The sequence below is a fragment of the Silurus aristotelis genome (assembly GCF_946808225.1).
Source record: "Silurus aristotelis genome assembly, chromosome: 14".
In the NCBI taxonomy this organism is placed as follows: Eukaryota; Metazoa; Chordata; class Actinopteri; order Siluriformes; family Siluridae; genus Silurus; species Silurus aristotelis.
The window spans coordinates 12,630,649-12,919,006 of NC_139587.1; the positions used below are offsets into that span (position 1 = coordinate 12,630,649).

At 41.0% G+C, this 288,358-nt stretch overlaps 3 protein-coding genes across 7 annotated transcripts; all 3 read right to left on the bottom strand.

Annotated features, from left to right (window-relative positions):
* Positions 1-22,007: 22,007 nt before the first annotated feature.
* On the bottom strand, positions 22,008-197,844 carry pcdh19 (protocadherin 19). Of its 4 annotated transcripts, none has more exons than XM_083560220.1 (6): positions 197,362-197,824; positions 194,624-197,020; positions 190,910-191,255; positions 139,522-139,580; positions 138,591-138,763; positions 22,008-22,241 (listed from the first exon to the last, which is right to left on the bottom strand). In XM_083560220.1, exons 2-6 carry the CDS (start codon positions 196,753-196,755, stop codon positions 22,042-22,044), a joined length of 2,910 nt encoding a protein of 969 aa, XP_083416346.1. In that variant the 5' UTR covers positions 196,756-197,020; positions 197,362-197,824; the 3' UTR covers positions 22,008-22,041. The 4 variants fall into 4 exon arrangements, with proteins under 4 accessions (XP_083416346.1, XP_083416344.1, XP_083416345.1 ...); XM_083560218.1 differs by lacking the exon at positions 22,008-22,241 and adding an exon at positions 87,364-89,845 and having other exon boundaries at positions 197,099-197,844; XM_083560219.1 differs by lacking the exon at positions 22,008-22,241 and adding an exon at positions 87,364-89,845 and having other exon boundaries at positions 190,910-191,237.
* On the bottom strand, positions 39,364-43,776 carry LOC310736705 (uncharacterized protein). 2 transcript variants are annotated; one of them, XR_014536616.1, is made up of 3 exons: positions 42,954-43,776; positions 42,687-42,777; positions 39,364-39,514 (listed from the first exon to the last, which is right to left on the bottom strand). XR_014536616.1 is itself a non-coding variant. In XM_083560474.1 (2 exons), exons 1-2 carry the CDS (start codon positions 43,596-43,598, stop codon positions 42,763-42,765), a joined length of 660 nt encoding a protein of 219 aa, XP_083416600.1. In that variant the 5' UTR covers positions 43,599-43,776; the 3' UTR covers positions 40,797-42,762. The 2 variants fall into 2 exon arrangements, 1 of the variants encoding a protein (XP_083416600.1); XM_083560474.1 differs by lacking the exon at positions 39,364-39,514 and having other exon boundaries at positions 40,797-42,777.
* On the bottom strand, positions 94,703-96,174 carry LOC310736699 (uncharacterized protein). The gene is made up of 2 exons (XM_083560466.1): positions 95,419-96,174; positions 94,703-95,343 (listed from the first exon to the last, which is right to left on the bottom strand). The coding sequence occupies exons 1-2, from the start codon at positions 96,140-96,142 to the stop codon at positions 95,330-95,332; spliced, it is 738 nt and encodes a 245-aa protein (XP_083416592.1). The 5' UTR covers positions 96,143-96,174; the 3' UTR covers positions 94,703-95,329.
* Positions 197,845-288,358: the final 90,514 nt, after the last annotated feature.

Consider the following 288,358-nt stretch of genomic DNA (forward strand, 5'->3'; position numbering starts at 1 on the left):
TCTGCCAGAGAATTCCCCATTCTAGAAGATGGTGTTCTATAGTTCGGGATGTTTCTTAGTCCCTGCCACAGGCTCCTAGAGCCACCATGTTAGAACTGTGATTCTAGTTTCCTCTTGTAGCGCTGCTTTGCTTCCTTTACCGTTCACTGTGAGACACAGACTTGTACTCGTTCTTGTCCCTGGTGGTGAGCCCCATGTTGTAGGCAATGGAGCAGGATCTCAGAGCATCGTGGATGGTTTTATCCACCCACGGCTTCTGGTTGGGAAACGTTCTAATGGTGGTTTTCTGCACTGTTTTATCCGCTAGTTTTCCGATGAATCCCATAACTGCTTCCGTAAATATGTTGACGTCATCAAAGCTGCGCCTGAACATGTCCCAGTTTGCATCATCTAAAGCATCCTGCAGAGCGGCCACCGATTGGTCAGTCTCCCCCTTTGAACCGGAGTTTCTTGTTTCAGCCTTTGTTTGTATACAGGCATTTTGTATACAGGAAGATGGCGGCATGGTCCAATTTCCCAAACGGTGGACGTGATTGTGCCTTGTAGCTGTTTTTTAATGGTGTGTAACAGTGGTCCAGTGTCCTTTTGCCCCTGGTGGGGCAGGTGATGTGCTGTTACAAGTTCGGTAGTGCACGCTTGAGGTTGGCACTGTTAAAGTCTCCCACCACAATGAGCGCAGCGTCCCGATGCTGTGTTTGGTGTAATGTTGCTTTCTTGTGTAAATCACATATCACAGTGTCTGCTTGAGGTGGAATATGAATAAGAAGGTTGCAGTCCTGAATGTCCCTCTGGAATTTGACCCTTGCCCTGAGGTTGTCGAGCTTGTTTCCAGTGACTGGACAGTGGCTAGCAGGATACTAGTTAAGGGAGGGCAGTGTGCGCGTGCCCTCAGCTTGTTCCTGACGCCGGCTCGTGGACGCCGGCTCGTGGACGCCGGTACGGGTCGCGTCCTTTGTTCTTCTTACTATTTCGCTCAGCCAGCATGGGTCCGGGTTTTGAAAAAACGGCAAAGGTGAGTGGATTGTACACGAATAGATATAAGAGTGACTTCATCATATGTAAAGATGACCATCTTATATAAAGAGAATAGTATCTATGGAAATAAATATATAAAAGAAACAAAAAAAACAAAGCGTAGTCGGAACAGTCGCGACAGCAGCCGACCTCACTGGCACTGTCTTCCCTTATGCCTTTAAGGTATTAAAAGAAAAGGTATAAGATGTTTATGGATGTAGAATAAGAATTGAAATCATGTATACATTTTATTATTTTTACGTACTTTGAACTTAAACTCTGATCACTATGGAAACAGATGCTACCTCTAAAAGAGCCCAAGAGGAATAGCTTAACAAGTTAATAGAAACTAGAAGAGCCAAGTTGGAACACTTAACAAGGCAAATGAGGGAGATGAAAACTTTGTTTAGAGAATTGTGCTAATATTGATTGAATAAATGCTGAGTTTGCACACCCTTTTGTTGCATTCCAAGATATCATTTATGTAGCCAGAGAAATTGTATCTGATGATGAGGCATATCTACAGTACATCAGTACAATCATCAGTACAATGTGATGCTGAATACTCTGACAGTGTTCGAAAATCTAATTTCTTCCTTAAAACTACCTATATTTATGTACAAATCTAGCAGTCATGGAGCATCTGGTGTCATCTACAACTTGGTCCAGACCAAAAAATATTTTGCCAGTTTGCCCTACCTGGGAATAGAGTTCAACAAGGGGGACCCCTATAAATAGGCCAGTGGCAGGAGCAAGCAAGATTTGAGATAAGATAAGGAGGAGACAGAAGAAAGCACACGCAGTAGTCACCACGCTGCCCAGGGACAGAAGCCAACAACTATGGTGTCTATTAATAGAAAAAGAGCAATCCTTTTCCAGATAGATACTGGTGCTATGTTCTCTTGAATGGCCCTGGAGGGCTTGAAACTAGTCAAGTCAAGTTTATTTCTATAGCGCTTTTCACAACAGACATTGTCTCAAAGCAGCTTTACAGAAATCAACAGTCAAGGTGAATGGTGTGCATTTATCCCTGATGAGCAAGCCGGGGCGACTGTGGCAAAGACAAACTCCCTTAGATGTCATGAGGAAACAACCCTGAGAGGAACCAGACTCAAAAGGGGAACCCATCCTCATTTGGGTAACATCAAGAGTGTGATCATAGTCTTTAAACAATACAGAACACTGGAAAGTGAGAACTAACATAAGCACTGGAGTGTAAGTAATGTTCTTTCTACAGTCTTATACAGTCATTGTGGTTATAAAACTAGGAGCTACTGAGCAACTCATAAAATAGCTCAACATTTTCGATCATCACAGATCCAACACCAGCTTCTCCATGCCAGAGCCTTTAAACACTCCAGGAAGTCCAATGTCAAAACTCCACACATGAAGTGGGATCCAATTGGTACGTATCTAGATCGTAAGGGAAGTTTGCGAGTTCGGCATCTATTTCTTTAAAGGTCCATAATCTTCATAAGGTGGGACGTGATTGGAGCTGGCCAAACCTCAGGATGCCCCTGGATGGCGAGAGAAAGAGAAGCAGTGGAGAGAAATTAGCATAGCTGCTGGTTATGATACTAACAGCACAAGTTGATAATGTGCATTTGATCAGATGTACTGGAGCAAACTCCCCCTTTCACACAAGTCAATAAAGACCACTGGCTTCTCGAAAATGAAATTTATGGCGCCTCAAACACTGACATTTGGAAACACTACAAAAGGGGAACCACTTCTATACTGTCCAAAATCAACTGTAAACTTGCTTGCTGAACCTATTGTACAGCAAAAATACATTGTAGTCCTACAGGATTTTGGATAACTTTTCCAGATAACACACCAATAGAACAACACCTATTAATTCTTTAGTCAGAAGGTGTTGGGTAACCCACCCACCGATGGAATCCACTGGTGTATGCTCGCGCTTGCTCCCTGCTGTAAAGGATTACCAAAATGGATTCAATTGGAATCCAATTTTTTACTCTAGTCTGAATCCAATTTGTAATAAAGATTTAACTTGAATATATCCAATTAAAGCTGATCACCTTATTGGTTGTATTTCTTTTTTAATTGTAATACATTATTCAAAACATTCTGTCTTTTCAATTACTTATTCATTATTCCAGAGGTAATTGAACCTGTTTTAAAAATTATAAACTCTTCCATTAGCACTGGTTATGTACCTAGATCCTTCAAACTGGCAGTTATCAAACCCCTAATTAAGAAACCTGACCTTGACCCATGTCAGCTGTCCAACTACAGACCAATATCAAATCTCCCATTTATATCAAAAATTTTGGAAAAGGTTGTAGCACAGCAGTTATGCTCACATCTACTTATGAATAACATTTTTAAAATGTATCAGTCAGAATTTAGGCCTTATCATAGCACAGAGACGGCGCTAGTTAAGGTGGCAAATGACCCGCTTTTGGCCTCTGATCATGGTTTTGTCTCTTTACTTGTTTTGCTCGACCTTAGTGCAGCTTTTGACACCACTGATCACACTATACTGCTTGCTAGACTTAAGAACGTTGTTGGAATAAAGGGAACAGCTCTCTCTTGGCTTAGGTCTTATTTGACTGATCGCTATCAGTTTGTTGATGTAAATGGTGAGTCCTCCACACTCTCTGAGGTAAAGTTTGGTGTTCCTCAAGGATCTGTCTTAGGCCTACTGCTTTTCTCTTTATATATGCTGCCTCTGGGTGAAATTTTACATAAACATGGTATTCGCTTCCATTGCTATGCTGATTATACACAGTTGTATATTTCAGCAAAGCCAGATGAGAGAGATCATCTTAGCAATGTTGATTAGTGCGTAAAGGACATTAGACAGTGGATGCTTGATAACTTTCTTCTGCTCAACTCAGATAAGATGGAATTACTTTTATGACCAAATATGACCACATCACTTCTGTTTTAATCAGTCTACACTGGCTCCCAATCAAATCTCGCATTGATTATAAAATATTACTACTGACATATAAAGCACTTAACGGTCTCGCACCGCAGTATCTGAGTGAACTTCTGTACCAGTATGATCCTCCACGCCTACTTAGATCAAAAGGTGCTGGCTATCTGTTGGTTCCTCAAATAATGAAGACTACAGCAGGGGGCAGATCTTTTTGTTATAAAGCCCCACAGTTATGGAACAGCCTTCCAACAAGTGTTCGGGACTCAGACACAGTCTCAGTGTTCAAGTCGAGGTTGAAAACTTATTTATTTAGTCAAGCCTTTTATCAGTAGATTTTTCTTAGGTAAAGGAGCAGATCTGGAGGGAGCATGGATATAGAGTGTTTGGTGAACTGGTATATTTGTATGCTGTCGTCCCCTCACCTTCACTCGGGTTTGTTGACGTTGGTGTGGTGGGTCGTCTCTTATCCCAGAGATCCCTCATGTCTGTGTTACCTTCTGGTTCTCCCTTTTAGTTATGCTGCCATAGCGAGTCTTGCCGAAATCCAAACTGCACAGTGACATTAACTTTCATACACCAATAGGGACACCTAATAATCCATATCCTTATCTTCCCGTCACCTATTGTACAGCAAAAATACATCGTAGTCCTACTGGATTTTGCACCTACAGCGGTTCCGTGCCTTGACACTCCGCGAGGTCGGCCAACCCCTCCAGGACGCAAGCCAATAAGTGGCTACTGGACGAGAACCGGAGCGCCGACGAGATACTAGACCGCGTAGTACTGGAGCAGTCCGTTGCATGACTTCCACCGCGGATAGTGGAATGGGTCCAATACCAGCTTCTGTCAACGGTGGACTAAGCGGTCCAGCTGGTGGAAGATCACTTGGCGGGATATTCAGGGGCAGGCGAAACCCCTGCGGCTACTCACAGCTCTCTCACTCTTGTTTCACCTGTCTCTTCCCGCTCTCCTGCCATTCTCCTGCCACGGAGACGGGGCTAATCCCCCCAAAGCCAATGGCTCGGGCACGAGTCCCACCCCCTTTCCTTCCCGTTTTCTCTCCTGCTGTGCATACTGCTAATACTCAGAGGCCTGTGTCTCATGTCCCACGTGATTTAGTCCACGCAGGTGCGTAGCAGAAACCTGGGCCGGGCTGTTGGCGCTGCGGGGAGCATTTCTCGGATTAATGTCCCGTAATGGAGTTGGGGGTGATTGTCCGGATTCCCGAGACGCCACAGGCTGCCCCCGATCAAGCAGGAACGTACCACATACCGGTGAGTATCCAAGGGGGTACACACCAGGCATTGGTGGATTTGGGCTGTGGACAGACCGCCATTCACCAAAGCCTGGTGAGATGCGGGGCTTTGATTAGTGCACGCCGGGTAAAATGTGTACATGGGGATCCACGAATACCCACTGGTGTCCATTACTGTCCAATTCGGGGGTGTGAAACATAGAGTGGAGGTGGTGGTTAGTCCCCGCCTCACCCATTCACTAATTCTGGGAACGAATTGGCCCACTTTTCCTCGGTTATTAAGGGAAATATGTGTGGATGGGTCCTGCAGCAAGGCAAAGCAGTGTAGAATTTGCGCTATGTTGACTGGGGAGGTGGTGACGGGCCCGTTGACGCCGGCTTCGCGGGTGAGAGACCCCGCCCTCTGGGAGATTCCCCCCGGGGGTTTCCCCCTTGCACAGTCACGAGACAAGACCCTCCGACTGGCCTTCGACCAGGTAACAGTAATCGATGGTCAGCACATCCAGCAAACACAAACAGCGTGCTTTCCTATCCCTACTTTGCCGCTATTAAGGATTAATTATACCAAGTGACACAGGATACTCGAACCGAAGAGGAAACGACCCAGTTGTTGGTCCCAAAGAGCCGCAGGAAACTCCTATTTTATGCGGCTCACCATAATCCGATGGCCAGACACCTGGGCAGCGATAAAACTTTAGACCGCCTAATGGACCAATCCGATGTTCCAATCCAGTTTCCAATGCCCCGCATCGATGAGCTGCTTGATCGGTTAGGCGCAGAGTCATGCCAACAGGCTTTTTCGTGAGTTAAAGCTGCACTCTGCGGTGGTCCGCTTTTACATGCTCCTAACTTTTCTCTCTCCTTCTTATTACAGACGGATGCATTGGACAGGGGGTTGGGGGCCGTGTTGTCCCAGGTGGTGGAGGAGTAGGAGCACTGTACATCAGCCGTAAATTGTAGGTGCGAGAGAGTCGATACAGCACCATAGAGAAGTAGTGTCTGGCCATCAAGTGGCCCTCCGATACTATTTGTTGGGACGGGCCTTTACCCTCTGTTCGGACCATGCCACACTCCAGTGGCTCCATCGCATGAAGGATGCCAACGTGCGAATCACTTGGTGGTATCTGGCCCTTCAGCCGTTCAAATTCGAGGTGGTCCACAGACCGGGGGCTCAGATGGTCGTGGCTGACTTCCTCTCATGCCAAGGGAGGGGGTTTGCGGGCCAGATGGCTCCCCGGCCTGAGTCGGGTGGTGGAGCGTGGCCAAGCACAGTTTGTGAATGGAGGGCAAGGCTGGGAGCAGGGAAGTGTGGGAATGACACACTTAAGGGGAATTGTAACTAATGAATGTTCTCTCTCTTACAGTGATCAGGAGGAGCATAAAAGAGGAGCGAGAGGGCGTGCCAGTGTGTGTGTGTGTGTGTGTGTGTGCCTGCGAGATTGTGTCTTTAGCCCTGATAATTCAGAAAATATACCAAATAAACTCTCATTCAGAACTGGTCCTGCCCGGAGTGGTTTTCCTTTCCCCGAACTGTCAGCTCTCCCACAAGGCCACTCAATGCTAGCTCATGCATAAAGAATAATTGATTTAGCCCCTTTTTATAACTTGCTATATCAGTGATAGACGCTACACATGCTCATGGACACAAACTCACCAGTCTGAATCTTAGTCAGAGGATATAACCATAAACTAATAATCTTTAAGTAGCCCGCTCAATGCTTGCTTATGCATAAAGAGTAGGTAATTTAGTCCATTTGTTATAAGTTGCTAAGTCAGAAATCAGAAGGTTTCAGATGTACACAACATGACCAGCATGAAACCAAATAGTTTAGCATTGCAGTTTACAAAATAATTGTTATGAGTTACTGTACCTGGCAATAGAGACACAGGGACTGTGTGGGAAGTTCTGACTACAGAATGCTTTCCTAAGTGTTTGCCAAATTTCCTTAAACCACCATAAACACTTGTTAATTAAACTTTCTTTTTGGATTCTCCCGTTAGGGGTCGCCACAGCGGATCCTCCGCACGTTTGATTTGGCACATGTTTTACGCTGGATGCCCTTCCTAACGCAACCCTCCCCAATTTATCCGGGCTTGGGACCGGCACTAAGAGTGGCTGGGGATGGTTCCCTGACCGGGAATCGAACCCGGGTCGCAGCGGTGGGAGCGCTGCATCTTAACCACTCGACCACCAGGGGATAAACACTTGTTAATTAAAAGTAATAAAAACTTTGCAAACACTTTGTTGGGAAAGAGGTGACCTAAAAACCAACACCTGATAAAAATCTACTCTGGGACAACTCTTACATTAGTAGGACAGAATTTTCCCCAAACTTGAGACCTTAATTTTTGGTCTGTTCTACTGATATGGGACTGAGATCATATTTTCAATCACACTGAAACCTTTAAAACGATACCAAACATGCAAAGTTAAAACTCATACATTCCTAAATTATAACTACAGTGTGCAAGTGTAGTAGCTTGAATTCTGGAAACTTCTAAGTCATCTTTCCATGAACCGGCCTATTACCAGGAGGGAAAGCGGGGGGCTCAAGGATGGGTAAAAGAGCAGCTGAACAAATGCCTTTTTCTCCTCATATTAAAGAGATCCTCTTCTCAGACCAGAAAGTTTATTGTTTTGCCGCATTGCAGTTTTTGGAATCTGGCCTCATGGAGTTGTATGGCAGTTCTCTCGGTCTGACCTCATGGAGAGATTGGACCATACTTACACAGGCAAACAAAACATGACATAGTATTCTTTTTGGATTACACTAACCAAGATTTATCTAAATTGTATCAGACTTTCCTGAAATGGGAAATGTGGATCCAAGAAATGCGACGAGATTGCACAGAAGCAAGGAGTCCCTTAACACTGTACTATGACCAAAATAGTGAAAACGAGGACTATAGACAACTGTGTAATGGACTGATGAAGTAGAAACAATTTGAATTAATTTTAACAGAGGTGATATTAGGAACTTCAGATGGGCCTGTTCATGTGCATTCTTAAGCAAAGAGACCTCGTTATGTTACAAATGTTTTTCTTGGTGACTGTGGTCCCAGCGTCCTTAAGATCATTAACAAGCTCCTCCTGTGGAATTCTGTGCTGCTCCCTCACCTTTCTCAGAATCATTCTTACCCCATGAGATGAGATTTTGCATGGAGCTTCAGAGCAAGTATTTCTTGAAGTATAGCACCAACAGTGGTCTCTTTTTGACCCAGCTTCCTGCTGATGATCTTGTAGGCCATTTCAGCCTTGTGCAGGTCTACAGTCTTGTCCCTGATTCCTTTGACAGCTCTTTGGCCTTGTGGAGAAGTTTGAAGAGGTTGATTCTGTGATGGGTGTCTTTTATACACATTTTTGCATAAAAGACACTCTAAGTTTTGTTTATATTTAGATTTGATATTAGGTGTTCTTTCTTAAAATTACAATACTAATTTGGGTGTGTGGTGGTCAGGATTCTTGCTGGTTGGTTACGGAATCAAATACTTATTCAATTATTTTATATAAAATATTTTCTTCTGGATTTTTTACATTCTTCTACAAAGTCAGCAGGGGATCAAATATTATTTTCCCCCACTATACGGTTAGTTAAATCAAACCCAGCCATTAGGAAGGCACAAGCCAGTGCACTCTTAGTGCCAGTCCCAAGCCCAGATAAATGGAGAGGGTTGCGTTTAGAAGGGCATCCAGCGTAAAACATGCCAAATCAAATGTGCGGGTCACAATTAAGAATTTCATGCCAGATCGGTCGAGGGCCGTAATGTTAACAACGACCGCCACAGGTATTGTTAGCCAACAGGGAACATTGGGCTACTTTTGTAGGAGAGTGGAGGTTCGGGTTGGTACTTTAAATGTTAGCACTATGACTGGTAAAGGAAGAGAGGTAGCTGATATGATGGAGAGGAGTGTGATATTTTGTGTTTTCAGGAGACCAAGTGGACAGGGAGTTTAAACTGGGTTTAAACTGTTCTATCATGGTGTGGATGGAAAGAGAAATGGTGTAGGGGTGATTCTGAAGGAAAAGTACAGTAAGAGTGTAGTGGAGGTGAAGAGAGTTTCTGATAGGGTGATGAACGTGAAGCTGGAAGTTGAAGGGATGATGATAATGTCATCAGTGCCTATGCACCACAAGTCAGCTGTGAGATTAAGGAGAAGTAAAAGTTCCTGGAGTGAATTAGAGGAAGTGGTAGATATAGTAGTGTACCTAGAAATGAACGAGTGGTGATTGGGGCAGACTTTAATGGACATGTAGGTGAAGGGAACAGAGGTGATGGAGGTTATGGGTAGGTATGGCCCAAAGGAGAGGAATGTGAAAGGGCAGAAGGTGGTAGATTTTGCTAAAAGGATGGAAATGGCAGTAGTGAATACTTATTTTAAGAAGAAGGAGGATCATAGGGTGACGTATAAGAATGGAGGAAGGTGCACGCAGGTGGATTATGTTCTATGTAGAAGATGCAACCTGAAGGAGATTGGAGACTAAGGTGTTGGCAGGGGACAGTGTAGCTAGACAGCACCGGATGGTGGTCTGTAGGATGGTTTTGGAGGCAAAGAAGAAGAGGAGGAAAGTAAGGACTAAAAGAAGAATAAGATGGTGGAAACTGAAGGAGGAAGAGTGTAGTATGAGGTTCAAGGAAGAAGTCAGACAGGGGCTTGGTGGTGGTATAGAGGTGCTGGATGATTGGGAAACTACTGCAGGAGTGATGAGGGAGGCAGCTAGAAACTAGTACTTGGTGTAACATCTGGAAATAGAAAGGAAGACAAAGAGACGTGGTTGTGGAATGAGGAAGTGCAGGAGAGCATAAGAGGAGAGAGGTTAACAAAACAGAAGTGGGATCAACAGAGTGATAAGAAAAGTAGGCAGGAGTACAAGGAGATGCGGCTCCAGGTGAAGAGGGATGTGGGGAAAGCCAAGGAAAAGGCATATGAGGAGCTGTATAAGAGGTTGAACACTAAGGAAGGAGAAAAGGATTTGTACCGATTGGCCAGGCAGAGGGACCGAGCTGGAAAGGATGTGTTGCAAGTCAAAGCAATAAAGGATGGAGATGGAAATGTGTTGACTAGTGAGAAGAGTGTGTTGAGAAGGTGGAGGGAGTATTTTGAGCAGCTGATGAATAAGGAAAATGAGAGAGAGAGAAGGTTGAATGATGTAGAGTTGGTGATGCAGGAAGTGGATAGGATTAGTAAGGAGGAAGTGAGAGCAGCGTTTAAGAGGATGAAGAGTGGAAAGTCGGTTGGACCAGATGACATACCGGTGAAAAAAGGCGCGGAGATTTTTAGGAGAGATGGCAGTGGAGTTTTTAACCAGATTGTTTAACAAGATTCTGGAAGGTGAGAGGATGCCTGAGAAATAGAAAAGGAGTGTGCTGGTAACCTGCAGTAACTACAGGGGAATTAAGTTGATCAGTCACACCATAAAGTTATGGGAAAGAGTAGTGGAAGCCAGGCTGTGAGAAGAGGTGACCATCTGTGAGCAACAGTATGGTTTCATGCCGAGGAAGAGCACCACAGATGCCTTATTTGCTTTGAAAATGTTGATGGAGAAGTATAGAGAAGGTCAGAAGGAATTGCGTTGTGTATTTGTGGATTTAGAGAAAGTGTACAACAGGAATGAGGAAGTCAGGTGTGTCAGAGAAGTATGTGTAAGTGTGAGTGAGTAAGACAGAGTACATGTGTGTGAATGAGAGGGAGGGCAGTGGAGGAAGAAGAGGTGAAGAAGGTGTATGAGTTCAGGTACCTGGGGTCAACAGTGCAAAGTAATGGGGAGTGTGTAAGGGAAGTAAAGAAAAGAGTGCAGGCAGGGTGGAGTGGGTGGAGAAGAGTGACAGGAGTGATTTGTGATATTAGGGTATCTGCAAGAATGAAAGGGGAAAGTTTATAGGACTGTGGTGAGACCTGCAATGTTGTATGGTTTAGAGACAGTAGCATTGAGTAAAAAGCAGGATTTGGAGCTGGAGGTAGCAGAGCTGAAGATGTTAAGGTTTTCATTGGGAGTGACGAGGATGGACAAGATTAGGAATTAGTTTATTAGAGGGACAGCGCATGTTGGACGTTTTGTGTTGGACGTTTTGGTGACAAGGTGAGGGAGGCGAGATTGAGATGGTTTGGACATGTGCAGAGGAGGGATATGAGTTATATCGGTAGGAGAATGCTGAGGATGGAGCCACCAGGAAGGAGGAAAAGAGGAAGGCCAAGGAGGAGGTTTATGGATGTGGTGAGGGAAGACATGCGGGTAGTTGGTGTGAAAGAGGCAGATGTAGAGGACAGGGTGGTATGGAGACGGATGATCCGCTGTGGCAACCCCTAATGGGAGAAGCCGAAAGAAAAAGAAGATACGGTTAGTTAAATCAGCAGGACAAATGAAGATACAAGTTAGAAGTAATGTTAGGTTGCTTTATCAAAGAAAATACCCCTTGACAACAGGTTTGAGAAGGAATTATGGACTTCTAAAAGCTGTAGCTTGATAAAAGCTTGATTCAAACTAAGAGCCCATGCCCACTATATTCCTATATATTCTATAAATAGGAATATTTCACTATATTCTAACTCAGAAAAGTGAAAGCTTGTACATGACTTACGTGCAGGAAACAACATAGTACAGACAGAAATTTCAACAGTGCCAGACCCATACACTCACGTCAAATATCCCAGAGGATACAAAATGGTACACTATGATATATTTATGCTCAACCTTCTTTAGCATACCTTTACACCTTGATCTGAGACATCTATTTTCTTTACCTTGCAAGGGGCAGAAATACAATAATTCTCGGCTCCCAAAGGGGTACTGTGAAAGTCCATCTATTTTTAACTATTCATCTATTATTTTTCTGTTAGCAGAAGATTTAACCTCGGTAAACATTGCAGGTAGATTGATCCAGTTTGTTGATGATTTTTTAATTTGCAGCCCAACTAAGGAGAAATGTAGAGGACATTTATTGCAAGTTCTTACATTGTTTGCAGAAAATTGCTGCATGGGACAAATATATTTCCAGCTCTTGTTCATGTACAAGCTGTGCGAACTGCTCCTAAACCTCAGATGGTAAAACAAATGCTTTCTTTCTTGGGAACAGTTGGCTATATTAGACAGTGGCAGTGGATCAGAGGAGAGAGAGCACAGCTCTAGACCCCAGATGTGTTTGCAGCATTCAAGAGGCTGAAAGGTGATTTGTGCCAGCTTTGGCTGGACCTGAAACAATAAAACATTTCATTTCTATGCCAATTGTATAAAAAAATCGGAATTTGCTAACGTCTTTATAAATCAGCAACAAGGCCCTGGTAAACAGCCTGTTTCATATTTTAGCACATCTCTTGACAATGTAGTGAAACAAATGCTGCTTTGTATTGTGGGCTAGTGGAAGCCATCTTCGCTTACCAGAAAGCTTTTAAAATCACTATGGGTCCTCCAAATATTTTGTAAAGCACTCATGCAATGCATGTACTTTTAACAAGTCCAGGGTTTGTAATTGCTCATGGGCATAAGAGACAGTATGATGGAATTCCCTTTGCACCAGAATTAACTATTCAAAGGTAAACCCATCAGATATAATGGTGAGAACCATAATTACCATTTAGTCTCTACTCACTACTAAAACCAGTCCTTTCCCACTACTCTAAATTTTTTTGTAAATGCATAATTTTTTGCAAAAATGTTGCAGGAAATGACTCGTAGCCCAGATCTAACTGTAGTTACTGTTCAAGCCCTTTTGTCAGCATCCGAGGGGATTTCCATTTTTTGCCTTCCCTTCAATTCAATTCATTTTTATTTGTATAGGGCTTTTAACAATGAACATTATCTTAAAGCAGCTTTAAACAGATAATGTGGTGATAAAAAAATGTATATGTTCTTTATAAGTGTAAGTTTGTCCCTGATGAGCAAGCCAGTGGCGATTGTAGCAAGGAAAAACTCCCCGAGATGGCATACGGAAAAAACCTTGAGAGGAACCAGACTCAAGAGGGAACCCATCCTTATCTGGGTTGCACCGAATGTCCATTTATTACAGATATACGATGTTGCGGGGTACAGTAATAGTGATCAGAAGCAAACTGTAATCCTAAATCAGTGTAGCAGACTGTTGACATTAACCACAGTCCAAATCCATCCTCAAAGCTCCAGTTCTTACTCGGGAATTTCATGGAACCACCCAAGGCGTTGATGAGAAACCATCCCCAGCTGCATAGAGTGGCCTCCAATTGAAGAATACACAATCCAGAGGCAGGCCTTGATTTAGTGGGAAGGTCCACGGAGGGAAGAGGGGCAGGAACAGTGGATCCTCAGGAGCATGTTTAACTCGACAGAAAGAGAGAGAGAGAGAGAGAGCGGTGACAGAAAAAGAAGGATATGGATTATTATGTCAGTAGTATTATTTTATAATCAATGCAAGATTTAATTGCGAGCCAGTGTAGACTGATTAAAACAGGGGTGATGTGGTCATATTTTCTAGTTCAAGTGAGGACTCTTGCTGCTGCATTCTGAACTAACTGAAGCTTATTTATGCACTTACTGGAACACCCAGACAGTAAACCATTCCAGTAGTCTAATCTAGATGTAACAAAAGCATGAACTAGATTTTCTGCATCCTTTCTAACGTGAAAGAAGACAATCCTGGTAATATTATTCACGTGAGCCTCAAAGGGAAGACTAGGGGTTCATAATCACAGTTTCACACAATTAAGGTTTTTGACTGCTGTACACACTGAGATAGAAACACCATCAAGAGATGCTACGTGGTTGGAAAGTTTACTTCTAGCTGCATGTGGTTCTAGTAAAAGAAAAAAAAAATTCTGATTTGAGCAGAAGAAAGTTATCAAGCATCCACTGTCTAATGTCCTTTACACACTCCTCAACATTGTTAAGCTGATCTCTCTCACCTGGCTTTGCTGAAATATACAGCTGTGTATCATCAGAATAGCAATGGATGCGAATACCATGTGTATGTATAATTTCACCCAGAGGCAGCATATATAAAGAGAAAAGCAGTGGGCATAAGACAGATCCTTGCGGAACACCAAACTTTACCTCAGAGAGTCAAGTCAAGTCAAGTTTATTTCTATAGCGCTTTTCACAACAGACATTGTCTCAAAGGGCGGTGTATAGGGGCGGTGATTAGGCTGACCTGAATAATTACAGGCCAATTTCCATCTTTCCATGTGTGTCTACAATTCTGGAAAACCTTGTCAATAAACAACTAATCAATTATCTTAATGTGAACGGTATCATCTCCGGGGCACAGTCTGGCTTCCGATCAGGGTATGGTTGTGTTACAGCTACCACTAAAGTGCTCAATGACATTACATCTGCATTAGATAACAAACAAAACTGTGCTGCTATATTCATTGATCTTGCAAAAGCTTTTGACTCAGTGGATTACAACACACTTATCTGCAGACTCAGCAGCATTGGTGTCACTGATCACTCCCTGGTTTGGTTCTCAAATTATCTTTCTCACCGGGTTCAACGTGTAAGATTTGAAAACCTTTTTTCCCATTCTCTCCCGGTCACCAGGGGTGTCCCCCAAGGATCCATCCTTGGTCCCACACTTTTCTCAATTTATATTAATAACATTCCCCAGGCAGTTGGTAATTCACTCATTCACTTATATGCCGATGATACAATCCTTTATGCCATAGGTCCCTCCCCTGATGCTGTTCAAGCTACCCTGCAACATAGCTTTTACCAACTACAGCAGTCTTTTACACAACTCAAACTCACTCTCAATACCTCCAAAACAAAAAGCATGTGGTTTTGCCGTAGGGGTACTACGCCTCCTCCTGCCCTTAACATCACCACCTGCAAGGAGACTATTCTAGAACAAGTCACTGCTTATAACTACAGTCTAACCCACTTATCTCGACCTCAGTTAACTCGCCAACCCTATTAAGTCGACGTTTTTGAAGTGGAACCGACAAATTCTTGCTTTGTCTTAGCATTTTTTAATCGGTTATGTATATTTTTTTATGTCGCAGAACCCTAATATCTCGAGCACAAGGGGGGCAAATTTGCCACTTAACGTCGGTTATGTCAGGAATCCCCCTGCTACACCCCCTTCGGCGGTAGCATTCCCCGAAGCACCCGTTTTTTTTTTTCCCGCACGGAGCTTGTCGCAGTCATGCTGATCACACTATTTAAGCCCCTCACCTCCACACACTTGCGGTCCATTATTGTTTGTGCATGATCGTATGTGTTGGTTCATGTCGGTCTGTGTAATCGTGTATACGTATCCCGCTACGTACCCTTCTTCTCGGACTCCGCATTCTCTCAACGGCACCCCAGATTACTCCGATCCTCCTGTTTTCCATGTTCACGCTGTTTGCACGTTTATCCGTTGCTGCCTAGCGCTGCGCTTTCCATAGCGCGGATCTGTGGATTCTCTAGATGAACTGTCTCTGCTTTCACAGAACTTCGTGGACCGTGCTCCCGGAGCGCACCACTGGATATTACTGCTTCGCTACAAGTATTGGTGGATTATCTCCTGAGTATTCTCAATAAACTTTGTTTGCGTTTACTTCGGCTTCTGCCTCCTTATCCGCATTACAGGTTATCTCGAGCCGCATGACCAATCAAACAAATCGTGGCAATGCTGTTTTGTAAAAAAAAAAACTCCAAAAACACGTGCATGCACATTCTAAATTAAAACCGCACATCATGTAAATAAAGAAATTCAAGCACGTAATATATTGCCGCCATATTGGTTTTCGTTTATCTCTAACATCGGTTATCTCGACGCTTTTTGGCATCCCCTAGGCCGGCGACATAACCGGGTTCCACTGTACTTGGGCATCTGGTTGGAGACTTCACTTTCTTTCTCTATCCACATATCAAAGCTGCAATCTAAGGTCAAAGCCAAGCTTGGTTTCTTTTACAGAAACCACTCTTCCTTCACCACTTCTGCCAAACTTATTCTTATTCAAATGACCATTCTACCCATGTTAGATTATGGAGACACTATATATATGTTTGCTTGTAAGTCCACCCTATCAAAACTTGATGCTCTTTACCATTCTGCTATCAGGTTTGCCCCAAATGCTCCTTTCAATACACACCACTGTGCTTTATATTAATCTGTTAACTGGCCCTCCCTTTACAATCGGCGTAAAATTCACTGGTTCACCTTCATTTATAAGACCCTTCTCGGCCACTCACCTCCTTACTTAGGTCACTTGCTGCAGCTAAAGCCTGTCACATATAACACACGGTCCTCACTTCACTTTCAATTAGGCATTCCTAAAACCAACACTGCATTTGATCTTGCATCTTTTAAATCTGCTGCCGCTCGTGACTGGAATGCTTTGCAAAATACTCTCAAACTGGATAAATTAATTCCAATTTCATCTTTTAAAAATATTATATCATATTTGTTCACGGACATATGCAGTTTCTCTACATAATTTTGTTTTAAAATGTATTTATGTAATTGTTAACCTGTATGTATTTTTTATGTTTTGTATTTATTTTAGCCCTATTTCCCTTTCCCTAAGTGGTTATTCCACTTGTCAGGCCGTCACTGTAAATAAGAACTTGTTCTTAATGACTTGCCTCTAAAAATAAAGGTTAAACAAAGCAGCTTTACAGAAATCAACAGTGAAGGTGAATGGTGTGCATTTATCCCTGATGAGCAAGCCATGGCAACTGTGGCAAGGAAAAACTCCCTTAGATGTAATGAGGAAGAAACCTTGAGAGGAACCAAACTCAAAATGGGAACCCATCCTCATTTGGGTGATATCAAGAGGTTGTTAATAAATCTTTCAACAATACAGAACACTGGAAAGTGAGAACTAACATGTACTGGAGTATAAGATTATAAGTAATGTTCTTTCTCCAGTCTTTATGGTTAAAAAACTAGGAGTTACTGAGCTCAACATTTGTGATCATCACAGATCCAGCATCAGCTTCTCCATGCCAGAGCCTTTAAACACTCCAGGAGGTCCAATATCAAAACTCCACACATGTAGTGGGATCCAATTGGCACTGGTACGTCTCTAGATGGTTCGGGATGTTTGCGAGTTCGGCATCTACTTCTTTAAAGGTCCATAATCTTTATGAGGTGGGACATGACTGGAGCTGGCCAAACCTCAGGATGCCTCAGGATGGGGAGAGAAAGAGAAGCAGTGGAGAGAAATTAGCATAGCTGCTGTTCATGATATTAACAGCACAAGTTGATAATGTGCATGTGATCATATGTTCTGGAGCACAAGGTTATGATGTGAGACATGTTATGTGTAGGCTTTGCTAAAAAGATATGTTTTTAATCTGCACTTAAACTGGGAGAGTGTGTCTGAGACACGAACACTGTCAGGAAGACTATTCCAGAGTTTAGGAGCTAAATGTGAGAATGATCTACCACCTTTAGTGGACTTTGCTATTCTAGGAACTACTAGAAGCCCAGAGTTTTGAGATCTCACGGAGCGTGACGGATTGTAGCGTGTTAAAAGACTGGAGAGATACATGGGAGCCAAACCATTTAGTGCTTTATAAGTTAGAAGTAGTAGTTTGTAGTCTATTCGAAACTTAACAGGAAGCCAATGTAGGGACGATAAGATTGGGGTTATATGATCATATTTTCTTGACCTTGTAAGAACTCTTGCTGCCACATTCTGAACTAACTGAAGCTTGTTTATTAATGATGCAGGACATCCACCTAGTAATGCATTACAATAGTCTATTCTAGAGGTCATGAATGCATGGACGAGCTTCTCTGCATCGTATATAGATAACATGTTTCTTAGCTTAGAAATATTTCTAAGGTGAAAGAAGGCTGTTTTTGTAACTTGGTTGATATGATTATTAAAAGACAAGTTGCTGTCTAAAATAACTCCCAGGTCTTTTAACGTTGAACTAGTGGTTACAGAACATCCGTCTAAATGCAGGTTGAGATGCTGGAGCTTCTGTATACTGGTTTTTGGGCCGATGAGCAAAATCTCCATCTTATCAGAATTTAATAGTAGAAAGTTATTGGTCATCCAATCTCTTATTTCTTTAACACACTCAGTTATGAGCTGTATCTAAAAATAAAAACTAATTTAAATTTGCATTTGCATTTTACATTTGGGGCATTTAGCAGACGCCCTTATCCAGAGCGACGTACAAAAGTGCTTTAAATCTCTAGTAATGAATAAATCTACACTGGAATGCAAGATTACAAACTTAATATAAATATAACTCGAATTCTAAAAACTTGGAAAGTGCTAATTTAGGTATTTCAGGAAGAGGTAGGTTTTCAGTCGTCGTTTAAAGAGCTGTAATTGAGCTGTATCGCCTGGTTTTGATCAGATATATAGCTGGGTATCTTCAGCATAACAATGGAAGCTAATTCCATGCCTTCTAATAATATTTCCTAAGGGAAGCATGTATATTGTGAAAAGCAGGGGTCCTAGGGTCCTTGTGGCACACCATAATTTACTAGCATTAGCCTGGACTAGCTCTCCATTTAAGTCTACGAAATGGTAACGATCAGACAGGTAGGATTTAAACCAGCTTAATGCCTGTCCCTGAATGCCAATGTAATTCTGTAAGCGATCTAGGAGGAGATCATGGTCTATAGTGTCGAATGCAGCACTAAGATCTAGTAAAACCAACAGAGAGATGTAGCCTTGGTCTAAAGCTAAAAACAGGTCATTAGTGATTTTAACTAGAGCAGTTTCTGTGCTATGATGGGGCCTAAAACCTGACTGAAACACTTCATAGATATTGTTTTCTTGCAAGTGGGAACATAACTGTGCAGCGACAATCTTTTTTTCAAAATCTTAGACATAAATGGGAGATTTGAAATGGGTCTGTAATTCGATAGCGTGTTTGGATCCAGATCAGGTTTTTTAATGAGGGGCTTAATAACTGCTAACTTAAGGGATTTAGGGACGTGACCTAATGATAGTGAGGAGTTAATTATATTGAGAAGAGGCTCACCAGCTGTATATAACACTTCCTTCAATAAATTAGTTGAAATGGGATCTAACTGACATGTTGTTAATTTAGCTTTGGTAATAACATTATACAGCTCTTCCTGTCCTATACATGTAAAACAGTGTAGTTGTGGAGTTGTAGGTGAGATTGTGTCAGGAGATGCTGTCAGAGGTTGGACCGCAACAATTGTTTTTCTAATGTTATCTATTTATTTCAATGAAGAAATTCATAAAGTCCTCACTACTAAACTGTGATGGAACACATTTTTCAGATACCTGATCCATCCATCCATCCATCTTCTCCCGCTTATCCGATGCCGGGTCGCGGGGGCAGCAGTCTAAGCGAAGATGCCCAGACTTCCCTCTCCCTAGACACTTCTTCCAGCTCTTCCGGGGGGACACCAAGGCGTTCCCAGGCCAGCCGGGAGACATAGTCTCTCCAGCGTGTCCTAGGTCTTCCCCGGGGTCTCCTCCCAGTGGGACGCGCCCGAAACACCTTCCCAGGAAGGCGTCCAGGAGGCATCCGGAACAGATGCCCGAGCCACCTCAGCTGACCCCTCTCGATGTGGAGGAGCAGCGGATCTACTCCGAGCTCCTCCCGAGTGACTAAGCTTCTCACCCTATCTCTAAGGGATCGCCCAGCCACCCTGCGGAGGAAGCACATTTCGGCCGCCTGTATCCGGGATCTTGTCCTTTCGGTCATGACCCAGAGCTCATGACCATAGGTGAGAGTAGGAACGTAGATTGACCGGTAAATCGAAAGTTTCGCCTTGCGGCTCAGCTCCTTCTTCACCACGACAGACCGGTACATCGACCGCATTACTGCAGAAGCTGCACCGATCCGTCTGTCAATCTAGAAATTCTGTCCATAAAAATTATGAACAGAACCGGTGACAAAGGGCAGCCCTGCCGGAGTCCAACATGCACCGGGAACAAGTCTGACTTACTGCCGGCAATGCGAACCAAGCTCCTGCTTCGGTCATACAGGGACCGGACAGCCCTTAGTAAAGGGCCCCCGACCCCATACTCCCGGAGCACCCTCCACAGGCCGCCGCGAGGGACACAGTCGAATGCCTTTTCCAAATCCACAAAGCACATGTGGACTGGTTGGGCAAACTCCCATGAACCCTCCAGCACCCTGTAGAGGGTATAGAGCTGGTCCAGTGTTCCACGGCCTGGACGAAAACCACATTGTTCCTCCTGAATCCGAGGTTCTACTATCGGCCGTATTCTCCTCTCCAGTACAAATCAGATACCTGATTTGTAGTTAATTTAGCTACTGTACTGAAAAGGAACCATTGTTTTTGTTGTTTTCAATGAGTTTGCTCAGGTGTTCAGCTCTAGCAGCTTTTAGCGCCTGTTTGTAGCTGAGCATACTGTCTTTATACGCAATTCTAAATACCTCTAATTTAGTTTTCCTCCATTTTCTCTCCAAATTACGGGCTGTTCTCTTGAGGGCATGCTTATGACTATTATACCAAGGTGCAGGTGCTTGTTCTCTAACCTTTTTTAACCGGATGGGGGCAACAGTGTCTAATGTGCTAGTGAGGATAAGGTCTATGCTGTTAACCATTTCATCAAGATTATTAGCAGTTGTGGGTTTAGTAAGAAATTGAGATAAATCAGGCAGGTTATTTATGAATCTGTGGTCGGCACAATAGTGGTCGGCACAATAGTCCTACCAAGTCGATAACGTGGTAAAACACGGCTAATCTGCTCTACCGGTAGTGTGTACAGTATGAGATAATGGTCTGTGATGTCATCACTCTGAGGTAAAATATCTATATCAGTGACGTCTGCTTTGTGGGATATTATTAATTCTAATGTGTGGTTAAAACAGTGAGTTGCTCTGGTGACATTTTGTTTAACCCCAAAACAGTTTAATAAGTCGACAAATGATAATCCTAGGGCGTCGTTTGCATCATCAACATGAATATTAAAATCTCCTACAAGCAGCACTTTATCAAAATTGATCAAGAGGTCTGATAGAAAACAAGCAAACTCTTGAAGAAGATCAGCGTAGGGCCCTGGGGGTCTGTACACGGTGACCAGAGTGAGTTTTCTATGTATGTCTGTAAGTACAATTTTAAGAACGAACACTACAAATTATTTAAAGCTGAATCCTAATCTCTGACTAACAATAAGAGAGGCACTATATAATATAATCATCTGGTTTAATTCAGGTCTCAGTGAGACAGAGTGCATTGAGATTATTATCTGTGATCATCTTATTAACAATCAGTGCTTTGGGTGCAAGTGATCTAATGTTTAAAAAACCAAACTTTAGAACTTTGTTGTGTTTGCTTATCTGGCATTTTTCAGTTTTAACTGCAATAAGATTATTTCTGGATCTTGTGTATTTAATTCTTGGTTTTACTACACGAGGAATAGATACGGTTTCTATAAGCTGGGCTGTGTGCTCACTTGTAACTATTTGGTCTGTTGTATGCGTGTTCTCATAGTTGAAGATTTCCTGATGTCTTACCAGTCAGATGGTGTGAAGTATCCGAGAGAGGTTATCTGATAGCACTGGCGCTCCAACTCTGCTGGGGTGCAGGCCATCAGGGTGGAAGAACCTAGGACGCTCCCAGAAACAGTTCCAGTTATTAATAAAGAGAAGTTTGTGCTCTCGACACCATGACTGTAACCTTTTATTTAGTTCTAAAAGTCTACTTAACTTCTCAGCCCCTCGCTGGTAAGTGGGAAGGAGTCCTGACACTATGATCCTCGTTGTGGGCGATGTGCTGCGTACCGTCTCCACCAGGATCCTGAAATCACTCTAAGATCTCCGTTTGCCCCAGCCTGGTGTCGTTCGTTCCAGCATGTAGAACAACCCCTCCGAAGTTCTCGTTCAGGATCGCGGGTACCTGCGCAGCGACATCGAGAACACGAGCACCAGGAAAACAGCCACCTTACCTTTGGCTCTGGTAGCGCGGACATACCGGACGATGGAATCTCCAAGAATCACGGTATCGCGTTCTGTCTTGCGGAGAGGGGCGAAGCAGTTCTCGGTCGAGATCTCGAAGGCCGGTGGTGGTGGCGGGAGAGACGTCCTCGACCGGGGCTTGGCTCGCGGCTTCCGCTGCTGCAGCATCCAGGGTCCGTGGTGCACCGGTGCTGCAGTGAACGATACCTGGGCAGGCCGCTTTGTAGGTGCGCTGGCCCTGGGCAGAGAAACACGAGGAGTTGAGGTGCTGGGAGCGTTAGATTCAACCCGGGAATTTACCTGGGACGAGTGCACGTCTGCCCGGGATGTTGACAGCACCGCTTTTCGCTCTCACAGCTGGGCATGCAGCTCACGAATCTGTTTCTCCAAAGCCTTCATCTCCAACTCCACCGTTTGCAACTCGAACGAGTCCTCACCTGTGCTCGAAAGCAGACACACAGCCGGCATAGTGCTTATAATCGCGAACAGAGTTAAGATACAGAGATATGATAGAGTAAGAGGCAATGAATATAGTCAGCACTAGTGATAGTCAAGTTAACTAATTACAGGCACAATTCAGGAAGACAAAAACAATTTAGGATTATTAAAAAAGGTTAAAAAAGGATAGGTAAATAGTAAAGTTTGTTTGAAAACGCCGAGAGAAATACAAAAACAGAACTCGCGGCAAACTAGTCAAACACAGGAAGTCACCGGAAACAGCGAGTCCCAGTACTAGTTGCGTGTGTGGAGAACTCACCATTTACATCAACAAACTGATAGCGATCAGTCAAATAAGACCTAAGCCAGTAGGGAGCTGTTCCCTTTATTCCAACAACATTCTCAAGTCTAGCAAACAGTATAGTATGATCTATGGTGTCAAAAGCTGCACTAAGGTTGAGCAAAACAAGTAAAGAGACAAAACCCTAATCAGAGGCCAATAACAGGTCATTTACCACCTTAACTAGCGCCGTCTCCGTGCTATGATGAGGCCTAAATCCTGACTGATACATTTCAAAAATTTTATTCCTTCTGAGCATAACTGCTGTGCTACAACCTTTTCTAAAATTTTGGATATAAAGGGGAGGTTTGATTTTGGCCTGTAGTTTGACAGTTGACATGGGTCAAGGTCAGGTTTCCTATTTAGGGGGTTGAAGGCTGCTAGTTTGAAGGATTTAGGCACATAACCAGTGCTAATGGAAGAGTTTATAAATTTTAAAACAGGTTCAATTACCTCTGGAATTATCTGTTTAAAGAAACTTGTAGGCAAGGGATCGAGAATGCAGGTTGATGATTTTGATGAGGTAATTAATGAAATTAAATCATTCTCTTGAATAGGAGTAGATCTTTGTAATTGATTGTCTGTTATAATTACACTGCTGTCTACAGGGTTATTTGTAAAATAGTTTGGATTTATATTAATTGTCTGGATTTCTTGTCTGATGTTTTCAACTTTATTATTAAAAAGTGCATGAAATCATTACTACCTATTGATGGTGTGCGTGTTAGTGCAGTGCTTTTATTTCCTGTTTATTTTGCTACAGTGCTGAATAAAAATCTAGGATTATGCTTGTTATTATTTTATGACGGTGAAGAAATATGCTGATCTAGCAGCACTAAGAGATTTTCTATAATTTAGGAGGCTCTCCTTCCATGCTATTTGAAATACTGTTAATTTACGTTCTAATTTCTGAGTGATTATTTTTTCTCCCTGATCATTTTGGTCTTAAGGGGAGCTATATCATCTAGAGTGTCACAGAGCATTGATTGTAGGTATTCAGTGGCCCAGTTGAGCTCTGCAGGGTCAGACGGAGATCTAATTAATATCGTCATTTCTGGAAGATTACTGATAAATCTCGCTGCTGTAGCTGACGTGAATGTACGCTTAACATCGTAACATGGTAAGGTACTAATGCAATGACTGAGGCAGATAATGGTCTGAAATAGCTTCAGACTGTGGAAATGAGACTACATTTTACATTTTATCCAAATGTTAATAACAAATCAAGAGTGTGTCCACTACTATGAGTGGTGGTCCTATAACATTTTGATTAATTCCAACTGAATCCAGAATGGACACAACTGGTGCGTCTTCCTGATTATCAAAATGAATATTGAAGTCACCAACAGTTAATGCTTTGTCTAAAGAAGTAGCCAGTGTTGTGCTAGTTACTAAAAAATAGTAACTAGTTACAGTTACTCGTTACTTCATTCAAAAAGTAACTTAGTTACTTTTTTAAAGAACCTTCTTTAATGTTCCCTTTTTTTTTTTTATTTTAACTTTTTTTAACCATGTTAGTCTCATTGATATATAGAATCTCTTTTTCAAATCAAATCAAATCAAATTTTATTCATCACATACACATACATACAGGGTACGACATGTAGTGAAATGTTTTTATACGATGGTCCGGCATGAGGGAATAGGATGGGGGAAAGAAAAGGAGGCAGATAAATAAGTATAAGGTATAAGAAAAACTATTAAAATAAAATAAAATAAAAGAATATAAGGTATAAAGATATATAAAAGGATAATGTATAAAACAAATATACATGAAACAAATATACATATAAACAGTTGTGTAGTAAAAAATGTAAACAAAATAAAAATGTAAACAATAGGCAATTTGTGGTGGGTTGTCCATAAAGTGTCCGTGTGCGGTATGGTGTGGTGTAAAAGGTCCGTAAAGTGTCCATGTGCAATATGGTGCAATATGGTCCATGTGGTATGAATAAAATAAAAAGCGCACTGTGCTGTGCAAGTCCAGAGTTTAAAGTGTCGTGGTGCGAACGGTGAGATATGTTTAAAGTGACGTGGTACGAAGGTGAATATATGTACAAAGAAGTGTGATGATGATGGTGGAGAGAGTGGGCCAGTTCTAGATTCTGGGTGTTTCCTGGTTTAAACACCGGATGGCCTGCGGGAAGAAGCTCCTCCTCATTCTCTCTGTGTTCGCTTTCAGGGAGCGGAAGCGTTTTCCTGAACGCAACAGAGAAAAGAGTCCATTGTTGGGATGGCTGAGGTCCTTAATAATCTTCCTGGCTCTGGTCCTGCACCGCGTGCTATAAGATGTCCTGCAGGTTAGGGAGCTCAGTGTGGATGGTACGTTCAGCTGATCGCACCACCCTCTGGAGGGCTCGTCTGTCCTGCATGGTGCTGTTCCCGAACCAGGAAGTGATGCTACCCGTCAGGACGCTCTCAATGGTGCAAGTGTAGAAAGTCTTAAGCACCTGAGAGGGTAGTTTAAAGTCCCTTAAGCATCTCAGATGGTACAGACGCTGCCGGGCCTTCTTCACCAGGGTGTTGGTGTGACAGGACCAAGACAGATCCTGTGTGATGTTAACACCAAGGTACCGGAAACTGTCCACTCTCTCCACTGGGGTCCCGCTGTTGTTTATAGGTTGGTATGACCGCTCCCGCTTTGTGCTGAAGTCCACGATTAACTCCTTAGTCTTGCTGACGTTCAGGAGAAGGTTGTTCTCCTGGCACCATCTCTCCAGGTTTTTAACCTTCTGTAGGTAGGCCGCCTCGTCGTTGTTGGAGATCAGACCCACCACAACAGTGTCGTCAGCAAACTTGATGATGGTGGTGGAGTTGGATGTGGCCACACAGTCATGTGTGTACATTGAGTAAATCAGGGGGCTCAGAACACAACCCTGGGGGGCGCCAGTGCTGAGGGTGAGGGTGGATGAGGTGTGTTTTCCCACCCGTACGGCTTGTGGTCTGTCTGTCAGGAAGTTAGAGATCCATTGACACAGCGGCTGGCTGAGTCCCAGGACCTCCAACTTAGAGGTGAGTGTGGAGGGAATTATGGTGTTAAACGCTGAACTGTAGTCCACGAACAACATCTTTGCATAATTCCCATTTCTTTGGTCCAGGTGGCTCATCGTGGTGTGGAGAAGATGAGCAATGGCGTCCTCAGTAGAGCGGTTCTGACGGTACGCAAACTGTAGTGGGTCCAGTGTGTCTGGTAGTGATGCAGTGATGAAGTCTCTGACCAGTCTCTCGAAGCACTTCATCACTACTGAGGTCAAGGCTACAGGGCGGTAGTCGTTAAGGCAGGCGGGCTGGGGTTTCTTCCCCAAGCGAGGCCTGGCCAAAATAGCAGAACAAAATTAAATCACACAATCACAAAACAAACAAAAACGCAAAAGACAACTCAAGTGCATTTCAATTTAAATAAAAGTGCCATTAATTAAAACATTTGCATTTGTGGATAGACTCATGTTCAATAGATTTAACATAATGTTTAAAATCATTTAAGGAAATTAGACACTGTAGCTTTAGTCATTTCTGTAGGTCATTCCAAGTTGAAGGTGCAAAAAACATAAAAGCCTTTTTGAACAACTCTGTCCTAGCTTGAGGAACATTTAATGAGAGAATATTCTGGGACCGTAAACCATAAGTACTCTGTACAAAAGAAAGAAATTCGGATATGTAGCCTGGCAGCCTGCCTATAATACCCTTATATATAAAAATATAAAGGTGAGTAAGCCGCGATTACGGAGAGGGCAAATTCACTTTGGAGTAAAGTGTACAATGATGCGAGAGAGGTCTGCAATTTGAAATAAACCTTAAAGCTCCATGAAACACAGCATCCAACATCTGAAGACACTTTGATGGGGCATTCATATACAACAGATCACCATAATCAATAATAGAGAGAAATGTGGCATCAACTAGCCTTTTTCTAGCAGAAAAAGTAAAACAAGATTTGTTACTAAAGAAAAAACCTAGCTTCAATTTCAACTTTTTTTTACTAGATTCTGTATATGAAGCTCAAAAGAAAGGTGTTCATCAATTAAAAATACTAAATATTTATAAGATTAAACTACCTCAATTGTTTTACCCTGGGGTCAGTAACAATATTCAGGTCTAACTCTTTTTTCCTTGAGTTTGAAAATACCATTACTTTGGTCCTCTCTGCATTAAGCACAAGCTTTAAATGATAAAGCTGTGCTTGCACTCTATCAAAAGCAGATTGCAAGCATTCATATGCCTTCCTAATGGTAGCTGCAAAACAATAAATGACCGTATCATCTGCATAAAAATGGAAAGATGCATGTTGAACATTTTCCCCTAGACAGTTTATATAAATAGTGAATAAAAGTGGCCCTAGAATGGAGCCTTGCGGGACCCCTTTACAGATTGATAAATATTTTGACGTTAGGCCATCATCTTGCGTAGCTTGAGTCCTTTTAGCGAGGTAGTTAATAAACCAGCCCACAGAGTGCTGAGATATACCTATACTGATCAGTCTCTGCACTAATATACTAGGGTCAACAGTGTCAAATGCTTTGGACAAATCAATAAACATAGACACACAGTGTTTCTTATCATCAAGTGCTTTGACTATATCATTAATTACTTTCATAGCAGCAGTGGTAGTGCTGTGTTTTTTCCTAAAACCAGATTGATACTTAGATAAAATTGACTGAGCATTTAAATACTCTTTTACTTGTTCACTAACCAAAGATTCCAACACTTTGGCCAAAGCTGAGAGTTTGGAAATAGGTCTATAATTATTTAGCAAGGTAGGGTCACCTCCTTTCAAAAGTGGCAAAACATAAGCAGACTTCCATACCTTGGGAATTTTGTTTGTGATCAGAGAAAGATTAAAAAAGATGAGTCAAAGGTTCAGCTAGAATATCTGCAGCTAATTTAAAAAAGAAAGGGTCTAAGTAATCTGGGCCCGCAGATTTTCGAGGATTCAATTGTTTCAGAGCTTTATGAACATCAGCAACAGAGAAGGAGCTAAGACTGAAAGTTTTGTCAGCAGTAATAAAGGTGTCATTTACAGGCTCCGACACTATAGGAGCAACAGAATTAAACAAAGATCCAGATGATATGAAATGCTCATTATAACAATTTAACATTTCTACTTTGTCAGATATAGACACACCATTTTTAACTAGAGACACCGGAAACCCTGTTGGTTTAGTCGTTGCAGATAATGACTTCATAGTTTTCCAGAATTGTTTTGGGTCATTTAGATTCTCTGTAGTTTCAGATAAATAAAATTCAGCTTTAGCTTTTCTAAAAAAATGAATTGAAGTGAATCTGTTTCTCAAACATCTGAAGACAAGCCAGTCAGCATCAGTATCCGATCTCCTTGCTTTTGCCCAGGCTACATTTCTCTCGTGGAGCAATTTTGAAATCTCAGAAGAAAACCAGGGATTGTCCCGACCCTTAAATCTAAATATACGAATAGGTGCATGTCTGTTCAAAATATCAAGAAAAAAAAGTCAGGGCTAATTTCACATCATCAAACAAAGCAATTCTACTCCAGTCAAAATAAAACAAATCATATAAAAAACCCTGTTCAACAAACATTTTCATATTTCGCCTTTCAACAATACGAGGTGTAGACTTGGGCACCTTAGTATCTCTAACAGCAGCAATCACACAGTGATTACTCACATCATTAGAAAAAACACCTATTGCAGAATACTTAAAAGGGGCATTGGTCAGGATTAAATAAATGAGTGATGATTTCTCCAGGTATTTAGAATTTGGCCGAGTAGGAGTGTTAATTAATTGAGTCAAATTTAAACTGTCACACTGCTCTTTAAAAGCATTTGATACCGGCCTTAGCCAGTCCCAGTTCAGATCACCAACAACAATAGTGTCATTACAAATAACTTGACTTAACAAATTTGATAATGTAGAAGAAGTAGAAGAAGAAGAAGGAGAAGGAGTTCTATAACAACCAGCCTGATTTGGTGGTCTTTTAAGACTTCAAGATTTAATGCCAAAAACTCAAATTGTTTACAAACCGATTTTGAGAGCACCAAACTAGAATTAAATTTGCATTTGATATAAATAGCAACACCTCCCCCTCTTTTTGGGCAATCTGAACGATACACTTTATAACCATCAATGCCAATATCGTTTTCAAGGACAGATTTAGTCAGCCAGGTTTCAGACAAAACAACATCAGCGTCAGTTGACTTGACCCATAAATTAACCATATCTAGTTTGGACATTAAACTCCGAACATTGAGATGAATAATACCCAGGCCAGACCTTGATTTAAAATCTTCAGGTGTATCACATATCTTAAGGCTATCAGGGCCCAGATTACGCAGAACATTTCCAGAAATTAATAATAAAATAATAACAAGAAGTCTGGACTTGATTTGCAGCAGAAAGTCCCAGATCTAGAATTTAATGATATAAAAAAAACAGGAAGTGAGTCTGCAGTGACAATAAACCAATCCTTCAAAATGTAGAGGCAATGAAGATGGAGTAGATTTGCAGCCTTAAAAACAAACATAAATGAGTGACTTGGCCCCTGTGATTTAAATTGGACCTTGGAAATTGTTTCAGGCCTTGAGACTACATAAGGGAACTGCATAAGAATAGACTCATTTTCTAAATGCAAATGGACAACCCCACTAGTAAGGGGGATCGAAAGGATAAACAAGACTAGATAAAACATCATTTTTAGGACAAAAATGCGACTGAGACTGTAACAGATGACAGCCCAGATTGGAGGCAGCTGAGGCTGTAGCCGGTGACAGTCTGATGGTAAAAACAGCTCAGGCTGTAGCTACTAAGGCTACAGCAGATGATAAACTGGTGGAATGAAGGGAGCTGAGACCGTAATAGGCAGACCCCCTGAGATGACGGTAGTGAGGATGTGAAGGCCACAGCTAAAGTAGGCAAATGCCCAATAACTGAGTTTTAGGCAGGCAGCACCCTGATAGTAGAGGCAGTAGCTGGTGGCAGCAAGCCCTGAGAACTGTAACTACAGCTAGTGGTAGCTAGCTGTTAGCAGATATAAGTGTCCAGTTTGAAAATATTCACCAATGAAACACAGTACTGTGCCTCAATATTAAGGACTTTTTGGGGTTTCTTTCACCCATCCGAAGCTAAAACGCACAGATGTAGTGGTGATGTACCTCTTGCAATTCCAAAGAATGATACAAACTGTGAGTTAATAGTGCAGAGATCCAGAGGCCCTCCTGAAATTCCAAAGAATGATACAAGCTGTGAGTCAGTAGTGCAGAGATCCAAAGGCCCAAAAATACCAAAAAAGCAAATAAAAACGCCACGTCGGAACACAGTAATCCACTCGGTTGCTTTAAAAATCCATATGTTGAATTTCCACTGTTAAAAATTATATTTAATAGAGATGCCTTTTCCAAACAAAAAACAAACAATACAGGACAAACATGGTTTCTGCCATCTTGGATTAGGGGTGGGGCAAAAAATTAATGCCCTTTTACGTGTTATGGTCTATACAAACACAAAACTAACTTAAACACAAATACATTTTTAAACACTATTTTATTTAAGTCAGACCAGTACAAACTGAATATATCACAAAGATTTCTGAAATAAACAACAAAACAAGCTGAATAATATATTCAGAATAAAAAACTAAAGTGGCTTCTGCTGTTGTGTTGAGCTCTTAAAAATGTTCCTTTCACAGCTGAAGTATTAAAACTATCAAAAATGTAGAACAGAACACCGGGTTAGCTTCTAGCTTCTATCTTCTAGCATGGAGTTCCTGGAGGAGCTTCAGCAGATTGGAATTGCTGTTTATCGCAGTAGATACGACCTTCGAACCAGAAAGACACAGCTTACATTCGACTTAAAAGTTTTTGTCTTTATACTCAACTAAAAAAAAATAATGAGCATATTTCCACTTTGATAAACTCGTCTTGCTCTCGCCTCGACTCGCCATTACTGTTGCACAGACCTGAATAAACGGAGACACGTCCACAGCGTCTTCTTCGAGTATACAGAGGGTAATTCTACAATCCTACAATGCGACGCTGCTGTAAGCAGGTTAGGCTGTAGTCTACACTTCAGCCGAAATTCATTCATTTAAAAAAGTTAAACAGGTAACGCACCATACGGTTACGGTAACGGTAACAAAGTTACTTTATTTTTAATAGTAACGCGTTACAGTATTAGTAACTGTCAAAAGTAATGCGTTACCGGTAACGCGTTACTGCCCAACACTGGAAGTAGCTATATTTGTAATAAAATCTGCAAATTCTATGAGAAAATCAGAGTAGGGGCCTGGGGGTCTATAAATAATAATGAATGGAATTGAGTGACTGGACCAACTTTTGGACACTAAATATTTTAATATATTAATATTTGGACACTAAATAACCCAGCCATTAGGGTTGCACAAGCTAGTGCACTCTTAGTGCCTGTCCCAAATAGGGAAAAATGGGGAAGGTTGCGTTAGGAAGGGCATCCAGTGTAAAACATGTGCCAAATCAAATATGCGGGTCACAAAAGAGAAATTCATACTGGATCGGTCGAGGCCCGGGTTACCAACGACTGCCACAGGTATTGTTAGCCAACCGGTAAAAATTGGGCTACTGTTGGCTGAAGGAGGAGAAGGAGAGGAGGAAGACGTCTACAGAGATGGCAGGGAAAAGTGGAGGAGAGTGGAGGTTAGGGTTGGTACTTTAAATGTTGGTACTTTGACTGGTAATAGGAGATAGTTAGCTGATATGATGGAGAGGAGAAAGGTAGACATGTTGTGTGTTCAGGCGACCAAGTAAAAATGGAGTAAGGCCAGGAACATTGGAGGTGCGTTTAAACTGTTCTTTCATAGTGTGGATGGAAAGAAAAATGGTGTAGGGGTAATTCTGAGGGAAGAGTACAGTAAGAGTGTAGTGGAGGTGAAGAGAGTTTTTGATAGGTTGATGAACATGAAGCTGAAATTTGATGTGATTTGAGTGATGATAAATGTCATCAGTGCTTATGCTCCACAAGTGGGTTGTGAGAAGGAGAAGAAGGAAAAATTCTGGAGTGAGTTAGATGAAGTGGGAGAAGGTGAACCTAGGAATGAAAGATTGGTGATCCGGGCATATTTCAATGGGCATGTAGGTGAAGGCAATCGAGGGTATGAGGAGGTACGGGTAGGTATGTCTTTAAGGAGAGGAATGTGAAAGGGCAGATGGTGTTTGTTTTTGCTTAAAGGATGGAAATAACAGTGGTGAACACTTATATTAAGAAGAACGAGGATCATAGGGTGACGTATAAGAGTGGAGGAAGGTGCAGACAGGTGGACTATGTTCTATGTAGGAGATGCAACCTACAGACGATTGGAGACTGTAAGGTGTTGGCAGCGGACAGTGTAGTTACTCAAAGAGTAAGACTGTAGATTCAGGGAAGAGGTCAGACAGGGGCTCGCTAGTGGTGAGGAGGTGCTGGATGATTGGGCAACTACTGCAGAAGTGATAAGGGAGACAGCTAATAAGGTACTTGGTGTGACATCTGGAAATAGAACGAAAGACAAAGAGACATGGTGGTAAAATGCAGAAGTGCAGGAGAGCATAAGGAGAAAAAGGTTGGCAAAACAGAATTGTGAAAAAGTGATAAAAAAAAGTCGGCAGGAGTTCAAGGAGATGCGGCAGCAAGTAAAGAGGGATGTGGCGAAAGCCAAGGAAAATACTTATGAGGAGCTGTATGAGAAGTTGGACACTAAGGAGGGAGAAAAGGATTTGTACCAATTGGCCAGGCAGAGGGACCGAGCTGGCAAGGATGTGCTGCAAGTCAAAGCAATAAAGGATGGAGGTGGAAATGTGTTGACTAGTGAGGAGAGTGTGTTAAGAAGGTGGAGGGAGTATTTTGAGCAGCTGATAAACAAGGAAAATGAGAGAGAGAGAAGGTTGGATGGTGTGAAGATGGTGAAGCAGGAAGTGGATAGGATTAGTAAGGAAGAAGTTAGAGCAGCGATTAAGAGGATGAAGAGTGGAAAGTCGGTTGGACCAGATGACATAATGGTAGAAGCATGGAGATGTTCAGGAGAGATGGCAGTAGAGTTTTTAACAAGATTGTTTAACAGGATTTAGAAAGGTGAAAGGATGCTTGAGGAATGGAGGAGGAGTGTGCTGGTACCAATCTTTAAGAACAAGAGAGATGTGCAGACCTGCACTAACTACAGGGGAATTAAGTTGATAAGTCACACTATGAAGCTATGGGAAAGAGTAGTGAAAGCCAGGCTGAGAGTAGAGGTAACTATCTGTGAGCAACAGGATGGTTTTATGCCGAGAAAGAGCACCAAAGGTGCATTATTTGCTTTGAGAATGTTGATGGATAAGTATAGAGAAGGTCAGCAGTAGTTGCATTGTGTGTTTGTGGATTTAGAGAAAGTGTATGACTGGGTGCCGAGAGAGGATTTGTGGTATTGTATGAGAAAATCAGGTGTGTCAGAGAAGTATGTAAGGGTGGTGCAGGACATGTATGAGGGCAGTGTGACAGCAGTAAAGTGTGCAGTAGGAATGACAGACTGGTTCAAGGTGGAGGTACATGCTGAAGAGAAGGGGAATGAAAGTCAGTAGGAGTAAGACAGAGTAAATGTATGAATGAGAGGAAGGTCAGTGGAGTGGTGTGGTTGCAGGGAAAAGAGGTGAAGAATGTGTATGAGTTCAGGTTCCTGGGGTCAACAGTGCAAAGTAATGGAGATTGTGTTAAAGAAGTAAAGGAAAGAGTGCAGGCAGGATGGAGTGGGTGGAGAAGAGTGCCAGGAGTGATTTGTGATAGAATAGTGTCTGCAAGAGTGAAAGGGAAAGTTTATAGGATTGTGGTGAGACCTGCGATGTTGTATGGTTTAGAGATAGTGGCATTGAGTAAAAGACAGGAGGTGGAGCTCGAGGTAGCAGAGCTGAAGATGTTGAGGTTTTCGTTGGGAGTGACGAGGATAGACAGGATTAGAAATGAGTTTATTAGAGAGACAGCACATGTTGGAGACAAGGTGAGGGAGGCGAGATTGAGATGGTTTGGACATGTGCAAACCATCTCCTACTGGTGTATATCAGTAGGAGAATAATGAGGATGGAGCCACCAGGAAGGAGGAAAAGAGGAAGTCCAGGGGGCGGTTTATGGATGTGGTGAGGGAAGACATGCAGGTAGTTGGGTTAAAAGAGGCAGATGTAGAGGACAGGGGGGTATGGAGACAGATGTGGTGACCCCTAATAAGAGAAGCTGAAAGAAAAAGAAGAATATTTGGACTCTATATACCTTTGTGGTTCCAGGTTTCCTACACTAGTTGGCACCTTAGTTAACTAGTTAAAATATATAAAGTAGTACAGTGGTACCTTGACCTACGATGCATTAATGTACAAGTTTTCCGAGGTACGAGCGGTCACTCGGTTGATTTTTTGCTTTGTTCTGCCAGCAAAAAATTAAGGTACAAGCTCGAAACGCCGCTGCTAGATGGCGAAGCGAAGCCAGAACGCGAAGATTGTGACGAAAATTTAGATAAGCAAAGAAGAAAAAGTTAAAAATTTTAAGTTTAGGGATACCTAGTGTACAGTAGTGTTAGCAAAAAAAAAGTTTTCACTCTTCCTCCGTTTATCGCCTCTACACAGGGTGGCATTTTGATGGTTGGAACGGATTAATGCCATTTTAAGTATTTTCAATGGGGGAAATTTATTTGATGTGTGAGCAAATTGCGGTTCCGAACTCAACCACGGAACAAATTAAACTCGTACGTCAAGGTACCACTGTATATAAATTGTATATATAAATAGAACTGGACAATGGTAAAGCCTTGATATTTTGTAGCTCCCTGTCATTGTTAACCACTTTGAAGTGCCCAATCTTTTCCACTGAGGGCCCTGTTTTTAAAGTGTCTAATGATTTTCATTTTTAATGACCATGAGGTGTGGTCCTTGATTGGTTGGGATGTGCAAAAAAAGAATTAGAAGGGCATGGTGGACACCATTTTTAGGCTAAATGATTGAACACACACTAGCACACTGTACTGTTGCATATTTACTCCTATAAACATGTACTCCTAAAAACACCAAAAATAACTTCACAGCACCAATAGGGTATATTCTAGAGCTGAAAGGAATGTTTTGGCACCTGGTCATCGATTTTATGACGTATTGGAAAGAAGAAAAAGGAAAAGGTACAGTCTGGTGGTACTAGACAAATTCAGCAGATAGATGGAAGCACAACCAACAGCACAATTATATGCTGAAAATTTGGAATTTGGAACTGAGCTTAGACAATGCTTTACACTTTTTGTACAGAGTTGCCCCGAAAGGCCTTGCAAATAAAACACTGTCAGGGTAAATGGTGGAAAAAAACGGAACACAAAAAACAAGCTTGGATAAAATCTGCGCAGAGACCAAATTAAATTGGGTAAGCATTCAAAGCATTCAACAGGAAGTGGAACGACATAAGAAGGACAGGGGCGCTTAAGGTAATACTGACCACATCTACAGCAGTAAAAGTATAAGGTATCCCTTCACCCACTGCACACGAGCATGAAACCCAAATGTGGGGCATGTGGGTGAATTTAAAACCACTGCTATAACAACCTCAAATCCCAACATCAGATGCTCATGCTGGCACAGACTCAGGTGAGAAACCATCAGCAGAAGAACCACCCACAGAGCAATTACCAGAGGAACAGCCTAGATCACCAGCAGGACAGTCCCCTGTGACTGCAGGATTTGCCGAATGACCAATCTGGTACATCATTAGAGGAGGTCCCAAAAAGAACTAGTCTGGTGCAGAATCAAGGAGAAGCACAGCAAATTCTAGGTCCCTCAAACAAAGAAGTACAGTGGAGACCAGAATTATAACGAACATAGTTCTGGATGAAATGAGGCATGAAGTAGCACTGCTTCTATGTGCAAGGCAGGCAAACCAGACCCCGAAGAGTCAGAAGAGAGCTAGCAGGATGGCATAAATTGTGTAGTAGAAACTGCTGAACAGGAAGATACAAGTAGTAGAAAAGCTAATAGGAACAGAGCTAAAAATCCATTTAACGGAAAATAGGAACAGCAGGGTATTAGATATAAAAAAAAGGGTGTCAGAAGACAGGCAGACAGAAAAATAATCAGAAGCTACCTCATTAGTAACCTTAAAAGCATCGGTAATATTGTCAATAATCATAAAAATAAGCTTAACAAGAAAGGAGACAGTAAGGTTGAAGGGATGAAAAAAGAATAATGTTAAAAACATTATTACTAAAACATTAAATAGAATGTCAGAAGAGTTTGAAACAGGATCCGTAAATGTCATTGAACAAGACATAAATAGAGAAGACTTAGAAAGAATCAAAGGGAAAAATTCAAGAACACAACATGAGGCATAAAAAGTAATGCAGATCAGATAGAAGAATTCAACCAGAAGGGGCAAAATTGTTCTTACAATGGTTAAAATGTACAGACTGCAATAGTATGTGCTAGAAAATGGCAGGTAGTTAGGGTTGTTCCAACTCCTAAAAATCTATGTTGTGAGATACACAGTTGCCACTGTCACACTGCATATTTCAAGCATGCGCCCCAATTTCTCTGAACTGCTTTGATCCAGCCCATACTAGACCAGACCCAAGTACTAGCAAGCAGAAGACCTGTCAAGCAGAAACCTTCAAAGGACCTTAAAATAGACAATTCTCTCACTTTTCCCCCCATATGTGCTATCTGTTTATGGGCCTCTGAATTGGATTTGTAATTAGCATTTACTAAACCTTTGAGATGTGTTAAGCTAATATGAGACCCTTCAATTCTTAATAAAAACAAATGAACCACTGAATATCAACGAGGTTAAGGTTGTTCACTTATCAGATATGTTGTCCACCTGATTGGTGTTGTGAAGTCTGCCCTTCTACCCATAGCTAGGAAAATCAAAATTGTATAAGTGACAAGAGGTTGCCTGTTGTAGGGCTGTATTAAGTGGCAAGGCGAATGTGGCAAGGAAAAACTCCCTGACATGGCATAAGGAAGAACCTTGAGAGGAACCAGACTTAAGAGGGAACCCATCCTCATCTGGGTGGCACCGAATGTCCATTTATTACAGTTCATTGTTGTTGAGGTGTGCAGCGATAGGTTATCAAATGCAATTAAATGCAATCCTGTAGTCCTGAGCCATTGTAGCACTGTTGACATTAAGTACAGTCCAAATACATCCTCAAAGCTCCTTTGTTGCTCTGTAAATTCATGGATCCCCAGGCCATTGATGTAAAAACTTCCACAGCTGCACAGATTGGCTTCCAACTGAAGAAAACCTCATCCATAGGCAAGGCATGGGGACAAAGTGGGCAGAGGAGAGGAGAGGAGAGGAGAGAAGAGAAGAGAAGAGAAGAGAAGAGAAGAGAAGAGAAGAGAAGAGAAGAGAAGAGAAGAGGAGAAGGAGAAGAACACTGGTCACTCAGGAGCATGTTTAACTCAGCAGAGAGTGAGAGAGAGAGAGAGAGAGAGAGAGAGAGAGAGAGAGAGAGAGAGAGAGAGAGAGAGAGAGAGAGAAAGAAAGAAAGAAAGAAAGAAAGAAAGAAAGAAAGAAAGAAAGAAAGAAAGAAAGAGGAGGGGAGATAGGGGGGATGGGGAAAAAGAAATATCAGAATCAAATCAAATCAAGTCAAATTTTATTATCACATACACATACATACATACAGAGTACGACATGCAGTGAAATGCTTTATACGACGGTCCGGCATGAGGGAATGGGATGGGGAGAAAAAAAAAAAACAAGAAAAAAAGGCAGATAAACAAAGGGTATAAACTATATAAAAATATAAAATATATGAAGATATATATGAGAAAAAAATTTACATACAGGATGCTTATGACAGTAAACATTTACAATAGTAAAAATGTAAGGTGGTTAATGTGATTGTCCTTAAAGTGACCATGTGAAGTATGGTGTGGTATAAAGTGCACTGTGCTGTGCAAGTCCAGAGTTAAAGTGACAGTCCAGAGATTAAAGTGATTAAAGTGTCGTAGTGCGAAGAAAAATTATTTTGCACAGAAAGTGTGACGATGGAGAGAGAGTGGACCAGTTTTAGATCCTGGGTGTTTCCTGGTTCAAACTCCGAATGGCCTGCGGGAAGAAGCTCCTCCTCATTCTCTCTGTGTTTGCTTTTAGAGGGAGCGTTTCCCTGAACGTAACAAATAAAAGAGTCCATTGTTGGGATGGCTGAAGACCTTACAATCTTCCTGGCTCTGGTCCGGCACTGCGTGCTGTAGATATTAGGTTAGGGAGCTTGGTGTGGATGATACATTCAGCTGAATGCACCCCCCTCTGGAGGGCTCACCTGTCCTCAGGTTTATTGGCCAAGTGTGTTGACACACACAAGGAATTTGGTTCCAGCTGTTAGTGACTCTCAAAAATACAGACATAACACTATACATTCAGCTTCGACTATACAAGACAAAACAGACAAGACAAGACATTAGTATTAAATAGGAATACAGAGTATATAACAGATCAGTAATGTACATAAAGTGTGAGAGTGCATGGTAGTGCAAATAGCAGTATTGTGCATATGGATTATTAAGTAACCTTATTGTTGTATAAAAGTAAAACACTGTGCAGTTGGGGACTCCGGCAAGACTGGCTATGGCAGCAAAACTAAAAGGGAGAGCCATACGGTATCACTGATATGAGGGATCTCTGGGATAAGAGACGGTCTGAAACACCATTGCCAACAAACCTGAGTGAACATGTGAGATCAAGGGGATGACAGCATACAAATATCAATACTTTTTAGCCTAGACTTGAAAACTGAGATGGTCTCTGATTCCTAAAGAAAATCTGTTCCATAACTGTGGGGTTTTATAAGATAAATCTTTGACCACTGCTGTAGTCTTTATTGTTTAAGGTACAGTACCAAACAATAGCCTGCATCTTTTGATCTAGTTTAGACACGGTGGCAGAAGATGATTCAGTGCTTTAAATGTCAGTAGTAGTATTTGGTAATCAATGCGAGATTTAATGGGGAGCCAGTGTAGACTAATTAAAACAGGTAATGTGGTAATTTTTTTTTTATATCTGTTAAGATCTCTTGCTGCTGCTCCCTTACTAGAAAATCCAGACAGTAAATCGTTACAGTAGTCTAATCTAGCTGTAATAAAAGCATGAACTAGTTTTTCTGTAAAATCATATTTCAAGTTTTAGCAATATTTTTAAGGTGAAGGAAGGCTGTCAAGTCAAGTCAAGTCAAGTTTATTTGTATAGCGCTTTTCACAACAGACCTTGTCTCAAAGCAGCTTTACACAAATCAACAGTTAAGGTGAATGGTGTGAATTTGTCCCTGATGAGCAAGCCGTGGCGACTGTGGCAAGGAAAAACTCCCTTAGATGTTATGAGGAAGAAACCTTGAGAGGAACCAGACTCAAAAGGGGAACCCATCCTCATTTGGGTGACATCAAGAGTTTGATCATAAATCTTTCAACAGTACAGAACACTGGAGAGTGAGAACTAACATGATTACTGGAGTATAAGATTATAAGTGATGTCCTTTCTGCAGTCTTATACAGTCTATATGGTTAGTAGCTCCTAGTTTTATAAGCTCAGCATTTGTGATCATCACAGATCCAGCATCAGCATCAGCTTCTCCATGCCAGAGCCTTTAAACACTCCAGGAGGTCCAATGTCAAACTCCACACATGTAGCGGGATCCAAATGACACTGGTACGTCTCTAGATGGTTCGGGATGTTTGCAAATTCGGCATCTACTTCTTCAAAGGTCCGTAATCATCACGAGGTGGGAGGTGACTGGAGCTGGCCAAACCTCAGGGTGTCTCGGGATGGGGAGAGAAAGAGAAGCAGTGGAGAGGAATTAGCGTAGCTGCTGTTCATGATATTAACAGCACAAGTTGATAATGTGCATGTGATCAGATGTTCTGGAGCACAAAGTTATGATATGTGATGTGTGTTATGTGTAGGCTTTGCTAAAAATACATGTTTTTAATCTGCACCTAAACTGGGTGAGTCTGTCTGAGCCCCGAACACTGTCAGGAAGACTATTCCAGAGTTTAGGAGCTAAATGTGAAAATGCTCTACCACCTTTAGTGGACTTTGCTATTCTAGGAACTACTAGAAGCCCAGAGTTTTGAGATCTCAGGGAGCATGGCGGATTGTAGCGTGTTAAAAGACTGGATAGATACATAGGAGCCAAACCATTTAGTGCTTTATAAGTGAAAAGTAATAGTTTGTAGTCTATTCGAAACTTAACAGGAAGCCAATGTAGGGACGATAGGATTGGGGTTATGTGATCATATTTTCTTGACCTTGTGAGAACTCTGGCTGCTGCATTCTGGACTAACTAAAGCTTGTTTATTAATTATGCAGGACATCCACCTAGTAATGCATTACAGTAGTCTATTCTGGAGGTCATAAACGCATGGACGAGCTTCTCTGCATCGTATATAGACAACATGTTTCTTAACTTAGAAATATTTCTAAGGTAAAAGAAGGCTGTTTTTGTAACTTGGTTGATATGATATTTGAAAGACAAGTTGCTGTCTAAAATAATTCCCAGGTCTTTTACCGTTGAACTAGTGGTTACAGAACATCCGTCTAAATGCAGGTTGAGATGCTGGAGCATCTGTATACTAGTTTTTGGGCCGATGAGCAAAATCTCAGTCTTATCAGAATTTAAAAGTAGAAAGTTATGAGTCATCCAATCTCTTATTTTGTTAACACACTCAGTTATCCGAGTTAATTGAGCTGTATCGCCTGGTTTAGATGAGATATATAGCTGGGTATCATTAGCATAACAATGGAAGCTAATTCCATGCCTTCTAATAATATTTACTAACGAAAGCATGTATATTGTGAAGAGCAGGGGTCCTAGAACTGAACCTTGCGGCACGCCATAATTTACTTGCATTAGCCTGGATAGCTCTACATTTAAATCTACAAAATGGTAACGATAGGTCAGGTAGGATTTAAACCAGCTTAATGCCTGTCCCTGAATGCCGATGTAATTTTGTAAGTGATCTAGGAGGAGATCATGGTCTATAATGTCGAATGCAGCACTAAGATCTAGTAGAACCAACAGCGAGCCTTGAAGCCTGGTCTGAAGCTAAAAACAGGTCATTAGTGATTTTAACTAGAGCAGTTTCTGTGCTATAATGGGGCCTAAAACCTGACTGAAATTCTTCAAAGATATTGTTCTCTTGCAGGTAGGAACATAACTGGGCAGCGACAATCTTTTCCAAAATCTTAGACATAAATGGGAGATTTGAAATTGGTCTGTAATTCGATAGCGTGTTTGGATCCAGATTAGGTTTTTTAATGAGGGGCTTAATAACTGCTAACTTGAGGGATTTAGGGACGTGACCTAACGATAGTGAAGAGTTAATAATATTCAGAAGAGGCTCACCAGTTGTATATAACACTTCCTTCAGTAATTTAGTAGGAATTGGATCTTACTGACATGTTGTCGATTCAGCTTTGGCAATAACATTATACAGCTCTTCCTGTCCTATACATGTAAAACAGTGGAGTTGTGGAGTTGAAGGTAACACTGTCTCAGGAGATGGTGTCAGAGGTTGAAATGCCACAATTGTTTTTCTTATGTTATCTATTTTTTCAGTGAAGAAATTCATAAAGTCCTCACTACTAAACTGTGATGGAACACAATTTTCAGAGCCCTGATTTGTAGTTAGTTTAGCTACAGTACTGAAAAGGAACCTGGGATTGTTTTTCTTATTTTCTATTAGTTTGCTCAGGTGTTCAGCTCTAGCAGCTTTTAGCGCCTGTCTGTAGCTGAGCATACTGTCTTTATATGCAATTCTAAATACCTCCAATTTAGTTTTCCTCCATTTTCTCTCCAGATTACGTGTTGTTCTCTTGAGGGCATGCGTATGACTATTATACCAAGGTGCAGGTGCTTGTTCTCTAACCTTTTTTAACCGGATGGGGGCAACGGTGTCTAATGTGCTAGTGAGGATAAGGTTTATGTTGTTAGTTATTTCATCAAGATTATTATCAGTTATGGGTTTAGGGTGAAATTGAGATAAAACAGGCAGGTTATTTATGAATCTGTCCTTAGTGGTTGGAACAATAGTCCTACCAGGTCGATAACGTGGTGCAACATAGCTAATCTGCTCTACCGGTAGTGTGTACAGTATAAGGTAATGGTCTGTGATGTCATCACTCTGAGGTAAAATATCGATATCAGTGACGTCTTCTCCATGGGATATTATTAAGTCTAGTGTGTGGTTAAAACGGTGAGTTGGTCTGGTAACGTTTTGTTTAACCCCAAAAGAGTTTAATAAGTCAACAAATGATAATCCTAGAGCATTGTTTACATCATCTACATGAATATTAAAATCTCCTACAAGCAGCACTTTATCAAAATTGATCATGAGGTCTGAAAGAAAACAAGCAAACTCTTGAAGAAAATCAGCGTAGGGTCCTGGGGGTCTGTACACGGTGACCAGAGCGAGTTTTCTATGCATGTCTGAAAGTACAACTTTAAGAATGAGCACTTCAAATGATTTAAAGCTGAATCCTAATCTCTGACTAACATTAAGAGAGGCACTATAAATGGTTCCTACACCCCCCCCCCCCCCCACGACCAGTCTGACGGGGCTCATGCTTATAAACATATCCTGACGGTGTCGACTCGTTTAGACCCATATAATCACCTGGTTTAATCCAAGTCTCAGTGAGACAGAGTGCATCGAGATTATTATCTGTGAACATCTCATTTACAATCAGTGCTTTGGGTGCAAGTGATCTAATGTTTAAAAGACCAAACTTTAGAACTTTTTGGTGTTTGCTTATCTGGCATTTTTCAGTTTTAACTGCAATAAGATTATTTCTGAATCTTGTGTATTTAATTTTTGGTTTTACTACACAAGGAATAGATATGGTTTCTATAAACTGGGCTGTGTGTGAACTTGTAACTATTTGGTCTGTAGTATGCGTGTTCTTATAGTTGAAGATTTCCTGATGTCTTACCAGTCAGATGGTGTGAAGTATCCTAGAGATGTTATCTGATAGCACTGCTGCTCCAACTCTGCTGGGGTGCAGGCCATCAGGGCGGAAGAACCTAGGACGCTCCCAGAAACAGTTCCAGTTATTAACCAAGAGAAGTTTATGTTCTCGACACTATGACTGTAACCATTCATTTAGAGCTAAAAGTCTACTAAACTTCTCAGCCCCTCGCTGGTAAGTGGGAAGAGGTCCTGACACTATGATCCTTGTTGTGGGCGATGTGCTGCGTACCGTCTCCACCAGAATCCCGAAGTCCCTCTTTAAGATCTCCGTTTGCCTCAGCCTGGTGTCGTTCGTTCCGGCATGAAGAACAACCGCTCTGAAGTTCTCCTTCAGGATCGCGGGTACCTGCGCAGCGACATCGAGAACACGAGCACCAGGAAAACAGCGAGTGTGCACCTTACCTTTGGCTCCGGTAGCGCGGACATGCCGGACGATGGAATCTCCGAGAATCACAGTGTCGCGTTCCGTCTCGCAGAGAGGGGTGAAGCGGTTCTCGGTCGAGATCTCGAAGGCCCATAGTGGTGGCGGGGGAGACGTCTTCGACCGGGGCTTGGCTTGTCTCTTCCGCCGCTGCCGCATCCAGTGTCCGTGTTGCACCTTTGCCGGAGTTGTAGGTGCACTGGGTCTGGGCAGAGAAACGCGCGGAGTTGAGGTGCTGGGAGCGTTAGGTTCAACTCGGGAATTTACCTGGGACGAGTGCGCGTCCGCCCGGGATGTTTCCAGCGCCGCTTTCCGCTCTCGCAGCCGGGCATGTTTTACATGCAGCTCGCGAATCTGTTTTTCCAAAGCCTCCATCTCCAACGCCACCGTTTGCAAATCGAACGAGTCCTCACCTGTGCTCAAAGTCAGACACACAGCCGGCATAGTGCTCATAATCACAAACAGAGTTAATGTACACAAATATGATAAAGTGAGAGACAATGAATATAGTGGTAGTCGAGTTTAACTGACTACAGGCACAAGTCAGGAAGACAAAAACAATTTAGGATTATTAAAAGAGAAAAACACAAACAAATACAAACACGGAACTCGCGGCAAACAAGTCAAACACAGGAGGCTACGTCACCGGTAGGCTGTAAAAAAGCTGAAACTGTTCTGGAATGTAAGATCAACAAACCAGGTCCTGGTAATGTTATTCACATGAGCCTTAAATGAGAGACTAGAGTCCTTGTGGAACACCAAACTTTACATCAGAGTGTAGAGAACTCTCCATTTACATCAACAAACCGATAACGATCAGTCAAATAAGACATAAGCCAGGAGAGAGCTGTTCCCTTAATACCAACAACATTTTCTAGTCTAGCAATGAGTATATTATGATCAATGGTGTTATAAGGAGCACTAGGGAGAAGCAAGGAGACACAACCTTGATCAGAGGCCAATAGCAGGTCATTTTCCACTTAACCAGTGCTGTCTCTGTGCTATGATAAGGCCTAAATCCTGACTGATAAATTTTTGAAAATGTTATTCATAAATATGTGTAAGCATAACTGCTGTGATGAACTTTACATTATAGGGTATATAACTGCCAGCTTGAAAGATTTAGATACATAACCAGTCCTAATGAAATAATGTATTGTTTTTAGAACAGGTTCAAGTACTTCTGGAATAATCTGTTCAAAGAAACTTTTAGGTGTCTCTTTTACCTTTTTGTTACATTATGTCTGTACCTTTCCTGCACTGGAAGCTACTGATGCCAGGTCAAATTCCTTGTGTGTGTAAGCATACTTGGTAATAAAGCTATTTCTGATTCTGATATACTAAAATTGCTGCATATATATATATATATATATATATATATATATATATATATATATATATATATATATATATATATATATATATATACAGTGGGAAAAATAAGTATTTGAACACCCTGCTATTTTGCAAGTTCTCCCACTTAGAAGTCATGGGGGGGGTCTGAAATTGTCATTGTAGCTGCTTGTCCGCTGTGAGAGACATAATCTAAAAAAAAAAATCCAGAAATCACAATATATGATTTTTAAACCTGTCTATCAGCTAGAATTCTGATCCTCCATTTATTATCCTAAATTAGATGCACCTGTTTGAGGTCGTTAGCTGCATAAAAGACACCTGTCCACCCCATACAATCAGTAAGAATCCAACTACTAACATGGCCAAGACCAAAGAGCTGTCCAAAGACACTAGAGACAAAATTGTACACCTCCACAAGGCTGGAAAGGGCTACGGGGAAATTGCCAAGCAGCTTGGTGAAAAAAGGTCCACTGTTGGAGCAAACAATCAGAAACAGACTTCATAAGGGTGGCCTATGGCCCGACATCCTTTAGCAGGCCCAAATCCAATAGAACACATCTGGAACATTGTTTGGTCCATCAGAGCCAACCAACCGCAAGGTTGCACTTTGGACTGTCCATGAGCTTAGTGATGCCCTAATCAAGAAATAGGAGGAGATACATTAGGGTACCATCTCTTGTCTCATTAAGAGCATGCCCCGATTTTGTCAGATATGCTGACAAGCATGTCAGGGCCATACAAATTACTGAGTACCATTCTGAGTTGCTGCAATGAAATTTTAGCACAATCAACTAGCCTGTTGCATTATTTCTTTTCTTTGATTTCGGGAGTGTCTGAATTCAGCCCTCTGTAGGTTAATACTTTTCATCTCCACCAAATGATGTGGCATTCTTTTGTTCCAAACACATTACCCAGTCTAAATCAGTATAGGTATCCAGCATGATTTTCTTTCCCTTTGAGATCTTATGTTTTCACAGTGTTCCATAAATTATTTTAGCAATATATATTTTGTCCACAGAACTGCAACTCACTTAATGTTTTTTCCACCATCCTTAATCTAGGACCTATACTTATTTTATGTGACCATTAATTATCTTGATGTGGCCATTAATTAATTATTCATTATAACAATGAAGTATCTGCATGAATGTATGCATTACCCTGATGCCAGATGATTGACAGATTGTCTGATTGTTTAAATGAGCAGGTGTACTTATATCCCTATCAATGTGGCATTATCATTTTATTATCTGCACTAACCTAGCACTTTGGCCATATGCCATAACTGTAAATTCTTACAAAAGTTTGTTTAATTAAAAGTATGGATGTACCAGAGTCAGAACTTAATGGTTGAATTGCGGCAATTTGAACCATTACTTCCAAAGAACAAGGAGAAGAAGAGACTTGCTTAATTGTCTGGGGGTGCTTTGCTGGTGATTAAAAGCATACATATCCAAAATGTCTACCACATAATTTTACAATGACATGACATCCCATCTGGTTTGCCCTTATAAGCATTGGACCAAAATTTGTTTTTCAACAGTACAGTGACACCAAACACATCTCTAGGTGATGTAAGAGCTATTTGTTTAAAATGAGAGTTTATCTCTAATGAGCCAGCAGGTGGCGATTATGACAAGGAAAAACTCATTGCCATAAAAAGAAACCTTTAAAGGAACCAGGGAAAAGGGAAACATCCTCATCTGAGTGCCACTGAATGTCCATTAATTGCAGTTCCATCATTGCTGAGGTGTGCTGTCCATGCAACCAAAAGTGTTCATGCAACCTTTGGTACTGAGCCATTGCAGTAGACCAATGACATTAATTACAGTCCAAATCCATTCTCAGTTCTTGATTTGCTCAGTGACTTCATGGATCTTTAGGCTGTTGATGTGGAACCTTTTCTATATATATATATATACAGTGAGGAAAATAAGTATTTGAACACCCTGCTATTTTGCAAGTTCTCCCACTTAGAAATCATGGAGGGGTCTGAAATTGTCATCGTAGGTGCATGTCCACTGTGAGAGACATAATCTAAAAAAAAAATCCAGAAATCACAATATATGATTTTTTTAAATATTTATTTGTATGATACAGCTGCAAATAAGTATTTGAACACCTGAGAAAGTCAATGTTAATATTTGGTACAGTAGCCTTTGTTTGCAATTACAGAGGTCAAACGTTTCCTGTAGTTTTTCACCAGGTTTGCACACACTGCAGGAGGGATTTTGGCCCACTCCTCCACACAGATCTTCTCTAGATCAGTCAGGTTTCTGGCCTGTCGCTGAGAAACACGGAGTTTGAGCTCCCTCCAAAGATTCTCTATTGGGTTTAGGTCTGGAGACTGGCGAGGCCACGCCAGAACCTTGATATGCTTCTTACAGAGCCACTCCTTGGTTATCCTGGCTGTGTGCTTCAGGTCATTGTCATGTTGGAAGACCCAGCCTCGACCCATCTTCAATGCTCTAACTGAGGCAAGGAGGTTGTTCCCCAAAATCTCGCAATACATGGCCGTCATCCTCTCCTTAATACAGTGCAGTTGCCCTGCAGAAAAACACCCCCAAAGCATGATGCTACCACCCCCATGCTTCACAGTAGGGATGGTGTTCTTGGGATGGTACTCATCATTCTTCTTCCTCCAAACACGTTTAGTGGAATAATGACCCAAAAGTTCTATTTTGGTCTCATCTGACCACATGACTTTCTCCCATGACTCCTCTGGATCATCCAAATGGTCATTGGCAAACTTAAGACGTGCCTGGACATGTGCTGGTTTAAGCAGGGGAACCTTTCGTGCCATGCATGATTTCAAACCATGATGTCTTAGTGTATTACCAACAGTAACCTTGGAAACGGTGGTCCCAGCTCTTTTCAGGTCATTGACCAGCTCCTCCCGTGTAGTTCTGGGCTGATTTCTCACCTTCCTTAGGATCAATGAGACCCCACGAGGTGAGATCTTGCATGGAGCCCCAGTCTGAGGGAGATTAACAGTCATGTTTAGCTTCTTCCATTTTCTAATGATTGCTCCAACAGTGGACCTTTTTCACCAAGCTGCTTGGCAATTTCCGCGTAGCCCTTTCCAGCCTTGTGGAGGTGTACAATTTTGTCTCTAGTGTCTTTGGACAGCTCTTTGGTCTTGGCCATGTTAGTAGTTGGATTCTTACTGATTGTATGGGGTGGACAGGTGTCTTCATGCAGCTAACGACCTCAAACAGGTGCATCTAATGTAGGATAATAAATGTAGTGGAGGTGGACATTTTAAAGGCAGACTAACAGGTCTTTGAGGGTCAGAATTCTAGCTGATAGACAGGTGTTCAAATACTTATTTGCAGCTGTATCATACAAATAAATAGTTTAAAAATTATACATTGTGATTTCTAGGTTTTTTTTTTTTAGATTATGTCTCTCACAGTGGACATGCACCTACGATGACAATTTCAGACCCCTCCATGATTTCTAAGTGGGAGAACTTGCAAAATAGCAGGGTGTTCAAATACTTATTTTCCTCACTGTATATATATATATATATATATATATATATATATATATATATATATATATATATATATATATATATATATATATATACAGTACAGACCAAACGTTTGGACACACCTTCTCATTCAAAGAGTTTTCTTTATTTTCATGACTATGAAAATTGTAGATTCACACAGAAGGCATCAAAACTATGAATTAACACATGTGGAATTATATATGGAATTATATACATAACAAAAAAGTGTGAAACAACTGAAAAATGTCATATACTATGTTCTTCAAAGTAGCCACCTTTTGCTTTGATTACTGCTTTGCACACTCTTGGCATTCTCTTGATGAGCTTCAAAAGGTAGTCACCTTAAATGGTCTTCCAACAGTCTTGAAGGAGTTCCCCGAGAGATGCTTGGGACTTGTTTGCCGTTTTGCCTTCACTCTGCGGTCCAGCTTACCCCTAAACCATCTCGATTGGGTTCAGGTCCGGTGACTGTGGAGGCCAGGTCATCTGGCGCAGCACCCCATCACTCTCCTTCTTGGTCAAATAGCCCTTGATGCCTTCAGTGTGACTCTACAATTTTCATAGTCATGAAAATAAAGAAAACTCTTTGAATGAGAAGGTGTGTCCAAACTTTTGGTCTGTACTGTGTGTATGTATATATATATATATATATATATATATATATATATATATATATATATATATATATATATATATATATATATATATATATATTCCTGTCTATGTTCCTGCCTACTGACTGAGAACCTCTCTAGGTTACATTCTTGCAATGCTTTGGGAACACTTCCATGTTGTCCACGCTCTGAATCCGGCCAACGGAAAGACGTAATGTCCAACCAGTAATCAAATTAAATAAAATTTTATTTACAGAGCACCTTACAGCAACCAAAAGGAGCACAAGGCACTTTCCAGAAAACAACAGAAGAAAGAAGTCTAAGGGCCAGCTCGGCCAATGGCTTAAAGGGGTTTTTTGACAGAGCCTCCAGCACGATGGCAAAGTCCCACACCGGCACTCGGGTCGCATCCCGGGCCTTAGCCTCTAAATGGCAGGCAGGAAATGTGTCACATGGTGTAGCATAGACGTAACCTTTTAGGGCCGATGGAGACAACCCTGAGGCAAACTGCTCCTGCAGGAACTCCAGCACTGAACCAACCAGGCAGTTAACTGGATCCAATTGGTGATGATCCCACCACCCAGAGAACAGGTGCCATTTAGCGACATACAACCCCCTTGTAGAGGGAGCTCTGGATTGGAGGATGGTGTCCACTACCTTAGTAGCGAGACCAGCTGCTAAAAACTGTGCCCCCTCAGGGGCCACAGCCACAGCCTCCATAAGACCGGGCTGGGGTGAACCAAGGTGCCTTCTGGGCGAAATTTCCCATGGAGGTTCCTTGAGGAGGGCTGCGAACCATGGTCTGGCCCAGCCACTGAGGGGTCACCAGGAAGAGACGGACTTCATCCGGGTGAACTCCTTTCCAGAACTCCCGGGAGCAGCGTGATAGGGGGGAATGCACCACTACTGGAGGAGTCTAATGTGCAGGGTCCATTGGAGAAAGCACACTCTTCTTGCCGTTTAATCTTAATCCCAGCTCCGTCATACAGGTGAAAACAACATCTCGATGCCGGCCTGCCAGAAGCACTGATCGAGTTAATATAACCAGTCGTGAATATAGTTCAGTGCAGATGCCCTGGAGTCTCAGCGGGGTCAAATCCGCATTCTTGCACTTCGTGAAAGTGTGAGTTGAGAGCGCAGGGCTGAACTGGAGGACCCGATATTGGTAAGCTTCGCCCTTGAAAGGAAACCTCAGGAACCTCATGTGAGCCGGAAGGATGGTTATATGGAAGTATGTGTCATTTATCGTGACAAACCAGTCAACGGAGCTGATCTGAGACATGACCTTCTTGAGGGTGAGCATCTTAAACCTGAGCCTCAATAGCAAACGTTTCAACGAGCACAGACCTAGGATCAGATGCAACTCCCCATTCTTTTTTGGAACCACAAAGTACCTGCTGTAGAACCCGGACTCTCCGACTAAAGGAGGGACCACCTCAATGGCCTCTTACTTAAGAAAGTGAGCACTTCTTGTTCCAGGACCAGACAGAGCCTTCTTGGGTCTCACCAGAGTGGGACACACTCCGTCAAAGCGGAGAGGAGAGAACCCAAACTGAATCGAGGAGTGAAAAGATGTATTTTTAAACGAGATTTGAAAAAAGAGAACAAGTTGCTGTTGCGGATATCAAGAGGAAGTAGGTTCCACTGGTATGGGGCAGCGTAGCTAAAAACTTTAGATCCCATAGTTGCCAAACCCATGTGTCACGGATAGACCAGGCATCAGATACTGGGAGTAAAACAGAATGTCTTTTATTGTTTCAACATACACACATGAGAGAGGTGACTGGAGCAAATGGTAAACTTAACTGAGTGCTTCCTTAGAATCGTAGCCAGAAGCAAGGAAGCACAAGAAACAAGAGAGGTAGAAAGTCCGGGTGGTCTATGGTCGTAAATGGTAGATCGGACCGTGAGTGAAGGGGAATAGGGACATTATAAAGGGGACAGGTAAATGTGTAGGTGTAGGTGATTAGTAGGAGGAGGACAGGTGTAGGTGATTTGTAGGAGGGAGAGGCTGAGTGAGAGTGTGAGCATTGGAGGGAGGCGTGGCGATGGGCGATGCCCCCAGTGGGGCTTGGAGACTGGGCGATGTACTCAGTGGGGCTTGGAGACTGGGGATTAGGTAGGCTGCTGGGACAGCCAAACTGAGTGAGGATAAGTGAGAGTGTGAGCATTGGAGGGAGGCGTGACTGGAGTGGTGGCTCCCTGACAGCATGTGTGGAAGAACTAAGTTGGATGAGGACATTGATCTAAGGGTTCAAGAAGAGTATATGTAAGAAGTAGGTCAGATAAATATGAAGGCGCCAGGTTATGTAATGCTTTGTAGCGAATTTAGCTTGCAAAAAGGGAAATATTTATAAGTAATTATAACGAGTTATAATTACTCCTAAATATTAATATAAAGTTGTCGAATTGACGGTAATGGAATTAATGTTACACTTATTTGGTCTGTTCATCCACCGAACAGACAGTATAAACTTTTATTTAAAAAAAAAGTTAAAATTAGGAAAAAGGAAGAAGAGAAGGGAAAAAAAGAAAAAGAGAAAAAGAAAGAAAAGGTATGGCAAGCTTAATCTTCAAAATTAACTACAACCTAAACGAGAATCATCAAGGAATTCAAATTCACCTGAAAATTAAGGGGCTCATGCTTAAACACGCATTTAGATTGGCTGGTCTACTCTTGTTGCACAAGAGTCCAGATGCGGTAGACAAAGGAATCTTTTGAAGAGTCATTTAGGAGGGAGTCAGAAGTTCTTCCAGGTTCTCCTTAAGATCAGAGCCATTGTTTTTGAAGGTAAAGCTTGCCGGAAGATCTCAAAAAGGGTTTGAGGTCCCGTCTCGGAGAGTTGATTCCTAAGTTGTTCTGCACGTCCGAGCCTCCGGGCCCCCGGGCTTCCCGGCGCCCGAGCTTTTCAGAACCTTTCTGAGCCTTTTTAAGCAAGCCACAATTAGTGGTGTTTGTGACATTTTAAAGGTCCCGAACACCACTAATTTCCTTTGTTCATGCATTTGTGGGCGTGGTTATACTTGCTTTGGAGAACTTAAAGTTTTATCTATGGATAAGTTCTCCAAAGCAAGTATAACCCGATAGTGTATTACCTGTTAGCCTTCGACATAGATTTTGGGACCCACAGCTGGAATGCCCAACCTAACTTTAAATGTTAACAGTTCCTGATAAAAGTGTACTACATACACAATATAAATATCTTTAAAAAGAAGACACTTTGAGCTTTACTTTGAGCTTTATCTTATTATTCACTGTTGATATTGCTCAAAAAGATTATAAGTTTTAAGGTTATAAGTATGATTAAGTACTGTAAAAAAAATCCTTAAATATTATTTTTTTCCTTCATATATAAATAAATGAAATCAGTCCTGGAGCAATCCAAAAAAGTAATGGGTTGAAGCCACATGTTTATATTTCACATTTAATGAAGATTTTCATAACAAATGAGATTCCCACAAACATTTACCTGAGACTATGTCTGATCCTTTTCTCCCTCCCATTAATTAATGGCTGACCATTAAAGGATTTTGTTATACATGTTTGGGTGCTATTGATGTTGATTTAACATTCATATTGATGGCCAGGTAGCCAGACAAGCTAATCTCAACAATACACACACACACACACACACACACACACACACACACACACACACACACACAAACTTACTTTTCAAGCATTTCTTCTATAAAAAACAAACAGGCAATAAAACGAATATAATTGTATAAAACTATAAAGGGAGGTATATTGTAACTTACAGATGTAGATCTCCATGTCTCTGTTGTTACTTATAACTTTTTTGATTGTTAATTTTCTTTGTTTTTATTTTTTAAACAAAGTCCAGTTAGCACGAGCTTTAAACAGCTGTTTGTTTTGACCTGAGAGCTGCATCACCTCCTGGTTTGTCATAGCACGTGCTGCTTCAACCAGTAAGAGTTTGTAAAGAGTAATACAACTAAGATTCACACGCGTGGAGAATAAAATTCTCCCATATATCGTTAAAATCCTGCACTTATTGTCTACATTGTCCATCAGTCATTTTGTTTCCATAATGCTACTGGCTGGAAATAAAAGTTTTGAAATGATAGGCGGGGCATAAAAAAACATGAGACACCTGCAGAGAGAGTAGAGACTCAACCAAAGATTCTGCCTGTTTTACTTTCTTATTTTTTATTTTTTTGTGGTCTCAACCTTTTTGTAACACTATATTTTACCAGCCATATTTGTTTTTTTACCAACAAGTTGTCGTTTTTTTATGTGAAAGTTATTCGGAAATATATAAACACAAACACCAGCCGAAGTTCTGTGACATAAACAAAGGAATAAACATCTAAATTACAACACTATTGTTTGGTTGGTGCAAAAATGCTTTTACAGCATGTTGTTCACTGGACCCTTATCTTTCCTAATAAACCGGGATTAGCAGCAGTGGATGTGTTTGTGACTCGTTATTACAATAATAATGTAAGTAGTGCGTTTTTTTTTTTTATGCATGTTGTTGTTGTTGTGTACTGCTTACACAAATTTAGCAAATTCATTCGTTATACGTTTTCCTTTGAAAAACAGTAATCTGAAATAGCTGCTTGAGACTTAGAGCTTTAGAATGGTTACTCTTCTCCCTATTTATTTAATCTATTGCTAATCATTAACACATGAGAACACTGGGCTATTTGTTGTGCTCACGCAACAAGGAAGCCTAAGAGGTTAAGACAGTATGGTACATTTCATGATTAGATAAAATGCACCCTTATTTGGAAAATAAGGAACAGATAATTTTGTGATCATTTTCATATTAAACATGAAAAGAAAAGACAGCATTAAAACAGAGGTACATTAATATACCGGGACCAGTATTTAAGGTATAACTTATGTTAATAAATGTTATATTCTGGTATCTTCTTCTTCTTCTTTCGGCTGCTCCCATTAGGGGTCGCCACAGCGGATTATCCGTCTCCATACCACCCTGTCCTCTATATCTGCCTCTTTTACACCAACTACCTGCATGTCTTCCCTCACCACATCCATGAACCTTCTCCTTGGCCTTCCTCTTTTCCTCCTACCTGGTGGCTTCATCTTCAGCATTTTTCTACCAATATAATTCATGTCCCTTCTCTGCACATGTCCAAACCATCTCAATCTCGCCTCCCTCACCTTGTCACCAAAACATCCTACATGTGCTGTCCCTCTAATAAACTCATTTCTAATCTTGTCTATCCTCGTCACTCCCAATGAAAACCTCAACATCTTCAGCTCTGCTACCTCCAGCTCCACCTCCTGTCTTTTACTCAATGCCACTGTCTCTAATCCATACAACATCGCAGGTCTCACCACAGTCCTATAAACTTTCCCTTTTATTCTTGCAGATACTCTTCTAATCTTCTTTTCTCACAAATCACTCCTGTCACTCTTCTCCACCCACTCCACCCTGCCTGCACTCTTTTCTTTACTTCCCTAACACACTCTCCATTACTTTGCTGTTACTGTTGACCCCAGGTACCTGAACTCCTCCACCTTCTCCACCTCTTCTCCCTGCAACCGCATCACTCCACTGCCCTCCCTCTCATTCACACACATGTACTCTGTCTTACTCCTACTGACTTTCATTCCCCTTCTCTCCAGCGCATATCTCCACCTCTCCAGGCTCTTCTCAACCTGCTCTCTACTCTCACCACAAATCACAATATCATCTGCAAACATCATAGTCCAGGGAGACTCCTGTCTGACCTCGTCCGTCAACCTGTCCATCACCACTGCAAACAGGAAAGGGCTCAGGGCCGATCCTTGATGCAATCCAACCTTCACCCTGAACCAGTCTGTCGTACCTACTGCACACTTTACTGCCGTCACACTGTCCTCATACATGTCCTGCACCACCCTCACATACTTCTCTGACACACCTGACTTCCTCATACAATACCACAACTCCTCTCTCGGCACCCTGTCGTACGCTTTCTCTAAATCCACAAATACACAATGCAGCTCCTTTTGTCCTTCTCTATACTTCTCCATCAACATCCTCAAAGCAAATAAGGCATCTGTGGTGCTCTTCCTCGGCATGAAACCATACTGTTGCTCACAGATGGTCACCTCTTCTCTCAGCCTGGCTTCCACTACTCTTTCCCATAACTTCATGGTGTGACTGATCAACTTAATTCCCCTGTAGTTACTGCAGGTCTGCACATCTCCCTTATGCTTAAAGATCGGTACCAGCACACTCCTTCTCCATTCCTCAGGCATCCTCTCCCCTTCCAGAATCCTGTTAAACAATCTGGTTAAAAACTCCACTGCCATCTCTCCTAAACATCTCCACGCTTCTACCGGTATGTCATCTGGTCCAACCGACTTTCCATTCTTCATCCTCTTAATCGCTGCTCTCACTTCCTCCTTACTAATCCTATCTACATCCTGCTTCACCAACTCCACATCCTCCAACCTTCTCTCTCTCTGATTTTCCTCATTCATCAGCTGCTCAAAATACTCCCTCCATCTTCTCAACACACTCTCCTCACTAGTCAACACATTTCCCTCTCCATCCTTCATTGCTCTAACTTGCAGTACATCCTTCCCAGCTCGGTCCCTCTGCTTGGCCAATCGGTATAAATCCTTTTCTCCTTCCTTAGTGTCCAACCTCTTATACAGTTCCTCATATGCCTTTTCCTTGGCTTTCGCCACATCCCTTTTAACCTGCTGCCGCATCTCCTTGTACTCCTGCCTACTTTTCTCATCACTCTGTCAATCCCACTTCTGTTTTGCCAACCTCTTTCCCCTAATGCTCTCCTGCACTTCCTCATTCCACCACCACGTCTCCTTGTCTTGCTTTCTATTTCCAGATGTCACACCAAGTACTTTTCTAGCTGCCTTCCTCATCACTCCTACAGTAGTTGCCCAATCATCCGGTAAATGTTATATTCTGGTATATATATATGTTAATTCTGGATGTTATGTTATATTCTGGAAAATAAAGAGCAGATAATTTTATATCAACTTTGACATCAAGCCTTAAAATAAAAGACAGCATTAAAACAGGGGTACATTAACATACCTGCTTTGCCTGTTCTCGGCGCCCTGCCCGTACGGAGCGCCTCTCCGACATACTAATTATCCTCATCCCCTCACTGGGGCGTCCGTTATTGCACGTTGTGCTTCGAGAACTTCTACTCTGTTTGCCTCGTGTGGAAAAAGAAAGAAAGAACATTTGCAAAACCTCCAATGGATCCGCAGGCCGGCACGCCATCAAATACTGTCCGCGAGCCCACCGCCGCTCTCTGAGCCGCCTTCGCTCTAGCACAGCAAGCAAACCCTCCCTCCGGCAGCCAGTTGGCCCTTCCGGCTTCGTTTTCGGGTGACGCAGCCAAGTGTCATGGCTTTCTGCTCCAGGTGAGACTATACATAGAGGCGCAAGCTCTCTGGAGTGAGTCCAGCGATTAACTCATACACGCAATTCACAAATCGTTTTTAGCATTGCCACCGAAGTACTCTCAATGCCGAATCAGCTGCTCAGCTTACGCCAAGAATGAGGTGGATGGAATGAGGTTGCACTCTTGAGTGTCTATTGCCTGGGATTAAACCCGAAGGTCAGAAATGTGATGGCTATCCACGATGACACTTTGGGTTTAGAGGCATTGATCCAGCGATCCACTGGGATGTCACAATGTCTTGCCACCTGGAAAAAACCTCCGCTTCTACACCACCACTGGCTCCCGAGCCGGAACCAATGCAGTTGGGGTCACATAGTCTCTTTAGGAGGGAGAGGAACTGTCGTAGAACAACAGGGACCTGCCTATACTGCAGTAATCCAGACCACCGCATCTCCAAATGCCCGACTCGGCCTCCCCGACCAGCCGTAAGTACAGTGGAGTTTCCTATCTATATCTCATCGCTATCTAAGTTGGCCGTAACGCTTTTTACACCCACTCTCTCAGTCTTAGTTGATTCCGGCTCAGCGGGCAACTTCATCTCCCAGAGCTGCCTCGACAGGCTCCAGCTTCTCCGGGAGAGAGGTGACCAGAAATTAGCAATCCAAACTATACAAGGACGGCCACTGGGTCGGGGCTGGGTGAAGTACTGCACTCCCACCATCATGCTCAGAGTGTGGCTTTTACAATCAGGAGGAGATAAGGTTCATGGTCTTAGAGGACACTACGGAAGACGTCATCTTGGGGAGGCCCTGGTTCGCGAAACACGCACCTTGATGCTCCTGGGACCCGTGCGACATTCTGGAGTGAAGCCCACAATGTAAGAAACGGTGCTGCACTAATTTCCCCACACGCCGATTCAACACGGCCACAGTAGCAGCTACACGTGTGGAGGAAGCGCCCGATCCCATTCAGGTCAAGGTCCCTGTGGAATATTCAACGCACAGGCTGCCACACGTCTCCCTCCTCATCGGCCGTGGGACTATGCGATCGAGCTGGTACCAGGAGCTTAGCTACCTAAGAGTCGGGTGTATCCCCTGTTCGCACTTGAACGTAAAGCCATGGAGGAATACATCCCCCAAGCTCTCCACCAGGGGTTCATCACCCCATCATCATCACTGGCCGCTTCCAGCTTCTTTTCTGTGGGGAAGAAAGACGGCAGTCTACGGCCCTGTATCGACTACTGCAACCTGATTCCTCAGAACGTTCCTCTCCCATACCCACTCCCTCTGGTCCCGGCTGCTCTGGAGGACTTACCGGAGGGTCGGATTTTCACCAAGCTTGACCTCCGGAGCACATCCAATCTCAGGGTACAGAGTCATGCCGTATGGCCTATCCATCTCACCGACGGTGTTTCAGGGGTTCATAAACGAGGTGCTCCACCCCTTCCTCCACAGAACCATCATTGTGTACATCGACGACATTCTGATCTTCTCCCGAGACCTTCCTGAACACATCAAACACGTGAGCCAGGTCCTCCACCAACTACGAAAACACCAGTTGTTCCTGAACCTCTCTAAATGCGAGTTCCACCAACCAGAGATCCACTTCCTGGGTTACATAATAAACGCAGAGGGCATACAGATGGATGAAAGGAAGATCACGGCGGTACGGGACTGGCCAGTCCCCACGACCATAAAGGAACTCCAACGCTTCCTGGGGTTTTACCGCAGGTTCATCCAGGGGTTTAGTCTGGTCACAGCACCACTCACCTCACTCCTCCAGGGGAAGGCCAAGACCCTGCAGTGGAACCTCGAGGCAGAGGAAGCCTTCCATGAGCTCCGTAGGAGGTTTTGTGTTGCACCACTTCTTCGTCATTCTGAACCCCGATGCCCTTTCGTAGTAGAAGTGGACGCATCCTCTACTGGGGTAGGGGCTACCTTGTCCCAGGAATCTGGCACACTACCCTGGCTTTATCCGTGTGCCTATTTTTCTAGGAAGCTGTCCCCGGCCAAGCGAAATTACAACATCGGGAACCGGGTGTTACTGGCAATCAAACTGGCCTTGAAGGAATGGAGGCACGGGTTGGAGGGTGCTGCTCACCCCTTCACGGTCATCACCGACCATAATAATTTGCAGTACCTTAGAGATGCCAAAAGGCTGAACCCCAGACAAGCCAGGTGGCCCTGTTCTTTAATCGCTTTCAGTATATCCTTACTTACTGACCAGAGTCAAAGAATGGGAAGGCGAATGCACGGCCCAGAGGAACCGGTTGAACCCGAACCAATCCTGCCACCCCAACTCATTCTCAGCCCTATCGTCTGGGACCTCCAGGAGGAGATTCGTCAGACCACAGTTCGCGAATCTGCCCCACCTGGGGGACAGGAGGGTCTGACCTATGTTCCCACCACTTGTAGGCAGACTCTCCTTAAGAGCATCCACGAAGTGCCGGGGTCAGGACATCCCAGGAGGAAACGGACTCTAAGACTGGCACAAGCACGTTACTGGTGGCCCAGGATGAACCAGGACGTGGAGAAGTATGTGCGAGAGTGCGCCGCCTGCGCCATGGCTAAGGTACCATGACACCTTTCTGTAGGCAAGCTTGTACCTCTCCCCATACCACACTGTCCCTCGTTGCACCTCGGGATAGACTTTGTGACTGACCTGCCTCGATCGGAGGGACACACATGCGTTCTGGTGGCGGTCGACTGGTTCTCGAAGGCCTGCCATTTCATCCCGCTGTAGGGGCTGCCTTCGGCCCTGGAGACCACGAAAGCCCTTTTCCATCATGTGTTCAGGAACTTCGGTCTTTTTGTATCCGACCGCGGGCCCCAGTTCACGTCCCACGTCTGGCAAGCATTCTTCCGGCTGCTCGGGGTATCGGTCAACCTCTCCTCGGGTTATCACCCGTAATCTAACGGCCAGACTGAACAAAAGATACAGGAACTAGGACGTTACCGCCGAACCTACTGCCAGCAGGACCAGACCGAATGGTGTTGGTTTCTCCCGAGGGCTAACTACGCCCAGAACTCGCTATGCCAGGACACGATGGGACTCACGCCCTTTCAATGCATGTTGGGGTTTCAACCACCCCTCTTCCCCTGGTCAGATGAGCCGTCTCATGTTCCTTCCATAGATTACTGGTTCCGTGAAAGCGTTCGGGTATGGGAGCCCACACCCAGCTACAACAGGCTGTCCGCACCACATGGAGCCATGCAAACACATGCCGGTTGGACGCGCCATCATTCCGGCCTGGAGATCGGTTGTGGTTGTCCTTGAAGTACCTGAGTCCCAGGTACCGCATACACTCCACGTTCCACATGTCACTGTTGAAGCCTTGTGTCTCGCCCGTCTCTCGTCTCCCAGGTAAACCAGGGAAACCCCTCTCGCCGGAGGTGCAGGGCCAGCAGTCGGTCTTTTTAGTGAGGACGATCCTGGATTCCCGCCGTAGGGGCAGGCGTTTGGAGTACCTCGTCAACTGGGAGGGCTACGACCCCGCACTCCTGGAGGAGTTCCACAATGCTCATCCGCTTCGTCCAGCACCCTGGGATAGACCCAGGTGCATGGTTTGGCCGTCGGGGGCCGCCCCTGGGGGAGGGGGTGATGTCAGGGCTTTACCCTGGCTTCGCCTGGTCTCGGCGGCCTGTTCGTACAGAGCGCCTCTCCGACATACTAATTATCCACACCTAAACCTAATCCACGAGCCCTACTTAAGGACCTCGGCCCCTCACGGCCTCAACAGGCGTCCGTTATTGCACGTTGTGCTTCGAGAACTTCTACTCTGTTTGCCTCGTGTGGACCGCGCCTCTCCTCAGGCTCACCCCGGATATTGGTTATCTTCCTCATCATCTGCTCTCGGACTTTGTGGGTGATGTCAAAAAAAATATTCAAATTAACCTTATCTAGAGTGTGTTTTAATCCAACTAATGTTGGAGAGACAAGAAAGAACAACATACAAGGCAGACTTAAGCATGTTTCTTGGGCAGAGAAGAGTTGAGATTGACCATGGTGTCAGTGAAGAATGCTCCTAAAAGATGTCCCAGGACGTCTGTGAGTTGGAGCTGAATAAAAGAAACAAACAGAGATCACAATGACTAAAAACATTCAATTAATATGTGCATGTAACAACAAAAGTAACAAGCTTACAAATGCTATAGTTGTGAAGCTTAACACACTATGCAACAGTCAGTTCAGATAATATAAATGAAGTATGACCTAGACACTAACATAACCACGTAGAATAATGTAGTTAAACATATACTAATAGACAATTTAAGTAAAATGATATAGCTTGATTTAATAAAAATGGGATAGCAAATAGCATGATAAAAGCAGAACCCTTACACCGAGTAGATGTAGGGAAGATAAAGTAGGCCGCAAAATGGTTGTCCACACATAAAAACCTGAGAGCAGGAGGAAGCGGTGCCTGGCTGTACCAGAGGGGGTGAAGGTTGTATACACATTCTTTTCTTAAATGATATAGAGAAAAGTCTGTAAATAAGGGTAATGGTGGGAACAGGAAAGCCTAAATATGGAATCACAGGAAGGGGACTTTGCTAGGTTGAAGAAAACAGAAAAAAGTAAAAGATGTCATGTAGAGAATGTAGGTGTCAGGTATAAAAAGGAGTGTGTGCAAAGTGTGTGTGCGCTTGATAATCTTTGATGTGATGAAGTGACCACCTACTATGGGGGTAAAAGTTTTTGCTCTTTCTCATCCAAGACTGAAGATTTTTCATTGTCTTTTGAGGTCTATTTTATTTAATTTTATTAAGTTAAGAGTGCTACATTGGGAATTAACTGAAACAAATAATCCACCCGTGATGTGTCTGCTCATGGACGGGTTCTGAGTTCCGACATATTTTAATGGTGACCACTAAGGGACCCAGAAAGGTCAGATTAGAGGCTGAAAACCTGAACAGGGGACCGAGCATCCTGTGGGCTGCAGACGCTGGCAACTAAATTCAGAGAAAAAGGTAAGCAGACACCTGTTATACTCAAAGTCTGTGATTAGTACCTGTATCCCCAGGGGAGGGTCGGCCCCAGGGAGGGAATAGGCTGCTGACCTCGGGTGAAGAATTACTGGGTGGAAAAAATAAATAAATAAATTGTGTTGGATTAGAACAAGCAAATGTGAATAAAGGTTGTGTGTTCGAGAGTCACTGCATAGAGAAGCAGGGTTGAACACAAGTAGAACTACGACTGATTATTTGTACCTTGGTCCTGAAAGACTTCCCATGTGGTCTAAATAGGTGGCAGACTAGGCAGACCAAAGCGTTAAAACCTGAGGGTAAAGCCGTGGTGATCCGGGTTCGAGTCCCGGTGTAGGAAGGTTATACTTCTCATATGGTCTAAAAGTGTAAAGATACCATAAGTCTTTACTGGGGGATCCAGATTCGTGACCTGGAGTGGGAAGGGTACATTGAATGGTCGTGAGTTGTTAGTATATGTGTAAGGCTCGGAGAGTCACCGTAAAAAATACGGGGTGTGACCCGAGGACATTGAGATGAAGTGATGGCCATGTGTACATGTACGGTAAAGAGATAATTGTTCACTGCAGTTGTGTAAGTGTTTTGTTGTTAAATTGTTTGTGAGGTTGAAGGGGAGATTGTGACTATGTGTGCTGAAGCTTTTTCTGTGAGGTTATATGTATGTTTGTGTTTTTGTTGTTGCCTGTTGTTTGCTTGTGCTGATGCTGATGCTGATGCTTTTTCTGTCAAGCATTTGTGCTTTTGTTGTTTGCTTGCACTGATACTTTTTCTGTCAAGTTATATGTATGTTTGTGCTTTTGTTGTTGCTTGTTTTTTGCTTGTGCAGATTGGGAAGACGAAGAGATTGTGATTATACTTGTATTATTGGCATATCTGTATTATTGATAAGTAGCACTGTATTATTGATATGTATGTTTGTGCTTTTGTTGTTTGCATGCGCTGATGCTTTTTCTGTCAAGTTATTGGCATATCTGTATTATTGATAAGTAGCACGGTATACACACACACACACACACACACACACACACACCAGGAGTGTAGGAGAGCCGCGCGCGCACGAACACACGGAGCGCAAAAGGAGGGGGCGTGGGCACGCGCATATACACACGGAGCGCACAAGTGGGGCACACGCGCACAGGCGCACGGAGCATACGACACACACAGTGACGTCACCCACTCACTCACACACACAGAGATCGATTGAGTAGTGGAGAAGAATAGGGGCTGCAGAACAAATAGTGTATGGTCTTGATAGACATAGAGGTGGAAACGAAATGAATTAGAACACATTTTTGGGATGAGAGAACATATAAAGATAGTAAGGGTATAGAAAGGGGGCAAACAGAGAAATAAATAAATACAAGATAAATTGTGGGCTTTTACATATTTCCATGGCATTGGTGTGTTACAGCAAGTATTTCCAGAAGAAGACTGGTATGAGAAAATAAAAAGCATCTGGAAACCTCGATTGCTAAGCCCAATATTGCACACCCTAGTGAAAGCCCCTAAACCTAATAAAGCAGTAATACACTTGTTTGATTTCATAACAGAGATAAATACTGAAGACGAAGAAGCAGAGGTACAATTAAACACAGAAGTACCTGAAAAGTCAAATTATTGCTCAGGACTGACAGCAACGGTTGTAGTGGCATAGAGAGGTGTCGTGGGAAAAAGTTGTAGCAACCTCAATTTTAATCCATAAAATTAACTAAGGGGGAGTGGTGGCTCCAGTGGTTAAGGCGCTGGGTTGCCGATCGGAAGGTCTGGGGTTCGAGCCCCGGTATCGCCAGGCTGCCACTCTTGGGCCCTTGAGCAAGGCCCTTAACCCTCTATGCTCCGGGGGTCCCGTACGAGGGAAATATCAAGGTCCGTGACGTCGGAGTGGCGTGGGGCCGCCTTCCCGTGGGCTCACCACCTACAGGAGGGACCGTAAGGGACGGTGCTGTGAGGATTGGGCAGCAGTCGAAGGCGGGGGCCTGCTTAGACTGCTGCCCCCGCGACCCGAATTACGGATAAGCGGGAGAAAATGAATGAATGAATGAATGAAAATTAACTCATTAGGGGAAAAGAGTCGAAAGAATCCAACACGACCTGGTGTAACAGTGAGATGGATAAACGCCCACCTGAACTGGTCAGACGAAAATAGATATTCAGGGCACCGTAGAGAAGTGAGCAGACAAGGGTGCATCATGAGTGCAGAAAAATCCACGATCACACCTGTGGTACACGTGATAATTCTAAAACGGAGCGGAGACAAAGGAGCGGAAAAAGAGATCAGAAAGTACATGAAAAAGTGGAAACACCGGACAACAGGAGAGTTGCAATGGCCAGAAGAAGGAACATTAAATAACGAAAAATGTGTGATATAATGAGAACCATGTGGGGGAAATGAAGAAAGAGAAGAGAGAAAAGACAAAAAAGAAACTAGATATTATAGAATGGTTTGAACATGAGGGAAAGAGGCTGAGATTGCATAGGAAGACAGGGGAGAAAGGAAAAGAAGATAAAGAAGAAAAAGGGTCAGAAAAGGCTTTAGCCCCACCATTTGAGGAGTTTGAGGAACAGAAAAGACCACCGCCATATTCTGAAATGAACCTGAGTTAGTTGGCATCTACCCAGTAATAAAGGAAGGAAAAGAATATCATGACATACAACTAGACATAACAGGAGGACAGATTAAAGGAAAGCTGGAACTCCCAGCCTCAGACAACATGAGGAAAAAGGAAAGAACAAGACAAACAAACAGAGTGCCTTTTGAGAATTCTGAGGAGGAGGAGGATGATAGAAAATTCAGAAGTGATTGGGGACATGACTATGGACAGGGGTATGATCTAGGCATCCCACCAGGAGAATGGGAAAAGAAGCGACAAAAACAAGAACCACCAGAACATGACCAGAATCAAAACCATCGCCTGAAAAAGCAACCACAAAGGCATGTAAGGTACCCCAAAAGAACAAAAAAGACTAAGCAGAGCAACATCTCTCTTACACATCAGAAAAAGAAGTGAAAGTAAGGATGGTTCAAATTTGGGAGAAGAGAGCAGAGATGGAGAAGAGTTTGTTGTCCTGAACCCAGAAGAAGACATCTCGAATGACCTGGAAATCCAATTGTTAATGGGACAGCCGAGAACCAGCATAAGAGATGGTAAAAAGAAAAAACGGAAAATAACAGAAAAGGCAATGAAGGAAATCCCAGGAGAACACATGCTGACAAGGTCACAAACAGAAAGAAAAGATCAAGAGGATGAAGAAGAAGAAGTAGAGGAAGAGGTAACAGGAAACAGGCATCAAATCCATTTGCAAATGCAAGTGGTAATGAAAGGACCAGAACCAATATATACACCATGGTCAATCTTACAGGACTGATAAACAGACTGCCTAGCGTTTGTGAAGGAGCACAAAAAAGGATAACACGCTTCGAAGAGCAAACAATGCTGGCCATAGGAGACATCAAGGCAATCTTGACACAGTCTTTGGGAAAAGCTAAAATGATAGAAATCATGGAAGAAGCACAACTAGGCCATATAGGAAAAAAATCTAAAGTATGATCTCTGGTCATTTGGATTAAGAAGAAATGTAATATGGGATGCTCTTCAATCAGCATACCCAACTCAAGCAGTTTCAAGCAAGGTGGAAAAGCTAAAAATTGTCGAAAACGAGGGAGTAGTTCAATTCATCCTAAAGTTACAGAAAGCCTGGAGAGAAGAGATGGGATCAGCATGGAATGAGACAACTGCTAGCATCACATTGTTTAAGATGATGTTAAAAAAGGCACTCCCAAGTGAAGTACAAGAGCAACTTGATGCCCTGGGCAACTTTCGAGGCAAATGTTATACACTTTGTGGAATTCTATAAGAAAAAGGAGAGAGCAACCAAAAAGGTGGCAGATGAGTTAGTGATATTGTTTCACAAAGCACAGCTTGGAGAACTAACACGCAGCAAACAAGAAAATCAAGAATAACAAAAAGATTCTGCTAAACAAGCAGCAGTCATGGTGGTACCAACCACTGTACAGCAGGTCCCAGTTTCTCAAACTGCACAAGATCAAGGGAATCAACAACTAATTTCTGTGGGACAACCAATGATGGCAATCCAACCACAGGCACCTGTGACATTTACAGCACCAATGCCTTAGCAGATGGCCTATATAATAAATCAGCAGTATCCACCACAATACAGAGGGTGGGGACAAGGAAGAGGACGAGGCAGAGGAGGAATGTTTCAACTAAGACTAAGAAATGATCAACCACCGAGAGGAGGAAGATGCTGGAACTGCCAAGATCCCAATCACATGATAAGGGACTGGCCATATCCAGTAAGACAACAGCAAAGCAACCCCCAACAAAATCAAGTCTGGCAAGATCCCGGAAACTGGGCAGGACCGTGGATGGGACAGAATCAGCAAGACCAAACAAGTGAACCTTAGGGATGGCCCTCCAGGGCCACCGCAAGGTAACATGTTAAGATGCCCAGAGAAGCCAGAGGGGGAGCTGGTACAGTGCCAGCCTCACTGTATCCTGCACAAAAACCAACCATAATAATGGATGTGGGTAACCAGCTCTTTTTGATTGACACAGGAGCAACATTCACAAGTATTGGAAAAGAAGGCTCTAAACTCCCCCTCTCACGCAAGGCAGTAAAGACAGTAGGCTTCTCAGGTAAAACTCAAACCTTGCAATTTAAAGAGCCACAAGACATAAAAGTAGAAGGAATCACTATACATGCGCCGCCATTGTACTCTCCTGATACTCCAGCAAATCTATTAGGTAGCGATTTATTATGCAAGCAAGGAGCAAAAATCTACTGTGGACCTACAGGAGTGTGGGTCGAACTTCCAGAGTGTCTAGCTCAACAATATATGATTGTGGAAGACAGAAAGACAGAACAACAAACACAACAAAATAAAGACCAGACAACATAAAGTCTACTGGCTGGAACTCAAGGAGACATCTTTAGAATTCTATAAGTTGTATGACCACTAGAAAACATGGTTCAAAACATTCACAAACATGCGTCCTGATTGTATGGAAACCAGAAAACCATGGCATTGCACCATAAAGTATGATGAAGGGAGACAAGATGAAGAATATGAGACTTTGTGGGGAGAACATGTAGAAGGAAACCAGTACAGTATCAAAGCAGAAAACTTTATCATTGGTCCCCAAGGGATAGCAGCAACTGTACAGCTGCCAAACCAAATCGCTCAGTGGTATTTAGTCAAGAATTCTGTTCCACATGTCTCCCTAATGATCGGGTGAAGTTTTAAATCAAAAGACCTAGGGCCAATGGTCAGTGAAGCAAGTCAGTTAACCAAGTGGATACCCGTGGAAGAAAATATTAATGTGTCACCAGATAGGAAATATCTCTATGTTGCTATTTCTTGTCCATTTCTTCTCTATAACATCCGAAGGATTCGACCATTTCTGTCCACACAGGCTGCCCAGGTACTTGTTTAGTCTCTTGTCATTTCAAGACTTGACTACTGCAACTCTCTGCTGGCAGGTCTTCCCCTGAACGCTATTCATCCACTGCAAATGATCCAAAATAACTTTCTTTTGAGATACATTTACATTTACATTTGCGGCATTTAGCAGACGCCCTTATCCAGAGCGACGTACAAAAGTGCTTTGAGTCTCTAGTAATGAATAAATCTACATTGATACGCAAGAATACAAACTTAATATAACTATAACCCTTGAATTGTACAAACTTGGAAAGTGCTAATTTAAGTATTTCAGGAAGAGGTAGGTCTTAAGTCGTCGCTTGAAGATAGTCAGGGACTCTGCTTGACTTGTGTTCAATCTGCCCAAGTTCTCCCACACCACTTTACTGCTGCGCTCCCTTCACTGGCTTCCAGTAGCTGCACGTATCAGATTTAAAACACTGATGCTTGCCTACAAGGCCAAAAATGGACCAGCACCATCTTACCTCAGTGACCTCATCACATCTCGCACTGCACCACGCTGTCTGAGATTCTCAGCACTGCTCGACTGGTACCACCTTCTCTCAGAATGACAGGTAAGTACACTTTAAGGCTCTTCTCTGTTCTGGCACCGAGGTGGTGAAATGAACTTCCCCTAGATGTCCGTACAGCAGAGTCCCTGACTATCTTCAAGCGACGACTTAAGACCTACCTCTTCCTGAAATACTTAAATTAGCACTTTCCAAGTTTGTAGAATTCAGGGGGTTATAGTTATATTAAGTTTGTATTCTTGCGTATCAGTGTAGATTTATTCATTACTAGAGACTCAAAGCACTTTTGTACGTCGCTCTGGATAAGGGCGTCTGCTAAATGGCGCAAATGTAAATGTATCTCAAAATAAAGTTAACAGCTGAAGATTGTGTGATAGCTCACACTGTGTTGATTAACAGGCAGGTGCAGGTGAAAACGCAAATAGAACAAGTAGGACAGTGGCCCCAAAGGGCAGAAGATTCAGAACAAACTGAACAGGAAGTAGAACAGGTACTGACGCAGGTTCCAGAACAACTATGGACTAAACATCAGACAGATGTAGGGTTAGTAAAGTCTTCAGGATTGGCGCCAAATTCAACTAAAACCCAATGTGCAATTACTTTATCAGAAACAATACCCATTGTCACAACAAGCTATAGAGGGGATAAGACCAAACATTGAGGGACCAGTTGAGGCAGGAGTGGTAATCACAACCAAAAGCCCTTGCAACACACCCATTTTTCCGGTCAGAAAACTTAACTCAGACAAATGGAGATTGGTCCATGATTTAAGGCCAGTAAACCATGTTGTGGTAGCAGAAAATCCTGTAGTGCCTGATCCACACACTTCGTTAACTAACATCCCTGAAGGGACTAAATGGTACACTGTGATTGATTTATGTTCAGCATTTTTTAGTGTACAGCTGCACCCTGAGTCTCAGTTTTTGTTTGCATTCACCTACGGGGGTAAGCAATACGCCTACACACGGCTGCCACAAGGGTATTGTGAAAGCCCTTACATTTTTAACTAAGTGTTAGCACGAGATCTGGCAGGACTAGACATTCAGAGCAGTTTACTCCAATATGTGGATGACCTGCTAATTTGTAGTCAAACTAAAGAATAGCAGGATTTGCTAAATTGTCCTAGAAACCCTAGCTCACAATGGACAGTAGGGAAAAATTGCAATTCTGCCAAAGAAAGGTAGAATATTTGGGAAGAGTGCTCGAAGGCACTAAAGGAAAAATCTCACCTTCGCATGTAAAGGCAATTCAGAAAACACCACAACCTCAAACCGTGCAACAGATGTTGTCATTCCTGGGTTTAGCAGGTTTTAGCAGACCGTGGATTTGTGATTTTGCGTTGAAAACACAACCTCTTAGAGACATGATGAAGGCAGCAGACCAGACAAAATAAAGCGCTCGTCTGGTCTGGACAGAGGAAGGTAAAGAAGCCTTTGAGACAGTAAAAAGCGATTTAAAATCTGCCCCAGCTTTAGCCTGTCCTGACTATACAAAACCATTTTATCTATATGTATCGGAAAGGCGAGGTTTTGCATCAGCCATACTAGCACAACAGCAACAAAGTATGTGAAAGAAGCCAATTGCGTACTACAGTACAGCTCTTGATAATGTGGAAAAGGGCATGCCACCATGTTACAGAGGTTTGGCCGCTGCAGCATTTGCTTATCAAAAGGCATCGACAATCACAATGGCTTATCCAGTGACCCTGTACACTTCTCATGCACTACATGCCTTACTGACAAATCAAAAGTTTGTAATAACAAATGCTTGTAGGACAGGTTATGATGTAATTCTGTCCGCACCAGAACTAACAATTGAGAGATGTCTTACAGTCAACCCAGCTGACCGAGTAGTACTACCAGACAAAGGGAACTACCTATGAGTGCATTACAGTAGCAGAGATATTTCTAAAAGCTAGGGATGACCTAGATAATCAACCACTGCAAAATGCCCAGCATGTCTTATTCGTGGATGGTTAATGCTACCGCACGAATGATGGTAACAAAGCAGGATATGCTGTGATCGTGTACAATGAGGAAGAAGATTCATTTCAAGTACTATCTAGCGTAAGTGTGCCACAGCCTTGTTCTGCCCAATTGGCAGAAATAAAAGCCCTAACAGCAGCATGTTGGTTAGGGGCAGGGAGTACATGTACAGTCTACACAGATTCAGCTTATGCATATGGGGTGTGTCACACATTTGGACCTATCTGGGAACAGAGGGGTTTCCAGAGAGCTGATGGATCCTCCATTGTGCATGGTCCTGCAATTTCAGATTTGCTCAAAGCAATGATGCTTCCAAAAGCACTAGCCATTGTGAAATTTAAAGCCCACAAGACTGATGGTGAGATGGTTAATAGAGGTAATGCAGCAGCAGATGAGGCAGCCAAGAAAGCAGCTTCCTGTGACGTAGCTTCCTGTGTTTGACTTGTTTGCCGCGAGTTACGTGTTTGTATCTCTCTCGGCGTCTTTCAAACAAACTTTGCTATCTATCCATCCGTTTTTCCTCTTTTAATAATCCTTAATTGTTTTTGTCTTCCTGACTTGTGCCTGTAGTTAGTTAACTCGACAATAACTAGTGTTGTTTATATTTATTTTCTCTCACTCACATCTCTGTATAATAAATCTGTTCGTGACGATAAGCACTATGCCGGTTGTTTGTCTGCATTCGAGCACAGGTGAGGACTCGTTCGAGTTGCAAACGGTGGCGTTGGAGATGGAGGCATTGGAAAAACAGATTCGCGAGCTGCATGTAAAGCATGACTGGCTGCGAGAGCGGAAAGCGGCGCTGGAAACATCCCGGGCGGACGCGCACTCATCCCAGGTAAACTCCCGGGTTGAACCTAACGCTCCCAGCACATCAACTCCGCGTGCTTCTATGCCCAGGCCCAGCGCACCTACAACTCCGGCACCGGTGCAACATGGACCCTGGATGCGGCCGCGGCGGAAGAGACAAGCCAAGCCCCGATCGAGGACGTCTCCACCTCCACCACCGGCCTTCGAGATCTCGACCGAGAACCGCTTCGTCCCCCTCCGCGAGACGGAACGCGACACTGTTATTCTCGGAGATTCCATCGTCCGGCATGTCCGCGCTACCCGAGCTAAAGGTAAGGTGCACACTCGCTGTTTTCCTGGTGCTCGTGTTCTGGATGTCGCTGCGCAGGTACCCGCGATCCTGAACGAGAACTTCGGAGCGGTTGTTCTCCATGCCGGATCAAACGACACCAGGCTGCGGCAAACGGAGATCTTAAAGAGGGACTTCAGGATCCTGGTGGAGACCGCAGTACCGCAGCACATCACCCACAACGAGGATTATAGTGTCAGGACCTCTTCCCACTTACCAGCGAGGGGCTGAGAAGTTTAGTAGACTTTTAGCACTAAATGAATGGTTACAGTCATGGTGTCGAGAACATAAACTTCTCTTTGTTAATAACTGGAACTGTTTCTGGGAGCGTCCTAGGTTCTTCCGCCCTGATGGCCTGCACCCCAGCAGAGTTGGAGCAGCAGTGCTATCAGATAACATCTCTAGGATACTACACACCATCTGACTGGTAAGACATCAAGAAATCTTCAACTATAAGAACACGCATACTACAGACCAAATAGTTACAAGTTCACACACAGCCCAGTTTATAGAAACCATATCTATTCCTCGGGTAGTAAAACCAAGAATTACATACACAAGATCCAGAAATAATCTTATTGCAGTTAAAACTGAAAAATGCCAGATAAACAAACACAACAAAGTTCTAAAGTTCGGTCTTTTAAACATTAGATCACTTGCACCCAAAGCACTGATTGTAAATGAGATGATCACAGAGAATAATCTCGATGCACTCTGTCTCACTGAGACCTGGATTAAACCAGGTGATTATATGGGTCTAAACGAGTCTACACCGTCAGGATATGTTTATAAGCATGAGCCCCGTGAGACTGGTCGTGGGGGGGGTGTAGGAACCATTTATAGTGCTTCTCTTAATGTTAGTCAGAGATTAGGATTCAGCTTTAAATCATTTGAAGTGCTCGTTCTTAAAATTGCACTTTCAGACATGCACAGAAAACTCGCTCTGGTCACCGTGTACCCCCAGGACCCTACGCTGATTTTCTTCATGAGTTTGCTTGTTTTCTCTCAGACCTCTTGATCAGCTTTGATAAAGTGCTGCTTGTAGGAGATTTTAATATTCATGTAGATGATGAAAACGATGCCCTAGGATTATCATTTGTCGATTTACTAAACTCTTTTGGAGTTAAACAAAACGTCACCAGACCAACCCACAGTTTTAACCACACACTAGACTTAATAATATCCCACGGAGCAGACGTCACTGATATAGATATTTTACCCCAGAGTGATGACATCACAGACCATTATCTCCTACTGTACACACTACCGGTAGAGCAGATTAACCGTGTTTCACCACGGTATCGACTTGGTAGGACTATTATTCCAACCACTAAGGACAGATTCATAAATAACCTGCCTGATTTATCGCAGTTTCACATTAAACCCATAACTGCTGATCATCTTGATGAGATGGCGAACAACATAGACCTTATCCTCACTAGCACTTTAGACACTGTTGCCCCCATCCGGTTAAAAAAGGTTCGAGAACAAGCACCTGCACCTTGGTATAATAGTCATACGCATGCCCTAAAGAGAACAACACGTAATCTGGAGAGAAAATGGAGGAAAACTAAATTGGAGGTATTTAGAATTGCGTATAAAGACAGTATGCTTAGCTACAGACAGGCGCTAAAAGCTGCTAGAGCTAAACACCTGAGCAAACTCATAGAAAATAACAAAAACAATCCCAGGTTCCTTTTCAGTACAGTCGCTAAATTAACAACAAATCAGGGATCTGAAAAATGTGTTCCATCACAGTTTAGTAGTGAAGACTTTATGAATTTCTTCACTGAAAAAATAGATAACATTAGAAAAACAATTGTGGCAGTTCAACCTCTGACAGCATCTCCCGACACAATCGTACTTACAACCCCACAACTACACTGTTTTACATGTATAGGACAGGAAGAGCTGTATGATGCTATTATGAAAGCTAAATCAACAACATGTCAGTTAGATCCAATTCCCACTAAACTACTGAAGGAAGTGTTATATACAGCTGGTGAGCCTCTTTTAAATATTATTAACTCCTCACTATCGTTAGGTCATGTCCCTAAATCCCTCAAGTTAGCAGTTATTAAGCCCCTCATTAAAAAACCTAATCTGGATCCAAGCACGCTATCGAATTACAGACCAATTTCAAATCTCCCATTTATGTCTAAGATTTTAGAAAAGATTGTCGCTGCCTAGCTATGTAACCACTTGCAGGAGAACAATATCTTTGAAGAGTTTCAGTCAGGTTTTAGGCCCCATCATAGCACAGAAACTGCTCTAGTTAAAATCACTAACGACCTGTTTTTAGCTTCAGACCAAGGCTACATCTCCCTATTAGTTTTACTAGATCTTAGTGCTGCGTTCGACACTATAGATCATGATCTTCTCCTCGATCGCTTACAGAATTACATCGGTATTCAGGGACAGGCATTAAGCTGGTTTAAATCCTACCTGTCCAATCGTTACCATTTCGTAGATTTAAATGGAGAGCTATCCAGGATAATGCTAGTAAATTATGGCGTGCCACAAGGGTCAGTTCTGGGACCCCTGCTTTTTACAATATACATGCTTCCATTAGGAAATATTATTAGAAGGCATGGAATTAGCTTCCATTGTTATGCTGATGATACCCAGCTATATATTTCATCCAAACCAGGCGATACAGCTCAATTAGCTCGCATAACTGAGTGTGTTGAAGAAATAAGAGATTGGATGACCCATAACTTTCTGCTATTAAATTCTGATAAAATGGAGATTTTGCTCATCGGCCCAAAAAATAGTACACAGAAGCTCCAGCATCTCAGCCTGCATTTAGACGGTTGTTCTGTAACTACTAGTTCAACGGTAAAAGACCTGGGAGTTATTTTAGACAGCAACTTATCTTTCAAAAATCACATCAATCAAGTTACAAAAACAGCCTTCTTTCACCTTAGAAATATTTCTAAGCTAAGAAATATGTTATCTATATCTGATGCAGAGAAGCTCGTCCATGCTTTTATGACCTCTAGAATAGACTACTGTAATGCATTACTAGGTGGATGTCCTGCATCATTAATAAACAAGCTTCAGTTAGTTCAGAATGCCGCAGCAAGAGTTCTTACTAGGTCAAGAAAATACGATCATATAACCCCAATCTTATCGTCCCTACATTGGCTTCCTATTAAGTTTCGAATAGACTACAAACTACTGCTACTCACTTATAAAGCACTAAATGGTTTGGCTCCCATGTATCTATCCAGTCTCTTAACACGCTACAATCCGTCACGCTCCCTGAGATCTCAAAACTCTGGGCTTCTAGTAGTTCCTAGAATAGCAAAGTCCACTAAAGGCGGTAGAGCATTTTCACATTTAGCTCCTAAACTCTGGAATAGTCTTCCTGACAGTGTTCGGGGCTCAGATACACTCTCCCAGTTTAAGTGTAGATTAAAAACATATCTTTTTAGCAAAGCCTACACATAACACACATCACACACATCACATCATAACCTTGTGCTCCAGAACATCTGATCACATGCACATTATCAACTTGTGCTGTTAATATCATGAACAGCAGCTACGCTAATTCCTCTCCACTGCTTCTCTTTCTCTCCCCATCCCGAGGCATCCTGAGGTTTGGCCAGCTCCAGTCACGTCCCACCTCGTGAAGATTATGGACCTATGGATGATCATGGAGAAGTAGATGCCGAGTCTTTAAAGGCCCTGGCATGGAGAAGCTGATGCTGGATCTATGATGATCACAAATTGTTCTGTATTGTTGAAAGATTTATGACCAAACTTTTGATGTCACCCATATGGGGATGGGTTTCCCTTTGGGTCTGGTTCCTCTCGGGGTTTCTTCCTCGTATCGTCTGGGGGAGTTTTTCCTTGCCGCTGTCGCCGCGGCTTGCTCATCAGGGACAAACGCACACTATTCACCTTCACTGTTGTTTTCTGTAAAGCTGCTTTGAGACAATGTCTGTTGTGAAAAGCGCTATACAAATAAACTTGAAACTTGACTGTAGGCAGAGACTGTGTAAAAGTAATGATGGAGGGTGAATGTAAAAAAAAAAGTAATGAAGCAGGAGGAAGAATGGGGACAGGTGACAGAGGAGGATCTTGGGGAATACCAGGCTGTAGCAAGTGGGGAGGAGAAGGAGCTGTGGAAGAAACAAGGTGCAGTACAAGATCCCAACACAGGGTTATGGAAAAGCATTGATGGGGTATGGGTGGCATCTATAGCTCTTTTGTCAATGCTCATTAATGAAGCACATGGGGTAGATCACTTTAATCGTAGGGAGATCATGGACACAATCCTAAGGAATTGGTGGTCACCATACCTGGCCAGTATGGTGGACAAATTCCTGAGGTCCTGTGAGCTATGTGCAGCACGTAATGTCAGAAAACATTTTACAGCACCGATCAGTCACATACCTAAACCAAGGGGGCCTACTGATTTTTCTACTCCCCATCCCTCACTTTGATGGAAAACACAAAATCCTTGATATGTTTCGTTTATGATTATATCGTATTAATCATGTTGTTGTTGTGAGTATTTCATGTTGTGTACAGTAACATGGCCGCTGGAGAACATAGGTGGCTCCTGCAAGGTGTGCGTTTGTATCAAGGCGCGCGTGCATATGTCGATGCATGTGCTGAGGGGTATAGCTTCGACTTTGACGCGTTCAGAGGTCTGAGCAGTGCTTGCGATGTCATTCGCTCACGGTTACCTGTTCAGGGACTTTGTCATGCACCGCACCTTTGTAACGTTCTGCACCATCGTCTTCTGTGGCTACGTTCTCTCCCCTGCCACACTGGCTCAAACGCATGTCTCCCTTTCCATAGTTTCACCACTTATGTGTGTTATGTTTTAGCTACCTGTACAATCACGACCCATAATACAGGTACATAAATAATACTGTATATAATTCTTATGTATATGTATATAATTCTTCACTCTATGAAGGGGAGTGGTGGCTCCAGCGGTTAAGGCGCTGGGTTGCCGATCGGAAGGTCTGGGGTTCAAGCCCTGGTATCGCCAAGCTGTAGCCTCTATGCTCCGGGGGTCCCTTACGAGGGAAATATCAAGGTCCGTGACGTGGGGCCGCCTTCCCGTGGGCTGCTGCCCCCCGCGACCCGAATTACGGCTAAGCAGGAGAAAATGAATAAATGAATTAATAATTCTCATGCAGCGCAATGAGCGGAGGCAAAGCCGGAGCACAGTTCGCTTTGGTTTAACGAAAACACGAAGAGTTTATCACAAAAACACACACACACACACGGCAGTCCATAGAATCCCGACAAACAAAAGAGAGAGATATCCGTGGTACAGTGGAGGGGAGAGGTCCACGGGCGAACGCACAGGAGGAAAAAGGTAATCCGGGGAGCGCTTTGGAAAGAAAGTGCAGCCATGGAGAGCGCGTGGAGTCCGGAAAGGAAGAAATGCATAGGAATATGTGTGACAGGGAAAACACAGACAAACATTCACCAAACACCTTCACATACCAACAATAACCGACAAGGAGTGTGGATGAATGAGGGGTTTATATAGGAGCTGGGAAATGAGTGAATATTGAGCCCCAGGTGTGCATTGTTGAAGCTGGGGCTTCAGGGAAAGCGGAGGTTTTGAGAGCCGCCGAAGGGGGTGTGGCAAGTGGATTTCTGACAATAATACAGTAAAAAAGTATAAATTAAAAACATTACAAAAGTAACCAAAAAAAAAATGCTCCACGTGGGTCGGGGTAAAAAAAAGGTCAATAAGCGGGCATTTGGTCGTTCAGCGGACGCAAATTTCAGTCGAAAAACTGTTTGCTAAGCGAAAAGGTTGATGTCCGAGCCGGTCGATAAGCAGGGTACCACTGTACCATATTCTGGTATAAGGTTGGGAGTCAGCTGGAGAGGTCAGGGTTTATCCTGTTTGTATCTTTGACACTATGTGTCTGACACTGTGTATGACACTGTGTCATGAAAACCCCTAATAAAAGTGTAAGCTGTGGTGCTCATCCTTTTATTGAAATTCATAGATAGTTAGTCATGTGGACGGATGTGATAGTCTGGGTGATCTTAATATGTGATCAGTGGTCCCCAACCTTTTTTGGCCATGGACCGGACAATATTTTGACGGACAGTGTGTGTGTGTGTGTATGTTATAGATACAACAAATTAAAATGATACGACTGGCATAAAAACTGATATTTTATAAATATAACAATAATCGTGAATCCACTGTGTTGTTTTTTATTCATTTTGCTAGCTTGGGGGTTTCAATTTAGCGGTAATGTATTATGTGTTAGCGGCCGGAGCAGCACCTTTTAAGAAGGTAGCGAATGTAGGTAAGACATGTGACCGAGGCAAGCATCTTGACATGCATCAAGAGTGAGTCATAGACAGATGTGGTGGGAGAATACGGTAATTTTCCAAAATAAAACATCATTCAAAATCAGATAATAAATAAAACGGAAACAATGTAAGTATGTATTCTTTGTGTGCGGCCCGGTACCAATTGACCCACGGACCGCTGCTGGTCTGAGGCCCGGGGGTTGGGGAGCACTGCTATAGAGGGTGTTATCAATGATAAAACCCAATCTCTTAACCTGTGTCAAAGGGGCAATAGTGGAACTGTCAAAACACATTTTTTTTTTTTGTGCTTACAAAGAGTATTTCAGTCTTACTTCTGCTAAGTTAGGAAGATTATTTGAGAACCAAGCTTTAACTTTAGCCAAACAGTTAGAAAGAGAAGATGGAAGAAGGTCAGAGGTAGGTTTAATCAACTGCATTGATGGTTGAAGATTTAGATTTGAACTGTCCTAGCTGAACAAATTGAGCGCAGTCTCAAGTCTATCTAATAAAATATAATGAGGGATAGTGTCGAATGCTGAGGTTAAGTCAAGAAGAATTTAAATAGAGAGAAGTCCTAAATCAGCCGCTACCAGGAGATCATTAGAGATTTCGACAAGGGCAGTCTCAGTACTATCGTGAGAGTGGAAACCTGACTGGAATTGCTCCTTTAAATCCTTTACTGCTAGGTGGTTGTGCACCTGAGCACAAAACTACCTTTTTTTTAATTTTGGATAAAAATGGCAGATTGGAAATTGGATGTAAATTATCAAAATTATTTGCATCAGCACCTGGCTTCTTTAGTATGGGAGCAGTCTTAAAGGAGTTGGAAACAATGCCAAAGGTGAAAGAGGAATGGATGATCTCAGTGATACGAGGCAAAAGATCTGACAGACCACCTTAGACTATATGAGTTGAAAAGGGGTCTAACTGACAGGTAGTTGATTTAGATTTACGAATGAATGAAGCATTCTCATCTGCTATAGAAAATTTAGAGAGGTAGAGAGAGTAGAATTCAGTGAGTGTCGTAATAGTGAAGGAAAAGGAGGCTTTAGCAGGGTCTGAGACCAGCAGAGATTAATGAATATTCTCTATTTTTGTAGCAATGGACTCGAGCCGCCACCAAACATCTGCGACAGACGCGAAGAATCCACAAACAGTTGCCAGATATATAGCTATGACTAGCCGTCTGTAGCCACAAGCATAAAGTACACAGGCCGACAGCAACCCTGGTCAAGTAGACAGCTTCAGTGTAGAGTAATTAGACTACTACCCGGGTGCAGCAAACAACATAAAATTTTAAACATATATCTTCCAAAAGCAGCGGCAGTTAACAGCGCCAGCGTTAATGGTAAGTTTACTGCTGAATTATAACATGCTAGCATTAAAGATTCAGAAATAAAAAACACATTCTGGATTATGTTATAGGTTTTCACATATACATTGTTCATAGTTTGGATGATTTACAGTATTAATGTACAATTAAATTATTCACAAAATGTAAATATTCAGTAAATATTCACAAAAATGGTATTCAATAATACGTCAAATTAGATATTCACAATGAGAAAAGCTATTTCCAACTGAATAAGTTAAGTGTTGCTCTATAATTCAGGGGCAATGCAAGCATTTCTAAGAAAAATAGTTCACAAAAGGTATTACCTCATCCTATTAAGATTGCTGGTTTCTGGTAGTCTCCCAGTGTCCCAGCACGTTAAAAAAAGGTTTGACCTTCCAGTAGAGAGCCTGTCTGCTACTGACCTGCTGTGCACTTCAGGACTCCACACACCCCATATTTGTATGAGTGAATATGGAACTCCATAGCACTGGATTTAGTTCAAGCTGATTATTCTCCTGCAGGGATGATAATGGCCATGCCTAGTTTTTTTGCCATTATCTTCCTAACATTTTAGCTTTACTCCTCAGTGTAAAATTCCAAGGTAGACATGAGATGAGAAGGGTTTAATATTCAAGCCATTGAAATTTTGACACATGAAATTATGAATAAATGTAGAATAGCATCACTTTCTTTTTATAAACTTAGAATAAATCTATATTGCTAAAGGTAAAAATAAACAATTTTATATATATATATTTATTTATTTACTAATGAATATTTATCAGTGGGAGTAAGACAGTACATGTGTGTGGAGGTATGCGCTGGAGAGAAGGGGAATGAAACTCAGTAGGAGTAAGACAGAGTACATGTTTGTGAATGAGAGGGAGGGCAGTGGAGTGGTGCGGTTGCAGGAAGAAGAGGTGTAGAATGTGGAGGAGTTCAGGTACCTGGGGTCAACAGTGCAAGGTAATGGAGTGTGTTAGAACGTTACATAAGAGTAGGTTAATTGACATGTTAAAGGGAATAAACAGTGCTGTCTAATGCACCCTTCTTGAGGCTGATCATTGTTTATTCATGATAAAGCCATTCAAAATTTGGATATAATTGCAAATATAATTTCTTTTTATATTAATAATAATAAACCAGCCTACTTATTTGCATATTTGTGTCATGATGGGTTTTTTATTTAGCAACAAAACTAGTGGTGTAAAGTAAACCATTTTCTTCTAAGATTTACTACTTATTCCAAGAATGAACATCTAAAAATGGTAATTTGTGCCAACTATAGCAATAGGTCCCTGGTGACAACCAAAAAGCTTATACTGTATGTTTCTTGATTGGCTTATACACAATTTATACATTTATAATGTCACTTTAGTGCATAAATTATATTAATCAAACATTGATAAATTTGACAGCAGTGTAGGAGCTTTTGCTTCATGCCCTGGATCCCCAATGAACAAGAAATTACTTTTGCATGCCTTATGAGTCAGAATGTTCAGGTTATAGGATCCAAGGCAGATGCAAAACCGGAGCGCGTTCAGCGCGAGCAGAGCAGAGCCGAGCCGGAAACCGGAGTGCGTTCAGCGCGAGCCGAGCCGAGTCGGAAACCGGAGGACAGAATAGTCAGGTCAGAAACAAACAAACGAACAAACAAACAAACAAAACAGAGAAGACGCTGGAGAGTGTTCAGGGCAAGCCTAAAGACAATCTGGCACTGACTGGAGGATTCAGGCGTCCTTATAAGTGCCAGAAAATTAGACACCAATTCCGTGCAGCTGGTTGGGAGGGGGTGTTTCCTCGGTGATTGAGGCGGTAATGCCAGCAGTGCACAGGCGGGCTGACAGTACCCCCCCCATCCAGGGCGGCCTTGGACGCCCCAACAGGCTGGCCCGGGTGGGCCCGATTAAAGCCGGCAATCAGGTCAGGGTCCAGGACAAAGCGGGAGGGGACCCAGGAGCGCTCCTCAGGACCATAGCCCTCCCAATCCACAAGGTACTGAAGGCCCCGACCACGACGACGGGAGCAGAGCAGGCGGCGCACGGTGTAGGCAGGACCCCCACCAATGACCCGGGCGGGCGGAGGGGGCCTGGCGGAGGGCACCAGGGAGCAGGACCGAACGGGTCGAACCCTAGACACTTGAAAGGTTGGGTGGACCCAGAGTGCCCCGGGGAGCCTGAGCCGGAGGGCCACGGGATTGACGACCTTGGAAAGGGTTTAATATTCAAGCCATTGAAATTTTGACACATGAAATTATGAATAAATGTAGAATAGCATCACTTTCTTTTTATAAACTTAGAATAAATCTATATTGCTAAAGGTAAAAATAAACGATTTTATATATATATATTTATTTATTTACTAATGAATATTTATCAGTGGGAGTAAGACAGTACATGTGTGTGGAGGTATGCGCTGGAGAGAAGGGGAATGAAACTCAGTAGGAGTAAGACAGAGTACATGTTTGTGAATGAGAGGGAGGGCAGTGGAGTGGTGCGGTTGCAGGAAGAAGAGGTGTAGAATGTGGAGGAGTTCAGGTACCTGGGGTCAACAGTGCAAGGTAATGGAGTGTGTTAGAACGTTACATAAGAGTAGGTTAATTGACATGTTAAAGGGAATAAACAGTGCTGTCTAATGCACCCTTCTTGAGGCTGATCATTGTTTATTCATGATAAAGCCATTCAAAATTTGGATATAATTGCAAATATAATTTCTTTTTATATTAATAATAATAAACCAGCCTACTTATTTGCATATTTGTGTCATGATGGGTTTTTTATTTAGCAACAAAACTAGTGGTGTAAAGTAAACCATTTTCTTCTAAGATTTACTACTTATTCCAAGAATGAACATCTAAAAATGGTAATTTGTGCCAACTATAGCAATAGGTCCCTGGTGACAACCAAAAAGCTTATACTGTATGTTTCTTGATTGGCTTATACACAATTTATACATTTATAATGTCACTTTAGTGCATAAATTATATTAATCAAACATTGATAAATTTGACAGCAGTGTAGGAGCTTTTGCTTCATGCCCTGGATCCCCAATGAACAAGAAATTACTTTTGCATGCCTTATGAGTCAGAATGTTCAGGTTATAGGATCAGGGAGCAGGGAGCAGGACCGAACGGGTCGAACCCTAGACACTTGAAAGGTCGGGTGGACCCAGAGTGCCCCGGGGAGCCTGAGCCGGAGGGCCACGGGATTGACGACCTTGGAAATGGGGAAGGGGCCGATAAAGTGCGGGGCGAGCTTCCGACAGGTGGCCTTAAGGGGAAGGTCCCGAGTAGAGAGCCATACACGTTGCCCGGCACGGTAGTGGGGGGCTAGGCGCCGCGTACGGTTGGCCCCCTGGCAAAGCCTTATGCCATTTTTGAGCAGAGCCGCTCAGGCCGTCCTCCAGCCTCGACGGCAGTGTCAGAAGAAAAGGGCGGCGGAAGGAACGGCGGACCGGAGTTCCTGGTTCGAGAAAATAGGCGGCAGGAAACCGTGGACCACCTGGAAGGGCGCAAGTCCCGTGGCAGCAGTGGGAAGAGTGTTATGGGCATACTAGATCCACAAAAGTCTGTCTGACCAGGAGGAGGGTTCCCGACTGCAAAGGAGGCGGAGACCAGTTTCAAGATCCTGGTTGAGTCTCTCGGTCTGTCCGTTCGTCTGGGGGTAAAACCCAGATGAGAGGCTGGTCAAGATGCCCAGGAGGCGGCAGAACTCCCTCCAAAACAGCGCCGAGAATTGGGGTCCGCGGTCTGAGACGATGTCCCTGGGAAAACCATGGAGGCGAAATATGTGCTGGAGGGCCAGCTTGGTGGTTTCCTTGGCAGATGGCAGCTTGGGTAAGGCAATGAAGTGGCCCATCTTAGAAAACCGATCAATGACCATCATGACGACCGTGTTGCCATTGGAAACGGGCAGCCCGGTAACAAAGTCCATGGCGATGTGCGACCACAGGCGTTTCGGGATAGGAAGGGGCCGAAGAAGACCTTGGGGGCGGCCACGAGGGTTCTTGTGTTGGGCACAGTCGGGGCAGGCTGCGACAAAGTCCCGGGTGTCCTTTACCATGGAAGGCTACCAGAAGCGTGCCTTGACCAGAGACAAGGTGCGAGGCTGACCGGGGTGACAGAAGAACAGGGAGTTGTGACACCACTGAAGAACTCCAGAGCGGAGCCCCTCGGGGACGAACAGGAGACCAGTGGGGCAACCCTCGGGGACAGGGCCCCTGTCTCGGGCCTCCCTGACCCGATCCTCCAAAGCGAGGCTAAGGGTGTGGACCGACACAGACTTGGCAAGGATGGTCTCTGGGCACGGCTCCTCCTCCTCCTCCTGGGCATGGACTCTAGAGAGCGCATCAGGCTTGACATTCCGGCTCCCAGGCCGGTACGAAAGAGAGAACTGGAAGCGGCCAAAGAAAAGGCCCCATCTGGCCTGTCTGGGGTTGAGTCGCTTAGCCGATTGGAGGTACTCAAGGTTGCGATGATCCGTCCAGACCAGAAAGGGGACCTCCGCACCCTCCAACCAATGGCGCCATTCCTCCAAGGCCAGTTTGACGGCAAGGAGCTCCCTCTCACCCACCGGGTAGTTACGTTCCGAGGCGCTAAGGCGCCTGGAATAAAAGGCGCAAGGATGCAGGTGGTTATCCTCAGGGCAGACCTGGGAGAGCACCGCCCCTACCCCTACGCCGGAGGCGTCGACTTCAACAATTAACTGCCGAGCCGGGTCAGGAAAGATGAGGATAGGCGCCTCCGTGAATCGCCGCTTAAGCCCCAGAAATGCCTCCTCAGCCTCGGGGCCCCAAACGAACAAGCGGAGGAAAGACGTCAGAAGGTGGAGGGGTGCCGCCACCGAACTATAGCCCTTCACGAAGCGGCGATAAAAGTTGGCGAATCCCAGGAACCTTTGTAATTGGCGGCGGGAGGTGGGGGTCGGCCAGTCCCGGATTGCCTGGACCCTGGCAGGGTCCATCCGGATATTCCCTGCTGAAAGCAGGTATCCCAGGAACGAGGTATGTGAGGTGTGGAACTCACATTTCTCGGGTTTTACGTAGAGCCCGTTCTTGAGAAGTCTCTCCAAGACCTGACGCACCTGCCGGACGTGCTCGTCCATGGAATGGGAGAAGTTCAAGATATCATCCAGGTAGACGAACACGAACGTATTGAGCATGTCACGGAGGACCTCGTTGACTAGAGCCTGAAAGACGGCCTGGGCGTTGGTTAGGCATGACGAGGTACTCGTAATGTCCGGCTGGGGTGTTGAAGGCGGTCTTCCACTCGTCCCCCTCCCTGATACGCACCAGGTGGTACGCGTTGCGTAGATCCAGCTTAGTGAAGATTGTGGCCCCATGCAGGAGCTCAAACGCCGAGGCCATAAGCGGCAAGGGGTAACGGTTCCGGACAGTAATAGCATTAAGACCCCGGTAGTCGATGCAGGGGCGTAGGGACCCATCCTTCTTTTCAACAAAGAAGAAACCCGCCCCAGCCGGGGAGGAGGATGGTCGGATGATACCCGCCGCCAGGGACTCCCGGATATACTGGTTCATGGCAGTCCTCTCCGGGGCGGACCAAGAGCAGCAAGTTCATACTTAACGGCAGAGGAGAGGCCCTGGAGGAAAGTATCGTAAAGCGCAATGCGATCCCATCCGCTGTCAGTGGCCTGCGTCCGGAACTCAGCCGCGAACTCTGCAACAGAGCGATGCCCCTGTGCGGCCGAGACCAGGGAGCGGGCGGCATCTTGGCGTGGTGTAGATGTGCCGAAGACCTTCCGGAGTTCGGCAGAAAAGGCGGCGAACGATCTGCAGTTGGCTGATTGACATTCCCACTCCGCAGTGGCCCACCTTAGGGCCCGGCCTGACAGGAGGGAAATGACGTAGGCCACCTTGGAGCGCTCTGTACCGAACTGGGAGGGCTGCATGCTAAAAATCAGGTCACACTGCATAACAAACGATCGGCAGGAGTCCGGGTCGCCCGAAAACCGGGCTGGTTGCGCGAGCTGAGGCTCACGCATGGCCGAAGGGGTGGTAGGACAAGCAGGGGCCGGCCGGGCCGGGGCTGCAGGCAACGATGGTGGTGAAGCACCTGTGGTGATTCGGTCACCAAAACGTGTGCGCAAAAATCCCATGATTTCCTGCACGCCAGTAGAGAGGTTTTGGATTTGTTGCTCCTGCGCCGCTTGTCGGCAAGACAAGGCTGCTACATCGGCGCTAGAGGCAGGTACATCCGCGGGATCCATGTTGGCCAGATTGTTCTGTCAGAATGTTCAGGTTATAGGATCCAAGGCAGATGCAAAAGGAGCAGGGGAGAAAAGCTGTGCAGAGCCGAATCGGGAAGCCGAATCGGGAAGCCGAATCGGGAAGCCGAATCGGGAAGCCGATTCAGGGAGCCGATTCAGGGAGCCGATCCTACGCGGAGGGCGAGGATGCCAAACCGGAAGCGGGGGCGCGTTCAGCGCGAGCCGGAAACCTAAACGTGCGTTCAGCGCGAGCTGAGCCGAGCCGGAAGCCGGAGCGCGTACAGCGCGAACAGAGCAGAGCCGAGCAGGAAACCGGAGCGCGTTCAGCGCGAGCAGAGCCGAGCCGGAAACCGGAGCGCGTTCAGCGCGAGCCGAGCCGAGTCGGAAACCGGAGGACAGAATAGTCAGGTCAGAAACAAACAAACAAACAAAACAGAGAAGACGCTGGAGAGTTTTCAGGGCAAGCCTAAAGACAATCTGGCACTGACTGGAGGATTCAGGCGTCCTTATAAGTGCCAGAAAATTAGACGCCAATTCCGTGCAGCTGGTTGGGAGGGGGTGTTTCCTCGGTGATTGAGGCGGTAATGCCAGCAGTGCACAGGCGGGCTGACATTATGACTGCGGTCCCCAACCTTTTTTGTGCCACAGACCAGTTTAATGTCAGACAATATTTTCATGAACAGGCCTTTAAGGTATCCTTTTCTCCTTCCTTAGTGTCCAACTTCTTATACAGCTCCTCATATGCCTTATTATTTGTATAGCGCTTTTAATAATGAACATTGTCTCAAAGCAGCTTTACACAAAAAATGTGGTGATTAGAAGTGAATATGTTCTTTATAAGTAAGTTTGTCCCTGATGAGCAAGCCGGTGGTGACCGTGGCAAGGAAAAACTCCCCGAGATGGCATAAGGAAAAAACCTTGAGAGGAACCAGACTCAAGAGTGAACCCATCCTCATCTGGGTTGCACCGAATGTCCATTTATAGTAGATATACGATGTTGCGGGGTACAGTGAAGATGATCAAGATGATCACGAAAAGAAGTCCTGAGTCAATGTAGCAGATTGTTGACATTAGCTACAGTCCAATCCATCCTCAAATCGCCCGTTCTTATTCAAGAATTTCATGGAACCACCCAAGGCGTTGATGAGAAACCGTCCCAAGCTGCACAGAAAGGTCTCCAATCGAAGAGAACACTATCCAGAGGCAGGCCTGGACGAAGTGGGAAGATCCACGAAGTGGGGAGTGGCAGGAACAGTGGTCACTGGAACCTCAGAAGCATGTTTAACTCGACCGAGAGAGAGAGAGAGAGAGAGAGAGAGAGAGAGAGAGAGAGAGAGAGAGAGAGAGAGAAAAGGGGTGACAGGAAAAGAAGGATATGGATTATTATGTGTCTTTATTGTTGTATGAAAGTTAATGTCACTGTGCAGTTTGGACTCCAGCAAGACTCGCTATGGCAGCATAGCTAAAAGGGAGAACCAGAAGGTAACACAGACATGAGGGATTTCTGGGATAAGAGACGACCCACCACACCACCGTCAAAAAACCTGAGTGAACATGTGAAAGTGAGGGGACGACAGCATACAAATATCCTAGTTCACCAAACACTCTATATCCATATTCCCTCCAGATCTGCGCCTTTTCCCCAGAAAAAAAATCTACTGATAAAAGGCTTGACTAAATAAATACGTTTTTAACCTCGACTTGAACACTGAGACTGTGTCTGAGTCCTGAACACTGATTAGAAGGCTGTTTCATAACTGTGGGGCTTTATAAGAGAAAGATCTGCCACCTGCTGTAGTTTTCATTTTTTGAGGTACCAACAGATAGCCTGCACCTTTTGATCTAAGTAAGCATGATGGATCATACTGGTACAGAAGTTCACTCAGATACTGTGGTGCATCAGTAGAATTTTTTTTTTATCAATGCGAGCTTTGAATGTTAGCCAGTGTAGACTGATTAAAATAGGAATGATGTGGTCATATTTTCTAGATCTAGTGAGATCTCTTGCTGTGGCATTCTGAACTAACTGAAGCTTATTTATGCACTTACTCGAACACCCAGACAGTAAAGCGTTACAGTAGTCTAATCTAGATGTAACAAAAGCATGAACTAGTTTTTCCGCATCCTGTAACGACAACATATTTCAAATTTTAGCAATATTTCTGAGGTGAAAGAAGGCGATCCTGGTAATATTATTCACGGGAGCCTCAAAGGAAAGATAATAACACCAAAGTCAGAAACAGCCATCCAGAGATGCTACGTAATTGGAAAGGTTGCTTCAAGCTACATGTGGTCCTAGTAAAAGTACTCCTCTTCTCCTTTAGCTTCAAAACCATCCTACAGACCACCATCCAATGCTGTCTAGCTACACTGTCCCATGCCAACACCTTACAGTGTCCAATCTCCTTCAGGTTGCATCTTCTGCATAGAACATAGTCCACCTGTGTGCACCTTCCTCCACTCTTATACGTCACCCTATGCTCCTCCTTCTTCTTAAAATAACTGTTCACCACTGCCATTTCCATTTTTTTTAGCAAAATCTACCACCATCTGCCCTTCCACATTCCTCTCCTTAAAGCCATACCTACCCATAACCTTCTCATCACCTCTGTTCCCTTCAACTACATGCCCATTAAAGTCTGCCCCAATCACCAATCGTTCATTCCTAGGTACACCATCTACAACTTCATCTAATTCACTCCAGAACTTTTCCTTCTTCCCCATCCCACAGCTGACTTGTGGAGCATAAGCACTGATGACATTTATCATCAACCCTTCAACTTCCAGCATCAGGTTCATCACCCTATCAGAAACTCTCTACACCTCCACTACACTCTTACTGTACTCCTCCTTCAGGATCACCCCTACACCAAATGCTAAAAGAGCTATACAAACACAAATTAATTTAATTAAATTGAATTTGTGTAATATCCTTAATTTATAGAGGACTAGTTTGCACATTTTTGTGTGTGTGTGTGTGTGTGTGTGTGACATAATTAAATATTCTCCTTTAAAAAGCATATAAACATAAAGGATGTTATTGCTTGCCTAAGTCTTAATCTTGGCATAGAGATCCAGAACAGCTACATTTAATTAAAACTGTCAGATAATTTGCAAATATTGCTTTCAATATTATTCAGATTAGCTTATAGCATTTAAGTATTTAACTTTTCTTTTTGGCAAGACAACAGACTACTTAAGAAAGGATAGTGTAACTACAATGCACAGAGTTCAGATCATGCTTATTACTTTTCAAAAATGCACATTCACTCATTTTCCAGTCAAAGCAGATTAAATTATTAGCATTATTAGCCATTAAGGGGAAATTAAATAAGAAGAAATTTTTTTTTATTTAATTTCTTTAAAAAGGACACAATGAGGAGACAATTTCATAAAAAAAAATGGAGACAGAGACAATATGGACAACATTTAATAGTTTAATAATAATTTGCAGTGTACATTCAGTGATAAGTCAGTTTTTATGTTGCCAGACACTGTTGGCGAGACCAGCAAAACATTCAGGTACAGGATCTATTTAATTTGCATTTTAACCATTTGTATCTATTTTCATGTAGTCAGTTTAAAAAATGTTTAACTATGACCTTCCATTCCACATTCCATTTCCATCTAATCTACATAGTCCTGTCAACAACATACATACTGACATTACTGTGCTAGTTATAAATCAAAACATTTTAAATCTAGTCAGACGCATGTAGCTGCAGGAAGCTACATGAAGCTTTACCAATGAAATATATCAAGTGCAACAAAAAGTACTTCACAAATGTGAAATGTTACCCTTGTTGTAAATCAACAGATTATTGTTTATTGTTAAATTTTACCCATAAACAATAATATGTTAACCTGTGACATTAACCTGTCGCCTTTTTAACATTTCTTTTCCTATATCCCTCTAAGCTCACTGTACTTATACACTACTGTTGGTGCTAACATAGGTTTTTTTTTTTTTTTTTTTTTTTTTTTTTTTTTTTTTACTTCTACCTGCATTTTCCCCCCACAGAAACTGAATGGCACAAGAACTGACCGATAAAAACCTTTTTTTTTTTTTATTTTTTTTTTTTAATGTAATTATTTTTTTAACAACACGACTGAATTAAACAGTTACCGGGGGTTAACACATTAAACAGAAATCTAAGATCAGTTAAAAGCAAAGTCATTATTTAAAAAAGCCTGTTAATTTTAAGTGTATCTTGCTGAGAAAAGAACAACAGCGGTAAATATTATAATTATATATTTTTAATTACTTATAAAATATATTTGCACATTTCTTCCATTTTTGTGAAACAAATGCTACTGTAGCTTTAGATGAACACCAGTGATTATTATTATTTTTTTTTTTTTTTTTTTTTACTCTTGCAACAAAACATTAAAGGGATTGTCACTAAACAACAGGTTATTAAAAATTATAGATAGCAAGACATGAATGACGACCCCTTCTATCCTAGATAAGTAAAAAAAAAACAAAAAAACAACAACATCAACAACAATAACAACAAATAAAAAAACAAGGGAATAAAACAAGACTAGAGCACACTGCTCCATTGGCTACAGTCAAGAATTTGCACAGAAGATTTCAGAGGCAATGTGTCTTTTTTCCTCATGGAGCATGTTTTTACCAACTTCGGAGGCTTGTGAGATTGAACTTAATTCGTGGTAATAAGCACATATCACTTTTATTTACTTTTTATATTAACAATGTCTTGAGGAAACTTAAAGAGCTGACGATGAAAGAAATAAGGAAATGGAATGAGATCTGCAGAGCTTTCCCACACCCTCATGTACAACCAATGTTGGGAGAGCTGGGCTGGGCAGTACAAAACATGGGAAATTTCTCCCGCAGAACAATGGATTATTCTCTCTGGGTGCAATGAGACCATTTGGCAGCTGAGGCAAGCTGTGCACTGAAAAAAGGCATTCTCCAAAAGCAGTCTATTATGAGTCTAAAAGGCAATGAGTGTGCTTAGATGGTAGCCCTAGTCCACCAAAAAATCATTTTCTTTAGGATTAAAAGAAAGATTGAGCGAGACAAAAAGGGGTAGGAATTAGCATGCACATTGCTAACACTGACCCGCTTGTCCACTGTTTGCCAAAAAGAAACAGAAAAAATTCAAAAAAAAAAAAAAAAAAAGACAGTTCTGTTACAATTAAGCCACGACTTTTGTCATAGCCGGGCAAACAAATTTTTTTGTCCAGCACACTCTTTCTTTGTGCCTAATATAAACAAACTCTCTCGTGAAACAAAGCTGTGTGCCCCCTACTTTAGATATAAGCACACATTCACATATCAACAGCACTTGCAGTCTTGGTGTGAGTGTCTATAAGCTAGTTAAAGCACAATGTCCTTCAGGCGCTTGCTACTTGGGGATTCCTTCTCCCGTCCATCCTGCAGCAGTGGGTTGATCTCACGCATGGCCGGCTCACTGTCTTTGCCCTCTGGTTGGCGCAGCAAACTATGGTTTACAATGCGCTCAACATCACAGCATTTTAATGTATTGTAGCCAGTGGGTGGCTTAGATTGTGGGCTCTTGTGATGTGCCGGTGATGTGATGGGGCTGATGGCCTCACGCCCATTTCCAGCCTCACGGATGCCACTATTAGCTTTAACGTTGCAGATGCTTGTGGTCATCTCATTTGTCCTTTTGTCTTTTGGCTCCTCTTCTGGTCCATCCTTGCCAAAGGTGGCAAAAGTCCTTTTGGTGGTTCCGCAGTCCTCATAATGTGGCATATCCATGCCTGTAGCCTCAATAGACAAGGCAATGACATCACGATTACGCTCGGGTGACTTAACATGCTCTGGCACTGGCATACGTGGCATCCAACAACGGTCTGAGTGACCCAGGATCCGACACTCATCCTGGCAGTGGAAGCCTTCTGAGGGATCTGCAAAAATGAGAAATAGAAGTTTTTGTGTTAAATTAAACACAAAGCTCTTGTACTTCTTTGTTGATTATTACATTTTCATTCTTCTTATTTATCAAAGCAAACTTGAAAAAGGATTCAAAGAAAGTTGCCAGCTCAGAACATCCATTTTACATTTTTGCAAAAAGTTTGGCTTACATACAACACTTCTGCATTGTAGTTTCCTCGCTGTTAACTAAAAACTTAAAAAAGAAAAAAAATTTTTTTTTTTTTTTATTAAATTTGTTTAATTTATATGGTTTTATTTTTCAGGGTCTAAATATTGATTGTGTGGTCCTCAATGATGTCTTTAAGCAAACAAATAACCTAAAGTGACATCAGATTTCAATGTGTAGTATTTTTTCCCCAAAACATAAACTAACAAACCAGATGGAAAAAATACACAATCTGCAATCATTAAGAAAGAAATTAAGAATAGAGAAGTATTACAAATTTCATAAAAGATAACCATTTGAGTTTGGTGTTCTGGAACGCTCACGTTTTAAATCATGCAATGAAAGAAGGATATCAGCCATGACCTTAATATTTATTTAAATAAACATGCATTATTAAATAAAATTTTGGGGTAAAAATGGGCCACGTCCATAATGGCAAAATGGTGGATTTTCGGAGGACTTTCTACACCTACACCACTGAGAGCATCCTAATTGGTAGCATCACTTCCTGGTTCAGGAACAGCACCATGCAGGACAGGCAGGCCCTATATAGGTTGGTGCAGTCAGCTGAGCATACCATCTGCACCAAGTTTTCTGACTTGCAGGATATCTAGAGCAAGCCATGCCAGACCAGGTCCAGAAAGAGAGTGAAAGACCTCAGCCATATCAACAATGGACTATATTCTTTGTTGCATTAAAGGAAGCGCTTCCGATCCTTGAATGCAAACACAGAAAGAATGAGGAGGAGCTCCTCCCCTCTAGGCCATTCAGAGTTTAAACCAGAAAAATATGTTGTACTTGGACTTTCTCCACTGGACTTACTTTAACCTCCTTTGCACAAAACATTTGTACAATTGCACAACTGACACTTTAACTCTTGACTGGCACAGTTAAAATCAGCACATGGACACTTTAGCAATGACCATGCTGGAACAGGTTTGGGTGTAAATGTTTAAGTGAATGCAAAATTTTATTATAGTGCATCTAAAGACGTCCTATACAATTGAGTGCCTCCAGCTTTGTGGTAACAGTTTGGAAAAAAAAAACACATATAGCAGGAAAGGCCAGGTGACCCAGTACTTTTGGCAATATAGTGTATATATAAATCATAGAACGTAAAAAAAAAAAAAAATAAAAAAAAAAAAAATATATATATATATATATATATATATATATATATATATATATATATATATATATATATATATATATATATATATATATATATATATTATACTTAATTGCATGTTTATTCTATTTACATCTCGGACCAAAAAAAGCATTTTACTACATGTCGTGCTCTGTCTGAACATGCATGTGACAAATTCAATTTGTATTTGAAAAGAATATGGGAGATAATTGTCAAATGTATGTAGCTGTAGGCCTGTTGACAGCCTCTCTGTCTTCTTCTTGTCTTCTCATCAGGGATGTTCTGTTCTTTGTAAGATCACAGTGCCATATTTCCTTGTTGATGTCTTTTTTGTTCTATGATTCCTACATGGAGGAAAGTATTTGGAAACCTGATGTTTCCAGTCACATGTGTTTCTTTCCCTTATCGCAAAGCTGAAGGCACAAAATTGTAGAGGGTGTCTGGATGCAGTAGCTTGAAATTTTCCCTTCACTTGAACTAGGAGACCCAAACCTGTGCCAGCATGTCTATACCCTTGTGCACAAAGCAAAGTGAATAAAAAAATGCTTTGCCAGGGTTGGAGTGGAAGATCTTCTCCTATAGAGCTCTGACCTCGACCCTATCCCAAACCAACCCTGGTTTTTAAAATATACATGCTTCCCTTGGGAAATATTATTAAAAGGCATGGGATTAGCTTCCAATGTTATGCTGATGATACCCAACTATATATCTCATCGAAACCAGACGATACAGCTCAATTGGTTCGAATAACTAAGTGTGCTAAAGAATTAAAAGACTGGATGACTCATAACTTTCTATTATTAAATTCTGATAAGACAAATATTTTGCTCATCGGCCCAAAACTTTAGGTTACTTACGTAACCCCGGTTCTCTGATAACAGGAGTGAGGTATATATATATATATATATATATATATATATATATATATATATATATATATATATATATATATATATACATACAATATATACATATACATATACATATATATATATATATATATATATATATATATATATATATATATATATACATACAATATATATATATATATACATACAATATATATACATATATGTATTACACACTCAGGACGGAATGAGCCAGCGAAGGCTCCGTTACATCCAGCCTATAAAAACGGACAAAAGTGTGCGGCGAAGCCCAGCATCCTGCCGCACAGATGTCCTGAATCGAAACACCCTTAAAAAGCGCCCACGAAGCGGCCAAGCCTCGGGTACTATGAGCCCTTAGTCCTTCTGGAGGGTTAAGACCCACGCTATTATAACTCATTATAATAGCCTCCACGAGCCAATGGGACAGGCGCTGCCGGGAAACGGGACTCCCCTCACGGGAATCAGCCCATGAAACAAACAGCTGATTACTCAATCCCTTCGTCCTGTCAACATAGTGACGTAGCGCACGGACAGGACACAGACAGTGAAGTCGCTCCTCCTCCGCTGAGGAAAAAGGAGGTGGATGAAAAGCCATTAAATCCGCGCGCTCAGGACCACGGACAGATCCCATGGCGGAACCAGCGGCTTTGAGAATGTGCTCAAAGCCAAACGAGAAAAGAACAAAGGGCAATGAGTGTTTTCATGCGAGGCGAAGAGATCTACGGCGGCCCAGCCGAATCTCTCCCATAACAGGTTCACCACCTGAGGATGGAGAGACCACTCCCCGTACAGGGGATTTCCCCTGGACAAGAGATCCGCCCCCGCATTCAACACTCCCGGCACATGAGTCGCTCGCAGCGACAGGAAATGCTCCATGCCCCACACCATGAGATCTCGCGCTAGACGGTGAAGTCGAGGAGAGCACGTTCCGCCCTGGTGATTTATGTACACCACCGCCATCGTGTTGTCTGATCTGACCAATACGTGGTGACTCCGAAGAAACTGCACGAAATGTTTCAAAGCTAGAAACACCGTTAACAGCTCCAGAAAGTTTATGTGTGCGCACCGAAGTGAAACGGGCCATTTCCCTTTCGCCATCCTGCCTTCGCACACCGGACCCCAACCTGCGAGTGACGCATCCGTCGTCACTACTTTTCTCAGGGAAACAGCCCCCAGCGGGGTTCCCGACTCGAGAAAATCACGCGTAAGCACAGTGACGTCACCATCACCCTGCGATTGAGGTGGCGCTTTGGACATAAGCGCTGTGCCGTAACCCAGCACTGAAACTCTCTCATTCGCAACAGTCCCAGCGGTATTCAGACACTGACGAAGCCATCAGCCCCAGCAGGCGTAAACAGAGTCTGAATGGAACTGTCCTTCCTCTCTGGAAAAGAGAGAGACAACTGCAAATCGATCTGATGCGCTCTTCTGATAGAAAAGCCTGATACAGGTCTGAGTTCAATCTGAGACCCAGGTATATTATTTCCTGTGTGGGCACCAAGCAGCTTTTTGTCTCGTTTATTCTGAAACCTAAGCCAGTCAGGTGAGACAGAAGCACACCCGTATCCACCTCCGCTTGCTGCCGTGACGGAGCGCAGAGGAGGAGATCGTCCAAATACGCTGACACTCTTAAACCTGTCGTTCTCAACGGAGATAGTGCAGCTTCGACACATTTGGTAAAGATCCGCGGAGCTAGAGCTAGCCCGACAAATATTCGTAGGCTGTGCCCTGTTAGGCAAAGCGTAGGAATTTCCTGTGTGCCGGATAAATGCTTATGTGGTAATACGCGTCCTTCAGATCCACTGACGTAAACCAGTCTCTGGGACGAATAAGACTGTACAAAGCTTTCAATGTGAGCATCTTGAACTTGTACTTTCTGAGGTGTTCGTTGAGGTTCCGTAAATCCAGAATGGGACGGAGACCCCCCCCCTTTCTTGGGAACGACAAAGTACCGGGAATAAAAGCCGAGCTGGCTGTCTTCTCGCCGGCACCAATCGAATTACCCCATTGCTCAGTAAGGAGGTTATTTCGTCCTCCAAAACCTGAGCGGATTGCTCTGGTACCTCTGCTGTCGACCAAATCACGCCGCTGTATTGTGGAATACACCCAATGATGAACTGCGCATGCGCGCCAACTCTCTGCGCGAGCAGAGAGCGGACCTCTGTGGCTCTCGCTTACAGACGGCGCGGTGGCACCATCTGGCGGCGGAGCCGGGGGTTGCAACTCTGATTCGAGTTATTTTATTGTGTGTGGATTTTTTAACTTTTCCCTTTATTACACACATCTGTGCCCTCGGCCCACTGCCTGGATGCACAGAACAAATCTTTAATATTTTTGAACGAACATGGAACATTCTGCTCTCTCTCTCTTGCATAACCCCGCGAGTGGAGAGGGGAGAAGTAACTTTCCGGGCACTGGGGGAACTGGTGCCAACACTCTAACCGGAGAAATCTTGTTCGTCGAACACAGTCTTTGAAACGCTCCCCAACGCCTTTTCGCTGGAGGGGGAGGACAAGACACCTGAGATGAGTCGAGGGGTGCTACAGAAACTCAGAGAGTGCTGCCACCTCTCTTTCGATGTCTAGCAGCTGCCGCTGCAAAAGAGGTCTGTTTCCTGGGCTGGGGCTGTTTCTGGCGAGCCTCCCCGCGCATTGACTGCTGGGGTGGGGGTTGCCTAGGGGCCCCGAAACCAGGCTTTCTCTCCCTGGGCGCAGGGGCGAAATATGAACGTGCGGGTTGGGGAGGGCGAGCAGGAGGCTTTCTTGGGAGGCATGCCTCAAACGCTTCACCATCCTTCTTGCGAAGGTCGCATTGCTGGCGCATATTCGCCACCGCAGCCCCGAAAAGGGCTTTCGGCTCTATCGGGGCATCAAGGAACTCCACCTTCTCCCTCTCCGATAAGCCCGTCAACCCCAACCACAGGGCTCTTTCGCCTACCACAGCGAGGCCCATGCTGCGGCCGCAGCTCTGGACCGCTCCTCTAGAAGAATGTAGGTTGAGATCCGCAATGACGCAGATTTCTTCCCACAAGGCTGAATCTGGTGACCCAGCATCAATCTGCCTCCCCATTTCCTCCATGAGCTCTGCCTGGTAAGCCGTGAGCATTGAGGTGGCATTCAGAGCTCTAACCGCCAGGGCCGAGGAGCGGTAGATCTTCTGGAAAAGGGAGGCGGACAGCCTTTCTGTACGTCCTGGCAGAGAAGGGGAGGAGGAGGATAGAGCAGCTCGTCGATTTGGGTGGAGGTGGCTAGCCACCGACAGCTCTACGGGGGGGGGGGGGGGGGGGGGTGTACATTCCCAAAGCCTCCATATCATGCACCTCCAGTCTAGAGAAACCATTAACGGGCACTCTATGCGAGAAGGGCTTGTCCCAAAAACGACGCATTTCTGTGACACACGCCGGTACAGCAGGAATCAGCTGCTTAACTGGGGAAGCGCGCGATGGCAGCCTCTTCCCATCATATAAATCCCTCTCAGCGTCCTGATGCACCTGCTGAGAGGGCCATTCGATGGAAAGTTTCTTGGCTGCTCTCCTACACACCTCCACGAGGTCCAGCTCACCCGGCATGGGGGAAGGGCCCGTAGCACTCCCAGGCCTGGAGAGAAGATCAGGAGGAAGGATAGCATCCTCCTCGTCGTCCTCCAAATCTTCCTCCAAAAAATGAGCGACCTCATCATCTTCCTTTCCCTCACCCTTGTTATCCAGTAGAGAGTTAGATTCGAAGAGTGAAGGAAGGACAGGAGAAACCTCGTCCATCAACTCTCCCCAGCTGCACTGTGCTTGCGAAGCAGCTTCGTCCCTCTCTGCGGGCAGCGGAGAGAGACATGGGTCCCCTTTATTCGCGGCCGCGACTCGCAGGCGGTGCTCCCGAACCCTTGACGGGAAAAGAGCGCAGTGCGGGCAGCACTCGGGGTTAGCAAGCACGGTTTGAGCGTGCCGAACTCCTAAGCACACGATGCACAGGGGATGAGAGTCTTTTGCCGAGATCGTAGACCCGCATGCACATGGTCGGGATTGAACTTTTCCCGCCGTGCACCCGGATAAACTCGCAGTCGCCATAATGGTGGTGCAGTCACCGGAAAAAAAAGGAAACAACGAGATCACCACGACGTGCTTCTCGAAACGGGTCTCGAACGATATTCTAATACTCGTTTGACGCGATGTGAAAGAAAATAAGGAAAGAAACAGCAGAAGGGAATATCCGCTCTGACAGTGGATATTCTCCTCAAGAAGCAGCCGCGCTCGGAGATGTACCTTAACGGCCTGTCTGTGAACAGTTAAGCGACCACCCCCAGAGGATCTGCTGAGGATAGCTTCCTAAAAGGATCTTCATGGAGAAGAGAACGAGAATGAGGCAGAGACCGCCAGCAGCGGTGTATATAGGGAGGCGGGACTCCCGCATCACTGTCGTGATTGGTCTGTCAGCTGACAGACGTGGTGTGATTGATGCTTCCAGGATTGGTCACGCCCGAGGCGATTCCCATAGTGAGATACCGAACGAATGTTTGAAAGAGAACCCAGTAAACAGAAGCTCTATCATTTCAACCTGCATTTGGAAAAATTTTCTGTAACTACTAGTTTAACAGAAAAACAGAAAAATACCTTTTATTTTAGACAGCAACTTGTCTTTTAAAAATCATATCAACCATGTTACAAAAACTGCCTTCTTCCACGTTAGAAATATTGCTAAGCTAAGAAACATGTTGTCTATATCTTATGCAGAGAAGCTCGTCCATGCATTCATGACCTCCAGACTAGACTATTGAATATTGTAATTACTAGGTGGTTGTCCTGCATCATTAATAAACAAGCTACAGTTAGTCCAGAATGCAGCAGCCAGAGTTCTCACAAGGTCGAGAAAATATGACCATATAACCCCAATCTTATCATCCCTACACTGGCTACCTGTTAAGTTAATCGACTACAAACTACTGCTACTTACTTACAAAACACTAAATGGTTTAGCTCCCATGTATCTATCCAGTTTTCTAACACGCTACAATCCGTCAAGCTCCCTGAGATCTCAAAACTCCCTTCTTCTAGTAGTTCCTAAAATAACAAAGTCCACTAAAGGTGGTAGAGCATAGAACATTGAAATAGTCTTCCTGGCTGTGTTCAGTCTCAGACACACTCTCCCAGTTTAAGTGCAGATTAAAAACTTATCTTTTTAGCAAAGCCTACACATAACACAAATCACATCATAACATTGTGCTCCAGTTCACCTGATCACATGCACATTATCAACTTGTGCTGTTACTATCATGAACAACAGCTACACTAATTCTTCTCCACCACTTCTCTTTCTCTACCCATCCCGAGGCATCCTGAGGTTGCTCCAGCCCCAGTCACGTCCCAACTCATGAAAATTGTGGACCTTTAAAGAAGTAGATGCCGACACCCGCAAACATCCCGAACCATCTAGAGATGTACCAGCGCGAGTTGGATCCCACTTCATGTGGAGTTTTGACATTGGATCTCCTTGAGTGTTTAAAGGCTCTGGCATGGAGAAGCTGGTGTTTGATCTATGATTATCGCAAATGTTGAGCTATTTTATGAGTTGCTCAGTAGCTCCTAGTTTTATAACCACAAATTACTGTAAAATACTGTGGAAAGAACATTACTCATAATCTTACATTCCAGCGCCCATGTTAGTTCTCACTCTCCAGTGTTCTGTATTATTTAAAGATTTATAATCACACTCTTAATGTCTCCCAAATAAGGAGGGGTTGCCCTATTGAGTCTGGTTCCTCTCAACGTTTCTTTCTCATAACATCTAAGGAAGTTTTTCCTAGCCACAGTCACCATGGCTTGCTCATCAGGGATAAATGCACACCATTCACCTTAACTCTTAAAATTCTGTAAAGCTGCTTTGAGACAATGTCTGTTGTGAAAAGCGCTATAGAAATAAACTTGACGACTCGACTATCGAACACCTTTAGGATGCAGTTGAATGCTGACTGCACCAAGGCCTTCTCACCGTACCTACATCAGTACCTGACTTTACTAACACCCTTGTGTCTAAATAAGCACAAATCCCTACAAGCACACTCCAAAATCTAGTGGAACATTTTCCTAGAATAATGGAGGGAATTATAAATTAAGACTAATTTGGAATGCGATGCTCAAAAAGCACATACCATACTAAATGACCAGGTGTCCCCAAACCATTGGCAATTTAATGTATATCTATTTATTGTATAATATAATGTATATATAATTTACAAACTCGATTCCAAAAAAATTAGGACACAACAAATTGTAAATAAAAAAGGAATGCAATAATTTACAAACCTCATGAACCTATATTTTATTCACAATAGAATATAGATAACATATGAAATGTTGAAAGTGAGACATTTTGAAATGCCAAATATTGGCTCATTTTGGATTTTATGAAAGCTACACATTCCAAAAAAGTTGGGACAGGTAGCAATAAGAGGCCGGAAAAGTTAAATTTACATATAAGGAACAGCTGGAAGACCAATTTGCAACTTATTAGGTCAATTGGCAACATGATTGGGTATAAAAAAAGAGTATACAAATATAAAATATATTATATAAAAATAGTGGAACAATATCAAAAAGGAGTTTTTCAAAGAAAAATTGCAGAGATTGATGTTATCATCATCAACAGTGCAGAATATAATTTAAAGAATCAGAGAATATGGAACAATCTTTGTGCGTAAGGGTCAAGGCCGGAAACCATACTGGATGCCCGTGATCTTCGGGCCCTTAGACGGCACTGCATCACATACAGGAATGCTACTGTAATGGAAATCACAACATGGGCTCAGAAATACTTTCAGAAAACATTGTCGGTGAACACAATCCACCGTGCCATTCGCCGTTGCCAGCTTAAACTCTATAGGTCAAAAAAGAAGCCATATCTATACATGTTCCAGAAGCGCAGGTTTTTTTTTTTGGGCCAAGGCTCATTTAAAATGGACTGTGGAAAACTGTTCTGTGGTCAGACAAATCAAAATGTGAAGTTCTTTTTGGAAAACTGGGACACCATGTCATCCGGACTAAAGAGGACAAAGACAACCCAAGTTGTTATCAGCGCTCAGTTCAGAAGCCTGCATCTCTGGTATAGGGTTGCATGAGTGCGTGTGGCATGGGCAGCTCACACATCTGGAAAGGCACCATCAATGCTAAAAGGTATATCCAAGTTCTAGAACAACATATGCTTCGATCCAGACGTTCTCTCTTTCAGGGAAGACCTTGCATTTTCCAACATGACAATGCCAGACCAAATACTGCATCAATTACAACATAATGGCTGCATAGAAGAAGGATCCAGGTACTGAAATGGCCAGCCTGCAGTCCAGATCTTTCACCCATAGAAAAAATGTGGCTCATCATAAAGAGGAAGATGCGAAAAAAAAGACCTAAGACAGTTGAGCAACTAAAAGCCTGTATTATACAAGAATGGGACAACATTCCTATTCATAAACTTGAGCAACTTGTCTCCTCAGTCCCCAGATGTTTGCAGACTGTTATAAAAAGAAAAGGGGATGCCACACAGTGGTAAACATGGCCTTGTCCCAACTTTTTTGAGATGTTTTGATGCCATGAAATTTTAAATCAATTAATTCTTCCCTTAAAATTATATATTTTCTCAGTTTTAACATTTGATATGTCATTATGTTGAATTCTGAATAAAATATTGAAATTTGAAACTTACACATCATTGCATTCTGTTTTTATTCACAATTTGTTCAGTGTCCCAACTTTTTTGTAATCGGGTTTGTATATCTAATTATTTCAAAATAATGTTCCTCAACTTAAAATAGTAAAGATTTTAAATATCACATCATTGACAGTACATATTATTAAAGGATATTGGGAATCTCTTTAGAAATCTCTGTGGTCTTAGCTTAATGCTAACAATGGATGCATCCCTCACGGGGTGAGGAGTGGTCCTCCCAGACCTGAGGGATCGTCATGTGCTAGTCCATACAGACAACACACCCCCGAGTGATGTTCAACCCCCGAGTGGTCGAACATCAACCACTCGGGGGGTCTCCAATCTCACCCCTATACAGGCTGGCATGGCAGATCCTCCTGTGGTCCCAGGATTTTTTTTATTAAAATGGTACATTTAAAATAATTTTATGCTCAATTGTGAATAAATATGTGTTTACAAGATTTGCAAATCATTACATTCTAATTTTATTTACATTTTACACAGCATTCCAACTTTTTTGGAATTTGGGTTATACATTATTATTGCAGATGGAAAGATGGAGAACAAACACTTTAAAATGATGTATGTGAAAAAAAGATATAAAAGTAAAAGATACTTCTATATGCACACAGAAGTGCTTTTTCTCTCAATCTTATCTGTAAAGTTCTATTATCTGTAAAGTTTTTTTTTAGTATGTTATGTTTTGCACCTTCATAAAAAAGCCAATAAAGAGTGCAAAGGTTTGTAATCGTTGCAAAAATTTAAATGAATGTCATATAAACTATTCTTAATAATTCAAGAATTGTATGTAACAGTTATGAGAACCTACTTACAAATAGTTTTTACCTACAGTTTTTATTGGAAAATCTAAAGTGATTTTAAAATGTATAGTAAAGTAGCAGAATAGAGTGATACACATGAAATTCTGTCACATATGCTCAGACACTGTTTGCTCACATTAATAGCACAATACAGATGTGAAAAAAACAAGTCAGTAAAATTTTAGGCTTTGGGCCAAGGTTGGCTCAAGGGAATGACATTAGCTCAGGCCTGATGAACACACACCAGTCATGGTTTAAAAGGGTTCTTGCCACCAAAAGTCAGTGCCATATAGCAGAAATGACTAGCTACAGTATAACTCCTGCCAAAGCACAATATCTTTGTCACCTCAATTCAATTCATTTTTATTGCTATAGCACTTTTAACAATGGACATTTTTTTAAAGCAGCTTTACACAGATAATGTGTTTAAAAACAATTAATAAAATTGTTCTTTATAAGTGTAAGTTTGTCCCTAATGATCAGGCCAGTGGCCACTGAGGTAAGAAAAAATTCCTGAGAGGGCAATAGGAAGAAACCTTCAGAGGTATCAGACTCAAGAGGGAACCCGTTCTCATCTGGGTGACACAGAATGTCAATTTATTACAGCTAAAAAGATGTTTAGGTGTGCAGTGAATATTAAATGCAAACTGTAGTCCTGAGTCAGTATAGCAGAATGTTCACATTAAGTACAGTCCAAATCCATCCTCAAAGCTCCTGTTGTTACTGCATAATTTCATGGATCCCCAGGCTGTTAATAGAAAACCATCCCTGGCTGCACAGAGTGGCCTCCATTCCATGAGAAGACCATCCAGAGGCAGGCTGGGATGAAGCGAGCAGAAGTCCTTCATAGTCCCTCTTTGGTGCAGTTTTAAAATACATCTTTCTAAAAAGCATTAACAGCCCTCTCACACTTTTTCTTTGAATCACATGATGTTTTTGTCATTTTACTTATTTCCACATAAAAGTCATCAGCTTGTATTCTAGATAATGTTCATAAATGTTTCTACAAACAGATAATTCCAGAAGTAATCAAACCCGTTTAATAAATCTGTTCTAAAAATAATAAACTCTTCCCTTAACACTGGTTATATAATTGTTGAAATTGTCAGTTATCAAACCTCCCCTTTAACTCCAAGATCATAGAAAAGTTTATAGCACAGCAATAATGCTCATACCTATGTAAGAATTACATTAATGAAATGTAAGATTTATATTGTATGAGGAAGTCAGGTGTGGCAGAGAAGTATGGGGGTGGGGCAGGACAGTGTGACAACATTGAAGTGTGAAGTAGGAATGACAGACTGGTTCAAGGTGGAGGTCAATTCAAGTCAAGAAGCATTTATTGTCATTTCAAACATATATAGCTGTTGCAGTACACAGGGAAATGAGGCAATGTTCCTCCAGAACCCTAGTGCTACCTTTAACAACATACAGCTACATAAAAGAAAACACAGAACTACGGACTAGTAAGTGCCCTCGCCACAAAAAAGTGCATCGTGTACAATTAAACAGTGCAAAGACAACACAATACAGTGTAAGACAACACAAGACAGTGTAGGACAAATACACAAAACATAAATAAAATAGTGCCGCCAGTAAACCAACTGTATATTATACAGTGCAGTGTGCAGAGAGAACTGAGTACAGGAGTGTTCCTTGTCATTAACAAAATGTAAACAAAAGGGTTTGTGCAATACAACAATAGCAGCAGTCAAAAAAATTAGCAAAAACAGCATGCAAACAGCATGTAAAACAGTTTGTAATAATGAGTTAATATAATATGGGTGGTACTGAAGACATGGACATGTGAAGTAAGTACGAGTGTGTGTTGAGTCCAGGTTGTACAGATCAGTAACACAGTTCAGCCACACAGTTGAGTGTGTGCGTGAGTTTCAGTTAAGTTCTGTGTTGAGAATCTTGATCGCTTGGGGGAAGAAACTGTTGCACAGTCTGGATGTGGTGGCCTGAATGCTTCGAAAGTGATTTCCTGTTGGCAGGAGGGTGAAAAGTGTGTGTGGGGTCATCCACAATGCTCTTGGCTTTGTGGATGCAGTGTGTGGTGTAAACGTCCGTGATAGAGCGGAGAGAGACTCTGATGATCTTCTCAGCTGTCCTCACTCCTATGTAGGGTCTTGCAATCTGAGACAGTGCAGTTCCCAAACCAGACAGTGATGCAGCTGCTCAGGATGCTCTCAATGGTGGTCAGGATAGAGGCGCAGGTAGACACACTGCTGGGCTTTCTTGGCAAAAGAGCTGGTGTTGAGTGACCAAGTGAAGTTCTCTGCCAGATGAACACCAAAGAATTTGGTGCTCTTGATGATCTCTATGGAGGATCCATCGATGATCAGTGGAAAATGGTCACTCTGTTCCCCCTTAAGTCAACAACCATCTCTTTAGTTTTGTCAATGTTTAGAGGCAGGTTGTTGGCTATACACCAGGCAGCTAACTGGACTGACTGAGGTCTCCTAGTCAGGAAGTCCAGGATCCAGTTATAGAGGGAGGTGTTCCTCACCCAGTAGGCTCCAGTTCTCGATCAGATGCTGAGCTGAAGTCTATGAACAGTATTTGTACATATGAGTTCTTATTGTCTAGGTGGGTGAAAGCCAGATGAAGGGTCGTGGGGATAGCATCGTCCATGGAACGGTTTAGACGATACGTGACCTGCATGGGGTCCAGTGAGGGTGGAAGCTGGGTCTTGATGTGCCTCATGACGAGCCTCTCGAAGCACTTAATCACCATGAGTGTGAGTGTGACAGGACGATTGTCATTGAGGCAGGAGACTGTATACTTCTTCTTCTTGAGGCACATAAGAACAACAGTGCTGCTCAGGGAGATATTGAAGATGTCGGTAAAGACATTGGCTAGCTGTTCTGCACATTCCCTGAGCATTCTGCCAGGAAGGTTGTCTGGTCCAGCAGACTTCTGTGGGTTAACTCTGCATAGTTTTCCTCACTTCAGCTTTGGTTAGACAAAGCACCTGCTCACTGGGAGGAGGGGTGGTCTTCCTCACCGCCATGTTCTTCTGCACCTCGAACTGGGCATAGAAGTCGTTCAGCACAATGCTGTTCATGGGACAGTTTGGCCCTTGCCATCTTAAAGCCATCTTGTCCCCTGCTCTGAAGGCTGAGTCTCTGGAGTCTCTTTAGCAGCGCACGCACCTTAGCGGCATCAACGGCTTCTGGTTGGACTTTTAAGGTAGTAGATGCCGACTCCGCAAACATCCCAATCCATCTAGAGATATACCAGCACCATTTTGATAACACCTCATGTGGAGTTTGGACATTGGACCTCTTTGAGTGTTCAAAGGCTCTGGCATTTAGAAGCAGGTGTTGGATTATTGCAAATGTTGAGCTATTTTATGAGCTGAATCTTATATTCTGGTGCTCTTGTTAGTTATTACTCTCCAGTGTTCTGTATTGTTTTAAAGACTATAATCACACTCTTGATATTACCCAAATGACAATGGGGTCCACTTTTAAATCCGGTTCCTCTCAAGGTTTTTTCCTCAAAACACTTAAGGGAGTTTTTCCTTGCCACAGTCGCCATTGATTGCTCATCAGGGATATATCGTTTATCTTAGCTCTTAAATTCTGTAAAGCTGCTTTGAGACAATGTCCATTGTGAAACGGACCATAGAAATAGACTTGACTTATTTACAGTTTGGTGCTCTGCAAGAATCTGTCTTTGGCCCACCGCTTGTTTTCTTTTTCTATGCTATAATATTATGAAAACTCAAACATTTTATTTGAATTAGCTTCTATTGTTAATATGACCATACAGAGTTTGTTTCTGCAAAGAAAGATAGGAGACATTTTAAAAATGTTGAGGAATGTGTAGAGAAAATTAGACAATGGATTCTTGTTAACTACTTACTACTAAATTCTGATAAGACTTTTTACTTGCACCTCATGTAGTTACAAGTAAGCTTTTTGATTACAGAATATCTGTGCATGGTTATTCTGTCTAATAATATGCAGCAGTAAAAAGACCTTTTTACTTTATTGACACTAGTCTTTCTTTTGAGGTTGTGAATAAAATTACCAGAATAGCCTTCTTACACTTTAAACATTAAAAACATGATGTCACTACAAGTTAAGCTTCAGTTTGTCTAGAATGCAGCAGCAAGAGTCCTTACCAGAACCAGGAAATATAACCACATCTTCCCTGTTTTGATCAGTCTACACTGCCTCCCAATTAAATCTTATATTGATTACAAAATACTATTACTGATGTATAAAGCACTGAAAGGTCTTGTGCCACAGTATCTGAACAAACTTCTGTAACATTATGATCCCCCATACCTACTTAGACAAAAGGTGCAGGCTATTTGTTGGTACCTCAAATAATCAAGACTACAACAGGGGGTAGATCTTTTACAAAGCCCTAGAATTATGGTACAGCCTTTCAATTAGAGTTCAGGACTTAGTCACAGTCTCAGTGTTTATGTCTAGGCTGAGAACACACTTAGTTAGTCAAGACTTGGTTTATTTATGTACAGGAGCAGACCGGAGAGATTATGGATATATAATGTTTAGTTTGTTTTTGTCTCCCCACTCTTACACATTCACACAGGCTTGTTGACAGTGGTGTGGCTTTCCCTTTTAGTTCTCTCTGATTAGAGGCCACTCTGTGCAGATGGTTTTGCATCAATGTCCTGGGGATCCATGAAATTACAGAGTAAAACAGGAGGTTTGAGGATGGATTTGGATTGTCCTTAATGTTGACAGTCTGCTACAATGTCTCAGGACTACAGGTTGCATTTGATCACGTATCACCGCACACCTTTACAACATTTAATCTGTAATAAATAGACATTCAGATAAGGATGGATTCCCTCTTAGTTCTGGTTTCTCTTAAGGTTTCTTCCTTATGCCATTTAATTGAGCTTTTCCTTGCCACATTTGCCACCGGCAAGTTTACAATTATAAGGAACAATCTTATTCATTCTTTATTACTGCATTATCTGTATAAAGCTCCATTGTTAAAAGCACTATACAAATAAAACGTATTGAATCGAAAACAGTTTCCAGAAAACAGAAACCAATTTTGATAAGCCCATGTACACATGCATACATGTGACTGTTACTTACAACCAGGGTTCCATACAATATCACTAATAAAAATACCAAGATTTGTGTTAATTTCATTAACAACAGGACACACATTTATGATTGACAAGTAACCATTACTAAACTACCATAATCTATGCTATACTATTCAAATACAATTAATATTGCAATACACAATGCCATACTCATTTAAGCATACAAAAAATATATTTACTAGAATTTAAGAAGTTAGCATTCCTGTGGGCTCACCACCTGCAGGAGGGACCGTAAGGGACGGTGCTGTGAGGATTGGGCAGCAGTCGAAGGCGGGGGCCTGCTTAGACTGCTGCCCCCGCGACCCGAATTACGGATAAGCGGGAGAAAATGAATGAATGAATAAGAAGTTAGCACATTGTCATTTTATTACAAAACTTAATGTGGAGGCATGTCTAAAAACATTTAGGTCTATTCGGCAATAAATGGTATGGTATCAGTTTTCTTACAGGTGACCACAACTTGACCTTGTATTTCTCATTCCTAAATACAAATTTAGCCATCCACTATCATAACTAACCAACCCCGTCTAAATGGCAGAGCAATCTAAGCATCACACAAAAGACTAAACACAAATGTAAAACATTTGAAGTTCTTTACACCAACATAAAATATTCAGTGTCCAAAAGCAGGTCCAGTCAGTCAATTCCACTAATTATTATTTATAGACCTTCAGGGTCTACTCTTATTTTCTCATAGAATGTGCAGGTTTAATCACAAATTTAGCTACTTCTTTAGACAAAGCATTCATTATTGGTGACTTTAATATTCATTTTGATAATCAGGAAGACTGCAGCAGTTGTGTCCATTCTAGATTCAGTTGGAATTAATCAGAATGTTATAGAATGTCCACTCATAGTGGTGGACACACTCTTGATTTGTTGTTAACATTTGGATTAAAAATAAAAAACTTAGTCATAATTCCACAGTCTGAAGCTATTTCAGACCATTATCTCATCTCTTTTAAAATCTGCCTCAGTCATTGCATTTCTACCTCACCACGTTACTGTGTTAAGCGTACTTTCACGTCAGCTACAGCAGCGCGTTTTATCAATAATCTTCCAGAAATTACAATATTAAATATATCTCGGTCTGACCCCGCAGAGCTTGACTGGGCCACTGAATACCTAGAATCAACGTTACGTTACACTATAGATGATGTAGCTCCCCTTTAAGACCAAAATGATCAGGGAGAAAAAATTAGCACAGTGGTATAATGATCATACGTGCACCTTAAAACAGACCCCTCGAAAATTAGAACGTAAATGGCGCCAAACAAAATGAACAGTATTTCAAATAGCATGGAAGGAGAGCCTCCTAAATTATAGAAAATCTCTTAATGCTGCTAGATCAGCATATTTCTCCACCCTTATAAACAATAACAAGCAAAATCCTAGATTTTTATTCAGCATGGTAGCAAAATTAACAGGAAATAAAAGCACTGCACTAACATGCACACCATGTTAACATTCATTAACTTTTTTAATAATAAAGTTGAAAACATCAGGCAAGAAATCCAGAGTTAATATAAATACAAATTATTTTACAAGTAACCCTATAGATAGCAGTGTAATTATAACAGACAATTAATTACAAAGCTTTACTCCTATTCATGAGAATGACTTAATTTTATTAATTTCCTCATGAAAATCATCAACCTGCATTCTCGATCCCTTGCCTACAAGTTTCCACAAACAGATAATTCCAGAGGTAATTGAACCTGTTTTAAAAATAATAAAAACTCTTCCACAAGCACGGGTTATGTTCCTAAATCCTTCAAACTGTTAGTTATCCACCCCCTAATTGAGAAACCTGACCTTGACCCATGTCAGTTGTCCAACTACAGGCCAATATCAAATCTCCCCTTTATATCCAAAATGTTAGAAAAAGTTGTATCACAGCAGTTATGCTCACATCTTTAGGCCTCATCATAGCACAGAGATGGCGCTAGTTAAGGTTGTTTTGCTCGACCTTAGTGCAGCTTTTGACACCATTGATCACACTATACTGCTTGCTAGACTTGAGAATGTTGTTGGAATAAAGGGAACAGCTCTCTTGGCTCAGGTCTTATTTGACTGATCGCTATTAGTTTGTTGATGTAAATGGTGAGTTCTCCACACTCTCTGAGGTAAAGTTTGGTGTTCCTCAAGGATCTGTCTCAAGGCCCATTGCTTTTCTCTTTATATATGCTGCCTCTTGGTGAAATTATACATAAACATGGTATTCGCTTCCATTGCTATGCTGATGATACACAGTTGTATATTTCAGCAAAGCCACATGAGAGAGATCAGCTGAACAATGTTGATAAGTGTGTAAAGGACATTAGACAGTGGATGCTTAATAACTTTTTTCTGCTAAATTCAGAAAAAATGGAAGTACTTTTACTAGGACCACATTCAGCTAGAAGCAAACTTTCCGATTACGTAGGATCTCTGGCTGGTGTTTCTGTTTCAGCGTGTACGGCTGTCAAAGACCTTAGTGTTATTATTGACCCTAGTCTTTCCTTTGAGGCTCACGTGAATAATATCACCAGGATCAGTATATAATATACCTTTGATCAGTAGATTTTTTTCTTAGGTAAAGGCACAGATATGGAGCGAGCATGGATATAGAGCAGGGGTCGGCAACCTTTACCACACAAAGAGCCATTTGGACCCATTTCCCACAGAAAAGAAAACACTGGGAGCCACAAAACCCTTTTGACATTTAAATTGAAATAACACTATATGTAAAGGTTTTTTTTGCCTTTATGCTATGTATAATCAAACCATAATGTGTTGCATTTATGAAATCAATGAACTGCAGAGAGAATGAAATTACATTTCTGCATGCAACAAAAAAATTTTGAACTCCTTAAAAAAAGACACTAGGTTACTTTCAAGTAAAATACTCAATGTCTATTTGAGTCCTTCTTGTATTTATGAAAAGAACACCGAACATAAATTATCCACTGGCAGCAAACCAAAAATGCCGTCCTCTTCTGTGTGCCGTCAACCAAAGTTTAAGAAGTCGCATGCCGGTGGGTGTCGCATATTAGCAGTTGTGACGCAAATGAAGAGTGACAAAAAACTTTAACACGTTTTATTTACATTTTACAAGATCAACAAAATCTTTAAATTTAGAATTACATTTTAAAAACTAGCGAACTAAAATAAAATAAATTTTAATTAAATACTCATTATTTATTTTCCAAAGCCACAGGGAGCCACAGAAGAGGGATGAAAGAGCCGCATGCGGCTCCGGAGCCGCGGGTTGCCGACCCCTGATATAGAGTGTTTGGTGAACTGGGATATTTGTATGCTGTCGTCCCCTCACATTCACACGTTCACTCAGGTTCGTTGACGGTGGTGTGGTGGGTCGTCTCTTATCTCAGAGATCCCTCATATCTGTGTTACCTTCTGGTTCTCCCTTGTAGTTATGCTGCCATAGCGAGTCTTGCCGTTAAACATGCTCCTGAGGCTCCAGTGACCACAGTTACTGCCCCTCTTCCCTCCGTGGATCCTCCCACTTCATCCAGGCCTGCCTCTGGATAGTGTTCTCTTCGATTGGAGGCCACTCTGTGCAGCTTGGGATGGTTTCTCATTAAAACCTTGGGTGGTTCCATGAAATTCCGGAGTAAGAACAGGCGCTTTAAGGATGGATTGGACTGTAGTTAATGTCAACAGTCTCCTACACTGATTTAGGACTACTTTTCGCTTCTGATCATCATCACTGTACCCTGCAACATCGTATATCTGCTACAAATGGACATTCGATGCAACCCAGATGAGGATGGGTTCCCTCTTGAGTCTGGTTCCTCTCAAGGTTTCTTCCTTATGCCATCTCGGGAAATTTTTCCTTGCCACAGTCGCCACCGGCTTGCTCATCAGGGACCAACTTACTTATAAAAAACATATTCACTTTTAATCACCACATTATCTGTGTAAAGCTGCTTTGAGACAATGTTCATTGTTAAAAGCGCTATACAAATAAAAAAGAATTTAATTGAATTGAATAACTAATGTAAAAACATTACATTAAATATGAAATGTGTCACATTAATGTAAGTGACATCTTTTAGGATTGCTGGGTGCATACCAGCCTTCAAATATGATTCATTAATGCTGCACTGCCTTCAGATCAGCTTTATGTATGTATTCTTTATATACTTGATCCAAGATAGTGGCGTGGCAGTAGCTCACAGTGGCCGCTCCGGACCCAAAATGGTGCTACTTTTACTTTGTAGCCCGCCATACGCAACATAGACATCGGAGCAACCAGTGTCCTTGTGTACAATCGCCAAACTCTTCAGAAACACAGAAACAACCCCGACAACGATGATCTGTGGCAGAAGCTATGTGACCTCAGCATGCCTTGAGGCATGGCCTGCGGTGGATAGACGGAAGAGGGGGAATCAAAAGCGCTGCAGAAGCACAGAAAAGAAACTAGTGCTAGGCTAAAACCTAACCCTAGGCAGCCTGCTTTACCATCAATCCTGCTGGCAAATGTCTGCTCCCTGAAAAATTTGACTACATCAGACTCCAACAAGCTATTCGGCCTCAAGACGACGGCCATTGTTCACCTGCCAAAGACGTCTACAGTCTCCTTCCTCAATAATCATTGTCCCGTCGCACTCACACTCATCGTGATGAAGTGCTTTAAGAGGCACCTGGTGAGGAAGGCGGGCTTGATTGTGGGCTCAGAGTTAGACAGCCTGACATCAGTGGCAGAGAGATGGGCACTGAGCAGTCTCCTGTCAATCATGGACAGTCCACTGTATCCACTTAAAAGAATAATCTCCAGACAGAGGAATAGCTTCAGTAAAAGACTGCCATCACTGCCCTGCTTCAATGACAGATTGAGGAGGTCATTCCTCCCCCATGCCATCAGTGCTGACATTCCTCACTGTACTACACACTGTACACTGTGCACCTTGACACTTCGGTTTGCACAGGACTTCCTCTGACTGTTAAAAACCACTCAGTAATTTTAAACTTGAGTTTATTGCTCTTTTTAACTTTATTTTCTAGTATTTATAGCACACCTTATTTAATAAGTTTGTGGATACTTCTGGTAAAGTTGCAAATTCACCAGATGCAAAACTGGGATGAATAAAGTCAGTCAGTCTGTCTGTCTGTCCGTCCGTCCGTCCGTCCGTCCATCCCTGTTCAGTACCAGTCAATGTAGCAGAAAAAGAATCTGAGAAAACCTAACCAATAGCTGTGCCTTACACACTTTCTTCTTAATGAAGCCACATTGCAGCTCCCTATTACAAAATGGCAGTTTAATTAAGTTTAATAAACTGTAGCCTTGATATACTTTTTTTCATGCTCATTATAATCCATTTAAAACTTTGATATGCAATTGTGTCATCCAAAACTACAGATGGGATGTAATGAAGTACAAATACTTTGTTACTGTACTTAAGTAAATCTTTCTCGTTTCCGTACTTTACTTCACTATTTACTTTTTAAGAAAACCTTAACATTTTTACACAAATGTCTCTACTTTCTACTTCTTACATTTGAAAACCAGGCTTGTTACCTTAGTTCCAATCTACTTGGTGGCATGATCAATATTTATTTTTTTCACATTGCAGGTTGTTTTCAGTCCATCAACCTATTTCTTGTCATTGCGTGGCTTTTTCAACATACCATTGGTGCATTATGGCTATCATGCACCAACGACGTAGGCTAGCCAATGAAGCTAACAACGAGCAAGAAGTATGGCTAAAGTGGATGAGACAAAGGGAGTCAGCAATGTAAACATGATAGAGAACAGAGATATTCCTGAACATCATTATATTTGCTCTGCTTGTGTTCTACTCTCTGCCCACTCCTTAAGAAGTTTATACCGCAGAGCACCAAATATAAGGACAGTCAGGTGGTCTCCCTGTTGTGCAATACCACTTTTTACATATTATTTTTGTATGTTTCTGTGTATACAAGACAAGACATAACAACCATGAATCTATAATAGAAATCACTGCATGGGCTCAGGAACACCTCCAGAAATCCTTGGCTGTTAACATAGTTCACTGTGTCATTCACAAATTCAGGCTAAATCTCTATCACACAAAGAATAATAAATATGTGAACATGATCCAGAAATGTGATCTATTTGATAAAGCTAATTTAAAATGGACTGAGGCAAAGTGGAAAACTGTTCAGTGGTGAGACGGATAAAAATTGTCAATTCTTTTTGGAATCCATTGACACTGCGTCCTCCCGACCAAAGAATAAGGGGACTTTCCAGTTATTTTTAGTGTTCAATTAAAAATCCTGCAAGGTATATGCAGGTTTTAAGCAACATATGCTTCCATCCAACTTTTCTTTTGCATATTTTATTGACATCGTAAGACATTGCTAAATTGCATGCTGCATCTATTATATTTTTGAAAATATTTGAAACATCATGTTGAGCAGCTAGAATCCTTTATCAGACACAGATAGTACAACATTCCTCTCCCAAAACTCCAGCATCTGTTCTTCTCAGTTCCCAGATAAATACAGACTGTTCCCAGATGTATAGAGTATGCTACGCCTTAGTAAACATGGCCCTGTCTCAACTTTTTTGAGGTGTTGCAGCTATCAAATTAAAAAATTTCCTTATTTCTTTCTTAAAATATTACATTTCCTTAGTTTAAATATTATGTCCAAAATATGGGTTTATAAAATTTGCAAATCATTGAGATTTGTTTTTATTTACATTTTAAACAGCACCCAACACAAAATTTTTTTGGAATTTGGTTTGTATATTTTGTGTCTTTTTTTAATTTTGTGACATACTATCCACTTTTGGAAAAAGAAAATATGAACACTGTAATTATCTGTATGTTGGTCACATAACTGTCATATGATAAAAAAAAATAATAATAAAAGAAAATAATAATAATAATTAAAATAAATATCAGTGTCTGTATTCACGCCGAATATATATATCTTTCAATCTAATTCAACATTTTTCATTTAAAATGTTTTCAGTCTAAACAACACTGCCAAAACAGCATTTTCAGAATGGCAGCTTTTAGGCAGAGCAAACACTTGCCTAGGGCAGGGGTCTGCAACCTTTGTTACCAAAAGAGCTATTTAGACCACTCTCTCAACAAATAAAATTTGCCTGAACCTGCAAAACACATTTGACCTTTAGATGAATATAACAATTTGCTGTTTTAAACAGCACTAGTGTGATTTCTATCATATTCGGATGTTTGCAAATTATACCTTTTTGTCCATTGGCAAGACTTGGGATAAGGCTCTTTGTCTAAAGGATGTAAATAACTGTTACTCACCTGAAGTGAAACCAGTAAATATCACTGTTTAAATGTGGGTCCCAAACCTCTGGATGCATGAAGAGATCATGTACAGTGATTAACAAAATCTAACTTTTCTGCATAATGACCGAAACAAATGCATCCCTCTGGGGATGCTAAGCAAAAAGATAAACAGGCACACAAAGAAAGCTCAGCTCATGATGCAGCTATGTGAGCTGTTTTCATTAACTGTTCATTACAATTTATTATTAAAATAAATGAAGCCTTACTTTGCCGGTTTGTGTCAATGCTATTTAAAAACAAATCATTATTTACAACAGGTTTATTCTGAGATCAATATGTTTGGTATATCTCAAAAATCTATTCTTGTTATGTGCAACTTTTCTGTCTGTTCATGCTTCATAAAACTATTGACAAACAATGTAAAATCTTGTAGTTTTTGCAGGTGCAAATGTTTAACACAAAGATAATCTAGCTATCATTTATCTGCCCAAATATTCCATGTGATTTATTACTGCTTTTCCTTATCACAAAATAATATGAATACATTATATCTCTGCCATACCATTGTACCCTCTGATGAGAGTTTACTATAATAATGGCACTCATTCATGTGTCTCACTGTCATCTCAAATCTCAGGTTTGAAGGCCATGACGCCTTCTGTGGTTAAACCCCTGTGCAAATGAAGACAAAAGGAACAAAAGCAGTCAGAAAGAGGTATTGAGCTGGGCTTTTAGGATTGAGAATGATGGGGGAGGGAAGCTGTGCTGGATGAGAGGATGCAAACTCATTGGCTGATGAAACAAACAGAATGAAATGAGCTGTGAAATGTGCACTGATAAAAATACTTTTTGAAATGTCTAGGGGGCAGGGCAGGTTTTGGCCCAAAATGTAGGGGCATTTTCTTTGTTATGCAAAGTGATTACACACACACACACACACACACACACACACACACAAACATGCCATTTGTAATAGCAAATCCTCTCAAGCTTGGCCAAGTTGGATGGGGACATCAGTGGACAGTCATTTTCAGGTCTCTGCAAAGATGTTCAATAGGGTTTAAGGCAGGGCTCTGGCTGGGCCACTCAAAGACATTAACAGAGTTGTCCCTAAGCCATTCCTTAGTTGTCTTGGCTATGTGCTTAGGGTTGCTGTAATGTAGGAAAGTGAACCTTAGGAAGACTGACGTTCTGTGTGCTGTGGAACTGTGTGTGGTTATTATTGAGTATCTCTGCTACTTTCAGCTTTCCCACAACCCCAACCAGTTGCCAAGTCCCTGCCTCAGAAAAACATCCCAGCATGCTTCACTTTTGGGATAGTTTAGGGCAGGTCATGAGCAGTACCTGATTTGCTCCAGACATAATCTTTGGAATTGTGACTAAACAGTTCAATCTTGTTTTTATCAGACCAGAGAATCTTGTTTCACACAGTCAGAGTTCTTTAGGTGCATGTTGGCAAAATCCATGTGGGCTTCCATGGGTTTTGCACTGAGGAGAGGCTTCCACCTGGCCACACTGTCATAAAGCCCAGAATACACCAATTAGGCAAACCATTATGACCACGGTTTGTTATTGTATTGGTCTCAATTTTGCTGCCAAAACAGCCCTGACCTGTCAAGGCATGGACTCCATTAGACCCCTAAAGGGTCTGAAGTAGTATTTGGCACCAAGTTGTTAGCAGCAGATCCTTTAAATCCTGGGAATTGTGAGGTGGAGCCTCCATAGATTGGACTTGTTTGTCCAGCACATCTCACAGATGCTCGATTCGATTGAGATCTGGGGAATTTGGAGGGCAAGTCAATACATCAAACTTGTTGTTGTGCTCCTCAAACCATGCCTGAACTATTTTTGCTTTGTGGTAGGGCGCATTACCCTGCTAAAAGAGGCCACAGCCATCAGGGAATACGGTTTCAATAAAAAAAAGTGTACATGGTCTGCTACAATGCTTAGGTATGTTCTAAATTTTAATCCATATGGATGACCGGACCCAAGGTTTCCTAGCAGAACATTGACATTACACTGCCTCCACCAACTTGCCTTCTTCCCATAGTGTCAGGGATGGCTGGAAGGAAGGACCCAAAAGCTGGACATGAGGGGTTAATTTCCACCATCCAAAACACCGGCTGAGTGAATTACGGTGGCGGGTCCGAGTGCATGAGTTTATCCACCCACCCTACTTGCCTGTGGACTTTGCCCTCTTCCCACAGATAAAGAACCAGCTCAAAGGTCACTATTTTGACACCACTGCAGAGATCCAGCACAGATTGCAGAAGGTGCTTTACATGCTTCGAAAAGAAGACTTCCATGACATATTCCAGGAATGCTGGGAGCGCTGTACTGCTGTGCAATTTGACTATTTTTAAGGTGATAGTGTGTAATAGATAAATAAATACTTTCTTGTAAACAGAGCTAGTCTCTGAACTTTTTGATACCACCTTGTATATACACTATATTGGCAAATGTTTATATATATATATATATATATATATATATATATATATATATATATATATATATATATATACACACACACACACACACACACACACACACACACACACACACACATGCAATCAGAAATATTCAACCCCTAAAAAGTTTTAAGGATTTATAAATAAAAATCTTTTCAAAGTGCAGGATTCTGCATTGGATGGCTTCTTAATGAGTTTAGTGATACATAAAATCAACACAGAAAATGTATGATGTAGTATTTGTGTGTAACAGTATATTTTGTTAAGATCGCCATGTCACAATTATTCAACCCCTATATAATATTGTTGTTTTTAAAGCTTTCTGACAGTTTTTATGGCCTGAAGTGGAGCTGAAACATCTTTAAGCCTTTGGGAACTCTATAACGATCCTTCATTTGCTTCAGTTGTGATGCATATATAAACCACGACCATGAAGGTGTTCAAGGTGAGTTGTAATCATGGGAAAGACAAAGGAGCTTTCACAAAAGCTGAGAGAGGAGATTATTTCATCACATCTGAAGGGCCTTGGGTATAAGAAGATTTTCAAAAGATTTAACATTCCAAGAGACACCTTCGGGAGCATTATAAGGAAGTTTAAAACTTATGGAACAGCTGCAAACCTGCCTGGCCATGGAAGAAAGCTCACAATTTTATCAAGGGCCCTTAGCAACTTAGTCAGGACAGCTAAGAAAAACCCCTGTGTGACTGCAAGACAGCTACAGGATGATATGATGAAGGCTGGTACAAGTGCTTCAGTGGCAACTATAAGACCTGCACTGAATAATCAAGGACTTCATGGTCGGACCCCAAGACGCACTCCACTCTTGCCCTCAAGGAACATGGGAGTCGACTAGAATATGCCATGAGGAATTTGGATAAAACTACAGAGTTCTGGGAGACAGTTCTATGGACTGATAAAACCAAACTGGAACTTTTTGGACATATGGACCAACGGTATGTCTGGCGTGCAAAAGGTCAGGCTTATGACCAGAAGAATACAATCCCCACAGTAAAGCATGGAGGTGGGTCAATAATTATGTGGGGCTGTTTTTCTGCAGCAGTAACTGGCAATCTTGATTGTGTACCTGGCATCATGGATTCCCAGAAATACCAGGTCATTTTGAAAAAGAACGTGATGCCTTCTGTTGACAAATTAAACCTTGGTAATCATTGGATCTTCCAGCAAGACAATGATCCCAAGGACACCTCCAAGTCAACTAAAGCTTGGTTGGGGATAAGATGCTGGAGTGTCCTGGAGTGGCCTTCTTAGTCACCAGATTTAAATCCAATTGAAAATCTTTGGTGGGATTTGAAGAAGGCAGTTGCAGCACGGAAGCCGTCAAACATCACTGATTTAGTGATCAGTGATTCCAGAGATTCCAATCGAGAGGTGTAAGAAGCTTGTCAGCACTTATCGAAAACGTTTGTTAGAAGTTATAAAAACTAAAGGGCGCTCCACAAGGTACGGAAGCTGGGGGTTGAATAATACTGCACATGCTCATGTGTTAAAAGATTTACAATTTTCATTTGAACTTTAAAGTTAAGTCAACTTCTGTTGTCAAAATAACTCAAATATGTATCAATAAATATTGTGTGTGTGTGTGTGTGTATATATATATATATATATACACAGTATATACCAACACAGTGGCTACAGAAAGCATTCAGACCCCCTTAAATTTTTCACTTTTTGTTATATTGCAGCCATTTGCTAAAATCATTTAAATTCATTTCTTTTCCTCATTAATGTACACATAGTACCCCATATTGAAAGAAAATCCAGAATTGTTGAAATTTTTGCAGATTTATTAAAAAAGAAAAACTGAAATATCACATGGTCCTGAGTATTCAGACCCTTTGCTGTGACACTCATATATTTAACTCAGGTGCTATCCATTTCTTCTGATCATCCTTGAGATGGTTCTACACCAGGTGTGGCCAATCCACAGCTCTTTGGCTGGTTTCATGTCTTACGTTCAAATCAAAGTTTGTGTTTGTGTTTTGAACTCAAGCGAAGCAAACACGCACATTAAAAAAAAACACAAACACAAACTTCGATTTTCAAATTGTTTACTTAACTTTAAAGTCAACAATTTGTGTCAAGTTCGCTCTCAAAATGGCAGGGAAAAATGCACAGCAAAACAAAAATATAAAGATGAACACGACGTTTTTAACAGAGTGGGGGAGTTTATATTTTTTTGTTAAACCTAATAGCAAGTCATTCTGCCTTATATGTCAGGCGTCATTAGTGCATTTCAAAGCTTTCAAATCTTCAGCGCCACTTCAGCTCACTCTATGCTAACATCGACCAGGAATTTCCAAAAAGGGACTGAACTTCGCAAGCACAAGTTGGTCACTTTGAAAAGTCAGCCAGAAAATAAGATACAGTTTTCCCAAAAATTTTGCTTTAATTTTGGCTTGGAAAATTGAATTTGGCTTGGAACATTGCACGGGCTAAAAAAGCCATACAATGAAGGGGAGTTTGTTAAAAAATGCCTCAGTGAAGTTGTTGAAATATTGTCTTCTGAAAACAACAAACTAAAATGCATGGTATCAGACGTCCAACACAGAACATTGGACATTAACACGGCTATTGAATCACAGTTGCACTCTGACCTGGAATGCCAGAAGTCCCACTAAGCAACATGCATAGTAAAAGGAAAAAGCTATTGTAAATTATTATATTTTTGTTTGTGAACTTGGTTAAACTCAGAGTTTGTGTGTGAGACAGTGCACACAATGTGGTCTTGTAGAAGTCAATTTACATCATTATCATGTTGGTGTGTGACATTTACAATAAATCTGGCTGAACAGAGGTGTGTGTGTGTGTGTGTGTGTGTGTGTGTGTGTGTGTGTGTGTGTGTATGTGTATGTGTGTGTATGTGTGTGAGAGGAAGGGATAGGTGATGTTCATGTGTGCCCATGTGTATGATGTGGCTCTTTGCGGTAACACAGTAAAAAAAATGGTCTCGTGACTGGTTGGCCACCTCTGTTCTAGGCCTTCATTTGAGTCCAGCTGTGTTTGATTATACTGATTGGACTTGATTAGAAAAGCCACACACCTGTCTATATAAGACCTTACAGATCACAATGCATGTCAGAGCAAATGAGAATCATGAGGTCAAAGGAACTGCCTGAAGAGCTCAGAGACAGAATTGTGACAAGGCACAGATCTGGCCATGGTTACAAAAATATTTCTGCTGCACTTAAGGTTCCTAAGAGCACAGTGGCCTCCATAATCCTTAAATGGAAGACATTCGGGACGACTAGAACCCTTCCTAGAGCTGGCCGTCCAGCCAAACTGAGCTATCGGAGGAGAAGAGCCTTGGTGAGAGAGGTAAAGAAGAACCCAAAGATCACTGTGGCTGAACTCCAGAGATGCAGCCGGGATATGGGAGAAAGTTGTAGAAAGTCAACCATCACTGCAGCCCTCCGCCAGTCGGGGCTTTATGGCAGAGTGGCCCGAAAGACACCTCTCCTCAGTGAAAGACACATGAAAGCCCGCATGGAGTTTGCTAAAAAAACACCTGAACGACTCCAAGATGGTGAGAAATGAGATTCTCTGGTCTGATGAGACCAAGATAAAACTTTTTGGCCTTAATTCTAAGCAGTATGTGTTGAGAACACCAGGCACTGTAGCGTCTGGCACGTGTCATTTAGATATCATGTCCAAGGCATTCCTTTTAACCTTTGACATCTACATCTCAATCAAAAGGTGAGCACCACGGCTTACACTTTTATTGGAGGTTGTGCACGCCACAGTGTCACACCCCCACCACCAAGCAGACACAAAGCAGTACAAACCCTGACCCCTCCAGCTTCAAAGCAGCATTCAACTGATAACACAAACTAGTCTCTATACCTTACACACATACACACACACACACACACACACCACCCCGAAAGCCAGATAACCCCCTGGCCTCTCCTCGGTCGAATTCACAGGGACCCTCAAACCATAAAACAATTCAGTCTCGGAACTCGGCCCCAGTACATCTGTTTGTGACACACACACATATACAGACACACACATATACAGACACACACACACACACACACACACCCCAAAGGGTACATTCTTTTATTAATAAACTAATAAATAGAATGTCCCACTTCACATGACACAAACATACATCTTGTTTGTATCTTCTCCTATAAATAGAGCAAGTGTTTAACTCTACCTCAATAATAGTTACACTTTAAAAGGTTTAGTAATATACTTCTGTTTTAATGTGGTCTCTTCTTTTTTATTTCAAAGTTTAAAATTATCTTCTCTTTATTCTTTCTTTCCTACAAGGGTGCATTGTATACACCAGAATATAATGTTGTATATTAAGTGCAGTGAATGAATATAAAGGCAGTAACAGTGCAGAGATGTGTGGACATCATTAAAAGGTACAAAATGGTTCTAAGGCTATGGTATTAAAGAGGAATGTGCAAAAGTGGAAGGTTACAAGATTGTGGCATTTAGGAATTAGCAAGCTAAATAACCAGTCTAATATATATATATATATATATATATATAACGCTTTGCGTTCACCCACAGTAGAGCCCCCGTACCATATAGTGATGAAGCTGGTCAGGATGTTTTCAATGATGCAGCGGTAGAAACTTGTTAAAATCCCCAGGGACAGATGAGATTTCTTGAGACTTCTCAAGAAGTACAGGCGCTGTTGTGCTTTTTCAACCAGGGCTGAAGTATTCTGCTGCCATGTCAGATCCTCAGAGATGTGAACTCCCAAGAACGTAAAGCTGGAGACTCGTTCTACCTCAGTTCCATTGATGTTGACTGGTAGATGTCTCCTGCTGTTGGATTTCCGAAAGTCCACAATGAGCTCTTTGGTCTTCGTGGCGTTGAGGGTCAGGTTGTTGGTGGCACACCATGCTGCCAGATTACGGATCTCTTCCCTGTAGGCCGATTCATCGTTGTTGTCGAGGTCTGTTGGTGAGGAAGTACAGAATCCATCTGTAAGTGGAGGTGCAGATACCCAGGTGAGCTTAGTGATCAGTACAGTGGGAAGGACTGTTGTAACAGACTCAATGACCCCGTACTGGAAGAAAGACAGACAGGCAATGGTTCACCAAGCAGAGCCATCTTTATTCACTTTCGTTTTCACCCTGGTGCTTTCCCTTCCAGTATTCATCCCAGGGCTCACCCACACACTCGCGGCTCGGGACGCCCTTCCTTCCTGACGTTCGACGGCACGCGCTTCCTTCGGGGTCCGCCCGTCTCACTCGCGGATCGGCCGCCTTCTTTCTTAGCACCGCCCGAGTTTCCTTCAGACTCAAACGCCGGGTAGAGTGTACTTTCCCCAGCGCGGAGAACCACTTTCTCGGCGTGGTGTGGGACTTGGCCGGGTTGCGGGCACGGTTGTCTCCCGCCCGGTTTGTAGTCATCCTTACTGCAGTCAGGAAGGTATGAGCAGGCCAACCAGTCACTGTGAGGCAGTTCCAGAGGCTGCTGGGTCTCATGTCGGCAGCGTCCAGTGTATTTCCACTTGGCCTTCTCCGCATGTGGCCCCTCCAGTGGTGGCTCCGGGGCAGGAGGGTTCTCCCCCAGAGGGAGTCTGTATCATACCATCAAGGTCTCGTGGTGTGCCCTTTGAGCCTTGGTTGCATGGTAGGACCCTACGTTCTGTCCCGAGGCCCCGTTTTAGGGACTCCTTGTCGTCGCGTGACGCTAACGACGGACGCTTCCCTCACGGGGTGGGTAGCGGTCATGAGTGGCCACTCCGCCCAGGGTCTGTGGAGTGGCCCACATCTCTTGTGGCACATAGGTTGCCGGGAGATGCTGGCAGTGTTGTTGGGGTTACAACACTTCCTCCCAGTCCTTAGAGCAGTGATTTTCAACCTTTTTTGAGCCGCGGCACATTTTTTACACTTACAAAATTCTGGGGCACACCACCAACCAAAATGACACTCTAACACAGTACAAAAAAACATATAGTTAATAATATAGTTTCTAAATGTATTTATACTCATTAAGTGTGAAACCTGGGCCTGTTTCGATGAACACAAAATGGATATCCTGGCAGGAATGGTAGAAAGACACACACACAAAGCTCTTCCTCAACAGCTCTCAGTCTCTCTCTGTTTTTAGTTTTTTTTGCAGTCAAGCTTGAGAAGCTCAGCTCACACAGATATGTGGTTGAAAACGGGAGCAATGTCAAAATAGCTTTGTTGGCCAGAATGGGGAACTCATTGGCAACAGATAACCAAAAACTGTCCAAAGAAAGATCAGCAAACTTTAGCTTTAAACCACGATCTTGTTTCAGTTCAATGAATTCCTCTTGCTCCTTTAAAGTCATGTCCTTTCCAGCAACGTATGCTGAGCTGTATGGGTCCCTAACCCAGTCAAGGCATTCTGTGAAGGCTGAAGAGAAATAAAATGACAACTTCTCCTCAAGAGTTTTCAAATGTGTGCCAATCACCTCACACATTAGAGCAGTGTTGCCATCATGACGTTTCTCGGTGAGCGGGAACATCTCAAGGTTGCCACGCTGCACATGTTGTTGCCAGAGCTGCACCTTTTAAACGGAATCCGTTCATTTTATCAGTGCTTGTAAGCAGGTTTTCATTTCGGCCTTGCATCCGTTTGTTCAGTTCATTCAGATGATGAAATATATCAGCCAGGTATGCCAGCTTTGTACACCACTCATCACTTGCAAGCAGCTTTGAGTAATCGGACCTCTCGTTTGTCAGAAATACTTTAAGTTTCTCTCGCAGCTCATACACATGGGCCAGCACTTTGCCGCGCGACAGCCACCGGACCTCCGTGTGGAGCAATAAGACCTTATGTTCCACTCCCATTTCCTTACACAAAGACGCAAATAAGCGACATTTCAAAGGTCGCGTCTTCACAAAGTTCACTATGCGCACAACATCATCCAACACAGGAGCTAGATCTGCTGGTAAGGTCTTTGCAGCGAGGGCCTCACGGTGCAAAAAACAGTGCGTAACAATAACATCTGGGTTTCTTTGTTTGACCCTACTTACGAAGCCTTTGATGCGCCCGACCATGGCTGCGGCTCCATCAGTGCAGACACCTGTGCAGTTTTCCCACGTAAGCCCGCTTTTGTCAAGATATTCCGACGTGACCCGAAATATTTCCTCTCCTGATGATTTTTCTGGCAGTGCCTTGCAAAATAGGAAGTTTTCTCTAATGGTTTCTCCATCCACAAAACGCACGTTGGCCAAGAGCTGACAATGTCCACTTATATCCGTCGACTCATCAAGTTGCAAGGCAAATTTCTTACTGATGCGCATCTTTTCCAAAACAACAGTTTCGATGTCCGCAGACATGTCATCAATACGTCTGGCAATTGTGTTATCTGAGAGAGGCACTTTAGCTATTTCTTTGGCCGCGTCAGGGCCGAGCATCTCATTTACAATGGCTTTACAAGCTGGCAGTATTAATGTTTCTGCCACAGTGTGGGACATTTTTGATTTAGCTACGGGTTCAGCCACAAGGTAGCTAGCTTTGAGGGCTCTCTCGTTTAACTTTGTGGTTTTTCTAAAAAAAGTTGCCTGTTTCTCATTGTTTGTACGTAAGCGTACAAAATAGTCCATCGGCTTGTTTTGAACGGAAGGGTGTTTAGTTTGGAGATGGCGTTTAAGCTTGCTTGGCACCATGGCGCTATTGGATAGCTTCTCACCACACACCAAGCACAGCGGCGTCGGTGCTGTCGCATCCCCGGTGAAAGTAAATCCAAATAAAATATAGCTTTCGCTGTATTGCCTCGAGCTCACTGTCTTGGCTTTGTTCTTTTGACCACTCATACTAGGGCATTCATCTGTGTCAGAATTTTTCCAAGGCCCTGTTCGGCATTTGCATTTTCCCTTCTCAAAAACTTCTCCATCACTGTCACTTGCTCGTCTTGCTGAGATCCCAAACTGTCACGTGTCGTGCAGCACTAACTCTATTGTCTTTACAGGCATTTATCGCTCTCTGCTGCCACCGACAGCACACTTTATTACAGCACAGACACCCGACAATGGTTAATTAGATGATATTAGATAATTTCCCGCGGCACACCTGACGATCTCTTACGGCACACTAGTGTGCCGCGGCACACTGGTTGAAAATCACTGCCTTAGAGGTCGCTATGTGTTGGTCCGCACGGACAATACTGCGGTGGTCTCGTACATCAACCACCAGGGTCTCGCCCTTGCAAACAACTGGCGCGGGAGGTCCTCTTGTGGTCCTCTCATTTATAGCCGTTTATGTCCCGGGACGTTTGGATGTCTGAGCAGACGCCCTGTCGAGACAGTGGCTGTCATGGGACAGTCTTGGCCGAGGCTACGCCTGTACGCCTTTCGCGCTGCTCTCGGGAGTTCTGGGATGAGTTCGCCGGGAGGGAGTCTGTCTCCTCCTGGTAGTACCTTGATGGCGGGCGGAACCCTGGTTCACCCCCGCCCGGGGTTGTGGAGGCTGTGGCCCCTGAGGGGGCATGGTTCGTAGCGGCTATTCTCTCTACCGAGGTAGTAGAGGCCCTTCTCCACTCCTGAGCTTCCTCCACGAGGAGGTCGTATGCCGCAAGATGGCGACTGTTCGCGTCACGGTGTGAGCACCATGACTTGGACCCAGTTTACTGCCCGGTCGGTTCAGTTCTGGAGTTTTTGCAGGTACAGTTTGCCACAGGGTTAATTTGCCTTCGACCCTGAGGTTTTCCGTGTTCGCTGGGTAGGTCCCATTGGTGACACGTTTCCTCCGTGGCGCCCGGAGGCTGTGGCCCGGGACGCGACTCAGAGTGCCTGTCTGGGACTTGGCAGTTGCCTCGTCCCGCCTGGAGTTGCCCCCTGGCATGGCCAGAGTGTTTCTTTACACAAGGCTGGGTGCTCCCACAAGATGTGTCGTGTTACAGGCATTCTGCCCTCCTCTGTTTATAGCCCCCGACCAGGGGTTACGAGACCCGGCTGTGTTCAGTGCGAGCACTGGGTGCTTATCTCCACAGGACGTGTCCTTGGAGGTGGTCGGTGCAGTTGTTCGGCTGCGAGTCCTGGTCCCCGTTTCGATTGCGATCAGGGCTCGCTTCGCCGGAGTGTGGGGGCCTCTGCGGCCGAGTCCGCTGGAGTGTCACTCCAGGATGTCTGTGACGCTGCGGGTTGGTCCACCCCGCTGACCTTTGTCAGGTTCTATGGCCTTGACATCAGAGCCAACCCGGGCTCCTCTGTCCTGCGTGCTGGTGCCGAGGCCCTCACTCTCTAGGCAGGGTCTGGTCAGTGTGGCGTGATTGGACACTCGTTCCCATAGCGTTTTCGACGCAGCTCGAGTTCCTGAAGGGGAACGTCTCTAGGTTATGGACGTAAACCTAGTTCCCCGAAGTAACGAGACGCTGCGTCTCCATGCCCACGCTCCCTGCATCCCTGCGGCGCTTACCTTCTCTCTTTGCAGAAGCTAATGTCGCTACCACCGCACAGCCATCTTGTAGCTTCCTGGTTTACGCGACGTTGCCTGTCTATGACGTCACGGCTTGCCTATTGGCTAGATTTCACACGTGGTTCAGAGCGTGGTCACGCAGGGCCGTTCCCATAGCGTTTCGACGCAGCGTCTCGTTTCTTCGGGGAACTAGGGTTACGTTCATAACCTAGAGACGTTTTTCTTTTTTAATAAATCTGCAATAATGTCAACAATTCTGCGTTTTTCTATCAATATGGGGTGCTATGTGTACATTAATGAGGAAGAAAAATGAACTTGAATTATTTTAGCAAATGGCTGCAATATAACAGCCATTTGCTGTTATATAATATATAAAATATAAAATATTTCTGTACTGACTGTATGTATGTATGTATATACAGTGAGGAAAATAAGTATTTGAACACCCTGCTATTTTGCAAGTTCTCCCACTTAGAAATCATGGAGGGGTCTGAAATTGTCATCGTAGGTGCATGTCCACTGTAAGAGACATAATCTAAAAAAAAAATCCAGAAATCACAATATATGATTTTTTAACTATTTATTTGTATGATACAGCTGCAAATATGTATTTGAACACCTGTCTATCAGCTAGAATTCTGACCCTCAAAGACCTGTTAGTCTGCCTTTAAAATGTCCACCTCCACTACATTTATTATCCTAAATTAGATGCACCTGTTTGAGGTCGTTAGCTGCATAAAGACACCTGTCCACCCCATACAATCAGTAAGAATCCAACTACTAACATGGCCAAGACCAAAGAGCTGTCCAAAGACACTAGAGACAAAATTGTACACCTCCACAAGGCTGGAAAGGGCTACGGGGTAACTGCCAAGCAGTTTGGTGAAAAAAGGTCCACTGTTGGAGCAATCATTAGCAAATGGAAGAAGCTAAACATGACTGTCAATCTCCCTTGGACTGGGGCTCCATGCAAGATCTCACCTCATGGGGTCTTAATGATCCTAAGGAAGGTGAGAAATCAGCCCAGAACTACACAGGAGGAGAGGGGTCAATGACCTGAAAAGAGCTGGGACCACCGTTTCCAAGGTTACTGTTGGTAATACACTAAGACGTCATGGTTTGAAATCATGCATGGCACGGAAGGTTCCCCTGCTTAAACCAGCACATGTCCAGGCACGTCTTAAGTTTGCCAATGACCATTTGGATGATCCAGAGGAGTCATGGGAGATAGTCATGTGGTCAGATGAGACCAAAATAGAACTTTTGGGTCATAATTCCACTAAACGTGTTTGGAGGAAGAAGAATGATGAGTACCATCCCAAGAACACCATCCCTACTGTGAAGCATGGGGGTGGTAGCATCATGCTTTGGGGGTGTTTTTCTGCACATGGGACAGGGCGACTGCACTGTATTAAGGAGAGGATGACCGGGGCCACGTATTGCGAGATTTTGGGGAACAACCTCCTTCCCTCAGTTAGAGCATTGAAGATGGGTCGAGGCTGGGTCTTCCAACATGACAATGACCCGAAGCACACAGCCAGGATAACCAAGGAGTGGTTCTGTAGGAAGCATATCAAGGTTCTGGCATGGCCTAGCCAGTCTCCAGACCTAAAACGAAATAGAGAATCTTTGGAGGGAGCTCAAACTCCGTGTTTCTCAGCGACAGGCCAGAAACCTGACTGATCTAGAGAAGATCTGTGTGGAGGAGTGGGCCAAATTCCCTCCTGCAGTGTGTGCAAACCTGGTGAAAAACTACAGGAAACGTTTGACCTCTGTAATTGCAAACAAAGGCTACTGTACCAAATATTAACATTGACTTTCTCAGGTGTTCAAATACTTATTTGCAGCTGTGTCATACAAATAAATAGTTAAAAAATCATATATTGTGATTTCTGGATTTTTTTTTATTTTAGATTATGTCTCTCACAGTAGACATGCACCTACGATGACAATTTCAGACCCCTCCATGATTTCTAAGTGGGAGAACTTGCAAAATAGCAGGGTGTTCAAATACTTATTTTCCTCACTGTATATACACCCACAGTTATATTACACACAATTATATTAATTTATTAATGAAACCTTAGGGTTTTCATTTAGGGTGCAGCCCAATAACAACTATCGCATCCACTGCGGACCATAAAGAAACAGAGCTTGTCAGTATTTTTTAATGTTGCTGTGCATGAAATTACTAAACATAACACTTCAAATATTACAGAAAGCAGAGATGCTTTGCCTCAGAGGTACTATTTAAATGCCACATTTAAATTCTTTGGATGTACAGTGCATAACATGCAATGCCATTAACATAGCAATGTTTCAGGAGTCAGCAAAAAGTTGTTTTTGAGACATAAACTGTATGAAATCAACACTTAACATGAGTTGAATCTAATTAAGTTATTGAATGATCAAATGTCTGTTTATTTCAAGGTGAAGAACATGGATCTTGTACTCTATGTGAGGCAGATGGCAGCAGTTCAGAGTCATTGGATTTCCCTGATGCATAAGAACAATCCTAGTCTTATGCTGGGCTGTGACATTAAATGCCCCTATCAGTGGCAGAAAAGTAAAAAAAGAACGGAGAGTAAAGTCACCATTTGCTTGAAGTAATCTGCAGTCACTATTTTAATTTAATTGTTGAAATTGAATGATCTCTGAAGTCATGAAGCTAAGCCTGGCATGACAGTCTTGTAAAATGAATTGTGGGTTTCAATGGGCAAAAGAGTGGAATGCAAGTGGAGTAGCAAGAACATTTAAACACCATTAGAAGTCATCTTTATGGAAATAAGATAATTATGTCAGTGTTAAATGTACATAGCAGGACATTTTATGAGGTGCCAATTGTAATTTGTAAATGTCAGTGTCAGCTGAGATAAAGATACAGGTTTATTAAGGTTCCTAATAGAGATCTTTTGTGATTTTTTGTTGATCGTGATTTGATGAGAGTATTCATTTATTACTTTTTATATTCTTGATCCTAAAAGATTTAAAATGCCCACTGTGGTATTTTGATGTATATCCTATAAATAATTGCTGATCCCTCTGACCCAACCTGATGTTGTAGTCCACTGCAGTATATTCTTTAACAGATAACAGCATTAGTCCAAGAATGTAGTCAAAATCACAAGGCTCTCCTATTACATATAGCTTTTTATACTACACTAAATAAAGCACCTAACAAACTCATGGCCCGGCTTTCCCTGTGCTTATTGCAAATGTTGTGTGGCATGTACTGAATGCCAACTTATAAATCTACTAGTCACACAAAAATCAATCTAATCAAGGTCCCCTTTAAAATATTTTATATGGATCTCATTGGGTCATTAAAAGAGACTGTATGACGGCATCGCATTTATGTTTGTGGTTTTGGCCGTTCCAGAGCTAGAGGAACAAGGACTGGAGAGCTCAATCCTTCCCATTCTCTTGAGGAAACCAAATCTCATCATCCCAAATCAGAGTAATTTTAAAGTTACCTGTGAAATTGTCTGCCATGTTTTCACCCATTCATATTTACAATAATATCACAGAACAAAGGGAACAAGTTTAAATAGCTACCCAAATGAACAACTGGGTTCAATTATTTGTGCAGGAAGGCTTGAAAACAGAAAATAAAATAGGAACTACAGAAGGAAAAATATATAAATTCTATTGCTAGTGTGCCAGTTTCTTTTATAGGGTTAAGTTTGCATAAACTCAGCTAAGAGAACAATGCTGAGGAGATCATTTGCACATGAAGTTTTGGTGAGTTAGATGGGCTTTAACTAATAAACAGACTCTGCAGTCACAGAAGCCCCGGAGAAAGACACGGGAGATTTATGCTCTATACATCAATAGAAGTTTTCTGGATACTAGGTTCAGTTGAAATTAACTTTCTACCATTCTATACTAATCCTGAACTTGATAAGATGATGAGAAATCAGACATGTAGCATTAATGATCATTTACTGTACTGTGGTACATCTGTGCATGGTTGTGTCACTCCCTCTTCTTATCTTGGGAAATTTTGGTTCACAATGATTCACAATGCCTCTTAGATCTTGAACCATTTTGGCTTATACACAACTTCTCTTAAGGAAATAATATTTTGCAAAGAAGACAACAATTGAAATATTGTTGAATTGAAATATACACACAGAACATATATGAATATAGTAAGTTGTTAAATAAAGTGCCAATGTCACTTGGCTTTAATTGAATATGCCAATTATCTGTAACAGATGCAGAGCAGTTTGGAGCAAAATAAGTGTCAAAAACAGAACTGAGGCTAAAATTAAGAACAGAAATTTCAAATGTACAAAATTACATACAATGAAGGGGGCTGACAAATGGGGCTGATAAAATGCATTATTTCAGACCAGAAAGCTTCTATGTAATAGTGGCACACTGAATTTATATATAGAAAAGGTTTAAAAAAAAACATATGCTGCCAATGTGATGACTGTCTTTCAATTCTACATAGAAAACTATATGTTTGTCCTTTAATCTATAAAGGATAAAATTATTTAAATATAAATACAAATATATGAATGTCAAAATACAGAAATAAATACATCCATTATATAGGCTCATGCTCAATAAAAGGGCAAAATAAAATTAATGACATTTATTTCTGTATTTTGAAATATACTGTATACATTTTGACATACATTTTGTGTCTGTATATGTTAATAAGGTGGGTGGTCCTAACATCACTGTAAAGCTGGATTGGTAAGCTGAGCATGCAGACAGAAGCAACTGATTCCTCTCAACAAGACACACACACACAGACACACACAAAATTAGCAAAATGTATAAATGTATACATTTTAAAATGCATAATTAAAACATAAATGTAAAAAACAATCCTTTTAATTATGGCAGTTTTATTGACCAAAATATATTTATTTATTTATTTATTCAGTTTGGCATTTCAACATACTGTATATGTTTATAAATGTATTTATACTTAACTCTTTTTATCCTCTATATTAATCAGGGCAGGCCTCTATATGAGCACATCTTAGTGTTTTTTTTTTAAATATGTTACGGTATAGAACAGATTCTTTATGAATGGCCAAATTTTACATATTTTTTGCAAATTTGTGCATTACTTTGTATTGTGAGAAGTTTTGGCAAACTCAGCTGAGCTGCTCTGAAAAAGTTAATGTACTTCAGCAATATTTCTGTGGGTTCTGTAGGCCATCTGCCATTGTTGTTGCCTACTACAAGATTCTCTGTCAAATCACTATTAAAATGAGAGCAATGGTCCTGTGTGGCTGGCATATAACTGGTTAGATGCATTAATCATAATGTCAGTAGAAGGCCTAGGTTTCCTGCCTTCTTACACTTCCCTCTCTTAAGTCTTTTTCTCCCTAATTGACTACTCTCTATTCATTTCTACTATCATCTCTTACATGTTAAGCTCAATCATTACAATTCTATGCACAATGTACGCTTGATGCAGACATTGTGTTTCAAGAATGAATTTTTTTTAAATTGGTCTGTACAGAGCCTTGACCTAAACCCAGGCATTATGTTTGCACAAGCCAGTGCACTCTTAGTGCCAGTCCCAACACCGGATAAATGGGTAGGGTTGCGTTAGGAAGGGCATCCTGCGTAAAACATGTGCCAAATCAAACATGCGGATAACAAACCTGAATTTCATACCGGATCGGTCGAGGCCCGGGTTACCAATAACCGCCACAGGTATTGTTAGCCAACAGGGTACCGGTGGAAAATGGGCTACTGTTGGCCAAAGGAGGAGAAGGAGAGGGGGAAGACATCTACAGAGACAGCAGGGAAAGGAGAAGTGTAGGAGAGTGGAGGTTAGGGTGGGTACTTTAAACGTTGGAACTATGACTGGTAAAGGGAAAAAGGTAGCTGATATGATGGTGCGGAGAAAGGTAGATATGTTGTGTGTTCAGGAGACGAAATGGAAGGGGAGTAAGGCTAAAAACATTGGAGGTGGACGGTGGATTTAAACTGTTCTATCACGGTATGGATGGAAAGAGAAATGGTGTAGGGGTGATCATGAAGGAAGAGTACAGTAAGAGTGTAATGGAGGTGAAGAAAGTTTCTGATAGGGTGATGAATGTGAAGCTGGAATTTGAAAGGGTGATGATAAATGTCATAAATTCTTATGCTCTACAAGTGGGTTGTGAGATGGAGGAGAAGGAGAGATTATGCAGTGAGTTAGATGAAGTAGTGGACAGTGTACCTATGGATGAAAATTTGGCAGATGGTGTTAGATTTTGCTAAAAGGATGATAATGGCAGTAGTAAATACTTATTTTAAGAAGAAGGATCATAAGGTGACGTATAAGAGTGGAGGAAGGTGCACACACATGGACTACATTCTATGCAGGAGATGCAAGCTGAAAGATATTGGAGACTATAAGAGTAAAGACTAAAAAAACAATAAGATAGAGGAACCTAAAGGAGGAAAACTATAATAGGGCATTAAGGTGATAAGGTAGACAGCTAAGAAGGTACTTGGCATGACATCTGGAAAGAGTAGGAAAGCATAAGGTTGGCTAAACAGAATTGAGATCAGCAGAGAGACATATAAGGAGCTGTATGAGAAGTTAGACACTAAGGAAGGAGAAAAGGATTGGCTAGGCAGTGGGACCGAGCTGGGAAGGATGTGCTACAAGTTAGAGCAATAAAGGATGCAGATGGAAGTGTGTTGACTAGTGAGGAGAGTGTGTTGAGAAGATGGAGGGAGTATTTTGAGAAGCTGATGAATGAGGAAAATGAGCGAGAGCGAGAGAGAGAGAGAAGGTTGGATGTGGAGATAGTGAAACAGGAAGATGATAAGATTAGTAAGGAGGAAGTAAGAGCAGCGAATAAGAGATTGAACAGTGAAAAGTCATTTGGACCAGACAACATACCGGTTGAAGCATGGACATGTTTAGATGAGATGGCAGTGGAGTTTTTACCAAGATTGTTTAACAAAGTTAGAGGATACCTGAGAAATGGAACAGGAGTGTGTTGGTACCAATTTTTAAGAATAATGGAGATGTGCAGACCTGCAGTAACTTCAGGGGAATAAAAAAGTTTATCAGTTACACAATGAAGTTATGGGACAGAGTAGTGGAGGACAGGCTGAGAGAAGAGGTGACCATCTGTCGTGCCGAGGAAGAGCAGTACAGATGCAGTATTTACTTTGGGGATGTTGAAGGAGAAGTATAGAGAAGGTCAGAAGGAGTTGCATTGTGTGTTTGTGGAGAAAGCGTACAACAGGGTGCCGAGAGAGAAGTTTTTGTATTGTATGAGGAAGTCAGGTGTGTCAGAGAAGTATGTGTGAGCAGTGAAGTGTGCAGTAGGAACAACAGACTGGTGCAGGGTGGAGGTGGGATTGCATCTCTGAGCCCTTTTCTGTTTGCAATGGTAATGAACAGGCCGAAGGACGGATGATATTGTGATTTGTGGTGAGAGTAGGGAGCAGGTTGAGAAGAGGAGGTATGTGCCAGAGAGGTGGGGAATAAAAGTTGTTAGGTGTAAGACAGAGTACATGTGTGTGAATAAGAGGGAGGGCAGTGGAGTGGTGCGGTTGCAGGGAGAAGACTTGGAGAAGGTGAATGAGTTTAAGTACCTGCTGTCAACAGTGCAAAGTAATGGAGAGTGTGTTAGAGAAGTGAGGAAAAGAGTGCAGACAGGGTGGAGTGGGTGGAGAAGAATGGCAGGAGTGATTTGTGATAGAAGGGTATCTGCAAGAGTGAAAGGTAAAGTTTATAGGACTGTGGTGAGACCGGCTATGTTGTATGGTTTAGAGACAGTGGCGTTCACTAAAAGACATGAGATCGCGCATTTATAGTGTTTCGGAGACAAAGTGAGAGAGGCCCGATTGAGATGGTTTGGACATTTGCAAAGGAATTACATGGGGTATATTGGTAGGAGAATGCTGAGGATGGAGCCACCAGGCAGGAGGAAAAGAGGAAGGCCAAGTAGGAGGTTTATTTATGTGGTGGGGGGAAAACATGCAGGTAGTTAAAAGAGGCAGATGTTGAGGACAGGTTAGTATGAAGACAGATGATCTGCTGTGGCGACCCCTAATGGGAGCAGCCGAAAAAAGAAGAAGAAACATTAAAACATCAACTAATTTTACAGCTTGAAATGATAAGCCATTGTTGCATTACTCTTACTGAATAGACTAATGGAAAACGAGTACAAATGTTCCATCTTTAGATCCCGAAAGTTTCAGAATAACAAAATCAACCGACACCAATTACTGTCAAACATGAACCAATATGATTTATCTAGGGATTATTCTTCACCAGACCCTGTTTCTTCAATCCTGTGTAGTACACTATCTTGATGCATAGCCAATGATGCAGTACATCAAAGATACATGAAGCTATATTTATAAAGATATATAAAGCAGCTACCGATGCAATATGATTCACCACTATTAAATGCGGTGCAATCTGATTTTGATTTGATTCAACACAATGTGATTCAAAGTAATACAATTTAGTAAATTTAGTAAATGCTATGCAATTCAATATGGTACAGATAGTTAGCTTTTATTCCTTTGGTTCAGACAGACAGCAAATCATAAATTTACTTAAGTGAACTCCAGGCTTTCTTTTCCTGTTCTGGCTACAGAAAGATGCAGCTGTAAGTCTGCCATGTTAGTCTATATTCTATGTGACTCTCAGGACATGCCTTAGTGTTGTGATATATCATATTCACATACTGTAGCAGCAGTAGTGCTGAGAGAACGTCTCTAGGTTACGTATGTAACCCTAGTTCACAGAGGGAACGAGATGCTGCATCAAAACACTTTGGGAACATGCCAGAGTGTTCACGCTCTGAAATTATGTGTGTAATCAATTAAAAATTGGATGCTGGCCGTCACTGGCGGGGTGACGTAACGACCAGGAAGCATAAAACGCACATGGAGTGAAGCTGGCGCCAGCTTCTGTAAAGAAGAAGAAAGCGCTGCAGGGATGCAGTGTGGCTTAGAGACGCAGCGTCTCATTCGCTTATAGAACTTGGCTTACATATATACCCTAGAGACGTTCCCTTTCAGGAACTTGAGCTGTGTCGAAATGCTTTTTTGAAAGAGTGTCCAATCACGCCAGACTGACCAGGAGTGGGACGGCGGTCCAGGTAATAGAACCGGACTGCAGGGTCAAGGTCAGCGGGGTGGACCAAATGCAAATTACTTGCGAATGTCTTGGAGGGGTACTCCAAAGGATCAAGCCTCTCCTTGAAGGGCCGTAGCAGACGAGCAGTTGATCAGATTTTATTCTGTGGACGTAGATGTCCAGTGCACATACCGGACATGGCTAGCTTAATTTCTCCTGGTCTGGGGCCTAAAATGGAGGAGGATAAAATGCCTGTAACCTTACAAGTCGTTGGATGCCCTAGGGCACCCTGTAGATGTAAGCCGTTCTGGGGTACAAGAAGGCACTGGACATACCTGGAGCCTCTGGGTGCCACAAAAAAGAAAAGTGTCACAAGAGGGTCTCTGCCCAGAAATTTGCCCTGCTAAGGGATGTAAGCTGCTCTCACTAAGAGGAGCTTCCACTGGACCCACAGGAGGATCTGGAGCGCTAGCCTGTACAGGCGGCAAGAGCGCAAACCTCCTTAATGGGTGATGTTAAAAACCATCTCGGTGTTGTCCGTACTAATCAGAATGTGGAGATCTTTGAAGGTTCGGGAGAAAATGCTTTAACGCTAGAGATGCCGTGGCCAGCATCTCTAGGCAATTGATATGCCATGGGGCCCTTCCCATAGACTTTGGGCGGAGCGACCACTTATGACCATTTCCCACCCCATGAGGGACGCGTCTATCGTTACTGTTTTGCGATGACCGGAAACTACAAACACGGGGCCCTGAGACAAGAACCCGGGATCTATTCAAACATCTAAGGCACATAGGCATCGTTGCGTGACCTTAAGCGTACGGTGGGCATTGCCCTTACGTGAGAACCTTCCTAAGCCACCACTGAAGGGGTCTCATGTACAAAAAGCCAAGTGGGATAACACTGAGCACAGCTGCCATGAGCCCTAGCAGTTTCTTCTTGACAATAAGAGGCGGTCTATCTCTGTCCTTCCTGATGGCCGTAAGGATAGTCACAATGCGGGCAGGGGAAAGCTGCATGTGCAAAGTAGTCAAATCCCATATGACTCCGAGATAGGCGGTTCTCTGTAATTGAGAAAGCACACTTTTCCCGGCGTTCACCCGAAACCCCAAAACCTTCATGTGAGCGAGAACGACATCTCGATGCCACACCGCTAACTGCTGTGATCGAGCCAATATCAACCAATAGCCGATATAGTTGAGGATGCGGACAAGACTAGAAATTAATCAAATAGCCTCGCTCTACAGTGGGCACTGAGACATGTCTGGCAGAGCTTTCCAGGCTGCTAGGAAGTCTCTTAGGGGTATCGATCTCTTGAGACTGACCTCTGTGTGCCTGGATCCAGGGCAGTGCCCTAAAGCGACTCTAGGAGCCTCGAAGGAGGTGACAAGTTCTCCTGGACCACTACGAGACCGGAATGAGACAGAGGAGGATGCTCGCTAGAGCTGGCTGTGCCCTAAATTCACATTCAGTGGCAGGGTTAACATGGGGCCTGGGGCAGGCCGGGCATGGGATACTGGGGTACAATGCGGGATACCTGATGGAGGAGTGAGTGATGCGACGATAAAGAAGTGAGTGGGGCGTCCAGCAGCATGGTTCTGTAACTGTCAGACATTTCGGAAAGAGTGAGCCAGAGGTGCCTCTCTGTCAAAACGAGGTCGGCCGTGGACCAGCCAATGGCCCTAGTGGTCTCTTTAGTGGCTCTGAGAGCCAGGTCCGCCATCCAGCAGAGCTTGTGAACTGGCTGCCTAGGTCACCTCCCACATTCAGCTCATGCAGCAGGTCAGCCTGATACGTCTGCAGGACTGTCATCGTGTGCAGGGATGCAGCAGCTTGACCTGCCAAGGCATAAGCCTTACCCACATACGCCGACATATTACACACGGGTTTTATGGGTAATGTCGGGGTCTTGAGGGAGGAGGTGATCCGGGGAGAGGGATAGCTCTCAAGCGCCTCTTCAACCCGCAGCATCGCTCTATATCTGTGTTCTATCCGAGCTATGACGTGCGAATTCACAACCCCCGAAAATGCTTACTGCACATGTAAGGACCTTTTAGCCTTTTTATTAAATTGCACCACTTGTTACTGCTCTGTCTGTGCACTCTGGAGGAGTCATTAAACCCAGTGCATGAGTAAGTATGAAGTGTGAACATTTTTATTTTATTTTACTGTGTATAAAACGCATGTTCACACTGTAACTGGACAAAAGTAAGATGCTTGCTCTCTCTCTCTCTCTCTCTCTCTCTCTCTCTCTCTCTAATTTATACTCACTAAGCACTTTATTAGCATGAGAGTGCATATGAAAAGTCTGTAGGCATTCTGTAATGCAATTATGTTATCATTAAAGATGGGTTCTTCTGGAATCTCTGCCATAAAGAATTAAGACTTGGATGGCTAAGGTGAGGCCCCAGCCAGAATTAGCACTGTATGTTTGTTTCCTAAAACAAAAAATTGTACACTAGGCATGTATGATTAAAAAAATATATATATATTTTTATATATACATTATATATATATATATATATATATATATATATATATATATATATATATATATATATATATATATATATATATATATATAACAATATTATTCTCAATTTTGCTGATAACGATAATCAGATGATATTTCGCATAATCCAAAAATATGTTTGTAAATTTCTTATATTGTACCAGCTCCTCTTTAAAATGACAATAGGATACAAAATAATTGAATCAGTATATTAAAGGAGAGAGTATTTATTATTTAAAACTGCAACATTCAAGTTGCAGTACAAACAACAAGCAAAACATATAACCTTGTGCACCTCATGCACAAGAGTTTGGCAACATGATTTATACAATTAATGTTAACTGCTACTACTGTATGTTTCTGGCAATGTAATTGGTGACAACGTTTGCTATATCGTGCTTTTTATATCTGTATATCTGTTGCTTTTTTCTGTTGTACAAAACTTTCTTGCTTAATGATTTGGCCAACGTTTGTTGAATTTATTTTTATATTTTACTCTGTCTGCTGCAAGCATGTTATGTACAGCTGACTTCCAAAGCTTTTCTTAATCCTCATATTCAGTGAAGGAGTGAGTGGAAGTGAGTTGAAGATGGTGAAAGAGATTGCAATCAAAAGCTGCTTGACCACCAATCGCTTTTCAGCACAGTTTGCAGATCTTTTGGCTAACATCTGACCTTTCAAAACCAAACCACCATGCTAGTGATGATCCACATTTAAAATGAATTATTGCTTGGATTGTGAGTTTGCTGGTGTTTAAATATCTTCTCCACTCAGTTTCTTCATTTATTGTAACTTCTATCAAAGACCACAATCTGTCATGCTACATTACGCTCTGCATGCAGTACACATGCAGTAGAACACAGCACACAGTGAACTCATGAACACTTCATGCAGCATTATGATTGGTTACTGAAAATGAGTGACATAATAATTAAGCAGTAATTATTAAGCAGTAGGCACTTTACTGTAGACAAATGCTATTAGTTTCATTTCATGTTCAATTCACTTTTTTTGAGCATCTGTGAGCATTTCTGATGGTATTTTTTATGTGTGCAGTTATGTGTGCAGTTTAAAAAGGCCAATAGGCACACTAACAAAACAATCGCTCCTTAGGGGTAAATAAGAAATAATTTAAACATGTGGCCAAGAGCTGGTGAGCCAATTAATTATACAGTTCAATATTGAATGAGGAACTCGAGAAATACCTCTAACCATGGCAACCAATAGCCTGACAATTCCCTTGCGTCTCCACAGTATTCACAGAAACGGAGTCACACTAGAAATTATTCAAATAATTCTGCTGAGCCATCCCTCAATTTTACATACAGACTGGCTGCCCAGTACACATTAATATTATTTCATATTAATCTGGGGGAAAAAAAAAACTGGGTAATAACAATGCAGAATACGGCATATTAGCCAGCACAAACAACATCTAACTGGTCCCCTTTGCTAGCTCTACCTAAACACATGACCTGATTGGCTATAAGAATATACGTTTGTAAATTTTTCTGTAGCTGACTGGTTTTAGAGCTACCCTGTCTCTTTATTCCTCTTTCAGTAACCAAGTATTTCATTAGGCAAAAAACTAATTTTATAGTCTAAGGACCTTCTCCACAAAGTTTCCACTTTCATTTTTATAACAAAATCTCAAGTAATTCCTTAACCTTAAGCCTACTGTCTTATAAAAGCATACGTTCTGCTAATTCTTGTTACAGAATTCAACTGCATATTTAAAATCACAACACAAAGCAATCAAGTAATTAAACAGCTAAGAACCCAAATTTGTTAATAAATCCAACTTTTAACCATTGCTGTGCCTCTCCTAATTGCTCTAGTAAAGTGCTGAGACCAAACATGCCCCCTACAAATACCTGCTGGTCAACCAGATATCTATGTAAATGGAAGTCAAAAACATGTAATTCAGGCCAAAGAGCCAGTTTTTACAATCAATAATGCTACTAATAATGTGTCAAATTAGTATCAAAATGCAATGAGTACAGAGCAAGCTCTTTCTATTTTAATGAGACTTCAAAAAGCAGGCCAGTGTATGATTTAATCTGTACCTTTGAGGCCATCATATTGTATCAGTGATGGAAAAGTGTAAAACGGTGTTCCTACTGAACCCCCTCTGTGCTTTTACCAGTTCTGTGCTATTTTTGTCTTGCCTGTATTCTCTCACTCATATTTATATTTATTATAATTATTACCTGGATCTGATAGCTGGCAATTGTTGGGATGCACAGTCATACTGAGTACATCATTCACAGCTGTGTCAGCATAGTGGCCCCTCTGTACGTCATGCTCACTGTCCGTCTGGTCACTTTCTTCATGACCACTATCCTTTAGGCTGTTACCCTCCATGTCCTTAAATGTTGATGTACTGAAAGGAAGGTAAGAAAATGTTTTTTTTCAATTTGCTATAACATTGTGTTCAGGTGTACTCTTATATACAATATTTTCAGCATTAAAATCAACAGTATCTTTAATTAACAAAATAAATCTGAAAAGTTGATGAGGAACTTGTAAGAAGTGTCTATGTAAGAATGTATGAAAAAGATCGCAATCGACATCTGCAGTAAGCAAGCTTAATTTCCCCAAATTTGGTAGCCATCACCCATCTCACTGTATGCACAATCACAAACACACTCACTTGTGCACAACACGTGCTCTAAGTACTGCTCTACAGAAGTGGAGGAAGATACTACAGACCCTGCTGTTCTCAGCCTAATTGCACCTGCACCCAACACCATACCCCCACAAAAAACAAAAATTGTTCTTTTCTTTTCCACAAATAAACTGACCTTTGATTTTAATACAGTCCAATTCCCATACTGACTATATTAAAATATATGGACACTTGGTTGATACTATATAAAAAAATATACATGCTGCTAATAGAATATACATGCTTGTAGAATATATTATTTGTAATCAAATCTGAATAAATAAATAAATAAATAAATAAATAAATAAATAAATAAATAAATAAATAAATAAATAAATAAACAAATCAATCAATCAATCAATCAATCAATCAACCAATCTTCATATTGTTTAACATCTTACATGATTTTATGTAAGTTTTACCAGTTATTACTATGAGATAGATTATAAAACAGAAAAATAATAAAATCAAACCTTTTGATGAGGTGTGCTCTGCTGTTTACATAGCTGGAGTCAATGGAATAGTTTTCTGTCTGTAGAGAGAAGGAGTGCATTTAATAATACAATTAAAATAAAATAAAAAAATAGCAAATTGCCTTTCAGTTATAATGCAATATTACACAAAAATTTTGTGAAATACCTTAGCTGTCAAAAGCAGGTTCTTTTTCACTTTCTGGGCACATGCAGTCTCAGCAAAAAAGTTAACCTTAATCCACATCCACTTACAAACACCCCTCCCTTCTCCCACAGTTTTTTTGTTGTCTGCCTTACTTCCCTATATTTAGTTTTGATTTATTTAATAATATATATAAAATATAGAATTTAGAATTTATAAAAAGCAAGGACATAGTTAAGTAAAAATAAGATTAATGACAGAAGCTAAATTTTGGTGTGTTATCTAAAAATTATTTAACAATGATAATTGACAAACATGCATTATCTTCTTATAGTTTAGGCTATGTTACACAGCCTATTAAAATGATGGATTTTTTTGGATGCTTTTAGCTTGGTACAGGCATCACCATTAACCCAGGGCTTCTGGATAGACTAAACATCGATCTTACTGATGAATGCTATAATTCTGTGTAATTATTAATGTTAAAGTCAGCTGCACTAGCATCTTTCAATCTAAAGCTCTATAGCAAGTCTACAGCTTGCTGTAATTATTATATTTCAGCTTGCCTGACAATACCATATTTCCTGGGAATAAAAGACATGCTTACTTATGTTATTTGATGTGATGTGCCCTGTTATGAACATCAAACCACCCCCTTTGACCTCAAAAAGCTTTGCACCCCAGGTTCTGCTAAAGCTTTTTAGTGCAAAAAAAAAAAAAATTTTCTTAAACTGTTATGATGCACCCCTCACTTTTGGGACTCACAGCTAAAAATTACCTACATGACAAATGAAAATCATTCCAAAAGTTAATGGACTATTTTTATTCAACACCTTGAAAAGCTTCATTTCAAATTTGCTCGTGTACAGAGCCAAAATTACAAAAACATTCTCTGAATACTTAGGGTGTTTTCACACCTAGTTTGTTTACCCCCTTTTGAACGCTCTCGGAGCGGTTCATCGGGTATATGTGAACAAAATATGTGATCTCAGACCCCTCTAAAAAATCTCAAAAACTAACCATACTCAGACCACCTCCGGACGGTTTGTTTGTGGGTCCGTTTGTGGTTTGATATCTTCATGATATGCAAAAGCAATGAGATCTCATTACGCTTAGTATTTTGTTTTTGACATGTGTAACTGAAGGCTTGCCATACCTGCAGCCAAGGTACGTCACTGCTATAACAACAGAAAAATACTTTTTACCATGGCAGGTTGTGGGGTTGCATGGTCCCAGGAGGAGAGTTGTGCACTTATTGTATTTTGGAAAGATGATCACATTAAAAATCAACTCTCCTCAACCCATAAAAACATAAGAAGTGTTAAGGGGTATAACAGAACCACGTTACAAAACTTCGCCAGAAGTACGAGCACCTGGGATGAAATCCATGTGCAATATATGCAGATAATAAACCATTTTTTTTTTTGTAGGAGAATACATTTGAATGTTCTTTTTTTTTTAATAAGCATAGTATCTAAAACATTTTCAGATATCGTTTAGATTTGTGAATTAGTTTTTTGTATTGACAAACACAAAAAGTAATGCTTGAAGTTTAACTTAGCACTTAACATTTTTTTTAATTATTATATTATTTACAGATTTAATGTTCAGAAGTTGAAAATATTCTGTTCAGAAGTCATTTGTTACATTTTTCAAAGAAGTAAATAATAAACAACTTAACTGGAACAATACAAAATAATTCTATTGTCTTTTTTATATAATTCATTTGAAAAATAAACAATATTCTATATCTATATCCTATTGTAAATAAAAAATAAAAAAAAATACATTTTAACATTCAACTGTCACTAACTTATCTTATATAAAAGAAAGTTAAATTTAATTTACACAATGTTCCCTTTTAATTTTAAATCTGTATGAAATGTATTGTTAACGCTCTGCAAATATCTTGACCAGTGACATGATCAGGGTTTGGCTTTACCCATTTCGTTGTGCACTTCATCTTCCAAATTTTCCAGTAGTGGCTCAAGCATTTCACCTCTGCTCTCACAGTAATTATGAAGTGTTCAACAAGATGCCACAACTTTGTTGATCTTGGTGATGTTGTGACTATTTCATTTAGCTTTTAGCATGCCAAAGGTTTTCCTGGCTATGCTCAGTCTGCAATTTTACAGACACTGGTCTTATGTAATTCCCGGTGTTTCCGAAAATGGTTTCTGAAGCCATGCTAGGAGTGGATATGCAGCATCTGCTATAGCATATAGGGACAGAAACATGATGGAGGAATTCCAAAACACCCTTGCATCCTAGACCTTACCAGGCCACCTGCCATTGATGTCCTAAAACATCAATTTGTGGTCCACAACACCCTGCAGAATTATGGAGTTTAGCATTTCTATTGTAGAAATCAGATTTGTTAAGATGTGGGGTTATGATGGGCACATGTGTGCAATCTATAGCCCCAGTGCATTGGAGAAAGCCCACCCTGTCTGTAAAGCCATTTATTATCATTGTTTCCTGTAGGAAATTGTAGGAAATCTTCAGGATTTCTAGAATAGCTGAGACTACTTGCTGCTGAGAGGCCGATGCCAAACATGTGTAAAATGGATTGATATTTAATATTTGAAGCAAGCGTAACTGCAACTCTTTGTTCCACAATGAGCAGAACTCTGTAGCAAGTTCGCTGTCGCTCCAGGCATGGTCTAAGTTTACTGCGAGATGATTTTATATAGATCTATTATTATTGTTATTAATGTCGCGGCGATATATAGCGCTGATAACAAAAACTACAGATCCCATAATGCAGCGCTTCAACGCTAGACTACCTGGGAACATTCCAGCGTTAATCAAGTTGAGCTTCTATTGATGTATTTAACCCTATTGTACAGTTATTGTGAAGCCCCTCACAATGGTGAAGAGTAAAGTTGATTCTGAAAACAGAGCCTTTTAAAACCTATGGGATTCTGAGTAGATGTTTACTGACACTGCCGGTAAACATATGTGTTTTATTTGTGGAGCAAATGTGGCTGTAATTAAGGAATTGAATCTAAGACGGAACTACGAGACAAAACATCAGGAGAAGCTACAGATACAGAAGATACAGAAAGTAGAAGAGTTAAAGAAGAATCTGACATTTCATCAAACGTTTTTTTTTTCAGAGCAAAATCACAAAGTGAAGCTGGTGTGAAAGCAGAGGAGAAATCAGAGGCACATCAGCCGGTTATTTACTGAGGGAGAGTTTTTGAAGAGCTGCATGATGAAGGTGTGATGTCTTGTGTTTCACAGGAGATATTTTTATGGAGAGCAAAATATTTTAAGTTATTTAAAGTTTAAGATATTTTTTTATAAAATGGCATAAGAGCAAAGAAATCTGATTGGTTTGATTTGTTGTTATTTTAACGTTTAATTAAATTTTTATTGATTTTTTCAGGGTTTTTTCGCAGTATGTTCATATTTCTAACTTGTATAATTTTGACAGGAGATATTTTTATGGAGAGCAAAGTATTTTAAGTTATTCAAAGTTTAAGTTTATTTATTCTGGAATAATATTCCTGTCTGTTTTTATTCATATTTATGTTCAAAAAACATTGTTTTAGTGTCTTTAATAAATGTTAATCCTGTTCGGCCCGTGACCTAAAGTGTGCTTTGAGTTTTGGCCCCATGTGCAATTGAGTTTGACACCCCTGACATAGATGAATATTATTAATTATTAATAATACCAAATAATTAAAGGTATATTGAGCAAATTTGTTATTTCAGAATTGTGTATCAAACTGGTAGCCCTTTATATTAGTCGGTACCCAAGAAGTAGCTCTCAGTGTCAAAAAGTTTGGTGACCTCTGTTCTAGCAGATAGGGAAAAAAAAAAACAATTACTTATTTGCAAGGCCTTTTCTGCTGTCCTAGACACTATCAGAAGCACCGACCTACATTTACAACCTAAATTCTAGTATTTGTTCCATGAAATTGTATACATTTTTCCCAACAGTCTATTCTCTTTATTTTGTAGCATTTCTCTTGGTTGCACTGCTTACAGTATGTGGATGTGGATGTTAGATTTTTGTCCAATCAGATTTCAAGCCCCCTGCTGTACTCACTGTACACACATGACTGTGGGGCCACTTTCAACTTCACCACCATCCTCAAGTTTGCTGATGACACTGTTGTGGGCCTGATCTCCAACACCAACAAGACAGCCTATCTACAGGATATTAAAAACCTGGAGAGATGGTGCCAGAAGAAAAATCTTTTTCTGAACGTCATTAAGACTAAGAAGTTGATAGTGGACTTCAGCACGAAGCAGGAGCGGTTTAAACTACCCTCTCAGGTGCTAAGGACCCTTTACACTTTTTGCCGAGTGTTTAAAGGCCCTGGCATGGAGAAGCTGATGCTGGATCTATGATGATCACAAATGTTGAGCTTTTTATACCAAAGACTGTAGAAAGAACATTCACTTATAATCTTATACTCCAGTACTCATGTTAGTTCTCTCTCTCCAGTGTTCTGTATTGTTGAAAGATTTATGATCAAACTCTTGATGTCACCCATATGAGGATGGGTTCCCCTTTGAGTCTGGTTCCTCTCAAGGTTTCTTCCTCATATCATCTAAGGAAGTTTTTCCTTGCCACTGTCGCCACGGCTTGCTCATCAGGGACAAACACACACCAATCACCTTCACTGTTGTTTTCTGTAAAGCTGCTTTGAGACAATATCTGTTGTGAAAAGCGATATACATATAAACTTGACTTGACTTTTACACTTTGCACCATTGAGAGCGTTCTTATGGGTAGCATCACTTCCTGGTTCGGGCACAGCACCATGCAGGACAGGCGAGATTTCCAGAGGGTGGTGCGTTCAGCTAAACTTACCATCTGCACCAAGCTCCCTAACCTGCAGGACTACAAGGTGCAGGACCAGGGCCAGAAAGATTTTGAAGGACCTTAACTTTGTCTGATGGAGGGACCACCTCAATGGCCTCCTTCCTCAGGAGAATGTCTACTTCTTGTCCCATGACCAGAGCCTGCTCGGTTCCCACCAGAGTGGGATGAACCCCTTCGAACCAGGGCAGATGAGGTTCTGCGTTGATTTTGGGGCTGGAACTGGAAGACCCCGACGTGGAGGTTGCGAATCCCGCGACATAAAGCACTTGTCCAGTTTGCTGGACAGAGGGGCTTTCCACTTATCGGCAACATGAGTCACAACCTCCAAAAGCTCCTCGACTTCCATGTGTCACAGAGAGCTGCAATAAACTCTATTTTGCTCTCCTCATCCCTGTTTTTTTTAAGTCCATTTAAAAAAGGATTATTCCCTTATATGACCGTAAGACAATTTTTGATATTTGATTTGCCAGTATGACAACTGGTTTCAAAGTCCAGATATGAGTGTTTTCCTTGTGTGAGGCACAGGGACTACAAGCACAGACTGTGGTCCATAAGTTCCTCAGGTGACAAAGACAAGGGTAAAGAATAAACAAACCCGTCACACATCCACATTTTAAATGCCATCCGATGTGCCATATGGAATTTATGAATTTATTTGCAGTTACACAAAGAAAATCAATTTAAAATAAAAAACTAACTAACAAGCTTCTGACTTTTCTTACTGCATAGATACAATTTATTTTACATCAATGCCACAATAACTGATCCTGAGCCAATATCTAACTTCTAAAGAAACATTCAAATTGATGGGAGTAATCCATTTCAAGATGACAACACCCTGATCCACAGAATATGACCTGCCATGCCTACTTTCAAATGGTGCAGGCTATTTGTTGGTACCACAAACAGAAAAAGAGGAGCAATAAGGAGCAGTAGGGAGCAATTTTCTTTTACAAAAGACCCATAGGTTTGGAACAGCCTTCCAACCTTTAGTGTTTGGGACTCAAGACACAAGCTCAGTGCTCAAGTCTAGGTTAAAGATCTACTGATTTAATCAGGCCTTTTGTGAACAGGTTTTTCTTAGGTAAAGAAGCAGATCTGGATGCATCATGGTTATTGCATGGAGTGAGTAGATCTGGATGCATCATGGAATATTTTGGTGAGCTGGGATTGTTGGGTGCTGTTGTTTCCCCACTCTCACACGTTCACTTAAGTTTACAGTGAGGAAAATAAGTATTTGAACACCCTGCTATTTTGCAAGTTCTCCCACTTAGAAATCATGGAGGGGTCTGAAATTGCCCCGGTCATCCTCTCCTTAATACAGTGCAGTTGCCCTGTCCCATGTGCAGAAAAACACCCCCAAAGCATGATGCTACCACCCCCATGCTTCACAGTAGGGATGGTGTTCTTGGGATGGTACTCATCATTCTTCTTCCTCCAAACACGTTTAGTAAAATTATGACCCAAAAGTTATATTTTGGTCTTATCTGACCACATGACTTTCTCTCATGACTCCTCTGGATCATCCAAATGGTCATTGGCAAACTTAAGACGTGCCTGGACATGTGCTGGTTTAAGCAGGGGAACCTTCCTTGCCATGCATGATTTCAAACCATGACGTCTTAGTGTATTACCAACAGTAACTTTGGAAACGGTGGTCCCAGCTCTTTTTAGGTCATCGACCAGCTCCTCCCATGTAGTTCTGGGCTGATTTCTCACCTTCCTTAGGATCATTGAGACCCCACGAGGTGAGATCTTGCATGGAGCCCCAGTCCGAGGGAGATTGACAGTCATGTTTAGCTTCTTCCATTTTCGAATGATTGCTCCAACAGTGGACCTTTTTTCACCAAGCTGCTTGGCAATTTCCCCGTAGCCCTTTCCAGCCTTGTGGAGGTGTACAATTTTGTCTTTAGTGTCTTTGGACAGCTCTTTGGTCTTGGCCATGTTAGTAGTTGGATTCTTACTGATTGTATGGGGTGGACAGGTGTCTTTATGCAGCTAACGACCTCAAACAGGTGCATCTAATTTAGGATAATAAATGTAGTGGGGGTGGACATTTTAAAGGCAGACTAACAGGTCTTTGAGGGTCAGAATTCTAGCTGATAGACAGGTGTTCAAATACTTTTTTGCAGCTGTATCATACAAAAAAATAGTTTAAAAATCATATATTGTGATTTCTGGATTTTTTTTTTTAGATTATGTCTCTCACAGTGGACATGCACCTACAATGACAATTTTAGACCCCTCCATGATTTCTAAGTGGGAGAACTTGCAAAATAGCAGGGTGTTCAAATACTTATTTTCCTCACTGTATATGTGGTGGGGTAAGTTGTTTTATTTCCCAAATAGCCCTCATGTCTGGCTCTCCTGTTTACAGTAGGTATGATGTCATAGCTAGTATTGCTGGAGTCTTTACTCACACCTTTATCACACTGCACAGTTTCCTTAACTATTATGTAACAATGTGTCATGAAATGTGCTCAATTTAAGCTTTGTAAGAGCATTTATTATAAAACAAGCATACAAATCCGAAGGCCAAAGAGTTTTTAGAAACAGGCAGAGGTCAGGCAAATAGCAAACAACAAAAAAGGGGTAAATCCCATAAAAACAAACAAACAAAAAAAACAACAACAGAAGCACAATTAAATGAGACAATGAATTAAACGAAAAGCTTGGTAAAAGCTAAATAGACAAGTTACTTTGCAAAAACTAAAGAGACACAAACCTGTCATTCAAACAGATGCATCTCAATAAATTTGAATATCATTAAAAAGTTGATTTATTTTAGTTAATAAATACAAAAAGTAAAATTCGTATATTATATAGATTTATCACACACACACTGATATATTTCAAGTATTTTGTTTAAATTGGATGATTATGGCTTACAGCTAATTAAAACCCAAAATTCAGTATCTCAGAAAATGAGAATATTGTGAAAAAGTTTAATATTGAAGACTCGTGGTGTCATGCTCTAATCAGCTCATTAAATCCAAACACCTGCAAAGGTTTCCTGAGCCTTTAAATGGTGTCTCAGTCTGGTTCAGGCTACACAAACATGGGGGAAGACTGCTGACTTGACAGTTGTCCAGAAGACAATCATTGACACCCTGAATATAGAGGATAAGACACAAAAGGTCATCGCTAAAGAAGCTGGCTTTTCACAGAGTGCTGTATCCAAGCACATTAATGGAAGGAAAAAATGTGGTAGAAAAAGGTCAAACGTGGCCCATTTAAGAATTTGGGCGAGATTCACTAAGAGTGGACTACAGCTGGAGTCAGTGCTTCAAGAGCCACCATGCACAGATGTATCTGTGGGCTACAACTGACACATTCCTTGTGTCAAGCCACTCCTGAAGCAGAGACAACGTCAGATGTTGCTCAGTGGGCTAAAGTAATCTTTTCAGATGAAAGGAAAGAAAATTTTGCATTTCATTTGGAAATCAAGGTCCCAGAGTCTGGAAGCAGAGAGGAGAGGCACAAAATCAGGTTTTAGAGCACTTCATGCTTCCCTCTAGTGACCAGCTTTACGGAGATGCTGATTTCATTTTCCAGCAGGATTGGCACCTGCCCACACTGACAAAAGCACCAAAAGTTGGTTAAATGACAAGGTGTTGGTGTGCTTGACTGGCCAGCAAACTCACCAGACCTGAACCCCATAGAGAATCTATGGAGTATTGTCAAGAGGAAAATAAGAAACAAGAGACCAAAAAATGCAAATGAGCTGAAGGCCACTGTTAACCTGTATGCCTTTGCCACAGATTTTGGGACTTACAGCTAAAGATGTCCCACCAGATTTACCAGCATGCCCTACCAGATCTACCAGAAACACTCCCTGATAATAGTGGGGTACATACACAATTTAAATATCTCTAAAAAGAAGACATTTTGAGCTTTACTGTACATTATTTAATTATTTAAATATCAATATTGTTTAAAAAGATAAGTTATAGACAGTTATAAATGATGAAGTGCCATGGATATACATTTTCTGCATTGAACATTATTTTTATTTTATATATAAATACATAAAATCAGTCCTGGAACAATCGACCCTCAACTTTAACCAGATTCCCAGTACCGGCACTGGCCACACAGCCCCACAGCACGATGGAACCTCGCCCCAAATTTTACTGTGGGTAGCAAGTGTTTTTCTTAGAACGCTGTGTTATTTTGCCGCCATGCATAATGCCCCTTGTATGACCAAATAACTCAATCTTTTTTTATCAGTCCACAGCACCTTATTCCAAAAATGAAGCTGGCTTGTCCAAATGTGCACTTGCATACCTCAAGTGACTCCATTTGTGGCGTGTGTGCAGAAAAGGCTTCTTTCGCATCACTCTCCCATACAGCTTCTCCTTGTGCAAAGTGCACTGAATTGTTGAAAGATGCACAGTGACACCATCTGCAAGTTGATGTTGTAGGTCTTTGGAGGTGGTCTGTGGGCTGTTTTTGACCGTTCTCACCATCCTTCGCCTTTGCCTCTCCAATATTTTATGTGGCCTGCCACTTCTGGCCTTAACAAGAACTGCACCTGTGGTCTTCCATTTCCTTACTATGTTCCTCACAGTGGACACTGACAGCTTATATCTCTGCGATAACTTTTTGTAGCCTTCCCCTAAACCATAATGTTGAACAATCTTTGTTTTCAGGTCATTTGAGAGTTGTTTTGAGACCCCCATGTTGCCACTCTTCAGAGGAGAGTCAAAGAGAACAACAACTTGCAATTGGCCACCTCAAATACCTTTTCTCATAATGGGATGCACCTGTCTATGAAGTTCAAGGCTTAATGAGCTCACCAAACCAATTGTGTGTTCCAACTAATCAGTGCTAAGTAGTTACAGGTATTCAAATCAACAAAATGACAAGGGTGCCCAAATTCATGCACCAGTCTAATTTCGTTTTGATGCATAATGCACATTTTCTGTTAATCCAATAAACCTAAATTCACTACTGAAATATTACTGTGTCCTTTAGTTATTTGATAGATCAAAATGAAATTGCTGGTCCAAACAGCCAAATATTTATAAATGAAAATCATGGACATTGTCAGGGGTTCCTAAACTTTTGCATACAACTGTAAATAAATAGCTGACCATTAAATGTCAGGATCCTCCGGGCACACGGCGCACACTTCCAGTTCCATGGTGCGCACTTCCAGGTGGGCGGCCATCTTGCTGTTTTTCCCGCGGCTCCCGGTATTTAAGGACACCCGAGACTTAAGCATGTGGCCAGATTATCTCACCAGCTTCCTATAGTCCCTGGAATTATTCTTGTCACCCTGCCTGCTTCTGGTACCTGTTCCTGATCCTGTTCCTGACCCCTGTTCTGCTCTGCTCTGGTTTTGACTTTGGACTTGTTTTTGGTTTGCATTTTTGCTCTGTCTTCATTGTTCTGTTTGCTGGCTCTTTTAGATTGTTTTTTTGGATCTGGTTTAGTATCTGCCTGCATTGCCCTGTTTCCCTGTATTTTGACCCTGGACTGTTTATTGGACTTTGCCTGTGCCCTTTTATTAAAGCCTGTTTACTCCATACCCCTGTGTGCGTCCTGCATTTGGGTCCTCCCATCCACTCACCTAGTCACCCGTGAGTTCACTGACAATAATCTAGCCGTGCACCATGTCCTTTGAGATTTTCTCATTAAAGGCTATTGTTATACATGTTTGGCTATTTATATTGATTTGGCATTCATATTGATGGTCAGGTAGCCAGACAAGCTATTGTTCTACAATCATGGCCATTCATATTGATGTCCGGCCATACCAATCCCAATACACACACACACACACACACACACACACACACACACACACACACACACACACACACACACACACACACACACACACACACACACACACTTACTTTTTAATCATTTCTCAAAAAACTAAAAACAAACGGGTAATAAAAAGTATAAAATCATATAAAACTAAAAAGGGAGATATATTGTAACTTACAGTTGTAAAATAGGCTCAGATTTTCCATCTTCATGCAGATTTCTGCCCCCAAGAATAATTTCCTTTGTGCAAATCTCAGATAAAACAACTTTTTTGACTTTACATTTTTTTCCTTTGTTTTCTTTTGTGTAAACAACGTCCAGTTAGCACGAGCTGAAAACAGCTGTTTGTGCCGAACTGAGAGCTGCAACCACTTCCTGGAACGTCACAGCACGTGCTGCTTCGACCAGTAAGAGTTTGTAAAGAGTAATAAAACTGAAACTCACCCATGTGGGGAAAAAAAACCTCCCATATATAGTTAGAATCCAATATATAGTTAGAATCCTGCATTAATTGGCTACATTTTCCATCAGTCATTTTGTTTCCCTTCCCGTGGGCTCGCCACCTGCAGGAGGGACCATAAGGGACGGTGCTGTAAGGATTGGGCAGCAGTCGAAGGCGGGGGCCTGCTTAGACTGCTGCCCCCGTGACCCGAATTACGGATAAGCGGGAGAAAATGGATAGATGGATTTTGTTTCCATAATGCTACTGGCTGGAAATAAAAGGTTTGAAATGATAGGTGGCGCATAATAAATGTCACCTAGACACCTGCCTATGAATTGTAGACTTAAGCCCGAGATTCCGCCTATTTTATAAAAAATTTTTGTGGTCTCATTTGTTTTGTCTTTTGTTTTTTGTTTTTTTTTACCAGCAAAATGTTTTTTATACGAAAATTATTCCGAAACATATACACATAAACAATCGAAGTTTTAAGAAATAAACCGGGATTTGCAGCAGTGGATGTGTTTGTGACTCGTTATTACAATAATAATGTAAGTAGTGCATTTTTTTAATGCATGTTGTTTGTGTGTACTGCTTACACAAATTCAGCAAATAAATTATTTATACGTTTTCATATACGTTATAAAACAACTTTCCAATGATATTCTAATTTATTGAAATGCACCTGTATGTATATTAAGGGTGTAACGGTACATAAAATTCACCATTTGGTTACATACTTCAGTTTTGGTTCAGTTCAATTTTGTTACGGTTGGTACCGTTTGGTGCATATGATTTTAATCAAATGAAATAAATGGAAGAATTAAATTTAATATGTGCAGATGAGGATGGTTCCACATGTCTAAAGATCCATGAAGATGTTGAGCAGGGTTAAACTTGAAAACAGTGAAGTGTGGATTTGAATTGTAATTAATCAACAAACAGTTAATAACCTCCACAATAATGGAACTATAAACAATGGATATTCATCGTCACTCAGATGTGGATGTGTTTCCATTAGAGTCTGGTCATGTAGTACCTATTTCAAGATAAAGAGAGGAACATTTCTGCTGGTTATGAGTATAGTGGTTGTATTTCTCTTTAATTTGTTAACCTACATCTGGCACATTATTGCCATTACTTCTCATTTGGCTATCATTGGTATTTCTCACTGGAACCACAATAGCAACAAAAGAAGATCATTCTGCTTAATTGTTTTTCCCTAATAATTTTGGAATGTGAAAATACTCCTTAGTGGTATTGGGTTGCCTACACAAATTATTAGAATTTCCAATAAATTATTTGCTTTCTATTAGAGAATAGGTTTTCTTTCAGGAAATACAAGGAAGCTGAGCAGAAAAAGGAATGCTTTAGCTTTACTCTTACTACTGGATGAAATTACATATCTGTCCTGGATTATGACACAAACCTCACAAAGTGCTCCATATAACAAAGAACATGAGATTGTGAAGTTCCCCACTCAACAGCAAAATTGTAAGGAAAATGGCTGTGGGAGGTGGATAAGTGGTGGGGTGGGTTAAGGGTAAAATCACCCGCCCTATATTGTCAGAAATCTTTACACATTGTAAATGAAATGGGCTTCAATCAATAGAACCACATAGTATCAAACTAAGCTTCTGATTCCTGGAGAGAACTCTGACTAACAATCAGGAGACGGCACAAGACAGATGAAGCAGAGGAGTCCTCGTTAATATACAGCTTCACAAGTGAATACAGTCAGAATTGCGAGAATTTTTTTTATGTTGTGGAAACAGGCTCTATAAGATTCAGGCTAAAGAAAGAGACAACTTTTTCAAATTTCCAAATTTTATGATCATTTTGAACTAAAACAAAAAAAATTGTGCATTTATTTTTATCATTTATTATTATTTATATTGTGTATATATAAATGTATTTACGGCAATTAAATGCACTAAATGGGTTTAGTTTTCACATATATTCTCGTATGCAATTTCAGCAATAATTTTTTTTTCTTTTTCTTAAAAGGAAACAAATGACTTGTTTCTCTTGTATATTTAGTATTGCTCTTTAATAAAGAAAAGGTACTTCTTATTCGATTACTTGATTAATTGTTGGAATAATCAGTAGAATACTAGATTACTAAAATAATCGATAGCAACAACTCACTTTAAACCCATTAAAACTTGTCAACCTGAAATGGAAGCCATTTCTTTCTAGATACTGGTCTGGTAAATCTGCTAAATGGCAATTTAGATAACAGAACAAAAAACATGTCTATGTCCATCATACAAGAAATTTCAAAGTAACTGGAATTCATCAATATTTATTGAATATTTAACAAATATAAAATTTTTCTTTTGACTTTTGATTAAATTTAATATTTTAAAGAATAAAACGTTATTTTGTTGCACAGTTTTTAGAGGCAATCACTGCAAATAAGCAATTTTTGTAGCTCTCAATTAAACCTCTGCACATGTCAACAGGCAGGTTCTGTTAATGAGAAAACTACTTCCACTTTTTCAGATTTTAGGGTTGTCTTCTCCAGACAGCATGTTCAACTTGACCCATAATTGTTTAATAGGATTTGGATCACGGCCATTTTAGCAATTTTAGGGTGCTTAAAGTAGTATGTTTTTGGTTGTTATACTGGTGGTGGTCCCATGAAATGCAACTGAGATTTCATTGTGCCTGGTACAGATTCAAGAATTCCTATGACAGATTCAGCAAAGCAGCCCTGAAACATAATCCACCAAAAAACAAAAATGCATCAGTTTTGTCTCATCTGTTTGTTCCCATTGCTGTAAAAAAAGTGACTGATGGTGCAGACACTGATGTACCTAGGCCTAGGAGTTCAGTTTGTATCTATTTGGATGTTTTCCTTATCTCTTTTCAGAGAGGTTAGCTACAGTGCCATTACATTTCCTAATATTATTTGTTCAGTAGTCAAAGAAACATCAATCTGCTAGGTAGCCTTTTACAATTGACATGCTTGTCTATTATTTCCTTTCTGACCTCCTCAGCAAACACTCTCCTCTGCTTTCTCTGGTTTGTATTCAGTCTAGATTCCATATGAATCTGTATTCAAGATTTATCAGCTGTGGCCAGATTTTTTTGGAAGGGGGTTCTGAGTAGAGGCTATTATCTAATAAACAATTTGGCATTAAAAAGCTTTTCCAAACCAGGCCCATGATTTAACAATTGAAATCTATTTAACGCTAGATTCTTCCATACTGTGGATAGTTACAATTTAAAAATTTGAGACAGACTTTTAGACAGATTACCTTTCACACATTGCCTCTCAATAAATCACTGGCACATCTGTATAGAATGCAATCAGTGAACTACAGGCCACTACTACAAACAATATTTGAATGTAATTTACTTGCGAAGCTTTTCAGAGATTTTATTTGTTTACCACAGTCTGCAACTCATACTCTTCTAGGCCATTATCAAATATATGCAAATAGTTAGTAGCTTACTTTTAATAACGTTTTAACACATGCACACATGTAGGCACTATAAAACGTATACATTTTAGAACATGCATATATGTTGTAGCTAGTCTAATAAAGTGTAAAATTAAGTGATTTTGTTACCTTTGCAAGTTGTAAGATTTTCTTTGTAATCTCTTTTATGCATTTACTTTTTAGCCATTTCTAATGTAAATCATGTTTACTGGTTTTTTTTTCCAAATTAGTGGTTAAAAGCTGTCAAAATTACTTTTGAAGTTAGTTAAATGAGAAGAGTTAATTAAATGTCAGCAGTGTTTGCCTATGCAAAATTATTCACTAACACAGCTTGTTTTCTCTCAGTGACAATGATGGGGTGATGTTTATATGTGCGCATGAATCCCATAGCTGTTTAACACTTGCATATAGATTAACCCTTTGCTGCACCTCGTCTCTTGTTTGTCCCTTCATAGTTTTGTTCATGTGTTCATTAAATTGTGAAACTCGATGTGCATTTTGCACTTTTTTTTTTTTAATTCCTTTTGTACATTTTGTTCAGACAGGTCTCAAAACAATTTGAGCCAAATTTGGTAAAAATTGGACAAGATTTGGAGGAGGAATATCATAAATTATAGTTAGATATAAGCATTTGTAGATTATTGTAACTTTCAACCACAAGAGTAACAAAATGAGTTGCATAACAAGTGACATGTCAAACAACTTACACTGATCCAGGGAATGCATACACATTTTTAAGCACATGTATAAAAATTTATGATTTAGTCAGAATCTTTATTAGAACCACCCCATTCATTGTACCAAAAGAAAATATTATGTGAAATAATAATAATAATAATAATAATAATAATAATAATAATAATAATAATAAGAGGAAGTAGTAAAGGTACAGTAATAGTGTGCCTATGTACATTTACAGCTTTGGCCAAACGTTTTAAGAATGTCAATCAGTTTTTATGGTAGCAATTTGCATATACTCCAAATTGTTAGGAAGAGTGATCAGATGAATTGCAATTAAATGCAAAGTCCCTCTTTGCCATGGAAATTAACTTAATTCTCCCCCCCCAAAAAAAAAAAAACCTGGAAGACTGGAAGCTTTAAAAGAAAGGTGTTGCTTGAATTTATTGTTCCTCCTCGGTCAACCATGGTTACCTGCAAGAAAACATGTGCAGTCATTGTTCCTTTAAAAAAGGGATTCACAGGCAAGGATATTGCTGCAAGTAAGATTGCACCTTAATTAACCATTTATCGGATCATTTAAGAATTTCAAAAAGAGAGGTTCAAGTGCTGTGAAGAAGGCTTCAAGGCACACAAGAAAGTCCAGCAAGCAAGTTGATTTAATCAGAAAGTTGATTTAGCTGCTGGATCAGGGCACCACCAGTGCAGAGCTTGCTCAGGAATGGCAGCAGGCAGATGTTATTGCATCTGCACAAACAGTGAGGTAAAGACATTTGGAGGATGGCCTGTTGTGGCAGCAAAGAGGCCACTGCTGCATTTTCTCTGATGAATCCCCTTTCTGATTGATTGGAGCATCCGGGAAAAAGCTTATCCAGAGGAAAAAGATGAGCCCTACGATCAGTCCTGTGTCATGCCAACAGTAAAGCAGCCTCAGACTATTTATGTGTGGGGTTGGTTCTTAGCCAAGGGAGTAGGCTCACTAACAATTTTGCCTAAGACACCAGCCATGAATAAAGAATGCTACAAAAACATTCTCAGAAAGCAACATCCAAGACATCCAAGAACAGTTTGGTGAGAACAGTGCATTTTTTAGCATTATAGAGCACCTTGCCACAAAGAAAAATTGATAACTAAGTGGCTCAGGAAAAAAAAAAAAAAAAACATGGAAATTTTGGGTTGCAAAATTTTGCTAAATTGTGAATGCAAATGCTGTTCTTGGATTTTAGATCAGCATTCAACACAATCATTCCCCAGCAGCCAATAAACCAACAGACACCTGGGACTCAACTCCCCTCTCTGTAACTGGGTGCTGGACTTCTTATCAGAGAGACCACAAAATGTACAAGTCGGCGGGAAAACATCTAAGACCATCAAGCTAAGCACAGGGGCACCACAAGGGTGCGTGCTCAGCCTGCTGCTCTTCACAGTGTTGACCCAAGATTGTGTACCCAGTTACAGCACCAGCCACATCATCAAGTTTGCAGACGACACAACTGTAGTGGGCCTCATCACCAACAACAATGAGGCCAACTACAGGATCGAGGTGAACCGAATGGTCCAGTGGTGTAACAACAGCAATCTCTTCCTCAATGTGGGGAAGACCAAAGAAATTATCATCGACTTAAGAGGACACAAACTACCCACACCCCACACTAACCATCAACGGTGCTGCAGTCGAGAGGGTGAGCAGAAAGTTTCTGGGAGTACATATCTCTGAGGACCTCGCCTGGATGACAAACACCACATCTTTGGCCAAGAAAGATGAATCATGCCTTCACTTCCTCCACAAACTGAGGAAAAAGCATGAGTCCCACCTCCCATCATGTGCTCCTTTTACTGGGGCACAATTGAGAGCACCCTCACCAGCTTTATCACTGTGTGGTATGGAGACTGGGTAAGCATAGTGAATGCTTTCAGCAACATCATCTGTGTCTCTCTGCCTTCCCATATTTTCCATACCCGCCTCACTAGCAGAGCTGCTAATAGCTCACACCCATCAAAACCTCCACTTCACCTTCACCTGCCTTCCAAATGTACCAGAGCCTCCAGGCTCACTCCACAAGACTTTCAAACAGCTTTATCCGGCAGGCCGTCAGGATGCTGAACTCCATTACCTTCCCCTCTCCCACCTACTCCTGAACTTAAAACAAAATCTACAGCTCACCCCACAATTCCTCATTGTACCTAAGACACTTTATACTCTATGCAGAATTTTGCACAAAAAAAAGTTTACAAACACCTATTTAAAACTTACATGTACTAATTCTTTAAATGTGACACTGTTGCACTATCACACATTAGTCTTTTTGTACACTGTTGTACTATCTGCTATCTGTCTTGCACCTTACAAATTCCTTTATACTCAGAACTTCAGAATGTTTACATAAGTGGTGCTTGTGATACTATATACTTGCTCGATGTTTATGAGATATATGCACCCGGCTTTTATACATATATATATATATATATATATACAACAGTGCAACATTGAAACTCGTGCGAGGTTTCGTCAAGTCAAGTCAAGTCAAGTCAAGTCAAGTTTATTTGTATAGCGCTTTTCACAACAGACATTGTCTCAAAGCAGCTTTACAGAAAACAACAGTTGTCATAAATGTTTTATTTACTACTTTAAATGATAAATACAATAATAAAATAGGTTTTTCAAATGTTACTCCAAAGTTTCAAGCCAGATTTTGCAAGTTACTCAGGCTGGTTCCAAATGAAAAGTCACGAACTATTGATGTCACGAGTATCAGGGTTCCACTATATATATAATATAGTGGAACCCTGATACTCGTGACATCAATAGTTCGTGACTAGTTCGTGTCTATTTATCACAAGTAAATTGCTGTTACCGCGTACAAAATCTGTTCTATTGCACTGACTGCCTATGCAAACTTTCTATATTGCATTGACAATGAAAACACTTGAACAAGAAAAGACACAGTATATCTGCACATATGGTGGCATTGACAAATAAAAACCTTGAACTTGACAAACAAAAATCCACAAATTCTGACAAACTCCAAGTATTGATTATACAAGAATCGGCTGCTATCAGTCAATATGTGTCCCAGAAATTAATTGACAGCTTGTCGTGCAAATATTGACTTTTTGCATAAACTTAATGTAATTGTCAATAAAAGCCTTTGACACTTATGAAATGCTTGTAATTATTCTTCAGTATGCCATAGTAACATCAGACAAAAATATATAAAAACACTGAAGCAGCAGTGTAAAAATTTGTAAAATGTAATATTTGTGTCATTATCAATTGGCTATGGCTATAGATGCTTCACAAGTTATGTGTTTAAATGAAAACCAGAGATCAGATAATCAAAATCAATTTATTCACATATTCACTGAACTTTGAAAAGTTGGATAATCAAATATATGTTTTATTGTAATAGAAGCAGCATGGCACACACTTTCCTTATTATCAAATTTACATAATGTACTTTTAGACATTTACTGTATGTCAGACAAAACCCAGCCATTAGGGGGGCACAAGCCAGTGTACTCTTAGTGCCGGTCCCAAGCCCGGGTAAATGGGGAGGGTTGCGTTAGGAAGGGCATCCAGCGTAAAACATGTGCCAAATCAAATATGCGGATCACAAATGAGAATTTCATACCGGATCGGTCGAGGCCCGGGTTAACAACGACCGCCACAGGTATCGTTAGCCGACAGGGTACCGGTGGAAATTGGGCTACTGTTGGCCGAAGGAGGAGAAGGAAAGGAGGAAGGCGTCTACAGAGACGGCAGGAAAAGGAGCAGTGTAGGAGAGTAGAGGTTCGGGTTGGTACTTTAAATGTTGGTACTATGACGGGTAAAGGGAGAGAGATAGCTGATATGATTAAGAGGAGAAAGGTAGATGTGTTATGTGTTTAGGAGACCAAGTGGAAAGGGAGTAAGGCCAGGAACATTGGAGGTGGGTTTAAACTGTTTTATCATGGTGTGGATGGGAAGAGAAATGGTGTAGGGGTGATTCTGAAGGAAGAGTACAGTAAGAGTGTAGTGGAGGTGAAGAGAGTTTCTGATAGGGTGAAGATCGTGAAAGTGGAAGTTGAAGGGATGATGATAAATGTCATCAGTGCCTATGCTCCACAAGTTGGCTGTGAGATGGAGGAGAAAGAAAGATTCTGGAGTGAATTAGATGAAGTGGTAGATGGTGTACCTAGGAAAGAACGATTGGTGATTGGGGCAGACTTTAATGGGCATGTAGGTGAAGGGAACAGAGGTGATGAGGAGGTGATGGGTAGGTATGGTTTTAAGGAGAGGAATGTGGAAGGGCAGATGGTGGTAGATTTTGCTAAAAGGATGGAAATGGCAGTGGTGAACACGTATTTTAAGAAGAAGGAGGATCATAGGGTGACGTATAAGAGTGGAGGAAGGTGCACACAGGTGGATTATCTTCTGTGTAGGAGATGCAACCTGAAGGAGATTGGAGACTGTAAGGTGTTGGCGGGGGACAGTGTAGCTAGACAGCATCGGATGGTGGTCTGTAGGATGGTTTTGGAGGCGAAGAAGAAGAGGAGGAAAGTAAGGTTTGAAAGAAGAATAAGATGGTGGAAACTGAAGGAGGAAGAGTGTAGTGTGAGGTTCAGGGAAGAGGTCAGACAGGGGCTTGGTGGTGGTGAAGAGGTGCCGGATGATTGGGCAACTACTGCAGGAGTGATGAGGGAGGCAGCTAGAAAAGTACTTGGTGTGACATCTGGAAATAGAAAGCAAGACAAGGAGACGTGGTGGTGGAATGAGGAAGTGCAGGAGAGCATTAGGGGAAAGAGGTTGGCAAAACAGAAGTGGGATCGACAGAGTGATGGGAAAAGTAGGCAGGAGTACAAGGAGATGCGGCAGCAGGTTAAAAGGGATGTGGCGAAAGCCAAGGAAAAGGCATATAAGGAACTGTATAAGAGGTTGGACACTAAGGAAGGAGAAAAGGATTTATACCGATTGGCCAAGCAGAGGGACCGAGCTGGGAAGGATGTACTGCAAGTTAGAGCAATAAAGGATGGAGAGGGAAATGTGTTGACTAGTGAGGAGAGTGTGTTGAGAAGATGGAGGAAGTATTTTGAGCAGCTGATGAATGAGGAAAATCAGAGAGAGAGAAGGTTGGAGGATGTGGAGTTGGTGAAGCAGGATGTAGATAGGATTAGTAAGGAGGAAGTGAGAGCAGCGATTAAGAGGATGAAGAATGGAAAGTCGGTTGGACCAGATGACATACCGGTAGAAGCGTGGAGATGTTTAGGAGAGATGGCAGTGGAGTTTTTAACCAGATTGTTTAACAGGATTCTGGAAGGGGAGAGGATGCCTGAGGAATGGAGAAGGAGTGTGCTGGTACCGATCTTTAAACATAAGGGAGATGTGCAGACCTGCAGTAACTACAGGGGAATTAATTTGATCAGTCACACCATGAAGTTATGGGAAAGAGTAGTGGAAGCCAGGCTGAGAGAAGAGGTGACCATCTGTGAGCAACAGTATGGTTTCATGCCGAGGAAGAGCACCACAGATGCCTTATTTGCTTTGAGGATGTTGATGGAGAAGTATAGAGAAGGACAGAAGGAGCTGCATTGTGTATTTGTGGATTTAGAAAAAGCGTACGACAGGGTGCCGAGAGAGGAGTTGTGGTATTGTATGAGGAAGTCAGGTGTGTCAGAGAAGTATGTGAGGGTGGTGCAGGACATGTATGAGGACAGTGTGACGGCAGTAAAGTGTGCAGTAGGTACGACAGACTGGTTCAGGGTGAAGGTTGGACTGCATCAAGGATCGGCCCTGAGCCCTTTCCTGTTTGCAGTGGTGATGGACAGGTTGACGGACGAGGTCAGACAGGAGTCTCCCTGGACTATGATGTTTGCAGATGATATTGTGATTTGTGGTGAGAGTAGAGAGCAGGTTGAGAAGAGCCTGGAGAGGTGGAGATATGCGCTGGAGAGAAGGGGAATGAAAGTCAGTAGGAGTAAGACAGAGTACATGTGTGTGAATGAGAGGGAGGGCAGTGGAGTGATGTGGTTGCAGGGAGAAGAGGTTGAGAAGGTGGAGGAGTTCAGGTACCTGGGGTCAACAGTGCAAAGTAATGGAGAGTGTGTTAGGGAAGTAAAGAAAAGAGTGCAGGCAGGGTGGAGTGGGTGGAGAAGAGTGACAGGAGTGATTTGTGATAGAAGAGTATCTGCAAGAATGAAAGGGAAAGTTTATAGGACTGTGGTGAGACCTGCGATGTTGTATGGATTAGAGACAGTGGCATTGAGTAAAAGACAGGAGGTGGAGCTGGAGGTAGCAGAGCTGAAGATGTTGAGGTTTTCGTTGAGAGTGACGAGGATGGACAAGATTAGAAATGAGTTTATTAGAGGGACAGCACATGTAGGATGTTTTGGTGACAAGGTGAGGGAGGCGAGATTGAGATGGTTTGGACATGTGCAGAGAAGGGACATGAATTATATTGGTAGAAAAATGCTGAAGATGGAGCCACCAGGTAGGAGGAAAAGAGGAAGGCCAAGGAGGAGGTTCATGGATGTGGTGAGGGAAGACATGCAGGTAGTTGGTGTAAAAGAGGCAGATATAGAGGACAGGGTGGTATGGAGACGGATGATCCGCTGTGTCGACCCCTAATGGGAGCAGCCGAAAGAAGAAGAAGAAGACTGTATGTCAGACAAAGACTATTAATCAAGCAATTTAGCAACACTGACTATGACTACAAGCAGACCTCTAATATATAACTAACTTTTTGCACATCCAATTTAAATTAAAAACAAGCTTTCTGCAGATGCTCATGCTAACTGGACTGGCATGGGATACCACAACACAGTGACTGAAGAGTTGTAATTAGATTCTTTCTCTCTCGCTCTCTCTCTGTGCTTTTGTCTCTCTACACAACTTGCCTAGGGATGTACAAATGCAAGTACACTTAACGAACAAATACAGTTTGCTTTTGCTTTTTTCTTCCAGCTGGCATCCTGTAGCCATGTGACAGTAGTTTTGTTTATACCTTCTTTATAACTTGCCAATTTGTGCCATCTAACATCTAAGCTTCAGGCATTCCCCTCAGGCAGTCTTACTCCTGTTGTTTTAGGTAAAACAAGGTCAAATAAAATATTAAGAACATACAAAGAACAACTGTTTGAATATTTACTTTTTTTTTTTTTTTTTAGATTAAATAATTCCGTTTATTTAGATTAAATAATTTCATTTACGGTATCTCACAAAAGTAAGTAGAAACATGATGCTTCTTCACATTCCATTAGAGAATGCCTTACAGGTGCTTAATAGTGCTTAATAATCCACTGCAAATGATCCAAAACGCAGCGGCACGACTTGTGTTCAATCAGCCCAAGTTTTCCCACACCACCCCACTGCTGCGCTCCCTTCACTGGCTTCCAGTAGCTGCACGTATCACATTCAAAACACTGATGCTTGCCTACAAGGCCAAAAATGGACCAGCACCATCTTACCTCAGTGACCTCATCACATCTTGCACTGCACCACGCTGTCTGAGATCCTCCAGCACTGCTCGACTGGTACCACCTTCTCTCAGAATGAGAGGTAAGCACACTTCAAGGATCTTCTCTGTTCTGGCACCGAGGTGGTGGAATGAACTTCCCCTAGATGTCCGTACAGCAGAGTCCCTGATTATCTTTAAGCGACAACTGAAGACCTACCTCTTCCTGAAATACCTAAATTAGCACTTTCCAAGTTTGTAGAATTCAAGTTATATTTATATTAAGTTTGTAATCTTGCATACCAGTGTAGATTTATTCATTACTAGAGATTTAAAGCACTTTTGTACGTCGCTCTGGATAAGGGCGCCTGCTAAATGCCGCAAATGTAAATGTAAATGTAATAGGGTTAAAGTCTTGAGACATACTTGGCCACTCCCTGACCTTCAACTTCCTCAGCAAGGCAGTTGTCATCTTGGAGGTGTGTTTAGGGTCGTTAATTATGTTGGAAAACTGAATGAACTGCAGCTCCCCAGTACAAGCAGCACTCATGCGGCCCCAGACCATGATGCGACCACCACCATGCCTGACTGTAGGCGAGACACAATTTTCTTGGTACTCTTCACCATGGCATCGCCACACATGCTGGACACCATCTGAGACAAACAAGTTTATCTAAGTCTCACAGGGCACAGGAAATGGTTTCAGTAATTCATGCTCTTGAACAGTTTTTCTTCAGCAAATTGTTTGTTGGCTTTCTTATGAGCCAGCTTTAGAAGGGGCTTCCTTCTGGGAAACTGACTAGTTGCAGTGTGCATGTTCTGAGAACTGACAAGCAGAACATCCGCTTCTGCGACATCTAAAGCAATGCTGGTAGCACTCATTCATCTGATTTTTGAAGCCAGCTTTTGCACCTTATGCACAGCATGCAGACTCAACTTCTTTGATTGGAAAACCTTGTATGACCATGGCCACTGTTACCGATCTTCTTATAGCCTAGGCCATCTTTGTGGAAAGCAACAATTCTAATTCTCAAATCCTTATTTTATAGAGTTCTTTACTATGAGGTGCCATGTTCAGAGGTGGCAAATGTACACACATCTGTCACTTAAGTAGAAGTACAGATACTCGTTTTAAAATACTCTGGTAAAAGTTGAGGTACTAACTATACATTTTTACTTAAATAAAGTAAATGTTTTAGTGACATGCTGGTACAGGGACCTCTTGTCATATTAGTGTTAGGGCTGTCAATCGTTAAAAATATTTAATTACGATTAATCGCACGATTGTCATGAGATAACACACCCAACTTAATCACAATTTTTTATCTGTTCTGTATGTATGTACCTTAAATTAATACTTTTCAAGTTTTTAATACTCACTGTCTGTGAAGAGAGATGGCAGAGAGCGTACCCTGTCTGTTTTCTTTATTTTACAAAAGCAAAGCATTTTGTTGTAATTATAAGTGTATACAAATAAAAGTAGACCCTTTACAGATTTTATTGATATATTGATTTAATCTGTACGATCAAAGACAAAATGCGCTGCTGTGTTTGCCGACCCCATAGGTTTAATTGTGTGCATCATGGTAGATTTTGGTGCTTGAACTGAGACTTGGCGCATCAGTAAAACAAATGTTTACCGAATAATTATTATTTTTTTTTAATGGTCCTGTTAAGCAGAAAAACCATAAACATAAATTAATAGGATGCGGCTATGCATGGGTAAATGATGTTCAGCTGTTATCACTTTTTGTACTCACTTTTGTTGCCAGCTATTTTGACAATAATGGCTGTATATTTAGTTATTTTAAGAGGACAGTAAATCTATACTGCTATACATGCTGCTCATTGACTTTAAAATATATAAAAATTTGATACTGTGTACTTACTTTTGTGAGATACTGCATATAAACTTACTGTGACAGGATTAAATACCTTCAGTGCTACAGTCCAACATACTGCACAATGCACTGTTCGGTGTATAAATAATGTATACATTTGAAACCAGATAAAATGCCAGGCAATGGGTCTTGCTAATAGAACAGACAAGACTACCACTGTCAACAGGATTACTCTGGAATTCTAAAGTAGCTAATTCAACCAGTGCTTACTAATATGAAAATAGCATAATGAAAAATAAAACATGTAATGTGCCTTTGTCTAAGCATTTCAGAGTGTAAAATACACTAATACACTAGTGTAAAAAGCACAATAACAATTAATGATGCACTTTCGGGAGAACCTATGAATCCCAGAGAGAACGCTGTCTCCATTGATTTGTTATAAGACGCACCAAGACATCATAAACAAGCTTCCTCAGGGAATAATCCCCTTTCCTATTTTTACCCAGCGTCTTCTGGGTGTTTGTTTGTGTAAAATGGCCCCTAACACATTGTTTTACGTTAATGAAAGGACTTAGAACTATGTCCTGCTTGCTGTTGTATGTTATATTTTTTAACCATGACAGCATCATTAATTTTTTTAATGGTTTATTGTATATTCAAAAAAATGCAAAGTTTTTTTTACATTTTTGCCACACACACACACACACACACACACACACACACACACACACACACACACACACACAGTGTTAGGCGGTAACCCATTACTTTTTTAAATGAATGAATTTCGGCTGAAGTGTAGACTACAGCCTAACCTGTTTACAGCAGGGCGCATTGTAGGATTGGTGGATTACCCACTGTATACATGAAGAAGACGCACTGTGGGCGTGTCTCCGTTTATTCAGGTCTGTGCAGCAGTAATGGCGAGTCATTATTTCACTTTAGTTGAGTATAAAGACAAAAACTTTTAAGTCAAATGTAAGTTGTGTTTTTCTGGTTCGAAGCTCGTATCTACTGCGATAAACAGCAACTCCAATCTGTTGAAGCTCCTCCAGGAACTCCATGCTGGAAGCTAGAAGCTAACCCGGTGTTATGTTGTACATTGTTGATAGTTTTCATATAACAGCTGTGAAAGGAACATTTTTAAGAACTCAACAAAACAGCAGAAGCCACTTTAGTTTTTGATTCTAAATATATTATTCAGCTTGTTTTGTTATTTATTTCAGAAATCCTTGTGATATATTCAGTTTGTGCTGGTCTGACTTAAATAAAAGTGTTTAAAAATTACTTTGTGTTTAAGTCAGTTTTGTGTTTGTTTAGACCATAACGCATAAAAGAGCATTAATGGCATTAAAGAACGTTCTTTTAAAAAGTAACTAAAAAGTTACTTTTAACAGTAACGCATTACTTTTTGGTGTAAGTGATCAACAAAGTAACTAAGTTACATTTTGAATGAAGTAACAAGTAACTGTAACTAGTTAATATTTTTTAGTAACGAGCACAACACTGCACACACACACTAATTATATATATATATATATATATATATATATATATATATATATATATATATATATATATATATATATATATATCTCACATATACATATATTAGAGATGAGCCGGATACTCGGCTGAAACGATATACGGATAAAGCACTTCTGCCGAGTACGAGTATTATACGAGTAATACGAGTCAATATCTGTGCTCGGATTGAATGAAAATCATCATTGGGTAGCTGATTGTGTCAGCGTTCTGTGATAGGCTAGTCACAGCGCCCCTCCCCTACACACATACAGATCCCGCTCTGCTCACTCACAGTCACACACAGAACCGCTCTCTGTCTCTCCCTCAGTCACTCGGGTTCGCGGGTCTTTTCCGTTAACGTTTAGGGTTTCTTCAGCTTTTTACTTCGGGTTGTAACGTTAATAATACGTACTTACTAACCAGTAGAGTTCTGGTAAACGTGGGTTTGTTTAGACGTGGTGCTTGCTTGGTAGAATGCGACTCGCATTGGGTCTCTGCCTGTCGGAGATTTTTTTTCTTTTTTAAACCTTCAGCTGTCTCTAACCAGTAACCTGACACGTTTTTGCTGTATTTCATAAAAAAAAAAAAAATAAAGGTTGTAAGCTAGTGTTATAAATATTACAAATTAATTAAGCTACATACACACTAGGGATGAGCATTATCTGTATCTGTATCATGATCAAAACCATTGATCTGAAGCTCAATCCTGATGCTGTCCTGTAAATATTTTTCTAATCAGCAATAAATATAACAATTTCTAATCAACCCATATCAATTGCATGCTTAAAATAACATACCGGTTAAAGCCCCGCCCATTTAAAGACAAGCCCCGCCTACGCCTACTTCCGGGTTAGGCCCCACCCACTCCGAGTACAGATACGGATCATTCATATGGTTAACAGCAACACTCTGCAAGATATAACCTGATATAACCTCCTCCCAAATGTGCCTATTGCCTGGGTCCAAAGGCAGGCATAGTCCATACAGTTAAGAATAGGAGATAAGAATTGCTGGGGCAATAAGATACCTTTGTTCGTACTACCTGAATCCATACCAGTGAAGTAATCTGTCTACACAATAGCAGAGGTACATGAAAGTACTGGGTAAGAAATATAAAGTTATACAAATTTAAAATGGGCAAATGAATAAACATTAAATAGGCTATGGGTGGGCGATTAGCAAACAATGAGACAAGGCATGGGCATGAACAAGAAACAAAACACATCTCACCGTACTCTGTGGGGCATATCCTGACAGTTAACAGAAATGTGAAACCAGGAAAGTTACTTTAACAGTTTCTTTAAATCTGAACTTTTTTATTCATAAAATGAATTTTTTTCATAAAATAATACAACCCGAAAAAAAATAAAATAAAAAATGCAATGATTTGCAACTCTGTCAGGCCAAACAAACACAGGTGGAAGCCGAAGTAGCACTATACAATTTTTAGAGAGTTTGTATAGAGAAGAGCAAAGAACAGCAGCGGTAGTACCGGGAAAGTCTATAGAATCCGTGAAGCCCTTAAAAAAAAAGGTAAGTATAGCAAATCCGTAGAACGCCAGGGGATGGCGAAGTCCACACAGTCCCATAGAACAAGTAGATCCACGAAGAGAGTCCCATGTTGTTCTTCCAGCATAACCTGTAAGAACGGACAAAGGGTCTGAGGAAGAAAGAGCTATAAGTAGGCCTGGTGCTGATGAGCGCCAGGTGCCGGCACTTTAGTAAGAGGGTGATTCACTCACTGCGGGCGGGGTGTTGAGGAGAGGCGAGGCTGGTGGTTCCCTGACAATCTCTCATAAACCTCTCATAGATGATATATATATATATATATTTAAACTGAGGAAATGCACCATTTTCAGGAAAAAATTCAACAAATAAATAAAATAATAATTTTGAATTTAGCAGCCATGGCGCAGAGCCCCGCAATTCTTCTTCTGTTATTATTTTGTTCGACATTTTAGTCTGAGGTACAGCACTGCTGTTCAAACGTGTGTACAGTACAGACACAGAAGAGGGAAGCACTCGGGCACACTGGTTAAACTCGAACTTTCGAACTGCGCTCCAAGCATTCATCTCGCGAATGTCCATTCCCTTCTTGAGAATGTACTACTTCTCCCCACCCACATCAACAAGGATTTTTAAACTCTGCTGCATTGTGCTTCACTGAAACCTGGCTGCGTAAAGCCATTCCATACAACGCGCTTCATCTGCTATTGTCATCATAACTGACATATTTATACATGGAATGCAAGTCAATTTGTAAACTGCACACTTGTAAATAACATCTGTACATTCATTTATACAATATTTGTACTTCTGTATATATTGCATTATTTAATTGTCTGTTTTGCTTTTTTGTTACATAATGTCTGTACTTTCTCCTGCACTCGAAGCTCCTGTCGCCGTCACATTCTATTTCAGATTCTGATAATATTAAAAGTTTGAAAGAATAGAGAAATTACTGTGCATAAGGGACAAGGACAGGGTGACAGTGCATTTAAAACAGTTATTATATAGTAAAGGAAATCACTGTATAGGCTCATTTACACCTCCAGAAATAAATTTTCTATCATGCTTGAACATGAACCGGAAACACCACCATCCTCTCTGGGCCAAATCTCATTTAAAATGTACTGAGGCAAAGTGGAAAACTGTTCTGTGACAAATTTTAATTTAAATTTCTTTTTGGAAACCATGGACACAACAATGTTGGAGACAATGTTTGTCTGGACTAAAGAGGAGAGGGACCATCTGGCTTGCTATTCAAAAACCTCTGATGGTGTGGGAGTGCATTGGTGCCTGTGGAATGGGCAGTTAGCACATTTGTAAAGGCTACATCAATTTCATGGAAGGCCTTGCATATATGAGCAAGAAAATGCTAAATGCATACTGCATCTATAACAATAGCATAACTTTGTGGTAGAAGAGTCTGGGTGCTAAACTAGCCTGCTTGCATTAAAAACATTTGGCACATCATGAAACAAAAAATACAACAAAAGACATTCAGAAGGATACTCAGTTAAGCAGTTGGAATCCTGTATCACACATATATGGGACAACATTCCTCTCCCAAAACTTCAGCAACTGTCTCCTCAGTTCCCAGATGTATACACACAGAAGATGGGACACTGTGGTAAACATGGCCCTTCTTTGAGACCTGTTGCTGCCATTTCATTAAAATTGTATATATGTAAGGGTGGCGATCACGAAGCAGAAGCAACTTATTAATGCTTTATTTAGAACCCAAACACACACAAGTCATGAAGAGTTACAAACCGAAAATAATCCACTGAACTGAGAGTATAATCCGAGGAAGGAAAGTAATCCACGGAACTGCAAGTAATCCACAAGGAAAGTAATATCCAAAGGAAAAGAGTAAATCTAACCAGCGGGGAATGCTGGCGGTTGAGGATTCACGAGATCACCAGCATGACCTTCAAGTACTGACAGCCTGTGACTCAAAAATGTGTGTTTATATAGTTATATCGTTAACGAGTAAGCCGGCAGTAGCAGAGTGAAGGCAGCGTGACAGCTACCGAGGGGGGGTGTGGCAGGTGGATCCCTGACAATATATTATCAGTTTAAACATTTAATATGTTTTTTTGTTACTTTTATTGTGAATAAAATATGAATTTATGAGATGTTTTTATTTACATTTTGTATATACTGACTGAACACTTGACACACAGACTGAAGTAGTATAAGTCTTTGGTTACTTTAATTGTGATGATTTTGGCTCACATTTAACAAAAACCCACCAATACACTATCTCAAAAATGTTTTATATGGTGACATGCCAATCAGCTAAACAACTCAAAACACCAGCTAAGGTTTCCTTACCTTGAAAATGTTCTTTCAGTTTGGTTCACGTGGCTACACAATCATTGGGACGACTGCTAATCTAACAGTTGTCCACAAGACAATCATTGAAACCCTTCAGAAAGAGGGTAAGCCACAAACATTCATTGCCAAATAAGCTGCTGTTCACAGAGTGCTGTATCCAAGCATGTTAATAGAAAGTTGAATGGAAGGAAAAAGTGTGGAAGAAAAAGATGCACAACCAACCGAGATAACCTTGAAAGGCAAAATTGATTCAAGAATTTGGGTGACTCTCACAAGGAATAGACTGAGGCTAGGGTCAAGGCATTAAGAGGGACCACACACAGACATGTCAAGGAATTTGGCTATAGTTGTCGTATTCCTCTGGTTAAGCCACTTCTGAACCACAGACAATGTCAGAGGCAGTTGCCTGTGGTCCAAAGTCCTTTTTTCAGATGAGAGCAAGTTTTGTTTTTCATTTGGAATCCAAAGTCCTCGAGTCAGGAGGAAGGGTGGAGAAGCTCATAGCCCAAATTGCTTGAAGTCCAGTGTTAGGTTTCCACAGTCTGTGATGATTCGGGGTGCAATGTCATCTGCTGGTGTTGGTCTTCATGCTTCCTTCTGCTTACCAGCTTTATAAAGATGCTGATTTCATTTCTCGGCAGGATTTGGCACCTGCCCACACTCCCAAAAGCACCAAAAGGTGGTTAAATGACCATGGTTTTGGTGTGCTTGACTAGCCAGCAAACTTACCAAACCTGAAACCCATAGAGAATCTCTGGGGTGTTTCCAAGAGAAAGTTGAGAAACAAGAGACCAAAAAATGAAAATCAGCTGAAGGCCACTGTCAAAGAAACCAGGGCTTCCATACCACCTGTACAACCTGGACTCAACACACACTCGTACTCACTTCGCACACCCATGTCTTCAGTACCACTCACATTAAATAACTTCTATACCATAAACTGTTTACATGCCTTTTTTTGCACAGCTTTTCTGGATATAAAAAAATATTTTGTATTTTCTGTATTTGTCTTGGACTGTCTTGTGTTGTCTTTGCACTGTTTGCACCAGGTTGTACACGATGCACTTTATGTGGCGAGGACACTTACTATTCCTTAGCCCTGTGTTTTCTGTGATTGTTGTTGTATGTAGCACCAGGGTTCAGGAGGAAGGTTGTTTCATTTCACTGTGTAATGCATCAGCTATATATGGTTGAAATGGCAATAAAAGCTTCTTGACTTGACTACATATACAGTAAATTAATACTTTCCAGTAGTCCAACAATTCAAGAAAAATTTTTTTTATTGGTCTTATGAAGTATTTACATTTTTTGAGATACATGGTACATGGTACATGGTAGTGTATTAACTACGTATGCCACTACGAAGACCACCTAACATCAATTGACTTTGGACATCACTTTGGCCATTTTAGTTGAAACAGTTCTTTCCTCATTACTATATTTGCACAATGGACTTGCCGCATAGCACATCATTCTTTATAATCTAGGTCAATGAACATTCACTAATCTAGGTCACGAACATCATGACTGAATTCTCTTAGGATGGCTAAAAGGAACATAATGTGATCTGTTGTCTTCTTTCTATTTATTTGCTCAAATTAAGAGATTATAAAAGGCTCACTGTTTATAGCTTGACAAAAATAACTAGTTACAAAGTTTCCATTTCTGTCACTTTCAGCCAACTGTGGCCAATGGGGATTATTTACTTACTGACTCATTTCAAAGCTGTATTATTATTAAAAAAATAATTAGAATAAATAAATACTACTACTACTACTACTACTACTACTAATAATAATAATAATAAATAATAAACAATAATAAGTAAGTTTGGTCAAATTCCTTTATACAATGAAATACATGAGTGGTTGCAAGTGCAGTAAAAAAAAAAAAAATTTAAGTCTTCAAAACAGTAAAAACTGTCAAAATTAAAATAGTCGAATCAAAAGCACAAAAAATGTAGTCAGCAACCAGATAGTCATGCAATGTACAGACAAAATCCAAAGAGCAAATAGCGTGCAAAAACAGTGGCAAAAGACAGGTCAGGAATTAAATATCACTCATGAAACATAAAGGTTGGTGAGTCAAAGGAACAAGTAATTAGTGTTACTTCAGAGAGTTTATGAATGGTAATCTTTTTCTTTTTGTGTTAATGTGTGCAATTGACCACATCTGTGCTCGAGCACCATATTTAGAGGCCTCAATGGATGTTGAGAACTGGACTGCCCAACTGGCTGTAATCTGACAATTTATCTATAGTATACACTTTAAAGTATTATGTAAAGAAAGCATGTAAATTAAGCAGAAACTGCAATGTTGACAGAGCAGAGACCACAGAAAAAAAACCCAGAGATAATTTGAAATAATTAAAAAGCTTGAGGAATTTATAAAATAATTACTTTAATAAATAATAACTTTAGTTATTGCATGTTTGCCAAGGGTCTACACAGAAGAGTTTAACCTGCCTTGGGCATTTAAAGACTTTTTCTTTATCCCTAAATTTTCCAAAATGTCATACTGTGTGTCTTTATCGAACAGAATGTAGTATTTTATCTTGAGTGAATGCAGGCAAGGTCAATCAAACAGGCTTTAAAAAAATGCATAAATACATACAAATTGTCTACAGCTATTTTGAGTTCACCCTCTGAATAGTTTTTCTTTAAAGAAGTTTCCATAGTCAATCGACTTTCCGTAACCTGTTTAGGGCAGGAGGTGGACCTGTTCATGTTTTATGACCTGTTCTTCTAATAGTCTACAGCTGTTATTTGAGTTGTTGAGTGTACCTTCTGATTAATTTGTCTTTCACTTCCCCTCTGTTTAAATTGTCACTGTAGTCAAAGTATTGTTTAATGTTTACCGCCTGTTAATACTGAGTCTTTTTTTTTTTCTTTCATGTTTCTTGATTTTCAAATTGTTATCTTGTTTTTGTTTATCTTGACATTCTTGGTTTGCCTTGTTTGTGTTATTTGTTGATGACATAACTTTGACCAGTCATGATTTTGGATTTTTATTTGAAACTGTCTGCCTTTCAATCATGTTTTTGAATCTGCATCCTGCACTCATATCACAAAATAAAGATTATTGTTAAATCAAAACCAAACTATTCCATTTAAATGTTGGATCATTCCATTTAAATGTTGGACCACTTTTTGAGCAAACAGTTTTTTTTTTTACTTTATATTAATGGAGAGGTTGCATGGGCCATGAGTGGTTAAACAAGGGTGTCAAGGCTGCTCTGCTCACATCCTCTGTTAAATAAAGTAAATAAAGTAAAATAAAAGATTTAAAAATGCAAGAGATCTGCAAGAAATGTTCAATGCTGGCAGCAACATTTGTAAGACAAGGCTACGAGAAAGAAAGAAATTGAGAATAATTCATGGTTTCCATGAATGCTTCCACACTTTTTTCACATTAAGTGCTACTTGAAAAAGTGCAAAAAATCCACCAAGTAGAACAGCTGGAGGTCTTCAAGATTAAATTACAGTGAGTACGGAAAGTATTCAGACCCCCTTAAATTTTTCACTCTTTGTTATATTGCAGCCATTTACTAAAATCATTTAAGTTCATTTCTTTTCCTCATTATGTATACATAGCACCCCATATTAACAGAAAAAAACAATTGTTGACATTCTTGCAGATTTATTAAAAAGAAAAACTGAAATATCACATGGTCCTAAGTATTCAGACCCTTTGCTGTGACACTCATATATTTAACTCAGGTCCTATCCATTTCTTCTGATCATCCTTGAGATGGTTCTACACCTTCATTTGAGTCATTCATGTTTGATTATACTGATTGGACTTGATTAGGAAAGCCACACACTTGTCTAAATAAGACCTTACAGATCACAATGCATGTTAAAGCAAATAAGAATCATGAGGTCAAAGGAACTGCCTGAAGAGCTCAGAGACAGAATTGTGGCAAGGCACAGATCTGGCCAAGGTTACAAAAAAATTTCTGCTGCACTTAAGGTTCCTAAGAGCACAGTGGCCTCCATAATCCTCAAATGGAAGATGTTTGGGACGACCATAACCCTTCATAGAGCTGGCCGTCTGGCCAAACTAAGCTATCAGGGGAGAAAAGCCTTGGTGAGAGAGGTAAAGAAGAACCCAAAGATCACTGTGGCTGAGCTCCAGAGATGCAGTCGGGAAATGGGAGAAAGTTGTAGAAAGTCAACCATCACTGCAGCCCTCCACCAGTCGGGGCTTTATGGCAGAGTGGCCCGAAGGAAGCCTCTCCTCAGTGCAAGACACATGAAAGCCCACATAGAGTTTGCTAAAAACACCTGAAGGACTTCAAGATGGTCAGATGAGACCAAGATAGAACTTTTTGGCCTTAATTCTAAGCGGTATGTGTGGAGAAAACTAGGCACTGCTCATCAACTGTCCAATACAGTCCCAACAGTGAAGCATAGTGGTGGCAGCATCATGCTGTGGGGGTGTTTTTCAGCTGCAGGGACAGGAAGACTGGTTGCAATCGAGGGAAAGATGAATGCGGCCAAGTACAGGGATATCCTGGACGAAAACCTTCTCCAGAGTGCTCTGGACCTCAGACTGGGTTGAAGGTTTACCTTCCAACAAGACAATGACCCTAAGCACACAGCTAAAATAATGAAGGAGTGGCTTCACAACAACTCCGTGACTGTTCTTGAATGGCCCAGCCACAGCCCTGACTTAAACCCAATTGAACATCTCTGGATAGACCTAAAAATGGCTGTCCACCAACATTTACCATCCAACCTGACAGAACTGGAGAGAATCTGCAAGGAGGAATGGCAGAGGATCCCAAATCCAGGTGTGAGAAACTTGTTGCATCTTTCCAAAAAAGACTCATGGCTGTATTAGATCAAAAGGGTGCTTCTACTAAATACTGAGCAAAGGGTCTAAATACTTAGGACCATGTGATATTTCAGTTTTTCTTTTTTAATAAATCTACAAAAATGTCAACAATTCTGTGTTTTTCTGTCAATATGGAGTGCTATGTGTACATTAATGAGGAAAAGAAATGAACTTAAATGATTTTAGCAAATGGATGCAATATAACAAAGAGTGAAAAATTTAAGGGGGTCTGAATACCTTCTGTACCCACTGTATATTGCTGTGAGGCAATATAGATTAAAAGGAAAACAAAGCAGATTTTTATTTTAAATTATTATTTTTTGATATGTAAATTTAAAAAAGAATGCAATGATTTGCGTATCTCATAAACCCATGTTTTATTTACAATAGAACATAGAAAACTGGGGAAACTCACAATTTTAAAGAAAAAATAAGGTCATTTTAAATGTGCTGGGTCAAAAAAAAAAAAAAGTTAAACAAATGTCAACAAAGGGCTGGAAAAGTAAGCATTAGATGAAAAATGAAACAGCCGGAGGAACTTTTGCAACTAACTAGGATAAGTGGCAACACATCAGTAACATGATTGGGTAAAAAGTCCCTCAGAAGTAAATATGGCCGAGGTTTACCAATCTATGAATAACTATATCTAAAAATTGTTAAACAATTTCAAAATAATGTTCCTCAACATAAAAGTGTGAAGACTTATCCCATCATTTATAGTACATAGCATCACTGTGAACAAGAAACAAGGGTGAAAATCATTCATTAACTAAGGGGATTCATGATGCTGTAGTAAAAACAGATATGATTCTGGAATAAAATCACTGCACTGCCTTGGAAACACCTCCAGAAATATGTCATGCAAAGAAGAAACTGTATGTGAATATGATAGAAAAAAATGCTAGTCTTCTCTGGGCCAAAGCTCATTTAAAATGGATTGAGGCAAAGACAAACATTCAAATTTTGAAATTAAAAATTATTTTTGGAAACCATAGACTGTGTTCTCCAGACTAAAGGGACCATCTGGGTTCTTATCAGGGCTCAAGTCAAAAGCTATTCTGACTATAATAGCTGTATGTTGAGTTATTTTCAGAGGACAGTAAATCTACAGTACACTGCAATACAAGCTGCTAAAACATATCCAAGTTTAATTTCTATAGTATTGAGAGAAATGTAAGGCTGAAATGTGAGCGGTATATTTACTTTTGTAATATACTGTATGTGTGTGTGTGTGTGTGTGTGTAATATATATATATATATATATATATATATATATATATATATATATATATATATATATATATATATACACACATACACACACACACATATACATACATACTGTATTAAGGCTTTCAAGCGATGAAAATATTCAATCGTGGTTAATCTCATGATTCTTATGAGTTAACTTCTGATAAAATATTATAATCGATTGGCAGCCCTATACATGGGATAAATTATGTCTACTCTTATAAAAAAAAAAAAATTAAAATTACGCTGTGATAGGACTTCTACATTACTCTTGGAAGTCTTTAATATAGAACACATTAACAGCTTATCTTAAAAACATGTTTGCATTAAAACAATAAGTCACAGAGATATTTATCGGTACAGAGCCCAACCCTTGATGGTATCAACTTGGAAAGCTCTATAATGCAAATGTAAAATAACTGTAAATGATCATGCTCTAGCACTGGCACATTTGAGCTTTTGTTAACTAGTAAGCACTCTTGCGATTCTGATTTAATAGCATGTTGTGTATCTGTTACAACACCATTTGAAGCAGGGCAATAATCAGTGGTAGACAAATGCAACCTTGTTAAATCATTTCCATCTAGCAGAATTCATTCAACCTGCATAACAAAGTGCTCTCTCTCTCTCTCTTACACACACAATCTTTTCTTCTCTCTGTCTTTTTTCTCAGTGCATCTATTAAGTGAAGTGGGAATGCATGCAGAGTTCTCTGGCATTCGGTCAGTTCTTTTGCTTCTTTTCTTTACTTAAAATAAATAGTTTTAAATGTTTACAGTTATAAGTGAAACACACTACCTCTAAACAGCATAGAGTGGGTAAGAGTGAGCACCTTAACTTATTGACCTTTTTTGTCAATTTAGTAAAATAAACCCATATTTTACTTACAATAGGACATAGAAAACATTAAATGTCTAAACTGAGGAAATTTATTATTTTAATTTCGAATATGATGGCTTGAACACGTCTCAAATACTTTTGGACAGGGCAACAAAAGTCTGGAAAAAGGTGTTTTTAAAATTAAACAGTTAGAGAAATATTTTGCAACTAATTAAAACAATTGATTTATCTTAGAGAGGCAGAGTCTCTTAGAAGTAAAGATGGGCAAAGCTTCACAAATTGGTAAAATACAAATTGTGAAACAATTTCAGAATAATGTTCCTCAATATAAAATTGCAAAACAGTTGAATATCTCATAATTTACAATACATTATACCATCAAAAGCTTCAAATAATCTCTGTGCGTAAGGGACAAGGGCAAAAATCATTATTGGATGCCCATGATCTTCAGGCTCTCAGGTGGCACTGCATTTTGTTATGGAAATCACTACATGGGCTCATTAACAATTTAAGAAATCATTGTATGTAAACACAGTTTGCCATATCATTCACAAATGCAGGTTAAATCTATTTAATTTAAAGAAGAAGGATTGCATGAATATAATCCAGAAACTCAGTCATCCTCTCTGGGCCAAATTTAATTAAAAAAAATGTTCAGGCTCTGTTCAAAAAGCCACATATCTGATGGTATGGGAGTGGATTAGTGTGTGTGTGTGTGTTTCTTTCGGCGTCTCTTCCGTTAGGGGTCGCCACAGCGGATCCTCCGCACGTTTGATTTGGCATATGTTTTTACGCTGGATGCCCTTCCTAACGCAACCCTCCCCAATTTATCCGGGCTTGGGACCGGCACTGAGAGTGGCTGGGGATGGTTCCCTGACCGGGAATCGAACCCGGGTCGCAGCGGTGAGAGAGCTGCATCTTAACCACTAGAGTGGATTAGTGCCCGTAGAATAGGCGGTTTGCACATTTAGAAAAGGCTTCCTCAATGCTGAATAATGTATACAGGTTTTAGAGCAACAAATGCTTCAATCTAGAAAACATCAGTGAAGGCCTTGCTTATTTGAGCAAAACAAAGCTAACTGCACACTGCATCTTTTACAATAGCAGGACTTTGTAATAGGATAGTCTGGGTGCTGAACTGGTCTTTCTGCAGTTTAGACCTCCATTTGAAAACATTTGCCACATCATGAAATGAAGGACACAGAGAACTGTTGAGCAGCTAAAATCCTGTATCAGACACATATGGAACAACATAGTTCCTCTCCCAGAACTTTAGCAATTGTCTCCTTAGTTATCAGACGTATACTGACAGAAGGTGTGATGATACACAGTGGAAAACATGGCCCTCTCTTAACTTTTTTGACACCTGTTGACACATCATCAAATTCAAAATAACAATTTTTTTTTTCTTGATATACCTTTAAAATGGTACATATATATTTTTTGTTTAAATGATGTTGAAATGTAAGGTTTTTATTTAAATTTTTAATAGAATATTTTAAATTTTAAATAAAAAAAAGGGTCAGGTGTCTGAATACTTTCCAAATGCACATGTATATTAAACATATATTTAAACAAATTACTGTTTACAGGGAACATATTTTTTTTTAACTATGATATACCATAATACAAGTGCATGTTGAGCACCTAAACCACACAAAACATCTGTCATGGTTGTATAAGGGACGTTTCTGTTTAGCATGAAGCAGAACTCTAGAATCTGGTAGAGGAATACATTGAAGAAAACTTGGAAAAGCCATAAACAATAACAAGAAAAGTAACAGAGCTTGTAAAGGACAGTAAGTATAAAAATATAAGCATTAGGAGCAGGCAATTACACTTAGCCTTCAGATAAGAGTCAATGTTCTTGTGTAGTCCATAATTCTTAGAACTGGTATCTATATGTTGTTTCTTATCCTTTTTCTTATCAAACTCTTAATTTCTATGAAAGGCTTCATTCCTGTCAGCTGAACACAAAACTCTCAGGCTATCTTTGGTACAGACTCACCCAAACTGGACAGGTAAAGACTGGAATAAGACCAAGTGAGTTTTTTATTTTATTTATTTATTTTTTTTAGGTGAGCCTAACAACATGGCATTCTCACCCACAGAACTGTGGCTCATTCATTTTTTCCCTACTATGTTGTGTAAAATATGTTAATTTCCATTAGTTAAGTATTTTAATAAATACTCTGCCCAAGCCTTTTTGTACCAATATCCATGCCAAAATCAGAGTGCACTTTTTCTTAATTCTGATGTCTGATGTTGATTTAACTTAAGCTATTGGCCTATATCTACATGATTCCTTCCACTTTGATCTATAATTTACCTAATACACTACATGATTGTACATCAATATTTATGTTCGAAAAGTTCTCAGTCAGTGTTTATGTAGAATTTTTGCCAAATCTTGCCAAAGGTATCAATACCGTACATTGAGTATTAAAAGAGCTGATAATCCATATGAAAATGATAGGGCATTTCAAAATCTTGACAAAGGTAGCCAAAAGTCTGAATTAGATAATCTAATGCGCTTAATGTCAATTAACATCTTTCTTAAAAATTTTACACTTTTATTCTAAACTGAGCACAGCAACAAGACACAAGGTAACTATACTGCATCAGCAAGGGCTCTCCCAGGCAAATATTTCAAAGCAGACAGGGGTTTCAAGATGTGCAATTCGAATGCTTTTCATGTGCTATTCATTTTTAAACACAAAGCACAAAGAAGTTTGCCAAGGAATCTTAATTAAGCAAATGAAAGACATATCAGGCTTACTTCCCTACAACACTGAAAGAACTGGCTTGAACCAAGTAGGAACCAGGCACTGTACATCCATTACCATGAGTAGAAGTTTGACCAAAAGTGGTCTTAATAAAAGAATTGTGGCCAAAAAGCCATACCTCCGACATGGAAACAAAGCTTTGACACCCAACTATGCACTATGACTATGCACAACTATGCAAAAAACATAAAAACTGTGGTTCAGAAAAATGTTTGGCAGTGCTCTGCACTAATGGGTCAAAATGTTAAATATTGGCTGTAGCAGGAGACAAGGTGTTTGCTGAATGGCTAGAAAGCTGTACAATAATGAGTGTCTGTAGGTAACAGTGAAGCATGGTGAAGGTTCCTTGCAAGTTTGGGGTTGCAGGTCTGCAAATAGAGTTGGAAATTTGGTGAGGGTTAATGGTGTCCTTAATGGAAATTAAATTAAATACAGGCCAATATTTATTAATCATGCAATACCATCAGGGAGATGTCTGATTGCCCCCAAATTTATTCTGCAACAGGACAAGAAAAGCAAAAATACAGTCAATGTCATTAAGAACTATATTTGGTGTAGAGAAGATCAAAGAGTCCTAAAGTGTTGGTCTTGCCATATATATATATATATATATATATATATATATATATATATATATATATATATATATATATATTAATATTTTTGCACATCATAAGTAGTTGCTCCTAGCCCCTTATGAGACTATATGTTAATAAAACTTTACACCAAAATTATACAACACAGAAGCACAATTTTTAAAAATGTATACTGGTTATCTCACACAGTGATGTTTATTCTCGTTTTGGATACATTCAAACTAAAGCTATCAATAAAACCTAAAGCTAAATAAATATAATACATGTTCCCACCTTTGTGCGCGGGGAGGGGAAACACAGCCGGTACCGGAGGGTAGGGTCCCGAATGGAGCGGAACGGAACCCGTAGAGTACTGCATGCAACTGTGAGACCATGCAGCAGTACGTAGCATCTAACACATTCAATAACGAAGGGGAGTGGGAGTGAATGAAGAGCTTATATAGAAGCAGGGTGGAGTGATGAGGAGCTTCAGGTGTGCGTGATTAGGCCTGGAGCTCCAGAGAGAGTGGAGGCATGGAGAGCCACCAAAGGGGGCGTGACAGGTGGATCCCTGACAACATTAGAGATATACAGTGAGGAAAATAAGTATTTGAACACCCTGCTATTTTGCAAGTTCTCCCACTTAGAAATCATGGAGGGGTCTGAAATTGTCATCGTAGGTACATGTCCACTGTGAGAGACATAATTTAAAAAAAAAATCCAGAAATCACAATATATGATTTTTAAACTATTTATTTGTTTGATACAGCTGCAAATAAATATTTGAACACCTGTCTATCAGCTAGAATTCTGACCCTCAAAGACCTGTTAGTCTGCCTTTAAAATGTCCACCTCCACTACATTTATTATCCTGAATTAGATGCACCTGTTTGAGGTCGTTAGCTGCATAAAGACACCTGTCCACCCCATACAATCAGTAAGAATCCAACTACCAACATGGCCGAGAACAAAGAGCTGTCCAAAGACACTAGCGACAAAATTGTACACCTCCACAAGGCTGGAAAGGGCTACGGGGAAATTGCCAAGCAGCTTGGTGAAAAAAGGTCCACAGTTGGACTGCAATCATTAGAAAATGGAAGAAGCTAAACATGACTGTCAATCTCCCTCGGACTGGGGCTCCATGCAAGATCTCACCTCGTGGGGTCTCAATGATCCTAAGGAAGGTGAGAAATCAGCCCAGAACTACACAGGAGGAGCTGGTCAATGACCTGAAAAGAGCTGGGACCACCGTTTCCAAGGTTACTGTTGGTAATACACTAAGACGTCATGGTTTGAAATCATGCATGGCACGGAAGGTTCCCCTGCTTAAACCAGCACATGTCCAGGCACGTCTTAAGTTTGTCAATGACCATTTGGATGATCCAGAGGAGTCATGGGAGATAGTCATGTGGTCAGATGAGACCAAAATAGAACTTTTGGGTCATAATTCCACTAAACGTGTTTGAAGGAAGAAGAATGATGAGTACCATCCCAAGAACACCATCCCTACTGTGAAGCATGTGAGTGGTAGCATCATGCTTTGGGGGTGTTTTTCTGCACACGGGACAGGGCGACCGCACTGTATTAAGGAGAGGATGACCGGGGCCATGTATTGCGAGATTTTGGGGAACAACCTCCTTCCCTCAGTTAGAGCATTGAAGATGGGTCGAGGCTGAGTCTTCCAACATGACAATGACCCGAAGCACACAGCCAGGATAACCAAGGAGTGGCTCTGTAGGAAGCATATCAAGGTTCTGGCATGGCCTAGCCAGTCTTCAGACCTAAACCCAATAGAGAATCTTTGAAGGGAGCTCAAACTCCGTGTTTTTCAGCAAAAGGCCAGAAACCTGACTGATCTAGAGGAGATCTGTGTGGAGGGGTGGGCCAAAATCCCTCCTGCAGTGTGTGCAAACCTGGTGAAAAACTACAGGAAACGTTTGACCTCTGTAATTGCAAACAAAGGCTACTGTAACAAATATTAACATTGACTTTCTCAGGTGTTCAAAAATATTAATTTGCAGCTGTATCATACAAATAAATAGTTAAAAAATCATACATTGTGATTTCTGTATGATTTTTTTTTTGATTATGTCTCTCACAGTGGACATGCACCTACGATGACAATTTTAGATCAATCCATGATTTCTAAGTGGGAGAACTTGCAAAATAGCAGGGTGTTCAAACACTTATTTTCCTCACTGTATTTGCAGCTGTATCATACAAATAAATAGTTTAAAAATCATACATTGTGATTTCTGGATTATTATTTTTTTTTTATTACGTCTCTCACAGTGGACATGCACCTACGATGACAATTTCAGACCCCTCCATGATTTCTAAGTGGGAGAACTTGCAAAATAGCAGGGTGTTCAAATACTTATTTTCCTCAATGTATATCATTGGTTCAGTTTTGAAAAGTCAAAAGAACAAGTTGTAAAATATAATGATGCATTATCTTTTGCTGTAATTTGCTGCTCAGAATTATGCCATTAGAATTATACAACAAAGGAAGTAGGACAATTCAGCCCCCCACATGTTTATATTATTTTAGCAACATGCTAGGAAAGCTTACAAATAACGTACAGTATATTTTCTTATACATATATAGCAAACTGTACAATGTTTTAGATTTAACCATATAACTGATTTAAATGTAAAACATAATTTTTTTAAATAATTTCGATGCTATGCCTTTCTGATTTGATGCCACACCATAAACAGAGAAGGAACTCTAATTTAAGAATACCATAAACTAATTTCTCAGTTGTGGTGGCATTTTCTATTATGGAAGACAAGGCAAACATTTACACATTTAAGAAAAGGGGATTTACAAATAGTGCAAACAACCAGTGTTTAATTTCCTTTCTTTAAATATGATTTATTTAAAATAATTTCTATTACCGTAATTTCCGGACTATTAAGCGCACCCAAATATAAGCCGCACCCACTGAATTTGACAAAGGTTTTTATTTTGAACATAAATAAGCCGCACCTGTCTATAAGCCTACACTGAAACTAATGAACTTTACACAGGCTTTAACGAAAGACAGTGCCTGTTACACGGTGTAACGGGTGAAATATGTTGTGGCTCCTTTAAGAGCAGAGCGGCATTTTGGGAATAGCCTGTCGCCGCATTTTCCGGTATTACTGCATGTGTGCAAGGCCGAGGAATATGTCCTTATTATTTTCTCATGCTCATTTCTAAGTTTCTTTAACTAACCCGTAACGCTGTTGCCAAACCTGGAAACCTGTCTGTGCTTATATGATTTCTGTTGCAACTGGAGTTAGCGAGCTATCCCATGACCCAGACTCAACGCGTTACAACGGCTTGTATCTAAACAGTAGGCGACCAAGAAGTCATTGTTCACTGTCTTCCTCCTTCCTTTCACAACAATTTCTCTCTCGAGTTTTTTTTGGCTTGAAGTTTGTAAAACCGGAAAAAACCCCAGGAAAAATTCATAATAATCGATAAGCCGCTTCGTTGTTTAAGCTGCGGGGTTTGATGTGTGGGGAAAAAGTAGCGGCTAATAGTCCAAATAAATACAGTATATAATTTCCTATACAATCTGCATGTTTAGCACAATAAATACCAATTAATTAAAAAATAAATGTAAAAATATTTTTATTGTTTTAAGTAAGAAAAAAACAATAGCAACTGAGATTTTGCAACATTTCTCTTGCAATATCAATTAGGCAAACAAAGAAAATTCTTCCCAAATATATTGGGCAGCAAAAAGTTGCAAAATCTCAGTTGCTATTGTTTGAAGTAAACGTGTAAATGTTTGCCTTGTCTTTCATAATAGAAAATGCTACCACAACTGAGAAATTAGTTTAATTAAGGTGAAGCATGATTTCTTTTGATTCCTATGGGCCATAGGAGTCAAAAGAAGTCATGCTTCACCTAATTATACAGATTGTGTTGGGGGATTCTAAAAAATTTTTCCACACATGCTGTGCTGTCCAAAAACATTTTGTGTTAGATGAACAAACAGTGCAACAATACATTGACTATGATTAATATTGTTATTGTTCTACTAAATAAAGTACATTTAAAAACAATGAACCAAAATTGTGCCACATTTTACGTTTAATAAAGAAATTTTAATACATATTAAATGATCATCAGCAAGTGTGACCACTTTTATAAAAGCCCAAATTTAGCAGTTTGCTGGTCTGAAGCATTCATGTGTTTTACAAAGTCAGATTAATGGTAAATGCAATTATAAAAAGAATAAACAATTATAGTTTGTTTTTCTGGAAAAATTTCCTTTGGCTCTCCGTTAAACCTGTTAGCCTTTGCCACAGCTTTTGGGACTCACAGCTGAAAATGGATTTTCATAACAAATGAGATTCCTACAAACATTTATCTGAGACTATGTCTGAATCTTCTCCTTCCTCCCCCTGTTTGAGAGCCACCTGCTAAACACAGGTGGCCATTCATACTCTATTCATACAGTCTGCATAATAATTAATGGCTGACCATTAAAGGCTATTGTTATACATGTTTGGCTATTTATATTGATTTGGCATTCATATTGATGGCAAGGTAGCCAGACAAGCTATTGTTTTACAGTCATGGCCATTCATATTGATGTCCGGCCATTTCAATCCCAACAATACACACACACAAACACTCTCACACACGCTTACTTTTTAAGCATTTCTCCTATAAAAACAAATAATAAAATGTATAACATAGTATAAAACGTATAATAAAACGCATAACATAGTATAAAACTGTAAAGGGAGATATATCCTGAAACACTTAAATTAGAACTTTCCAAGTTTGTAGAATTCAAGAGTTATATTTATATTAAGTTTGTAATCTGGAGTACCAGTGTAGATTTATTCATTATTAGAGACTCAAAGCACTTATGGACGTCGCTCTGGATAAGGGCGTCTGCTAAATGCCGCAAATGTATATGTAAATGTTTTAACTTACAGATGAATAATAGGCTCCAGAACAGCCCCGCTTTTGACAATAACCAAACACTGAATATCAGCAAAAACACCGTGCCAACTGTCAAGCATGGTGATGCAGAGGTGAATAACTAGGCTTGTTTTACAGCCACAAGTCTTGGGCAACTTTTAATCATTGAGTTGGCCATGAAATATTCTATATACCAAAGTATCCCATGAGTCAAATGTGAGACAAGCTGTCTGACAGACTGGGTCCTGCAACAGGACAATGATTCACATCAGCAAATCTACAACAGAATGTCTAAAGAGAGTGGTGCAAGAAATGCCTGCAAACCTCAAAGATCTGAAATCAGAAAATGCACTGGCTAGACACACCAAGAGGTGTTCTTGATCGGTCTTGTCATAAAATCCCAGGTACAAATGCAGGTAAAAAAAATGGTACCAAGAACTGTCTTGAGAACAACATCACTAATTCAGGCTTGTAGTCAAGGGATGTTTGTCAATATTAGATTAAGTACAATGCATTTTGTGGTCAGCAGGTGTACCAGCAGTTTTAATGAAGTGGCCAAGAAAAGAAAATCAGAAAATACCCAGATGTTGGATATCACACACTTTTATTTTGCTCCTTTCAATATGAGAACTACACAATCTTAAATTAGAGCTCACCTTAAACAATTAGCAGCATTACTTTTCTTTTTAATATATTAAAAAGCTAAGACAGATAGAGGTTCTGTAATCCTGCTTCCCAGTTGCTTTTATTGGTTGAAAAATAAATAAATATGCTAACACGTTTGCATATACAATGCTCCATAATTACTTGTCAAGTTGGTGACCAGAATAAAACATTGCATGTCTCTACACACAGCAATGAACAAGGTACCAGCAATACCACATGGTAAACAGCATTTAAAATTTATGACAAGATATACTTTTAAAAAACTGAACATGCAACTCCAGAAACCATGTCACAGTAAATGTTGGTCCGGGAGCTGATTTATATATTATATACAGTGGTGTGAAAAAGTGTCCTGATTTCTTTCTTTTTTTTCATGTTTGCCACAAGATGCAGCACTCTCACCGATGCGATCCGGGTTCGATTCCCGGTCAGGGAAACATCCCCAGCCACTCTTAGTGCCGGTCCCAAGCCCGGATAAATTGGGGAGGGTTGCGTTAGGAAGGGCATCCAGCGTAAAACATGTGCCAAATCAAACGTGCGGAGGATCCGCTGTGGCGACCCCTAACGGGAGAAGCCGAAAGAAAGTTTTTTTTTCATGTTTGCCACACTTTAATGTTTCAGATCATTAAACTAATACAAATATTAGTAAAAGATAACACAACTGAACACAACATGCAGTTTTTAAAGAAAGGTTTTTATTATTAAGGGAAAACTAAATCCAAAACTACATGGCCCTGTGTGAAAAAGTGTTTGCCCCCTGTTAAAACTGTGGTTTATTACACCTGAATTCAATTTCTCTAGCCACCCCCAGGCCTGATTATTGCCACATCTGTTCGCAATCAAGAAATCTCTTAAATAGGACCTGCCTGACAAAGTGAAGTAGACCAAAAGATCCTCAAAAACTAGACATCATCCCGAGATCCAAAAGAATTCAGAAACAAATGAGAAAAAAAGTAATTGAGAGCTATCAAAAGGTTATTAATACATTTCTAAAGCGTTGGGACTCCAGCAAACCACATTGAGAGCCATTATTATTTACAAAATTCCAAAAATATGGAACAGTGGAAAACTTTCCAGAAGAAGATTACCACAAGAGCACAGTGACAACTCATCCAAGAGGTCACAAAAGACCCCACAACAACATCCAAAGAACTGCAGGCATACTTGCCTCAGTTAAGGTCAGTGTTTATGACTCCACCATAAGAATTAGACTGGGCAAAAATTGTCTGCTGCATGGCAAAATTCCAAGACGAAAACCGCTGCTGAGAAAAAAAAAACATAAAGGCTTAATGATCCTCAAGACTTTTGGGAAAATACTCTGTGGACTGATGAGACAAAAGTTAAACTTTTTGGAAGGTGTTTGTCCCATTTACGTCTGGCGTAAAAGTAACACCGCATTTAAAAAAAAGAACCTCATACCAACAGTAAAATATGGTGGTGGTAGTGTGATGGTATGGGGCTGTTTTGCTGCTTCAGGTCCTGGAAGACTAGCTGTGATAAATGGAACCATGAATTCAGCTGTTTACCAAAAAATCCTGAAGGAGAATGTCTGGCCATCTGTTCCTGACCTCAAGCTGAAGCAAACTTGGGTTTTGCAGCAAAACAAAATCCTGACCGAAATCCTTTTGAGATGCTGTAGCATGACCTTTAAAAGGCTGAATTACAACAATTCTGCATTGATGAGTAGACCAAAATTCCTCCACAGCGCTTTAACAGACTCATTGCAAGTTATCGCAAATGCTTGATTGCACATGTTGCTGCTAAAGGTGGCCCAACCAGTTATTAAGTTTAGGGGGCAAACACTTTTTCACACAGGGCCATGTAGTTTTGGATTTTGTTTTCCCTCAATAATAAAAACCTTCATTTAAAAACTGCATGTTGTGTTCAGTTGTGTTATCTTTTACTAATATTTAAATTAGTGTGATGATCTGAAACATTAAAGCGTGACAAACATGCAAAATAAATAAGAAATCGGGACAACACTTTTTTACACCACTGTATATGATATATTATTTGTTACAGAAAGATCAAAAAGGTTTGCTGAACACTATCAGAACCTAATAAAACTGAAATTTATTCAGAGTCTTGTTTCTAGTCAAAATTGAATCCTTTAATCAGTATTTCTTTATATTGCTTGTAAGATTTTGAGAGATTTTCAATGTATTCGTTATATTTTAGAAAACTAATGTAATATTGAGCTCTGTGTACAGCATGTAGTCAGTGTGGGATATGGTGGCTCAGTAAATGAAAACATTTCTCTTGATTGTCCAAAAAAATGTAATGTTAGAAATTTGGATTTATTTGTTGCTCAGTCAGAAAGTCAGGCTAAAACATAATGGTAATATTCGTATCATGTTAATCTACCGTTATTTCCGGACTATTAAGCGCACCCAAATATTAGCCGCACACACTGAATTTTACAAAGATTTTTATTTTGAACATAAATATGCCCCACCTGTCTATAAGAAGCAGGTGCCTACATTGAAACTAATGAACTTTACACAGGCTTCAACGAAAGACAGTGTCTGTTACACGGCTTGTATCTAAACAGTAGCCTACCAAGAAAGTCATTGTTCACTGTCTTCCTCCTTCCCTTCACAACAATTTTTCTCGGGAGTTTATCTTTTTACATCGTCATGCGTTTAAAAATCACCATCGGTGAATCTTTTCTTGCGATGCCGTGCAGCTCAGAACACAGGTGAAGTGCGTTTTTTTATGCCCGGTTGTTATCAGCGTGACGAATGATTCGCCTTTCCTGTTGACAGTCTGAATGAGCGGCAGGTCAAACGTCAGAGGAACATCATCCATAATTAGGATTCAGCTGAACCCGTTCGGCAATTTCATTTGTCTAATGTTATGGGGCTCAGTTTTTTGGCTTGAAGCTTGTGAAACCGGGAAAAACCCGGAAAAATCCATATATTAGTTGCTTCGTTGTTTAAGCCGTGGGGTTCAAAGCGTAGGAAAAGAGTAGTGGCTTATAGTCCGGAAAATACGGTAGCTCTTTTTAAGTGCCTTGAGCAGGTCTGCCAGGTTTCCCATGTATAATATTAATGAATTGCAGATGTATACTGTAAATAGGGAATGCACACCACTGTTAATTTGCTTCCCACATAAAGACAGACAAAAACTTATCATTTTACCTTTGCTCAGAGATGGGAAGTAACAAAGTACAAATACTTTGTTACTGTACTTAAGTAGTAAGTATCAGTACTTCACTATTTATTTTTTAAATTTTTTTGGACAACTTATTACTTTCACTTATTAAAATTTTTAACACAAATATTTGTACTTTCTTTTTCTTACATTTTCAAACAAGTCTTGTTAATTTAGTTTTTATCTACACCGTTTTCAGCCCATCAACCTATTTCCTGTCATTGTGCCGCCTTTTCAACCTACCCCTGGTGCGTTATTTCCTGGCCATCACGCACCACAGATTTGGGCTAGGCTATGAAGCGAGCAACAAGCAAGGCAGAAGGCAACAAGAAGTATGGCTAATGTGGATGAGACAGAGGGAGTCAGCAATGTAAACATGACTGAGAACAGAGACATTCTGATCACCTGATCATCATCTTCTCTCTGTTTATGTTGATCAGCATGGAAACATTAATTAGGTAACAAAATATGAAATTATTTTCTTTTGTATTCATATATTAATATGATGTGAGGTCCAGGTACAAGCGTGGCAATAAAACAGGTACTGCTAATGGCTACTTAAGTACATGTAAGAGCCAATACTGCTTTACTTTAACACGAGTAAAAAAGTGTAGTCAGTACTTCAACTTTTAACAGAGTCTTTTAAAACATAAGTATCTGTACTTCTACTTGAGAGAAGAATGTGTGTACTTTTGCCATCTCTGCCTTTGCTCATGGGCAGTTGCAGTTTAGGGTAGAAAATGTGCTTAAACTGTTCTTTAACACAAGGTCAAAGGTAAAAACTTTTTTAGTTTTGTCCAGAGAAATCCCAATCCTTTAAGCTGGCAAGCAAAAAAAATAAACAATAATAATAATAAATATAGTAATAAAAGATACAGCTGCAACTAATGATTATTTTGATAACCGATTAATCGGATGATTACTATGTTAATTGGATAAAAAACCTAAAATTTTAATTAGATGTTTTGCTTATTATAACTATATAAATCCCTGATTCAGGGTATTATGTATAAAAGTGTCCTTTAAAAAATGCAGAAGCGACATACTGAGTTTAACTATCTTTATTTTTGACATTTTATAAAGCTTATAATGGCTGCTTGTTAAGGAGTGCATGGGGGATTACTTCTTGAACAGATTCACTCATGCTGGTTTGTTTCTTCTGTAAAAAGAAAGAAAAAAACTCAGCATTTAGTTTGTGCAAATCAACATTTGTATTGTTTTTAATGATAATTGCAGATGACAAGTTGACAACCATGCTTAAACTAATAAATATAAAATATAATACAACATTGCTTTAACAAATTTTGTCAGACAATTTGTTCAGTTCTGATTATATAAGCATCTAGAATATATAATTAATTAAATGTTATATAATAATAATTAAATGATATGCATAAATTAAATATGCATACATTGAAAAGCATTTGAACATATAGTAAAGCAGCAGTAAATCACGTTTGGAAACAGATAAGGTAACTGTTGTAGTAGACAAATGCTATACAAAGAGAATGGAACAGAGAAATGCAGCAAGCTAACAGGCTTGATTTTAAAAAAAAGGAGATATGGTGTACAAATGCATAAGCATTAGCTGAAAAACCAAAACAATGAATTCAAATGTAATCGTCTACTGCTGCTTTTATTTGCTGCTTTAAGATTTAGTGTTTGCTTGCACCGTTTTAATTTAATCCATCACTATGTTGCGAGCGAGGTGATTGTGCAGCTTGATGCTCAAGAGTCATGAAGGAACAGATTTAGTGCGACTGTCCTGAAGTTAGCAAACAAACAGTTTACACAATAACACTTAATTCAACTATACTATTTTCACAGGATGAGGATATACAGTTTTTGCTTACCGTGCTGATGTTTCGCCTTCATCCGTGACACCAATGTGTTTTTTTTATATGTGCTGGTGCATTACTGTAGTACTTTCATGCCACACAAGCTCAGCTTTGCATATCTTGCAGGTTAAAGTGTTCTTTGTTGCGTTAAATATAAAATGCTCCTATGCCTTGAATGACTTTAGATACACACTTTTTCTGGCTGGTTGACCTGTACTCTCCGCCATTTCGCAAACGGCCATGTTATCTTGCCGTCATGCTTACCTATAACTTAAGCAGCCCAACTAATCGATAATGGCATTTGTTGACAACAAATTTCATTATTGATTGTTATGGATTTTATTGAATAGTTGTTGCAGCCCTAATAAAAACAACACTCCACATATTCTTATATGAGTTCATAAAACAAAACACTTCCCTGGAACTGATCCTTAAATGGTTTGCCCACATGTGTTTCACTAACACAGAAAACTTATTCCTTTTTTGACCAAAGGCATTCTAAAATCTCATGCAGACTAAATGATTTAGAGTGGCTCTCACCTCTGGCAGTGGCATGCCGTTGATGATGAGGTCAGGCTGTTGTGGCCCTTGCCCAGGGAAGGTGTGGTGGTAGCCATGGTTCGGTGCGGCATTTCTTGAGTTCTGGCTTTCCATGTTGAGGAAGGTGCTCTCAGAGCGTCTGCAGCCCAGTGGCAGCGTCTGCTGGTGGTAGTCAAAGTAGTTCAGCGACGATGTGAGAGATGAGCAGCTCACCACATTCATCTTGTCCGTCTCCTCCACATCACGTGGCACTAAGCGGATATCATTCTTGCTTAATTTCTTTTTCTTGCTGGACTTCTTCTGGTTGCCATATGAGTACTCTGTCACCCTGTGCAGGTAAAAAAAACTGAACAGACTCAATAAAGCAGTGCTCTTCTTCATGCAGGGCCCTATTTTTATAATCAAGCACACACACACACACAAAAACCCATGCATTTGCAGTAATAATCTTTGCCAGCATTGTAGATATTTTCATGCTCACTGGAGAAAATGGTATAATTTTACAGATGTTACAATGAATATATCTAAAAGAATCACTGTATATTTTATTCAAACACATCACAGTGAATCATTTTGGCTAAGCACTATAGTAATCCCCCATTTATTAAATTAAATTAAATTCATTTCTATTTGTGCTTTTAACAATAAACATTGTGGTTGTGTTCCAAAACCGCCCGCAGTAAACGAAAAACTGAGATAAACGGATGGCACCCCAAAAATGCCATTTCATGTATACAGCACTTTACGGATTTAAACATTTTACTTTGCGGCGCTCTCACCGCTGCGGCCCGGGTTCGATCCCCGGTCAGGGAACCAACCCCAGCCACTCCTAATGCCGGTCCCAAGCCCGGATAAATGGGGAGGGTTGCGTTAGGAAGGGCATCCAGCGTAAAAGCATGTGCCAAGTCAAACATGCGGATGATCCGCTGTGGCGACCCCTGATGGGAGAAGCCGAAAGAAAGTTTTACTTTATTTTATAGTAAAAAAATTATATTTTTATTAATACATTTTATTATTTCAACATAAAACTCCATAAAAACAATTCACTGTATGTTTTTGGGTCTATCGTGTTATCCGCAAGAGACCGGGAAAATCTGCGAAACAAATTAGTTATGTGGCAAATGCAATTCCACAATAAACCGAGGGCGCAAGATTCCAACCGCAGTAAAGCAGATTACTGTATTTTGTTATAAAAAAACAAATACTGTTCTATTTAATTTTTAATGCCACACCTCCTGTTGTGCCACACCCAAAACTATAAACTGCAAGACAACAAAAATATAGTCTATGCTGAACACAGCAGGCAAAATTTAAATTTTTTTAAATAAAGATGCTTTAAGGTGTCTATTCCTTCTATTCTTGGCAATGACTGAGATTCATTTGGCAAAGCCACAGTCAAGTGACCTCTAGCCACCAATGGAGCCAACATTTGTGATTTATTTCAGTTTCATGCACTGCAGTTTTACTTTAAAACAAGCAGCAAAATGCAAACATGCAAAACCACAGCATCACACAAAGTAACAAATGATAAAAAAAACAGTCAGGAAAATAAGCAAAGTATTCAAATTTCATTTCAAACTTGTGTCTTTTAAGATGTAAATTTTTAGTACATAACTGTGCTTGTATTCATGATAACCACGATCATTAGATTGCAAATGCAGTACATGACTGACAACAGAGCATGATTTATCTGCATTGTTTTCACACTAGCCATGATCCAATATCGAGTCTTGTATTGTATGCATCTCTCCCAGCTGACTTTACCATTATTCTCATTAAATACTATTGCACTTATTATCTGGATTTGTGGCATTCAAGTCTATTATTAATGAATTTGTATATATTGTATATATACTGTGTTCAACTGTGTAAACAGGTTAATCAAACATATCGTTATTATCTTTGGAATCAATTATTTTGACATTAAATTGGACACTCCCAGTCTTTTGTTGTTCTCCTCCACCCTCAGCCAGTGTTAACTTGTAGAAGAGGTGCATTCTAATTGACCTCTATCATTTCACTCTTTTCAGACAATCGCTTAATTTCTGGTGTGTTGTTGTTGACACCTATTACATTGACAATCCCTTTGCAGTGAGCTGGAATTTAATTTGGACCCAGATATTTGGCCTTTACCCAAAGTGTATTTCATGCACACAATTCTTCATTAATAAATAAGGAAACAACCTTACCATTTGCTCTTTTATCTGGATCAGTGGCATTTTAGTCTATTACTAATGTAATATAGGAGAAATCTCCATCACGTTAACAGTATAAACAGTGTAAATCATCTCTCCCAGCTGACTTTCCTACTTTCCCAAGGGATCATTATTTTTTGTTGGATCTTGTAAAGAAAAATTACAGTAATGTATATAATAATTCTTCTTATTCAAAGCAAACAAATTGTGGAAGCTTTAATGCTTTCTTAAAAATGCAAAAAAAAAAAAAATGCTTTTTTTCTTTTATTTTTGAACATTGATTTATGTCTAAGGCTAAAAGCATATATTTGAAAATTGTTAATTGTTTAATCTAATATTTAAAAAATTTATGATTTCCCCTTTGCCTCTGCCTTGTTATAGTTTTATAATAAAAAGTAAATATATTATGCATTTCTCTCATTTTAAATGAAGGCCATCCCACACATCTCACACATCACAAAAAACACTGCAAATGCACTTTCATTAACACCAACTTAGCAAGTGGAAAGAACCTATCTTGTTCCTGAAGAAAATAAATTTTTTTTTAATAAATAACAAAAATACATATTAGTGCATTTGGGGTCACAAATATTAAAAGAATATATATATATATATATATATATATATATATATATATATATATATATATATATATATATATATATGCAATTCTAACCTGCAAATCCAATGCATATTATATATATATATATGCAATTCTAACCTTAAAGCTTGATCTGTCCTGCTCTACAATATTATTTTATTCAAAACGTCTTTGTTAATAAAGTTGGGAACACACATTTATGAATGCCTTAATATCAACAAAATATATGTTAAAAAAAAAATTTTAGAAGTATTGATGATGCTGTGTGAAAAAAAATTGTGTTCTAAATAAATGTACATGAAAATACTGAATTGTAATGTGGTAATCAGCTTACAAAAAAATGCAAAATATTTAGTTTATGGTTTTTTCAAATGAATAACTCTCATATGTGAATGTATGCATTAGCATATGCTGTATTATCACGTTGTCTTTATAAATTTTCTAATTGTTTTATGCACCTAGTTAATAAATGATGGCTATATAAAACACTGGGTAACAATCACTCATTATTATCATTCTTTTCATTGACTGAAAACTGGCTGAAGCTTTCTTTACAGGTTGGAGTAGTATTGAAAAGTATTAACACTTGTAAATACTTTTTTAATACTTGTAAGGCTTTTATGTTTACATTTCTAAAAGATTCTCCTGAGCCTGAAAAATTACATTAAAACTGATAGAAATATATCTAATACTATAAATACACAGTAGTTTTACAAAGTTATATGTCCCTATATGTACTGCTTGTCTACACTCCAGTAGGGCTATGTCACATGCACACAAAACCACATGAGGTCAAACATGCATTACATTCCACTTGAAAATATCGCACATGCATATTTTACAATGAAAATCACTCAATAACAGGCATCATGCTGTGTTAGTAAAGCCAAAGAATATGCTTAAAAGTAACTAAGATACCTGCAGTTGTATGTGCGAATTTCCTTGTTATCCCTTTTGCACTTCACAGCTACAAAGATCATTGTGACAAACAAAATAGCAGCAATGGAACCCAGAGCAATGATGAAGATGAGAGACAGGTTTACTGGCCCAATCTGCTCCTGTGTGTTAAGATCCGGAGAGAGGTAAACAATGATGTATGCAGAAGCAGATAATGATGTCTGCCCATGGTCATGGGCCACAACAGTGATTTGATAAGAAGGCTTGGTGTTTTCTCCAAATATTTTTGTGGTCCTCACTTCACCATTAATCTGGTCAATTTCAAAGTATGCCATGTCCCCCTCTGAAATAGAATATGTCAGTCTTCCATTTTCTCCTTCATCATAGTCATCAGCCTTGATTTGAGTTACCAAATAACCCACTCCAGCATTTTTGGGAATGGAAACCTCTGCAGTACCATTAACAAGTGGTGGGGTCGTCATCACAGGTGTGTTATCATTTACATCCAAAACAACAATGCGGACAGTGGCATTACTTGTTAATGAAGGATCTCCACCATCTTTTGCAGAGACCTTGAATTCAAATGTCCGTGTATCTTCATGATTAAAAGCCCTGACCCCATAGATTTCCCCATTTGAATTTACAGTAACATATGACTCCACAGACATTCCTCGAACTTCTGACTTGATGATTTCATAAGACACTGTGCCATTCATTCCCAGATCAGGATCTCTAGCAGACACCGCAAGTAGGAATGCACCTGGGACATTGTTTTCCAACACCATTGCTTGGTAATGTGGCTTTGTGAAATAAGGTGGATTATCATTTTCATCTGTTACTTTCACTGCAAAAGATTTTACACTTCTCAGTTGGGGATAACCACTATCCTCAGCCAAAATAGTCAGGTTGTATATGTCTTTCTGCTCCCTGTCTAGTCGGCCATCCACAAGTAAAGTGGAGAAGCTCTCAAACTCATTGAGTCTAAAAGGCACGTTGCCCTGCAGTCTGCACTGCACTTTCCCGTTTGCACCTGAATCATTGTCTGAAACTCTGACCAGTGCAATAACATATCCAAGAGGTGCATTCTCACTAACCTCAACCATCTCACTGTTTTCAGACAAAAGCTTAATTTCCGGTGCGTTGTCATTGACGTCTACTACATTGACAATGACTTTGCAGTGAGCTGGTATTGAATTTGGACCCAGGTCTTTGGCTTGAACGTCTATTTCATGCACACGCAGTTCTTCATGGTCTAAAATACCATTAACAGTTATAACTCCAGTTTTGGGGTCAATTTTGAACATTTGTTTAGTCAGATTGGACAAAAAATTTATAAATGAGTAAACAACCTCACCATTTGTTCCCTCATCTGGATCAGTGGCATTCAAGTCTATTACTAATGTATTTGTAGGAGAATTCTCCATCACATTAACAGTGTAAACAGGCTCATCAAACACAGGGTTATTATCATTGGAATCAATTACTTTGACATTAAGTTGTACACTCCCAGTCTTTGGTGGTTCTCCGCCGTCCTCAGCTGTTATTTCAAACGTATAATGAGACTGCGTTTCCCTGTCAAGTGTCTTTTCTACTATGAGCTCTGCTATTTTAGACCCATCTCCCCTGGTCTTGATTTCTAGTCCGAAAATATCGTTGGGGGTGATCGTGTAAGTCTGAACGCCATTGCTTCCAGAGTCTGGGTCGCTTGCCCCCTCTAGGGGAAACCGCGTGCCAGGTGCGGCGTTTTCCGAGATCTCGATGTCGATATGACTGGTGGGAAATCGGGGCGCGTTATCGTTTACATCCAGGATTTCGATTTTAATCACGCATATCTCCATTGAGTTGGACATTACCTCCAAAGAAATTATGCACTTTGGCGTCTGCCGGCAAACAGAGTCGCGATCGATTTTTTGTTTAGTAATGAGCAGTCCTGCCGGGCTTAGATTTACCCATCGTGGTTCGGAATTGGAAATTACACGCAAAAAAGGTTGCCGATTCCCAAGCACGAATCCAGCCACTTTCGCGTCCGCAGTAACATTAGCGATTTTCGTTCCTGCGCGCAATTCCTCCTCCACTGTGTATTTCAGATTGAAAACGGCCTCGGCGGTGCTCCAGCACGCCAATACGCACAGCATCACTTGTACGAAATCCATGTCTGTAGAGCGAAGAAAACCTGTTGACGTCTTTCTCTTCTTAATTAAAAGCCGACAAGGATTCAACCATAACAGACATCGCAGCGGATTTCTGTTTCTATGTTGCTCAATAAAACGATGTTTGGAAACACGGCCTTAAAAATGACAATGATTTCATCGGAATGGCTGATGCTGAAGGACAACTTCCATTCATTCCATCGCTCTTTTCATGATGGCCATTTATACGTCATCGAAAATTTTGAGCACTCCAAGAAATACGAATATACTGTAAACGAGAGCAAGAATGTATTAAAAAGTCATACAAATAAGGCTAAATCCGCGCATATGAAAAACAATATCGTACCAGAGAGCCATTCAGTGAGACGACCATTTTGTGACAAGGAGAAAAAACAGTCGCCATGTATATACAGGTCTACAAATTATGCTTCGAATGACAATACAGTAATTCTTTTAAATGTTTCAATCCGAACGCAAAACCTGACGTCCTACAAAATACATGGTTAATTAAATTGATCTGCATTCTGCTCATGGCATTCTTTTACGGCAAGTAAAACCAGTATGTTATATACAAATAAAAATAAATAAAAAAAAACAAAAAAAACATGCCTCTCCTCTTCAGTCCGTGACTGGCCTGTATTTCGAAGCCCAAATCCAATGAACCCGTGGAGAATCAAGATAGAGAGTAATAAGGTTAATATATATTGCTCGAATCCAGAAACGGTGACGCTAGTAAAGATGAGCTTGCTGGAATCGGTGATAAGTGGATTTTATGGTACTCCAGTATTTCCAAACGAGTCAGCTCCGAGCACTTCAGCCTTAAGCGACTGGTAGATTCACGTAAATTTCCTCATACATAAAATGAGCAGTCTTAGCAGGTTTCAGTCCAGTCGCTGTAGGCAATCCACATTTAAAGTAACGACATAGAAGTAAATTCACTGTTGACTTAGCCTATGATGGTGTCCATGTAGCTACTTAGAAAAAAATACAGGCTGTGGATGAGTCTGGTTAGTTCCGAACAAGGCTGTAGCTGCAGCTCACCATACGCAATCTGAGCCCAGCGCGCACCACTCTCAAGACCCGCAAGCCTCTCAGCCAATCAGACCTTACAATGACGAATGGGCATGGCCAAAATTCGCACTGAAACCAGGCCAACAAGATCCTCCAGGATGGCGAAGTGGATCTTACAGAGAGAGAGAGAGAGAGAGAGAGAGCGCGCAAAGCAGCTTCTTTATTTCTTTACGAATACAGACATCTAAATAATACAAAATGTTTTCTTTTTTTTTTTTTTTAAACAGTGTTGTAATAAGCTTAACGTTTTCGTTGTAGTTCCTCATGTGAACCAATGGTCATTTGAGGAATCACAGCTCCTTGCCTGCTTAAATAGTTTTCTTTTGATTGTTAAATATGACATGATTGTTGACGTATGTAAAAGCATGGTTATTGCGAACTGATGTTGATATTTGTACATTTTATGATTCTGAATATTATTCGAGCGTCATAGATTAAAGAAGGCCAAAAAAAAAAACAAGCAGCAGGTTTGACCACATGTTGCTGTTTTATCTGCATGAGTAGAATAGGTTATACAATTTTACAAAATTAAATATTTTTTATGGTACCTATTGTTGAGGTCACAATATGATTGATAAGGTTTAAAAAGAAAATGTGTTTCACTAACAGATGCATCTTTGCACAGGGCTGCCTTGCAGGTATATTGTCTGTCTGTCTGTCTATCTATCCATCTATCTGGATTTTCATTTATTTAGTCGTTTTTATTGCTTTATATTGATTCGTCTACTGTTATTCTGACGCATGCTTCGTGTATGCAGCTTTAGAATTGCATGCAGGTGAAGGTGAAGAAAGAAGGGCTGGAATATTTGGCTGTTAACCTATTTTACCTATAAGTGGATTAGATATTTGTGCTTATATTGCGAGATCTAATATATAAAAAAAAAATAATAATTTCATAAAGATTGTTGAAAAATTTGCTGCTGTGATACTATTTTTTTTAGTTACTGTCGTCACAGTTTTTACCCCGCTTTCATTATACAGACCGAAAAAGAACATAATATGCCGCAGGAAAAAGAGGGTGATTGCTTTTAGAGAACACAAGGGCGACACCTAGCGTCCAACATATGCTTACGACGAAAAACTTGGCTTCCGATTAATTTACTTAACCTGATTAAAACAGGGACCATCTTCTGTAAAATATAAGATCTTTCAAATCTTATAACTAAAAGTTTATCTTATTGTATCCTGCTCTGTTGTTTTAACAATGTGTGTGTGTGTGTGTATATATATATATATATATATATATATATATATATATATATATATATATATATATATATATATAATATACACACACACACACACATACTTGACGTATTCAAATTCAAATTATAGGCATATATATATAAATATATATATATTAGATATAGGCCTATAATTTGAATTTAATACTTACAATGAACAAAGACATGGTCTGCAGCCTGTGAATCGTGCTTTTCCTCTTTGAGCTGTAGAATTGACAGCACTCTAATCCAATGGCATTGCAAATATACAGGAAATAATTGCCAGTGAACCAGACGGTAAGTAGGTGTGTTCTATTTTAAGTGGCGCTACGCTGCCGATTAGCATATGACATTAGATTGCTCTGATCAGTCTGCTAAAGGGGGAGGGGGGAGCATATTTTGTGGAAGACTGGTGCCACCCCTTTAGACACGTCCCTGATGATGGTGGAATATCTGAAATCTCACTGCAAAAAATCTCACTGCAAGGAACCATAACAATAACAAAGACACTACATTGTGTTCCACAATGTAGGGAGAAGATACTTTGTTTTATATTAAATATAAAAAACATACCTAAAAAATCACTCTCTAAAATAAAATAACAAAATTGTTCTAACTAATAGTTCCTTTAATACCTTTCCAAAAAAAATTTGTATTCTAATGTAAAACTCTATAACTCTGCGAGTACAAGGATAAATATTTTTAGCTGGACAGTTTGTCAAGATATTGTTATTGGGTTTGCTAACCAAGGTCTGTATAAAGTCTTGCACATTATTACACCATGACCAAACACATATTTCATTGGCCTTGAGCAGTTCCTGGTTTGCTTTTGTGTATTGAGCCAAAAGGTTGAAATGCTTTTGAGGTAAGCTGTCAGACCATTTTACCTCAGCCTGCGGCTGAAGACTCTGCAGTGTTAGCATAGGATTTTAGCCCTGTAATGGAAAAAAAGAGAATGCTAAAGTTGTGCTCCACTGCTTGGATTAATAGATTATCCTCTTCAAAAATTCTTAATAGTGAGATTAAACTGTGGGTAAGACATTTCCTCATGCCTTTTTATAATTCATGATCCTCATGCACTTCCCCCTCACATACATGTTGGGCACATATTTTCAACTTTATTATTAAAAAAGTTCATGAATTAATTACTACCTATTGATGGTGTGCATGTTAGTGCAGTGCTTTTATTTCCTGTTAATTTTGCTACCGTGCTGAATAAAAATCTAGGATTATGCTTGTTATTTTCTATGAGGGTGGAGAAATATGATAATCTAGCAGTACTAAGAGATTTTCTATAATTTAGGAGGCTCTCCTTCCTGTTATGCGGAAAACGAACGGAGGCGAAAACCGGAGCACAGTTCGCTTTGGTTTAATGAAAATAGTGAGACACACAAACAAACACACAGCAACCCCGTAATAGTCCCAAATGAGATATCCGTGGTACGCCCTGGAGGGGCGAGGTCCACAATGTCCAGGGATGAATGCACGGACGGATAGGGGTAATCCGGGGTGCGCTTTGGAGAGAAAGCGCAGCCATGGAGAGAGTGCGGAGTCTGAGAGGAAAGGAATGCGGAGGAATACGCGACAACACCACATACGTGAATGACCATGAACCAAACACCATCACATACCAACAATAACGGATGGTGAGAGTGTGGAAGTAAGGGGTTTATATAGGAGCTGTTGATGAGTGCCAAACGAGTGCCAGGTGTGCACAATTGAAGCCGGGAGCTTTAGGGAGAGCGGAGCTTTGACAGCTGCCGAAGGGGGCGTGGCAGGTGGATTCCTGACACTTCCATGCTATTTGAAATACTGTTAATTTTGTTTGACGCCATTTACATTCTAATTTCCGAGTGGTCTGTTTTTAGGTGCGCGTATGATCATTATACCACTGTGCTAATTTGTTCTCCCTGATCATTTTGGTCTTAAGGGGAGCTACATCATCTAGAGTGTAACGTAATGTTGATTCTAGGTATTCAGTGGCCCAGTCAAGCTCTGCGGGGTCAGACGGAGATCTATTTAATATCGTAATTTCTGGAAAATTATTAATAAAATGCACTGCTGTAGCTGACGTGAATGTACGCTTAACACTGTAACGTGGTGAGGTACTAATGCAATGACTAAGGCAGATTTTAAAAGAGATGAGATAATGGTCTGAAATAGATTATTTTTAATCCAAATGTTAACAACAAATCAAGTGTGTCCACCACTCTGAGTGGGTCCTATAACATTCTGATTAATTTAGACTGAATCTAGAATGGACACAACTGCTGCTCTTAAGGAGTCTTCCTGATTATCAAAATGAATATTAAAGTCACCAACATGAGAAAATCAGAGTAGGGCCCTGGGGGTTTATAAATAATAATTAATGGAATTGACTGACTGGATCTGCTTTTGGACACTGAATATTTTATGTTGGTGTAAAGACCTTCAATTGTTTTATATTTGTGTTTAGTCTTTTGTGTGACGCTTAGATTATTATTATAAATAGCTGCGACTCCGCCTCCTCTGCCATTTAGACGGGGTTGGTGTATGTAACTATACCCAGGAGGACTTGCTTCATTTTATGCTACATATTCATTCGGTTTAATCCACGTTTGTCAAACACATTATTTTAAACTCCTGGTCGGTAATAATTTCGTTTATAGTAAGAGCTTTTGACGTGAGAGATCTAATATTTAACAATCCTATCTTTAGATCAGAGGTGCTGGCTGTGCATTCAGTCCTATTTAATTTAATGTTAATCAGGTTACTAAAACAGACTTTCTGAGAATTCTTATCCCAGAGATCCCTCATGTAGGTGTTCTGGTTCTCCCTTTTAGCTATGCTGCCATAGCGAATCTTGCCGGAGTCCAAACTGCACAGTGATTTTTCATACAACAATAAGGACACATAATAATCCATATCCTTCTCTTCCTGTCTCTCTCTCTCTCTCTCTCTCTCTCGCTCTCGGTCGAGTTAAACATGGCCCTGAGGTTCCAGTGACCACTGTTCCTGCCCCTCTTCTCTCCGTGGATCTTCCCACTTCGTCCAGGCCTGCCTCTGGATAGTGTTCTCTTCGACTGGAGGCCACTGTGCAGCTGTGGATGGTTTCTCATCACCGCCTTGGGTGGCTTTATGAAATTCCCGAGTAACAACAGGAGCTTAGAGGATGGATTTGGACTGTAGTTAATGTCAACAGTCTGCTACCTTGACTCAGGACTACAGTTTGCCATCTCAGGGAGTTTTACCTTGCCACAGTCGCCATTGGCTTGCTCATAAGGGACAAACTTACACTTATAAAGTACATCTTATTCATTTTTATCACCACATTATCTGTGTAAAGCTGCTTTGAGACAATGTTCATTGTTAAAAGCACTATACTAATAAAAATAAAAATATATATATTTTTCTTTTGTTCGGAATTTAATAGTAACACAGTAGCTTACTTACTGACATAATTGTTCAGAGGAAAACTAAGTAGGTTTTAATATTGAAATTGTGAGTGATACATTTGAACAAGGGATCTATTGTAATCTATTGGGTCTCTGTTTATTTTAATGGAAGAGAAATGAACATAATAAAGGTGCATAAGTCAGTTCAGCTATGTGTTGAGAGGCATGCTGAAAAAACTGAAGCACCAGCAGCATGGGTTGATTAAAACCCACGAACAATAGGTGATGCATAAAAGCTTTTGAATTGAAGTATAAATAAACTCTCAAAAGTAAATTTTGGCAGAGCTTCATGAATCTGTGAAAGACTGTGTTCTGGATAATTGTAATAACAAATTTGAAACAAATTAAAATATTCACCAAAACAGTCAAATACTTTTAGAATTTACAATACATTATATCATCAGAGAAATTAAAGAATCTGGAGAAAACTCTGTGCAAAATGGGCAAAAGTGAAAATGAAATGTTGAATGCCTGTGATCTTTGAGCCCCGTAGCACTGCATTTAAAACTGTCATGATTCTGTAATGGAAATCACTGCATGGGCTCATTAACACCTCCAAAAATCATTGTCTGTAAACAGTTTGTCATGTCATCTATAAAAGCAGGTTAAATCTCTAGCATGCAAAGAAGGCGGCACGCGTGAACATGATCCAGAAATGCCTCTATACTCTCCAGGAAAAAGCTCATTTAACAGTTCTGTGGTAATTTCTTTTTGGAAATCATTGAGACCATGTCCTCCGGACTATAAGGGAAAGGGACCATGTTTCTTTTTATCAATGCTCAGTTCGAAAAGCTGCAATGCTAACTGCATACTCCTTTATCAGCCACATATGGGACATATTCCTCTCCCAAAACTTAAGCAAATGCTGCTTCTGGGAATATCACATACAACAGTCTCCAGTGTTTATACAAAATGGTAAAAAAAAAAAAAAAAAAGAAAACGAATAGAATATTAGATTAGATTAGATTAGATTCAACTTTATTGTCATTGTGCAAGGTACATGTACAGAGCCAATGAAATGCAGTTAGCATCTAACCAGAAGTGCATAGATAGCTTATTTACAAGTGGCAGTGTAATAAATAAGGGTATGAGGTTATACAGAAGGTGTAGTAATATGTACATATAACTGAATAAGGGTATATATAGTGTGCTTTTTTTTATATAAGTATGATACAGTATGAATTGGTATGACAGATATAGCTGTACAAAAGGAATGTCATTATGAATATATATATATATATATATATATATATATATATATATATATATATATATATATATATATATATATACACAGAATAAACAGAATTAATATGGATGGACATAAAGAAGTGTAATGATGAGTTTTTGGGTGGTGCAAGGATGCATGATTTTAAAGTGGTGCAAAATAGTGCAAAACACAGAAGAAAAGTGACAGTGCAGTGGTGATTGTTAACACCATATCAGCTGTTCATTGCAGAAACAGCCACGGGAAAGAAGCTATTTTTCAGTCTATTTTTTCTGGCTCTGAGACAATGGTAGCGTCCGCCCGATGGGAGAAATGTAAACAGTCTGTGGTTGGCTTGAGTGGGATCTTTGATGATGCCCCTCGCCCTTTGCAACCAGCATTTTTTGAAAATGTTCTCCAAGGTGGGTAGGTTAATACCGATAATTTGTTGGGCGGTTTTCACCACCCTCTGAAAGGCTTTATGGTCTGAAACTGTGCAGCTGCTGTACCACACTGAGATGCAGTTTGTGAGGATACAGTGGTAAAAGTTCTTCAGTATCCTGTAACACAGACGAGACTTTTTAAGTCTCCTCAGAAAATATAGGCGCTGTTGTGCCTTTCTGATCAGGATGGAAGAGTTCCATCCTGATATTGTGAGTGAAGTGGCTGCAGACTTGTTCGTGACAAAGGTTTTGGACAATGACCAAATGGTTTAATATTAAACCATCAGGATATTAAATTAAATATTTACCTCTTTACTACCACGATGAACCAAAAAGCATCTCAGAATTCACAACACATAAAATCTTTAGGTTGGTGGGCTACAACAACAGAAGGCCACATCAGGTTCCACTACTGTCATTTATGAACAAGAATCTGAAGCTATAATGAGTGAAACTAAGTAAGATGGTGCCAGTGAGGTTGGCTGCCGTCACGACTGCTCCTTCTACGTTTATCTTTTTTTGTTTATTTTATATATTTATTTACTTAGTTACCATTCCATCTACACAAGATGGACATCATTAGATATGACAGAGCCACTCTTATATCTATTGGTTTACAATCCACTTACCTTTTGTCGTTTTTAAACCCGGACCCATGCTGGCCGAGCGAGATCCTGAGGAAGAACAAAAGACGCGACCCATACCGGCGTCCACGAGAGAAACGAGCTGGCATCAGGAACAGGCTGAGGGCACGCGCACACTGCGCTCCATTACCTATTATCCTGTTAGCCAATGTCCAGTCACTGGAAAACAAGCTCGACGACCTCAGGGCAAGTGTCAAGTTCCAGAGGGACATTCCAGACTGCAACCTTCTCTGCTTCACCAACACATGGCTAAACCCAGCGGTACCGGACCACGCCATTCAGCCAGCCGAGTTTTTCTCTGTTTACCGCACTGTCGGGGAAGTCAGGAGGAGGTGGAGTGTGTCTGATGGTGAACAACCACAGCGCGAGCATCGTTCCTCTTTCACGCTCCTGCACACCAAATCTGGAACTACTGACCATCAAATGTCGTCCCTCTGGAATTTAGCTCTTTCATAGTCAGTGTCGTTTATATTCCACCTCAAGCGGACATGGACACTGCAGTATGGGACTTACACGAGACAATAACACTTTAACAAACACTGAATCGGGACGCTGCGCTCATTGTGGTGGGAGATTTTAACAGTGCCAACCTCAAGCACGCACTACTGAACTTCCAGCAGCAAATCACCTGCCCCACCAGGGGCGAAAGGACGCTGGACCACTGTTACACACCATTTAAGAACAGCTACAAGGCACAATCACATCCACCTTTCGGGAAATCTGACCATGCCACCATCTTCCTCATGCCTGATTACAAACAAAGGCTGGAACAGGAAGCTCCGGTTCAGAGGGAGGTCGTGCGCTGGACTGACCAATCGGTGGCCGCTTTGCAGGACGCTTTGGATGATGCAGACTGGGACTCAGGCGCAGCTCTGATGATGTCAACATGTTTACGGAAGCGTTTGTGGGTTTCATCGGGAAACCAGCGGATGATACGGTGCAGAAAACCACCATCAGGAAGTTTCCCAACCAGAAGCAGTGGGTGGATAAAACCATCCTCGGCGCTCTGAGATCCCACTCCGCTGCCTACAATACGGGGCTCGCCACCGGGGACATGGAGGAGTACAATGCTGTGTCTTACAGTGTTCGAAAAACGGTGAAGGATGCAAAACGGCGCTAAGGGTAGAAACTGTAGTCACAGTTCCAACATGGTGGCTCTAGGAGCCTGTGGCAGGAACTAAGAACAATCACAGACTACAGAACACCATCTTCAAGAATGGGGAATGCGGACGCTTCTCTTACAGATGAGCTAAACATCTTTTATGCTCCCTTTGAGGCTGCAGCTAACCACGCTAGCGGTGCTAGCGGCACAAACAGCATGCACGCCGAGAGAGCAGGAGAGGTAAACACATTTACCATCTCATGAGGAGGGCATTCAAGAGAGTGAATACCAGGAAGGCAGCAGGACCAGATGGCATCACAAGTTCGGGTTCTAAAAGCCTGCACTGACCAGCTAGCACCAGTGTTTACTGAGATATTCAACCTCTCACTGGAACAGTCTGTTGTCCCCTCATGCTTCAAACAGTCCACCATTGTTCCTGTCCCAAAGAAACCTCAGCCCGCCTGCCTCAACGACTACTGCCCTGTAGCCATGACCTCAGTAGTGAAGTGCTTTGAGAGACTGGTCAAAGACTTCATCACTGCATCACTACCAGACACACTGGATCCTCTACAGTTCACGTACCGCCATAACCGTTCTACTGAGGACGCCATTGCTCATCTCCTCCACACTATGATGAGCCACCTGAACTATAGGAAAGGGAATTATACAAAGTTGCTGTTTGTGGACTTCAGTTCAGCATTTAACACAATAGTGCGGCACCGTGGACTAGGGTCCACACAGAGAGAATGAGGAGGAGCTTCTTCCTGCAGGCCATTCGGAGTTTAGGAAACACCCAGGATCTAAAAACTGGTCCACTCTCTCCATCGCCACACTTTTCTGCAAATATTTTTCTTTTCGCACTACGACACTTTAATCTCTGGACTGTCACTTTAACTGTGGACTTGCACAGCACAGTGCACCTTATACCACACCACATTGCACACGGTCACTTTAAAGACAATCATATCAACCACCTTATGTGATTACTGTTATCTGTCATATCTTGTATATACACTTTTTCCTCATATATATCTTTATATATTTTACATAGTTTATACTCTTTATTTATCTGCCTTTTTTTCTTTTTCTCCCCATTCTATTCCCTCATGCCGGACAGTCATATAAAGCATTTCACTGCATGTCGTACTCTGTATGTATGTGTATGTGACAAATAAAATTTGATTTGATTTAAAACTGCAGAGTTGAACATAGAAAAAGGTCCATGTTATTTGTTATTGTCAAGCTGACATCAAGCAGACGAAACTGAACTAACTTTACCAAGGTTTAATAGTCTTTAAACAGAATACAAACAGCCAGGAAGTAGCCGTCCCGGAAAAGGGGTGTAGTCTGTAATAGAACTAGGAAACGGGTAAAGTCCATAGAATGGGTAGTCCATGAATGATCTCCAGAATGCACTGTAGAATGGACGATGAGTGAATGAGAGTGAGGGCCTTAAGTAGGGGGAGAGATGATGGGAAACAGGTGACGGTGATTAGTAAGTGGGTGAGGCGCTGCGAGCGTGCTGGGTGCTGAGAAAAGGCATGGCTGGTGGTTCCCTGACATAGCATACAGTTCTATGAAAAAGTATTTGCCCTAAATGTTACATTTCTTTGCAAATTTATCACACTTAAATAATTCAGATCATCAATTAAAATTTTATTTTACACAAAGATACCCTGAGTTAATAAAACAAATACAAATTTTTTAAAAAATAAAAAAGATGGACCTGGATGGCCTGCCATAATTGATGGAACCATGACTTCCTCACTCTACCAGAAAATCCTGAAGGAGAATGTCCAGCCAGCAGTTCATGACCTCAAGCTCAAGCATACTTGGGTTATGCATTAGGACAATGATCCAAAATACATCAGCAAGTCCACCTCTATATGGCTAGAGAAAAAAAAAAGGTTTTCGAGTCACCTGGTTCATGCTAAAAAAAAAAAACCTCTATAATAAAGAATTCTGCAAAGAAGAGTGGGCCAAAATTCTATTGAATTGAATATAATACATTTTTATTTGTATAGCGCTTTGAATAATGGACACTGTCTCAAGGCAGCACTACAAAGATAATGTAGTAATAAAGAATATATAAGATTGTTCTTTACAAGTGCAGTTAGTCTCTAATGAACAAGCATGCGGCAAAGAAAAACTCCCTGTTGTAGGCAGGGTGGAGTGGATGGAGAAGAGTGGAAGGAGTGATTTGTGATCGAAGGGTATCTGCCAAAGTAAAAGTTTATAGGAATGTGGTGAGACCTGCTATGTTGTATGGTTTAGAGACATTGACACTGAGTAAAAGACAGGAGGTGGAGCTGAAGGTAGCAGAGCTGAAGATGTTGAGATTTTCATTGGGAGTGACATGGATGGACAGGATTAGAAACGAGTTTATAAGAGGAACAGCGCATGAAGGACATTTTTGGGACATAGTGAGAGAGGCCCGATTGAGATGATTTGGATATGTGCAGAGGAGAGACATAGGGTACATCGATAGGAGAATGCTTAAGATGGAGCCACCAGAAAGGAGAAAAAGAGGAAGACCAAGGAGTAGATTTATGGATGTGTTAAAGGAAGACATGCAGGTAGTTGGCTTGAAAGAGGCAGATGTAGAGGACAGAGTAGTATGAAGACAGATGATATGCTGTGGTGACCCCTAATGGGAGCAGCTGGAAGAAGAAGAAGATTGTTGTATAAAAGTCAAGGGCTGTGTGCAGTTAGGGAATCTGGCAGCATAACTAACATGGAGTGCTAAAAGGATAAGCATCTCTGGGATAAAAGACCATTGCCAATTAAACTGAGCGAACGTGTGACAGTGATTTACTAGAGCATATAATTATCGCAGTTCACTGAACACTCTATATCCATAATCCCTTCAGATCTGCTCTTTTAACAAAAAAAAACTACTGATAAAACGCTTGGATAAATAAATATGTTTTCAACCTTGACTTGAACACGGAGACTGTCTCTGAGTCCTGAAGACTAATTGAAAGGCTGTTTATAACAATGGGACTTTGTAAGAGAAAGATCTGCCCAACACACTACGACTGGAAGACCATCCAGATATACTGCGTAATGGAAAAGTTTACTTCTAGCTGCATGTGGTCCTAGTAAAACTACTTTTGTCTTATGTGAGTTTAGCAGAAGGGAGTTATCAAGCATCCACTGTCTAATGTCCTATACACACTCTTCATTAAGCTGATCTCTCTCATCTGGTTTTGCTGAAACATACAACTGTGTGTAATCAGCATAGCAATGGAAGCCAATACCATATTTACATATAATTTTACAAAGAGGCAGCATACATCAAGAAAAACACTGGGCCATAGACAGATCCGTGCAGAAAACTTTACCTTACAAAGTGTGAAGAACTCATCAACAATTTTTCATCGACAAATAAGCGAACTGTGAAATAAGACCTAAGCCAGGAGAGAGCTGTTCCCTTTATTCCAACAACATTCTCTATTCTAGCAAGGAGAATATTATGATTAATGGTATCAAAAGCTGCACCAAAAGGTCCAGCAAAAGGAGACACAACCCTGATCAGAGGCCATTAGCAGCTTATTTACCACCTTAACCAGTGCTGTCTCAGTGCTATGATAAGGCCTAAATCGTGACTGATAAAGTTAGAAAAAATTATTCCTAAGTAGGTGCTACAACCCTTTTTAGAATCTCTGAGATGAAGGGGAGGTTTAATATTGGCATATAGTTCTACAGCTGACAGGGGTCAAATTCAGGTTTTTTTTAATTACAGGGTTGATAACCGCTAGTTTAAAAGATTTAGGTGCATACCCAGTGCTATTAGAAGAGTTTATTATTTTTAGAACAGGTTCAAGTATTTCTGTAATTATGTTTGAAGTTCATGATTTTGATGAGGAAATAAATAAAATTGTCATTCTCTTGAATGAGTAAAACTTTGTAATTGATTATCTGATATAGTGCTATCCACAGGGTTATTTATAAAATAGTTTGGATTTATGTTAATCATCTGGATTTTTTGCCTGATGTTTTCAATTTTATTATTGAAAAATTCCTCCACAGTGATGTACCAAATATATGTAAAATGTTGATGTAAAATATGTTGAATGTTGAATGCAGTTGGATGGCAAAAATTATTAAGTTTAGAGGGAAAATTATTTTTTCACATAGGGCCAAGCAGGTTTGGACAGCTTTTTCCCCCTCAATAAATGATTATCATTATCTACCGCATTTTGTATTTACTCGTTTTACCTTTACTTAAATTTGAAATTTTGCTTGATAATCTGAATCTGGTAAGTATTATCAATATGCAAAAAGAAAAAAAAGAAGGAAAGGGCAAATACATTTTTACAGAATTTCTGGTTTCTGATTAAGATCACCTCAGATTACTGTTCTTAGCTGACAGTACTTTTTAACTCACAACGTGATTTACTAAATATAGAAACTCAAAGCATTCATTTCTGTTGTTGTTTGTGTATGAAGCCTCTGAGTCAATGCAGGTTTGACAGTATTCAGATGCCTTCAGCCTGTTTTCTGCAGAACAAAGAGAATAGGTGATTTTATATTGTATTTTGTTCTCCTAAGACATCTTAAACCAAATGTTCAAATTCATACAAAAAACCTTAAGCTTCTGCAGTTTGGTCATCTCTCCTCTCCTAATCTCTCTCAGTCTCTCTACTTGTGTTTCTCTATCCATGTGTGCATGTATAAGAAGATTTACGTACCACTACACTGATTCAATCTACCAAAATATTTCTTTAGTGTTTGCTCCTCTTAAAAGGAGAAAATCCTGACCACACCACATTGCACACGGTCACTTTAAAGACAATCATATCAGAGGGAGTGAATTGATTTGTTAAATTAAGCTGAAATAAGTAAAACAGATAAGCAGAACATATCCCTAAATATTAAATATTAACTGTAAAACACACACACTCATCTGTAATATGTACATAATATACATTATTTAAATTAATTATTTATGTCTGTACTTTTGAGTCTCCAGCAGCTGGAACCAAATTCCTTGTGTGTGCCAATACACTTGGCCAAAAACCTGATTCTGATACAGTAAAAGAGGTGGAATCTTGAGCTTAAATCTACACTATAGGCAGGTGTCCAGGTGACTATTATACACCACCTATCATTTTAAACCTTTTATTTCCAGCCTGTAGCATTATGGAAACCAAATGATTGATGGACAATGTAGCCAATTAGTGCAGGTTTCTAACGATATATGGGAGGATTTTATTCCCCATTTGGGTGAGTATTAGTTTTATTACTCTTTAGAAACTCTTACTGGTCGAAGCAGCACCCGTGCACACAAAACAGGAAGTGGTTACAGCGCTCAGTTCTGCTCAAACAGCTGTTTTCAGCTTGTGCTAACTGGACTTTGTTTTCAAAAAAAAAAAAAAAAAAAAAAGTCTGAGATTTAAACAAAGAACGATGTGGAAAATATTTTTGGTGGTGGAGTAACAACAGAGACTTGGAGATCTGCATGGGGATGGAGAATCCTATTTTACATCTGTAAGTTACAATATATCTCCTTTTACAGTTTTAGATGATTTTATAGGTTTTATTCCCTGTGTGTGTGTGTGTGTGTGTGTGTGTGTGTGTGTGTGTGTGTGTGTGTGTGTGTGGATACCGGATAATAATTTGGAACTTGGATTGATTTTCTGTTGTGTTCGCTTGGCGCAGCCCATAAATAGGTTTAGCTAACCTACTTGGATATAACTTTTGTAATAGCTCAGAAAGCCTACAAGGCGGCGAACTTCTCCAACGTTTTGAGGTATTTTATCACGACGTACCCTCACAGCATCCAGATTTTTTGGATCCACTCTTACTCCAAACCCGCCGACACAAGGCGATCCAGGTACCAGACCTCCTGCTTAAACAACTCACACTTAGCTGGACGCAGCTTGACTCCATGCTGCTGGAGGACCCTGAGCACGACTCGCAATTTTTCTACATACTATCCAGCCCTTAGCAAGCAAGTCCTGTACATACTCCTTAACTTCTTTCAAGAGTGGCTTGGTTATAGAAGTGTAGGCCTTCTGCACAGGGCTATCATCCTTTAAACTCAGTGTCATCTGTAGTTTGGGGATATTTCCAATGTCATTTTCACTACGAGCAAACACAGCCGACTCTTAATAGAGAAGCTGTCTCACTACTGCTTGTTCACTTGATTTCAGGTGACTCAGGTCTACAGGGGGATGCCACTGTGTGTCACCGTCCTCTGACTGTGCTGGTTGGGATGAAACAGTTCCCTGTGGATTTGATGGCTCAAGTTGATCTGTCTGGATAATCTTGGCAATGGCTGCTATTTCCCCAAGAATGGTTCTTTTTGGAATGTCACCTCATGCTTAGTGTGGTTGCCAACTGGAATCCATATGTATGTCTGTCCTCTTTTGTGAACCTCAATCAGTCCTTCTCCAAGGTCAAGACATTGCTTGTGGTGGGGCCTCCTCACTTGGCTCAAAAATGGCTGTGGGGCCGGAAATGTTAAAGTTGGGAGGTTCCCTACATTTTACATTGGTGACCTGACCAGGCCGAATGGTGACACCTTGTAACCCTACCCTCACCCGAGCTGTGTCGGCATATGTTTTATCTGCACGAATGAAGCCAACTGACACTTTAACCAGGTCATCTTGGGTATTTCCAGTGTAACTCATCAGGGAATGTAAGGTAGTAAGAATGCCTGCCTTATCTTTGGGTCCTGTGATTAACTCTGAGATCACATTAAACCCCAACAGCGGCCTCTCCAACTGTAGCTGACTGACCAGAAAGGGGACTTGGATGAAGTAGCGAGTCCCATCATGTCCAGATAAGCTTACTGTAGCTTCGACCCACCCACTAAATGGAATTACTTCCCCATTGATAGCGAACACCTCCAGACCACCACTGGGTTCCACTATTTCAGATAAGGGGCGAACATTGTGTGTTGGTAGGTACTCTTTCCTCCAGTCTTGATCAATTATGCTTACCTGCGCTCTAGTGTCGAGAAGCATGTTTACATCTTTTCTCTTGAGCCTTCAGGTTGTCTTCTCCTTGGTTTCCTGGTGGTACTAACCATGTGATCCCACAAACCAGCATTAACTGTATAGTAACGGTGGGATGAACCTGCATTAGGGACTGCTGTCTCTGGTGTACTTTTTTGCCTGACATTAGGTACTGACCTTTTTTGTCTGTTTAGACAGCCAACCGCCCGGTGATTTTCCCCTCCACAAATGAAACAGTGGCTGCAAGTCTCCTCTTTTCCCTGTTTCATGCAGTTAGGACAACCCGGCCTTCTCCTCTTTTCAGGTGCTTTAGCCGTGCATTGACAATGCTGTTCTTTCTTCTTGGGCTGTTGCAGTGAATTGACAACAGTACAAAAGCACTTAATATGCACTGACATATGTTCTATCAACATCCATGCAGATTGACACATTAAACAGTCAGCTAACCTTTGGAATGGTGGAATAAACACAGGACAAAACCATGCTTGTGATTAGCTCTTGTCTTGTCCAGCAGACACCTTGCAACCACAGTGCCCTCTATTGGTCTGGTGGAACCACCACTCCCTTAATACATTTTAACATGCAAAAACCCATTTAAGTGTCTTTAATTGTGAAGAACCGACAATCGGGGCGTCACATATATATAGAAAAAAAAAGTCAGTTCAGGAATTCATAATCTATAACTTTCTATAACTTATCTTTTTGAGCAACATCAACTTTGAATAATGGACAGTAAAGCTCAAATTGTCTTCTTTTTAAATATATTTTAATTGTGTATTTAGCCCACTTTATCAGGAACTGTTAATATTTAAATTAGGTAGAGCATTTTCAGCTGTGAGTCACAAAATCAGTGGCAAAGGCTAACAGGTTAATGGGTTTGCTTCTGGATAGTTCCTGGCATAGTCTACCATGACCAATATATATTTGTGACTTACATTTGGCTTTGGGTAGTGGTCCCACCCGGTCCATACCTATACTTTCCAATAGTACCCTAATAATAGATAATGTGATTAGCAGTACAGTAAAACCCCGTTGTACAAGCATAATTCGTTCTTGAAAATTGCTCGTAGGTTCATTTGCTCGTACGTTCGAACTGATTTTCCCCATAAGAATGAATGTAAAAGTGATTTAATCCGTTCTGAGATCTCATTCGATCGCCTATTTCTGCACTTTAAAAGTATTTGTAGCCTATTTTAACAAACAAAAACACAGCAAATTAACGTAATGTGAACATAATTTAACACTTACCCATGTGGTAGTGGTTGATTGCGAGTGTGAGACGCGCACCATGCTCATAACCTCCTCGGTTTGCATGGTAATTCTATTTACTTTCGTTTTCACAGCACCATCAATGATTTTCTTGTAAGACATTTTTTAAGATTTCTAGTGAAATAAAAATATAAAACTAAAATAAGTTAATTTTTTGCTGCACTGAACAATGAGAGAGACCGAGTGATACGTCATCATCTAAGCCCCTGATGCGACCCTCCGCTGAAAACGGGGAACTGGCAGTGTGGGTTTGCTCATGCCTTCGAAATTTGCTCGTGAAACAGGGTAAAACTTTGCGAGCGAGGTCGCTCGTATCTCTGTTTGCTCGTACTATAGGTTGCTCATACAACGGGGTTTTACTGTACTGGGATGGGTTTGGTGGGCACTGTGTGCTGGCATTGTAGGCACTGCCAAATGTGTTTGTGAGTGAGGTGCATTAAGCGCTCCTTTGTAGAGCATGGGACCAGCAGTTTGCATGCCTGTCCCAGTCATTTGGTATGAAAGTATTGGAGATCCTTTCTAATAAAAAATATGAGGCCGGGTGAGTCTGGTTGCCTCGCTGGTTTTCACCTTTAATCTGCATCACCTGCCTGCAGCAGTGTTTAAACCCAAAAAGGTAACTTGGGATGACCCTCCTTCTGTTCCCAGCTGAAGTTACCTTCTCGGGTGAATTGGTGAAACATACCGGACACAGGGTTGGTGGCATTTACCTTCTGCTACTGTGTCATCAGGTTCTGTCTACCCCTACGAGCAAAGGCAGAGAGAGATCATTTATCAATACAACAATTAGTGGCCACTATGCACTCAAACATCAATGGTAGTTTTAGTTTTACTTGAGGTGTGAATTGTGGGCAGGCCTTACTCACTTATATTGAAGGCATTGTAGGTAACCCCCCTAAGGCCAGTAATGCTTACTGTTTATTTATCATCTCATATATTGTTCTTTTGCATTCTTAAAATTCATACATTGATCTCAAATTGGGAGATCAGTTATGTGTTTTAAACCTATCTCTGTAGTCACCTCTTACAGACACAGATGTTCCCATCCACAAAACAGAGATCACATTGCCTGTAACCTAATCTATCCTCCTCCTCTCAATCTCAAACAGTTGTGGTAGGTGGGCTCTGAAATTGCCAGTATGCCGTAAGGAAAGCTGACTTTATCACAGCCTTGGATTACCACTACATCTTCGACTTTCTGGCACTTACTGAGACCTGGATATCCGCACAGAACACTGCTACACCAGCTGCTTTGTCTTCTGCCTATGCTTTCTCTCACTCACCAAGAGAAACCTGTAGAGGTGGTGGTACAGGTTTATTGTTGTCACGGAGACGATGTTTCACACCCCTCCCTTTGTCTCATCTAACCATGTCTTCTTTTGAATTCCATGCAGTTTCAGTTACCTCTCCAATCAACCTCATCATCATTGTCATCTACCGCCCTGCTGGTCCCCTTGGAGACTTCCTAGAAGAGATGGACACACTTCTCAGTACTTTCCCTTCTCACAGCACCCCTCTGACAGTTCTTGGTGACTTTAACCTCCCATCTGAAAAACTTCAGTCATCTTGCCTCCTGACTTCACTAAAAACCTTCTCCTTGACATTTAACAGCTGCCCTCCAACACACAAGGGAGGAAATGTCCTGGGTTTTCACTGGTTTTCACCCACCCTACCCCAGCTACAGACATGACTGCCACTCCACTACAAATTTCTGATTACCAGGTTTCCTTTCCTATTCTACCAAAAAGAAAATGTATATGTCTCTTTTATTCATCCTAACCTTCACTCCATCTTTTACTCCTCTGTAACTTCCTTTACTCTTTCATCTCTTCCTGACACTGACTCCTTTTCCTCTCTACCCTTGGACTTTGCCACTGACTCCTTCCTCTAATCTATTTTCTCAACCATGGACCTTCTCTGCCCCTTAACTACAAAACCCAAGAAGACTTCTTGTCCCACACCCTGGCTGTTAGAAGTTTTGAGCAGCAATTGACGAGAACTCAGATCAGCAGAAATACAGTAGAAAAAAATCACAACTCGATGTAGACCTTGCATCTTACCAAATTTTCTTCGTATGTGACTTCTGCTAAAACTGCCTTCTACAAGGAAAAGTTAAAGGCTTCTGTACCAGATCCATGTAAGCTCCACAACATTTCTTCAGTACTTAACCCCCCCCCCCTGCCACACCTGCTCCATCCTCCCTGACTGCTAATGACTTTGCCTCCTTCTATGATGAAAAGATTAAGAAAATCTGCCAGACCTTCACTTCCTCCCCAACAATGACTACACAACACAGCCAGGCATCCGCTACTCCTTCGTTGTCAAGCTTCTCAATCTTAACAGAAGATGAGATACTGCAAGTCATCCAATCTTGCAATCCCACCACCTGCCCTCTGGATCCAATCCCTTCAACTATGCTTCAGACCATCTCACAAGATCTCCTGCCCTTCATCTCCACAATCATCAATGGGTCCTTAACATCTGGCTATGTGCCAAATACCTTCAAGCAAGCAAGGGTCAAACCTGCTCTGGATCCATCAACATTAACAACTACAGACCGGTATCACTTCTCTCCTTTCTTTCTAAATCTCTGGAACGCACTGGTTTTAACCACCTGCCTGTCTATCTTTCACAGAACATCCTCAATGATCCAAATCAGTCTGGGTTTATCTGTACTTATCTTCTTGGACCTTTCAGCAGCAGTTGACACAGTCAACCATAAGACTCTCTTGTCTACCCTCAAGTGCCTCGGTATCCGCAGAACAGCATAAGAATGGTTTGTTTCCTACCTGGAAGGTCTCTCATACCAGGTAACATGGAGGGGATCCATATCTGCCCAGTGCAGACTCACCACTGGTGTCCCACAAGGCTTGGTACTTGGTCCCCTCCTTTTCTCACTCTATACCCACTCCATTAGTAAAGTTATATCCTCACATGGGTTTTCTTACCACTGCTATGCAGATGACACTCAACTCATCTTTTCTTTCCCTCCCTCAAATACCACAGCTTTTGCTCAGATCTCGTCATGCTTGACAGACATATATTCATGGATGAGTGCTCATTAACTAAAACTCAACCCCAGCAAAACAGAACTGCTGGTCATCCCAGGTGATTCATCTCCAGGTCCAGATCTCTGAATAACTCTTTATGACTCTCTGCTCTCCCCTTTAGCCACTGCTCGTAACCTTGGGGTAACTATGAACAATTAACTATCCTTTTTCTCACATGTCGCTAATGTGGCTCGTTCCTGTCGATTTTTTTTCTCTACAACATCCGAAGGATTCAACCATTTCTGTCCACACAGGCTGCCCAGGTGCTTGTTCAGTCTCTTGCCATTTGAGACTGGACTACTGCAACTCTCTGCTGGCAGGTCTTTCTCTAAACACTTTTTATCCACTGCAAATGATCCAATATGCAGCTGCCTGACTTGTGTTCAATCTGCCAAAGTTCTCCCACACCACCCCACTGCTGCGTACCCTTCACTGGCTTCCAGTAGCTGCACGTATCAGATTCAAAACACTGATGCTTGCCCACAAGGCCAAAAATAGACCAGCACCATCTTACCCCAGAGACCTCATCACACCTGGCACTGCACCACGCTGTCTGAGATCCTCCAGCACTGCTCAACTGGTATCACCTTCTCTCAGAATGAGAGATAAGTATCTATCTTTAAGCGACAGTTGAAGACCTACCTCTTCCTGAAACACTTAATTTAGCATTTTCCAAGTTTGCTTTGTAGAATTCAAGAGTTATATTTATATAAAGTTTGTAATGTAGCATACCAGTGTAGATTTATTAATTGCAGGAGACTCAAAGCACTTTTATACATGCAGGGCAGAGATGGTGAGGAGATCCTGATGAGTCACTAGCCATCTCTTAATTTGCTGTCACGCCCACCTGCCATGTGCTTTTTGGTTTTACAAAACACTGGTGCTGAACTGGTGCAGTCTGTTTGTTCGTCTACAGTCGTATTCAGAGCCTGCTTCTTGTGGCAGTTGCGTGTCAATGTCCCATCATCACAATATATAAATATATATCCATCTAGACTTCTATGAATTGCTAATTTTCATGCAATTTGTCAAGTTCACCTTTATGTTGCACTACAGCAAAAATGTTTGCTGCATAATTATTATAATGTATACAGTTTAGACACATCTAGATTATTATTTCTACAAAGAACTTTAGTACTTTACTTTTGGACTATTGCCACTATTTTACTTGTTATACTATACACTTTACCCTATACAATTAAATAAAGAAATAAGTAAATACATTTTTACAGTAATATCCAAGTTTTAGTTCCTATATAAATAAGTGTACAGAGGTTTAAATTAAAAAATATATAGAATAAAAATTGTGATCATTTATTTAATGTTCAAATTAATAAATATTTACACTAGTCTAATCATATGCTCAATTAAAGTTGTAATTAAATTGATTTATGTTGTTTTTTTGAGTTGCTTCTCCACCACTGCTGCATATGTAATAATTTTTTAGAAGTGGTGTTGTACTTGAGACCAGTCTTTGCTATAAGAATGGTCTTGGCTAACAAAGCAGTGGTCTTGGTCTTGTCATAAAATGGACAAAATTTTCCTTGGTTTTGTCTTGTCTCTGCGGACAAACACTAAGAATATTTTTGACACCAATTAAAATATTTTGCTATTTTCACATTTCTGTATAAAATGTCAATGCCAATCTCTGCATACTGAGTTAAATATGGCACCTATTCGAGGCGGTATCAAAAAGTTAAGACATCAACAGATAGCACGCAAGGCTGCATTCACAATCACAGGGAAAACTAACCTTCATAAGTCAATGTACTAAAAGATCAACCTGTGTACTTTGCAGCTGCACAACTGGTGCTATTCTGACAATATGTGCACCCTGTCACCAAACTCTCCTTACATGTAAGTTTCTCAGCGGAAACAAAATGATCTTACTTCCACACCCACCTTACTTGCCAGATCTCTCCTCTTCCAAAAGACAAAGTTCCAGCTCAAAGCTTGCTGCTTTGACAACGTTATGAAGATCCAGTGCAAATAGCAAATTGACATGCTTAAAAAAAAAAGACTTACAGGACACATTCCAGAAGTGGCAGAAGGGGGGGTCCAGTGCTGTTTTGCTGTGCTTGAATGTGCTTGTGTCTGAATGTAGATAACAGAGGTGGGAGTAAGTCACTAAATGCAAGTCTCAAGTCAAGTCCAAGTCTTAACATTGCAAGTCAAAGTCAAGTCAAGTCATTCTGTTGTAAGGGTCAAGTCAAGTCAAGTCAAGTCATACTCTTTGCCAAGTCAAGTCAAGTCAAGTCAAGTCATACTCTTTGTCAAGTCAAATCAAAGTTGCAACTTAGTCATCAAGTTGTAAGAATTACAGACTGCCTCAATCCAGATTCCACCCCACGCTATATCAAATTCAGCTCATCCTCAAAACGGCTTAAAATGGATAAAAAGTAGTTATGTAGTTTGATGTAGAATTTCAGTTGTATCAATCTTAATCATAGACTTAATTGAATCAGTCTGGGAGAGGCAGCAAGCCATCAAGAACTATCTCTAACCAAAAGGTATCTGAGACCATGCATCCTGACCTGCTGGGGGGCCGGTGCCAGTAAAGGTGTGAATACCGGTGATTACCACCTGCTGACCTCTGCCCTGAGAGTGGTATCCCCCAGCCTTTTGTCCCCACATGCATGTCCTACATCTAATTTACATTTAAAGGATAACTCCGGTCTATACTTTAAAGGGAAGAACAATATAAAATATCTGGGCAGAGTTTGCTCTGGGTTCTATCTGACTTCGATGAACCCAAAGTGCTTTGTGTATTTTGTCACTGCTACGCTGTTATAAACTTCTTCATTACGATCTTTGTTGTCCTCATGATTTTTTCTTACATTGGCGAGCCACCCAGCGAGGGATTTCCGGAAAAAAAAAAAAAAAACTGGGAAAGGTAAGAAAACAGTTTCTTTCTTCTATGCTTTTATTTTATTTCAGGGAACCCTCTCGTTTAAAAAACCTAGAAAAGAAAGATTTTAAGGGCAAGAAAAATATTTAGTTTATTCAGTATAAGCAGGAGGAGTTCTTAAGCCTATTCTGTACATTTCTGTGTAAGATTCTAACGGAACTGAATCAGCCTGACATAATGTGGCGGCAGAGTTGTATTGGAATTGTATTGTTTCTAAAGTAACTGAAGCAAAGTGCTTAAGTTTCTAAGTTTCTAAAGTAATTGAAACTTTTTGTGAGAGTACTATTACAGTTTCTGACGTAAGTGAAACTGGTAATAGTGTAAAGAGCGCGACGCACAGCGGCTCTGTAAAGTTTAAATAGTGACCCGAAGTACTGTGGTGTGTCCGACGCACTGTGACACTGTTTTAAACTCATGTTTTAAGCCCGAAGTACTGTGGCTAAGTACACTGGTTCAGGTTATAACGTGGTACTGTGACAGCGTAATATTTTGAACAGTTAGTTTGAATTATTTCAGAGGTTTAATCGGTAAATAGACTCACGGCTATTTTTAGGCAACTAGATAACGTGTAGTTGGGAAAAAACGCGGTAATAACAGTTTTGTTCGACGGACTGTGACACTGTTTTAAACACATAGTGTGGTTTTGTCTTGTATTGTGACAGTGTTGCATTTATAACTGTTTGTGTTATATTGCTGACGTTTAACAACTATTGTTACGGTGAATAAATAGACTAAAGGTATCTTAAAGGGTCACTATTTAAACTTTACAGAGCCGCTGTGCGTCGCGCTCTTTACACTATTACCAGTTTCACTTACGTCAGAAACTGTAATAGTACTCTCACAAAAAGTTTCAATTACTTTAGAAACTTAGAAACTTAAGCACTTTGCTTCAGTAACGGGCTTCAGTAACATAACGGGTAGTTGTAACTTTGGAGTATTTTGGAAATGGAAGAGCTGATTATTAAGTACATCGCTAAACACGGCTCACAAGGGATGTTTGATGGAATAGAGAAGGTTGTTGATAAGCCTTATGAATGGGCTGTTTCTAAGTTTGAAACTTATCCTAAGATGCCTAGGAACAAACAAGGAAAAATTGCAAATGCCCTTCAGGGAGTTTTTGCCTCCTATAAGGTAACCAGGAGGAAGCTAGATGAGCTTGAGGCTAAAAATAAGCAGCTTCATTCTAGAGTCAGTATCGGAGACGTTTATACAAAAAATTACCAAGTCAGTGAAACAATATGGAAAGAAGAAAAGGACAGAATGCAGAAAGAGATCGCATTTCTGAAAACTAACAACAGTATGCTCAAATCATCTGTTGAATCCTTGTTTAATGATTTGGAGGAATCTAATGCTGCCTGTCAGTTTCTGATAAAGAATGGCAGAATTGAGGAAAATCCCAGTAAAAGGTTGGTAGATGTCAATAGTGAAAGCTCTGACTATACAGTTAGATTTCCAGTAGCACCAATTCATGTAACTACGACTGTAAGAGCTAATGAAGGAGGGGAGGAGCCAATGGTCTCGACTCTGGTCAGAGGGTTTAGCCCCAATGAACTAGAAACTGTGATTAAGAATATTGGGAAATTTGATCCTGTAAAACAGGATCCCTTAGATTTTCTGAAAAATCTGGAACGATATTCCGACATTTACAAATGTACGGATGGTGACACATGCATTTTGTTAACCCTTTGTTTGCCTGACACCTTGTCTGGAGCCTTAACTCAGAAAGTAAAGGACAGAAATGCAAATAAGTTTGAGAGGAAACAGGCACTGCTTGAAGTGTTAGGGCTGATGTCAGTTAACTGGGATAAAATAGCTGACATTCACATGCGAGAAGGGGAGCACCCAGTGGCATTTTCTGAGCGATTATTTAATGCCTTTAAAACTTTCAGTGGCAATCCTGATATTACTCAGAATGATGTCAGATTCAAATCTGCCTTGATTAAGAAATGTGATCCCCTCACCTACTCTGCTATAGCAATGCATGTGACACATTTATCTGAATACAATGACATTATTACTAAGATGATACAGTTTTACAGTAGTAATTCTAGTTCAAAGACGTCTCATCCTGTATCGGCACTAGGTGTTGAGAATCCAGATTTTAAGACCACGGAAGAATGTGAGCAATTGAAGTTGCATCATAAGCAAAGTAAATTTTGTTCCTTTTGCCACAAGATTGGCCACGTAGTCCACAAATGCTGGTCTTTAGGAAAGGGACGTCCACCACCCTATTTCCTTCGACGCAGAAATATGCATTCTGATAACCCAGATCAGGTAACTGTGCATCTAAAAGAAACTTTATGTGAACTCACAGCAGTATTCAATAAGGCTATGGGGTCTGTAGTAAAATGGTTAGCTGCCCCCTAAGAGTAAAAACTCTGTTTGCTAATGTTGCCTTGGTTAATGACTTACTGCATTTTATGCATTTCGGTCCCGACAAAGGTTTCTGTGATGTCCAAGTAGTATTTAGTTTAAAGTAACTTCGAAATTAAGCTTATATTGTTAAAATGACAGTCCTTGCAGTTGTTCTTATGGAAACATATGCTATAAGTTACACGTGTAGCGAACATAGATGTAGACTAATGCGAATTTAGCTGGTGTTGAACAGTTGTTAATGTGCTCAAGTGCATTTAGGCTAATATAGCTAAAGTTTTTACTGTTGTGTATTCATTTCGACTATTGCAGGCTTTGTGATGCTGTAGTTGTTAATGCACTGTAATACATTCACACCAGAGTAGTTAAAAATTGTCGCATAAGACTGGATTTGGGGTAGAATTGTAGCATTTAGGCCTATCAGAGCTGTAAATGTTAACCATAATCAGTAATCTTATGTTGGAGATTTAAACTACATTTGATAATGATCTAACTTAGTATTAGTTAGATCATCTCCTATAAGCCATGTTTTAAAGTGACTGCTGACAAGCTAAGATAAGAGGAAAGGTCTAAGTTTGTATGTCGATAGAAACCGCTGAGCTAATAGAACAATTGTTTAGTCATTAGATTATTCAATGTGTGTGTGTGTGTGTTAACTATGTTGAACCAATCTCTCAGGGTGGAATTGTATGGGTTATTTCTACCATAAGTAACACCAACAATGCCACAGTAAAGAATAGAGTTAACTGCTGAATTTTAACATGTAATGCTTCTCCCACAGCATTTAGAGGTGCTGCACCTTCAACTTAAGTGATGCTTTGGTAATGGGCTGTCATCGCATTCAATGTTTATTTATTGTTCATGTGCCCAGTGTTTTCAGAGGAAACTCCAGATACACTGAGAACTTTTATGTGTGAAAAGGGGAGGGGGGCAATTCTTTCTGTTTCCCTGAGTTTTTCAGAATCAACAAATAAAGATGGCTGAACGGATGGTAGCATTGTCCTTTCCAGTGACGAGAATAATGCAAGAATATGCAGAGCTACAACCAGCACTTCCTGCTGGTTCGGTGAAGACGAGACCATATCAACAGACATCATTTGAACCAGAAGAGCAATTAGTTTAATAAAAAATATCCCAAAATTGTATTTTTCCTATTCCGGTTTAATTTGGGATGTAACTTTTAAGATCACTGTATGTATGTATGTATGTATGTATGTATGTATGTTATATTCCTCATTATTGGCCAAATATTATGTTGTATGTGTTCCATGTTAAGATGTCAGATTTCAGACAGTTCTATGTTTACTATAGGACATTCCCATCGTTTATGAAAGACTTTACTGTTTGTGTATGTAATTTTACTATTTTTATGATATCGTATTATGTATGATATTCATTTTGTGTTAAGATGTCAGATTATTCATTGTTCATGGTAAAGATGCCTCTATTGGTTATGATGGTTCCTGAAGGCCTCTATTCCAAACCCAGTTTAAATTTTACATATAGCCAAATATTTTATAGAGATATGTCTAATACGTTTAATCAATTGGATGAAACAGGTGTGCCTAAATTGATGACCCAATGATGGATAAGATTTTACATATAACAAAAATTTTAGTAGAAACCTGCATTGTAAGCATGCCGAATGGGATGAAGCGATAACCGGTGTGCATGAGGTGAATGTTCCAATGACGGGTAAGATTCTCTGAGGGCCGAAGGAGTACAACCTTAGGCAGGGCTTCACCGCCACTGGGCACCTGCCTAAGACAGGAGGTGTAATCTGTGTAAAGGGAGTGGATGTGATGCTTCAGGGCCAAAAGCATCAAAGGGGGGACTGTAAGAATTACAGACTGCCTCAATCCAGATTCCACCCCACGCTATATCAAATTCAGCTCATCCTCAAAACGGCTTAAAATGGATAAAAAGTAGTTATGTAGTTTGATGTAGAATTTCAGTTGTATCAATCTTAATCATAGACTTAATTAAATCAGTCTGGGAGAGGCAGCAAGCCATCAAGAACTATCTCTAACTAAAAGGTATCTGAGACCATGCATCCTGACCTGCTGGGGGGCCGGTGCCAGTAAAGGTGTGAATACTGTTATAAACTTCTTCATTACGATCTTCGTTGTCCTCATCATTTTTTCTTACAAAGTCATACCAAGTCGCACACAGTTTGACACATTTTTTAACTCAGGGACTTTTATTACTTATTTAGACACAGAGGGCTGATGATAGGTTACAAAAATAAATAAATTAACTTGTGTGTAATAAAATATCGTTAAGAAGCACTTTAAATGCTCTAAAATAAAAATAAATTAAATGAACAAGTAAACAAGAATTAATAAAACTTTTCCCATCTTGTGCTAGCCCAGTTATTTTGCTGTGATGTCCCCTATGAAAGTGTAAACTAAACAAAAACATTCAACATTTCAATTTAATCCAATTAGGCCAACGTGAACACGCTTAAAAAAAAAAACTAAGAACATATATCTGGGAATTTCATATTATTGTAAGTTTTTTAGACAGTAGAATGTGCTGATGTTCCCTTCTCAGGAGGAGTCAGAACTACAGCTGTTAAACTGTATCATTTCTATCTATGAATACCCTGATGTATCTGTGTAAACATGGAGTGAACAGTCACATGCCCCCATCTCAACATATAGTAATAATAATACCTATAAGTGTAAAGTATACTCTGTCATCTTATCAGACACGGGTTGCATACTCAAAGTAGAATATCAATATCAGAAAAAAAAAAATATCTTACTGTACAAGAGAGGTAGTGTTTTTTTTTTTTTTGTTTTTTTTTATGCACTGCAGATATTACACACAGCCATTCTTTTCTTGGCCATGTATGCGTAATCTCTAAACCCCAAATTTTTTATCCTCAGGGCTGGGGCTGGTGTTGTTGTTGCGGTGTTCATGTTGTCTTGTCCGCGGAGGGATCTGCTGTTTTGGCAGGCGGCTGTCAGGAATCCGCCTGCCACACCTCCGTCAGAGACTGTCGCCAGAGAGCTCAGCTCAGCTCGAGGTTTCGCCAGAGAGCTCAGCCCAGCTCGAGGTTTCGCCAGGGAGCTCAGCCTCGCTCCAGGCTCCGTCAGAGAGCTCCTTTCCGCCTCGTAAATTACTACCGTGTTCGGTGCCCCACCAGGACCCGCCAGAGAGCTACGCCCAGTTCCAGGCACCGCCAGAGAGCTACGCCCAATTCCAGGCACCGCCAGAGAGCCACGCCCAGTTCCAGGCACCGCCGGAGAGCCACGCCCAGTTCCTGGCACCGCCAGGAAACCACGCCCAGTTCCTGGCACCGCCAGAGAGCTACGCCCAGTTCCAGGCTCCGCCAGGGAGCTCCTCTCTGTCCCTGCGCTACCCAGTGAGCTCCTCACTGTCCCTGAGCGACCCCGTGAGCTCCTCACTGTCCCTGAGCGACCCCGTGAGCTCCTCTCTGTCCCTGAGTGGGAATTTGGGACTCCGCCTCCGGCCTCCGCCGACGTCGTTGCCCAGCCACCAGTCTCCAGGGGGGGTCGTCTCTCTGCCTCCTGTCTCCGCTGAGGGCATCGCTCCGCCTCCGGTCTCTGCTGAGGGCGTCGTCCTGCTCCTGACCTGCGTGGTGGGCTCTGTTCGGCTTCTGGCCTCCGTGGGTGACGTCTCCCCGCTTCTAGTCAACGCCAGGGGTTGCACTCCGTTCCGGGCTGCCGCGTTGGGCTATGCTCCGGTCCTGGGTCCAGCTGGATCCGTGGTCCCCGTCCGGCTCTCCTCAGGGGTGGTCTCTACACATCGGGTCCTTCCCGGCTTTCCCCGGCTGCAGGGCGGTTCCAACCGGGTCCCTTCAGGCCCTGGACGATCTGGAAGGCCCTCCTCTGAGTGCCCCGGCCCTCCGGGCTTTAGGTGGGTTGGGGGCGTCCGGTGCCGCCCCTTTGGGGGGGGGGGGGGTGTCAGGAATCCGCCTGCCACACCTCCGTCAGAGACTGTCATTTCCGCTGCGTGCTCCCAAGCTCGCAGCGCAAATCATGCACAGCTGAAGCCCATCACGCAATCACTCCCGGCTTCCATATAAACCGCTCACTCACACACACTCGCTGTCCGTTATTGCATGTTCATGCCCGTCCGCGTGTGTGCCGGTGTGTTCGCGTCTGCTCAACCCCGCTACGTGCCGTTTGACTTGGACTCTGATTTTCTGGATTATCCCTGCTCACGCAGGTATTTGTGTTGGCACTGCCTGTTTGTGTTATTAAACACTGTTTTGCTTTCCCTTCGGCTTCTGCCTCCGTTCTCGCCTGACAGCGGCAAGCGGCTTCCGGATAGCGTCTAGCGGTTTACGCATGCGGAAGAGTAGCTTGGGTTCGCCGACTTATTGGAAAATATATAGTACTTTTTTAAAAACTATTAAAAAATCACAATAATTGAAAAAAAATATTTTCCACAAGTCATTTCAAGTAAATAGGCACAAGTCCGAGTCAAGTCTAAAGTCACAAGGAGCAAGTCTAAAGTCAAGTCGAGTCTTTTCAGAGATCTAGTCAAGTAAGTCTCAAGTCCAGAAAATTGTGACTCGAGTCTGACTCGAGTCAAGTCATATGACTTGAGTCTCCCACCTCTGGTAGATAAATAACATACTTTCATGTAAATAGAGCTATTTAAAAAATTTTTTTTAAACCATCTCATATATTTAAGTTGGAGTTAAATGGCATTAAATATAGCACCTTCTATATAGTGCCAATAGATTTTAAGTGACTATGTTTAAGAAAAATTCATTTCATCTTCAAGTATAATATAGCACATTAACCTGATATACATATCTGAATTTTGTCTCAGAGAGTAGTGTTAACTATTGTGATTGATGTGATTTTAGTTTGTAATGTATTTACCTGTTGCTATTTTAATCAAAGGAACCATGCTTTGATTTGCACATATTTACATGTATAATTATCCTTCATTTCATTTATCTCAAACATGCCCTTTAAACCCTTTGTAATTAAGCACCTTGTCAACCCATGCTTGTGATATTGCATATGGATTGGCAAAAGGTCTTTTCAGAATAGCCATGGCTTCCACATAGCCCTGGCTAGAGTTGGGGTTGTACAAGCAATGTGAGATAGCATCTCTATCTTGACCGACAGTGTACTGATGCAGTCGAGTGAGTTTCTCCTGATCTGGCACTGTTTTTTTATCAATCACAGAGGAGAACAATCTCATGAACTGCCAGTACTTTAAGGGTTCTCCATCGAACTTAATGATATCAACAGGTGGTAGGTGCATGGAATCAACATGTGACTGATATTGTTGCCTTGAAAGCTCTAGTAGTTGGCATAAAGAATTCTTATTCACTGTTGAGGGTGAAGGACGAAAGTTAAGGGATGGGTTACCTGAGATAGGAGTTGAAAAGTCTTTATTTATTGTTAACTTAGCCTTTTGAAGATGACGTTCTTCCTGTTGAGCAATAAGCATGAACAACTTTCTTTTCTTTCTGTCTTAGATTTTGTACCTCTTGAAGCTGAGAAAAAGAAAAAAAAAAAAAACAGTAAATGTCTACACAAACATTAAACCAGAAGTGTATAACATTAGCCTATGCTTAGCGCTATGGCGCTAATCGCAAGTAGCTTACATAACACATAAGAAACTATCAATTCACTTATAACAACATGTGAATTACTCAACACTCTGGGAATATAGTTTTAAATGATAGTTTCAAACTGGAATCTTTACAGAAGTTCAGTGAGGTTTTAAAATTAGAACATCATGCATTTCTCTCTGTGTTTTTTTTATTTTTTATCTGCCACCTTTTAAGCTAACACATGTGCCCCCAGAATCTATGTAAAGGGGCAGCACCCAACATCCTGGCCCGCAATGACCCAAACAGGTCATTCGAACAAAATAAGGGTGATGTCTCAATTAAGCTAATTCAACTGAGAAGACTGGCTTTCAGGAGGCAGATTTTGTCTGCAGGACGGTTGAACACTCCTGCCTGTGTTTTCACTTCCACAGTATGCACAAGTCCAGACTTGAGTAATCAGACCTAGCGGCCAGTGATTGCGCGGTGTGTTTTCATGCAGAAAAAGCACAAGATCTCCTATCCGAAGTTTTGGTTGTAACCATTTTTGCCGTTGTTGCAATGCAGGTAAATACTCCTTGAGCCATCTGCACCAGAAGGCATCTGCCAGATATTGCACCTGGCACCATCTGCGTCTGTAAAGGTGTTGTTTTACGAAGGCTCCTGGAAGTAGAAATGGACCCAAACGGAGTAGCAACAGATGATTTGGTGTGAGTGGTGGTAGAGGATCTGATGGTGTCAGTATCGAGAGTGTGCGCAACTTCCAAGTGAATGGCTTTCGTAGTAAGACATGTAAACAAACATCCGTACCTCTTGAGCTCACTGCGTGCCTTCTTAACCAAAAATGGCCCGAGGTAGTCTATGCCAACACGAGTGAATGGAGGCTCACCTGGTGTCACTCTAGATTCAGGTAAGTCTGCCATTTGCTGGATTTGTGGCTTAGCTCTTAACTTGCGACACTGTAGACATGACTTGAGAGTTCAGTTAATGACAGCACGTCCCTTTAGTATCCAGAACTTTGACGAATTTCCGCAAGTACTCGCTCTGGACCTGCATGACCCAAGCGAAGATGGAAGTGACTGATTATCAGCTGAGTGACGTGATGATTGTTAGGCAGGATCACTGGATGTTTAGCATCAAAGGGAATTGGGACATTTGTTAGTCTGCCTCCCACACGAAGGAGTTGGTTGTTTTCATCCTCATAGGGTTTAAGCTTGAGAAGTAAACTGGTTTTGGCTTTAGAAGATCCAAAAGATGCAGTTTGTATGTGGTTAAGAATGGCTAGCTCCGCTTGTTGGAGCTCACAAACAGTGATGGGGTCAGAAAGATGCACATTTGCTTTCTTGTGTAACAAAGCCTTGACACGCAACAGGATAGCAGTAGCCCTTTTCAATCGATGCCAACTGGAGTATTGCTCCAGTAGTCTGTCCACAGCATTTTTAATTACTTGGTTTGGTTTTATACTAGCTGCATAGACTTCTTTAGCCCGTTTGATCTCTGCGTCTTCTGGCAAATCATTTATGATTGGTTGAGCAGGCCAATGTTCCTTCTCAAGTTTTAGAAAGTGTGGACCAGATACCCATCTTTCACTTGACAGAATCTCTCCCATATTCATTCCTCGAGAGACATCATCTGCAGGATTAGAAGCGGAGTCAATGTGTCTTCATTGACATGGTTCTGAACGCTCATGTATTTTTGCAATACGGTTGGCAATGAATGTCTTGAAACAACAATGCTTGTTGTTGATGTATTGAAGTACGATAGTACTGTCTGTCTAACAGAAAGTCTTTTTAAATGGAATTTCCAAGTGGCGCTTAATATGCTGATCCAGCTCTGTAGCAACTACCGCTGCTAGTAGCTCCAGTCGTGGTATACTAACTGGCTTGATTGGTGCAAGTCTGGCCTTTGACATCACCAGCCTGCAAGTGTCACCAATCATTATGTATGAAACAGCACCGTAAGCCAGTTCTGAAGCATCGGAAAAGTGATGGAGCTGGGTAACTAACAAGCAACTGGTGGATGCTGGTCTAAGACATCTTGGAATTGTCAGTGCTGACAACAGAGTCAAATCGTTTAACCATCTGCGCTACTGTACAGCTATGTCCAGAGGTAACTCGTCATCCCAGTCGATTTTCATGCGGCACAACTCTTGAAAGATTGCTTTTGCTTTGAGCACAAAAGGGCTTGCAAATCCTAAAGGAGCATAGATGGAACTGGTAGTGCTTAATACTCCTCTCTTTGTTGCAGGTTTGTCCACTGCCTTGACGTCGAATGTGAAGCAATCTCTTTTCACATCCCAAAGGACGCACAGTGTTCGTTCAAATGGCAAATCCTCTTGGTCAAGGTTTACCTCATGCAATGATTTTGCCCAGTCCTCAGCTGGTATTGCTTTCATCACTTCCTTAGAATTGCTTAACCACTTGGTTAATCTAAAGCCTCCACAGGTAAGCAGTTCCCGGAGTTCGGAAACAAGTTTGATAGCAACCTCCTCTGTTGTTACTGACTTGAGACAATCGTCGACGTAGAAATTTCGCCTCACTGTTTCTACAGTGACATCAGAGAATTTTCCACGGTTGTCTTCAGCAACACGCTGCAAGGCAAAATTGGCAGCACTAGGACTCCAGACACCTCCAAAAGGGTGAGCGGTCATACGATAATGCTTAGGTGGTTTGTCTGGATCATTATCTTCCCACCACAGGAAGCGAAGCACATCTCTTTCACCAGATGGCACTCGGACTTGATAAAACATGCTCTCAATGTCCGCATTCAGAGCAACAGGTTCTTGCCTAAATTTGAGAAGAACTCATAGTAGCTTATTGGTAAGGTCTGGTCCTTGGTGAACATAATCATTCAACTAAGTACCTTGGTACCGTGCTGCACAATCGTAGACAATACGAACCTTCTCTGGCTTTCGTGGATGTAGCACTGGATGATGTGGCAGGTACCACACGCAACCATCTTTTCTGTTTATGTCAATGACCTCTTCTGCGTATCCTTTCAGCAAAGAGTCTTTGATACCTTCCATATACTTCTGATGCAAAGTTGAGTCTTTCTTTAGCCTCTTTCCTAAAAGGTCTAATCGATGTTTGGCCATTGTGTAGTTATTAGGCAGTCGTGGTGGATGTTCTTTAAAAGGGATTGGAAGTGTATAGTGACCATCTTCTTTGACTGATTTCTTGTTCCATAGATCCACAACTTGCTCGTCGACTACTGATAACGAGTCATTGTTCACATGCACTGGATCATCCAGTTTCCAAAATCTTTCAACAGCTTGTTGTAGAGAATGGTCAGATTGAATGAAATTGGCAGAGATAGATGTTGAACCGTCAGCTACTGGTCCATGTCCACCCCAGGCCAGTCAGAATTGAGTAAGGCTCACCTGACCCCCCCACACCGTGTCTCACGAGGAGCAAGTATGACTGGTTGGTCTAGACCTATCAGCAGGTGAACTTCATCAGCTAAATCAACATCAGGTAAACTAATTTCATCTGCAATTTCCCTCAGATGTGGCCACTGCATCACCTCGTGCTGTGTGACTAGTTTGTCTAGACTTATGTTCAGGTGATCCCGACAGAGCACTCCCTTCATGAGGTAAGAGTTCCTTTGTTGAGCATCTTCAATTTGTAGATCCACTGCTAGCGTGACTACATTGAGATTTTTGGTATCCATGGTGTTTAGTTTAATGTTTATTTTGCGTGACTCTAGCTTAAGAGCATGAACTAGCTTCTTAGAAGCAAAGGTCCCATTGGAGCCACTGTCAAGCAAAGCAAAGACATTCATAGAGAATCGGTTGTGTCTGTCGGAAACCACTACTGGCAAGATGGGAAGTGCAATCTTCCTTTGACTGGCTTCAATGCACTTTCTGGTGGCATGTGCTTGAATGGCTTGTGGGCAGCAGCTGGCTCATCTTCAGTAGCTTGATTGGTAGATTGGCTTTTGTCATTGTTAGAAGCTTTGATAGCAGAATGCAGCCAACTGTTGTGGTTTTTTCCACATCCAGGCACCTTGCATACCCAGCTGCAAGTACAGACTGTGCTGCGATGGCATTTCATAAAACAGTTCAGACAGAGTTGCTTTTGTTGAACAAACGCTCTTGAACAGACAGAGCTCTAAAAGCTTGACATTGGTTCAGAAAGTGTCCATCAGTGCACTTTGGAACCAATGTTGATGTTGTCTTAAGTGTGGACACTGTTGAAAATGTCTGCTTTTTCTTATTGAAACTTGGCTTAGTACTCGATTTAAAACTTGCTAGAGAATTTTTACTAGCAGGACTAAGAAGATTCCCAAAGATAGGATCTGCTCTCTTAGCAGCTTCTGATTCAACAAGACTGACTATGTCATCCAGCTTTGGCAAACGGCCAGACTTGATGATCTTATAGTTGATTGTGAGCCATCTTTTCTTTAATTCTTCAGGTAGCTTTTCTACAATTTGCAGCAAAGTGCCTCCACCATTCAGCTCTTCCTCACACTTCATTGCCTTCAAAGTGTCTCTGCAGCTGCACAGAATGTCAGCGAAGCTTTGCAACTGCTTGTTGTCTTTAATGTCTTTGTAATTAAGCACCTTGTCAACCCATGCTTGTGATATTGCATATGGATTGCCAAAACATCTTTTCAGAATAGCCATGGCTTCCACATAGCCCTGGCTAGAGTTGGGGTTGTACAAGCAATGTGAGATAGCATCTCTAGCTTGACCGACAGTGTTCTGATGCAGTCGAGTGAGTTTCTCTTGATCTGGCACTGTCTCTTTATCAATCACAGAGGAGAACAATCTCATGAACTGCCAGTACTTTAAGGGTTCTCCATCGAACTTAATAATATCAACAGGTGGTAGGTGCATGGAATCAACATGTGACTGATATTGTTGCTTTGAAAGCTCTAGTAGTTGGCATAAAGAATTATTATTCACTGTTGAGGGTGAAGGACGAAAGTTAAGGTATGGGTTACCTGAGATAGGAGTTGAAAAGTCTTTATTTATTGTTAACTTAGCCATGGAAGATGACATTCTTCCTGTTGAGCAATAAGCATGGAAAACTTTCTTTTCTTTCTGTCTTAGATTTTGTACCTCTTGAAGCTGGGTAGATAGCTGTTCCACAGAAGACATCGGAGGGTTAACAGTTTCATCAAGCACTTGCTCTTCCTCTTGGAAATTAAGTGCATCTGACGATTCTATGATTGGATCCTCCATTGATGGCTTTAAGTCATCAAGCCAGATCAAGACTGTGTGCTGCAAGTCCTGAACATCACGCAGGACCGATGTTAAATAGCCCTTAGAAGTATCAAGGTCATCATCATCATCATCTAATGTTTTTTGGTATGTGTCAAGAATCTCATTAAACCGTATTACAGCCTCATCCAAAGCAACAAATTTTATCTCCACTTCGTTGGGTTGATTAGAGTTCATAGCGGTTGTAATCTGTGTCATCAAGCGTGTCACAGCAGCCTTTGCAACTCCACGTTGACGCTTGAGACCCATTTATTGTTGTTCAGGTGTGGTAATTATTTGTGAATCCTTCTCCATGTTGTAATTTATCTTCTTAATTCCTTGTGTTTGACTTTAATGTTACCCATTAAATGATAACATTAACTTTTATGATTTTGTCTTTTATTCCACTCGAACTCACAATATTCACATATGGCCGTTGTCGTTGTTGTAGTTTAATTTTAGTTGAGTACTTTGTGCACATTCATGTTTATAGGCGCGTGTGTGTGTGTGTGTGTGTGTGTGTGGTCAAACTGTAAAACCAAATAGATTCACAAATTACAATCCAGTATTGTTTACATCACCAATTAAATTTCTATAAACATTCAAACATCAGCTTTAGATATTAAGCATTAAATTATATGCTTATAAATCAAGATATAATAATCCCTATAATGCTAATATCCCAAATTATCATGAACAATTACGTATATGCATAAAGCATTATCAGGTTTCTAGAACAGTCTCTGTGTATAAACACATAGTAAACTTTCTTTACAAACTATAAGCAACATATATTGCATGAATATTTCAACAAGCAATATAAAAAAGAAAACAGTAAATGTCTTCACAAACATTAAACCAGAAGTGTATAACATTAGCCGTTTAGGCGCTATGGCGCTAATCGCAAGTAGCTTACATAACATATAAGAAACTATCAATTCACTTATAACTACATGTGAATTAATCAACACTGGGAATATAGTTTTAAACTGGAATCTTTACAGAGCAGTGTTGGAGGATCTCGGACAGTGTGGTGCAGTGCAAGATGTGATGAGGTCACTGAGGTAAGATGGCGCTAGTCCATTTTTTGGCCTTGTAGGCAAGCATCAGTGTTTTGAATCTGATACGTGCAGCGACTGGAAGTCAGTGAAGGGAGCGCAGCAGTGGGGTTGTGTGGGAGAACTTGGGCTGATTGAACACAAGCCATGCAGCTGCAATTACAATAGTAATTCAAAGTGCTTTACGTAAATAAAGTAAAACTATAATGAAAAAAAATAATCACAACAATAAAAACAAGGAATTGAAAAAATGTTTACCATTTTATTTACAAATTAATTAAGACACTTAAGAACAGACTAGAATTTGATTATACAAAAAAATACAGTGGGGACGTAGCACAGTGCTCATTTAGTAAATGCACAGATAAACAACATGCTAATTGTGTGTTAATGTTAACATTATGCCAAGTCGTCCCAAATAAAACACTGAATGGAAAACAGCTTTGGTGTGTTAGTGTCAGTGCACTATGCTACAAGCTATTGTAAACAAGCTAACGTTCACTAGATAAGTCATTTTAATCGCTAATATAGCAGATTCATGGAAAATTACATCGGTAATCAGCATTTTTGCCGCAACTAATTTAAGAATGAGTCTGCATTTACTACATTAAAGAGAATCGCTTTATTTAAAGTGAATAAAATACCCTAGTTAATGGAGTTGAACATTAATTGACCCGCAGACACACACCTGACTCGTGTGTGAGTAGAGTAGGTGAGATGAACTGCGAACGCAGGCAGCGGGTCAAACCACTGTGGGGAAGGAGAGGGGGGACTCAACTGTTTCTATAAATGCAATTTTTGCATATTTTTTTACTTACACAATTATTTTAGGTATACATACATATATGTTACATATAATAGAGAATACATATAATGGAGAGTGCTATTTGGGGAAATTTGGGGGAAACGACGACGACGACGACAACCCTCGGATGGGGGGACATGCGCCCCCCCCGGGATTTACGCCCATGCGTTCAGGGGAAGACCTGCCAGCAGAGAGTTGCAGTAGTCCAGTCCTTGAAATGACAAGAGACTGAACAAGCACCTGGGCAGCCTGTGTGGACAGAAATGGTTGAATCCTGCATATGTTGTATAGAAGAAATCAACAAGAACGACATGTGGGAAGAAGGACAGTTCATTGTCCATATTTACCCCAAAATTACGAGCAGTGGCTGAAGGAGAGAGCAGAGAGTCATGAAGTGTTATTTGGAGATCTTGACCTGGAGATGAATCAGTTTCTATATGAATTCTATATGAATAATTGTACATAGGTTTAAATAAAACAAAAATATAAAATTAAACTTGTAATAAAACCAAATATGTGATAATTTAATTAATTAACACAATGTAGTTTGTGTTATTATTATTGTACATTTATACTTGTGATGTGTGATGTACCAGTAAATAATACATCTATAATATATAAATAAAAATTTTGCACAGTACTGTATATTCTTATGGTTGCTTACTCAACTGCTTCTGCACATTTTCACTCCCCATAGCAGACGTAAAAATTTTTTGTTATACATATATTTACATATTTAAAGTTTGCATAAGAAATGTTAAATTTAAACTCCTTGTTTTGAACTGTAAGCCTGCGAAGTTGTATGTCAATGGTGGAACAGAATTCACCACCGGCTTGCTCATCAGGGACAAACAAACTTATAAAGAACATCTTATTAATTTTCATCACCACATTATCTGTGTAAAGCTGCTTTGAGACAATGTTCATTGTTAAAAGTGCTATACAAATACAAATGTATTGAATTGAATTGAGTTTGTACCCTTGCAGCATAATTAACAGTGTTGAGTAGGTGGTGCAGTGGGTGTTTTGGTCATGACACATCCTGCTGACAAGCTCTGCATGTGGTATTAAGCAAACTGCAGTAGAAGAAAAAGTAACCAGTGTCAAAGACCAATAGAAAAAAGAGTGATCATTTAGAAAAATAATTACAATCTGACTGTATATGTTTAATCAAACCAGTCACTAATAATAATAATAAAAACAAAAAATTACCTCAGTTAGCCAATAACCTAGTGGTGGGCTGTCAGGGCCAACAAGGCCTTCTCTGTTAGCCTAAATTCTATCAGACTCCCTGACTTATGTTTGAATAGTTTTGACCATGGATCATCATCTTCTTTTGACTGCTCCCATTACCCAGCCAACATTTTCATGTGGGCCCCATGCGGGTTTTTGATGGGCTGTCACTTGGGCCCTGCATGGGCAAACCAAATAGGGCCCAGAGAAATTTGTCCATCGGCTCCACATGGGCCCCATGTGTGTTAACCCAGAGGGGCCACTGATGGGTCCATGGTGGGCTCTAAGTGGGACCCATATAGGTGTTCTTTATATGGGCTCACTTGGGTCCCAAATAGGTGTTAAAAATGGGGCCAAAGTGGGCTACAAAAAGCACCCTTATGGGGCCCACATGACTCAATCATGGGTCAACCCACAAATGGCCCCTTTATGGGGTTGTTGTGGGACCACAGTGGGTGAGATTTGGGTCCCATTTATTAATTTAATCATTGATTTCTGTGGGTGAACTTAATGTGCTACTATGGAAAATCCACTGTCAAACCATTTCAAACCTCAGTTACAATGTAAAACTGTGCCTGACCAAACAAAGAACTAATATTAGTTGATGTTATGTGCTGCTCTATGTTTAAAATTACATGGTTGAGTATTTGAACTGTGAAAAATAAATGACTTCAACTCAGAATGTGTAAATCACATTTACATCAAATTAATTCAAGTAAACTAGAAACAGGAATAACAGAATTACCGATTAAAATAGTTCACTTGTGGGTCTATGCAGATTCCTCAGCTGCACACCTACAAAACACTGAAGAAAGGGAAGACAGAAAAGGCAATTTAGTAAATTAAAAAATACTACCATTCACAGCAGCATCTAAAAAAACTTCAAAACTAGAATCTCATCAGTGAATTGTTCCCACCTCTGCCTCACACAGTAATAAATTATGCCGGGGGCCCAGTCATGGAATCCAAAACTTATGACTGTAACAATTAAAATATCAACCTTGCGTCTGAACATGACTCTTAAACAAATATTTGCCTATTGTCAAAAGCCAGTGATTAGAACAATGATTCTGATCAGCTTAAAAGATGTAATTCACACCTAGGATCACGGTGGCCCAGAAAGTTCAACGCACTGCAAGTGAAGAAAACATATACAAATAGAAAAAATACCAACAAATTAAGAAAACATCTTCATCAGTTAAACATGTGCTGCAAATCCTCACAACACAATCAATTAATTTGCACTGCAAATAGCACAGACCACAAAATAAATGTTTTGTGGGGACCCCAACAAGTGACAAACCCGGGACTGCTTGTTCAGTGTCTATTCATCAATGCTGTTGTTGATGATCTGAAAGGTGATTTTTTTGGTTTATTTCAACATCCTGATCATGATTCATTGGCTTTGCCAATTAACATAACGTTTTACAGTTAGTTGTATATTTCATCAGATTATTTAGGGTAATAATATCATCCGAAAGGCTAAGGAATCATAAATAAAAAATGATAAAATAAACAAACAACTCATCTTTCAGGTCATCGACAACACCACTGACGAATAGACATTGAACAATAAGCAGTCCCAGACAGGTTTGTCACTTGTTGTGTTCCACTTGAAACATTTATTTTGTGATCTGTGCTATTTGGTTGTGTTGTGAGGATTTGCAGCGTGTTTCTGTACTTGGTTGCATTGTGGGGGTTTGCAGCACGTGTTGTCAAACTGTTAACGTTGTTTTGTTTTTTTTATTTGCTGGTGTTTTATTTAATTTTTTTATTTGCATGTGTTTTCTTAAGTTGCAGTGCATTGAGCTCTCTCAGCCACCGTATAGGATGCCTTGAGGATAAGTAATTTATAAGATATTTTTTTCATTTCAGGGTGGAGTTTTCCCTTAATTAAACAGAGGCAAAAACAGTGATTGGGATAAAATATTATTAATTGTGCAGCCCTAGCTATAGGTTATATGACTTACACTTTTGGCTGTACTGCCCTCCAATCATGGTCCTGCTGGGCTCTCAAAGCATGGTTGCCTTCTCTGTCTCTTGCATTTGTGAACCATTTACCAAGCGCTGTCTCCAGCTCTCAGCTCTTTCTTACTGACAGTTTTCAGCAAAGGGTTCTGCTTCAGGCTACCTGTACAGCAAAAGAATGTATATAAAATAGAGCATACTACTGCATCAACCAGGGCACAACCCATTATTTTTATGTATAAAGCATGCAAGTTTCATGAGCAAAAGACTATAAGAACTAAAAATAAATAAAGATAAAAAAGACTAAAAATCACAAGGTTGTAAGCACCTTCTAATCCACCATTTGCCAAAACTGTTAACTGTAAATGATTTTAAATTTACACAATACCATGCAAGTTAAATGCATCAATATGGTGAATTTCAGGCTTTGTTGTGATTAATGTTTAGAATAATTGGTGGGGGCCTTCAACACAGATCGATTATTAAATTCGTACTGGTACACTTTGGACTGTGAATTTGAACTGACCACTGTAACATTAGTTTAAGTTACTTACTTATAAACAATGTTTTTTAATGACATAAAAATACCATGAAAGCGATTCAGAAGAATACGGAGTTGTCTGCTCTCGAATTTGTCGGTCTGCACTGCACAGCTTCAAGTCAAACACGTATCAGTTTTTGGTGTCTATGGGCATGCTATGCGCTCCACTATATGAAGAAAACACGGTTAAAAATGTTTTGGAAATTCGTTATTTCCACATTTTATTAGACAATTTCATAGTTATCTGCCAATCGTTAAGAATTTTCAGTTTTCCATAGGTGTTTATCTGAGGTAAACCAGTTCAATCTCGACACTTACCATCGTTATATCGTGCCAGTAACTTTAATTAGATTAGATTAGATTCAACTTTATTGTCATTGTGCAGGGTACATGTACAGAGCCAATGAAATGCAGTACGGCAAATCTGGAGAGACACTGAGCCTCGCGATGTGTACGCACCGCCATCTTGATCTCCCCAAATTACCCCAAATCTTTCAAAGTATACATTAAATAAAAGCGACAGTAAAATGTGATTAATTTAAAACAAAACATAATTTCTTACCCTGACAGAGATGTCAGGTTATCGTGCTCCAGTGGTAGTAAGTGACGACCGTTTCTTCAGAATGAGAAGGCGGGACCACAGGAACCAATGGGAGGCTCTGTGAGCTGCACAACCGAATAAATTTTTATTTTTTTTAACTAAAGGTCATACTATGTTATTGTTAATATATACAATTTATGTTAATCTATTGATCTTATAAAACACGCTAAAAACATATAAATTAAATTTATCATCAATTGAATAATTGATTGATAGTTTTCTTTTGACAAATATAGCTAAATATAGCCCAAATAGGGCCTTTGAATGAACAAAATGGGCAACTTAACTGGGGCCCACAACCCTGACTATGCTGGGGCCCACATTCAGCCCATCAAAGTGCCCACTCTGACCCCGTAATGCCCATTTAACCCAGATAAAACCCATGTGGGGCCCACATGGACATGTTGGCTGGGTTGGGGTCGCCACAGCGGATCATCCGTCTCCATACTACTCTGTCCTCTACATCTGCCTCTTTCAAACCAACTACTTTCATTTCTTCCTTTACCACATCGATTAACCTTCCTCTTTTCCTCCTTCCTGGTGGCTCCATCCTCAGCACTCTGCACATGTCCAAACCATCTCAATCGGGCCTCTCTCACTTTGTCCCAAAAACGTCCTACATGCACTGTCCCTCTAATAAACTTGTTTCTAATCTTGTCCATCTTAGTCACTCCCAATAAAAATCTCAACATCTTCAGCTCTGCCAGCTCCACCTCCTGTCTTTTAGTCAATGCCACTGTCTCTAAACCATACAACATAGCAGGTCTCACCGCAGTTCTATAAACTTTCCCTTTCACTCTTGCAGATATTCTTCCATCACAAATCAGTCCTGCCACTGTTCTCCACCCACTCCACCCTGCTTTCACTCTTTTCTTCACTTCTTTAACACACTCTCTATTATTTTGCACTGTTGACCCCAGGTACCTAAACTCATCCACCTTCACCACCTCTTCTCTCTGCAAGCGCACCACTACACTGCCCTCCCTCTCATTCACACACATGTTCTCTGTCTTAATACTACTGAAATTCATTCCCCTTCTCCTAAAGTGATTTAGTGTGATTGTCCTTAAAGTGTCCATGTGCAGTGTGGTGTGATATAAAGTGGCACTGTGCTGTTCAAATCCAAAATTGAAATGACAGTTAAGGTGTCATAATAGTGCAAAAAAAGGTGTGTAGAAATGAGTGACGATGGAGAGAGAGGTCCAGTACTAGATCCTGGGTGTTACCGGGTTTAAACTCAGAATGGCTTGCATCCTCTCACCTTCCAAAATCTTGTTAAAAGATCTTGATTAAAAACTACACTGCTATCTCTGCTAAACATCTCCACTCTTCTACTGGTATGTCATCTGGTCCTACAGACTTTCCACTTTTCATCCTCTTAATCACTGCTCTCACTTCCTCCTTACTACTCCTTACTTTTCTCTTTCATTAGTGTCCAACATCACATACAGCTCCTCATATGCCTTTTCTTTGGCTTTTGCCACATCCCTCTTTACCTGCTGCCACATCTCCTTACCATCCAATGATGTCTAGCTACACTGTCCATTGCCAACACCTTACAGTCCCCAATCTCCTTCAGGTTGCATTTCATATAACATAGTCCACCTGTGTGCACCTTCCTCCACTCTTATATGTATATTTTTTACCATGAATATGCATTCAATTATTCCCAATCACCTAGTCTATTCATTTCATAGAATTTTTCTCACTTGTGCTGCTAGAAGAAGTGTCTGATTACGTTGAATTTCTATCCTGTGGATATTTTTTACAAAAACACAATTTAGTTTTATTTCAAATCCTCTGTGAGCGAGGAGCTATAGGGGGTTGTGACAAATGCCGTAGCCAAACTTAATATAGTTTGGCCAGCCGATGAGCAGAAAGCTGACCCATACAGAAAGCTCAATGAGCGCTTTTCACTGGCTAGCGCTCTCTCTCTCCGGGTGTTGCATCTTCCCTTAAGATCCTGACACTGCCCACCAGCACCGACATATTACGAAAGGGCTTGGTGGGCAGTGTCGGGGTCTTAAGGAAAGATGCAACACACGGAGAGAGAGAGCTAGCCAGTGGAAAGCACTCAGGAGGTCAAGCCGCCTGGTCCAGCAGACTCCAGCCCCTCTCGTCCTGGTGGCCCCATTGTGGCCGAGCAGACCATGGATTGTGGACCTGGTAGACCTTCTCAAAACACCCTTCCTGGCTTTTCTCTCTCCCCCTGTTTGAAAGCCACCTGCTAAACTCAGGTATCAGATCAAATCAAATCAAATCAAATTTTATTTGTCACATACACATACATACAGGGTACGACATGCAGTGAAATGCTTTTTAACATTCGTAGCCATTCATACTCTATTCATACAGCATATAAATGAATGGCTGACCATTAAAGGCTATTGTTATACATGTTTGGCTATTGATATTGATTTGGCTTAATTTTGATGACCAGCTAGCCAGGCAAGCTATTATTTTACAGTCATGGCCATTCATATTGATGTCCTGCCAATCCAATCTTAACACCACACACACACACACACACACACACACACACTTTTTTTTTTTAAAGCATTTCTCTTATAAAAACAAACGGGCAATTAAACTTATAACATTGTATAAAACTGTAAAGGGAGATATATTATAACTTACAGATGTAAAATAGCATCTACATGCAGATCTCCAAGTCTCTGTTGTTACTCCGCCCCAAAGAATATTTTCCACATCGCTGTTTTGTGCAAATCTTCGATAAAACAACTTTTTTTGATGGTTAATTTCTTTGTTTTCTATTTTTTTGTAAACAAAGCCTAGTTAGCATGAGCTCTGAACAGCTGTTGGTGCAGAACTGAGAGCTGCATCACTTCCGGATTTGTGTGCACGTGTAACCAGTAAGAGTTTGTAAAGAGTAGTAAAACTAAAACTCACCCACGTGGGGAATAAAATCCTCTGATATATCGTTAGAATGCTGCACTTATTGGCTACATTTTTTATCAATCATTTTGTTTCCATAATGCTCCTAGCTGGAAAAAAAAGGTTTGAAATGATAGGTGGTGCATAAAAAAACATTACCTGGACACTTGCCTATGGATTGTAGACGAAAGCTTGAGATTTACTGTTATTTTTTTTTTGTGTGTGGTCTAATTTGTTTTGTAACACTATATTCTACCAGCCATATTTGTTTTTTTACCAGCAGGAGGTCATTTTTCATGCGAAAGTTATTCCAAAACATATACACATAAACACCAACCAAAATTCTGTTTCATAAACAAAAGAATAACCATCTAAATTACACTATTGTTTGGTTGGAGCAAAAATGCTTTACGGCATGTTGTTCAGTGGAGCCTTATCTTTTCTAATAAACCTCTAATTTTTTGCAGTGCTTGTGACACGTTATTACAATAATAATGTAAGTCACAAATTCAGCAAATACATTCGTTATACATTTTCCATTTAAAAACAGTTAACTGAAGTTCTGGAACTCTTTTAAGAACAGTTTGCCAAAGAGTTGGGTCCATCCACCCTCAAAGTCTACACATCTACTGGTCTGCCTTCACTTTTCTTCACGGCACCCGGAGTCTGAGGCCTCTTGTGCGACCTAGAATGCCTGTGTGGGACATGGCCGTTGTGTGGGAGGCTCCATCTGAGCCCCCCTTCGAGGCATTGGCTAAGGCATACTGGAGGTTTCTCACAGTCAAGACTGTGTTCCTCCTGGCCATTTCCTCTCTTAACTTCAGTCCCTCTCGGTAGCCCCCTTATTTCTGGAGTTTACTCCAGGCATGGCCAGTGCCTTTTTGGAACCCTAGAACAGGGTATGTCCCTAAGGTGCCCTCGGGGGTCCCATGACCTTTAAGGCTTCAGGCATTCTATCCTCCTCCTAGACTAGAAAAGGCTAAACCTTTCGAGCACTGGACATATACGTCCACAGTCCAAGCCGGTAAAGAAAGTCAGATCAACTTTTCATCTGTTATGGCCCACCAGGAGAGGCCTCACTGCAAACAAGCAGATGCTTAGCAGATGGATTGTGGATGCAATCGCACCCTACTACAAATGCTCTGGTCATCCTGCTCCTTTCAAGGTCAGAACACACTCAACCTGGAGTGTGGCAGCCTCTGAGACTTGGTCCTCTGGAGTTTTCCTCCATGACATCTGCAGTGCTGTGGGCTGGTCTACCCCTGACCTTGTCAGCTTTTATAACCTTGACCTCAGTGCCATTCCTCACCTTTCTGTCCTTTGACCTAGCTGTGCTCTTACACACTAGGCAGGGACTGGTCAGTCTGGCAGTATTGAACTTTTGTTTCCAAAGCGTTGTTGATGCAGCTCAAGTTTCTGAAAGGGAACGTCTCCAGGTTACGTATGTAACCCTGGTTCCCTGAGGGAATGAGATGCTGTGTCTCCAGGACACACTGCTGGCATCCCTGCAGTGCTTCCTTCTCTTTTCAGAAGCTAGCACCGGCTTCACTCCATGTGCTTTTATAGCTTCCCGGTCATGACGTCACCCCGCCGGTAAAGCCACGCTTTCCATTGGCCAGATTACACACATTCAGAGCGTGGACAACGCGGAAGCATTTCCAAAGTATTGTTGACGCAGCGTCTTGTTTTCTCAGGGAACCAGGGTTACATACGTAACCTGGAGACATTTCTACTGTCCATACAATGTCAAGACATTCTTTTCCTGGAACTGAATATACCTTCTCTGCTCCTCTGAGTAAGCAATAACATACTTCTCTCCTTCAGACTTGTGGGTAAGCACTGCTCCTAGACCAATGTCAGTGGCATCTGTCTATACACAAATAGGTTTAGTAAAATCAGGTGTTACCAGTACAGGTGTTTGCATCAGGTTTTTCTTGAGTGTGTCAAATGCCTGTTGGCACTGGTCAGTCCAGAACCAGAAAACTGGGACATGATCCTTATTTAACCCTGTTGACGCTACAAATGCTGTATTCTGGACACTGACTGTTTCTATCTCAAGCTGCCATTAGCCGCTTTTAAGGTCTAGAGTGCTGAAGATTGTAGCTCCATGCAATCACTCTAGATGTCAGGGGCAGGCTGGAGAAACCCAAATGCAGGACACTAACAGAGAGCTTAAAAAAAGAGTCTTTAATTACCAACTGTGAAGTAACCCGGCAAATAGATAAAGAACAAAAACCAAAAAACAAATCCCAACAAACAATACAGGAAACAAAACCCCCACAAAAGTCCAAAAGCACATCAAATTAGTCCAAGCATGCAGCAAAGAAATTCAGGCAAAAACACAGAACAAAGATAATCAAAACCAAAAGGCAGAGCAGGGAAACAAAACTGAGACACAAGGCAAAAAACCATCCAAAAAAAACAAGCAGACAAACCAGAAAAAGAGCAGGAGAATCTCAGAAAATATCTGGGAAGAACAAAGAGATAATCCAGCAGAGAGGGAGAGGGGTTCATACAGTCCTTAAATACAGGGCAGCGAGGGAAAACCTCAAAATGGCCACCAACCCGGAAGTGCACGCCTCGAACCCGGAAGACTGACACTAGGATATCTTGAATTTGGAGCATTAGATAGGCATCTAGGTGAGTTTTAAAATTCAGACCTCTTTAATCAACACAAAATCTGGACTCTCCCTCCTTTTTCAGGACTACAATTATAGGAGAAGCTCAAGGAGAGATAGATGATTAAATAATTATTTATTTTAAATCTCAGACACTTCTGCCTCAATAAATTGTTGCTTTTCCCTGAAAGACCTTGTAGGCATGCCATTGCACTGGTACCTCAGCTATATATATAACTTGCACGGTCAGGTCATGATTACGCATGATGGAAAAAACACTGCTCGTGCTTGTACTTCACATTTTCAGTTTACCTTTTGTAAGAATTACAGAATGCCTCAACCCAGATTCCACCCTACGCTATATCAAATTAAGCTCATCCGCAAAATGGCTTCAATTTCACAAAAGTATTTATGTAGTTTGAAATAGAATTTCAGTTGTATCAATCCTAATCATAGTCTTGATTGAATCTGTCTGGGAGAAGCAGCAAGCCATTAAGGACCATCTCTAACCAAAAGGTATCTGAGACCATGATTATCATTTAAACAATATCCCTTCCTGACCTGCTGGGGGGGGGCAGCGCCAGCAAAGGTGTGAATACCGGTGATTGCCACCTGCTGACCTCCCCCCCGAGAATGGTATCCCCCAGCCTTTTGTTTCCTCACACATGTCCTATATCTAATTTACATTTAAAGGATAACTCCGGTCTATACTTTAAAGGGAAGAACAATATAAAATAACTGGGCAGAGTTTGCTCTGGGTTCTTTCTGACTCCGATGAACCCAAAGTGCTTCGTGTATTTTGTCACTGCTACGCTGTTATAAACTTCTTCGTTACGATCTTCGTTGTCCTCATAATTTTTTTTCTTACACTTTCCAACTGCAGTTTGCCTCTGTCAATTTGGAAAGATTGCCTTTTGGAACTCTGAGAATATTGGTCCAAGAGGGTGACAAAGCAGCAAAATTTTATTTTAACACAAGGTCACAAAGACTGTTTTGCGGCGTGAACATAATTAAACCAGTGGTAATAGTGTCTATTACCACTGTCTGCAATTGATGACATTCAAACACAAAAAATGGATGAAGAGTTTGAGCTTAAATGCATTTAGGGTACACATTTGTCAACACAAGTTTCACTTATTATTAAGCTGTCAGAAACATTTAATATTTCAATACATTAAACTGTTAAATAATAAAAGAAAAATATATGTAGATATTCAGAAATTTTAAGATAAACAAAAACTTTGTTGTATGGCAACCAAATGATTAGCGACCAATGCCTGTATGCAATTTCAAGGCCTAGATCCATTTGCTTACCAATATTGCACACATTTACTTTTTTTATAAAAACACTTTCTTAGCTCTACATGCTAAGTGCTTAATAGCAAACATTTCAAACCACACATTTCAGTATTTGGTCTCTTTAGAGACCATAAATGTGCAGGTATAGAAGAGTATACTGGAAGGTTGTAATTCTGAATTAGTACATTTATTCTGTCTCCAATTCAAATGCCCTCATTTAATTTCCTATCAAGACTGCAGTGGGGATTTTGTCCCTGCTTAGTTTATCCGGAAATTTTATTTGTATATCCGCATATACTGCACCTAGAACCCTACTGTTATTCCACGTACATTGGATCAACATTGTAAATATTTATTTCTTACAAACCTGATATTCAAAACATTTTCAAATGTCTTTTTTCTTATTGGTTTTTTATCTTACCAAATTATTAATACAGTCAAACCAAAATATTAACTGAAATCAAACATGGAGTCAGAGAACCACCAGCCACGACTCCCTCTGGTGCTCAGCCTCTCCCTCCTACTAATCAGCCACACCTGTTTCTACTCATTTACCATCCGAGCTACAGGTTACTCTATAGATCTACACAGGACTACCTAATGCTCTGGATTCTATCTGTTCTTAGGCTTTACTTCTCTGGAAGTATTCTGCTCTGTGTACTAAGGCAAATAAAGCACTACCTACCTTACTCCCGGTTTCTGACTCGTGATTTGTGTGTGACACATGGAGGTTAACATGGATAAAAATATTAGAGCATATAGAGTATTGACATATTTGGACTCTTTTGAGAATATAAAAGTATATAGATCCAAGTATTTTATTTTTTACATAAATCACAGCATAATACCCAATTAATTGCATTTTGTTTCCAGGTTTCTCCCTGCCCAGTGATAGGACAATCAATAAACAAATTCACCAACCACATGGACTGCTTTATTAAGGCCAACAATACAGCGTGTACCAAGTTAAATCTTGTTGTGAAACTACTTACTTAAACTTTTTATGGCATGTTTACAAAGTGTGGCTTTCATAAACCTGGATTTTCCTGGAATTTACTGTAATTTCTGGACTATTAAACGCACCCAAATATAAGACGCACCCACTGAATTTGACAAAGATTTTTATTTTTAACAAATACGCTGCACCTGTCTATATGCTGCAGGTGTCTACACTGAAACTAATGAACTTTACACAGGCTTTAACGAAAGACAGTGTCTGTTACACGGCTTGTATCTAAAGAGTAGCCTAACAAGAAAGTCATTGTTCACTGTCTTCCTCCTTCCTTTGATGATGTGCTGTGGCCCGATTCAGTGGGAGTGCATCTGATTTAATATAAAGAGTTTCATTGGTTCACCTGAACCTGTTCTGCAATTTTATTGGTCTAATGTTATGGGGCTCAGTTTTTTGGCATGAAGCTTGTGAAAACGGGAAAAAACCCAGAAAAATCCATATATTAGCCGCTTCACTGTTTAAGCCGCAGGGTTCAAAGCGTGGGGAAAAAGTAGTGGCTTATAGTCCGGAAAATACGGTAATCGAACCTGGATTCCACCAAAGTAATTAATATTTGTCGCATTGGATGTCTCCTGTTTTCATCTTTAGCTTAATACAGATATTGACCATTGGCCATACGGTTGTCATTAAAAGAGCCTCCTACTCAAACAGAAAGAGTTTTGAGGAGCAGCCCCCATTTATCCTGAAAGTAGTTGGGTTTGAATTCACAACAGTTATATTTAGGTGGATGTCAAAAAAAGCGTGTGTTTTTGGTTATTTACTGTATATGTCAACCTTCTTGTGTGGAATTGTTTCCACATTACTATTTCTGCTATGTTTACTGCTGTTTACTGTCCTTCAGTTTCTTTCTTTCATAATTCACAAAAGGTTATACTTTAGAATCTACCTATCACCTACTTTGGGAGTACCTCTTTTACCTGTTTGTGCATATCATCAAGCACAGCAGCACACAGTCATCTAGCATGTAGCAATGCAGGAATGTAGCTTGTCAGCTGTACATGCGCTTCCACTTAGTGGAAGGGGACATTTGGGACCCAAATCCCGTGTTCAGACAGATTCTCATGTGGAATAAGGCCCACTCTGTTCCTTATCCTCACATTTATCTTGTGTTAAGTCAAGAAGCTTTTATTGTCATTCAAAATATATATAGCTTACAGAAAACAGTGAGAGTGAAGAGGGTGTTTGGGGTTGTCCACAATGCTGTTGGCTTTGCAGATACAGCAGGTGGTGTAAATTTCCATGATAGAGGGAAGAGAGACTCAAATGATCTTCTTGGCTGTTCTTATTATCCTTTGAAGGGTCTTATGAGCCGAGATGGTGCAATTCCCAAACCAGCTCAGGATGCTCTCACTGGTCCTTCTGTAGCACAGCAGGATGACTCCCAGTCAGGAAGTCCAGGATCCAGATGCAGAGGAAGGTGTTCAGGCCCAGTATGCTCAGTTTCTCAACCAGGTGCTGGGAGAATAATTGTTTGAATGCTGAACTGAAGTCTATAAACAGCATTCGTACGTAAGTGTCCTTATTGTCCAGGCAGGTAAGGGCCAGATGGAGGGTCGTAGAGGTGGTATCATCCATGGAACGGTTTGGACGATACGCGAACTGCATGGGGCCAAGTGAGGGTGAAAGCTGGGTTTTGATGTGCCGCATGACAAGCCTTTTGAGGCACTTCATTACAATGGGTGTGAGTGCGATGAGGCAGGATGTTGAGGCAGGAGACTGTAGACTTCTTCAGCATGAGGAGGATGGTCGTTGTCTTGAGGCAAGTTGATAGAACGAGATTTTGAAGATGTCACTGAAGACATCCACTAGCTGTTCTTCACATTCCCTGAGCACTCTGCCAGGAAAGTTGTCTGGTCAAGCAGACTTCCGTGGGTTTATTCTGCATAGAGGAATCCTCACATCAGCTATGGATAGACCGAGCACCTTTTCACTGGGAGGAGGGGTGGTCTCCTGCACTTTAAAACGGGCATAGAAGTCATTCAGCGCATGTGGGAGGGAGGAGTCACTGTCAGAAATGGGTGAAGTTGTCTTGTAGTTTGTGATCACCTGGATGCCCTGCCACATACAGTGGGTGTCTCTGCTGTCCAAGAAGTGGCTGTGGAGTCCCTTGCCATGTTCGCGTTTCGCCTCTCTGAGGGCTCGGGACAGTTTGTCCCTTGCTATTGTTAAAGCAGTCTTGTCCCCTGCTCTGAAGGCAGAGTCTCTTTTTTTCAGCAGTGCACGCACTTTTGAGGTCATCCATGGCTGGTTGGAGCGTGTATTGATGGTGTTGGAGATGGTATTGGAGATATTTTATACAACTTTATACCCACTTTATCTCCGTGAAGTTAAGGAAATTAATCCACATCCTGTCTGGTTTTGGGTAGGAGGCAATTGCTGACATTATGACTTTGGGCAAACACACGCCAATGATCCAGGTGAAAGACCAGTTCACTTTTAGGAACTTGAACTGCGTTGAAACGCTTTGGGAATGCCTCTGCGTTGTTCATGCTCTGAATCATGTGTAAAATTTGGCTAATAAGCAGTCCTGATGTCATTGGGTGGCGATGTTGCGTAAACCAGGAAGATACAAAATAGAAGCGCGATGGGAGCGACATCAGCTTCTGTTGTTCAGGTAAGCGCTTTGTGTGTGATTCTGTGCAACATGGCTAAGACTCAAACAAACCTCCGCATGTGTGTCCCTCTTTCCCCCAGTTTCATTATGGGGAGAGACACGCATGAGCTGTGTATGGTTTGTTTGGGAGGAGCATGGCTGGGTGGCGTGAAGCCCAGAAACAGAGCGTTGCCACCCGGACCCCGCCAAACAAATGGACAGTGGTGCAGTGGCCCTGACAATCAGGGCACCCTGCTTCGGGGTGGGTGGTTTACACTGCGGTGGCCATACCTCCTCGGAAACACCAGGAGGCCAGACTGTTAGTTCTTCCACAGAGCGCAGTCCCCCTTCACCGGGCCTGCTTGGGAATCAAACACAGTTGCAGGGGATCTCCCCAGCTGTTCTGAAAGGGTCAGATGCCAGCCTGGAGAGGCTGGTTCCCCTAAGATATTTCCTGTCAGCTTGGCATCTCGGTGGGTCCTGCGCACCATAAAAGAGGGCTACTCGATTCAGTTTGGGTCCCCTCCACCCAGTTTTAACGGATTGTGTCCTACCATGGTGGGACACAAGCAGGCTCTGGTCCTGGAACAGGGAGTATGCCCCCTCCTAAAGAAAGCTGCCATCGTGGTTTCTTCCTTGGTCAGAGATTCAGGCTACTACAGCCAGTACTTATTTTTTCCAAAGAAGGATTGCGGAATGCGGCTGATCCTACATCTATGCTCTTTGAACGGCTCGCTCAAGAGGCGCACTCTCAGAGAGGTCGTGTCTCAGATCAAGTCTCTGGACTGGTTTGTTATAATAAATCTAAGTGACACCTATTTCCACATAGCCATCCTTCCTTCTCACAGGAGGTTCCTGAGGTTTTCTTTCGGGGCGGAGCTTACCAATATTGGGTCCGCCTAGCCCTCTCACCCCACACCTTTACCAAGTGCATGAATGCGGCTTTAGCCCTGCTATGGCTTTAGGGCATCCGCATTCTAAACTATATCAACACATGAAGGAATTGTTTAGACAGTTTAGACTGAACGCAAAGAAGTGAGTGCTTTCTCCGGTACAGAGAACCACCTTCTTGGACCTTATGTGGGACTCGACCGTGTTGCAGGCACAATTGTCTCCTGCCCGGATCGAAGTCATCCACACTGCAGTCAAAAGAGTAAAAGTAGGCCAGTCATTGACTGTAAGGCAATTACAGAGGCTGTTTGGTCTCATGGCAGCAGCGGCCAATGTGATTTCACTTAGCCTCCTCCATTTGAGACCCCTCCAGTGGTGGCTCAGAGACAAAAGGTTCTCCCGAAAGGGCGAACCATTCCATACTATCAAGGTCTCGCGGCGAGCCCTGGGGACTTTAGAAATATGGAGATAACCTACCTTCCTGTCTAGTCCTGGAAACTCCTTGTTGTCACGTGACGCTAACAACAGATGCATCCCCCATGGGGTGGGGAGTGGTCATGAGTGGGACAAGTGACAAGTCATATCTTTCACTGCACATAAACTGCTTGGAGATGATGGCCGTGTTCTTGGAACTGGAACACTTCCACCAAGACCTGGGAGGTCGCCTTGTGTCGGTGGTCTCCTACATCAACCTGCCAGGGGGTTCTCCAGTCTTGCCCCATGTACAGGCTGGCGTGGCAGATCCTCCTGTGGTCCCAGGGAAAACTCCTCTCATAAAGAGCAGTTTACATCCTGGGCCGGTTATACTGGAGAGCAGATGCCCTTTCGAGGCAATGGGACACACCCAGTTGATCCGGTCGGACGAGACCTGACATGAATCAAATAGCCTCTCTCTACAGTGCACAGAACCTATTGAGACACATCTGGCAGGCATTTCCAGGCTGCCAGATAGCTTCTTAAGGGAACCAGTCTCTCAAGACTGATCTCTGGTGTGCCTAGAGTGGCTGAGGCAGTGCCCTGCAGCCAATCTAGGGGCCTCTTGGAAGGCAACAAGCCCCCACATTGACTATGTTCCTGGGCAGTAGCTAAGTGAGACACTTGCCGGAGATTGCTGTGCCCTGAACCACCATATGTGGTGAGCCAAAGGTGACCACCAGGGCTGACATTGACCATCCAGCGGCCCTATCAGTCTCTTTATTGGCCCTGAGAGCCGGGTCTGCAGTACGACGCAGCTCTCTGACATCGTAATAGCTCCCTCGTCCAACTACCGCAGCAGGTCAGCCTGTTAAGCCTGGCAATGAGTAGCTTTAGAACTACGACACCCATAATTGGTCAACATAAACTGAACATTAAGGTGTATATATCTTTGCAGATAATCATCCCCCTTATGTTTTACTGTTGTTGTTACCCATTATCACTCAATGTTCCCTATTTATTAATGACCTGCATTAGTTTTGAGGTAAGTGTTTTTTTCCTTTTTACATCAATGCACAATTGATTTGACCTCAGCTGCAGTGGCGGCTGTCTAAATTTGGCCTCTTTTAGAACCCCTCAGTCCCCAACACACACAGTGAAATAACTTATTAAATACCAAGAAACTTTTCGCACCTTTTGTTCGAGAATCCTGTAACCAGGGCGGCCCCAGTGATTCACCAAGCCTCCATCCACTAGTCGGATGATGTCCATGTCTTTGGGCTGTTGCTGCAGTTAGACTCACTTGGGAAAACCACAGAACTGATCCCAGCTGTGAGAATTCTGTCAACTGTGCTAAAACTGTTGTTAAAAGTATATTTTAAAGACAGTATTACTTTGAGCAAGAAAGATCACAAGCTATTCCTGGCATGTAATTGTGGAACTTTAGGTGAGACTGGATCACAAGATGCTGTCAGAGGTTGGACCTCCGTGACTGTGTTCCTGATATGTTTAATTGTTTTAGTGAAGAAATTCAGAAAGTCCTCACTACTAAATTTTTAATGGAATACACTTTTCAGATTTCTGATTTGTTGTTAATCTAGCCACTGTGCTAAAATGGAACCTGGGATTGTTTTGGTTGTTTTCTATGAGTTTCCTCAAGTGCTCTGCCCTAGAAGAATTAAGCGCCTGTCTGTAACTGAACATACCATATTTGTAAGCAATTCTAAAAACCTATAATTTTCTTTTTTTTTTCTCCTGTGATTTTGGGTTGCTCTCTTGAGGACATGAGTATGACTATTATACCATGGTGCAGGTGTTTATTTCTATACACACACACACACACACACACACACACACACACACACTATATATATATATAAAACGACATTCATTCATTATGTCTGAAGATTTTATTCATGTATGAATGAAATACTGCTGGCATCAGGCCATACAGAATCATCTGGTATTTATAGTGCTCTCTAGGGGTGTGGAAGGCGGTTTACCACTCATCTCCTTCTTTGATCCTGATAAGATTGTAGGCACTGTGAAGATCTAGTTTTGAGAATCATTGTGCACCTCTGTGGAGTTCAAAGGTGGATGGCACTAGAAAGAGTAAATAAATATACCATACAGTGACCGAGTTCAGGCCGTGATAATTAATACAAGGGCATAGTCCCCTGTCCTTCTTTTCAACAAAGAGGAACCCCACCTCAGCAGAAGATGGAGGGGTGAGATATAAGCATCATTTTTGTGGGTGCTGTGTTAAAAGGTAGATCAATAGTGCAGTCCCAAGGTCACTGAGGTGGGAGTGTGTAGGCACTTTCCTTACTGACCACCTACTTCAGGTCTGGACTGGTACCATGTAGCTAGAGAGACGTGGATTGGTGGGCCATACCTTGGAAGGCAGTGAGCAAGATTCGGTGCATCATTGACCCTCTTCTCCATGGTGGTATCAATGTTGCAGACAATGGCGCCACTGGCAGTCCCCTGGAGAGACCCGTGTTCTACTCAGTTGTATGAGTTACAGTGCACTGGTGGCCTCTATCGGTACGGGGGTGGGCGAGCAGACCAAAACTCACATGGGGTCATTGTATAGTGGTTTTGATATATTGAGCCATGTGTTCAGGTCCACAGCCAAGAGTGCTGTATTTTTCGAGCCATTCTGGGTGGCTAGGCTGCGAAAATTTACATTGCAATTGGCGGCTGAATCTGACTCCTGGCGCAACTGAATTAGGTGGACACATCCGACCCCCATGTGGGGTATACAAACAAATCTGTAGGCAATTTAGAGAAGTATGCATATAAATTACTTACCCGTTCGTCATTGTCCTAAACCGCTGCTGGCCGGCAGGGTTTATGGGCCTGTAGAAAGTGGGTGTTAGCGGCCTGGTGAGCCTTTAGCTGCTTCAATTGTAAACATTTCCCCTTGGTACAACATGACATTTAATTTGATGGTGGTCTGCTGGATTCCGGGCAGGAAAAGTATCTTGTAACTCTAAACTCTAAAATGGAGTAAGTAGTGTTGGCATCCATTTGCACCATTATTAAATATTCAGGCCAGGGAAACAGGAAGCAAAAGCAGCGTTGAGAAGACAGGCAAGAGTTCAATATGAAACCAGTCAGTGAGGCAAAAGAAAATACTTTGAGCACAACTTGTTAGCCGTGAAACCATGGCTGTATACTGAGTTATTTTTAGAGGACAGTAAATCTTTACTGCTATACAAGATGCACATTGACTTCTCTGAAATATATCTATATTATATATAAAGATATACTAAAATGGTTGCTGAAATGTGAGGGGTGTACTCACCTTTGTGAGATACAGTATATAAAACACTAATGACTACTGAATCGACTGAATACTGAATGTAATTGTTTAAACATAAAAATGGAATGATTCATATACAGTTTTGCATTTACATTCTTAATGGCTTTTAGAACGCTTCCTAGCATAGCACTCAGCATGTATCCTTGAGAAATAAACATGCATTGTCTATCAGAGGAAATATTCAGAGCCAGTTCTATAATAGAAGAAAACATCAGGGTCACATTGACAGTTTCAGGAAAATTTACATCAAGGCAACTTGTGCAGTTACATATTGTAGTGTTGTCACATAGAGTTTCTGTGTAGCCCTACATTATTTTAAAATCACAATTAAATGCAATGACTTTTGTTAAACTTTTTTAGTCAGCAGCTGACATGAATGACATACTTACTTCAATAATTGTAAGCATTTGTCATCCAATGGAAGATGTTTGCTGTACTGGCATGCCTGCAGTGTAGACCTTTTGTCATTTGAAATCATCTGGCCTTGGAACTGTTGAGCAGATATAATACTGTTTTAGACACAAATGGGACAACATTTCTCTCCCAAAACTTCAGCAACTGGTCTCCTCAGTTCCCAGTGATATACAGACTCTTGTTAAAAGGAGGAATGCTACTCAGTGAAAAACATGGCCCAAATATTTTGAGACATGCTGAAGCCATCAAATTATTATTTTGTTCTTAAAATGGTACAGTTCCTCAGTTTAAACATTTGATTAGTTTTCTGTGTTATATTGTGAATAAAATAAAATATAGGTGTATGAGAAAAAAACATGACTCTGTTTTGATTTACATTTTACACAATACTCTAGTTTTCTGGAATTAGAGATGTATGCACATTGCTGTACTAGTCTAGCATGTACAGTATAATTAATAGTTTATATATAGATTAAATAGATGAGATTATAAAATCTAGTGTTTTATGAACCAGGAGCTACTGAGCAACTCATAAAATAGCTCCACATCTGAGATCATCATAGATCCAACATCTACTCTCCCATACCATCCCAAGAGTCTTTAAATGTTCAAAGAAGTCAAATATTTAAAATTTACATTAATTCTATCTCTAGATGGTTCGGGATGATTGCGGGGTCAACATCTACTCTTCGAAGGCCCGTAATCTTTTTGAGGTGTGCCATTACATACTATTACATCTTTTCATCAAATTTCTGGAAACAGTACAAGACATCCTCATTCCAGCTGAGCAAATGGATATTGTCATGCGCGGAGAAAGCGGAGGCAGAAGCCACAGTAGGTAAAGCGGGTTTTATTGAAGATAGAACTGCGAGCCGGGCAGGTGAATGAGATGAACTTGCAACGAATGGGTATATACATGGTACGCCCAGAAGGGGCGAGGTCCACCATGTCCGAACCAGGATCCGAAACGCTGTAGGAATATCTGTGGTGCGCCGGGAATAAGGCGTGGTCCACAAAACAGAGAGAGAGAGAGAGAGAGAGACTTACGAGCATAGTATATAATAACCAACAGCGAGAGATACTAGAACCTGAGTTTAGATAGGTGTGTTCGGCTGATGAGTTACAGGTGTTCGAGATCAAGGCTGGGAGTGGCCGAGATAGCGGCAGCATGATGGCCGCCGAAGGGGGCGTGGCAGGGGAATCCCTGACAGATATGTTGTAGTCCTGGAAAATATAGGTTTCCACCCGGCTACAGTGGTTCACTTATATTTATTGTGGTGCATGTTGTGATGGTTATGTTGGACCATTTATTCAGGAGATTATTTTCCCACTGGTTAGCCAGGGAATATGTTCAGCTCCACTGTGATTACCAAATTGTTTTGTTCACTGATTCACATTTCATGTTTTGCGAACATCTCAGAATGAATGACAATTATTTTAGTCGAATTATTTTAAAAGTTTCAGAAGAACAAAACAGTTAATAAAGTTAATTCAAAGTAAATCAATCTGAGAATTGGTGTGATATTTCTGTCCATAAACCTACTTTCTGATGGAAATAAATTAATCTCATAAAAGTCTTATTAGGTAGCAAATAGATAGGCCCAATGTATGCAATTCATGACTTATGCACTATCAACTTAAATAAGACAGGGGTTATTATACTAAGAATCAAGTCTTAGAGCTATAAAGCTGGCACCACAAACTTTTTAAGTAGCTGAGGAAATAGATGCTAAAGTAGCACTGTGAGTCATGGTGGGGGTGGGGGATTGTAAGTGGGCTGCTCTTCTGCCATATGCCTCAGGGTATTTTGAGATGCATATAAACTGATGGGAAACATCATTACCATCCTTGCTACCACACCGTGTAAAGAAAAGTAGAGAGGGAAACAGACAAAGAGAGAAAGACAGTGCAAGGTTCTGTCATTCTCTTTCTATATCTGCAATTCAGATGACTCTGTCTGCACACAGTTTGCTACTGTGAGGTGTACATTCTTGGCATTACATCTGTCTTTTTTTTTTTTTACCCATATGCTGTTACAGTGAGTGACATTAGGTGGAGAATGTGTACCAATTATAAGCAGGCTGTTTGGTTTGATAAATGTCCCACCCTCATTGGCCTGGTCAAGAGATGTCCACAGCTGTTGCAAGAAATAAGAGCAAACATGCTAAAGCATGAAACATCTTAGCTTTTTCTCGAAAGCTTTGGACTTCTCACCATCTCAGCTGCACTGTTTACTTGCAGCTGATACAAATTGATAGGTAGGGTTCAGCTGATTCTTATAATAACTACAAGGCACTAACTGACAGCTCCATATTTGTACAACATTTAAGGAAAATGTAAATGTGAGAGTAAAATATTATAAATATTGGTTTAAAAAGTAATTTCATTATGCAAGTATTACAGGTACATAGAAAAAAAACTGCCTCATCCACTAATATTTAATTTTTTATTTTTTCCATTCAAATTAAAGAGTTTAACTCAACGTTTGCAAAATAAAAGTAATTTTACTACAATAGACATTCTTTTTTATCTGAGGATAAGAGTATAATATTGATACTAACTTGTTTTCTTTTTAGATGATGTTAAGACAAATCATTTGGAACATCTAAGACATTAATTTCAGATAACTGTGTAATCGGCACAATTTGAAGCTTTGGTTACTGTATCTAATGTTTTAGAGGAGAGAACCACTTTAGCTCTGGCTCTCTGAATGCCTAAAGAAAAACATAAGGGAAATTATTGAAAACACACAAAAAAAAACATTCTATCATTAAAACAGAAATTATATGGATTTCTAACTTAGTTTCTTACCTATAGACTAGAGTATAATTTCAAGATCTTCAGTCATTCACTGTTTTTCTTGTGCGATTACTTAAATACTTGCATTTTGCTAAAATACATTATACTTAATGCATACAATCTCTTTAATTAAAATAAATGATCACTCTTTTTTGTATTGTATTATATTCTGAAAATATGTAATGAAAAATTGCTTTAAGTAAACATCTTTTTTAAAGATAAATTAGTGTTCACCTGACACATTCTTAGAATTATTGCAACATTAAATACCCCCCAAAATACTGACAGATTACAATATTTTGTTAGACAGATTTTTACCATCACAAAAATAAATGAATTCTTACACAATGCTTAATGAAATAAGGAAGCCAAACAATCCTACTGACATTGACGCCTCAAGAGCAAAATTGTCAGCCCATGACACAATGATATTTTAACTTGCTACATTCTTCAGCATAAACAAAATCCTGGGTTTTTGTAAAATGGAATATTGCAAGCAATACTGTATATGAAAACAAATTTTTTATATATATATATATTATATATATATATATATTATACCCACAGGTGCATCTCAAAAAATTTAAATGTCATGGAAAAGTTCATTTATTTTAATAATTTAACTCAAATTGTGAAACTCGTTTATTAAATAACTTTAATGCACACAGACTGAAGTAGTTTAAGTCTTTTATTCTTTAAATAATGATGATTTTGGCTTACATTTAATAAAAACCAAACCAACTCACTATCTCAACAAATTACAATATGGTGCATGTATATGCATGGACATGCAATCAGCTAATGAACTAAAAAAAAAAAGTTTTCCTGAGCCTTTAAAATGGTCTCTCAGTTTGGTTCACTAGGCTACCCAATCATGGGGAAGACTGCTTCTGTTTAGAAAGTTCTCCAGAGACAATCATTTACACCCTTTACAAGGAGGGTAAGCCACAAACATTCATAGCCAAAGAAGCTGGCTGTTCACAGAGTGATGTATCAAAGCAAGTTAACAAAGTTAAGTGGAAGTAAAAAGTGTGGAAGAAAAAGATGCACAACCAGTTAAGAGAGCCGCAGCTTTGAGAGGCTTGTCAAGCAAAATAAATTCAAGAATTTGGCTGAACTTCACATGGAATGGACTGAGGCTAGGGTCAATACATCACGAGTCACCACACACAGACGTGTCAAAGAATTTGGCTACAATTGTCATATTGCTTTTGGTAAGCCACTCCTGAACCAAAGACAACGTCAGAGACGCCTTAGACAGTGGTCCAAAGTCCTCTTTTCAGATAAGAGCAAGTTTTGTATTTCATTTGGAAACCAAGGTCCTACAGTCTGGAGGAAGGGTGAAGAAGCTCATAGTCCAAGTTGCTTAAAGTCCAGTGTTAAGTTTCCACAGTCTGTGATGATTTGGGGTGCAATGTCATCTGTTGGTGCTGGTCCACTGTGTTTTTTGAAAACCAAAGTCACTGCACCTGTTTACCAAGAAATTATAGAGCACTTCATCTTTCCTTTTGCTGACTAGCTTCATAAAGATGCTGATTTCATTTTCCAGCAGGATTTGGCACCTGCCCACACTGCCAAAAGCACCGAAAGTTGGTTAAATGACCATGGTGTTGGTGTGATTAACTGGCCAGCAAACTCACCAGACCTAAACCCCACAGACTGATCACCTCCATGATACGCCGAATCACTAGCTACATATAAATTGACATTATTTAACTTTTTTTTCTATTACAAGCAAATGCATTGTTAAACATTTTTGGTAGCTTTAATACCGAGTACTGAGCTTTAATACTAAATACTCACTGAGTGGATTTTATTTCTGACTCTGGGTTTTTAATTAACAATTGCAAAGTGCGATAGTCGGTCAGCTACTAAGGTGAAAAAAAGGTGACACTAAAAATCTATTTATATTGATATCACAATCAAATAAAAAAGGGTAATTGTGACTATATTAAAGTCATATGTCTAAATTTATATAACAAAATTGTTAGTTTACTTTTAAAGTTTTGCATTGGTAACACTTGACCAAAATATAACATTATTAATTGAAATGAATAGTGAACATGAGCTAATGGTTATTGAAAGCATGGACTTATCAGGAACAACTTTAGCAATGACTAGGGTCATAAGGATTCAATAATCACTAATAGCCATCTAAACTACATTAGCACATGTTTGGTAATTAAACTATTAAATGATACTCCTACAAAAAACTTTATAAAATGCACTATTTAATAAGGAATAAGAACTAGCAAACCCTGCTTTGTTCCGAATTACCTTGATCTGAGGTAAACATGCACAATTCCGTTACTTTTAACATGGTTAATTAGGATTAATGTACTCTGAATGTCATAATAATAATAATAAAAAAAGACAATATATAACATGTTTTAATTAAATATAGACCTACCCCAAAAATTAAAGGCATTTAGGATATTGAGAATGCTCCTAGCAATGGGTGGCAAATTACATTTCTGTGCTTTGTGTGGGCACGAGATTGGTGGTTGAACATGGATAGCATCTATTTTCACCATTTATTTTCAGGGAAAGTGATGGAATTAAATAAAACTGTAGTGTGTGACTGAGAGATGAGTGCAGGGGCACTGCCATGTGCCCATATTGCCTATGTACACTGTCCTTGCTCAACAACCTAATCTTATTACAAAGTTAAAAAACATTTTTTACAACCCTTTTAAAGAGTGTTTATACTCAAAATGCGTGGTTGACAATTTTCCCAAAGTGCCAAAACATCTTGTCTGGGTAGCTTTTAATAAATTAATGCTTTGGTTTTAATTTGAAGTCTAGACATTATGCTGTAAGAAGCTAATTTACAAACCCGATTCCAAAAAAGTTGGGACATTGAACAAATTGTGAATAAAAACAGAATGCAATGATGTGGAAGTTTCAAATTTCAATATTTTATTTAAAATACAACATAGATGACATTTTAAATGTTTAAACTAAGAAAATGTATAATTTTAAGGGGAAAATAAGTTGATTTAAAATTTCATGGCATCAACACATCTCAAAAAATTCTGGCCATTTCAGTACCCGGATCCTTCTTTTACGCAGCCATGATGTTGTAATTGATGCAGTATGTGGTCTGGCATGGTGTTGGAAAATGCAAGGTCTTCCCTGAAAGAGACGACGTCTGGATGGGGGCATATGTTGTTCTAGAACTTGGATATACCTTTCAGCATTGATGATGCCTTTCCAAATGTGTAAGCTGCCCATGCCACATGAACTCATGCAACCCCATACCATCAGAGATGCAGGCTTCTGAACTGAGCGCTGATAACAACTTGGGTTGTCCTTGTCCTTTTTAGTTGGGATGACATGGCATCCCATTTTTCCAAAAATTACTTTTGATTCGTCCGACCACAGAGCAGTTTTCCACTTTGCCACAATCCAATTTAAATGAGACTTGGCCCAGAGAAAACGCCTGCGCTTCTGGATCATGTTTGAATATGGCTTCTTTTTTTTTTAGCCGGAGTTTAGCCGGCAACGGCTAATGGCACGGTGGATTGTGTTCACTGACAATGTTTTCTGGAAATATTTCTGGCCCATGTTGTGATTTCCATTAGAGCAGCATTCCTGTATGTGATGCAGTGTCGTCTAAGGGCCCGAAGATCATGGGCACCCAGTATGGTTTTTCTCTGAATCTTTGAATGATATTATGCACTGTAGATGATAACTTCAAACTCTTTGCAATTTTTCTCTGAGAAACTTCTTTCTGATATTGCTCCACTATTTTTTGCCACAGCATTGGGGGAATTGGTGATCCTCTGCCCATATTGACTTCTGAGAGACACTGCCACTCTGAGAGGCTCTTTTTATACCCAATCGTGTTGCCAATTGCAATTTGCAAATTGGTCCTCCAGCTGTTACTTATATGTACATTTAACTTTTCCGGCCTCTTATTGCTAATTGTCTCAGCTTTTTTGTGTAGCTCTCATGAAATCCAAAATGAGCCAATATTTGGCATGACATTTCAAAATGTCTCACTATTTTGTGAATAAAATATAAATTTGAGATTTGTAAATTATCGCATTCCTTTTTTATTCTTCTTATTAGAATAAAATATTAATATTAATATAAGAATATACTAATATTCTTATTAGTACAGTGTCCCAATTTTTTTGGAATCGGGGTTGTAATTTAGTAGATTTTTGTACTTTTATTTTTGTTTTTTATTGAAAAAATCAACAATCACGAATACAAAAATGTAAACAGAAATTCTCCCTTTTCCTTTTTAAACAACAAAGAGCAAGCACCCCCACCCCACAAACCAAAACACAAACAAACCCCCAGACAAAGACACACACACACATACATGCGCACACACGCACACACACACACACCCCACATCCCCCTGTTAAAACAACTGAAGAAACGGAAGAAAGGTTATGCATACAGTCCAATTTTTGACCGAATTAGAACTTTAATCAGGTAACACCTGTAGTCTCCTAAAATAAGAAAAAACAGGTTGCCACTTGCAAAAAAAGGTGTCAGTAGAACCCCTCAGTGTATATTTTATTTTCTCCAACTTCAAGGGCCCTAGTGCTGATAGAGCATTAATTTAAAGTGACGCCTAAACTGAAACCAAATCTTAAGTGTGTTCAGTACGACTGGATTGTCAGTATATTATGATGGTTTGATCGGAAGGGGTGAGCAAAGCAGAGCAGATACAGAGGATGATCTACAAGACAGTAGCTCTAGATTGCACCAAGTGGATTCCGTTGAATTGATCCAGAAGTTTAGTTTTTGGATATGTGCAGCCCAGTAGTATATTTGAAAATTGGGCAAAAGCAAGCCGACCACTGAGCCTACATCTCTGCAATAGAGTCTTATGAATTCTGGGAGGTTTTCCACCCCAAAGAAAATAATTAATGATTCTATCTAAAGAATAAAAAAAATACTTAGGTAAAAATAACGGAAGTGATTGAAAAAAATAAAGAAACTTGGGCAGAATTTTCATTTTAACTGCATTGATTTTTCCCGTTAAAGACAGAGGTAGACTGCTCCACCTCTAAAAATCCGACTTCATGTCTGCCATAAGCGGAGCAAGATTGGCATGAGAAGGTTTTGGTAAGGAACAGGTCACCGAAATACCAAGGTATTTAAAGCCTGAACAGTTGAATTTGAATGACAGATTCAGATGCTGAAGTTGTAGAGTGGTATTGTTTACCGGATAACACTCACTCTTATGAAAATTCAGTTTGTATCCTGAGAAAGAGCCAAAATCATCCAAGATAGATAAAATGATAGGAACAGAGGCTGCAGGATCCGACACATATAGCAACAAATCATCAGCATATAAGGATACCTTATATTCCACCCCCTTGCTAGTTATACCTTTTAAGGCTAATGAGGATTTAAGTTTAATGGATAATGGCTCAATGGCAAGGGCGAATAGCAGTGGTGACAGTGGGTTCCACACCCGAGACTGAAATAATCAGAGCTAATATTATTTGTATGAACACTGGCTTGCGGGGATTTATAAAGGAGGTGGATCCAGGAAACAAATGCATCACCAAACCCAAATTTCTTTAATATCTTTAGTATTCCCACTCGACTCTATCAAACGCTTTCTTAGCATCCAATGAGACTACAATCTTAGGGAACGGAGATGACTGCTTAGAGTAAATGATATTGAAAAGTGTACGAGTGTTAAAAAATGAGTGTCGCCCTTTTATGAATCTAGTCTGCTCCATAGATATGATACGTGGTAGTACATTTTCTAACCGGGATGCAATTACTTTTGCCAGCACTTTCACATCGGCATTTAGCAGTGAGGTGGCTGTACGACCTGCACAGGTTGGGATCCTTGCACTTTTTCAAGAGAAGGGCTATTGAGGCTTGATTGAAAGTGGGTGGTAGTGATAGTGGAGAGTCCAAGTTCCTTACAGAGACCGTATCAATAACAGGAAAATCGACACTCTGAAGGAAGTCACCCAGTCTCTTATTATCAGTAAGGCAATCAGATTTTTAGAGTAATATGATTTAAAGACTGCATTGACCTCTATGGGATCGGTAACGGTAACATTTGAGTCATTAATAATCTGCGGTATTAGGCGTGCTGCAGCCTGCCGTCTTAGCTAACAATCTGCTTTGTTTATCACCGTATTCATAATACGATCCACGAGTTTGTAATAGCATGCTTTCAGTTTCTTTAGTGGGGGGGAGATCGAATTCTGCTTGTAACTCAAAACGTTGTTTGTATAGCTCTGGAGAAGGGTTGGACGCGTAACTCTAATCGAGTTGGCTGATAGCCGATGAAATTGGCTTTCAGAGTCTCCCATGATAACGAGCACAGAGTAGAGTCAAGACGATTAAACAACAAGAATTCATCAATAGCTTTAGAAATAGACGCACAGAAATCCTTGTCTGCTAGGAGATGCAAATTAAACTATTCGCAAAATCAGGATCATCAAAGTTTGGAGGGTAAATATTAACCAGTAAAACCTACCCGTATAATTGCAGATAGGAATGGCAGATATGTCATTGTGGCTGGTAGGTTGATATTTGTATCAACCTACCAGCCACAATGACATATCTGCCATTCCTATCTGCAATTATATGGGTAGGTAAAAACCGTATGCTTCTATTTACTAGGATGGCCACCCCTCATGCCTTAGAATTGAAATTAGAGTGGAAAGTTTGACCCACCCAAGGACGGTGAAGCCTATGATGATCTTTGACTCGGAGGTGTGTTTCCTGTAAAAATACTATGTCGGTGCATAAACGCTTCAGGTGGGTAAAAACCCTAGACCGTTTTATAGGATTACCCATGCCCCTAATATTCCAGCTAAGGAACCGGACAGGTGTACCACTGCCAGCCAAACGTGGGTCGGTATTAGTGTCAGCCATTCATCCAAAAACAACTACACAAAAAAAATTAAAACAGGACCTGTGAAGCCAGGGAGATCCCCATCCCCCCACCCCTGTGCACACGCATCCGACACTCAAACACAAATGCATAACCAACACACAAGTAAAGTCACCATTCTAACAGTAACCCTAGGGGACAGCAACATGAACTATCAAAAAGAAACCTACCGCCGCCCACACAAATAAATGTGCTAACGACATGGAGAACAAGCCTATCCTAAGCAAAGAGAAGGCTCCAGCAGATTTTACACAATATAAATTAGGCGCAACTATATCTAGTTTACGGCTACTTATCCCTGGTCTACATAAATATATAAACAAAGTTTCTAGAGAAAAATAAATTCCCAAAATAAATTGACCAAGCATTTATGAAATAAACAGTTTTCAGGATCACTTACACTTTGATTCCCGTAAAAAATAACACTTTAAAAAAAACAACAAAAAAAAACGAACACAACACACAAAGTGCGTAAAGTTAGAGACCAGCATCACCACGTGGAGTTTGTGAACAGTGCAGTGATATGAAAACAAGGAGTAAACATTGCGTCCAACAGCGACAAATAAAAATAAAATAAAATATGTTCACACTTTAAACAGTTTGGATAGTTTTTATATACATGCTGGCTTCGTCAGGTGTTTTCACTGTATGGTCGGGAAAGATAGAAATGTTCAGGCCCTTAAACTGAATTCTCTGTAAGACATCAAGTCACTCGCTGTGATAGTGAAATTTGGCCACAATGGCTCGTGGTTGTACACCAGGCTTTGGTACGGGCTGTAGAGTGCGATGTGACCTGTCCAGAACCGGCTCCTTTTCCAGACTCAGTGCCTCCCTCAACAGTGTGGCAACATTTGCGGCAGTGGAGCTATTGGGACCCTCAGGAACACTGATTATCCGGACATTATCGCGCCGTGACCTAGCTTCCAGATCTTTACACTAGGTCTCCAGTTTATTTAACTTAGTAGTAAGACGTTGTATGTCACATTGCATTACAGCGATATCGGTGCAAACAGAAAGTGAGCGCTCCATCTCAACCATGGTGCCCTTTGGAGCCTCATTCGCAGCTTTATCGCTGGACAGCTGCGCCTTCACGGCCTGCAGCTCCGACTTTATTGTTAGTAAATCGTCTCCCAATGTACATTCTAATGCACGTAGTTTGGCCTTAAAACCCTTGGTGATTTCGGACCTCAAAGAAGACAGCAGCTCTGACTTTAACGAGTCAATATCAGCTTTAGAAGCTGCCTGTGAAATGATGGGCCTTTCACACGGAGGTGAATCATGTGAAGGCGAGGCCGCAAATGTTGCACCAAGCCGCAGCTGCGACTGAGTTGTGCTACGGGTCTTAGTAGTTTTACCAGACATCATAATTACCTCTAGGTTCAAATATACAAACAAACGAGGGTAAACCGAGGGATTGAGAGCAAAAATAAAAGTGAAAAGCTCGAAATAATTATAACAATGATCCACCGGAGCCTCCTAACACCACGTCCATGACAAGCTCGACAGTCCATGACAAGCTCGACAGTGCCCCCTTTGTACTTATCATTTTTAAAGTAGTTATTAAAAATGTCATTTTACTTTCACTTAAGTATGTTATTGTACATTGCTACATATTAACCTATTAGACTTCAGCACCTCGACACACCAGCGGGACTGATATCCCGTTGTTCGACGATGTTAATGTTTAACAATATATTAAAAGAAAAAGGACAAGTGTAAACATGACAAACTAAAAATCATTTCAACGGTCTAAGTCTCAAGCATTGATTTTTAGATCACTGTTTTTTAATGAAAACCTATAATAAATGTATTTGCTGAATTTGTCTAAGCAGTACACAACATGAAATTTCTTTTTTTTAAATTTACAAACGCATCCAATGTTGCAAATCCACTGAACATGCCATAAAGCTTTTTTGCTACATTTAAACAATAGTGTTGTAAAAAAAAAAAAAAGAACTATCTAAATTACATCACAGTACTTCAATGGGTGTATTGTTTGTATACGTTTGATTGTTATGTAATAACTTTTCACAGGCCGGGTTGGCCTTCCCGCCCCTTCACAACATACCACCTCGAGGAGTTACCCAGAGACACCAACAGACCAGACAAGGTAATTAACATCAAAAACTTGTATTTTATTTAGTTAAAATAAGTCCAATCTCAAACTAAAATCCACCGACTGATCCTCCTCTCTCTTCTACCGGGTTGCGTGGGAAGTTCGCACAACGATCCCTCTTCAAACGGACAGAAGCAAACGATGGAGCAGACACTGGTAAGGGTTCAGACAACAGTTCCTCTTCGGCCGGAAGTAAGTAATGGAACAAGCACTGATAAGGATTCGCACAGCAACTCCTCTTCGGCCAAAGATGAGTAAGGGAGCAGACACAGGTAAGGATCCGCACAGCGGCTCCTCTTCAACCGGAGATAGGGGTAGCGGCAGGCACTGGTAGGAAATTGACAACAAGGGAAAGGGTTACTCTTCTCACAGGACAGCATCAATCATTTAAGTGTTACCTCTTTTTGGGATAGGGGGGAAGGATCGGGCAGGGGTCATCTGACGCAATACAATAGTCCGTCGTAGATGGCAACCGGGGAGCTCTCTCGTTCCCTCCACGGGACGCACCCGCTAGCTGGGGGCCACTCCCCTTCCACAAGCCGACGGCCTTTGAAATACAGCGACGGACAGTAACTTCCTCACAGAACAGTGATGGCCGCCTCCACTGGCAGAGGACAATTTCTCTACGTTCACAGGACAACCGTGGTGAGTACAGGATTTGACAATCAACAACTAGATCTTCTTACCACAGAGCAGTGATGGCAGCATTCAATGGCAGAGGGCAGTTTCTCTATGTTCACAGAACCACAGTGGTGAGTACAGGTTTTAACAGTCCACAGCTGGGTCTTCTTTGCACAGGAGAGTAGTGGCAGCATCCAATGGCAGAGGACCGTTTCTCTATGTTCTCAGAACAACCGTGGTAAATACAGGATTTGACAATCAACAACTAGATTTTCGTTACCACAGGGCAGTGATGGCAGCATGCAATAGCAGAGGGCAATTTCTCTATGTTCACAGAACCACAGTGGTGAGTACAGGTTTCAACGGTCAACAACTGGGTCTTCTTTCCACAGGGCAGTAGTAGCAACATTCAATGGCGAAGGACAGTTTCCCTAGGTTCACAGAACAGTGGTGAGTACAGGATTCAACAGTCAACAACTGGGTCTTCTTACCACAGAACAGCAATGCATAGATCTCTCATAAATCCTCTTCAACTCAGACAGAATAGAGCTGCATTCCTGTACAGCATATGCTCAACACACAGCAGTTAATTAATTTCAGTTTGACCTTCAGAGCCCACAAGTAGCCAACTGGGGAACAGGCAGACACAAAATTACAGTTTCCACACCAGTGCACAATTCAGTCACTTCAAATGATCACACGTGTTCACTTCACATTAGGCACTGCAACTCACATCAACTCACAGTGAATAGGATCTCTTCTCGTGGTCCCTGCCGACTCTCTCCGCTCAACTGACAAACTGTACATCCAAGCTGTGTAGGTGGTCGACACTGCTCTCCAGCTCTTCCTTCTCTGCATAGTCTTTCCCGTCCTTTAACGATCTGCCCTCTCGTGTACTGCTCGACGGGATCACCAACCAAAGATTTCCTCCAGTCTGCATCAGCCCCAAAGATTTCGTTCCAAAGTTTCTTCTTTGCTGCTGCACATCAACCGGATCCTTTTATAATCCCCCTCACAAATCCATACCCCTCGTGGCCCAATATCTGCTCATTGCCCAGCTGCCACTCATTCCCTCATTAGCAAGCTCCGTCAGCCTGTTTACACGGAAAAAACCCGGAACCATTCTGGTGTTACATTAAACTCGCTCCCACCGGAAACAAGAATGGGGAGGGACAGTTCCGCTTATTCGTCACCCCGTGACACTTTCACATGAAGAACTTGTAAAAACCAAACATGGCTAGTTACAAAACAAATGAGACCACCCACTAAAAAAAAGTCTCGGCCTTCAGCATACACTCTATATGCAGGTGTTGGTGACTTTTTGTTATGTATAACCTTTTACAGTAGCATTATGGGAACAAAATCATGGATGTAGATTTAAAATTTAGCCAATGAATGCAGGATTCTAATGATATGTGGGAGGATTTTATTTCCCACTTGGACAAGGACTTAGTTTATTACTCTTTAGAAACTCTTAGTGAGCACAGTGACACACCAGGAAATGGATGCAGCTCTTGGTTCTGCACAAACAGCTGTTTATAGCTCGTGCTAACTGGGCTTTGTTTACAAAAAAAAGAAAAAATGGACAGTCAAATAAGTTTATTTTATATATATATATATATATATATATATATATATATATATATATATATATATATATATATATATATATATATATATATATATATATAAATAAATGAGAAAAAAAAATTGGGGGGCAAATTAACAACAGAGACTTGGAGCTCTGCAGGGGGATGGAAAATCTCTGTCAGAGAGTCAGAACACGATGCAAGGCAGGTTATTCTGTCAGAAAACTGCAGGGGGACTGGGTGGAAACTGGCAAGAAGGACCCAAATGCAGGATGGAACAATGGGTAAGGAATATTCAGGCTTTAATAAAAAACAAACTGAGCAATGGGGCAAGGCAAAAACAAAGTCTAATAAAACAGTCCAGGGTCAAAACATAGGCAAACAGGGCAATGCATATTCGCAAAAACTGAAAATATAGTCCAGAGTCTAAACCAGAAGCAGAGCAGTATAGAGGTCAGGAACAGAATCCAGAGCAGGCAGGGTGGCAAGAATAGTCTCTAGGGAGCAGGTAAGATCTTTTGGCCCTGAGCTAAAGTATTGAGGTCCTTATATACCGGGTGGTACAGGAAAAACAGCAGAAGTGAGCGTCGCAAAGCCGAAAGTGTGTGCCGTGTGCCCGGGAGATCCTGACAATCTGAGCCTTATTTATATCTGTAAGTTACAAAATATCTTCGTTTACAGTTTTATACAATGTTAACCCAGCCTTTAGGGAGGCACAAGCCAGTGCACTCTTAGTGCCGGTCCCAACCCCGGAAAAATAGGGAGAGTTGTGTTAGGAAGGGCATCCAGCGTAAAACGTGCCAAATCGAATATGCGGTTCACGATTAAGAATTTCATACTGGATCGGTCGAGGCCCCTGTTACCAATGACCGCCACAGGTATCGTTGGCCAACAGGGTACCGGTGGAAATTGGGCTACTGTTGGCCGAAGGAGGAGAAGGAGAGGTGGAAGACGTCTACAGAGACGGCAGGGAAAGGAGAAGTGTAGGAGAGAAGAGGTTAAGGTTGGTACTTTAAATGTCGGCACTATGACTGGTAAAGGGAGAGAGGTAGCTGATATGATGGAGAGGCGAAAGGTAGATATGTTGTGTTTTCAGGGGACCAAGTGAAAAGGGAGTAAGGCCAGAAACATTGGAGGTGGGTTAAAATTGTTTTATCATGGTGTGGATGAAAAGAGAAATAGTGTAGGGGTGATTCTGAAGGAAGAGTACAGTAACAGTGTAGTGGAGGTGAAGAGAGTTTCTTATAGGGTGATGATCGTGAAGCTGGAAGTTGATAAATGATAAATGTACGGTGGCCGAGAAGTGCAAAACACATTAACAAATCCGAAAACAAATTACCAAATCCAAAAACAAATCAACAAATCCAAAAACAAATCAACAAATCAACAAATCCGAAAACAAATCAACACATTCAAAAACACATTAACAAATCCACAAAACACAATGACAAGCCAGACAAACCAGAAAAGGTAGGTATAGTTTGCGAATGGAAACTTACAGATCATTGGACAAGACACCTGTCAGTCAAGATATACAGGTAAGTGACATGTGTCTCCTCCAATGATCTGTAAGTTTCCATTCGCAAACTATACCTACCTTTTCCGGTTTGTCTGGCTTGTCATTGTGTTTTTTGGATTTGTTAATGTGTTTCGTGCAACGATTTAAACAAACCGGAAAAGGTAGGTAGTTTGTAAATGGAAACTTACAGATCATTGGACAAAACACCTGTTATTCACCTGTATATCTTGACTGACAGGTGTCTTGTCCAATGATCTGTAAGTTTACGTTCACAAACTATACCTACCTTTTCCGGTTTGTCTGAATCGGTGCACGAAACACATTAACAAATCCAAAAAACACAACGGCAAGTCAGACAAACCAGAAAAGGTAGGTATAGTTTGTGAATGGAAACTTACCGATGATTGGACGAGACACCTGTCATTTAAAATATACAGGAAGTATGAAATCTTATAACTTTGTTTCTTGTACATGTGTAAAATTGTCCGTTTACTTTAAACTTTTTTATATCATTTGGATTAGTGCACCTTTAAATATAAAAAATAACAGAAATAAACATTGGCAAGCAAGGAGAAACTGGAATTAATCCAAAGATACTTTGAGGAAGGAAATTCATATGCAGTGATGTTGGAGATGCTGCAGTATATCATGACATAAAGATCTAAGAAATTGTACGATTTGGCACATGTTTTACGCTGGATGACCTTCCTAACGCAACCCTACCCATTTATCCGGGCTTGGGACCGGCACTCTTTGTGCAACCCTAATGGCTGGGTTCGGTTCCCTGACCGGGATTCGAACCCGGGCCACGGCGGTGAGAGCACCAAATCCTAACCACTAGAGAACCAAGGAACCCAAACTGTGATAAACAATAACAGAGACAACTTTCTTGTTAATAATATGCTTCTGATGGGAAAATTTAATATACAAAATCGAAATACTTGAAACCAACGGTTTTTTTTTGCATTTTATAATGAGTTTATTTCTTTCACAACAGCCCTAAAAGTGATTAGAAAGAAAAATGCAATGAATCTTTTGTCCTTTATAGAAAAATATAATTTACAGAATTAACCATAGCCCTGTTTATTTTTATCCTTTTTTTTACTTTAATTTGATTATTATTATTATAAATTGTATTTATGTATGTGTATATATTTGTATTTTCATGCACCTGTTCTGTGTATTGTAATGTAAATTGTACATGTTATTGCTATGTTGTTTGTATATTGTTAATTGCGTAATAAAAACATAAATAAATAAATAAATAAATAAATGGGGAAAAAATTTTGTACTTCCTGTATATTTTGAATGACAGGTGTCTCGTCCAATCATCGGTAAGTTTCCATTTACAAACTATACCTACCTTTTCTGGTTTGTCTGATTTGTTAATGTGTTTTTGAATTTGTTGTTTTGTTTTTGGATTTGTTGTTTTGTTTTTGGATTTGTTGTTTTGTTTTTGGATTTGTTAATGTGTTTTGCACTTCTCGGCCACCGTATAAATGTCATCAGTGCCTATGCTCCACAAGTCGGCTGTGAGATGAAGGAGAAGGAAAGATTCTGGAGTGAATTAAATGAAGTGGTGGATGGTGTACCTAGAAATGAACGATTGGTGATTGGTGCAGACTTTAATGGGCATGTAGGTGAAGGGAACAGAGGTGATAAGGAGGTTATGGGTAGGTATAGCCTAAAGGAGAGGAATGTGGAAGGGCAGGTGGTGGTAGATTTTGCTAAAAGAATGGAAATGGCAGTGGTGAACACGTATTTTAAGAAGAAGGATAATCATAAGGTGACCTATAAGAGTGGAGGAAGGTGCACACAGGTGGATTATGTTCTATGTAGGAGATGCAACCTGAAGGAGATTGGAGACTGTAAGGTGTTGGCAGGGGACAGTGTAGCTTGACAGCATCGGATGGTGGTCTGTAGGATGGTTTTGGAGGCGAAGAAGAAGAGGACGAGAGTAAGGACTGAAAGAAGAATAAGATGGTGGAAACTGAAGGAGGAAGAGTGTAGTGTGAGGTTCAGGGAAGAGGTCAGACAGGGGCTCGGTGGTGGTGAAGAGGTGCTGGATGATTGGAAAACTACTGCAGAAGTGATAAGGGAGGCAGCTAGAAAAGTACTTGGTGTGACATCGGGAAATAGAAAGGAAGACAAAGAGACGTGGTGGAGGAATGAGGACGTGCAGGAGAGCATAAGGGGAAAAAGGTTAACAAAACAGAAGTGGGATCGACATAGTGATGAGAAAAGTAGGCAGGAGTACAAGGAGATGCGGCAGCAGGTAAAGAGGAATGTGGCGAAAGCCAAGGAAAAGGCATACAAGGAGCTGTATGAGAGGTTGAACACTAAGAAAGGAGAAAAGGATTTGTACCGATTGGCCAGGCAGAGGGACCGAGCTGGGAAGGATGTGTTGCAAGTAAGAGCAATAAAGGATGGAGATGGAAATGTGTTGACTAGTGAGGAGAGTGTGTTAAGAAAATGGGGAGAGTATTTTGAGCAGCTGATAAACGACGAAAATGAGAGAGAGAGAGAAGGTTGTATGATGTGGAGTTAGTGAAGTGGATAGGATTAGTAAGGAGGAAGTGAGAGCAGCGATTAAGAGGATGAAGAGTGGAAAGTCGGTTGGACCAGATGACATACTGGTAGAAGCATGGAAATGTTTAGGAGAGATGGCAGTGAAGTTTTTAACCAGATTGTTTAACAAGATTCTGGAAGATGAGAGGATGCCTGAGGAATGGAGAAGGAGTGTGCTGGTACTGATCTTTAAGCATAAGGGAGATGTGCAGACCTGCAGTAACTACAGGGGAATTAAGTTGATCAGTCACACCATGAAGTTATGGGAAAGAGTAGTGGAAGCTGAGAGAAGAGGTGACCATCTGTGAGCAACAGTATGGTTTCATGCTGAGGAGGAGCACCACAGATGCCTTATTTGCTTTGAGAATGTTGATGGAGAAGTATAGAGAAGGACAGAAGGAATTGCATTGTGGATTTGTGGATTTTGAGAAAGCATATGACAGGGTGCCAAGTGAGGAGTTGTGGTATTGTATGAGGAAGTCAGATGTCAGGTGTGTCAGAGAAGTATGTGAGGGTGGTGCAGGACATGTATGAGGACAGTGTGACAGCAGTGAAGTGTGCAGTAGGAACGACAGACTGGTTCAAGGTGAAGGTTGGACTGCATCAAGGATCGGCCCTGAGCCCTTTCCTATTTGCAGTGGTGATGGACAGTTTGACGGACAAGGTCAGACAGGAGTCTCCTTGGACTATAATGTTTGCGGATGATATTGTGATTTGTGGTAAGAATAGTGAGCAGGTTGAGGTGGAGGTATGCACTGGAGAGAAGGGGAATGAAAGTCAGTAGAAGTTAGACAGAGTACGTGAGTGAATGAGAGGGAGGGCAGTGGAGTGGTGCAGTTGCAGGGAGAAGAGATGAAGAAGGTGGAGGAGTTCAGGTACCTGGGTTTAACAGTGCAAAAATAATGGGGAGTGTGTTAGGGAAGTAAAGAAAAGAGTGCAGGCAGGGTGGAGTGGGTGGAGGAGAGTGACAGGAGTGATTTGTGATAGTAGGGTATCTGCAAGAATGAAAGGGAAAGTTTATATGACGTGGTGAGACCTGCAATGTTGTATGGATTAAAAACAGTGGCATTGAGTAAAAGACAGGAGGTGGAGCTGGAGGTAGCAGAGTTGAAGATGTTGAGGTTTTCATTGGGAGTGACAAGGATGGACAAAATTAGAAATAAGTTTATTAGAGGGACAGCCCATGTAAAACGTTTTGGTGACAAGGTGTGGGAGGCGAGATTGAGATGGTTTGGACATGTGCAGAGGAGGGACATGAGTTATATTGGTAGAAGAATGCTGAAGATGAAGCCACCAGGAAGGAGGAAAAAAGGAAGGCCAAGGAGGAGGTATATGGATGTGGTGAGGGAAGACATGCAGGTAGTTGGTGTGAAAGAGGCAGATGTAGAGGACAGGGTGGTATGGAGACGGATGATCTGCTGTGGCTAAACCGAAACACAAAAACATAGACCGCACGTAAAGTCCAACACATACAATAACGAACGGGGAGTGAGTGTGAATGAGGGGTTTATGTAGGAGCTGGGTGGAGTGATGATGAGTCCCAGGTGTGCATAGTTAAGCCTGAGGCTCCAGAGAGAGCGGAGGCCTGGAGCTCTAGGGAGAGGGGAGGCATGAGAGCCACAAAAGGGGGCGTGGCAGGTGGATCCCTGATAGATAGATAGATAGATAGATAGATAGATAGATAGATAGATAGATAGATAGATAGATAGATAGATAGATAGATAGATAGATAGACAGACAGACAGACAGACAGACAGACAGACAGACAGACAGACAGACAGACAGACAGACAGACAGACTGACTAGCTAGGCATAAATCCCTCATACAAGCCTGTGGCAGCAGTTTGCAAGTGCAGGGCGCAGAAAACTGAGAAAACGAGTGGTAAGACAACACTATAGCTGATGAGACTAATCAGTGCACTGTGTTCTAGCTGGTGGAAAGCAAAAGGGTATCCGTAAGATGACTAAGTGCAGGTCGGCTAGTGCACTCAGGCGGATGCCAAGAAAAAGGTGTGCCAGTCCATGGGGAAACCGCGGGGCACTAAAGAGTGAAAGCATGGTGGACGTCAAAAAGAGGAAAGGCGTCCCCCCCTGTGTGAGTACTGGATGTCTATTATATATATATATATATATATATATATATATATATATATATATATATATATATATATATATACAGTATATTCGTGACCTTGATAGTTTGCGACTTTTCATTTGGAAAAATCTGATAGTTTGCGTGAAGCCGCTACTGGCTTAAAAGTTCGGAGTAACATTTCAAAACAGTTTGAGAGTTGAGAGTTTGTACTAATAAATTACATAAAAATGTTTAAAAAAAAACATAATTGTATTATTAATTTAAAGTAGTAAATAAAGCATTTATGACAAGTAATTCACAATTTTTGTTGAGTTTACAGTACAGTACATGTACAAGTCCCCTGGAAAAAGGAACTATCAAAAGGGGAGTCAAAAGCTCAATTTTTTGTTACTCAAGGGGGGTTATAAAATGTAACCCTCAAGTATCAATGTTGCACTGTGTGTATATATATATATATATATATATATATATATATATATATATATATATATATATATATATATATATATATATATATATAGGAGAGAGAGAGAGCGAGAGAGAGAGAGAAAGAGAGATAAAGGTGAACTGAACCAACCGGGCAGTTAACTGGATACAATTAGTGCAGATCACACCTTACACTGAACAGATGCTATCTTGCGGCATACAATCTCCTTGTAGAGGGAGCTCTGGATTGGAGAATGGTCTCTATCACCTCGGTGGAGTGACCGGAATGTCTGAGTTTTGCCCTCTCAGGGGCCACAGCCTCCACAACTCTGGGCAGGGTGAACTATTGTGCCCCCTGCTTTAGAGAGGAGATCTCTCCTTAGAGAAATCTCCCAGGGAGGGTGCTCGAGAAAGGCTACCAGGTCCACAAGCTATGTTCTGCCCGGCCACGGCGGGGCCACCAGGGGGAGACAGACTCCATCCCGGCGAACTCTCTCCAGAACTCACTTAAGCCCTGTAGAATCTTTCCCACATCTGCTGCTTTGTTCAGGCGGCCCCGGATTTACGCTGCTCTCAATTAGAGCAGCTTCCCTTGAGCCCACAGAAGGATCTAGCATGCCAGACTGTACAGATGGTGTGAGCGCAGACCCCGTAGTGGTTAATGTAGGAGACCACAGAGGTGTTGTCTGAGTGGATCAACACATGGTGACCTCTGAGGAAATGCTGCGCCCATCGAGCAGCCCCATGAGAGCAATGTGGGCAAAACCGCTGGAATGCTGTTTAGGCATCCAGCAGCGGTCTCCTTCGTGGCTTTGAGAGCTAAATCCACCATACGGCATAGCTCCTGGACCTTCTGGCTGCCTGATATTTCTCCCACATCCAGCTCTCGCAGCAGGTCAGCCTAATAAGCCATGGTGTGCAGGCATGCAGCAGCTTGACTCGCTCAGGTGTAAGCCTTACCCACTAGTGCCAACGTGCTACGCAGGGGCTTGATGGGATGATGCCACACCAGGGGAGAGATAGCTGGCCAGTGTCTGCTCTACCCGGGGCATCAATTCATAGCCGCATTCTTTCAGACCCATGCCATTGGAGTACAGCACTGCCTTGGGGCTAAAAAGGCGGGCCGAATACGTCTTCACCCAGAAAGCAGACATCAACGTAAAGGTTGCAGGCTGCAGAAAGCGTTAGTCAAACTTGCTGGACGAAAGCAATCTCTGCTCATCAGCTGGCCAAGTCAGGTCTAGCTTGGTGACTGCTTAAGCCACAACCTCCATGAGCTCCTCAACCTCTGACTCGCAAAGCGCCACCTCCTCAGAGGAAGAGAGGCGGAGCTGAATGCTCTCGTCGCACGAGGAAGGAACCGCCAAAAGGTTGCAAAGTGCTGGACTTGGCCAGTGAGGCAGGAGCAAGGGACAAGCCCGTCTAGGAACCCTCTGCAAGGTCCATTTATGAGCCCCAGTAACTAGCGTGCCACTCCGCCTTCGGCAAGAGCTGGGCCAGAACCACGAAGAGCATGCTCATCCTCTTCGAAAAGTGCCCACCAGGAGGGGAGCGTCCGCATCGACATGTGAGCACAATGTGCACAGTCGGCTTACTTGAGAAATGATTTCGCATGCTCCTCTCCCAGACAAACCACACAAAGGTATATATAGCGGGGGCAAGGAGGAACACACAATCGGTAGGTGTGCTTAGTCTTTTTTGCAGCCTTAATTTTTGGATGAACAATTGACAACAATTGACATAGAAAACACACTGAGCGCTTCATGTACAAACAAGCTATTCAGGGATATTCAGGACTACAGTTTGTGGCTTTACTTCATGTTCTTTTTATAGCTTCCTGGTCGTGATGTCACCGTGCTTTTTATTCGACAGATTACACCTGTAATTCAGATTAATTCAAATTGAGTGTGGACAATGCAGAAACGTTCCCAAAGTGTTGACACAGCTCAAGTTCCTGAATGGGAATCTCATAAGGAACATGGGTGAAAATTATTTAAAACAGTCATGATTCCGTAATGGAAATCACTTATTAAATAAGTTTGAGGTTAAATCTCTATCATGCAAAGAGGAAGGCATGTGTGAACATGATCCAGCAAATTTAAAATGTAAAAAAAAAAAAACTTTATTGTTGTCAGATGAATCTGAATCTTAATTTCTTTTTGGAAACCATGGACACCAAGTCCCCCAGACTAAAGAGGAGAGGGATCATCTGGCATGTTATCAGTGATCACTTCAAACAGCCACATCTCTGATTGTATGGAAATGCATACGTGCCTTCGAAATAGTCAGCTTGCACATTTGTAAAGGTTTTATCAATGCTGAATGGTACAGTGTATATCAGACCTGGGCAAACTACGGCCCGCGGGCCGAAATACCTAAAAACAACACGCCAGAAACACAATTGTAATGACGCAATAAAATAATCGCAGCCAGCACATGGTTATCTGGATAGGAGCCAACATGTCTGCGGTGTGCAAATAGCGATTTGCAAAACATGCAATGCTGAAATTTGAAGAGGGGGTGTATCTGCAAAGAGTTTCTCCGGGATTAATTTATCACCTAAAATCCAAACATCCCCAGTGCCATTCTAAATATGAGAATAACGCGGCGCAGAAAAGTAAAGTCAATCTGAGCATGCGCACTCCGTCTGTAGAGGACGTTTTTGAAAAGGCAGAAAGGTTTTATAGTGATGGTGCCAAGGCAAAAGGCATAACACAAAAAATTATGGAATTTATTGCCTTAGATCAGTGGTCGCCAGTGGATCGACGGGTTGATCTTTAAAACATTCCCCGTGGATCCCGAAAATAATAATTATTATAATATAATATTATTTATTACACGGCTCTTATAATGCTGTAGATTAGAACGTTCCATTCACTTGAATGGGCTTCCAAACGTTCGGCGGTCAATTATTTTTGTTTAACAGACTGTTGCTAATAATAATTGACCACTGCCTGTCTGTCAATTCTATGAATGTTAACAAATAAATAACAATAATTTATAATAATAAATAAAACACTTTAGTAATTGATTTATTCTTTGAATTGCAATGCATTAATTTTAGTGAGGTTAGTACACACTCATAGCCATAAATGCAATGGTTCTAATGATTGACATAATCTTTAGTTTCGGTTTTCGGTTTTGACCTTGGTTTCCTCATTTTTGTTTTTTGGTCTCGGCCAAGAATTTTCATTTCGGTGCATCCCTAAAATATTATCGTTGGTGTGGCCCTCTGACACAATTCAGGTTTCTCATGTGGCCCCTTGTGAAAATGTATTGCCCGCCCCTGGTGTATATACAGGTTTTAAAGCAAAAATGCTTTCAAACAAAAAATTTAGTTTTCAGGAAATGCCTTTAATATTTGGGCAAGACGATGCTAACTGCATACTTAATTAAAATATATATATATAAAATAGCATGACTTCTTAGTAGCAGAGTCCAGGTGCGGAAATGGCCTACCTGCAATCTAGACCTTTCACCATTTGGCTAATCATGACACAAAAAATACATCTAGTACTGTTGAGCGGCTAGATTCCTCATTCGGAAGATGTGAAGACAGAAGACATTATGCTACAAAGTGGTAAACATGGCCCTGTCCCAATTTTTTTGAGACCTGTTTAGCCATAAATTTAAAATGACCCTATATCCATAAAATAATTTTTTTTTTCAGTTTATATTCTTAGCATTTTTTGTTGTTTGTATTATTGTGAATAGAATAGGGATTTATAAGGTTTGCTAATTATTTCATTCTGTTTTTAGTTTAATTTTGCACATTGTCACAAGATTTTTATGTGTGTATACAGAATATGTCAATAATTACATAATTGGGAGGGTGCCCAAGACAGACAAAAGATTTAAGCCTGAATAAGTCCTGTCTTGTAGTACTCCAAGTCAAGCTTCTGTTGTTTTATTTCTATAGCGTTTTTAACAATGGACATTGTCTCAAAGCAGCTTTACACAGATAATGCGGCAATAAAGAATGAATATGATAGTTCTTTATAAGTTTTGTAAGTTTGTCTCTAATGAGGTGGTGACTGTGGCAAGGAAAAACTCCCTGAGATGGCATAAGGAAGAAACCTTGAGAGGAACCAGACTCAAGAGGGAACCCATTCTCATCTGGGTGGCATTGAATGTCTATTTATTAGAGTTAAACGTGGTTGAGGGGTGCAGTGATGATAAAATGCAAACTGTAGCCCTGAGTCACTGTAGCAGACTGTTGACATTAAGTACAGTACACATTTCTTAATTTCATTGATCCCAACATTGTTTCGATGTAACAAAAGCATGAAATAGTTGTTCTGCATCTGGTAACATCATGCAGTATTTCTATATTTTAAGGTGAAAGTAGGCAATCCTGGTAATATTATTGACAATAATTAATCCAAAGTTTCTTAGCCTCTTGGTAAACTGTGAACAGAGAAATCTTAATTTCTGCCTGGAGACAGTGGGGTTAAAAGTGACAATGAAACTCAAAAAAATGGTTTATATTTTCATAAACAGAAACACAGACTATACTTTAAGACAGTTCACCTGTTTATGTTGTTTGTGTCTCTGCTATAACCCCTTATCAAGCATTCACTTGATACCTGTGAATGTTAGTGTTGACAAGTCTCTCTGGCTTTGTCTTCCTACAATCCTGTGTCACACTTCACTGGCACTCCCATTCTCTGACATTCCACTTTCTCAGCTGTCAAGAAATGACATTTAATTTTCACACCTCTCCCCTTACGATTTCATTTTCCTTTTTTTCATGGAGAATTTATTTATTTTCTCTCAAGTGCAGCACTTACACTGAACTCCTGTGTTGTCATGCTGTTTTGATATCTATGACACTTTGTGAATCCTTGCAGTAAAAAGAAAACAGATTTACTTATAGTTAGCTTGAGAAGGCCAAAGATTGGATACATAATGTTAATTTGCCATCTACTGTAGGTTCATGTAGATGCATGAAGCAGTTCCTCTAGCTGGAGTGAGAAAAACTTAAGATGATGAGGGGTATGCTTTGCATTTAGGAAACAAATCAAAGCAAATCATTTATGAATGTAACCATATATACTACTGATTTTTTTTTTTTTTTTTTATTCCTTATATCACTGAGGTGAAGTATGGCATGGTGGAGTAAGAGTGTCTCCCAGGGTTCTTGGCAGTTGCTGACTAAATTAATAAAACGGCTATATCATTAGAGACATCAATGAACAGCATAAGATCTTGTGAAAATGTGTGGTAGTTGTTGCCAATCCCTAAGTTACTGTTATCAAATAATAGGGCAGGTTTAATTGTATCTGTTCTATAAGGGGGAGGGATAAAAAATTAGATTAAAATCTTCACTCCAACACTCAACACTCCCTTATATATTCAGTTATAAAGCTCTCAAGTTTCATATCATTTTCATTTAATCAACACCCTTAATAACTCAGCTGATCAATAGCTATGGTTTTGGTTCAAATGGCAGCCCACTATATGGTGCCAAATGACTGATATGTAGCTTCAAACCAATATCACTAATAGTATTTACACCTACAGCTTCCAACATCTATGGTTTATTATTGCCATTTTGAAGCCAGATTTGCATTCCAAATTATGATTTTCAAAGACAGTTTGCTTATTACATATTTAATATTTTAGTCATATATGCTCAAACATCCCAATTCAGAAAGTCTGTTTTTGATAAGACACTGACATAGCTGGCTGGTCAGTGGTCACTAAAGGAATAAAAAAAATTTTTAGGAACATATGGAAGCATGAGAGCCTTGGCCTGAGCTGCTAAGAAGAGTAGCCAGATGGCATGCCAGTAAGAAGTGCTGGGTGTCAACAGACAGGGGGAGATTGCTACTTGGCCAGAGATCACAGTTGTCAATGGGGATGTTGCTGGATCCACATACAGTAGTGTCCTGGGAACCACTGAGAATGGAAGAGGCTGAGCTGTTGACCTCAGTTTTTTCTTTCCACCATCTTAGTATTTATCAGGCATTTCTCATGCTGATAGTTGTGGCTGTGCTTTAATTCACTTTAATAAAACACTGTTTTATTTAGTTCTCATAATTACATAAATATACATATAAGTACAATAGCAAACAGAAATATATTTATTTTGCCTGAAAAATTTTTTTTCTTTTTTATAAACAGAATATATAGACACATTTTTTTTTAAAGCAAATTGAGTGATCACTGAATCAATTTAAATCAAATAAAATTTTATTCGTCACATACACATACATACAGAGTGGCTTGGTTTTCAGTAAATGCTGCCTTTGATTTTTTCTGCCAAATAATTCCAATGTTTTCAGTACGATAATATCCAGCTTAGTCAAAACAAACGATAAAGCTGCTGGTTTGTCGATATCTTTAGTGGAAAACCAGATCTGATCTGTTTTAGTTACATTTACATGAAAGAAAGTTTTCACTTTATGGAAAACTACATTCTTTTTTTTTTTAAATAGGAGCCAGCACACTGTTCCTTTGATTGTGCACTGCAGTTAGGATTACAGTATGTGTGATGCTATATATTGAATGCCATTTTATAAATTTTTTTGGGTTCATTTGTTTACTGCTTTGCATCCAAAAATTGTAAAATGTAATGAGATTTTTTTTTTTTTTTTTTTTTTTTATAAACAAAGATTTTTTTCATCTTTTTTAAATATTTATATTTTATGATGAATTAGCATACCAAATTTCAGCATGACCTACATTTTTGAGACAGGTATTTAAATTGTACTCTACCCCATTTCAGTGGTTATGCTTCCAACTTCAAACTCCTTATCTATCAATGCATGCAGGCATTCAAGCGCATCTTTTTGAGCAAGCCATACCTAGCTTCATCTAAATTGCTGTTACTGACAAACAGTTCTGACATTATCTTTGACCTGTATGCTGCCCACTTCATAATGACCACATTTCCAGATCCTTCCGCATAGTTTGGTGCCAGGGTCAAGTCTGAGTGGGGTCTAGCTTAATTTAACAAAGACAGGAAATATGAGGAAGTTTCACCAGATACAGGATAATTACACAATAGAAAAACCCTCCAGCCCATGTTGATAAGGTGGGAATTCTGTACCATATGACAATGTTTGGTGTTTTTATGATTCATGGTTTAAACAGGCTTTAGTGTTATAGCAAAGAATCAAGAGGAAGTAAAGCTGCTAGTGATAGTCTGCAGGGGATAAATACATTCACTAACCATAGATGAAGATAATATTAAAATGTTGTAATGGTAACTTAAAAATATCAGTTACTTTTATCTAATCCTGCCTTTATTAAATCTGTAAAGGAATTGTGTTTTCTTATACAATTCTTTCATATATTTGATTTGTAGAAGGGCATCAGGACTCACATACACTGAATGGGATTGTGAAAATATTGTGATGCAAAGGCATTCTGTCAGGCTGACGACCATGACGCGGAAGCGGAAATATCTCAATCATTGTCCTTTTATTTTCTAAACACAAATACAAATCAAGCAAATGTCCATAAACCAAAAGTATCCGCTCGGGACGAGAAATCCTCAACAAAACTAGAGTCCGAAAACGAAAGTAAACTCCCACGACATAGAATAGTCCTCACGGGAACGGAGTTCAGAGAAAGAACCAGCGGGGAAAGCAGCCACGGGAAATCACCAGCATGACGTTCAAGAACCGACAGCCTGTGACTCGAGAACGTGAGCTTATATAGTCTAGTCCATAACGAGCCATAGCTGTTGGTAACCATGGCCGGCAAGGGATAACGAGGCAGCATGACAGCGAGACAGCGGCCGAGGGAGGCGTGGCAGGGGAATCCCTGACAGTACCCCCCCCCTCCAGGGGCGGCCCCTGACGCCCCAAAACCCACCAACGGCATGGGGGCCGTGGCACTCTGAGGAAGGCCTCTCCAACCGACCCGTGAGGAGGCCCCGTGAGCATCGCAGCGGAACAGGGGAAGATCGGAAGGGGCCCAAGGTGAAGTGGCGTCCTCGGTCGGGATTAGGAACGTGACAACGGCCTTCGAAAAGACCGGAAGACCGGATCAGCGGTGGCGCGGGGAACCTGGAGGCCCGACTTCACCCTGCGGGGAACCTGGAGGCGAGCCGTCAGCCTGCGGGGAACCTGGAGGCGAGCCGTCTCCCTGCGGGGAGACATTCCCTTCGCGGCCAGATGGCGGTACGGCGTCCCCTTCGCAGCCAGGCGGCGGTACGACGTCCCCTTCGCGGGGCTGAGCTCACAGGGGGACTCTGGGACGGGGCTGAGCTCACAGGGGGACTCTGGGACAGGGCTGAGCTCACAGGGGGACTCTGGGACGGGGCTGAGCTCACAGGGGGACTCTGGAGCTGAGCGGCACCCTCGGCGAAACTCTGTGGCTAAGCGGCACCCTCGACGGAACTCTGTGGCTGAGCGGCACCCTCAGCGGAACTCTGAGGCTGAGCGGCGCGCTCGTGAAGGGTCCGAGGCGGCTCGTCGTGCTCGTGACGGGTCCGTGGCGGCTCGTCGTGCTCGTGACGGGTCCGTGGCGGCTCGGTGCGCTCGTGACGGGTCCGTGGAGACACTGTGGCAGAGAGGCTTGCCCACAGGAATCTCAAAACAGGGCAGCGTACTTGTAGATGTTCTGTGGTGGCACGGTCAGCTCGTGGGAATTCTGAGATGCCATGGCACGCTCGCAGACGCTCGGAGATGGTGCAGAGCGTCCACGAGAACCCCGGAACACAGCAGCGCACTTGTACAGACCAAGGGGCAGAGCCATGTGTCGGTGGAAGCCCTGGAACTGAGCCTCGCGTTCTTGGATGCCCAGGGATGGAGAACCTTGAGACGAAGTCACGTGCTCAGCAGAACCTTGTAACGAAGCATTGTCCTCCACGAGGGGACTGTCGTGGAGATCCGCCACCTCTATCCCACACATCCCCAGAAGAAGCTCGCTGAATTCGGCGAGTGAGACAAAATTGCCCCCTTTGGCGCTCCATAATATGCTGGTTTTAGAGAGAGCGTCACCAGACAGGAGGGAAACGCAAAAGGCGATCTTGGCTCGTTCGGAGGGAAACTGGTAAAAATTCTTCTCCGCATACTCGCCGATGCTCCTCAGGAATCCGCCCAGTTTGCCGCTCTCTCCGGAAAAACGAACCAGGAATCCCTTTGCGCTCGCGGAGGGGCGTGGCGCAGCCGCGCTTGAATAATCCGGTGTCAGTGGCTCTGAACCGTGAGGAGTGGCATGGAACTTCCGGGAGAAATCCGAAGCTGGGTTTGGCTGCCGATCCATCGTGGCCGAAATCACGGGAGGGCGATTCCGCTTTCGGTTCAGGTCGGTTCTTCTGTCAGGCTGACGACCATGACGCGGAAGTGGAAATATCTCAATCATTGTCCTTTTATTTTCTAAACACAAATACAAATCAAGCAAATGTCCATAAACCAAAAGTATCCGCACAGGACGAGAAATCCTCAACAAAACTAGAGTCCGAAAACGAAAGTAAACTCCTACGACATAGAATAGTCCTCATGGGAACGGAGTTCAGAGAAAGAACCAGCGGGGAAAGCAGCCACGGTAAAACACCAGCATGACGTTCAAGAACCGACAGCCTGTGACTCGAGAACGTGAGTTTATATAGTCTAGTCCATAACGAGCCACAGCTGTCGGTAATCATGGCCGACAAGGGATAACAAGGCAGCGTGACAGCTACCGAGGGGGGCGTGGCAGGGTGAATCTCTGACAGCGGCCGAGGGAGGCTTGGCAGGGGAATCCCTGACAGCGGCCGAGGGAGGCGTGGCAGGAGGATCCCTGACACTTTCATAGTAAACATTTGTGTAATGGATTATTTTTCACAAATTGCATGTTTTTTAGATTTAAGTGTTTAAAAAAATTGGTTATCCATTACAATATATTAAGTCGATTATCTGTGAACAAAGTCAGTGGGTGTTGGAAAGTGCAGCCATGTTTGGCCATGTTAGATCCATTTAGTGCAGTGAGTTCTTTTACTTCTTCAAAATCATGGAATGTGGTTCTGTACTGTCAGGGATCTACCTGCCACACCCCCTTCAGTGGCCTCCGCATGCTCCTTAGCTCTCAGCGTCAAGCATGCACACCTGGAGCTGGTTATTCACTCACTCCCAGCTCCAATATAAACTGCTCATTCACCCACACTCCCCGTCGGTTATTGCACGCTCATGCCCGTTCATGTGTGTTCCTGTGCATTTGTGTTGTTATGGTTTCGCGTAAGCTTATTCCCGCTACGTACCGTTCGACTCGGACTCTCTCCCTCTCTCTCTCTTCGCGTGGGCCGCGTCGGATTGTTCCTTCCATAATCCGCGGACATTGAACTGTTGTGAGACCAGTTTAGTCATATGTTGTTGTTGCTGTTTTAACTAACATTTTTTAGGTAAAAGTAAAAAAATTTTAATAAACATAAAATTGGTTATTGGAGATCTGAATGAGAAAAGATAGCTAACTCATTTCTTATGAGTTAACCTTTTCCGTTTCCTTAAAATTGTCAGCTGTCATAATAGTGCTATAACTTATAATACCTAAAACATTTAATGTGTTTATATACTTTAACTGATCTACATTCAGGTAAAAAATTTTCTTAGCTGCTAATACTGAGCATACCCGCATCATTGTCCCAAGATGGTGGCGCGAGTACATCACGAGGCTGAGGGTGACCAAAATGGAGGAGAGTCGACTCGGCATCACTCACAGCATGGAACTTCTGAACTGTAATGTCATGATCTTCACGGAAACACAGCGGCATTCCGGACAACGCTATTGAGCTAGCGGGACAACACACACTCCGGGCGGATAGGACATTAGAAGGCTCCGGTAAGACCAGAGGCGGTGGATTGTGCATTTACGTTACCAAAGCTTGGTGCACGAACTCTGTTATTGTTGAGACATTGTTCATCTAACCTGGGGTTTCTCATGGTTAAATGTTGACCGTTTTATCTACCGCGGGAGTTCACTTCCACCATTATTACAGCAGCTTACATTCCCCCTGATGCTGATGCCAAGCTTGCTATGAAAGAACTTTGTGGCCATCAGTAAACAACAGACTGTCTACCCGGTAGCTGCGTTTATTGTTGCGGGAGATTTTAATCACTCAAACTTAAAGGCAGTGCTCCCTAAATTTCACCAGCATGTTTTATGTCACACCAAAGGGAACAAAACATTAAACCATGTATACACAAACATGGCTGGAGCTTATGTTGAGACCCCCCTCCCACATCTGGGACAGTCAGATCGCCTTTCTTTGTTCCTCACCCCCAAATATGCACTCCTCATCAATTGGGTGAAGCCATCCGTGAGAACCATCAAGGTGTGGCCGGCAGAGGCAGATTTCACACTTCAGGAATGTTTTTTACACACAGACCGGAGTACATTTGCTTCTCAGGCCACCAGTGACACTCACACAGACATCGACTGCTACACCTCCTCTGTACTGGATTAGATCAGTTCCACCATAGACAGTGTTACTACTCAGAAACAGATCATCACATACCCAAATCAGAAGCCATTGATGAACAAGGAGGTGCGCCTCCTGCTGAAAGCATGCACTACTGCCTTCAGGTCAGGCGACACTCAGGCCTACAGCACATCCAGAGCTAACCTGAAGAGAGGCATCAAAGAGACCAAGCAATGCTACAAGCAAAAGATAGAGGAAAATTTTTTCCAACTCTGACCCTCGACGCATGTGGCAAGGCATCCAGGCCATCAGTGATTACAAATCCTCCCACTCCACCCCCGCTGCCACTGATGTCCTCTTCTTGAATGAGCTTAATGACTTTTATGCTCGCTTTGAGAAAGACAAAAAAGAAACTGCCACCAAGCTCAAACTCTCGGCTAATCACTCTCCAATCACACTCTTCTCCACAGATGTCTGCAATGCACTGAACCGGATCAGCGCACACAAAGCTGCTGGACCAGACAACATCCTTGGACGCGTACTCAGGGCATGTGCTAAGCAGCTCGCTGGGGTCTTTACTGACATTTTCAACCTGTCTCTTTCCCAAGCAGCTGTTCCCACTTGCTTTAAATGCACCTCCATTGTGCCAGTGCCAAAACACTCCAACCCAACGTGCCTGAATGACTACCGCCCTGTAGCACTGACACCCATTGTCATGAAGTGCTTTGAGCGGCTGGTCCTGGCACACCTGAAGGACTCTCTGCCATCCACATTAGACTCCCACCAGTTTGCCTACCGCAGCAATAGGAGCACAGAAGATGCAGTTTCCATGGCCCTGCACTCTGTGCTCACACACTTGGACAATAAGAACACTTACGCATGTATGCTGTTTGTTGACTCAGCTCAGCATTTGATACCATCATTCCATCCAAGTTAATAGGCAAACTTGTAGATCTGGGCATTAACACCTCTACCTGCAACTGGATCATGGACTTTCTGACCAACAGACCCCAGCAGGTTCGATCTGTGCAATAACAATAACCTGCTTCGTAACACCTCCAAGACAAAGGAGTTTATTGTGGACTTCAGGAAAGAGTCAAGAGGCACACATGAGACCACCCACATCAATGGGATGTTGAGCGTGTCTCCAGTTTCAAGTTCCTGAGTATCCACATCTCGGCTGACCTGTCCTGGACTACCGACACTTCCAGCCTGGTCAAGAAGGCTCACCAGCACCTGAGGACACTAAAGAAAAATTCGCTGCGCAATAGAAAGCATCCTGACCAGCTGTGTCACAGTATGGTATGGGAGCTGCTCTGTTGCAAAGCGCAAGGCACTGCAGCGGGTGATAAAAACCGCCCAGCGCATCACAGGGACTCCACTCCCAGCCATGCTGGACATCCAAAGGAAACGCTGTCTGCGTCGAGCTCACAGCATTCTTAAGGACTCCTCTCATCCTGCCCATAGACTGTTGTCTCTTCTGCCCTCCGGCAGGCGTTTCAGGTGCCTCCGGACCAGGACCAACCA

Bases quoted from the DNA above. Each gene is read 5' to 3' on its own strand.
- LOC310736705 (XM_083560474.1), bottom strand. From the start codon at position 43,598: ATGAGCACTATGCCGGCTGTGTGTCTGACTTTGAGCACAGGTGAGGAC.
- LOC310736699 (XM_083560466.1), bottom strand. From the start codon at position 96,142: ATGGCGACTGCGAGTTTATCCGGGTGCACGGCGGGAAAAGTTCAATCC.
- pcdh19 (XM_083560218.1), bottom strand. From the start codon at position 196,755: ATGGATTTCGTACAAGTGATGCTGTGCGTATTGGCGTGCTGGAGCACC. The intron at 191,256-194,623 runs GTATCTTAGTTA...GAGTCTGTTCAG, and splicing joins ATTCGCACATACAACTGCAG to TTTTTTTTACCTGCACAGGG. The intron at 139,581-190,909 runs GTGAGAGCCACT...TTCTCTCTACAG, and splicing joins ACGGCATGCCACTGCCAGAG to ACAGAAAACTATTCCATTGA.